The sequence below is a fragment of the Scleropages formosus genome, chromosome 6, assembly GCF_900964775.1.
Source record: "Scleropages formosus chromosome 6, fSclFor1.1, whole genome shotgun sequence".
In the NCBI taxonomy this organism is placed as follows: Eukaryota; Metazoa; Chordata; class Actinopteri; order Osteoglossiformes; family Osteoglossidae; genus Scleropages; species Scleropages formosus.
This window is the reverse complement of record NC_041811.1, coordinates 32,566,707-32,786,794: the sequence shown is the minus strand read 5'-3', so window position 1 is coordinate 32,786,794 and position 220,088 is coordinate 32,566,707. Positions and strand designations below refer to the sequence as shown.

Here is a 220,088-nt window from a genome sequence, read left to right as displayed (position 1 = left end):
AACTTCGGCCCCTTGATTGAAGCGCTAAGATTAATAAGCGGTTCCGAGATCGATCGAGTTGTACAACCGCGGAACCCCTGCGGCAGCTTTCATACTTGAAGGGATTTATTATAGTTTAGTCATATTCGCAGACAGTGGCTGCCAGAGATTGTTCCAAGAAATACATATTTCCCTCATATCCGGCAGTGCAAGTAGAAAAATCCTGCTGCTGGCAGCCTGTTGTTGGAGAAAAACACTTTTCAGAATTAGGCTTTTGCTGAGCGCTGCTTTTTTCTGTCCTCAAAACCTCGGGGGGGTTGGGGGGGGGAATGTGTCACCACAAAATATTCAAACAAACCTCATGTGTTCCCAGTGTTTCTATATAACCCTTCTGTAGTGTAGTGGTTAGAGTTGCTGCTTTTGGACCCAAAGGTTGTGGGTTTGATCCCCACTTCTAGCTGTACTGTCTTTGAGCAAGGTACTTCATCTCAGTTACTCCAGTAAAAATGATCTGTGTGTATCACTGGGTAATTGTAAGTTTCTTTGGAAAAAGTGTTAGCTAAACAGATAAACATGTGCCTTTCCTTTTTTTTTTTTTGCTCTCCTCATGAGAGCTGAGTTGTTACTCTGCTGCTGTAAAACACACTTTATGAATTTTTTGATTCTGTAGACAAACATAAAAAGAGAGTTGGATGGCACAGCAAGTAGCACTGCTGTCTCATAGCACCTGGGTGGTGTGAGAGGATATTAGTTTGATCCCCGCTCAGTCTGTGTGGAGTTTGCATGTTCTCCCTGTGTCTGTGTGGGTTTCCTCTGGGTGCTCTGGTTTCCTCCCACACTCCAAAGACATGCAGTTCAGGTTCGCCCATAGTGTGTGTGTGAGTGACAGAGAGAGAGTGTGTTCCACTGATGTATGGATGAGTGACCCAGTGTAAGTAGTGTATCTAGCAGTGTGAGTCACCCTGGTGAATAAGGTGTGTGGGCTGGTAACACTACATAGAGTTCATTAGAAGTTGCTTTGGAGAAAAGTCTCTGCTAAATAACTAAATGTAACATTAAAGAATTTATTTGGTACTGCTGGAATAAAGAAATATTCGGAAGTCGTAGCTTCAAGTTGCAAATATCTATGCCACTTCAGGAAAAAGAGGAACTGCGGGGCACATAGCAGAGCAAGAGTGCTGTTTGTAGGGACACCGCAGAAAATCTTTTTCCTAAAACTTATCACAGCTCTTTGTCATTTACATTTATTCAGCTCTTTTCTCCAAAGTGACTTGCAATGTTAAGCTGCCTACAATTATTTACTCATTTATACAACTGGATAATTTTTACTGGAGAAATTTAGAGTAAGTACTGTGCTCACGGATGGGATTCTAACCTGCAACCTCTGGGCCCAAAGGCAGCGGTTTGAACCTCTACACTACCACCTGCCCCCATGTTATGGCACTTTATTGATTCAGAAGCCAGAAACGTCATAGTTTCCCCGAACTGCAGTGATCTTTTAACATTCCTCACCAAAAGTGTAATGAATACCATCACAGTACTGTGTGGAAAATGGTATTACTGGGAAGAGCTCCAGAGGGACCATGGAAGTAGAAGTGGGTTTGTTTGGCTGCATATCTCATATATAATAATGTATGTATATAAAGAGTATTGGTGAAGCTCTGTGACCGATTGCCCGGCAAACACATATTCAAACAGTTCATCCATTTATAGAGGTGTGTATTGTACGGAAGAGTTTACACTGTACATACCCTGTTCGAGAGCACTGCTGTAATGCCCCACTGGAATTTAATTATGCGCTTTATCCAGGTCTTGCTTCCACCAGTTGAGAAACATAGGTAAAACAGGTATCCAAACAAGATGCTGAAGAGCTCATTGATGCCGTTATCTCTACCAGCACTTTAATACTTTATTAACTGGATTCGCAACTCACACTATATCCATCCTGCCGGTATGCAGCTGCTAGGATTGTCATTAGAACTGGGAAATATGACCATATTACACATGTTCATAGGTCTCTACACTGGCTTCAAGTTAAATTTAGAGATTATAAAATCCCACCTCAAGGTATAAGGTAGTCAATGGCCTCGCCCTTAGTGACATTATGAATTATTATGTTTCAGAATTCTGTCTGTGATCTTTAGGTCATCAACACTTTATCTTCACTCTCTTGCCTCACAGAGCATCCCTGTTGTGTGTTTCATACATGGATTGGCACAGCTCTTCTTTTTAAACATGTGCATCTGTGCAAATCTTTGCATTGGCTTCATATAGCTGCCCAGATCAAATTTAAGACCCTGGTTATGGCCTACAAATGCACCAATAAAACTGTTCCCAGATATCTACAGGACTTGATCATCCACTACACCCCAACCAGACTGCTACGCTCTTCCACATCTGTCTGCTTGGTGGTCCCACGCATGAAAGGTAAAGCACGGAGGTTCTCTGTTCTGGCTCCGTTGTGGTGGAACGACCTTCCCCTCTCACTCAGAACTGCTGAATCCCTGTCCACATTCAAAAAGGGTCTTAAAACTCATCTCTTCCAGACTCACTTCGCCCATCATCTCTTAAGTTCTCACACACACACACACATTTTCAGAACCGCTTGTCCCATACAGGGTCGCGGGGAACCGGAGCCTAACCTGGCAACACAGGGCATAAGGCCGGAGGGGGAGGGGACACACCCAGGATGGGACGCCAGTCCGTCGCAAGGTACCCCAACTAGGACTCGAACCCCAGACCCACGGGAGAGCAGGACTGCGGTCCAACCCACTGCGCCCCCCCCCCCATCTCTTAAGTTCATATAAGGTGTAAATGCTCATGCACCATAACTTTAAGATGATGCCCAGATAAACCTTTACACAGCTACTCCTGTAATGTAACGTAAATGTTTATATGTATCTCAAGGTGATTTGGAATCACGGATATTCGGAAAAAGTTTTATGCAGCTACTTGTGTGATGAAGTTTGGTTCATATGGTGGAAAGAAAGAAACTAACTGTACTTTAGAATCACACGTCTACATCTAAGTGTCTCTCTCTGCTAATGTAATGAACATATTGTAGTTTCTATGAGATGTACGTCGCTTTGGAGAAAAGCATCTGCCAAATGAATAAATGTAAATATAAATCGTATAAATGTACGTTATATGTGTTGTCAGTCAGTTGTCGTTTGTTCTTGGGGTTATTTGTGTTTCAATTTATCAAAGCGTCCTGAGTCTGCCTTGAGGATAAAGCGCTATTTAAGAATAAATCACACAATATTGCATTAAACACTGCAACTTCATAACCAGCGACCAGTGCCTTTATGACAAGAAAGCTGGAGAAATTCCTGAAATCTTGTAAAGGTTAACATTTAAGGGTCCTAGAAGTTATTCTATGAGCTCTCTACGTTAAACAGATTTTCTTTTTTGGAATCTATTAGTCGCTTGTTTTAGTTTTCTGTCGTTCTTTTATTTTTATAGCATGGAGTTTTATCTTGTGAGTGCATACAATTGTTACTTATAAAGGTAGATGCTTTTAAAGGTTTATGTGAATAGAAGACTACCTTATTATGTGCCTTGGACAGATGTCCTGAATTATAGTGAGCACAGAAATGGATGGGGGAGGCACTTCTGTGCTCGCTTATCAGTTTTTAAATCCCTTTGGGTATTTTCACAGAAACGTTTGGATCTGCCTTGGGACGAAAGGACGTGCAAAAGAAAGGTTTCTTAAAGCGTCCACCGGGAACAAGACAATTCTGGTATTCTGATGCATGTGTGAAGAATAGGGAGCATCAGAAACAGATAGTCCTATTTTTGACAAGGAGGAGAAGAGAAGTCCAACTGTTTTTCTCCCCCCAAAGCTTCCATGTTTCCCTTGGGGATACCATTACAGTCCTGGGCATTATTACATTTTTTTTGTACTGATGTAACATACAGTCACCATTTCATCATGGGAAATTACCATCTGTCACGTCGCCAGCCTTCTGACTGGATATGTTCAGCCTGCAGTCAGGAGGAGGAAAAGTGCAACTGGGGCTAAGGTGGAGCACACAGGTGAAGTTCTCTCATTGTGAATTAAATGGGAATTTACTCTGGCCAGCTGGTGCCAAAGATTACCTAAATGTGGAGTTAACAGCTGAGATAGGATGAGGAGAGAAGCACGGCACACTTCCAAAATGCCCATCTTGTCATATCATTAATAACAAAGGATTTGCCCCATACCCCCCACTACTGGCACCATCACCACCTGAGGTCATGACCATACTTGCTATTTGTGCAAGTGCTGCTGGAACAGGTGACGTGATGCAGTTTACATCACGCAACAGAAAATCATTTTAAAGAAAACACACACACCCACTGTCTGAAACCGCTCGTCCCAAGTAGGGTCGCGGCAAGCCGGAGCCTAACCTGGCAACACACAGGGCACAAGGCTGGAGGGGGAGAGGACACACCCAGGACGGGACGCCAGTCCATCACAGAGCACCCCAAGCAGGACTCAAATCTTAGACCCACTGGAGAGCAGGACCCGGTCAAACCTGCTGCGCCACCGCACCCCCCAGCAGAAAACAATCTATAACAAATGACAAACTGACTCGTTTTTGGATTATCGCGTATTTCAGCAAGTATTAAGAATATAGTTATGCAGCTCAGTCTAATTCTGACTCTCCCTTTAGGCCTCAGTGCTACAGCTACCTGGCTTTACCTTCTTCTGCACTTTAAAACCCCTAAAATGACAAGCTTCCCACCTTAGCCCCCACCAGCCCCTGCATAAGCCTCCTTCTTTTCCACTTCCATGGCCTGGACTCAGTCATTGGAGTGTTTGCACAATCTGTGCCGCTATTAGGTCGGCATGACAACCACATTGTTTACCCTACAGTGACGTGGGAAGGTAGTAGCGTGTGCCTGGAAACCAGGGGAAGAACTCCACCGTAAAGAACGGGCGGAAGGGTCAGAACGTCTACACGGTCTCCGTCAACGTCGAGCGCCACCCAGACGCAGTCCGTACGCAATAAGTCATAATACAAAGGAGTCGCCTATATAGAAATGTCACTGTCCACGCATTGGGCATTGCTTTACACATATTGAATATCAGCAGTGTTGAAACAGTAATGACAGTGGACTGAGTTCTGCAGAAAGGGAGGCTTATCAGAAAAATGTGCTGTCATCAACACAGTGGGCTGGAAACACTTTTGGTGTCTTGTCTTCGCCAAGAAATAAGCGCCGGGTGTAAGCTGTTCGACTGATCTAAGGCCAACGAGATGGGTGTTTGTCGGGGAAAACTGACCGCTGGTCTAATTTAAGCAAAGAGAGACCACTGACTATTTCAAATTTCTGACATCGTAAATTCCATCTAAAATTTGAATGACATTGAGCAGCCGCTTACAAAGTCATGTCTTCGCAACGCGCTCTGAATGGCTGAAAAGACTTTTACTTTTTTTTTTTAATGTGCATACCAGCTAAGGGAGAGAACTGTAATCCACATGGCCGAAGAGGGAGATGTGGCGGCATCGATGCTCCAGTATGACTGGTCCATGTGTCCGATGATCGTGTTTCCATGATTGTTGAGTTGCGGTCCAGCCCACTTGTGTCCTCGGAGTCGAGCAGGCTGTGGTGTCAGTCGCTGGGAGCCGCGAGGGGGGCACAGGGCGAAGGGCGACCACTCGAACAGCAGTTTCGACCCACTGTCAGTCCCTTCTTTGTGTCATCATTTGGTTTTCAATACTGTATGTTGTGAAAACCTTCATTTTCATACAGTTAAATGATTCTCTGGTGAGATCCAAAGCAGTTTCATCGCCATACCTGCTGGAGGGGGTAAACACCTGGCACCACTGTTTGCTACTGGAATGTACAGTAAGCTGCCCAGCGCCTCCCAAAACAAAGGCACGCCAGATGACTTCAGGCGAAGGAATTCCAGAAATCTCCTTCAGTAGCTCACGAACAAAAAATGCACTTCAGAAAATGATGCAAGGGGCTTCAAAAAACACCTATACCCAAGGACTCGGTCTGCTTGGCACAGTCTACATCCTACGTCTAGTAAACCCAGCTCAACTAAACGTTATCATACATGTGTTTAACAGACCCTTTTCTCCAAAGCAACTTCCAGTGAACTCTACGTAGTGTTATCAGCCCACACACCTTATTCACCGTGGTGACTTACACTGGGTCACTCCTCCATACATCAGTGGAACACGCTCTCTGTCGCTCGCACACTATGGGGGAACCTGAACTCCATGTCTTTGGAGTGTGTGAGGAAACCAGAGCACCCAGAGGAAACCCACACAGACAAGTAGAGAACACACAAACGCCACACAGACCGAGCAGGGGATCCAACCCACGTCCTCTCACACCGGTCAGGTGCTGTGAGACAGCAGCTCTACTCATTGTGCCACCGTGCTGCCCCAAATACAATACCCATTACTCAAACACCCCTTTTCACCAGGGATTTTTGAAAGACATTGTGCAAAAGTACCCTCCGAAGCACCAATGGCCAGAGAGCAGCTCCAGTGCACTTTTTTGATATATGGGTGACAAAGGCTTACAACGAATAAGAATTATGGGAAATAATTATGAGAAGCAGTTTGGTGAGGGGGAAGCGGGTGCCTTGTGTTTTCATGTGCAACGGCTGAAGTTGTACCACGCTGAAGGAACTGAGCAAAGGCCTTTGACTTTTATCGTACCCCTTGGAAAATTGTTGCATCCCGTGAAAATGACTCATTTCAGCTTAACAATGAGTAGGCAAGTGAGGGCATGGAATCGTTGGTGTATAGCGCCCCCTGGCGGACATTTGGCGAACAGGTTTTTATTACGCGAGTCCAGCCTTGGAGTCTTTAACCATGTTTTTTTCCCCTTGTAGGGTAACCGACCCAGGCGCGCAGCAACAACAACAACACACTCCGTGCTCTCAGTGTTGGCACTTCTACAGACACAATAAAGTGACTAAAGAGAAATAGACACTGAAAATAAATATTTTCAGTACGTAAGAAGAACACCAACACCAACACCAACACCAACACCAACACCAACACCAACACCAACACCAACACCAACACCAACACCAACACCAACACCAACACCAACACCAACACCAACACCAACACCAACACCCCCTTTCCTCTGGGTCTTTCCACTGACCTAATGCAACCTTTTATAGCAGTAACCCCGCCCTTCTGTCTACACCGTAACAGCCTCAACAACTAATTCCAAAATAAGATTCCCCAAAAGTAATAACACCCAACAACATAAATACAAAAACATACAAAACATTTCTCTGTTATAAATATCCCTATTTTACAATATATGAACATTCATCCAATTAGACAGTAAAACACCCCTGTCAAGTTGGTTGTGCCCACGGACCCCCACCTAGAAATACACCGAGTGGTTCAGTCCTCCTCCTTTCGCAATACAAGCTAACGAGCGCGGTGCAAATGTTAAGTTTCTGAACGGAAAGCAAAGAGACAGAAATGATTTTTGAAAACTGCAATAAGTATGCTTACTTCTAGCAACCAACTGCATGTACTTGTCATACTTCCTTAATAAAAGAGCAAAAGTTAATCATTAATTCAAAAATGGATACCGGGCCGGTAGGCCTTTCCCGGACCCAACCTGAAAAAAACCTGAAAAAAACACAAGATGTTAAATGAATATAATGGACCAGAACGAACAGTGAACAGTACAAAATGAAATCCATGTTAACAGGCAGCAGCAGCAAGATTCAGTATTTTATTGATGATATTTTGCCGACGCCTTGCTGAATCTTTGCTACCACCCGTTACAGCTCAGTATGTGACAGACACCCTGGCCTGTCCCTGCCTTCTCCAACTCCAAGTGTGGTGTCCTGTGTTCATCATTGTTTTTTAAAAAAATCTGAATTTACATGGCATGCCACAATCGAGTCTTTTCAAATTAAAAAAAAAAATCTTTGGTGATGATAGGGAGAATGAAGACGAGAGGATTCCCATATGATAATTTAGAGTTTATTAAAACAACGCAATAACACTAACAGCTTTCAATCAGCAGCGTCACTGCGGTCGACACCAAAAATACTGTCTACAATGAATATTTCGTAAGATCAGCTAACATGCATCAATATACCTACAAGTGTAAAAAACACTGTTAATTTAGTTTTATATCTTTCCAATGCGCTCCTCTCACAGCTCTCATTATTACCCAATTACAGTAACGCTTCGACTCACGTGGTTTCGTCTCCGCGCGCTGCAACACGCGCTCGTTTTCGTCACCGCTGTTTTTTTTTTTTTTTTTATTGTCGCTGATTTTGTCACATTTTCTGGTGTTTTAGCTACAATATTGTGGCAGTTAGTATTTGTGAACCTAGATCAATAACGTTAAAATAAACCTAATTTTGATGGAGTTCTTAAACGTTTTTACTTCGAATTCTGTTGTTTTCTTACCTTATTTTAACTTTACCGCATGAAAGTATGTAAATGGAAATACATTTAGGCTGTGCGTATAATATCGTAATTTAAAGGTGTAATTTTAGTTTTGCTAGTTTACGTCACTACTATTGCCATTACATTCAGTGATATAGGGGAATTACGATTATGAGTAACATCACTACAGAAAACATGATTACTAAGGATTCTGTATGGTCTGGTACAGGATGAGGCCCATGGCGTGAGGGGGGAGTGACATCATGAGTTACCGCCCTGGGTGACACCAACCCTAGTGATGCCTCTGCCTTCAATGGCGCTAATATACACAAGCCAGCCGGTGTTCACCCCAGCGCCAACTCCCTGCTCCCGTACTCGGAGGGGCACCCTTGTAGTCGACACTTCAATTTTATAGTTTCCACTGTTGGTCCAGGGGCACTACACAGCAGGTTTATAACTAATGCAAAACAGGGAATGTGGCTCCTTCAGGTAAACTGCAAGAAAATAAGAAACAGACACAAAATAATCCCAAAACACACAAAAATGGCCCACCTATTATTGAGCTGGGTCCATCCCCAGGAGTCCCACCTCTTGTCTATGTGAAGTCCTTAATAAAATGGTCTTGTAGGGCAGGTTGCAGCTTAGAAACCATCCTTGCAGAAAGGCAACACGCAGATGTGATTGCAGTACCTGAAAGAGCATGAACTATAGAGTGAAACCAGTGGCATAAAGTCTTCTGGAGTGATGTGTCCAAACTGGAAATGTCTCTTTTTCAAAGACACCAGTAAATCAGAAGATTTGTCAAGAGCTGCATTGATGCCTGTCTTCAGGCTTGAAGGACGGTGGTGGGTGTGTCATGCTCTGGGGATGCATTTCTTCCAGCTGTGTAGTGGGTCTGGTCAAAACTGATGAAATGATGACTGCTGGGCCATGTAAACACATTTTGAGTCATTATGTTATAGTTTCAAGAAAAGTGATGGGAAAAACCTTCATCTTTGAGCAAAATAATGACCCCAAGCATAACACAAATACAACTAAAACCTACTTGAAACAGAAGTCTGCAGGCGGAACACTAACAGTATTAGACCATGGAATCATTTAAACATCAAAAAGAATAAAACATAGCCAGGTCAAAAGAAGAGGTTTAGCAAATTGTGGCAGCATGGCAGCACAGCAAGTAGTGCTGCTGTCTTACAGCACCTGGGTGGTGTGAGAGGAGGAGGGTTTAATCCCCATTCAGTCCGTGTGGAATTTGCATGTTCTCCCTGTGTCTGTGTGGGTTTTCTCCGGGTGCTCTGGTTTCCTCCCACACTCCAAAGACATGTTGTTCATGTTCACCCATAGTGTGTGAGTGACAGAGAGTGTGTGTGTTCCACTGATGTATGGATGAGTGACCCAGTGTAAGTAGTATATCTAGCAGTGTAAGTCACCATGGTGAATAAGGTGTGTGGCCTAGTAACACTACATAGAGTTCATTGGAAGTTGTTTGGACAAAGCAAAGGTGTCTACCAAATAAATGTAAATCCTACCAGAGCTTTGGACTAATTTATCACAGGACTACTTGTAAAATATGCAAGGGAGCACATTGCTCCAGCTTTGCATTTAAATGGAAGCCAAAAAAGTACTGACTTGTTTCAAGAACACAGAAAAATTTGTGTTTTTTTTATTTACTTTTAATTTCATCACTGATCAGGCTATAGAACAGGCTCGCTTCACTGCCTGCCGGCACGGCGCGCGCCCGTTCACACAGCCGGGCAGACTTCTGTGCGTGTGCGTGTGCGTGGGCGTGGGCGTGGGCGTGCGCGTGCACGCGCGAAACGCTGCGCCTGCGCAGTTCGACTCGGAGGCGTCCCCGAGTCTCCTCTGCGTAGAACGTGCCCTCCACGGCGAAACGGCGCAGCGTTTCGGGAGCGCGGCTTGCCTCGCGACGGCGCACGGTAAGAGCCGAACGTTCACAGTAACGTGTTATTGTCATGAACTTGTCACGGCCGCTCATATTTAGCTCTGCTAACATAATTGTCGTTACGTAGGAAGTCCTCCTGCACTCCGCCTCCTCAGTCTCCTGTTTTGGCTGCGCAGACAGGCCTGAAACACACACACACACACACACGCACACGCACACGACGCGCGCGCCGCACGACCGGTATTTTTAGGATGCGCCCAGCAGCAGTTGCCTGAGGTAATAACTTTCATACGGGATTAAATTATGATTCGGTTATGAACACTATCAGTAGCAGATTTGACCTTTATTAAAGTTTTATATTTCCGAGTAATTCAGTTGCGGCATGAATTTGTCATTGTAAACGGACATACTTAAGTTAAGGACGAGGCTTAAATTACAATTGGTATTTTTTCCCAGAGCGGTTCATGAACGTCACATAAGTCAAGTCATGTCAAGTGTAACAGTAAAGCAGAAGTTCTGAAAAGTCCTTTGGAATTAATTATAAATTACTGTCTTTAGTTTTTAAGAAAAGCTCAAATTATTAGTTATTATGTGTGGTGTACAGGATATTTATAGTTATGGTGTGTTTTCTGTCCTGTGCTGCCTGGTCTTCGGTCGAGTTCTGCCACCATCATCAGTGTGACATTCGACTGTGGCTTTAAAATTCTGCTTCTGGAAATGTCTCAGAATGACTTTCAGTGACATTTTCACATGAAGTTGAATGAGCCTTTGTGTTAACTGGACTGAAAGTGGTGGCTGAACTTATTTAAGTTGTGTAATATTGCAACGATTGAAGAACCCCGTACCTTCGGCTCACGCTTACGATGCTGGACGCTTTAAAATGTGACTGATTTCGAGTGTGGCAACACTGTGATGGATGGTGTGTTGCTCCTGGAGGACCAGTGAAGTCAGGCAGAGAGAGAGAGAGAGACAAACACACACATCTTTGTCCTGCTGAGATTCGAAAGGGCAGGGCACGTCGGCGTCAAATCCCCTCAGCTTGGAGATGTTTAATTAATTACACTGCTCATCCGTCTCCTGGGAAGCCTGACAAACTGCACAGCAAGCATCCCGTGCACCATCATCGATGGAGGTCCGTTGCCTGCGGTTGCTTGGAAACCGAATCTCCTTAAACGAGGGGGCGGGGGTGAACTTGCTCATTAACTGCGATTTGAGAGCCATCTTGGGCGTGCTGACCTTTCTCTTCCTTCCACAGACACCATGGTAGTTCCACCCTCCTACTCCGATCTGGGCAAATCTGCCAAGGATGTCTTCAGCAAAGGCTACGGTGAGCGAGTTGAATTCTTAACAGTCTGCACCTTGGACCAGTTTACCCAAAGACGTGGACTTCAGAATATGGCTGCCATGAATTTGTTAATTTATCTTTTTTAAAAGCAAGACGTAGCATCTACGTTTTCTTGAGAAAAGCGTAACTATGTTGAACAAACAGCCATTAAGTTTTGTCAAAATCTGTTATATCCACCTTTTGCCAACCCAAGTGGTCCTTAAGATTGTGTATTGGGGGTAATGAGTAGAATAGTCAATGTATATGTGTGACTATTTGTATTTTTTGGAGGCTTTGTCCATTTGTAATGAGCTAGAAAAGCATCGCACGCAAGCTATTGTGCACAGAATCGAACTCGACAATCATATTATGTTTATGATGAGCAAGTCGATTTTTCCATCTTTGCTTTTGAGCAAGTATTAGGCAAAGCAGGGACAGAAGGAAAATATCTGCAGATTGAACTACTAGGCCACACTCCAGATCTGGTTTACCTAATCCCAGAGGGTAATCTACCACAAATTTAATGAGCTTAATGAGCGCTGGCAGCGCTGGCCTGACAGGGTGGTTTAGGAGTGGTGTGGAGAAGATTACACTCACTGTTGTAACTACACCTGAGTATCAACTTTTGTGGGCACTGGCCACCTCACTGCTCACATGTTCTTCCCCAGAATAGGAGAGTGATAGTAGGGCAGTCACAAGCCTGTGGAATCGCTGTCACTGTTTATTGTGCTCTTGAGTTTCCTCTTTTAGAGAATGGTAGAATGTGGTTGTCTGTTATCACCTGGTGTTGAGCCATTTAATTCTCATTTTTCTTATCGCTGATTTGTCACCTAGGATTTGGCATTGTGAAACTGGACCTGAAGACAAAGTCCGAGAGTGGAGTTGTAAGTCTTGTCTCCGAGCGGGTTGGTTCTGGTCCTCTGTGCGTTGCTGTTGTTACACTGGTCTCTGAATGTCTGAACACAACTAACACTTTTTTCATGCCTCGTTTTTGTGGATTATGTTCAGATGTAGTCAATTTATAAATTAAATTTATTCCTCACAAAATGGACTTAGCTCTTAGTTAAATCGCCCTATTAGGCAAATTTACTGTGACAATGTCAGATTTCCTTTTTTCCGTTGTTTCCAGATGAAGTGTCTCCTTTAATTAAAATACCAACATAAGAGGTATTTTGATGATAGTCACAGCAGCCTATTTTATACTATTTATAACAAATTTATTTCTAGCTTGAATGTTTTAAAATATTTTCATTGATTACATTGGTAACTGCTGGGAAACATCGGGCATGGAGTCATTCTGATAATTTGGCTCAAGGATGTTTATGATCTATAGAAATAACGTTCAATAAAGAACGCCTGCCTGTCTGTGGTACTCTTGGAAGATTTACTTGGTTATAAATTTTTTGAAAAATATAAACATTTCTCTATTTTTAATTGTGTTTTCATTATTTTATTTTCAAAAATGTGTGTTGCAAAGTGAAAATGGCTTGTGCTTCCACTTTTTGCGGTATAAAAATGAATTGAATTATTATGCTTCTTTGATTACAAACAGAAAGGGACCAGAGGCTGTTAAACACACTGATGTAAAGAAGAGGTCCGTACCTGGGTACAGTGTTTCTGCCTTCAGTCACAAAACAGACACATTGTTGCTATTTTAAGGTGAAACACTTTTTTATAGGTTCTCCTGTCTCTGTCCTGCAGTACTGCACTGTTTGTCAAAGGTGCAGGTGGATGTTTAGGAAGAACATGACATGCCAAATAGGAAGCAGTCATTATTATGTATTTTTATTTTCAGTCAGCTAAAGATAATTTTGCTTAGTGTTAAGAAAAAAAAAAAAAAAAACTTTCACCCTTCCTGGAGTTTCCTGCCTTCAACTTTGCACTTCCAGTATAGATGAATACTGAGACACTGCATTGGATGAGCTGTTTATGAAAATGAAATAAATCTTACAGCAAACTTTTAATTCATTTACTCTTTATCTGGGGTTTTTAGCATAACTTACCCTGTAAATATGTCAGCGGGTTAAACTGTATTATTCAGCGTTTATAAACGGCTATATTGTGGTTTGACTTACAAACAATTTGAGTCATGAACAGAGAACCAGTTCCAATTGTGTTTGTAAAGTTGTGCTTAACAGAACCTGTTCTGGCAGTTAAATGGCCACATAATGGGCAGAAATGCTGTTGTACTGAATAACTCAAACCCCCAGTGTGTTCCATTTCTGGAGTCATCAGATTTGCAAAGATTTTATTAGCCGACTAATTTATAAGTGATGTTCATGAGACAGTAATTTTACACTTGTAAATTTTATTTGTAGAGCTAATGTTATAACTGTTTCACATATGTTGTGCTCTCATGTGCTCATATTTACATTGATGTCACATGTCTTTTCTATAGCCTACTAACAGCTCTATGTTACTATGGCAGAATTTACATCAAGTGGTCACTAATATTTACCAGCAACATACACTAAGGTTGAGGGGGTGGCTGGTAGCGTAGTGGTTAAGAGCTGCTGCCTTTGGTCCAGCTGTAGTACCCTTAAGCAAGGTACTTACCCTAAATTGCTCCAGCAAAAAAAAATTACTAGCTGTATAAATGAGTAACTAAGTTGCTTTGGAGAAAAGCCTCAGCTAAACAAATAAATGTTGGTGTTAGTTGTGTGTTTTTGCCCAGAGGAAGCAGATGTGTTTTGGTTGGACAGTTGCCCCTTTTTTTCTGGTATTCTGTGGTTAAATTTCGAGGACCAGGCTGGACAGTACTGGGCAAGCAGAACCGGCTTCAACTCTTAAGCTTGTTCTGATGTATGTATTTGCCTTATGCCTGTGTTCAAGCGCTCTGTGTCACAGCATGAGAAAAGCGCTCTATAAAAATAAATTGAATTGAATTCTGTTGGAGTCAGCGGAGTCCCACTGCGTGTGATGTGCAGTGATTGAACTTGCGTGCTCTGTGAATCGAGTCTGAGGGCTACAGACTCCTCCATTGGCACTGCCCGCTCCACGGGAACGGCGGAAAATTGATTGCAACAGATTGCGCCCTTCCTGCGCCGTCCCTGTGGGCATCTTTACACCTGTTGTCACCTGCGGCGATGTCTCTCTCTCTGTCTCGGCCTCTCCTCCTCTCCTAATTCGTACGTCCCCGTGGCTTGCAGCAGCGAGGACTGACATTTCTTGCTGAGAAAATGAGCAGCTGGAAATGGCAAAGGAGCCGTTTCAGTCGGTCAATGATTACAGTGCTGCAGCAGAGAGAGATGCTTTATTCCAGCCATGTGGGAATCGGCTGTGCCTCTCACTTTGGCTCTTCAGCATCTCATTCTGCCTTCATACATTTCAGCCATGAAAGTAAATGAGAAAGTGATGTTTTATAGTTAATCCTGGATTTTTCCCCCTAATTTCTAATCTTTTTTTTTCCTGCACACACTTTGGACTTCAATGACAGATGGTAAGATGATACTACAGTACTATGTGATTCAGTCAGTGTCCCTGTCACGACATCGGCAGGAGTTGTCCGCCTATCTGTTGACCCCTCTGTCATCACCTTTTCAACCCTGGAGTTTGTACAAGGCATAAAAAAAAAACAAATCAAGCAGTAAATGCAAACTAACTGTTACTGATATTAGTGTAAACAACTTTATTACGTTCACTTATTTTTTTCATTTTCCGTTTAGTTTTGTTAAATTATGGTTTTGACAATTTTTTTTTTTTTTTTTCTCCTCTCTCTTTCTTCTTCTTCAGAGAAATAGTCCAAATTGTTGAAATTAGAAAATTTTTGGCACTGGATTCCAATCACTGAATATTCCAGTACCTTTTAGGATCTGATGCTTTCTTGAATGTTTTGGAACTTTGTACAATGTTTTGGTGCCATCTAGATTTTCAGTGCTTTTCCAGAATGTCCCAGTGCAGAATATCTGTATTTCTCCTTAATAAATGGCGTTTAAGATTTTTTTAATACAGTATTCCTTGTGTGTGAGTGAAAATTCTCATAAAATCTTGAAAATTTCTGTTAAAATAGTGAAAGCAAGATTCTGTGGCTAAAACTGACACCCTAGAAGAACTAGTGGTATTTTGTAATCAGTGGACTTTAATCACAATCAGCGCAAAAATCGATATAACTAAGAACTTTGAAAAAATATTGTTGCGTTGTGCAATTAACCCATAATGCAAAAAGGAAGAAAAATTCTGGGTAATTGTATTTGTTTGTTTAATGAGTGAGAGGGAAGATTGTCAGTGGCTCTTGCGTGTTTAACAGTCTCATTTGTTCCGTCTTTCTCTCTTTGCCCCCCCCACCTTCTCTTTGTCACTGTGTCCTGCTTGGCTGTCTTTTGCCCTCCTGTGGTGCAGTGCTGTGCCAGCGACTCCACATTGGTGCAATAACCACTGCTTTCTTTTCTCTCGCCCTTTTTTTTCTTTTGCTCCTCCATTCTGCTGCTCCTCCCTTTTTTGCTCCTTTCTCACCATCCCATCTAACACCCCTTCTCCTTCCTGCCTCATCTACCTGCCGCATCCTGCTCCGCTGCCTCTGTGACCTTGTCCTCTGCCTGTCTCTCTCTGGTTCGCTCTCCATCGGTCTCCTACCCAGGAGTTCAAAACCTCTGGCTCTTGTAACATAGACACTGGAAAGGCCGGCGGGAACCTGGAGACCAAGTACAAGCTGACGGACCTGGGCCTGAACTTGAGTCAGAAATGGAACACGGACAACACCCTGGCTACTGAGATAACCTTGGAAGACCAAGTCAGTGAGCTTGCCTGAAGTCTGACCGGAAGTGCGTCCCTTTTAACTGCCCTTCATTCAGCTTTAAATGTCATTTATACTTTTTTTTTTTCCCCCCATCCCTTGTAGCTTACTCATGGTTTGAAGCTATCCTTTGACACCTCGTTTGTGCCAAACACAGGGTAAGTTTTTCTAGTGACCAAAAACACTCAAGTATTCAATTACTTTTATTTCTGTTGAGTCATGTACAGTGTGTATATATATCATTCACTGACTCGCCATCCATAGTTATTTAACCTAAGCTGGGGTCACAGAGGCCCAAACCCTATCCCAAAAGCATACATTTACATTATACATATTGAGCATATATTTACATAGAGTAGTGGTTAGAACTTCTGCTTTTAGATCCAAAGATCATACGTTCAAATTCTACCTCCAGCTGTAGTATCCTTGAGCAGTGCTTACAGTAAAAATTACCCATCTGAATTTAAGGGTAAATAATTGTAAGTAGTTTAACGTAAGTCGCTTTGGAGAAAAGCATCAGATAAATGTGTGTTGGAATAGAGGCTTTTTTTTTTTTTTTATAATCTCTGGTCCACATGCTGACGCTTATTGTTTTTGACTGGGTGGAGACGTAAAGAATGGCCAACTTTTGCTCTCCTATAGCAAGAAGAGCGGCAAGCTGAAAACCAGCTACAAGCGCGACTACATTAACGTTGGCTGCGATGTGGACTTTGATGTTTCTGGCTCTACCGTGCACGCGGCGACTGTGCTGGTCTATGAGGGCTGGTTGTCGGGCTACCAGATGGCCTTCAACGTAGGAAAATCCAAGCTGGTCCAGAACAGCTTTGCGCTGGGCTATAGGGCCGATGACTTCCAGCTTCACACCAGTGTGTAAGTAGCAAAGTGGGACACAGCAACGAGGTAAAAGCCCGGCACACTTGCGTCACAGCTCTCTGCCCACATTTGCAGGAATGATGGGACCGAATTTGGTGGCTCCATCTATCAGAGGGTGAATGAGCAACTGGAAACGGCAATTACTCTGGCCTGGACTGCTGGCAGTAACAACACACGGTTTGGTGTGGCTGCCAAGTACCAGCTGGACAAGGATGCCTCGCTGTCTGTGAGTGACAGCCCCGCCGGCCCACATACAGCAAGGGTTTCCTGCATTATACCCAGGATCCTCAACTCATACGCGAGCTCCTTGTCTTACAAATACCAGATTTGCACATTTTTAAAAACACACATTTTTTTTTTTAGTTTCTTTACATGTTTTTATCATCTTCACTTGTCTGTTTTCCAAAATCTGTGTACACAGTGATCACAACCTGCTTTTCCACACTCAGCATTATTTGCCAGCAAAATGCACCCAAACACGGTAGGAATGTGGCACGGGATTTAATTCGACTTGCTTCCACAGCAGGTACAGCCCATGTCTGGCCATCAATAACAATGAACTTTTCCAACGTGTTTTTTGTGACGAGTCTGACAACTGGTGTTGAATAGGAGATTGTGCTCCTGGTCTTATTTTCTATTTTTAGAAGTTGTAAATTATTCTATATTTCAGTGTTTCCAGTTAAGATAATATAACAAAATTCCTGTGACATGCTTGGATCTTGCTCACGGTGTACGCTGCTTTACACCATATATTTCCAGGATAGGCTCTGGAGAATAGCAACCCAGCACAGGATGAGTGGGAATACTGTAAATAATAGTCTTGCAGCAAATAGTTCAAAGAAATCGAGTTATGAACAGACTTCTGATCTCAATTGTGTTTTTAACTTGAGGACCTAGTTTTTGAGTCCTGTGGCTACATTTAGTGTGTCTGGCAATAAGTTTGTACTGAGTTTCTCATGCAGCATCTAATGCTTTTAAAAAAAGCCATATCACACCTCTACTGTATCAGTGGGTGTAGCTGGTAGCATAGTGGCTATCGCTGCTGCCTTTGGACCCAAAGGTTGCAGATTTGAATCTTACTCCAAAACCTTGAGCCCCTGAATTGCTCCAGTAAAATTATCCAGCTGTATAAATGGATGAATAATTGTAGGTAGACTAACAATGTAAGTTGCTTGGAGAAAAGTGTCACATGAATACATATAATTTTTCATGTATTTATTTAACAGATGCTTTCAGTGACTTCCAATGACCTCTGTGTAGGGTTATTGGCCCACACACCTTATTCACCGTGGTGACTTACACTGCTAGAGATACACTACTTACACTGGCTCACTCATCCATACATCAGTGGAACACACACTCTCTCTGTCACTCACACATGGTGGGTGAACCTGAGCAGCATGTCTTTGGACTGTGGGAAGAAACCGGAGCACCTGGAGGAAACCCACGCAGACATGAGGAGATACTATAATACACCATGATATGTGGTTAAGGCACTTGTTTATGCGGCGAGGCGCTTGGGAAGATGACCGCTGGCACTGGCAGGCTTCCTTCAGGCGGTTTCTCTCTGTTGCTGCGGTGGGGTTTCGGAAGCAATTCAGCAGTTTGAGGCCAGCCTGCATGTGTTTGGCGGCGGGGGGAGGGGGGGCGTACTGGGTGTACTCTTGCACCACCCAGGCGCCGTGAAACAGCAGCGCTACTCGCTGTGCCGCCCATAAATGTGTCCCAAATACAGTACTGTATTTCTGTCCATCTATAGTTTCATGTCTAATGTGCTGTCATTGCCCCCAACAGGCCAAGGTGAACAATGCAAGTCTCATTGGAGTGGGCTACACACAAAGCCTAAGGCCAGGTCAGGTAGAGCTTCACAACCCTGCGATATATGCTGTCAATCCATTATTGGCTCCCAGCTTATTCATGTCTGTGAATATTGTATGTTTTTGGAGAAATTAGCTGTTTTATTCCTTAGTAGAACATTTTTAGTGAAATTGGTCAATTTACTCCTTACCTTGATTTACAGTATTAATGCATTTCAGACAATTTCTTGTAAATAGAAACATAACCATTCATTTTGAAGGAAAAGATCATAATGTGGTTCCAAATATGCTAAATTAACAAATTCATGTGTAAAATAAAATTGTGTACTTAGTGGAAGCATACAGATGGCTACATGGATACTTGAGAAGTGATATAGGGGGAAAAGGCTCCTGTAATTGTTCTGATGAGTTCAATTTTTGTACATAAGGCATTTCTAGCAACTGATAGGTAAGGAGTTCCGTCAAATTTTGGGAACAAATTTGACTTGCAGTGGGTTCAACCGGTGCCCACTGTGTGGCAGGTTTGGGGTTTGAGCCCTGCTCGGGGTGCCTTGTGACGGACTGGCATCCCGTCCTCGGTGTCCCCCCCTCCCTCCTTCGACCTTACACCCTGTGTTGCTGTATAGGCTCCGGTGTGCTGCGACCCCACTCGGGACAAGCGGTTGCAGACAATGGAATGGAATTTTACTTGCTTGTAAAAGCAAATTTTGATAAACTGGAGTTAGAATGTCCACATGTAAAATGATTGATTCTGTAAGTTCAATTAAAGCTAAAAAGTCTGGATTACTGGGGTTAGGGTCCTTTGCACTAGGATGAGTGATGCAAATTCTTGATGTCCAGATATGGTAATTTAGATTGTATTTTATATATGTTGTAAAGGTACTGGAGGTAAAAACAGACAGAGCTGTGTTTTGACTTTTCCCAGAAATAATGTAAGTGGAAAAAGTGTTGACCAGATAAAAAGAACAGACAGGAAGAGGCAGGCTCAGACAAAAGCGGATGGTGGACAAATGGTTCACTTCAACACTCAGATGAGGGCTTTTCACACCAGAGACCGTGATTGCCGAAGTAAAGACAAGGACATTGACATATTTAAACCAAATGTGCTCATGAGTGTTATCGGGGGTGGGGAGGGAGGATAGCTGTGTTGGCCCCACGTCAGGATCTCTTCCCTCTCAATGGCACAAACACACAGTCCATGGAAGTTAGACTGTGATCAGGTGCTGCCAGTTGACTTTACCCCTCCCCCTCAGCCAGCCACTGCACATCACCTTACTTAAAATTCATCTTTGAAAGCTGTGCAGATTAATTGCATTGTTTCTAAAGCAGCTGAAATGTTTCTGAATTTTGTTTAGTGAAAGGAGTGTCTCACTTTCTGCTCTCTCCCCATCCCTTGTTCAGGTGTGAAGCTCACTCTGTCTGCACTGATTGATGGGAAGAACTTCAACGCAGGAGGGCATAAGGTGGGGATGGGGTTTGAGGTGGAGGCTTAGAAAGAAAGAGAACCTAAGCAGGATAGTGATAAGACCCAAAAACATGAGTTCAGAGATCTTCTCGCATGCCCACCAGATCACACACAACACAGACAGACAGACACCAACACACCCACCTGTACGGAGCACGGATTCTGGGCTAGTCACGCCTCACTACAACCCCACACTATTAGTCAGTAGAACAGAAGCTGAGACCTACTTTGCTCTCAGGTTGGGGGCTGTTCAGGTACAGTACTGTACCTTATGATGTGGTATCTGTGCTGACAGCACTGAGATGCCAAGATGAGCACGAGTGGGAGGGACTTTTGTTCCAGGCATAAACGGCCCCAGAATCCTGGCTTGAAGCAGAACTTCTAGTTGTCCTGGCTTATCAAAAACCAGGTACTTTATCCTTTATTTAATAAATCCTCCCTTTGTCTGCTCACTCTGCAGTGTCTGGCAGCACAATGTTGCATCATAACAAGATTCAGTAAAATAAGGGTATCGTTTATAAACTGAATTATAGTACTCTGTCAATGCCCTATATATAATTAAAATCGATTTCTTGTTTTGAAAGTTGAAAGCCATATCCTGATATTTTGAAAACTTGAACCTTCAACAAGAATGCTGTTCTTTTAATAACTGTTAATTGACAAGGGTTTTAATGGACCAGAAGGACAGAAAATGTCCTCTTAGCTACTGCTGTTCTTTAGAGAGAGATAATACTAATTTTAAAAAGTAACAATCAGTTGAGGATGGTATTCATGGTCTGTAATTCTATGCATACAGCAGTTTGGCTAAGGTGGAAACAAGCTCCTATTTTTTTTTTTAAAAAAAAAATCATCATTCTATGGCTGAAGTAACGAGGTAAATCCGCACTACCGATTGCTACAGGAATTTTGTCACATTCCTTGTCCACTGTGTGTGTATCATGAATTACCTGTGAACCCATTTATTTGTGTTACATAACATCTTACTAAATATTTTCAACATGAACACATCTTCTGTCAGGATGTCTTGTCTGTTTTTCTGCTTGTCGTTACACAGAATTTTATTTCTGGGTTGGATGATTTTTGTGCTGGGACTGAGTACCTTGTGTATTTCAGAACTCAAATAAATGATCGTGAAACATGGAAACTCATTACTACTTTTTTGCGTATATTATTTTGATACTGGAAGGCCTAAAATCCAGTTTGAAAAGTTTCCTGATTAGTTTATGTGAAAAGTAGCCTAATCCCATAACTTTTAAACTTGGGGAAATGCATTTGGGAACCAAATACAATGAAATAAATATGATCTTTAGAAATGCTAAGGGGCCCCTTGTGGAATATGTTAAATATATATAATCTATACATAATATATGGATGGAGTCCAAATGTACTGCTACACATTGTGGTAGGAAATGGCCATATGGGTGGGACAGAGGCCAGAGACAGATTTTCATAAAAGGGGGTTTATTTACATGAAGCAAAAGCAAATAAAACATGCACAGCTTTCTTAAAGCATAACGCAGGATGGCGGCAGACACTCATTCAGGGGGCGTTGGGGGGGAGCAACACCACAGATGTGGAGAATTTCATTCAGCACATTTTTCTCAATTTATTACAGATATATCCAAGACTTTTACTGAAACTGAGGAAATACGTGCACATTTGTTACTACATGTTTTTGATTGTAAACAAAGTGGCCAGATGCTGGCAAACATGTTTATGTAATGAATTGCTTCTTTGTGGCCAGTTTTGTTGTGTCCTCGGTCACAAATGAGACATGCAGTAAGTATTCCTTTAAGTTTATAAAAGTCCTGCGACTCTCTGGCTTCCCATCCAAGCTGTATTGTGCCTCAAGGGCTGTGCTTCTAGGATTGAGAAACACAAAGTTAAACAGTAGTAAAATATTAATTTTTAACAGCTCATTTGTCAGCTGTGTAAGGACTACATGTATGTAGTAGACAATTTAACTGGAATGACAAAGTGGAGAAGGTAAACGCAGCTGACCCACACATGGGAATGGGCTTGGGCTTCAGCATTTCAAAAGTGATGTTTTTTTTTTTTTTTATTCCTATTACCTGACACCATCGCAAAGGAGCCACACGTGCGCACATACACGTGGGTCAGTCTCACGAGCCAGTCACGAATGATGTCTCTGCTGATCTCAGTTACTTTGCCCTAAACAAGCTACCAGCATTCAACATCATTCTGAACAACAAAGTACTTATATTAACCCTGTCATGGACTGGTGTGCCATCCAGAGTGCACCCTAACCCCCCCCCCCCGCAATTCCAGGATAGGCTCCGGATCACCACAACCCTGACCAGGATCGGTTTACAAAGGTAAGTGAGTGAGGGAGTAATTTATGTCTTTATTCTTTAGAAATAAAACATAATTTAAAAATATTTCACTAACAATATCATTACTGCAATGCATCCAGATTTAAAATATTAGTAGTTTAACTTTTTTCTACAGCAACCCAAATTAATATCAAAAATGAGAAAAAACTAGTTAAGTCACAGTCCACTATAAATAATACAAATATTGTGTGGCAAGTGGTGTCTGAGCAAATGTTTCTCATTACTGTTACATTTGTTGACATGGTTACAAATAAGATTTAAATAAAGTCTGCTTCTTCCATGGTGCTTCATCAAGAAAAAAGACAAAGACAAGGTGAGTTGATGTTTTTTCATACCTTAATAATTTCACTGTTTTTTCTGTAACCCCTATAACCCCATGCGTTCTCATTCCTGTATCAGAATCTTGTTTATCTTCAAAAGTAAAAACAAAATGAGTAATTATCTGGAAAGACATTAAAAGGCCTACGATGACATTGGCAAAATTTTTGCTAAATCACCATTGCTGCCACCACTATGAGTTAAAATGTTAAGGATTCTCATTACCATAACTATTCAGTTTAGACTGTGGAAGGAAACCAGAGCTCCCGGAGGAAACCCACACAGACTAAGCTAGATTCAAACACAGGCCCAAACAAGTCCCAGGCACTAAGAGCACAGTAATACCTGCTGCTCCACTGTGCGGCCTCAGCATTCTTACCTTACCAATTCACAGTAAGTACCCTGTTCAGCTGTGTTGCAGCTGGAGCAGGATTTGAACCAAGAACCTTCAGATGACAAGGCAACAGTCATATCCAGGGAGACAGAAAAATTTACGTACTACTGGGAGGTTGGAAATCCGGGGACTGAGTCTTATCACGAGAGGAGTGTTTCAAATTCATAGACCTGATAAGTGACTGTCCGCACGGCGGGGGATGGGTGTGTTCTACACCTGCACTCCATATATGTATATGACACCGTGCCAGTGTTAGTGTGGCGATGTCTCCTGGCGCGGGATCAGTTCTACAGGTGACACACAGTGACGGGCGGCTGTGGCCCACCGGAAGCGCGCAGAATCACGCCACGGGAGAAAGCGTGAAAGTGCTAGAATGCCGATCCGTGAGTGCGCGCGGAGAACGCGCGAGCGCCGCGCCGCGTGTCACCGGGGCCACGAGAGAGTTAAGAGCGAACGAGCAAGAGCTCGAACTTTCACTTTGTCCTGCTTATTGAGAGCCGGAGGCCGCGGTGCAGCTCGGCTAATTTGAGCTTTCGACCGCAAATGTTGTAACAAAACCAAACAGCGCCGGTATTCGTGCACAACTAAAAATCCGGGGCCCCACACGTTGTAAAAAGCGGACGGATCATCGATCAGTTATCTCCACCAGAATCCCCCCGCGGCGGCCCCGAACTACAGGGCGCGCCCAAAAAACAGCTCAAATTATGCCGCTGCCTTGACGAACGCCTCCTTCTCTGCCGGGAAACCATTAACTTCCTGTGAGAAACGTTGCCCTGGTGTTCCCGGGGAGCCAGCAGAGGCGAGAAATTGAGTGTTATTTATTGTCGCCGCGCCACCTTAACCACACGCCGAGCTCTGCAGTAGTGAAAAACAGTGCCCCGCCTTCGCGGCCAGCGCGTGTAAAAGTGGGAGGAAAAGCTCTTTCCGAAGGCGCTTCTGCACACAAAACTCTTCCTGGAGTCGCAGCGTCGCTCCAAAAACCATTACTAATTACCGGCGGGACGCGTTTTCTCCGACGAACTCGTGACGCTCGAATGTTCTTCTTCTTGTCACCGAACCGCGCCGCGTTTGAAGTGACTGAAAGGACTAAAGGAGCGCGATAAAAACTAAGCGCCGTTAGTTCGGGAGCAGATTGTGTTTCAGTGCCCTGTTGTCGGCATGTCTGGGAAGCAGGAGGAGACGTTTGTGAGCCCGTTTCACAGACCGCGCTGCCTGGCAGCCGCCGCCCCAGCCGGGAAAGCCAAACTGACCCACCCGGGAAAGGCGATTTTGGCAGGTAAGAAGAGTCTTCGCGCTCATCGCCTGCTTTTGCTCGCCCGACTCGAGCGCGTGCGAGCCGAACTGTCACTTTCCGCGAGGCGACGAGAGTCGGAGCCATGCGCGCGCGCGCGCCGCTCGCCTCGCTTCGTCGCTTTTCCGTTACGGCGAACGCGCTTCGGTGACGGAAGTTTCTGCCATGCAGCCACGCACCTCCATCAGACGTCCGAGCGGCTGAAGCGCAGCACTTTGTGTGTGTGTGTGCGCGAGACACAGAAGAAGCGGGAGTCGCGCGTGCTCCCGTCATGTGCACGAGCATGACTCGCAAACCCCAGACGCGTTACAACGAGGCGCCTAGCGGTTCACGTTTTGCAGTTGCTGTTGCGCTCCTCTTCACTGTTTCCTCACTCAAAACAGTGGCGAAAGAGCTCGAACCCGCGGCTGTCAGTAGTGGGACGTCGTACCTTCGACTCCCAGACGGCTGCATATAGTGGCAAAACCGAAAACGTTTTCAGCACATTTCTTGGAAGAATAGTAAACAAACATCAGGAGCAGTGGGGCCCTAGTCTGTCTCTCTCTCTCTCTCTCTCTCTCTCTCTCTCTCTCTCTCTCTCTCTCTCTCTCTCTCTCTCTCTCTCCCCACCTCTGTCTGTAGAAAGGAAGACTTTCAGGGAAAGAAGATACCTAGGTAAATGCTCACTCGCACTTAAACTTTAAAGGCCCTTTTAACACAGTTAAAGATGGGGGGGGGGTTCACTAAAAAGTTGCTTTCATTGTTAGGCCCAATTTGAGACCTTTGCTCCACAGTAGAAGACACACGTTGGTTATGTAGCAAACAATACGATAAAATAACATGGAATCGCAACTCGTCCACGCTCGCTGTCCGGCCGGAGTTGGTTACGCCTCCGGCTTGTGTTTTCGGTTCGGCTGGTTTGAGGATGGCTGCAGGCTGGCAGCTCCCATCCCTTCGTTGGCGGTGTCAGGGTTTCTTGGACAGAACCTTCCGCACGCAGTTCTATGTGGTTAAAAAAGGGGGGCGGGGGGAACTGGAGGAGCAACTTGATAATGATGTTTTGATTCAGACTCGCAGACCAAGTGTTTTCCAGAAAACAGCTTCTACTGTGGTAAACCACTGTAGATTACAGGGACCGAAGGAAACAAAAGGTCAACGCGCTGATACAGAGCAGGAGCGTCATTGGAAGGAACTATGTTTACTGTGTCATACCAGGAGAGGGAATTGTATACTGAGTACACTTAGTCCTCACATAAAAGGGTTTATTAGATCAGTAAAACCACCCCATTAGACAAATTCCTGCTGTGAGGGTGTCAAATTAATAATATGGGGGGGGGGGGGGATGGTTCCTGGACTGAAAAATCTGTCACATAAAATTAAAATACCAGAATAAAATTTGAACACCAAAATATTTTGTAATATTTCTAACAGTTATTTATACCTTGAATTTGAAGTTATATTTTTATATTTTCATATTTAATTCGTTCACTATCACTAACTGCTTTGTGAACTTAGGCTCTGAATGTCCGTGACCTTATCATTCATATATATATTCAGAGTGTGAGGCCGGGTAAACCTGGTATGGAATCCTTTAGATCATTTGGCTCCTGGATATTTATGATACAAAGTTCACAAGATCACTGCCTATGTCTTCTACTGTGCAAGGCACATGGCCAACAGCTGTGCAGCATTACAGTCGAATGTTTGATGCTCCAGTGCTGCTATATGTAGTATCCTTGAGCAATTTGTGTGTCCTGGACTGTTCCAGTAAAAATTACCCTGCTGTGTGAATGGGTAAATCATTTAAAGAAGCTTAACATTGTAATTTGCTTTGAAGAAAAGTATTATCTGCATTCAGTAGTAGGATTGAATCTGCTGTCTCTGTTATGAGAATACACACACACACACACACACACACACACATTTTCAGAACCGCTTGTCCCGTACGGGGTCACGGGGAACCGGAGCCTACCCGGCAACACAGGGCGTAAGGCCAGAGGGGGAAGGGGACACACCCAGGACGGGACGCCAGTCTGTTATGAGAATATTTTTACTTTAATCAAAGATTGTGATTGTCAAGATGATCCATGTGGGAGGAAGTACAGTACAGCACAGCAGGTAGTGTAGTGGTCAGAGCTGCTGCATTTAGATCCAAAGGCTGCAGGTTTGAATCTCACCTGGCTGTAGTACTTAAGAGAAAGAGATACTTACCCTAAATTGCTCCAGTAAAATTACTCAGCTGTATAAAAGGGTAAATAACTAAGTAGCTCAACAATGTAAGCTGCTTTGGAGAAAAGCATCATGTAAATGTAGGAAGTATACAGTTGAACATTATGCTTCTGTTACAAAGCCATATCCTTCCCACAGTTAAAGACGTCACATGTTGTAAAATGACTGACCAAGCAAAAATGCTTCTGTACTGAGTAATGAGCCGGTTTGTATGGAACAGGATATATACCGTGTGTGTGTGTGATATATATATATATTTCCCCCCCTCTAATAAGTTGTAGCAGTTTCTCAGTGTATGGGACCCATACACTGTTCATTTTCAACATGGGATGTTATCACTCCCTTTAACGTGCTGTTGTACAGGTGGGACACTTGAAAAGGATGGTAAATTCCACAGTAGTGCCAGATTGAGGCAGAGTAATTTTTGTGTAATGTTTTGAATGGAAATAAGATGACCCACTCCCTGGGTCACTATGGTGGGAGGCCCATAAGTTTTATGGTGTATTAGATGACTCTTAAATTGCAATTTATCAGAAGAGATGCAAAGCATATTATACATGAGGACAAACCAGCTTATGTAAGAGACCAGCTTTCTGCGAGTCCTGTCACATCTCTATCAGTTGAATTCATGCCAAGAGTCACACATATCCAGGTGTTAAAAGACAAAAAATGCCCCCTTTGTTGTGGTACCAACAGGATTAAGTTGGTAGTTGATAAACTGGGTGTTTCTTTACCTTTGAAAGGAGCTTACGTGGAATATTGAAACAAACGCTTTGCTGAACAAACATGATGTTTGGACCTTTGCGTTCTTCATCCAGCTATTGTTTCTGTCAGCTAAAGGACATCTCTCTTCTGTTAGTCCTTTCTGTGGGCTCATTAGAGGTGGTGTTCTGGTTAATGGACACTGAAGGCTATTTGTTTGAGAGATACCTACTATGGTACACTTCAGTATACTCAACTGTAAGTGCTCTGGTTTTTTTTTTTTTTTTTTAAAAAAAAAAAAAACTGTATAAATGGGTACATTTAGCATTTGTGGTCCAAGCTATTATGTTCTGAAGTTTGAAAAGTTTCAGTAACTAAGTATTAATTTTCTTTGGCTCATGTTCCATTGTTATATTTGTGCCCTGTATTTATCCAGTAGAACTTGTGAATGAAGGTGCTGAGATGAGAGAGATGATGAAAGTAACCCACTCCAGTCTGAGCACAGTCCTTCAGTGTCTTCCTGTACATGTCAGCAGGTCTGGCTCCAAATCCATTCTCAGGTTCTGGTAGAACCAGAAATTCCACTGACATCTTAAGGACACGTGGAGCTGTCAGACAACCTGTGCCCTTTGACCTTTGTATTCCTGGCTTGCTGGCTCAACAAGTATTATCACATATGCTGCTGACTGGGAAAATTAATATTATTATTTTATTTCTACAATACACAGACACATTTACCTGGTGGTGTTGCCCTATGGTTAATTTTTAAACACAGAAAAAACTATTTATGCACAGTTAAACATACAGCACCGTGACTGTAAACCATAAAAGATAATGTAAGTAGAATTCAGAACTACAACTGCCAAAATCCCACAACTGGTTGAAACATATGTTTGCTAAAGAGAAATATGGACCATTGACATTTTTGTCTCTTTACTTCATCTTTTGATCTTTATTGAAGTAAACATGTTCACGGAGTCATGGGGGAGGGGTAATCCATGTACCTGCACATTTACCATACCCATTCAGTAAACTGCTGGCAGTCTCTGCCTTTTTTTTTTTTTTTTTCTTTTCTTTTCTTTTCTTTTGGCTGCTCAAAAAAATGTGCAACTGGTTGGGACCAATTACTCTGGGGTTTAATGAAATTTATTGTTAAAGATCAGGGCCGGTTGTGACGCAGGAGAGAGATTCTGTCTGTCTAAACTTCTGGCATCAGCTACTCTATCAGCAGTTCAAAAGCTCACAATGTTGGAGGGGAGGGAACTCGCACAGCCGCATACAGCCAATCCTGATCTTGCAAAGCAGCCCCGTCTTGTCACTTGCCCGGTCAAGGGTCGTCTCAGCTCAAATCACTTTTTACACACAAGGATGGAACATCATGGTCACACAGACAATCTTTGTGAATTGCAAGTGTGTGGCCAGACCACGACACATGTTATTTTATCAGATTCACTCATGACGCCATGAATCCGGACATCTCCTCTGAATGCCTGCAGCACAGCCATTTACATCAGCTGTAATGTGACCATCCAAAGTCAAACTTTGGACTTGTATGAATGTTTGAACAATATTCGGTGAACCCATAATGTGTACTGTGTACAGGGCCAATTCAGTGTGTGGTCGGCAGAGAATTTTGTCCTGCACCTTTGAGGCTTCCACTGGAAAAGAAATCCCTTGGGTCAGGCTTAGGTTGCCTTGGCAACTTAAATGGAAAGTCCATAATTTACCTGAAAGCATTCACTGTGCAATTTACTCTCTTGTAAATGCATAAACCATTTCAAGAAGAATGATAAACTAGGAGCAAACTTTTCATGTAATTTTATCACAGGAGAGGGAAGAAACCAGGGTGAAAAACATCTTTAAATAAATGTTTGAGGAAGTGCAAAAGCAAGTAACCTTCATAGACTGTGCTTTGGTACTCTGTGCTGTTTGCCCCCTTCTAGCAGTAAATTAGTAGCTAGCCAGCTAGCTGGGTGGATAAATGAGGCTCATGCTTGTTAGCTTACTGGTTATAGCAAATGTCTGAGTCTTTATCATATAATGTGTATAATTACATTCTGCAATTACAGGAAGCATATAAAATATAGAAACGCTAACATTAGCACTCATTGCATTTTTCTGGAAATAGTCGGGGTGAGCAGGGTCATGCACGTTTCAGGATAATAACATTATATTCTGAAGTGTTCAAGTTAAATCTGACAAAAGTTTTGGAGCTCTAGAATTATGTACTTGCAACATTTTAACTGGAGGGTGTGGTCATAGTACCGTACCAGCCAATCACAGAGCTTCTTTCTGTTCGATGCTAAATGTCAAATTTGTATGTGGGAGAGTAAAGGTGGAAAACAGTCGATTCTAAGGTGCTGCTTGGTTTTTCCTTTTGTGCTGTTACACTTCCCTTTTTTTGGTTCCAAAATACATTCCCAAAGTATTCTTTTGCTCCCAAATTCCTTTTTAGATTTAATTAATAGTCTTAGTAATGGAGACATCCCTTGACTGATTTTCAGTGGAAACCTTATGTAAAGCTATAATCAAAGAATTATTATTTAAAAAAAAAAAAAAAAAAAAACTTTAAACAATATTGAAACTAGAATAAAATTACTGAAAAAAAACAGGTAAAATTTCTACAACTCTGTAATCAGTCCTGATGGCTGACCTTATGATTCATCCCATTAAGTGTGTGTGTATGGTGTAATGGCCTCATTAAGCTTTTGTTACCTACAGTCAAAAGGGTAATAAAATAAACATGTCTTGATTTTATTTATATAAAGTCTTTGTAAAGCTGTAATGTACATGATAAAGTCAACAAGTTCCAGGACTAGCCAGTGTGTGGCGCTGCTGCATTCATTTGCTTACATGTGGTCACAATTTGTTGTAGCCACACACTAGACAGTCTTAAAGCTTAACTGTAATACATAAACAAAACATGTTAATTTTATACTAACTTCAGACGACATTAAAATTCTTCAAGTATGAAGGCACATTTAATGCTGATTGTTGACTGCTTCATCCTATAAGCAAATGCAACGTTCATTATTGTTTGAAGACGTGCAGATACCACATGGAGAGTAAACACTATGGAAGAGAGCTGATAGTTGGCAGTAAAATGCAACGGGACAGTACATCAGGCACAGCCTCTAACATCTTACCAAAGAAACACAGGTTGCTTTTGCTCCTCAAAAGGCTTAATTTCTGGAAGGTGAACAAGTCAATACACAGTGTCTGAACCGTTTGTCCCATACGGGATCGCGAGGAGCCGGAGCCTAACCCGGCAACACAGGGCATAAGGCTGGAGGGGGGGGAGACACCAGGTCGGGACGCCAGTCCGTTGCAAGGCACCCCAAGTGGGATTCAAACCCTAGACCCACCGGAGAGCAGGACCCGGTCCAACCCACTGCGCCACCGCACCCTCTGCACAAGTCAATACAATGGAGTTAAAAACATGTTGGATGATTTTCATATTATGTAACACAAGAAGCCACTCTAGTCAGTGCAGTAAAATTAATTCTCAAGATGTTGATCTATAAACCTTGATATTTGTTATACATTTTTTTTTTTTTCTGGCTGGAACAGGAGGAATCAGAACTCATTATTATTTTAGTCAGTGGTGATAATGAAAGCATCCCCTTTTCCTGCAATAACTGACAATGTTTTAACCAGCAGCGATGAGCACTGCTGTCCTACCCTTCTGTGCTCTTTGTGTGTCTGGCCTACAGGTGGGATTGCTGGAGGGATTGAAATCTGCATCACATTCCCCACTGAATATGTGAAGACTCAGCTGCAGCTGGATGAGAAGGCCAATCCCCCGCGGTACAAGGGCATCGGTGGGTTCCTGCTGCTTGCTGATTTCAGCTTCCAGCCCTCAGGAAGCTCCCACTCTTAGAATTCCACTTAGCACTCCTAGTCGAGATGTCAAAAACACAATTTCTCTACAGTTCTTGCAGTCAGGCAAAGAAAGAGAAATTATTTCCAAATCTAACTTTCAAAACCATAAACAGTGCATTATGGTTAAATGTTTTAGACCTGCACTTTGACTTAGTAATTAAGAAAAGCATAAATGTTTTCTACGTAGCATGTCTAACGTCTGACATTTTTCACATCAAAGCTGCTTTTCCTGTTAGTTAAAAAAATTTCACATGGATTTCAAAGAGAGCATTCATACTCTGCCGGCAGTAAACTAGAAAAAATACAGAACATTCCAGAACAAAAGAAAAGCACCATTATGGTGATGTGAAGCTGCATGTGATTTTCAGCGGAAAGGGGCTGTGTGAATGTTGATATCCAGTGCCGCTTGATAGTATGTGAACCCTATAGGGATGGTCATTATTCTTGGAGGAAAATTAGCTTATAAATAGATGATTTACACACCTTATTCTACTTACCTACTCGGTTGAACCAATGCAATTTGGGCTTCAGTTATTTTTATACCTGCACTACTTGTGTGTTTCTACTACACACATGATTTCCTCTAAAGCAACATATGGAATTAGTCACACACCTATTATGTGACATGAGGAACACTGATTCTCATTAAATAATGTTTTTGCTGTAAAACTAAGGGACGCAAGGTAATGTTAGTATTGATGAAGTGTTGGCTCTCTGTCTTGTACAGCGGACTGTGTGAAGCTGACGGTGCGAGACCATGGAGTAAAAGGGCTCTACCGGGGATTGAGCTCACTGGTATATGGCTCCATCCCCAAGGCTGCTGTCAGGTAGGGGGGGTAGGGGGTAATCCTAGCAGCACTCCTTTCACCAGCTGAAGAATCCCATTTGTGACACCATTGTGCTACTGCACTGCTGCCAGCCAGCAACCATCCTGGAAAAAAAAAAAAGACTCTGATGATACATGCAGTTCCAAGTGTCATCAGGGAGGATATACCCAGGGAGGTGTCTTTTTTTTTTTGTGAGGTACATTTTTTTAACACTCTATATCATTCATTGTTGTGTGCAGCCATTTACAGCAAAAGCAATGCAAGCAACAAAATCACCATCCATATGTTAGGAGTCATCAGTATAGGTTATGAAATGTGTGTTTAACTCAAGAGTTCTGCTACACCTAACATTTGTTCACGTCCAAAACCAGTTTATACAACATAATCAACCAGTTTCTATGACATATGTTTGTAAAGACAGTGATCATGTTCAATAATGTGGTGAAAAGGGCTAACAAAGTCATGAATGACATGGTCATGGTGAGGTAGGCTATGGACATGCACAGAGCAATAGTGAACAGAAATGCATGCTCCTCCCTACAGATTCGGGGTCTTTGAGTTCTTGAGTAACCACATGCGAGATGAGACGGGGCGGCTGGATGGCACGCGGGGACTGCTGTGTGGCCTTGGCGCCGGTGTAGCCGAGGCCGTTGTGGTGGTCTGCCCCATGGAGACCATTAAGGTGAGGCAATGAAAGGGAGTGGGGAGGTCAGTTGTACTTGTTGGGTACCTTGCTGAACCTTCAAAGATTTCTTACAGTACAGGCAGTCCATGGATGCGTCCAACCCGTAGTTATGAACCAACACCACCACCCAACACCCCTGGTAAAACCTACTGTATTAAAAATTTGAGTTACAATGATTTGTAATAACGAACGGGTGCTACTTTGTGACCTGCATCAAAAAATTACGTGTCTACAGCGGTTCGTGGGCGCATGAGCCTGAGGTAGGACAAAAACTTCCTTCTTTTCAGTCGAACCATGTTGCTGTTAAGTGTCTCGTGTGTGTTCCTGTATTTGGTTTAAATTTTTTTGTTTTTACCCTCATAACCATGGTGCCAAAACATAAATGTGATGCATCAGAGAAAAGGAAAACGATCATGATTGAAACTAAAGTGGAAATAATAAAGCGAAAAGTGAAACGCCAACTAACACTGGAAAAGCAAACATTGTTTCTTTAATGTTTTATTTACACACACAATTCTCTTTATTATAAATATTGTAGTTGTCACCACCATGCCCACACCACTTGGCTGCAAGACACTTCTCCACCTCTTCCCAGTTGCAGAATCTCACTCGACACAACTGACCCCTCTGCATTCTCAAACATACATCCCATGCTCTTACAAGTCCTGTCCCTCATTGTTCTGCAGTCCTGCTACACGACTCTTTGATAACGAATACCTGCCTTGTCCCTCGACCACAGACTTAGGAAGAGAACTTGTTTGTAATCCGGGGACTGCCTGTACTGTGTACTTCATGAGGGAAAAGCAATTGACACTGATGCTGCAGATTCTTGCGGGTAGCCCTCAATCCCAATCCCCTAGACTCTGTTGTAAAAACCACAAGAATATATCAAAAGTTAACATGTGAATGCCACATTGTGTATATGTATATATTTTTTTCACTGATTTCAAACTATTCATGTTAAAATTATACTAATACAGAATAATAATAGTGTGCTGTATTATATTTTTATGCTGCACTATTAGTTGTTTCTAAATCTGAAGTTTTTTTTCTTTAACACAACCAGATTACTCTTTTCTTTGCTAGAAATTTTAAATAAAAGTAACAAACAGAATCACACATGAAAAGTTTTGTAAATAACTGTCTTTGCTAGACACCCAAACACTGAGAACCATACAGTAAGAAATATGGTGCCTTTGAGCAGTGTGGGCAGCCAGTTGTATCTTACAGCAGAGGGAGGAGTTGTCGTTACTTTCCTACCAAGCTTGATGACTCCAAATAATAAATGTAATATGAGGTTAATGGGATGAGTGTCAGAAGCTTGGGTTGTCGCATGAAGTCATTAGTCAAGGACCACCTGTACTTCCTGTTCCTATTAACTACATCATTTGTGGCCACCACAACATAGTGCCAATAACTCATCAGCTGTCGACAGAACTTTGCACCTTTGCATTCATCCCACATTCATCATTGTCATCAACCCAGACTGATGAGCAGTGTAGTAGTGGAGCAGCGCTGGTGAAATGTTTAATTGTGGAGCCTCAGCACTCATTGCTGAGAGTGTACCATCAGTCTGGGGCTCACTGGTGAACGAGTGTGACTTGCCTATAAATCCTGGAGCTAATAGACTTTCCTGTCAGCATATCAAAATGTAAATTCTGTAACTCATTTAATTCCAGGTAAAATTCATTCATGACCAATGCTCTGCCAACCCCAAGTATAGAGGATTCTTCCACGGTGTGCGGGAAATTGTTAGAACGCAAGGTGAGGAGGAGAAACACATGTATGTATGTATGCTTTTCCTTTGTGGATTTAAACTGGAATTCATGTCAGTGCTTAAAACAATAATAATCAACAGTGCTTTCCCCCATTTTAAAGGAACAGATCTATTGTATAAATAGATCAGGTTTGTGGCTCCAAAGGAACAGACAGCACAACAGCTATAGATGAATTAGGGGTGTTGTTACTCTTAGTTGCAAGCCTCTCCATTTCTGTGGCTGGCTGTAGGTCAGTTAAAGGTTGTGAACACTTTTTCCAGGCCTCCGGGGGACATACCAGGGGCTGACAGCAACTGTTTTAAAGCAGGGGTCCAACCAAGCTATCCGCTTCTTTGTCATGACCTCTCTAAAGAACTGGTACAAAGGTAAGTAGTAGTAAAATGAATGACTCAATCTCACCCAAAGATAAAACAGACATGTACAACTGTAATTCAGTAAATCACAGCTCTGTCTTTTGAAGGGAAAAAAAATAAATATTTTTGGGGGGTTGGAGACACAATTCAGCTATAATACAGTTCATACCATGAATCCTCATAACTCAAAGATGGAATTACTGTTAGTTTCAATGGAAATTTTTTTTGCATTCCTGAGTCTCAAAGTGTACACTCATTTATACCACTAAATGGCTTTGTGAAAAACTGATAACGAATATTAAATACTGAAGAAAGTATGATAAGGGGGCAGTTGGTAGAGTAGTGGTTAGAGCTGTTATCTTTGGACCCAAAGGTTACAGGTTCAAATCCCACCTCCAGCTGTATGACCCTTGAGCATGGTACCTACCCTAAATTGCTCCAGTAAAATTACCCAGCTGTATAAATAGGTAAATAACTGTAAGTAGCTTAAGATATTAAGTCACTTTGGAGAAAAGCATCAGCTAAATGAATAAAAATAATTTAATGCGTTTGTAGTGCCCTCTGCTGGTGACAACATACAGATGCTCAATATTCTCTGTTAGTATCGTAAGATGCCACAAAGTTTTTTTTCGATGCAGAATTTAGGAACTGCTGAGAACATTCAGACCATTAGATGGGGGTTAGTGACATGAGTATCAGTCAAAAATGGCACTACTGAACAAATGTACAGGAACTCAGCCCAATTAGCCGTAAGTACAGTGATGCCACTGATAATGACCCCTTTGTTACCTTAACCAGGTGATAACCCAAATAAGGCCATCAACCCCTTAGTCACAGGGGTGTTTGGTGCCATTGCCGGGGCAGCCAGCGTGTTTGGAAATACCCCGCTGGATGTAATTAAGACCAGGATGCAGGTAAGAAGGCTGCCACAGCCCTGGTAGACTGGAGATGTTACCTAAGGTCAGAAGAACATTCTTATATATTTATCAATTAACTTATTGAAAAGAGACTTACATAGTGTACAAGTTAAGTGTTGCTGCTGGTCAGCCTTCACAGAACTGACATACAACAGAAACCTTGCTCAAAACATATCACACATTTTTGTTGCAGTTCTCTTAAGCACTAAATACCCCCAGGAAATGGGTGTAGTTTTGGATTTCAGTCTCACAGATGGTGAAGGATAATGACTGAACACTGGCAGTGAAGGCAAGTCCTCATTTCTGTCTCCTTTAACAGGGTCTAGAAGCGCACAAATACAAAAGCACAGTTGACTGTGCGGTCAAGATCATGAAGCACGAGGGACCTTTTGCGTGAGTATGACAGGAATAATCTCTCTATACACTGACTGAACTTCTAAACACAGGTTTGTTCAGCTGTGAAATGAAAACTGACATGTGAACTTTGCATGAATATTCTACTATGCAATGTGCCTTTGAAGGGGGAACAAAGAGAACTCAGAAACTGTATGAGATAGAAGGTTATACTTCCCTCTCGTGGTCATTGTGTACTATGGTTACTTTGCCAGAATTTATATCCTTATATTTTTATTGTTGTGTAGTGGTCCCAACTTCTCCCTGCATTCATGTCAATTTAATTGTCTTTTCAAAGGAAGTACTCATATCTGTGACAGGCTTGTTTTTATAGTTAACAATTTGTTGCTAATCTGGGAAATTTCCTCCAGGAAAACAGTGTCATCACAGTAATGGGTGAATGTACAAGCAAAACAGCTGAATTCTGCTTAATTATAACACTTACTAACATTTGTGAATTTATGGCAATTCCATGTTTCTTTCCTCAATAAATAGCTTTTACAAAGGGACTATTCCACGCCTGGGGCGCGTGTGCCTCGATGTTGCCATAGTGTTTGTCATCTACGAAGAGGTCGTGAAGGTTCTCAACAAGGTGTGGAAGACAGACTGAAAACGAGCGTGACCTGGAGGAACAAGAAGGACGAGCCTGTTCCACCACTGCAGGGGGGCGAGTTCTGGAAACATTCCGTTAACTAAAAGACAATATTAGCCACAGCTGGTGCTTGAAGCATCTTTTGTTTGCCCTTCGACTGTGTTGTTGAGGACTACCCCTGTGGCATATCCCAACTGATAATTTTATTTGTGTAACAGAATATATTTCTTTCGAAAAATAAATATTAAAAAGACCAAAAGCCAAACCATAACCAAATTGATGTGATGTTTCTTTTGTATCTGCCCCACTGGTGTGCATTTACACTTATTAATTTAGCAGACACTTTTTCTGAAAGAACACCCATCTCAAGAGAATAGAAAAAGTGCATCAACAGAAGGAGGGATTTAGATACAGACACGTGATTTGAGTGCAGTCAGTAAGTCATATACCACGGTATAAACCTGTGTACATTACAGCAGTAACTGGATATATTATTTTAAAAACCATATTACAGTAATATATGTATGATATAGTACTTTCATAAGTTTGTTTGCAGTATAGTCATAATTACATAAGCGGCAGGAGCAGCGGACAGCGCGCGCTGTTATTAGCGCTTTTTCAACATCCCACCAACAACTCTGACATGATTTTTCTCACAAAACCTACAAAGCTCGTAATAACTAAAAAATAAATTATCTAAAATAATCCTACATTTCAAATCTTAATTTGTTTTTTTAATCGTTCGGTAGAGTAGAGCAGGACACTATGTATGTGAAGCGATTCGGCGTGATCATCATCATGATGATGATCATGATCAAATTTTTAATTTTTAAGATAATCATTATGGTCCAATCTGAAGAACAATTACTTTGTTACAAAATTCCCTAAGGGAACTGCTCACGATTACGTCAATACTCACTTAGATTACTAAGTCATTTGTAAGAATTAAGTAACTGGTCAGAACACTGAACAGGGTACCTTTCTTTCTACGTCGCATTTCGGCTCGAGACGCGTCAGCCAGGCGAGTACCCGTGTGCGCGGGCTGCTTCCGATTGGTCGTGTGTGATTGGCCAGGGAGGCGTCCGCGAGACCCGGCCTTCCGAAACACCGTGTAAGGCGAGTCAGCGAGGACAGACAGAGCGGCTTGGCGCGCTGCGCGGTTCCTCCTCTGCCCTTGGACCGGCGCTTTTACCTTGGTGGATGGAGGAGAAAGATGTCGGTGAAAGGGGGCGGAACGACGCGGTTTTATTTCAACACAGTCTTGTCGCTCGCTCGGTCTTTGGCAGCAAGTCGGCCAGCTGCAGTTGACAAGGTGAGTATTTTTAATTGCTCAGTCAGTCAATAAGCATCCGGCGCTAGGTCGTAGGATGTAATGTTTTTTCCTTGGATTAAGCTTGGCTTGGATTTAGTTGAGCAGATGAGATGAGATGGCACCGCCATACTGTCCTTATGTTATGAACAATAAATATTTTTTCTCGCTCTCGTCGCAGTACTATTATGTATTTCAGTTGAAGTAGTGTCGTAGTTGCGAACGAACGAGTCGCCTAGTAGTAACCCCTGCCCCTGGCCTCCTTGGCGGGTCAAGCGCGTGAGCGCGTCTCGTGCACCTCGCCAGGCGGCTGCGTCACGCGCTGACACTGACAGGGCTCCCGCTGTCGGTAAAAATTAAGAAACTCCGAATTTATACTCGCTCATTAGCAAAGTTTATTTGTCAGTAACACTGCAAGTTCGTATCATGAGCTGAGGGACATGTCTTCTCAGAACGGGGCAAATTCCGTCCGGCCGTCAGTGATGATGGCCAGAGTGGTCTAGGTGTCTCACCTGTGTTCGTCACTGCTTTCGTGTTGGAAAGGGGGTTTACTTTACTCATATTATATTTACATGTATTTATTTATCAGACACTTTCTCCAAAACTTGGTAAAAGCAACTTCCAGTGAACTCTGTGTAGTGTTATCAGCCCACACACCTTTCACCGCGGTGACTTACACTGCTAGATACACATCTTACACTGGGTCACTCATCCATACATCAGTGGAACACACACTATGGGTGAACATGAACAGCATGTCTTTGGAGTGTGGGAGGAAACCAGAGCACCCGGAGGAAACCCACACAGACACGAGGAGAATACTCCACACAGCCTGAGTGGGGATCGAACCCACATCCTCTCGCATCACCCAGGTGCTGTGAGACAGCAGCGCTACTTGCTGTGCCACCGTGCCGCCTGAGCCATTTAGGCTCGACCGGGCAGTTTGTCTCTTCTGACCGAAATGAGGAGGTGAGCGGACGCCTCTGAGGCTTGTGTGGCATTGATGGCTGCAGGTTCAGAAGTTGCAATGCATGTGTCCTGTGGATTTCCGGGGAGTCTTTCAGCTGGACGAGCGTCGCCGGGATGCCGTCATCGGGCTCGGCATCTTCCTCGTGGAGTCTGACTTACAGGTAGGGTCTCTTGGTATGAGCTAAGCATCGCGGCTCTGAAACTGCGGGGTGACGCTGTGCTGAGACGCGTTTGACTTCCTTTGTCTCGCGCAGCACAAAGACGTCATTGTTCCCTATCTGCTGGGTTTGCTGAAAGGGCTGCCACGGGTTCAATGGATCGAAGACAACACTCAAAGGAAAGGGCGAGGTACGGAAGTGCAAATGCTGCGTTAGAATTTTTTTAAAAAAGTGTTCTCGTTTGCATAACGGAGAAAATGTACTCTTATTTCTCAAGTATTTTGAGTTTGCTTCATAAGCGTCCTTGTTTGTGCTATGATTGATCTCGTGCTTAAAAAGTCAAATTTAAGATTAAAAAGTTGCCTGCCCAAGACCCTGCAGGCCACCAGCTCTTATATCATGTCCACCAGCGTAGTGCTGTCTCGTCTCGTCTCCCTCTTGTTCAGAGACCCTGCCTACAGCAGAGAACTTCTGCTTTTGCCTGGTGACCCTGCTGTCGGATGTGGTACAAAGAGACGTGGCGCTGCGAGGCCAGGTCTGTCCAGGGGCGTGGGGATGGGATAGCGTTACGGAGAACCGAGGCGAGCTGCTCACCTCATGGGGATGTTCTTCGTATGGCTGGTATCCTTGCTTCAGAAGTATGTCTCATTTATCACAAGGATGTGTCACATAGCGGACGCCTCACAACAACTGGGTATGATAATATGCAGCCCTGTGTTGATGTATAAATTTTAAATATTTAGGGGCATCGGTCTTCAAGCAGTTTTTGCTTTTTGAGATCATTTCATGTACTTTCTGATATTTTTTATAAATAAATACACACACGTATTTATAAAAAATATCTGTATGAAAATATACAATAATATACAGAGCAGTCCTATGAAAGGATGTCTACCTGGTTTAGTAACGCAAACAGTTTAAAAAATAACTGATGAAAAATTATTCTGGGTCAGTACGTTGTGACAAAATGAATAAAGACATAAGGTGAAATTTAATAGAAATGTTATTAGGTTTTTTTTTTTTTATGTGGTCTGTAGCTAGAGCAGCCCTTCTGGCATTTAGCTGTCATTCCAGATAACCAGCTTGGCTTAAAGTGCAGCAGCAATTTTGAAGGAACTGATAATGTGGTAAAGTTCATAGGGTCAAAACTGACAGTGGGAATTGTTGTCATACCTGTGTTTTCTACTTAAACCGAATTTCTACAGTAGCTGTAAAAGGTGCAATAAATGTGTCAAGGATGAAATTGTAGGTGATGTAAACAATGATAAAATAGCACAGGAAAACGTGTTGCTAACATTACTGTGACTTACTTCAGGTTTTGGAAGCTGTGGAGGATGTCATGCAGGTTCTTCTGAAAATTTGTCAGAAACCAGAAGACCACGATAAAGGTAAAGTGGTGCTCTTCAAGGTATGATTTACTGTGTGAAAACATGTCTGTGATGAAAATCAAACAAAAAGACTGAGTCCCTGGTCATATTTGCTCTACCCTGAGCTGAAGAGTTATAGACATACATGCTGTTTTGATTACTACTCCCTTCCATCCCTGACCCCCAGAGTACCTATGCAGATACACAGTGCCCTGCCTGCTGGGTGTGGTCCGAGCATTTGGTCGCTACAGCAACACATCTGAGGCTCTGCTGTCCAAGCTGTTTCCCCGGACATTGCCGCTGGCAGCACATACAGGTGACAGCTCTGATGGAGCACCACGCCGCTCCTTCAGTGACTTCCGCTCCATTCTGCCAAGCCCCCTGCTCACAGCCTGCAAGGGGGATGGTGCCCGACGCAAGATGGGCAGTGCTTCGGCTTCTCAGCAGGTCAGTTGTATTTCCCAAGCACTGCCTCTAGGAGGAAGTATTCGCTCAATCCCCTCAGCCTCACTGAGCCTCTTATTTATAAATGACCTTTTTTTTTCCCCATTGCCTGTAATTTACGTATACAGGGGGTCCCCAATTTACGATGGTTCGACTTACGATTTTTTCGACTTTACGATGGTGAGCTGGCAATAGACATTCAGTAGAAACCATACTTCAAATTTTGAACTTAGATTTTTTTAATCCCAGGTAGGCGCAGTGGTGCAGTGGGTTGGACCAGGTCCTGCTCTCCGGTGGGTCTGGGGTTTGAGTCCCACTTGGGGTGCCTTGCGACGGACTGGCGTCCCGTCCTGGGTGTGTCCCCTCCCCCTCCAGCCTTACGCCCTGTGTTGCCGGGTTAGGGTCTGGCTCCCCGCGACCCCGTATGGGATAAGCGGTTCAGTTGATGTGTAATCTCAGGTAAGCGATATGCGGTACAATTCTCTTGCAGTGCTGGGCAGCAGCAGCGATCCCCATCTCCCAGTCTGTCACACAGTGGTGTGTATTAAATGCATTTTTGACTTATGGGTTTTGCGGAACGCAACCCCATCGTAAAGCGGGGACCACCTGTATATGTATGTGTGTCCTTGCGATGGACTGGTGTCCCATCTGCGACCCTGACCAGAAAAGTGGTTAATGAAATGAAAATGGATGTGGGGATGTTTACATTTCATGTGAAAACAGGCTATACATGTGTACATACTATATCTTCTCTAGTCACAAGCAAGTTTGATGTTCCTTTTCTGTTCTACTGAGGTATTTTTATTGTTACAAACGTGAAATTATTGCTCAAACCATGTTTACGCTGTAACTGTGACACCTCTCCGATACTTGAAAGACTGTAGCAGTGATCCTGAGATTCACACTGTGCCTTATTAGGTGTCCTGAAGAAAGTGTTGAAATGGACCCAGTGTGACATATTATTCTTTATGTAGCTGGCACCTTTGTTCAAAGCCACACACGGGTTCAGGTTGTTGTAATAACAGAGTGTTCTGAAGAATATAGAGTAGCAGTCACATGATGACAGCATTGCGTGAAGTACAGTACTGTAGTTTACACAAAGGTTACCTATGATGGACCTTATGTTTAGAAATGGTTTGATAACCATTTCAAGACTGAGTATCAACATTTGCTTCTCTGAGATGATCCTGATTATAATCAGGTTATCGCTGCTAAAGATGGTTTTACAGGATGCTGAATCAGATGAACTTCTTCACACATGGCTCATGCATTCTGAATATTGATTGAATGATTAATAACTAGATGAAATGTGTTATGTTGTTTTTCATCTGAGGCTGGATTAATTGAGGATGAGGCTTAGGGGGGGTGCGGTGCTGCAGCAGGTTTGGCCGGGTCCTGCTCTCTGGCGGGTTTGGGGTTTGAGTCCTGCTTAGGGTGCCTTGTGACGGACTGGCATCCCTTCCTGGGTGTGTCCCCCTCCCCCTCCAGCCTTGCACCCTGTGTTGCTGGGTTAGGCTCCGGTTTGCTGCTCGCTTGGAGCAAGCGGTTTCAGTCAGTGTGTGTGTGTGTGTGTGTGTGTGTGTGTGTGTGTGTGTGTGTGTGTGTGTGTGAATTAGACTTAGTTATGTCCTAGTGTGCGAAACAATAAAACCAAAGAGTTTTTACTTTGTTTTCCACATCACTGCATGGAAAAAAGCAATTGACAAGATGACAATGTAAGAAACTGAAACCATTACAAGTTTAAATCATAAGAAAGAGTATAGTGGGACAGACATGTTGAGTAAACACCACTGAGTGACAGAACACAGCAGACGCTAACAAGTTCCACATTAAATGGCTATGTTGCTGAACCCATCTGTTGTGCTGTGTCTTGTAGGCCAGCCCAGAGCGTGGAGGACACCCCCCAACCTCCCCAGAGGACTCCTCTACCCAGTACTTTGAGGGTAACTGAGCATCTGTTATATGATGTCTGAGAGGGCGACTAATCCACAGCTAGGGCTGAGCCCTGCCCACTGGTAGAGTGATGCTGACCTACGGGGATCGATGATGAACACGTTCCTTCAAAGTGTAGGAGGCCTGTGGGTTTAGCTGGGAGCTCAATGGTAATGATGTCAATCTGTTAAAATTATTCAGCCACTCAGTGATGGTGTCCTGAACACCTGGTGTGTCTGAGAATCCTGTATGGAGTGCTAATGTGGAGCACTGCTGATGAAATATAATGTAAAGTACGTGATGTAAATCTGCTGCCTATACTGAAGGGTGAGATTAGATGTATTCTGAAGCTGCAGAGCTCGTGTGCCAAGAGTCGGGGCTTGACACAATGTGCCTGTGTGACTCAGAAGCCTGGACTCGACCATTTTCAGCATAAACTTAAGGAATAAAATACATGGAAATGTTTTCTGATGTGGTCCAGGCTTTGGGTGGGCTGCTCTGAAAGCTAATGCTAATTTAGCCCCCCCCCGCCACATTGCGCAGGTTCCTACTTCCTGGACGGCAGCACGGTGGACCCTGACTACTACTTCTCCACCATCAGCTCCAGCTTTTCTGTCTCCCCACTCTTCACGGGAGGGAGCAACCGCAGGGAGATCGATGTCCCGTTGGACTTGCTGAGGCAGTTGCTTCACATGGTGAGTGACACCCCCAGGCCTGAGCACCTCATCTAATTATATCCACGGGTGGTGGGGGGAGCACAGGGGATGCATGTGCGTGTTTGTGTTCCAGCTGAGCAATTAAGTGCTTGACAGAGTTAATTACATACCATGCAGGAAAACTATAGTTAAGAATTTCCTCTCAGCACTCAGGTCTGTAGCTGGGAAGCTAGGTCCCTTTGAAGAGCTAGATACTCATTCTTTTGCTGTGTTTCTTGTATAAAGGGAGAGCTTCCAGCCTCTTTCATGATGGACTTTTCCATGCACTTTAATCTACAGTGCTGTGATGATGAAGAAAAGTTGAGTAGATGAGTTTCTTTCTGTGCCAGGGCAGTAGAGTAGATCTCAGGTGCAGTTAAGCTTTGTAATTGATTTAAAAAATCAATACTAATCAACACTTGTAAATATGTGTCAGATAATGCATGTTTTGGGGCCTTGACAAGACGGTGCACTATTCTTTCAGGTTGAACAGTGCGTTGGAGACTCATTTCTGAAAACTCTAGATGCAACTGTGGCTGAGTTTCTGGAGGTAAGCATGTTATAGAGATGTCAGATGTGTGAAAAATTTAATAAGATGCTGTGTTGTTTTCATATTTTGATGTTCATCTTGTCTACTTCAGGAAAATCCTGGTATTGAGCTCTACTATAAGACCTTCAGCGATCCTCTATATGTGACCATGTTTAAAATGCTGAGGGACACCTTGTATTACATAAAAGGTGAGGAAGTTTTGTTTTCAGTATAGGCAAGACTTTGGGGCTCCTGAAATTCAGGGTATCTCTTTAGCCAAGATAAGTACTTGTTGCATATTATGGCAAAGCCAAGGTGAACACGTGTACAGAAGATTACCTACAGACCCTCTTGCACAGATCTTTGTGCACGGACAATGAGCCTGTTTTATGGGTTGTAAGCCCTACGATACCAAAGTTAGAAATCAGAAATTCCATCTTAGACATTACATGAGCCTTCTACGTTGCAATAATAACATTAATACCAGTAATGTTAGTAATTAAAGCTAAACATATTTTGAGATCCTCAAAATTAGAATCAAATTCTCAGACCAACAAACCATCATCCACCAGTCAGATTGACAAAAACTGATCTAAGACTTAACTGTAAACAAGTAGCAACATATGGATAGTGTGCACGTGTTATGGCAAATGTAACTCCACTCTGCATCCCTACAGACCTCCCGACTTCCTTCGTGAAGGAGGTGCATGATTTTGTGCTGGAGCAGTTCAGCAGCAGCCAGTCAGAGCTGCAGAAGATCCTGCACGATGTGGAGCGCCTCCACGGTGATCTGAGCCCACTAAAGCTCCGTTGCCAGGCCAACGCTGCCTGCGTTGATCTCATGGTGTGGGCCGTCACTGAGGAGCAAGGTAAAGGGCCAGATTACAGCAGATGTAGCTGCCACCCTGTAGTCAGTGCCACATGATACGTGAATTAAGGGGACATTTTGGTTCCCCAAGTCACATGACACCCAGACAAAGGAGGCTTTAACCAAATCAGCTGTAGAGAAATGGATATAACAATCTCCTTTGCACATGTTTCACTCATTCCACCAAATTCTAACCTAAATTTCCATCGTGTGTACAGTAAGTTTGAGTGTATTTAAGTTATCTTCACCCTGACCTACTGTCTTCTCTTCTTTCCCCAAGGGGCTGAGAATCTCTGTACAAAGTTGTCAGAGAAGCTGCAGTCCAAGACCTCAAGCAAGGTCGTCATGGCCCACATGCCTCTGCTGGTTTGCTGCCTGCAGGTGGGCTATGGTTTCTGGAGTTCAACAAGACCTCACTAACTACCATAGTTTGCAGGGTGGCCAGTGTAGTTATGATGAATTGATACTCATCCAGCTGGAGGGTGTTGGTCTCTCACTCGGAGGTCGACAGTTCATTTTCACTTGAACACAGTGTAAAAGGGGTTTGATAATCACAACAATAGTAGCAATGATAGTTCTACCTTCTTGCAGGGTCTGGGGTGTCTTTGCGAGCGCTTCCCAGTGGTGGCCCACTCTGTTACCATGTCCCTCCGTGATTTCCTGGTGCTGCCCTCTCCTGTCCTAGTGAAGCTGTACAAGTACCATAACCAGTACAGCGCAGGTGAGCGGACACCCTGGGCCACAGTAAGAAGACGCACATGCTGCCAGGCAAAGAGATTAGACTGACAGCTGTTTTGTAAACCCTGCTTTACACTGTGTGGAGGAGTTTTACGCAAGAGGGCACTGTTATAGCCTTACTTGGCCTTTTTGATGAACACTACCCACGTGTGTTTACATAAGAATTAGTGTCAATACAGTGTGTGGAAGATGACCTAAAACTGCCATGCAAAAAATAAACGTTTCGTAGTTCAATATGCATTGTACATATTTACTTTGTGAAGAAATAAGACTAGTTCTCAGGGCCAAAAAGCAAAACTCTACATTTAAATGTCACCTCAGGCCTGCCAAGTGATGTGACGAGTGGTAAATATGGCAATCCCAGGCCCTTTGTCAGTATAAGAGAGAGTGAGATCCTCTCTACTCCTCATGCACAGGTCCTGGAGAGCTGAAGATCAGTGTGACCAATGAGCACTCTCAGTCAACCTTCAGTATGTCCAACAAGAAGAGCCAGCCATCCATGTACGAACAGCTCAGGGACATCTCCATAGACAACATCTGCAGGCAAGATGCTCATGAGTTCCTGCTCACTTTTAATGCATAGCTAATGAATAGCATTGCACTAAACTCAAACTGTGAAGTCTCACAACTGCATAGTTTCAGAACATAACTTCACACTGTATATAAACGTGAGATTGATCGTGCTGTGCTTATTGCACTCCAGGTGTCTGAAGGCGGGTCTCACCATGGATGCTGTGATTGTGGAGGCCTTCCTGGCCACCCTATCCAACCGACTTTACATATCCCAAGAAAATGACAAGTAAGCGTCCCCTTGGTTAATTTCTTCTGGATGTGCATTATTAAACAGTGAGAAAAGAGGTGTAATTTAGCAAACTGATGAAGTGCAGCGATGATGCACTTTTGGTGGTATTGTTGAAGATTGTGGAGAACAGGGTAGCAACTGACAATATTATGATAGTTTGTGATGTACATGGTGGTGTTCTTCTTAGGGAGGCCCTCCTCATCCCAGACCATACCATCCGTGCTCTGGGCCACATTGCAGTAGCGCTGAGGGATACGCCTCGTGTGATGGAGCCCATCCTGCAGATTCTACAGCAAAAGTTTTGTCAGCCACCTTCCCAGCTAGATGTGCTCATCGTTGACCAGTTGGGTTGCATGGTCATCACTGGCAATGTGAGTGCCAAGAGTACTCTGGGGTGGGTCAGGGGTTCTGCTTCAAGGGGTCTCTTGATTTCCCAGGTACCTGCTGTAACTATTGGAAGGGTCACTACAATAGCTGTCAGATCAAACTGCAGATGATAATTCAATGATCTAATTATCAGTGAGGCATTGAAAATGTCTGCTGCTTATTCTACAATAGTTGCAGTTATTTGATATGTTAACACATCCCTAGGTAACATCTCTAGAAATTGCATATATTGGTGTAAGAAGATCTGCTTTTTTTTTTTTTTTTTTTTTTCTCTCTCTTCCCCTCTTCAAATCTATTTGCATTGTTGTTCTTTCAATTAGTGTTTTGACCATGTGTCTTCTTTCCACTAGCAATACATTTACCAGGAGGTGTGGAACCTATTTCAGCAGATTAGTGTTAAAGCCAGCTCAATGGTGTACTCCACCAAAGAGTACAAAGACCATGGATACAGGTAAAGGTGACTATGGGTGATAATGAAATCTTCTGTCAAGGAATTATAGTTTTAATATTGCTTGTTTAGAAGAAGCTCTTGCCATGTTGGCAAGACTTGCCTTTAACTCTGTGAGCAATTCTTTTGAAACTGTATTCCCTTGTGTTGATGCCCATTGCCCTGGTCAGCTGTGTTACTGATGGTGGGGGGGGGGTGTCTGTGTGTGTATGTGCACAGACACTGTTCCCTGGCTGTGATCAACGCACTGGCCAACATTGCTGCGAACCTGCAGGGAGAGCAGTTGGTGGATGAGCTGCTGGTCAATCTCTTGGAGCTGTTTGTTCAACTGGGCTTGGAGGGCAAGAGGGCCAGTGAGCGTGCGAGTGAGAAGGGTCCTGCCCTCAAGGTGCACCACACACACGTATCACTGTAGTCAGGGCCCCAGACACCTGGTATCACTTTTTTTTTCTTCTTTTTCTAGGTAGCTAGTTTTACTTTAGATTTTTAGCCAAGCAACTGAATTGAAGTTTTTTTTTTTATTTTAGTCACCTGGCCTTTGGTCTTACTATAGAAATTATTCTTGTAATAAAAAATTTGGTTCCATCTGAGGATTTGTTTTTCTCCCAAGGCTTCAAGCAGTGCTGGCAATCTTGGGGTTCTCATTCCAGTCATTGCTGTGGTAAGAAAGGCTGCTCTTCTATTTTTGTTGTCATAGCAGAGCTAATTTTTTGTGTTAGCTCATGCTAAGGCAGAGCAAACCTTTTGAAAGAAGCTAGCTTCAGACTACTTCTTTCCTAGTTCCCTCCTAGTTTTAGGCTGCTCCTCAAGACTGCTTATTGTACTATGTAAAAACTCTGAGGCCATGCTATGGCGCAGCACAACATTTCTTAACCCATGTGCTCGTCTGTCCTCAGCTGACCAGGCGGTTGCCACCCATCAAGGAAGCCAAGCCACGGCTGCAGAAGCTCTTCCGGGACTTCTGGCTGTACTCTGTAGTGATGGGCTTTGCTGTGGAAGGCTCAGGTATGGTGAGCCACAAGAAACCCTGGTGTGAAATAAAAGTGAATCCCAAAACAAAAGTTTTCACAATGATGCTGTGTTGCTTTATCTCTCCGAAGTCTGACCGAGTTAGGAGGCAGAAACAGATTTGATTTTCGCATTACACCCATTTCCGTTTTTCATTCACCGTTGTCATTTGTTACTTTATCTGTGGTGCTGTAATAATGCTGTAGAGTTTAGACTGCCGTATTATTATAAGTGCTTATAGACTTGGCAGAAACCATTAGGGCCTTTATCAGAATGCTAATTCATGAAGGATCAGTGTCGGGAAGGTGTTTGTTGTGGGTGAGAGTTTTACAGGTGGGATTTGTGGGAGAAGTGGCAGTAAGAGTTTGTACTCTGCCTCCTCCAGGGTTGTGGCCACAGGAGTGGTACGAGGGGGTATGTGAAATAGCCACCAAGTCACCCCTGCTGACTTTCCCAAGTGGGGAGCCCCTGCGTTCAGAACTACAGTACAACTCCGCCCTCAAGAACGACACTGTCACCCCAGTATGCACAAAATGTGTCTGACCCCTTACCCCATCTCAGTCCCATTCCATCCTGACCAAGGCTGAGCAATGACATACTCCAGCAGTTTTTGTAGTGGCAAGTATATTCCATTGTAGTGGCCAGTGTAGTCTCTCAAATATTTTCATGTGTATGAAAAATGAATTTAATGTTTCTATTGGTCAAATTGAGCCACTCTGAATAAGTGAGAACTTGTATGGACCCCTCCCCAGGCAGAGCTGAATGATTTAAGGAGCACCATCATCAACCTGTTGGACCCTCCCCCAGAGGTGGCCGCCTTGGTGAACAAGTTGGACTTTGCCATGTGCACATATCTGTTGTCTGTGTACCGCCTGGAGTACATGAGGTAAGGCTGGAGGTCCCTGTCACTTCATCTGAGCAGACCACACACCTAAAGCAAGTAGGTGTCATCTACTATCTGTGTCCCCCAGGATGTTGCGCTCATCTGACTTGGACCGCTTCCAGGTGATGTTCCGCTACTTTGAGGACAAAGCCATTCAGAAGGATAAATCAGGTAAGCTAGATCAGACCTCTCAGCTGTGTTTAGTTTTATGTTTACTTGTCTGAACTGAATGGGTGAATTGAAATCAAATCAGTTACTCTTCATTTACATTTGTTCATGTAGCAGATAATATATATAATGTACATTATGTACTTATACATAATGTATGATTGTTTGTTTTTTTTTTTTTTTTTTTTTTTTTTATTGGCCATTATCCACATACATATTGATTTGATCATCTGTTTGTGACATGTCCCTAGGGATGATGCAATGTGTGATAGCTGTGGGTGACAAGGTCTTTGAAGTCTTCCTTCAGATGATGGCAGAGAAGGTGTGTGATGGTTTGAAATAATCATCCAAGTTTCTATAGAATATGGTCATACTCTTGCATCTTCTTACTCCTCTTCCTCTTACTCCTGTAGCCCAAAACCAAAGAACACGAGGAAGAGCTGGAACACCATGCCCAGTTCCTGCTGGTCAATTTCAATCACACCCATAAAAGGGTCCGCAGGGTGGCTGACAAGTACCTGTCTGGCCTGGCTGAAGCGTAAGTGTGAGCAGGAACACATGAACACACACCCAGGGAACATTAAAGACACGCGGTGAGTTTGCCATTCCACCATTATAGGTTTTTCCTTTCCAATTTCTCAAACCAAGTTCCGATTTGCATTATTCACTAGGTTTTTAGCATTAGGCTGTTATGAGTACACACGTACCCCTCTGTCTGCCCGTCATCCATTCCTGAAAATGGGGCAGATGGCAGGAGCCCATTTGCCATTATTCCTTATGGATTCCCAGCCCATCCCAAAAACCCCATGTAACTTTGAGAAATGTCTCTAAAAATGATATAAAACACTTCAAATTATCATTTTAATTTATTCAGTACAACAGTATGCTATTCGATATTTATTTAAATTGCACAGCAATGCTGTAACAACCCCCCTCCTGGATTTTGCTGTCAGTGGGGTTACAGAAAGACGGCTCTAGGGACAGAAGTGTCAGAACGCAAGCTCTATTGCACCTTTACATCATTAGATGGGAGCCCTCATGTTGCATACACACCCGGCCAAAAGCTCTCGAACACCACAACAATGTGGGAATCATTAATTCCTCGTAATGCCCCACAGTGGTTGTCCAGCAGCTATTTACATCCACAGCAGCAATGCTGCATTACGGGAGAGCTACCATTCCTGTTACCGCCACTCCAGTATGTTTTGTAGCATTTTTTTTTTTGTCAGTTTAAGAAAATACATGTATAAGAGAATTTATTTTTGGATGCTAATATTTACTCCTCCCCCCCCCCAGCGATGTTTTGACAAATAGACATAGTAGCAGGAGGGACCGAGGCAAATAGTGAAGAATGGTATTAATTTTCAAGTGCAGTTATGGGGATACTGTGAGGGTGGATTGTGGAGTATACCTGCATTTTGAGAACTTGAGAGACTATAAAATCTTTTTTTTTCTTTTAGATCTCTTCCTTTTTCCTCCTCTGTCATCTTCTTCATTCATGTAATAAAATGAAAATCAGTAATAAATTTCAGTCATTTTTGAGAGATGTTTAGGCATATTTTCATGGATGTCTTTGACTGTCCACACCCTCAGCTTCCCCCACCTTCTATGGAGTGGTCGGGTGCTGAAGACTATGTTGGACATTCTACAGACTCTGTCCCTCTCACTCAGTGCAGTATGTCACCTTCCCTCTTGCGATTTCCTTTCCAAATTGGTTTATGGCATGTCTGCGACCAGTGCATTATTCCACTTGTTGGATAGATTGGCAAAATCTCCTATCTCTCTCCCTTTACAGGACATCCATAAGGACCAACCATATTACGACATCCCCGACACACCCTACCGGATCACTGTGCCAGACACACAAGAGGGCAGAGAGGTAGGATGATGCATGATGCCTTTGTGAGGTGTTCACACTGCCCAGGTGGCATTTGTCTTTCACACTGGTATTGTCCATATAGTGCTCTGTGCCTGCAATGACACCTTGGTTTTACATCCTCTAAATGTGTGTATAGCCTTATTTATGAATCACTGTGATTATACATGAGGTGGCAAGGTGATTCCGGTAAAATCTGTAGCTGTATAAATGGCCAAAGTAGGGTAAAAGTAAATAATATTAATGACTCATCAAAGAAAAAAACTCTAACTCATTTACGAAAAGGCCAAAGATTTAATGTGGTCTTACAGCACTGTTAAAAGTAACTGTTCAGTGAGGTGTTCTGCCTAGAGTTAAAGTATCACTGTATCCATTCAGCACTGTTCTGTAATTGAGGTAATTCCTTTGGTCTATGACATTGTAATACACTTTGTTGCCCTCTCTTCTGGACTTAGGGCATTGTGAAGGATTTTGCAGCCCGCTGCGGGGAGATCTTGAGGGAGGCAGTAAAGTGGGCTCCTTCTGCCACCAAGTCCCACCTCCAAGTGAGCCAGTCCCTACTCAGGATGGAAATGGGGGATCCGGTGAAACCGAAATGGGGAAATCTGACGAATAACATGGAATATCTTTGTAGTGGTGTCCTTCATATTTCAATATTTTACGTTTGCTCAGGAGAGGAAAATTTGTTCTTGTAGCTCTTCTGTGCTGTGGTTGGTTTCTTCTTGCTTGAGAATTTGGACAACTCAGTTGATGCTTCTGGCCGTTTCCTTATTCCTTAGGAATACCTGAACAAGCACCAGAACTGGGTATCGGGGCTGACCCAGCATACCGGCCTGGCTATGGCCACTGAGAGTGTACTACACTTTGCTGGGTATAACCGTCCGAGCGCCACACTGGGGGTGAGTGACAGAAGAAGTTGGTTGCACATCCTTATGTACATACAGTGCTGCTTGAAAGTATGTGAAGTCCTCATGTCCCTTAGTTTTACCACAGAATGGGTATTTAAGCAGTGTTTCTCACGTGACATAATAGGTATGTAATGACCAATTGCATATGTTTCTTTGGAGGAAATCATGTGTAGTAGAAACATGGAAATAGTGGAGGTGCAAAAATAAGTGAACCTCAAGCTGCATTGCTTAAAGGTGAGTAGAATCAAGTGGTAAATCATAATAATTCATTCATTTTAGAAGTTGAAGATTTAAAATTTATTTCATTTTGTTTTAATTTTAATATTTTATACAAGAACAATGCCCATCCCTGTAGGGTTCACATACTTTCATGCAGCACTGTATCTACAAGAAAACCTACTGGCAAAACACATTTGATCGCTTTTATGGTGGAGACTTCCATCTTTGCTTATTTTCGTGTGATGGTGTTATGTGTCAATATGTAGTGTGTGAGTAAAGATGGTGCAGCTGAACCCATTCAGCTTTGGGAACCTACTGAACATCCTTGTGGGGGGGAAAAAATAATTGCCAGTGGGGCAGTCTTGGTGTTTCTCATGAAATGAGTCCTTAGTCCTTGTAACATTTATGTGACTTGGTCAGTAGCTGCTATTCTAAGCCTGCACTTTTGGCATAAGAGGTGACTGACAGTGGACTGTGAGTGAAAGGTGAACTGCTCTCTGGCTCCTTACAGGCTACCCAGCTCAATGAAAGACCAGCATGTGTCAAGAAGGATTATTCCAACTTCATGGCATCCCTCAACCTTCGGAATCGATATGCAGGAGAGGTGTGAGGATTTACTGGACTCGATCAGTTTACTCATTATGCTCATCACATATCCTTTTAAAGTTCAAAGTAGATGGTACTCGATGTTTGTTGACCACAGAAGGGTTCAGGTCATAGAACTCATTTTGCTATGTGTTTGTTTGCGCACACATGCTGTATATGTGCAGGTGGCAGGGATGATCCAGTTCTCAGAGGCCACTCGCTGCCCTTCAGACCTCAGCAGGCTGGTGGTCCGGCGGGTCGATGAGGCCTTGGCAGGGGGGGAGCCACAGGCCTTCACCGAGGCCATGTTCAAATTGGCTGCCCTGCTCATCAGCTCAAAGGGTAAAGCCGAGTCTTGGCTTGTGACGTGTGTGACCTGTGTTTGTGAGCGACGTACAAACCCCTCTGTCAGGGTTTTATATCAACTTTGTCAGTCAGTGCTGGGATATTTCTCATTTAGCACAAATGATATCATTCTCATTCATCATAAACAAGCCAGTGTTGTAAAACTCAGGTTCCATTAAAGTGCAGCATTTTATTATCTACATATACATCTTCTGCAGCTGGTTGTTAAATTTATAGTTGTTTTTAAATACTGTAGATATAAGATGGTCTGAAAATAGGTCATATACTGTTTGGATGGAACCAAAGGCAAATGGCCAGTGATGCAGAGGAAGTCACATTTTCTGTTTTGCAAGAAGAAGCTTGAGTCTTTGCATGTGTCCCCCCCCCCCGCCTCTCTCCCACTGACAGATAGCAACCCTCAGCTCCTGCACCATCTCTGCTGGGCACCGCTGAAGATGTTCACAGAGCATGGCATGGAAACAGCCATTGCTTGCTGGGAATGGCTGCTGGCTGCCCGGGCAGGCATAGAGGTCCCGGTATGTGATGTTGCTTTGTGGTTGTGACAGCAAGGAAACTAATAACTGAAGCATTGCAATTACTACCAGTTGGTTTACTTTGAATAATCTGATAGAATTGCTGCCTGTAATTGTACCTGAAATTCAGACTAGTTGAGCCTTAATTGTTCCAGCTATTGCCTTCTGTTTTAAAAGGATATGACTATTCAAAAATCAAAGCAACTGCAAGATGGAAATTAAATAATTCACTTATAATAGGCTGCTGAGGATTTGGTATAAATACACATGCGCGCACACACTGGCCAAAACCGCTTGTCGAGCCGGGTTGCAGTGGACCGGAGCCTAACCCGACAACACAGGGTGCAAGGCTGAAGGGGGAGGGGACACACCCAGGAGGGGACCCCAGTGCGTCGCAAGACACCCCAAGCAGGACTCGAACCCCAGACCCACCAGAGAGCAGGACCTGGCCAAACCTGTTGCGCCACCGCTCCCCATTTGTTATAAATATTTCTTGTTAAAGTATTTTCTCACTGAAACATAGCAAACATATTAGCCTGGATCAAAACATATATTCACCTTTTGGCCTCTTATAACTGTGAACAGTTCATGCGGGAGATGGCCAGTGCATGGCAGATCACGGTGGAGCAGAAGATGGGGCTGTTCTCCGAAACCCAGGTAGAGGCTGACCCACTAGCTGCGTCGGAGGAGAGCCAGCCCATGCCTTGCCCCCCTGACGTCATCCCCCACTATATTTGGATAGAGGTGAGCAACAGTGAAGGGGGTGGTTGGAGAGGGCATTACATTAGGAGAAAGAGATATAGTTGCAGACGTGTGATTAAGTAAACCTAGTTTGTTTCTTTCCGCTTGATGCACCGATCTTCATTGCTCGAGTAGGTGCATATAACGCAGGATAGATGTATCCTGATAACCTTCCTACAATTTTTTTTAAAATTCTGCATGTAATGGATATTGTACTTTAATTTGTCTTGATTGCAATGATGCCAAAAACAGGGTTACACTCTCTCCTTTAGTAGTTTTAGGGATAAGTTCTAGACACTTAACATTGTGCAAGATGTTAGTAGCCTGTGCATAACACTCGCTGATGGTTTTCATATCCCTGTGTTACTGGATTCTTGTCCTTTTTGCTTGGTGATGGAAGATTGGTGATCATGGAGGTTTTATGATGATGAACATTTGTAAACAATGATAAACTCTCGCTTTCTATGGACATTTCCACTGGTTAGTGAATTATTTTTTTTTTTCTTTTCTCGCTTACCTTCAGTTTCTTGTCCAGCGGTTTGAAATCGCCAAGTATTGCAGTGTGGACCAGGTGGAGATCTTTGCCAGCCTCGTGCAACGGTCACTCTCGCTCAGTGTGGGTGGGCCCTCCAGCAGCCTAAACCGCCACGTGGCAGCCATTGGATCCCGCTATAGGTGCAGCATAGGCCACTTGTCTTCTGCTTGTGTAACATAGAGTGGACACATTCTGCAAATTAATTCACAGCACAGCAGTTTAAATTGTATTTTCTGTTTTGTATTTTTCATATTGATCGATGTAAAACTGAAACATTTCTTTGGGGCATGCAGTAAAAATTCTCATAGGGTTTACAGCTCGAAAATTTTGAGTACTTAGATGTCATCTATAATGTCAGTGTGTTAATTTCTTTCTGTCGTCACCCCAACCCATCCCAGGCTTCTCACACTGGGCCTTTCCCTGCTCCACTCGGACATGGTAACCAACATTACCATCCGCAATGTCCTTCGGGAGAAGATTTATTCCACTGCCTTTGACTATTTCAGGTATCGATAGGCCTGTATAACCTCTAAGCCCTGACTGCTCACAGGAGTCTTGTTACTATTTCTGTCTGTACAAGCACAACTTTAAATTGCTTTTTACCCCTCAGCGTCCACCCTAAGTTCCCCACCCAGGGGGACAAACAGCTCCGTGAAGACATCAGCATCATGACTAAGTTCTATGCCGGGATCCTGTCGGACAAGAAGTACCTGGCTGCTGGACAGCTGGTGACCCCTGGCGAGACTGCGACAAACCCTCCACAGAGCTCCCTTTCAGCAGGCATATTTGGGTCCCTCATTGTGTCCAGTACTACACCCATATCCATACTGAGTAAGGTTTACCTCTCATTACACTGCATGGTGCCATGAGTAATGTGCTGTGACTGGTGTGCCTGTTACTCTGGACAGGTGTTAGTTGTCCTCAGTAACTTCTCTTTACCTGCAGACAGCCAAGACTCGTCCCTGAACAGCTTATCTGTCATGGCTGGGGCCGACTCCCGGACCAATGTGGATTCGCGGCAGCAAAGTGCACAGGGATGGATAAATACCTACCCTTTGTCCAGTGGTGTATCCAGCATCTCCAAGAAATCAGGTGTGCATATGTCTGGAACTGCATTTCCTTCTCTACATTTACAAAAACATTCATAACATTTGTCTTAAGTTCTCATAAATGAATGTACTGATGACATGAAGACATTCTGATTAGTCTGTTTTTAGTATTTTTAGTTTAGCAGTCATGCATTTTTATAACTGGGTTCTACCTGATTATCTTTGAGATTGGAGTCTGTAATATAGTGAGGACTGGCTACCTCTTTCCTTGAAGTTTCACGGATTGTGGTTGATGAAGACCTTTCAGTCATCAGTTGGGCAGCGATGCTGGAAACCATGGTGACTGCATGCTTCTGTTTCAGGGCAATCCAAGAAGAGCAACAGGGGGACTCAACTTCACAAGTACTATATAAAACGCAGGACACTGCTGCTGGCCCTGCTGGTGAATGATTACTCGTGAATAAATGATCCCGAAGCAGTAGATCAACATAAAATGGACGTAACCCTCTCCGTGCTTCCCTTTTCTCTTGCTTTAGGCCAGCGAGATTGAGCGTCTGACAACCTGGTACAACCCCCTATCAACACAGGAGCTGGCCATTGCCACAGAGCAGTCGGTGGAGACAAGCATTGCCAACTGGAGGTCCAAGTACATAAATCTGAGCGAGAAGCAGTGGAAGGACAATGTCAACTTGGCATGGAGCATTGCACCCTACCTTGCCATGCAGCTGCCAGCCAGGTGATATTTCCTGAGGCTTTACACTGATACTGAGAGCAGCTGTATTGCTCAGTATACCTCATCTGGCTTCAGGAAATATAAGATAAAAAGTTTTTAAAGACTGGAATTTTGCTAAAGAGAAAAGCCTTGATGTTCTGTCCTTACCAAAAGACATGATATGGGTGCTTACCAAATTACTTCACTAAAAACATCAAACTCTATAAGCAGTAAGTATGCATAGAAATGCTTGCTAAATTTCCACACTTTCCCCTTTGGCAGGTTCAAGAATGCAGAAGCCATAGTGGCAGAGGTGACCCGTCTGGTACGGCTGGATCCAGCTGTGGTCAGTGACGTCCCTGAGGCTGTCAAGGTAATGTTAGCCTTGGTTGTTTTCCTCAGCTGAACACCAGGTTAGACTTCCCTTCTTTGTTGGTGGTGAGAGTCCTGATATTGCTTGATTCCTTGGTTTTGGGCTCAGAAACTTATGAAGGGTCAAATATTAAGACTGGACACTGATGTTTTCTCAAAATTTGTTTATGCGAGACCAGTTCCTGGTGACGTGGCACACCATTGATGCCGACTCCCCAGAGCTAAGCCACGTCCTGTGCTGGGCACCTACTGACCCCCCTACAGGGCTCTCCTACTTCTCCAGCATGTACCCTCCTCATCCTCTAACAGCACAGTACGGGGTCAAAGTGCTACGCTCCTTCCCACCTGTAAGATTGCCACTCTGAAGAGAATCCATGGGTCTATTTAGTATAATACGCATGCTGTCTTTTTCATACACTTAAGTGAAAACATTATCCATGAGCAGTTGTATTCATGATGTTATTGATGATAGATGTATGGATGAAATAACCAGCCACTCAGTGGTGAAATGTCATTGTGAAAACACATTAACATTGTAAGAAATTGTTTTTTCTATTTTTTTAATGATAGAATTAATTTGGATCCTCTTTTGTTGTTCTCCCCAGGATGCCATTTTATTCTACATTCCTCAAATCGTTCAAGCGCTCCGGTATGATAAGGTAAGGGGAGGGGGAAGAGGGAGGACTGTGACTTGTAAAACACTTTCAGTCCTTTCATCCTGGGGAGATGTTGCCAGCTGGCTGGCGCTTTCTCACACCACCCTGCTGTTCCTGGCAGATGGGTTATGTGCGCGAGTACATCCTGTGGGCAGCCCAGAAGTCCCAGCTGCTGGCACACCAGTTCATCTGGAACATGAAGACTAACATCTACCTGGATGAGGAGGGCCATCAGAAAGACCGTATGTTAAAGTTTCCCAAACCACAAGTCATGCTGCACATAAGGGTTTCATGAAAACAAAATGGATTTCTGCAATTTAACTTCTTAAAAAGAAGAAAAGTAAACACAAGCTGTAATATGTTTAAAAACAATAACTAAGACACAAAGTAGTTTGTCCTGAAAAGATGGATACTGGGAGGTACTGATGATTATTCAGACCCTAGCAGTGTTGCCAGAGAACTAATATTAAATGTCCCCCTTGGCAAAGACAAAATGTCCTCTCATTTGTGATCTGACATATTTACATTTATTTAGCACATGCTTTTCTCCAAAGTGACTTCCAAGGAACTCTGTAGCATTATCAGCCCACACACCTTATTCACCATGATGACTTACACTGCTAGATACACTACTTACACTGGGTCACTCATCCATACATCAGTGGCACACACTCTCTCTGTCACTCACACACTATGGGTGAAGCTGAACAGCATGTCTTTGGACTGTGGGAGGAAACCAGAGTACCCAGAGGAAACCCACACATACACAGGGAGAACATGCAAACTCCACACAGACTGAGTGGGGATCGAACCCATGTCCTCTTGCACCACCAAGGTCCTATGACACAGCAGCGCTATTCGCTGTGCCACCATGCCTTGCTGTACTTAATCAATTTTTTTTTTTTTTTTTTTTAATCGCTTTTAGGATAATGAATTTAGTTTAATGTTAGTCCCCTGGCAGTACTGTTCAGGGTCTGAATAATCATCAGTACCTCCCAGTATTGATCTTTTCAGGATAAACAACTTTGTGTCTGAATTATTGTTTGTAAACATACTACCACTTGTTTACTTTTATTTACAATTGAAGTCAATGCTGTTAAACATTGACCTCCTTTCCAGTTTTTTTTTTTTTTTTTTTTTTTTTTTTTTTTGTAGCTTTTTGGCATTAAACTTGATTGGATCATTTTGTCAGTTCTGGTAGTGTACTAATAGAGCCTGTGAGAGAAAAAATTACACCATTATTGTTTTTATGTCATTTCCACTAGTCACAGTTGGTATCTATTTAGACTACCTTTTAGCTGAAGTGACTGCAACTAAAAGATTCGTTTAGGTGCTGACCAGGGCCTCACATCATTGTGGAGAAATTCTGGCCCACTCCTCCATGCAGAACGGAGGAAATGACATAAAAACTACACTGTTGTCCCCTTTTCTCTCTCATGTTCCATTCATATACTACTAGAACTGACAAAAATATTTGATCAAATTTAGTGTCTAAAACCTGCAAAAAAGAGAACTGGAACAGACAAGTACTTTTTTCACAGCAGTGTAGCTTTGTGTGTCTCCCACTGATTTTCATAAATTTTTATATATTTTTCTGATTTTGATCCTCAGGTTTCATCCAAGAGTTCATCATGGCTGTTGGACATCTCCTTCTGAATGTATTTCCCCAGTTTTCCTGTTTAACCTGTCTGCATTTGACAGCTTTTTCTTCTTGATTTAAACACCCAATCTATTCTTTCACTTTAGAGACCTCAAAAATGTTCTTCTGTTAGAACAGTGAAGGCTTTTTATAGGAGTGGCATTCTTTCTTCTCCCTGCTTGTCTGTAAGCTGATTGTCTTTAATTCATTAACTCTATATTCATAGCACTTGTTATCATCTTGATGATGATGATGATGATACAATAATTCTAGCAGTTTCCACCTACTTTTCCTGTTGAGGGTCACAATATGATATCATTTACCATAATCCCCTCATTCCCAGATTTTTTCCACTTGGGTTTTTCCTTTTTCATCTTTTTTTTTCTCCTCCCTAGGTTCCTGTCTTTACTGTCTTCCATCAGCTTCGTGTTCCTCTTAGCGCAGTCTTCAAGAGTCTTGTTTGAAACGCCAATCATTTCCTCCTAAACTGTATTTTTCCTTAGAGATTCTCTTTGTTGTCAGTCTGCCATTTCTAAATTCTTTGCTCCAGCTCTCCAGAGGTGGTGGAAGATCTGACATAATCTGCTCTCTACTGTGTCATGTCCTTTCTTCTGAAGGCACATCTCTTTAAGTTGTTCTTCTTTCTTCTGCCACCTGATCGTTACATCATTCTGTTGTCCATTTTCTCTAATAAAAAATACCTAAGGTCTAATAACTGAGGACTTTCTAGCAACTGTTTCTAATTGGCATGCAATGTTCTGTATCACTTGATAATTGTTGTCTCATGGTTCAGTTTTCAAAATCTGAATATTTCTCCATGTACTTTTGATTGATGCTGTTACTCTAAATATGGTAAGACCTAAAATCTAAATGTGAAGTTCTGTGTTTGCATTTGAGCTTTCATGCCTCTTTCATGCAATTCTCCTTCTTTCCTCCCTGTAGCTGACATTGGTGATTTGCTGGAGCGTATGGTAGAGGAGATCATTGGGTCACTATCAGGGCCTGCTAAGGACTTTTACCAACGCGAGTTTGACTTCTTCAACAAGATCACCAATGTCTCTGCCATCATTAAGTATGTTTCTTCATAAAAACAAGGCTCTTCAATGGGGAAATCCTTGATGTATAAATGGAAATTCTGTCACTGTCTGTTTATTTAATGGTTCTTCATGATTTCTTTTTAATCTTTTTCTGGCCTAGAGACTAATGAATAGACATGTCTTGTTCTGAACAGGAATAGAAGGCAGGACAATGTACTGTTAATATTGATGGTTTTTTTTAGACCCACCCCCAAGGGAGAAGAAAGAAAGAGGGCTTGTTTGAAGGCCTTGTCTGAAATTAAAGTCCAGCCTGGTAAGTGCTATTTATTACTATTAAGTTGGTTAATGTGCACTAATGTACTGCAGCTGAGTTTAGCTGTATTTGAAAACTTCCCGCTATTTCTTAACTTCCGAGTGGAAACAGAAATTCAGACAAGTCCCAATGGATAAACATCCTCTTCTGTATAAAATCTGACCGCAAGCCATTTCTGTTGGGTTTCACGTAATGCATGCTGGTTTACATTACTTTGCCTGAGTGTTTAACTCTTGCAGATAAAAGGCTTGTCATGTTTTGGTGAGACGTACGTTTTAATAAACTTTTACGAAAGCCTGTCCAATTTATTGCTCAAACTGATGACCTTTATCAGATGATTTAATTTATAACCCTTTCTGCACCTCTAGGCTGCTATCTGCCTAGCAATCCTGAGGCCATTGTGTTGGATATTGACTACAAGTCTGGTACACCTATGCAAAGGTAAGCAGGATTGTGGGTGGTCAACAAGGCTGTAGGGTATCTGGGTGGTGTGTTTTTTTTTTTTTTTTTTTTTAAAAGAAACTTTCCAGACTGAGTGCTAAATACCCATTCGAACAAGTCCCAATGGGTATAATACAGGAGCTAGAAAGCACAGCTGTTGTCACTAAGGATGGTGCAGTTACTTGTGCAAAAAAGTTCCTGTCAGTGTGAACCCAGAAAGCAGACTCACTAACTGATCATATGATTTGTCCCCATTCAGTGCTGCTAAAGCACCTTACTTGGCCAAGTTCAAAGTGAAGCGTTGTGGGGTCAGTGAGCTGGAGAGAGAAGGTGAGATCTCGCTCTCTCTCTCTCACTCTCTCACACACACACACACACACACACACACACGGAGTCAAATCTGAAATTACTCCAGATATGTTTATTTCCTTGACACTTTTTGTATGCTGATGGCTCTGTTGATTAAGCACTTTCACTTAACGCCACTGTTGCCAACCTACCTTTTCAGGGCTCCGCTGCCAGTCTGACTCCCTGGAGGAGGGAGAGGAGAGTGGGGATGGTGAACGCAGGATCTGCTGGCAGGCAGCTATCTTTAAGGTTGGAGATGACTGCCGACAGGTTAGCATCCACTGCTGCGCTGTGGTAAAACTGATTGAAATCTGCGCATATTTCCAAGCATGTTGATCTTCTGAAATTTGTGTCTATGCCAGAAGTCATCTGTGTGTATACAGACTACAGATCCTTTTTCTATAGAAAAAGATAGTTACTCTGCAAGTTTATAAAGGACTCTAATAAACCAGTTCTGGTATGAAGTAAAAGGTAGTTTAGTGATTTAGAACATGGCTTTGGTGTAGAAATTTTGAATAAGGTATATGTAAGACGAATCACACCAGTAAATTATGTACGACAGCTTGATTACTTTAACAGAGTATACGAATTCGGTTTCTATACTATCATTTATAATAATATTTTGATCATTTACACTGTACCTGCAGGACATGCTGGCTCTTCAAATCATTGGCCTCTTCAAGAACATCTTCCAGCTTGTGGGCCTGGACTTGTTTGTTTTCCCTTATAGGGTGGTGGCTACAGCCCCAGGGGTAATTAAAAAAAAAAAAAAAAAAAAACAACCTTTTCTGTGTCCACCAGCATGCCCCATCATGCTTCACTGTACACCCTACATACTCCCCCACCACTGAAATAAAACTGGCAAAGGCCCTCCTGTGTTTGTAAAGTTTTCAGTTCATTGTATATACGTTGTATTAACCAGTGGCTCTTACTCTTATGCACTTTTGATTTTCTTCGCCGCAAATTAGTGTGGTGTTATTGAGTGTATCCCAGACTGCAAGTCAAGAGACCAGCTGGGTCGCCAGACTGACTTTGGGATGTACGACTACTTCCGGAACCAGTATGGGGATGAATCCACTCTAGCATTCCAGAAGGTGAGGATAACACCTCTTTATGATCATGGCACATCTTCTCAGTGTCATGGTTTTGAGTCACTTTATTAACAAAATATTGGAATTACAGCCATACAACAGTTTTCACTGGTTATGAAAGCATTATTAGGTTGAAGTGAATAGGATGAGTCTGAAATCATTTCTAGAATTCCCACCTTTTTGTCCATCTATCCCTCTGTTTTTCTTTCATGCACCCTCTTCCCTCTGCCAGGCTCGGTACAACTTCATCCGCAGTATGGCAGCCTACAGTCTGCTGCTCTTCCTGTTGCAGATCAAGGATCGTCACAATGGCAACATCATGCTGGACAGCAAGGGCCATCTTATCCATATCGGTGAGTGCCTTCAGATATAGAGCTCTGATGGCTGTGGATTATGTCATTAGCTCATATCACTTACAGAACTGGAATTTGTGGAGACATATTTAAAATGACTGAAAATAAAAATATTTAAATGTAGCTCATTTAATTCATCGTTGGGGGGGTGCGGTGATGCCGTGGGTTTGGCCGGGCCTGCTCTGTGGTGGGTCTCGGGCTCAAGTCCTGCTTGGGGTGCCCTGTGGCGGACTGGCGTTGCCCGGTTAGGCTCCAGCTCACCGCAGCCCTGCTTGGGACAAGTGGTTGTAGACGTGTGTGCGTGCGTGCGTGTGTGTGGGTGGCTGAGGGTTAATAAGAAATTTAAAATGAATATAGCTTAATTTTTAAAAGTTCAATTAAAAAATATCACCATAAATTTCAAACATTGAAGATCCAGCGTAAAGGCTGGTTTCCTAAGTGAACATGGAGTTTCATGGTACCACACAACAATGGCAGGAGAATTACAGTTATGTGAAAATAGAAAGTTGACTGTGCAACTGTACTTGGATGTTCACGGAATGGCTCTTCATGAGTGAAAATGAGCCTCTTTCAAATGTTCAGCAATATTATATACCTGTTTAAATTTGCATATTAGAGTGAACTATGTTTTCAGCCTCCACCTCCCTATTTGTGTGCTCTGTTGGTGTTGATCCTCCATTCCAGACTTTGGCTTCATGTTTGAGAGCTCCCCTGGAGGGAACCTTGGCTGGGAGCCAGACATCAAACTGACAGACGAGATGGTGATGATCATGGGTGGCAAAATGGAGGCAACACCCTTCAAGTGGTTCATGGAGATGTGTGTTCGGGGGTACTTGGCTGTCAGGTAATGCTGCTGTATCTGCTACTGTGATCCTTCAGCTAGACTCTTGAGGGAGAGGTGAAGACTATAGGACATGGCAACAAAAGTTTGAGTATGGAAGACAGTACTGGCACATGGTGATTGACCACCAGCATTTTCAAAACACATATCCTAGCCAATGTAAGGTGGCAGAAAATCTTTAACACCTTTTTATAACCTTAACAGAACACTTAAATCAATGGTTGCAAATTTTGCTATATGCCAACCCAGAGTCTGTGAAAAGATCTTTCACATATTTTCTCTGTATCTCTTCTCATCAGGCCCTACATGGATGCGGTCGTATCTCTGGTAACACTGATGCTGGACACTGGTCTGCCTTGCTTTAGGGGGCAAACAATAAAACTGCTTAAGTGAGTCTCCGTTCAGAGTACAGTTACATTTATTTAGCAGATGCCTTTTTCCAAAGCAGTATAAAACTGAGTAAACTAAATGTGCTTTTCATAACATAAGTTATTTACATTACATTTATTCATTTAGCAGATGCTTTTCTCCAAAGCAATGTACATCTCATAGAAAATACAATTTGTGCATTACATTAGGAGAAGAGACATATTTGCAGATGCATGATTAAGTACAGTCAGTTTGGTGCATATAGTGGAAAGAAACAATGTTCATCACACGAGTAGCTGCATAAAACTTATCAGAATATTGACTATTCCTGCTCACCTTCCTAGATATTTTTATCTTTTTTTAAAGATGCATATAAACATTTACATTACAAGATGCAGTAACATATAGATGCAGACACGCAATTCTCATAGCAGAATCAGTTTTCCAATGCTGGCATATTTGTCAATGCACAGTATATAAATAGCCCTATATAGTATTGATGATGGGTCATTGGCCTACTCCATGTCACATTCAACTTAAGAATTTTTCAGGTAACAAAGCAACTCTGTCCCAATTGAGTTCATAAGTAGACAGCCAACTCATAACATAGTGGTTAGAACTGGCTCCTTTGGATCTGAAGGTCACTGGTTTGTTTCACCTACTCCTAAAGTACCCTTCAGCAAGAAACTTACCCTAAATTGCTCCACTAAAATTACCCTGCTGTATAAATGCATAAATAGTTGTAGGTATCTTAAGGTTGTAAGTTACCTTTGGAGAAACGCATCAGCTAAAAAAATATCAGCAGTGTGTGAATTGTTTGTTCAGCAACAGCAATTTTAAATGTCCCTCCGAACAAAGTTAATTTCACTGGCTTATAAACGTGTGACACTTTTGAGTTTCTTAAAATAGTGATTTTTAGAGATTAGCACTAACAGTTAAGACATGGATTAGGTCATTAGCTCATATTATATACATTGTTGGTTTCATTGTCTAAATGAACCCTAGGGCTGTGATTTTAATGAACTACTTAACCTGCAGGCAGAGATTCAATCCTACCATGAGTGAGAAGGAGGCTGCTGCCTTCATCATTAAAGTCATTCAGAGCTGCTTTCTCAGCAGCAGGTAAGATGTCTCCCCTCTATCCCAGCCCCCGTCACTCCTACTCTGGCACATGAACAGACACCCAAGAAAAAAGTCTAACATTTTTTTTAACTTGTCTTTATCTTTAGGAGCAAAACCTATGACATGCTCCAGTACTACCAGAACCAAATTCCATACTGAGAGACCGTCAATCAACAAAACGATGTTCCCCTTCTGTGCACTTTAACAATCTTCCAGGTCTCTTTCAGCTCTGTTGTGGAAGAAAATAACAAAACTGAGCCAAGCAAATTACATGTTGTATTCTTGACTTACCATTCATTTTGTTTCCTGTAGCTGGGCTACCTGTCCTGTTACTTGAGCCCTTTAAATAAGTCTTGATGTTACAATTGTTCATTGTTGTCTTTTTAAAAGAATTTATTTTCTTAAATGTTTGCACTTTGAAATTCAATAGAGATTTTATCTTACTTGAAATGTTAAGGACTGGGTTATGTTACCCAAGAAGCCATTTAAATTGGTATAGCACAGATATTTCTGTCACCTCAACATCTATCCCGAAAAACCTTCAGATGTATTACTGTTCCATGTGTTTGTTGGCAGTGTTCCTGATTGTGTGAACTCTTTCCTGATTACGTGTTCAGTGTGATTCAAGTTGCTGTGCTGTTTGTTTCCATCTGATAATGGTGTTGTGAGGTTGAAAAGGAACTAAATTTTTGCCCATGTGAGAAGTTGTTTTCATATGTTATGTTAACAATATTTATCTTAGAACAATGTGAAATAGTTTAGAATTATATACCCTATCTGTATCGATTATATCAATACTGTTCAGACACTATATGCATATTCAGTATCAACTTCAGAAAAAAGTCAAATGAATAGTTTTCCATTTAAAAACTTGAATCTACTGAGGTAGAATAACATTTTCTACCTTAGGACAGCAGCACACTGAAGAGACGTCACTCCTGTTTTGGTGACGGTCAATAAAATCAGTTGACAACAGTGAAACGACAAATAATTTGAGTAGTCCTAGAGAGGTTCGGTTAGCTTATGAGTCAAATTTTATGACTGACTGCCTTTTTTTAAGCCAAGCCTTTTTGTATTTCTAACTGTGACTATGCTGAGGAAGTGTGTGGTGTAACAGCAGATGTGTGAATGGTCAAATGTTTGTCTGAAGGCTACATCTCACCTTAGAACCCGATGAAAATGTGCAGTTATTGCTTTAAATTGTGAAAGGAAAATAATCAAACGATCCAAGAGCATAGCAATGTCCAGAGGTAATTCCACAGAGTGGCTGGTATTCTGGGAAGGTGTGTGAAGGTATCAATGGAGTAAGGCTAGCTCATCGTCTTCATACTGGTGTGGCTTCAGCTGCTGCTACAAACTGAGTGGAGATGGTAAAAGTCTATTTAGTGCAAAAACAGATAGCAACTCAGTTTTTCCATAAACCCACCTCTGTCCTATTCAGGCTGTTAGTGTGTGAGTATTAAAGCTACATGAAGTATTTAAGACATAGCTCGCATTTACATATTTAATGTGTAGTAACAGATCTGTAACTACCTTTGCATGTTAAGAAGGTTAAGTAAAAAGACCTGTGTTGGAAAATAAATGGATAAAGTTTAGTTTGCATTGTTGCTCCAAGTGTTTCATTTGTACTGTCTAGTAACAGATTTGAAGTATTTTATCCTCTGTTGGAATGATCTTTACAATGTAAATTTACAAATAAATGAATTTATATAATTTTGATTTAATGTCTCAAATTTGGACAAATGCTGTACGGGTATACCATAGTACAAAACTTTTTTTTTTTAACCGTTTTTCATTATATTTTGGCTTCTATTTTGTCAGTTAACTTATTCGTGAGAGTGTATGCTCTTTTCACTCCAGGAAGACACAAGTGGCTCCGGAAGCAAAGGCTCTGAAACTGTTGCGTTCACAATGTTACTGCCAACCCTATGCTGCAGAAGAGTCATTTGGGAAAAAAAAAAACTGATGCTGTACTCTTGGTGAAATGTAACAGACCACATTTTTACTTATCTACAGAGTCTTCATAACAGATAACACTGGAAGAGCTGCATGTTTACAGACTATTCTTCTCAAATGTTCCTCCAAGAGTGTAAACAAACAAACAAACCTTAGATAGGGCCACCATACAGTATATACTGCTTCTACCTCAACTGTTTAATGTGCACTGAAGTTTGGGGGAAATGTCTTGGAGACAGCTGTAAAACATTTCTTTTTAGATTTTTTTTTTTTTTTTTAAATTATATATTTGTTTGAAAATACATTTAGGTACCTCTACTCCATATCTGTGATGTGTTCTAATCTAAGCTCATAGATTTTGTTGCAAGAATGTCTGTATTTAAGTTAAGATAAAAAAATTCTTCTAACTGTATGGTAATATAATGAATTACATATCTGAAAGTAAAACCAAAACGGATATAGGAACGTTTATAATTAAAAAAAAAAAAAAAAAAAAAAAAAAAAAAGAAAAAAAAAAACCCTGAAGTACAACTTGTACCTACTGCACCACTAGAAGCCAAGTCCCCCCAGTTTTCCCATTTTCTGTCGTCTTCCATTCAAATATGGGTCAGGGGTGACGAGCGCGACGTCACAGGCTGTACAAGATGGCGCTCGGACGGTTGTGAGATGAGAAGCCCGGGTGGTCAACCACGTATGTTTCTGCCGGTGTAATAAGGTAAGGGACGTGTTTTCTTCCTTCTTTTCCAGCTCGCTAGCCGTCGCCGTTACCCGCGTGGCGCGATGCGGGCGAAAGCGACACCGCTGTCCCCCCTCCCTTCAAAAACGACGTGCCGTCGCGTGCCCCAGTAAGTGTGAGTAGGGACGCCTCTTGTTCGGCTCCTGCGGGGGCGCGAGCTGAGCCGCCCGGACAGGACGCGCCCGCGTCGGTTTGGGTTTGTCTCGTGCCGGAGCGCGCGGTGCTGCGTGGCGTTCGCCGGCGCTCCAGTCTAATGATCCGTTTTAACTGTTTTTCGCAGTGCGTCCTAACACGGATTCACGCATCTTGGAGGGAATAAATATAATCATGTGTGTACAGTTGTGTACGTGAAAGCTCCTGGGTTTGGATTGTGCTGCACGCGCCGCGCGGGTTCGCGCCGCCGTTGTTGTGCTTATGTTATGGGCTCTTCTGTGTCCGAGCGTTCTGTCAGCCGAATTCACTGTACGCGCGTCGGTCAGAATCACTTGTGACGTTCATCATGGTCGCGAAAGAGCGCCAACGACCCCCAACATTAATCATTAAGGTTACTTGTTGTTGTTGTTGTTTTACAGCAGTACCTGGCTGTCCGGTTTCAGCGAGCAAGAATAACACGGTCCCTTTGCCTGGGAGGGTCGTTACCCTTTTTAAACTTTTTAAACCCACTTCACCGACGACGTGGCGCGGACACGTTACACACACAGACCTCTCTTTTGCTCCGTAACTCCCCGTATCCAGCTTTTTGCTGGTGGAAAGGGAGAATAATTGGAGGAACAATACTAGTATACATACTCACTGAAAGTTGCTCTGAGGCAATGGGAGGTACAAACGTGCTCGTCAAGGTAGGCGTGTGAACGGGTTCAAGCGAAATCCCCCCAGGCTTCCTTTGGCGTGACTTTCTTTAAAACAAAAGAATAAGCCTTGGATAGAAATAAGAAATTGGAGAAGTGAGATATTTAATGCCCTGCCGTGTCTTCCGGTGCGGTTCTGTTTCTGAATCTTCCGCCTCAGGGACAGGAGGAGCGCTTCGCACTTTGGACAGTCTGCGAATGATGGAAACAATGCATCTTCAAACGTTCACGTTGGTGGTCTTTGTTACCCGCGCTCCTCGTGAACGCGTTTCGATGGTGAAACCCAACGGGAGTATGCTGTGATGCTGCTCAGCACTTGTTTGCACGCGGCTGAGATATGGCACATGTGCAAGGCCAGTTGAGCATCGCTCCGGCAACTCCCCCTACATACGCGTACACACACGCGCAGTGTTAATACGTTTGTTTATTCGGCAGGTGCTTTTCTCCAAAGCGCCTTCCAGTGAACTCTACGTAGTGTTATCAGCACACACACCTTATTCACCGTGGTGACTTACGCTGCTAGATACACTACTTACGCTCGGTCACTCATCCATACATCAGTGCAACACGCTCTCTCTCTCTCTGTCACACACTGTGGGGGAACCTGACCAGCATGTCTTTGGACTGTGGGAGGAAACCAGAGCACCTGGAGGAAACCCACACAGACATGGGGAGATACTATAATACACCGCGATATGTGGTTAAGGCACTTGTTTACGCGGCGAGGCGCTTGGGAAGATGACCGCTGGCACTGGCCGGCTTCCTTTAGGCGGTTTCTCTCTGTTGCTGCGGTGGGGTTTCAGAAGCAATTCAGCAGTTTGAGGCCAGCCTGCATGTGTTTGGCGGTGGGGGGAGGAGGGGGGGGGGGGTGTGGAAGGATAAGAAGGGGGTGGGGAGTGTAAGGAGTCCTAGCAGCGCTCACGGTGGCCCCCAGGTGCTTGGCACTGAGGCTGGAATGCCCAGTATTTCCTGTTGGCCAGGCGATCCTTTCAAGAGGGGGTTGTGGAGGGTGTCCCTCCCCCACGGCTCCAGCCTTTAGATGTGGAGCTGCCTGACTGGTATGGGGGGGCTTTGCTTTGCTTTCATCTCTGAAGTTGATATCAAAATAATGTTGTCGTCCCCCCCCTCCGTCTTTGTTCGGTAACATTCTCTTTCAAGTGCTGCACAGTATGGGAGATTGATAAGAATTTAGATGCTTAATATGGAAGGTAATACTGTCAAGTATGCTTCCCAGGAGAGTTAGGGTTTTGAAGGCTCTGAATGTGGGTAGAAGTGCGGACTGCTGTCTCACTGACTGGACACATGCAAAAGTATTGGAAAGATGATTTTTTTTTTTTTCCCCCCTCCCCCCAAATAGCTCCTCTAAAGATGTGCGCTGGTGATGTCCTAAATGTTTTTTTTTTTTTTAATAAATTCAATGTACGTTTGATCACTTCAGAATGTCCAGGACACAATTACGCCTCCGAAGTGCTGGGACTTCCTTGAATAAGAGAGCCCAGCCTGCTTGGAAATTGGTAGGAAATTGAAGTTTTGGTAAAACCAAACATGTTTGAATTTATTTTGTGATTCTGTAAAAGATATGGCATATCCTGCTACGCACCGTACCGGTCCCAGTCCCATCACCTGGTTCCCAGCCATATTGCCAAATACACAAACAGGATAAATGCCACACAGTGCGTGCATAGTGTTGTTTGTGTAATGTCTGGTTTCTGTGATAACAAGTTCACGTTTACTTTTTTCCTTTGTAACCCGTCTTGTTTAAGGCTGCTGATAAAACACTGAAATTACTGGTGTGAAAGGTTTTTTTTTTTTTTTAAAGAATTTTTTCTAAGCACATTTTCAGGTATTCTTTGTCATCTTATGGAATTTTAAAAAAAATCACTTTGAAACATTTGTGAAATTTAAAATGGGGAGTCCCTTTCAGAATAAATTAGTTCTAAAGATATGTTGTCTATATTAATTTGCCAGTTGTCTTAACTTCAACAACAGTTGTGCTCAAATAACTGGAGGATCTCTGTTAGAATGGAGGTGTCTTAACATGCAAGACACTCACACGCACACATTGTCTGAACCGCTTGTCCCATACGGGGTCGCGGGGAACCGGAGCCTAACCCAGCAACACAGGGCGCAAGGCTGGAGGGGGAGGGGACACACCCAGAACGGGACGCCAGTCCGCCGCAAGGCACCCTAAGCGGGACTTGAACCCCAGACCCACCGGAGAGCAGGACCCGGTCCAACCCACTGCACCACCGCGCCCCCCTATGCAGGACACTGCTTGCATTTATTCATTTAGCTGATGCTTTTCTCCAAAGTGGCTTACAGTGTTACAGCTGGGTAATTTTACTGGAGCAATTTAGGGTATTTACCTTGCTCAAGGGTACTACACCTGGAGGTGGAAATCAAATCTATGACCTTTGGTTCCAAAGGCAGCAGTTCTAACTACTGTACTACCAGCTGTCTCCCACGTTCTTACTTGGGGCTGCATTACATGAAATATGTAACTTTGTGAAATGATGTATATGCACTGAATCTAAATAAATACTACAAATTCTTCTGAATCATGTAATAGTTATCACACACTGTACCTAAATAAAGTACAATACAATAATTTTTTATTTTGCACATTTAAGTTTCTGTTTGTCAGTGTCTGTATGTATGCAGACTTTATTTAAAAAAAAAAAAAAAAAAAAAAAAGGCCACGTGTGGCCCTCAGACCAGTTCACAATGATGATTGTGTTCCTTGACCAAGAAAAGGTTGGACACCCCTGTTGGAGACCTTTAGCAGTTTGACACCTGAAGGCCACGGGGATTGGCAAAGACATGTTTGCTGACTAGGTGGCTTTACAAAGATTTTCTTGGTTTCCTTGGCTATTGCCAGTATAGACCTGTTTTGGAAATTTGGGTTCTGGACCACTCTTGTCTGTCATGTATATAAAATGTGAACTGACTGATGTCTCCAGCGGTTACAGGAGTGATGAAATTAGTTTGACTGGAGGGTGCCAAAAATTTTCAGTATTTTATTTTAACCAGAGAAATTGATCTTGGGCAGAAGACTTCTATGACATTCTTTCAGCCCTTCTGTTTGGCTTCAGCTACAATTTCCACCTCTTTTCTGTTTGGAAAAGCGTTTTAGGACATGATGAAAGGGCCCTGACCTGTTATGAATGTCTGCCTCGCTTAGCAGAAAATCAGCCTGGTGTTTGGGGGCTAGAAGTTGCTGATTCACTTGTTACAGAAATAAACCTTATGCAGCAGCTTCAGGCCTTGAAGTGGAACAGTCAACTTTTTTTTTTTTTTTTTTTTTTTCCCCCCCCTCCAATAACCTCATGTCCTTCCTGTTAATCCTTTGTCTTTCATGTGTACAAATAGGGTTGCACCTAACCTCGCTCACCTCGCCGGTATCTTGAAAGAGTCGTAGTAGTAGTTTGGTGTTCAAGAGTCTGGTGTTTCTGCATAGAGTTAGCAGAGGAATATTCTGAATAGTCTTTGAACAGTTATAGTGGAGATCAAGGTGTCAACAAACATTTGCATTCATTTATTCATCTATTTATCCATTCAGCCTCCCCTTATAACTTTTGAAAGGTTATAGTGGTGATGAAGGAGTCAACATATGGATTTGCTTTAAATTGCCCACCACCCACCCCTCCATTTTTAGGGTATGGACAATTTGTAGAACTTTCCAGAACCTCATTTTGAAGTTGTAGGGCATTGACTTCAAACTGAAAGCTGGCTTTCAAGTGATTGCGGATGACTTGATCACTTGCAACAGCATCATAACAAGTGTCTTCTTGTATCTTTCAGGTTGTGCATTTTGTTGAAAAGAAGGTGGAAATGGAATTTCCAAATCATGCTAGACAATTGCTCCTTCAGTTGAATCAGCAAAGAGCCAAAGGGTTTCTGTGTGATGTGATCATCGTAGTGGAGAACGCCCTGTTTCGGGCACATAAAAACATTCTGGCTGCCAGCAGCATGTACTTTAAATCCCTCATGCTCCACGACAACCTGGTCAACCTGGACACAGACATGGTCAACCCATCTGTATTCCGGCAGGTCTTAGACTTCATTTACACAGGCAGACTGCCATCTGTTGACCAACCCTCGGATAAGAACTTCAATGCCCTTCTTACGGCTGCAAGCTACCTCCAGCTACATGACCTCGCAGCTCTTTGTAGGAAAAGGCTCAAGGGCAGCGAGAATGCTCTTCCTGGAAAGTCTGCTGTGTCCAACGGAGCTTGGGAGCTCCACAAGAAAGAGCTGTCCACCGCAGTCACTCAGGGGCACGTTTCAAGTTCTGAAGACTGCGATGACGCACATCGTCAGGGTGAGCAGCTGAATGATAAGCTGTCAGATGATGAGCCCTTTGCCAGCAGCTCCCCTTGCGTCCTATCAGCTGGTCAGAGCGGCAGCAGCAATGTTGGTAACGTTGGCAGGGGTGAGGAAGAAGATGAGGATGATGAGGACGACCAGGAGCTGGGCTTGGATCTCTCCAAAAAGAGTCCCTCTGAAAGCTCGGTCACAGAGGAGATCAGTCCTCAAAGCCTCAGGGAGGAGTCGCCCCAGTCCGACTGCATATCTGGTGCCAACAGTGCTTCCTCTGAGGATTGCTCCACCCAGCACCAGGACCTGGAAGGGGTTGAGGCCATGGATCTTGGAGAACAGGCACGTGAGCAGAGCCAGGTTCTCCCTCACGCGGATCCACCGCGCCAAAGAGCCCGGCAAGCTAACCGCAAGAAGAATTGGCCGAGGAAAGGCAGAGGGAAAATGGATGCAGTGGAGCAGACAACCCAAACTGGCGGTAGCGAAGAGTCAAAGGTAGGGGCTGAACAGCCATCCAGCAGAGGCAGCCTCAGCTCCGACCGCTCCTTCCACTGCGGTGAGGACGGAGAGAACGAGAAGGAGCACAGCGAGGAGAGCGGGCAGAGCGAGGGCGAGAGTCTCGGCGCTAACTACGTATACCGCCAGGAGGGTTTCGAGGCTGTCGTCGGGGACAATTTGTACGTCTGCATCCCCTGCGGCAAGGGCTTCCCTAGCTCCGAGCGGCTCAACGCCCACGTGGAGACGCACACCGAGGAGGAGCTGTGCATCAAGGAGGAGGCGGAAGATCTGTCTGCGCGGGCCGCCCCTGCGGCCGGCGCTGAGCTCCAGCCCTTCGAATGCTCCGTATGCAGCAAGAGTTACAAAGACCCGGTGGCCCTGCGGCAACACGAGAAAGGCCACTGGCTCTCGCGGCCCTTCCCGTGCCACATCTGCGGTAAGATGTTCACGCAGCGCGGCACCATGACGCGCCACATGCGGAGCCACCTGGGCCTTAAGCCCTTCGCTTGCGAGGAGTGTGGCATGCGCTTCACGAGGCAGTACCGCCTGACGGAGCACATGCGGGTCCATTCAGGGGAAAAGCCCTACGAGTGCCAGCTCTGCGGGGGCAAGTTCACCCAGCAGCGCAACCTTGTCAGCCACCTGCGAATGCATACCTCCCCTGCCTGAGCCAAAGACTGCCCTTTTTGTCGGAGACCTCGTACCCTTGACCCTCACTCAGTCTGCAGTTTACCGACGTTTGACCATTTTACACCTTTCGTTTTTTTCTTTTTTTTTTTTTTTTTTGCAGTAATACCCTTACTGCTTACTACCGTAGGGTCCAAATAAGTGGTTTCATATCACATTACTTCAGGGTTTTTTGCAGTCTGGGAACATCCAGGAGTGCACTGCTCAAGTCATCGACCAATGTTCCAGATCCTTATTTTTTCCCCCCCATTTCACTGTGGTTATTTCAGTACCTCATTCTGCCCAAGATCTCGTGCCCCTTTTGATGGAATATCCAAAAGTGAGAAAAGGGGTCTTTTTGTTGTTGCTGTTTTTGTCGCTCATGAAGGGCTACTCCCTTAAACTTCATGGTACTTGACTTATGTCTTATGACTTATGGTTGTGAGAACTTATGTCTATATGTGAATGTTTTTAACTGGAAGAATTAGGGCTGTTTCTTCTGGGGTGGGTTTTTTGTGACCAGAACTTTTTTCTAGTTTGTCCACTACATCTATTGTACTTTTTTTTTTTTTTTTTTTTTTCTCTGGGGGTGAGGTTATACTTTTTTGAATGGACTTGTTTACCATGCTACCTCTCAATTGTTCTCAAGAACAATACATGGGTTAAGTGAACACTAGGGTGTGATGTGGGTGGGGGGTGGGATCCTAAATTTAAGTAGTGTGTAAAGATTCTAGAAAAACGTAACGCTTTAACCTGCCCACCACTCAACAAATGTTGTAATGCTAGGTTTGACAAAGTTTTTCTTTTAGTTTTGTTTCTGTTTCAGGAAAAAAGGATGGTTTAAATCCAGTGTAATTCTGGACTGCTTTTCCTGGTTCAAACTGGGTTGTTTGTGAAAAACTGTTCCAAAGAAAGGGGAAAGGAATGTCAAGAAGGACAAAGAGCCTAACCAACAGAGTTTACTCTTGACATTGAGAACCAAAGCTTAATTGCAAATGTGTAGTAAAGTAGACGAAACTAAAATTTCCTTGCACATATTTTAACATAGCCTAAACAAAGAGCTCTGTAGCTGAACAAGTGGATTTTTTTTTTTTTTTTTTCTTCCCTGAACCTGGCGACACCGACCGGTGAGTGTAGCTCTAGTGGTGATTGGTGGGCTGGTCATATAGTAGACTCAGCTTTGGAAGTTTTCCCCTCAAAACAAAGTCAGGAAAAGTGTCTTCTTAGGGACATTATTTCCACTTCAGACCAAAAAGGAAAGATTTAAATGTGACTGGAGATTTTGTCTTTCGGGACTGCGTGTTTTTGTTTCTTTTTCCTTCAGATATGTGAAGCTTTTGTTGAACGGCAATGGAATAGGTGACATTTTTGAACTGGTGGTCTTAGGACGGAATTGATTTCCAGTTGGGTGGATGTTACCTATTAACACTTATCAGTTTACTTGGTAGATACTATTAACTTTCAGAATGAATGCAACACCTGAGCCCCTGGGCTGGAATATGTCTTTGTTTTTTCTCAACGAGGTTGAGAGACATTTTGTTGAGAGCTTCAACCACAATATAAAAAAAAAAAAAAAAAAAAAAACTCCCCGGGAAAACCTTGCGGCGACAGATAATGTTGTTTCCTGTGGAATCCGAGGGCTGGACCTTCAGTGGAAGCCTTCTAGATGTTCCTTTCGGTGGTGTTTTGGGAGCCTGGATTAATGTAAAATTTTGGATATTTGGTGGAACTCCTCAGTCACTGCAGCTGCTAGTTGCGGTTTAAGAGAAATGTGCGCTGGTACCTGCAAACTGCTCACCCCTATTTACAGTGATCCGCTTCAGGTAATGTATAACCTTAAGTATTGTTGTTGTTTAATTTCCCCCCGATTTAAGTGAAAATTTCTGGGGTACATGGTTGTTTTCTGAAGTTCCACAGCACACAAGTGCAGGCCTGGCGAGGAATCCCGTTTACCTCCATAGTATGATTGCAGGGGTCACGCGTGGCTGGGTTTTGGAAGGAGCCGGAAGCTTTTGTGGAATAATGGCACGCTGCAGACTGGCGGAGTCCGGAGTCATGATGCTTGGGCCGCTTTCCTTGCTGTTGCAAACCAGGCTTCTTCCCGCTCCGGAGAAGCGATCGTTAAATTGTTTATTGAAACCACGGCTCAACTTCAGGGACTGTTCCACGCAACCACAGGATGCTCGCAAAGACGAGTTAATCCTTTCTTTGAGCCTGTTGAAAAAGGCTGGGCAGCTCAAATGTGTTTTAAATATTATGGACATGTTTCATAAATACTCGAAAGAACTGAGCTCAATCCCAAATCCCCACACTTCCTACCAAAGCACATCTGAATGGCGTGACATTTTGTATGGCTCAAACTAATCAGTCTTTGTCGTTTATATGAATCTGTGCGTTCGCAGACTACAGCCAGTGTGAGAACCAATGCAATGTAAGTAGTAAATAATATTGATATCCCACCTCCCGCTGCAGTACCCTTGAGCAAGGTACATGGTTTAAAATGGCTCCAGTAAAAATTGCCCAGGTATGCAAATGAGTGAATAACTGACGTTGCTTAACATCCAGTTACTTTGGAGGAAACCGACTCGTAAAGCAGTTCTGCATCTTTTCGTGGCTTTGTGAGTGGTTACAAGGTGGTTCTGATAACCTTGACCTCAACTTAGCCTGGCTGGCTGTACTTTTTTGGCTTTTGTAAGGCAAGGAGAGCTATGGGTAAGGTTCAGATGGAATTATAGTGTAAATCTGGGTGTCGGATAGAGCTGCCTGTGGGGGAAAAAAAGCCGCTGAACTCAAATGAAATTTTTTTTTTTTTTTCTTCTATAAAAAAGAACTTAACTGTCAGTGAAGAATGTATTTCCCCAAAGCTGTTCTCACACTAGCTGAGAGTTCACTTATGACACAAAGCATGCATGTGTAAATGGGTAGTTTATATACGTTTTTGATGAGTGGTATATTTTCAACAGGACACTAGATACACTTGACATAAACCTACGGAAGTGGTCAAAGGGTCCATTTGCCCATGTCTGGTGAACTGTTACTCTCTGTATCAGGTGGCTTTGCCTGTGGTCCGGTCTCTTCCTGTTGGACCGAATGCTTTCCTGGTTGACATGAGATGCAAGTTAATGCATGTGTTGTACTTTGTGCCTGTGTTGGAGCAAAGTGGTTGTGCTTCGCCATTTCACCAAAGTTCTTCGCAAACGGACTCGCGCACCTGTTTTGCCATGCCGTTGCTGACTGCTAAAGGTTTTGGATTTTGGTTTGATTCTCATCCTTGTTGATCATCTGTTTGTTCCATTTCCCCGCTGTAGCATTCAGTGTCAGTGTTTCATTGTCACACAGTGTTAAAAGCTTTAAACCACCAATGTTGGATCCCCAAGATCTCTGCTTTCACTGGAAACCGTCTTGGATCCCTGTGTATAAATCTTTCCCTGTGTTACAAAAAGTGCCCCTTCCAACCCAGTAGCATCTCTCACCTGAGTCCTGCTTGTGCAAAATCTTAGTTGCGCTCAGCAAACATCCTGCCCGTGCATTTTATTAATGTCAGACCTTTGCAAAATGTGGGGCTTGAGTGTCTACGGTTTCTCGTAATGCTGGTTTTATTCAGTTATTCTTTCCTCCTGAAGTTGTAATGAAAACAGTGCACTGTGTTTTAAAGGGAAAAACCTTAGCTGCTAATCTAGTACTTGAAATGGTTTTGATACTTTTTATGTGATCAGTTTAGATCCATTTTTTCCAGTAAAACATTAAATGTAGGAGTTAAGAAATTTTGTCTTGCTGGTGGCAACCTTCTGGTTGGAAGTTTCTTAGCCGGAGGAGAAAAAAAGCTTTTATTCAGGTAAAAACTATACAAGTATAGCTTGAAGTTGTTAGATCATTTCCAAAAGTCAATGTCCCAGTCTTAACATACACCAATGATAACCTGTTTTATATTTTCATTAAAATTTTTGTTGAAATAAACTCCGTTTTTTGATTCTTTTGATGCTCTGTCATTCCCCCAGGACCAGAAGTAGGAGTCGTCAAACCACCTTCATGTGCAAGACTTGCCACCTCCATGCGTCTATACACTTGTTTCATTTCTCCACTGGAGAATTGAGTGGCTGCACACAGTTGGTGAGAAAGTTTACTCCAAGTTGTGGACCATCGGTGCTCACACACAACTTTGTGTTGTTTGAATCCCACCTCCAGCTGTAGTGGCGTTAAACATTAATCAATTGCTGAGGATTAATGCTCAAGTTGTCATTTTGCTTTGCTTTTCTCCAAGTAGCCACACATTACTGTTTGAGTACATCAAATGTAGTAACAGTTTAGTTTCCCAGTTATGCAGATCAAGTGTGTGGACTTTATCTGTGCTGGTCAGTTTGCTGACGCCTTTTGAAATTTCATACCTGCTTTCCTAGTATGTTTTGAAAGCCCAGACGTGTGCAGGAGCTTGATCCCTTACTGACTATAGTAATATAGCTACCGTATATCCAAAACTTTTACAGGCACTACACACCGAATAAATCAAGCAACATCTCCATTACTCTTTCTGATTGCATGGACAATACAGCACGCTGAGAGTTACCGGATGCTGATGAACGTTGCACGGGATTGTGATAAATTGGTTCCATCCTGGTTGCCATATTTTGTGTCCCTATTCGCAAACAAGAGATGTACTTAAGGTCTAACATTTTTAATGCGATTCTCAAGTGCTGTCCTCCAACTCGCTCTCCTTTCTCTACTCTATTTCATTCTCCTATCCCACTTGATCAGCAGGAGCAACACAGAAGTCCTCCATGCAACAAGCAGACCACAACACATTGAATGGGAGGTTGTGGACATAGGACTAGCAGGTGATGATAATGCAAGGTGTCAACAGCTTGCTAAAGAATAAGTGGAGGGGCATATGTATTAAGCTTGCATGAACTGTGATGTAGTGCTTGAACTTAGGGCCATGTTCCTGTCCCACTTTGTTTTTAAAAAAAAAAAAAAAAAACACCGCTCTGCATTCTAATGGACAGCCCACGTTTCAGTTAGTAGTTTATCAGACAAGTCTAAAATCCATGGGAAGTACAACTATTTTCCTTGTACATTTATTCATTTGGCCAATGCTTTTTTTTCCCCAAAGCACCTTACAATGTTAACCTATTTACAATTATTTACCCATTTACACAGCTGAGTAATTGTACTGGAGCAATTTAAGGTAAGTACCTTGCTCAAGGGTACAACAGCCAGAGGTGGGATTCAAACCTGTTACCTTTGGGTCCAAAGGTAACAACTCCAACCGCTACATTACCAGCTGCCTTCTTTAAGGAATTCTTTCATTCTTTTCAGGGTAAGAGCTGCATTTTTTTCTGTTTTGGTCTATGTCACAAAATCACCTCTGATCTAGAGATCTTCCCTTCTAAGGCATGTGTTAAAACTGACATCAACATTAATTAAGCTGAATTTTAAGATCACTTTGTGCCACAGGTGATGTAGGGTCATATTTAGACCACAGTTTGTGTTGTACCCACCCAGAGAAGACCCTAGCTTTAGGATTTTAGTTTTCCCTCTGTAGCCTTCATATACATTTATTCAGTTGACACTTCTGTTCGAAGCAACTTGTCATGTTAAGCTACTTACAATTATTTACCCATTCATACAGCTGGGTACTTTTATTGGTAAGTACCTTACTTAAGGCTAGAGCTGGAGGTTGCATTCAAACCTGTGACCTTGGGGGCCAAAGGCAGCAGCTTTAACTACTATCCTACCAGATGCCATAAGGGCCACTGAAGAACTGTAGTAAATGCGTTTCATTTCAATTTACTCAAAGATCGTACTGTTGGCAAGATGAGGTGATGCGGAAGAGAAAATTCACACGGGACAGCTGGTAGCGTAGTGGTTAGAGCAACTGCCTTTGGACCCAAAGGTTGCAGGTTCGAGCCTCACCTCTGGCTGTAGTACCTGTAAAAATTACCCAGCTGTATAAATAGGTTAAAAAAAAATTACCTTAATGTTGTAAGTTGCTTTGGAGAAAAGTGTCAGCTAAATGAATAAATGTAAATTCTAGGTACTTTGGGCAACAGCCGGAGTACTCAAGAGGGGTATCAGGCTGCTGTTATGTCTGTGAGCCGACCACAGAACACCGTCAGTGTCTCTCCAAATAGAAGGCAAAACAACTTCAACAGCATCGCAGTTACAGCCGGAAAACTTCATTTTCTTCTTCATTCTTTCTCTTTTCCGACTTGACGGACTCGCCAGGTGGCGCTCGCGGGCTGTGCGAACGCGTGTGTTATGGGGCCCCCCGGCCGCCAGGGGGCGCTATGCAGGCGGTTATTTTGGGAAGGTCCGCATCCGCTTTTTTTTCACCGGAGCGACTGCCTATTAATTAGTAGGTTATATTTTTAACCTGAATTAACTCGTCGTTGTTTACTTGTTTTCTGAGACTTTACGAGGCAGGAACCCGGTCAATCCAATGAACGACAATCTGCTCTCTAAGCAGCACACCGAACATTTAAAGCTGGAGTTCCAACGGACAAAAAAAAAACATATACACGGAAAACTAACTGGTATTATTTTATTACAAGTTTTAATATTAAGAGTAACCACATGAAACTGTGGAAGAGGAGGAGTGACGCGTAGAAAGCAAACCAGTAAACTATTAATCATTAAACAAGAGAGGAAAAGGAAAAATAAATGGACAAACCGATACAGCAATTGATGAGGCAATATTATGATCAGGTGGATGTTAAGCGACACTTTCGCGAATTTCGGGCGGGACCTCGCTGCTCAGGGTCGGGCCCTTAGGTCCATCTCGTGGCGCTCCTCCTCCGACTTAAGGGTAACATGTAAAATTATGTAAAGCGGGCTTTTCATTAGCCTATCTGCATTGGTTTAATCTATTTTGTTCTGCTCTATTTGATACATTTAGTTATTCATCATGTTCAATTCCGGGACGATTTATCGGATCAGTCGTGTACTTTTTACGTCGCACCCTCGTCCGTGTAAAACTGGGTGTCAACACAGCACGTGACACGTTCTCCAGAAACATCCGTCCAGCCACCACCCGTGGACTATCTCTGCCTTTTTTACTGTATGGTTTTGTGTGCCCGCTTAAGTTTACGTCACGTATGAAATTTGATTTATTCCGCCTGCAGAAGTGTTGCCTTCCCACAACTTTGAATGAAGCGTTAGTTTTGAAGCAGCTCTTTGACAATTCCGCCGCATGTTCCTTCAAACGAACTGAGACTTGTCACGGCGACATCAATGAAACGCAGTTCGAGCAGCACGTGCGGAAACCCATACCGAAAAGGGGCGGTGGGCGGGGATGTTCAGGCCAGAACCTCTCTCAGAATCACGTTTTGTACCCCGCCGCGGCCGCTAGGGGGCTCCACGTGCTTATGGTGGCAATGGAAGGAAGCGCAAGAAAACCACTACAGAGGACGGACGTGAATCTCAAGGTACATATATCACAAAACTACGGTTCATACCGACTGTTAAACATACAGGTGCCTAGAGACTGGAAAATGAGTAGGCAGGTAGGCAATGGGCCACGATGTAAGTTATGTTACCTGCGAAGTGGGGTAAAAGATGATACAAGGTCACCACATTCTTCATGTGCTCATGGGTCACTGGATCTGTAATAATTTTTCTCTCTACAACACTGGATCATTTGCAGCACCCTACAGGGGGTATAAAATAACATCCTGAAAGCTGGATTCAAAAATGTACTAAAACGATATATGCTTTAAAAATACAATTATGTTCAGGCACACGCTAGTTTTTTTTTTTCCCCTTTTTATAATTTTGGAGACATTGGAACTGGTAACATCAGTAACTAGGCTGTGATTTTGATTACTCAATATGTTACAAACTGAAGTTCAGGAAACCTTTAAAAGCTGGTTCCATAGAAAACAGCGCAACTTAAAGAGGAAAAAAAACACGTTGTGAAACCTCCCCAGAACATTTCTGCTTTTAGGTGTATCATTTACTTTTTTTTAATAAAGGTGCTTTTTTGAGATGGAAATAACACCAGACAGTGAAGAGAACTGGACCTAATTGTTCCTGGAAAATTCTACCATCTTTCTTTGAAAACTCAAAATCTGCCACAGAAAGTCATGCAATGTGTTTAACAAAAAGTTGAAACTAAATCATTGCCTTTTCTCCTTTCAGCTCCACCATCCTTACATGTTCTCTCTAAACTTTGCAATTTTTCAAAAAGAACAGAGTAGAAAGTTAGTAACAGCCCCAAGCTAACACAGAGAGGTGAGAGTTTTCTGATTCCGAGTCCTGCTTCAAGATGGCGGTGCGGCTGCGATGCACTGCTCTGGGTTCGCTAAAATGATGTGTGTGGGTGGGCAGAGGGGGTGGGAAAAGACAGGGGCAGGGATAAGATACAGGGTGAGGCTAGAGGGCAGAGATGCAGGCAGGGGTCACAATGCGGAGTTATTAGTCCACTGGTCGCTTTTCACCATGTTTCTTTGTAAACTCTTCTGCATTCTTAAAGAATTTTTTACGGTCCTTTGAGTATTCCTCTGCTAGGTCAGCCCTCAGTGGGTGCTCCGGCTGGGGGTCATTTACCAGTGCGATGAGGGACTGGATTACTAGTTTAAAGAAATAAAGTGAAAAAAGACATTACAATAACGATTATTTCCCCATCAACGACCACACAGAAATGCAAGTACAGACATAATTATGCAGACAATCCGTGCGATGAACGCAATGCCCATCGTCAATGGGTGGGCGGATATCTGGCAGCAGCCATGCCTACCTTGGTCAGTTTTGGTTGCCGGCTTCCAATTCTCCGCACTGATGACAGGCAGGCAAACCTGGCCCTTCTCATCGATGTTGGGGTGGTAGATCTTTGTTTTGAACGTGATCTTCGGAGGCTTGAAGGGGTACTCAGCAGGAAATGAGATCTCGATTTTGAAAGCTCCTTTGTCGTAAGGGGGGTTGTCCTTCGTGGAGAAAGGGCGAGAAAGTCAGTGATCATCTTCCACGTTTGTGACATTTTGTACCCTGTTGCCCATTTTCCAACAGCTGTGGTCCCTCCTTGACACATTTCTTCCAGTGCAGAAGGATGGGTGGAAATATCTATTTTACACCAATAAACGCTTTTAAAAAAAAAAATTTAATGTGGTTTTCATTCTTTGCAAGAGGACAAATGTAGAATAAGGCAAAAAAAAAAAAAAAAAAGTTTGTTCATGGAGTATTTCACATTAGACATGTGCTACCATCCAAAGTCAAATCCACCAAAATAAATGTGGAGACAAATAGAGAATACTTACAGGAACAATAAGGCCTTGCCAGTTCAAAATATTTGATTCATCAACTTGGATATGACAGAAGTTTTTCATTCCAGACTTACGGATTTCTTCAAGTTCCTGCAAAACAACAAAAGGGCCGTCCGCTGAAGGAAAGAACATCGGAAGCACAAGGCTGCCAACCTAACCAGCGCAGCATCAACCTGTTATGTGGCTGAGAGCAACACGGAACAGAGGGCAGAGCAAACTACAAGTTGGCACACACAAAATTTTTGGTTGCCCCGTGTCAGCTAAGGTCCGTTCCAGTTAGGCCTCTTTCTGGCTGGACATCACCCCACTGTACTCATAGGATGATGTAAAGAGAGCCGATTCCTTGCTTACACAACATTTTTAAAAAAATTCAGTATTTGGAATAATATTAAGGGGACTCTTGGAGCTAATTCACAATAAATACTTGGAATTTCAATAAGTCAGTCCCTTTCTCCCAATAGAATTCAGCATTTGAGGAAAAACTTCTGCTTTTTAAAATTCATTTTAACAGGTGTTTTTATTTTTTTTTTTTTTTTAAAAAGTGTTAACTAATATTCCATTAATGAAATGCAAGATTTTGAAGGGCTTGGCCCCTAATTATTTATTGGAACTCATCAGAATGTACAAGTCAGAATGCACTTTCCAATTACAAGATGCAGAATTTTTAGTAAGTGTAAATAAAAACTAATTAAATGTGCTGTAAAGCAGGTATGTCCAACCCTCACCCCTGAACATCTGTAAATTAACATGCTATGCCTGCCCCAAATGCTACAATTTAATTAGCTGAAGAACTTATTCTTTCAGGTTTTACTGCACTAATTTTGCAAGAGAAATTTCAATTATTTCTTTCATGGATGACTTGCCAGTGACTACATCATCCATCTCAGAATACAGGTGCATTTTGAGGGGCTGGAGAGGTTAGGCAGAGTTTTAAGATTGAGGTTCAGATCTTTGGTGTTGAGGAAGGGAAAAACCTACCGAACAGTTCTGCTATAACAGAGGGAGTACACTCATTCATCCATTATGAACAAGCCAGTGAAAAGCTTAAGCAAGTGGTTTAAGAGCAGTTTAATGGTTACAACAGCGATTCAGGACATGTGCAAAGAGTTGGAGATGTGGCAAGTGGCAGTAGATAAGGAAGAACTTCCAGATAAGTTTAAAGGATGAGTGTAGCTTTATGACATCCTGTCAAATTCACAGTTGTGGCATTCAAGAGGAAAATAAGCTGTTACCTCTGTAGGTGGCTTGGTGTCTCTCAAAGCCTGAGCAGTATTGCCTTGTCTGGTCAAAGTAACAAGGTAAAGTTACCCTTTACCAGGCTAGAGGAATTATTTAGGCTAATGCTGCTATACAGGAATTCAAGTGATCCCTGAGTTGCTGGAATGGACGCTGATGTGAGCAAAGGAATGAAATGAGTGCACCGACTGCAGTGGAGCAGGTAGAGTCCCAACTTCAGGACAGCATATTGGTGAGCAGTATGGCTTCTAGAAGAGCATGTCTGGGCAGTGTTCTGTCACAGTGACAGCTGACACAGGAGGAGGAGGTGCAAGCAGCAGTGGAGGAAGAGTGGATGGCTAGAATGGTGGGGATGCAGCAGCAGGAAGCACGGATGAGGTAGATACAAGCATTGGAACATGAGGTTTCTTGGACAGAGCCCCACTGTATTAAGTTCTTTGATCCAGGCAGTTTACAATGTGGGGGGCGCGGTGGGTTGGACCGGGTCAGACCGGGTCCTGCTCTCTGGTGGGTCTGGGGTTCGAGTCTCGCTTGGGGTGCCTTGCGACAGACTGGTGTCCTGTCCTGGGTGTGTCCCCTCCCCCTCCAGCCTTACGCCCTGAGTTGCTGGGTTAGGCTCCGGTTCCCCGTGACCCCGTATGGGACAAGCGGTTCAGAAAGTGTGTGTGTGTGTGTGAGTTTACAATGTCTTCTTTAGTCCATCCAACCTGTATAGCCAGGGAGAAGTTGACTCTCAGTTACGCACATTATATTCAGAGAGAGCAACACTGGAGCATCTCCTCAGCAGCTGCCCAAGAGCACTAAGAGAGGGCTGTTATAGCTGGCACAATGACCAGGTGCTGAAGGCTGTGGTAGAGTCTATCGTTGTGGAGACAGCACACAGCAGGACCTGCTGGCTGGCAAAGCAGGCCTCAGAATTTGTCAAGGAAGGTGAAAGACCATATTCAGCATTCAGTGCCAATTCAGAGCTCCTGCCGACAACACACGACTGGCAACTGATGGTTGACTGAGGAATGCAGCTCATTTTTTCCAGCCACCATCTCAGAAGACATCCATCAGTCAGACACTGTCGTTGTCAGAAGCTTCCAGGCAAGTGATCTTGTTGGAACTTACAACTCCTTGGAAAGAACAGCTGGAAGAGGCTAATGACAGAAAATGGCAAAGTATGAGGAATTTGTGGAGCAGCGCAACTCAAAGGGCTGGAAGGAAAGATGCACACATCAAATTAGACTACAGGAGTATTGGTGGGAAGTCTTTGTAGAGAGCCTATTGTGTGTGTTATCACAAGGAGCCAGAAGAGGAACCATATGAATTTTTTCACTGAGACTGTGAAGAGAACATCTAGATTGTTATTGATCAGGAGACGTGAGCAATGGGTTCAAGATACTACAACCTGCATGCAAGCCAGAGCCTGATCAACTGTGGTCGAGTAGAGGGTATCTGATGATACATGAAACACCCCACAACCCCAAGTAAGATCACTGATGATGTATCCAAGTGCATTACAAGATACGTGATATAAAAAAAGATACCTGAGCTAGCAAAAGCTCTGCAGTTTCCATGAATTTAGTGACTTGTTTAAAGACAATTTTCCAGTTCTAAATCATGAAATCTCACCAGTAATCCTAAACCTCACAAGATCACTGGAGTCACAGAAGCTAGAGGGCTCTCGAATGTAACCAGGGACAAATTATAAAACAAGTTGCTGGTGTAACAGCCAAGTATAACTAAACGTTTTTGCACAAAGCCTGTTTTACAGTAAAAATGCAAGAAAGCAAAGGGAATGAGCAACTTTCAGCTTTTATTTTATGATCAAACAATCATTTGTTACTGCAACAATATTATTACAACACTTGTTACTAAAAGAATCTTATTTCATCTTCCCTCTAAATCCTGGGCAAATTTGGAAAAACCAGACAGAGCTAATCAATAATTTCACATCTGGTCTATTTAGAGAATTCTTTAACTTTTTAGTACTGGCAGATTTTAAAACTTGTATGTTGTAAAGAAAACAGTATGTTGTAAACAGTGGCTTATTCTGTAGGGGATAGAGTTGCAGGTTTGAATCACGCCTATTCGTAATACCCTTGAGCAAGACGCTTACCCTAAACTGCTCCTGTAAAAACTACTTAGCTGTATAAATGGGTAAATAATTGCAGGTATCTTACTGTAATTCACTTTGGAAAAAAGCATTGATGATTGAGAAAAAAAGTGAAAAGAAAAAAAAAAAAAAACCCTGAAAAACCAACTCTTTTTTTTTGCGTTGTAAAAAATGACGAAATATTCAATCACATTTCCTACTCTCAGTGGAAGTAAATGAAACTGAAAGGAAACTAATTCCTCCCAACAACAGCCTGTTCAACAACGAGGTTAATTCGGTAAAAAATTCACACATATTCGTGGTCCCCGAGTTCCGGAACTGTTTAAAATGCTCACGCTGGATCCGACGTCAATCATTTTGACGTTACATAAAGGCGCGGTTTCAGCCCGGGCAAAATCTAAACGGACTCAGTTCCGGCACCGGTGTCCCGACAATGCGCGCGCCCGTATGCGCATGCGCGGCGCATTCCGAGTGTCCCGGACACTACGCGTTCGGGGGGGGGTTGTGTTGAAATCACAACATGCGCGCAACAACATGTAAACTTCAGATGATTAAAATACATCGCAGTTATTCAACAAAAATGATCGTATTTGGCAGCCACTCCTTAGTTTTGTCTGCCGTTCTTTGACTCAGCTCGAAGCGCATTCTAATGACACTTGTACGTGACAGGATGCGCTTCCCTTTGTTTAAAGACATTTATTTAGGTGTTTTCCCACTTCGTTGACCTCATTCCTTTTAGCACCATTATTTGATGACAACAATACCTCATTTTACGTAGGCAGCCGAGTTCGGCAGAACACTGACTGTCCCTGTAAACTCACACAAAATATTTACAGCCAAAAGGGGAAAAAAAAAAAGGTAATAAATTAGCTAGTATGTAAATTGTTACGTAGGGTTGGTGCTGTTCTTAAAACATCTCATCTCAAACTATGCGACTTTATTAGATGCCGATGTGTGAGTTTGCAATCTCTCAGAGAAAGTGAGTAAGTTACACGTTAAACACGAAAGAAATATGATCGAAGTAACACACTACGCTTCCGCATTCTACCGACTATGGGCGACGCCGGTCCGGACACAAAAATAAGAGAACCGAGCGATTCCAACGATAAGATTTCACTTCCTGTGTGTCATTGAGAAGCAGCTAGCTAGCAACACACTCAACCAAGCAAGCCTCGCCATTTCATTTGTCTCTACGAAGACGACATGACAACAATTCGGTTAAAATAGTTAAAAGAATGAAATTTTACGAGGCCACTACTATATAGTGAAAATCATGTGTTATTTGAGAGGGAATAAAAGAAAAGCCCTCCATTCATCGTGAAAAGCCCGTGTCCTTCCCGGTCGAGTCCGGGCGGCCTGCGTTTGCCGGTGCTCCGCTTACTCACCGCCACAAAAGCTGTATATGCAATTTCCAACTAGGTAGCTACTAGTTACTTTGCGTTCAACAGAGCGCCGTCTCGTGAAGCGCTCACGGACACTTCCGGAGAGTTTTCACGAAAACAGTCACTCGTTGGGAGGTTCGAATGATGAACTGCGACGTTCCGGCTAACACTGACGCTTTGTTAGAGAGAAAAGGGTTGTTAAAACGATTTACCTTGTGCAGTCTCCTGCTCGCCGCCATCTTGGGTATGAACGTTCCCAGAATGCACGGCGACAACAGGGCGTCTCGAGCTCCGGCCCTTTGCAAAGCACTCACCGGTAGTCGAGGAGGTGGTTTTCTGCTGCTTCTGGGGTTTACCGAACGCTACGTGACGTAGTTGCTCGCGAACGGCGACGACAAGGCAATTTAGAGCTAGTACGGTCCAAAACAGGCTCGAAGAAATTATACTTATGCGATATAGCTTTATATCCGACGTTTGTATGGTTTTAGAGTCAAAACGAAATCAAAACGAAAATACCCCCCGCGGTTTCCCGAAAATCATGTGTACCTTCACCTTGTACTACTAGGTCGGTACTGCAGAAATGCCAGAATGTTCTGGAACGTCGTTGTCAGAACACATCTGGAATTGTATCAGATTTCACAAGCAAGCAGGAGTCTGAGTCATTTTCTAGTGTGTTCGTTATTGTCACCCACGTTTCACCAGATACCGCTTAACAAACCACAGGAAGAATATTATTTTGCTTTTCCTGCCAAAGGATAATTTCGTTTTGCGGGGATACATTACAGTAAAAACCGTTATTAACGTTTTCTGGCAGGAATTTTTTTCTTTCTGATTTCAGCTATTGCGCTCATGCATTTCATGATCTACTCCTTGGTAAATGAGAAAGTTATGGTCAGCGTGTTACCCACAGAATAGCCTTTGATTCATCGGGATGCTTTAGATATGTTTTCATGTTTACAGTACAGTATCAGAGGACACTTGAAAGTACAAGATGCATAATCTTCGTACATTTCGTTCTTCTCCCAGGTGAACGACAAGGGCGTCTCACGATTGTCTCGGTTTTGACGGCGCTGCGCACATCCTTTGTTTAAATCGGCCTTCCATAATTAATCAGCGGTCTAAATGTTCATTTTAGAAATCACATCTTCAACCTTTTATCAGTACAAACTTGATTTTCATTGCAAATGCACTTTGATCAAGATTTGAGATTGTATGGCCTGGAAAAAGAATATATTTGAGGTAGTTATGCAGTACAGACTTGAGCACTGCAGATCATCTGGATTATTTGAAATGGAAGCGGTTACAGCAACGCTTAGCATGGACTGGCTGAGACCTTTGAGATTCTGATCCCATGGTCATTGTTCTTCATTTCAGTATCACTCAGGGCAACTAGTGTGAAGTGTAGCATATGAAACAGTCTCTGTAATACTAATAGCCTTGTACATAATAAGAAGACTAAATACAGAAAATACACACTGAGCCTTGCTTTAGAATGATGTTGTAGATGCAACACCTGTCACTTGTGAGTAAAAAAATTAAGTAATTATGAATACTAACTGGGCCCATTTTGTGAAAGTCCAAGATAGTATAAAGGAAGTGTAGCTATGTAGGGCAGCGGTAAAAAGGAATATAGTGCACGAACATAGCATGTATTATGAATGCTGATTTAAGAAAGAACAGCTTGTGATTGATCTTGGAAAAATATTTTCATTTAGCTTTAAATTTAAAGATTTTTCTAGACATACGTTATACTGTAAGACTCTTAAATCAGACACCATGTTACTGGATACTTTGCATGCCACAAGTAGACAAACTAGTTTAAAAAAATATATATGTATTGCAATAATCATTAATATTACATTGTTAAATAATATTTGAATATTTTTTATATAGCCAAGATAAATAATTTATAAAGTGATTTTTTTTTGGTTTTATCTGGCTAAATCAAATCAAACAAGAGTGGTATTTTGTGGATAAATTAAAATATATGTTCTGTCCTCATAAATTCTTTTCTGTGTTCAATATATAGGAAAACATGGTGGGGATATTTTCACTACAGTGTTTAAGCAAACCAGTTAACGTGCCCCTCATAACTCCTTTGAATACAATTATGAATATTTTTTGGTCCCCAAGACCTGGACACATAGTACCCAAAGCTCATACAATAGAGAAAAATATTCTATGTAAATAAATAAATAAATAAATTAAATAAAAAAAATACGAAAATGTTAACTAACGATGTATTAATATAAAGACTAATTTTTAAGAAAATATTGCAACACTAGGTAATATTTCAGTACCAATAGGGGAGATTAGCAGAACTCCCACTATGACCCATGTTCTCCACAAAAGATTAACACCATTAACACAAAAGCCACGACAATGACAATAACACAACGGCAGGAACGGCTAAGAACCGGACAGCACGACGCTAAAGATTGTAGGTCACGCCTATCGCCATTACAACCAATCAGCGATCAGCATGTGGACCATTTACTTCCGTATACTCTACCTGTCAAGCTGTGATTGGCTGGTACCCCGAGTCCGGTTTTACACCGTTTCCTTGTTTCAGCTTGTCAAAGAACCGCTTCGCCGACCTGTTCTCGTTTACAATGAGGTACACGCGCTTCTTCATTCGGTTGGCTGTGCTAGTCTGCATTGCACTGAAATGCGAAAGTGGAGAAACGGAGTTTAATTATGTCACCTGCGGTTCCCTCGTGAAATTGCTGAACACGCGGCACAATGTTCGGCTGCACTCGCACGATGTTAAATACGGTTCAGGTAAGTTTTGGACGGCGCGTGTCCCTCGTCGCCGCGCGGCGTTTCAGTTCGTCTTGTGTGGCGAATCGGTTACGTTCCTACTAGAGCTTGAACTGTAGCGAAATACACCCGCGCGCGTTGCTGCCGTGTTTCAGCGTGACGCCGGGTGACAGATCGTCAGAAGACGGCTCGCTCTCCTCTTGCTCAGTTAACTTAAGTTTTTTTTTTTAAATTCAAAGTAAGACACCTGCTCTCGCCATCGTCGCTCGGAACTGCCGAACCGCATCGCTCGCTGTCGTTGTACGTATCGCGCAGCGCGTGTGTGTCGCGCTGCTGTGGCCCCACGTGTCGGTGTGGCGCCGCGCGCCGAAGCCGATGCGGACGGAGCGGCACGTGGCGACGCTCCGATTCCTCGCGCACTGAACTGTCCGCTGCCCCCGTGTTCCGTTCGTGTCGCCACTGACCACAGCTGCGTGGAAACGTCGTTGCCGCCAGAAGGGTTTCGACCACAAAGCTAAAAAGGAGCGGAAAGGAACTAGAAAGGACGAGAATTGCGCATCTTTCTCTCATAGCTTCAGACTGAAACAAACAGCCATCAAACATTCGTTTCGAAATCAAAAGCATTTTTGTGTAGAAAAAAGGTATGGGTTAAATCATAGTATAATTATTAGCAGCCGAGGATCAGTACTTAGCACCTGCAGAGCCAAGTTTAGACAATAATCGGCCGGTAACGCAAGTTTCTTGTATCAGTTTGATGCATCTGCTTCTCCGCACTGGGAAGTTTCGCCGCCTCTTGTTGAACTTTTCTCATTTTTCGCTGATTCTGTAGAAAGAGGTAAGATTCAGAAGAGCCAGTTGGACACTGCGCTCCCAAGATGCCTTGGTGATCTTCAGATTTCATGATGGTCATGGACACAAACAACCCACCCCTTCCACTGGCTGTTGGAGGAGTTTTCTTTACTCTGTCTGCTTTTATTCTTTGAGCTGATGCTTCTCTCAAAAACAACTTGTAGGCTTAGTTACTTAGTTATATACCAATTTGTACAGCTGGGTAATTTTACTGGAGAAATTTAGGGTAGGTACTGTGCTCAAGGGTATTATAGCTGGAGTTAGGATTCAAACCTGCAACCTTTGGGCCCAAAGACAACAGCTGTAAGAAGTGCTGTACCAGCTGTTTCTGAATGTGGGGTTGATTTCCCCCCCGCCCCCCCTTATTTATAAGAAAGGCAGAAAGACCATGACTGATGTTTGTTTGAGTAAAATTTTCCAAAGTTCAGTCTTCCTAGGACAGTGTTCAAGGGAGAGATTAAACACAACTGGACTTGTTTGGAAATGCAAATTGGCCTTATGTTTACAGATGGCAAAAGGATGTCTTCGGGGGGAAGCAACCCTCACTAAAGTCTAGCCTGGTGGGGGGGCTTTCAGTCGAAGGCGTTGGGTCCTCCAGCAGGTTAAGGATCCAGAACGTAAAAGCAGAGTCATCCAGGAATGACACAGCAAGATAAGTGATACTTAGAAGTGTTTCAAGGTGGCTGTAGTCTTTAAATCTTTAAAATCACCTTCAACTGATGTAATGCACTCATATTTTTCTCTGAGATGTCAGCTCAAAGTGGCTTTATTCTCATTTCAACCATGTACAGCTGGTACAGTGAAATGAAACAACATTCCTCCAGGACCATGGTGCTACATAAAAAAAGAAGCAATATATTATAATACAGTGGTATATTACAATATAGACAATAAAACCAATACATACAATGACCAAAAGCTGCTTGTCCTGAGGAGGGTCATGGTGAACTGGAGCCTAACGTGGCAACACAGGGCTGGAGGGGGAGGGGACACACCCAGGACAGGATGCCAGCCCATCACAAGGCACCCCAAGCGGGACTCGAACCCCAGACCCACCGGAGAGCAGGCACAGGCCAAACCCGCTGCGTCACGGCACCCCCGATATATAAAACCAATATATTACAATAAAATAAAAAATGCTGTAAAATATAAACTTGATTGGAAAAAAATTGCAAAGGGAGTGGAATGGTGATGAACGTTGTTTTCGAGAGAAGCGTCTCCTAAATGAATCAATGTAAAGTCCACGTAAAAGGCTGCGCAGCTTAGTAGAGTCATCCCAGTGATACACCGATTCGAATTATGGCGATAAACTTCATGTAGTTTCATTTCATACTCCTACATTAAGTTACGAGGCATTTCTTTGCATTTACAAGGACTGAATTTGGATTTTGCATGCCTCCCAACACCTGAGCGGCATGACACCTTTACATTTACGCTTATTTATATAGCAGATGCTTTTCTCCAATTACAATACTCTGTAATACTGTATTTAAACGACATCTTTTTCATCCAAGGTGACTTACGGTGCTAGATACATGATACTAAACTCCCCGCTATCACTCATCCATCTCTATAGCAGAGCAAAACACACACACACACACACACAAAATGAGCCAAGTTGGAATAACTGATTTCCCTGAAACACGAACATGGAGGGAACACGCAAAGTCCACACACACTGAGCAGGAATCGAACCCGTGTCAAATAGCGCAGCCCAGGTGCTGTGAGACACCATGTTGACTTGTTTGGTGACTGTGATTCATTTGCATTCATTTCTTTTTTTTTATCAATTAAAGGCTGAATCAGTACATAAAGAGTATGATGTTAATGTATTTTTTTCTTTGGGAGACCTCAAGTGTACGGTAAATAATTATGGGATATAATAGGTGTAAAAGCTTGATGAGTGTAGGTGGACAGAAAGATGGTGTAAGAGAGTAATTAATGAAGTGAAAACGCCTTCTTATGTTACATTGTCATATTCGTGTTTATTTGATACAGCAGTGTCCATTGTTATGTGATTTGCTGATATTTCAGTGTGCATGGTCTCAGTTTTATGGCTCATGTTTTTCACCGTTGCAAGTTATGTTAATCAGGTTTTTGAGTTACGAGAGTTCGTGTTTTACGAACAGTTTTTCATGAACGCGTTACCTTAAGGTGGAGAAAGAACACTGATTGTTGGGTACCAGTAATTGTTCAGTCCCTTTTTCCACACGAAATAGCGCGGTGGCGAATGCGGGGCGAACATACACACGTCACACAGACTGAGCGCGGACCAAACTGGCGTTCTCTCGTACCGTCGGATGGCAGTGAGAGATTTGCAAAATAATCCATCCCCCCCAAAAAAAAAAAAGAAAGAAAAGGGAAACCTCCGGCGGCGGCACGGTGGCGCAGCGAGTAGTGCTGCTGTCTCACAGCGCCTGGGTGGTGCGAGAGGACGTGGGTTCGATTCATCCTCAGTCCGTGTAGAGTTTGCATGTTCTCCCCGTGTCTGTGTGGAATTCCTCCGGGTGCTCTGGTTTCCTCCCACACTCCAAAGACATGCTGTTCAGGTTCCCCCATAGTGTGAGTGACAGAGAGACTGTGTGTGTGTTCCACTGATGTATGGATGAGTGACCGAGCGTAAGTAGTGTACCTAGCAGTGTAAGTCACCATGGTGAATAAGGTGTGTGGGCTGATTACACTACATAGAGTTCATTGGAAGGTGCTTTGGTGAGAAGTGTCTGCTAAATAAATAAATGTAAATGTAACCCGCTAATCAACTTTTAATAGCGGAGCATTGTTAGTGACGGTGATATATGGATTTTGGGACAGCACTTCTCGCCATTATTCATCAGCGGACGTGACAGCCGGCGGTGTTCCCGTTACCTGTAGGTAGTGGGCAGCAGTCGGTCACTGGGGTGGAGAGTGCAGATGATGCCAACAGTTACTGGCGCGTCCGGGGAAAGCCCAATGAGCCCTGTCAGCGAGGGGCGCCCATCAAGTGCGGCCAGGCCATACGCCTCACCCACATGAACACGGGACGAAACCTCCACACTCACCATTTCGCCTCTCCTTTGTCAAGCAACCAGGTAAGTGATTACCGTGTACGTTACGGTACCGCCGGTGTCGCCTTGCCGGTACTCGGCACGCTGCGGAACGACAGAGCCGGCTGGTAGCGTAGTGGTTAGAGATACTGATTTTGGATCCGAAGTTCCCAGGTCCGTTCCCCACCTCCGACTGCAGTACCTTTGAGCAAGGTACTTACCCTAAATTGCTCCGGTAAAGTTACACAGCTGTATAAATGGTTAAATAATTGTACGCTTGTATCTAATAATTGTAACCTTAACGCTGTAAGTGGCTTTGGAGAAAAGCGCCAGCTCTAATGAATGTCAATGTAATGTCTTTCTGTGCTCAACAAAAAAAATAAAGAAATTCTGCTTATTACTCTTATTCAGAATGACAAGTTTAAATTCGTGGAGTAAAGAGCAAAAATACGTAGCTGGTCACCAGTCTGCTAAAGGAAGCGAGGGATTGATCGTGTTGGAATTAGTAGGGAATGAGGAGGTCAGGCTCAGGGGTTGCTCTGATTTGGACCGATTGTGCCGTGGAAGTGAACCGGTGGCGTCTGGCCCTCCCTGCCTTTAGGAGGTGAGTGCTTTCGGGGAGAATGGGGAAGGGGACGACTTGGACGTGTGGACGGTGCAGTGCAGCGGCACCCATTGGGAGAGGGACGAGGCCGTGCGTTTCAAGCACAAGGGCACGGACGTGTTCCTCAGCGTGACGGGGGAGCAGTACAGCCATCCCATCCGGGGCCAGCGGGAAGTGCACGGCATGCCCAGCGCCAACCATCACAACTACTGGAAGGCCATGGAGGGCGTGTTCATCAAGACGAGCGTGGAGCCGCGCCATCGCGACGAACTCTAGCACCGGTCCCTCCTCCCCCCCCCCAGCCGTTATTTCGTTTACCCACATTGAAACGTCCCCTTGAGAGAACGCACTCGTTTCAATTTGACCGTAACGGTTTCAGATGTTTCCAGCTACCGTACACTGTAATGTCTAAACCGCCGCACGGGATTTTCGAGTTCCTGAGGGAAAACGTCATTGTTTTACAGTAACGTCCTGTCAGTTGATGTAATCCAATAAAATCAACTTTTTTTTTGGACAATTTTGTAACTTTATGTTTGAAACAATGTATCATTTCCAGGTCGGATTTTTTTTTTTTTTTCCTTCCCAACATTACTGTTCGGATTCCTGTTAAAATGTCAATTTATTGAACGATGAATCTGTTCGAAGCTATTCATTTTAGGTTTTAAAGTTGAATTTATTGATCATGTGATTTATTTATAGTTTGGGTTATAGCTATATTGTTTCAGAAGGATGCGTTATGTAATCATATACTGTAAATGAGATATTTTGGATGCTGTGGTGTATTTGGACTTGGGAAAATTACTTCCATAATTACTCTCTCATGATTTACTAGACATGCTTATTTATTTCTATGGAACAGCTTCTGTTGTAATCTTTCTTTGTTAGTGTTTTTTTTTTTTTTTTTTTAAGTTTATGAACGTGTTAATGTAGCTTACAAATGGAAGGAATACGGTAAATTCTGGAATTATTGCAATCGTAACACCTGAGACAGCAAAGTTTGTGTCTGATTTGTTGTGTCAAATGGGTAAAACTGGGTCCTCAATCTACGAATGTAATTGGGGCCACAAGCTTGTACTTAACTTGAGTTGTTCATAAATCCAACCGCTGCACCACAGTCAAATAAATGGTTAATAGAGTGGATCCCTCACCTTTCGAACTTTTCAGTAATGACCTTTCTGCCATTGCAAACTTTTTTGAAAATTGTTTACTACTTATTTTTTCACGAAGAAAGCTGACGTACGTGTTTGAGTTATGAGCCTAAGCTTCACTCGCTACGTCATTAGATAGTGATTGTGAATTATAAGTGATGCCTTATGCTTTTCACAAGGGTGGAGAACCAAAGGGCTGGTGAACAAGCTGTCGGTGATCTTTGGCCTTTTACCGCAACCGGTTTTAGACCCGTCAGTGAAGTGCTGCCTTTCCATCGTCCTTCACCTTCATGTAATACAGCTGCTTCCGAGATGACGCACAATAGTTTTCTGTGATTCAAGATAAATGACAAACTTGGATAGTTTTTTTTGCCTTTTTTTAAAAAATTTTTTTATATTTCTTCTGCTTTTATTGCGCTCGTATGTAATATTAGTGAATTCCGTTTGATGTGCAGGGTTTCAGAAAACGTGGTCCCGCAGCTGCAGATGAGCCCAAACCCTCTGGTATAGCGCTGCAGACGGTTCTTTGTGGGGCTTTCTTATTTGCAAGGTGTCGTAAATCCTTCTGCCGGGGGACTCGAAACATCCAGGCACGTGCACGAGTCTCCCCGGCTCACCGGCGGGAGGGGCTGAGAGAGCGAGCGAGAGAGAGAAAGCCAGTTCGCCGCATTGCCGTGTTCTTCAAAAACTTCCACTATTGGCTTCTCTCCCTGCGGAGCTGCCCGGGTAGCTGACTTTATATTTATTTATTCAGCTGATATATTTCACGTTTAGTTATTCAGCGGACACTTTTCTCCAAAGCGACTTCCCATGAACTCTATGTAGTGTTACCAGCCCACACAACTTGTTCACCGCGGTGACTTACACTGCTAGATACACCACTTGCACTGAATCACTCATCCATACATCAGTGGAACACTCTCTCTGTCACTCACACACTATGGGTGAACCTGAACAGCATGTCTTTGGAGTGTGGGAGGAAACCAGAGCACTCAAAGACTTACACTGCTAGATACACTACTTACACTGAATCACTCATCCATACATCAGTGGAACACGCTCTCTCTGTCGCTCACACACTATGGGGGAACCTGATGTATTTCAGATATATATCAGATATATTTTCTCAAAAGCAAAGTAAAACTCAGCGTTTACAAAAAGTGCACTTTACCAACACACACAGACACGCTTAGGCGCGAGATTCTCTTAAGTGCGGTCCCTTAGTCCATTACCACCATTTGTGTCGGCGCACATCATCGACGAGGAGCCCCTCGCCAGCTCCACCTTACATTCAACACCCAGAGTTCCAAGTTCAGTTCAGTGTATTTTTATAGAGCGCTCTTCTCACACAGCGGCCGACTGTACAGAACTTACTCGATTTATTCATGGGCTCGGTGCTTTCAGAATAGACAGGTCCAGAAAAGGGAAATATGTTCCTATTTTCAAAAATTCGTAACTGGAACATGTGTAACTAGGGGACCTAGTGTGTATCTATTGATCATTCAGGCTTCTCCTTTATTGAAAAGAACTTATGTCCAGGGCGCTGGACCTGGTGCAGGTGTCTGTTCTCCAGCAATGGCCCAGTGACCCATCTGAGACCCACAGATAAGTCCAGCTTGAGGCGACTCTATCACATTCTTGGTAATTTTTTTTTTTTTATACACATTTATATTCCAGCTCATGGACTGTTCTTCTCGGTAATCCTGAAATGTTTACTCCCTTTCCCAAGTTTAGGAGCCGGTTGCGTGAGACGAGAACATCCTGATAGCGGCAGCACCTGAAAAACAGGTCCCGAGTGTGAAATTGTGCGATTTAGCCGCGTCCTTCCGTTTGTCGCACGAACGCGGAAAGCTGTTCTCGCACAGTTACGTGTCGAGGAGTTGATGCAGTGTGATTTTGTCCAATACTTTTGCAATAAATGTTTTTTTTTTTTTCCTTCCTGTAATGTGTTTTAATTCAGACCTATTCCTACATTCATGGAAGCTGCCTGTCTGTCTCGCAGCTCAGTCCTCTTTTCACGGTAAATACTCAGAAACACAGATGCGACATCAGAATGTTGTTTTTACCTTACCTAAATCCATTATGACCATGAAGTGAAGTCTGTTCAGTTCAGAGATGTCATTTCCCAGCCAAAGGGCCTGAGTAAAATGACACACACACACACACACACACACACACACACACACACACACACACACACACACACACACACACGCATGCATACATGGCAGGAGTGAGAAAGACGGTACCCTGAAGAGCTGGTGAATCAGCATCCTGTGCTCAACGTGGGAAAAATACCTCCACACTACTAACAGTAGTAAAACAATGCAGTGATGATACCCGTAACCTGCCAATAACAGCAGGTTATTAATAACAGTGAGGAAAAGAGGAGTAAGACAGAGTCCTTTGTCTAAAGTCAAAAATTGTTACCTTTCACATTTATTTATTCATCAGATGCTTTTCTCCGGAGCAACTTCCAATGAACTCTATGTAGTGTTACCAGCCCACACACCTTATTCACCGCGGTGACTTACACTGCTAGATACACTACTTACACTGGGTCACTCATCCATACATCAGTAGAACACACACACACTATGGGTGAACCTGAACAGCATGTCTTTGGATTTAATTAATGTGTCAGTAAGGTACCCCCCTAACACAGCTTCTTTAGCTTTATATCTATTTAAATTAATGCCCAACACTCTTCAGGCCTCATTGAACACGGGTTTAACCGGCACTTTATTGTGTAGGCTGCTAGGTACAGTACACACACACACACACACACACACACACACACACACACACACACACACACACACACATTTTCAGAACCGCTTGTCCCATACGGGGTAGCGGGGAACCGGAGCCAACCCGGTAACACAGGGCGTAGGGCCGGAGGGGGAGGGGACACACCCAGGACAGGACGCCAGTCCATCACAAGGCACCCCAAGTGGGACTCGAACCCCAGACCCACCGCAGAGCAGGACTGTGGTCCAACCCACTGTGCCACCGCACCCCCCCTGAAATAAACACTCTTTCATCCTAATTTAGTTCTGGATTATCCATGCTATTTAATTTAAAATACACATGTGTTAGCTGTTGTATTGAGTGTTCAGTATCACTGAAGGAATTCCCATTCTAAAAGGTTATTCTTACCTGAACTGGGAATCAGAAATTTAACCACATGACAGAAAACATCAGTTACAGCAGAAATTAATTAACTTATTTATCATATGATGTCATAATGTAATTCCACTATTATTATAAAACAATACTCCACCTGTCTAGTTGGGTCTTTGCATAGGTTGGCCGGCAGGTGGCGCAAGAAAGTCATTTTTCCCTTGAACACGTATTTGCTCCATGTGGGGAGTCTTCCCACGGAACCGTATTTACAATTTCTCTGCCTAAATGTCTGGGTAGATGGTGAACCAGGTAAATTTATTTTTGAAAAAGGAAATACTTACCAAATGAGACTTTAGGATGCAACCATCATGAACGGATGAGCAGGGACACATATAATAAGAGTGTTTTTTTTTTTTTTTTCTGTGGGTCTTTATACTGGTGAGACTGTTGCTATGAAGAACAGTGTAAATGGATCACATCTTTTCGTTTGTCCTTTGTTTCTATACAAAAATGTGTCTTTTTCGTTTCTTTTCTCGTTTATTTCCTCTAATGGGCCCTGTTCCACTCAGAGTTCAGCTCTACGTCCACAGATCGCAGGTAAACAGACGCATTAAGAGAATATTTCTGTAAAATTTTACACAGATATGTCTCAAAGAAAAAAAAGTGGCTGTTTTATGTTATATAACTTGGAAATGCATTTTTTTTTTTTTTGCGAAACATCCACCAAGTATTTGTGAGTCTTTCCAGTAATCTATAATGATTATAATGTCCATGCTTTCATTAATTTTAAACGAATAAAACAAAAAAATTTAAGCAAAGTGGCCTTCAGCAACTTCAAAAACTAGTTAAATACTCCATTACCAGTATTTCAAAAAGTTTATCTAAACAACTAAGGAAAAAAATATATTTTTTAATGAATTTTTATAAATATAGAGCCACGGAAAGTAATATTGCATTATTGTGTTCAATGTCTTGACTAGGTAATGGGGTTCTAAGAAATAATTTTCCAAATCATCTTGTGTGTAATAAACGATTAATTTGACATAGTTACATAGAAAGGGAAAGCGAATATTTATTGCAAATCTTAATTTTGCTAAGTCGTCTTGGTAGAGCGAAGAATTTTTAATTTTCCCAATAATTTATCCTTTTAACCACTACAATAAAAAAAATTGAACATTGACGTCATGACATGGAGCCCCGCAATTTGTCCACTAATTAGTTCCTCGGAATATGAAAGTCAGGCGGAATTGTGATTTATAATACTGTTTATTAACAGGCCATTGGAAATGGGGGTGGGGGGGGGGAATAAGATGAACCTTGGTTTACGCCTGAACAGATTTATTATTTCAAAATATTGCTCTCAACATGAACAAAATCATAAAAAAATGTGGTGGCCACAGGAAATAATTTCCTTTTCAAATGTGCCCATGGTCCTTGGAAGGGTCTCTGGACCACTGACGGTTTCTGGTGCGCTTCAGTGACCCTGCAGTCCGTCCAAAGCACGCGCACACTCACTGACAGTGTCCACGTCACAGTGTCACGTTCTGGAACTTGCGAGGCGCTCCGGCATGGACGTACCGGCGCGGGAATTGACTGCTTTTCTCCTCTCTTCTCTTCACCTGCATCAATCTCCTCCTCTTCCCACATGCAATTCGCCTTCCCTCCTTCTTCACTTTATTTCCCGACACCTCGGTCGCCTGCGCCTCCTAATATGCTGCTTTAAACGAGTACCGTACCACGAACGCCACGAAGTACGGGGCGTATTTTTTCAAACGATGCGTCACTGAGGGCGTCCGTGACGTCATAGCAGCTCCCCCCCCCCCACCCCCGCCGGACGTGCTCGTGTACGCGTGATGCCACACGACGTAATCCGCAGCGATTAGCCAAGTATCGCATTTGACACGCAGAGGATTACAATATTTACAGAAGACTTAATACAAGTTTAGTCATGCCTCTTGATGCAGGCGAAGAGATGTTTAGACACCTACGTGTCGGTTGCACCCAGTCTTGCGGTGGTTTCTTACAAAGGCGAAACGACTGTTCTCTCATGACGGGTCACATCATCACGTACGGTACAGCCCGAGGATTATTTCACTGTTGATAATGTCATAATTTTAAATAAATCTCCATCAAGTGGCAAATTATTGTAGGATTTTTTTAAATCATAAGTTGGAACGGTTTAAACAATAATAATACGTCAAGTGTTGGGTGGACCAAAAATATTAGGGCCTGCTGTGCACACATTCTGGGGGAAACATTAGGCTTGCTTTGGACACATTACGCCTGTGAGTTAAAGCACAAGATTAGTTGTGTGTTCTTTGCGATAAAAAAAAAAAAAATAAAAAAATAAACAGTGTGTTCCACTGATGTATGGATGAGTGACCCAGTATAAGTAGTGTATCTAGCAGTGTAAATCACCGCGGTGAATAAGGTGTGTGGGCTCATAACACTAATATCCATTGGAAGTCACTTTGGAGAAAAGCGTCTGATAAATAAATACATGTAAATACGTGTATGGCCACCTTAGTCTCGCTTTTCGTGTTGGCTAAAAACGCTCCGGGAAACTCAAAGTCACTGAGTGGGCGAGACTTGCATGAATCCATATTTTGTCCTTTATTGATTAACATGCCTCTTTAAGGAATCCATTTCTTACAAATGCCGCCTATACATTTTAAACACATGTTAATTAAGCACCAGGCCGCGGCACGCGCTGCTAGTCCAGTGCGCTGTGGCGGAGTGACACCATCACTGGCCGAATCACCCCTCAGGTGCGGCGGCCGCGGACGCCCAGCTGGCCGATGCCCTTTCGTTATTGCACTGCTAGCGCGAGTTCCCACAGTAGTGCAACAGGGAAAGAGTTCCGGGCAGCCGGTGACGCGCTCAGTCGCTGACGCGCCGCTGCGCGAGGCCCCGCCCCCCGCGGACGCGCTCGTGCCACATTCGAAACGACAGGTTAGAATTTCATGTAAAATCGTTAAAACACAGAGGTGTCTTTTATAGGGATTTAACGGACACCTCTTTGATTCCCCCCCCCTCCTTTTTTTTCCTTTTTCGACCGGGGCGTTTTTGTCATTGCAGTTACAGTTTGTGTGATTGAGTTCCGTCCGCTCTCTCTGCACTCATACAGAACCGCTTAGAGCAGGCTATGAATAATTAGCCTTTTAAATTTTTCATATCAAAACATGGCATTTTTCTGCCTCACTGGGAGTCGCACACGGAAATATCCTGTGGCACCTGCGTCTAGTTTCAGGACACTTTAAATTTGAGAACACCAGGCTGATCAGCCCTCAATGAAATCATGAATGAAATCATGAATGCACCTGTCTGAGTCTAGATAAGGTTGGGCTCTTAAGAAGAGCGATGCTCACATCTGCAATGGAAAGCAAAAGGACATTTCAATGTGCCACAATAGACACAACTAACTTTGAGCACTTGCTCGCGGTGTGGGGGGCATCTTTCTGAAGAGGATCCCTGATAGAAAAGACCCTATAAGCAATATTGCACTACTCATACGTACAAATAAGCAGAGGCAACATTGATAGGGTCTCACCTGTAAGGTAACTTGGAGACGTAAAGAGGTTCCCTTGTATTTAGGAAATTGAACACACACACGTGCGCGCAAAGATTTACCCACCTGTACAGTTTTTAAACGCTTCCAGGAAAACTGCACATCTTGCAACAACACATCAAGTGGCAGGTAATACACCTCATCCTACCTCGGCGGTGTGAAAAGAACTGGATTGTTCATGAAATCCATCCATTACCAGCGAGACTTTTACACCCATTAGGCTTCCACACCGTCAGCGATTAGTGGGTAGAAAACAGGAATCACTCAGCACAGTAGTACAGATGCAGATCAGAAAGCTCAACAGTGTTGTAAAAAGAATTTTCACACCATGTGTTTCTTCCATGTACTCAGCTAAAAATAAATAAATTACACTTCAGCATCATCCTCCTGTACAGATAAACTTTATATGAGATGTTATGACAAAATGTATATTAATGGGGCAAACCTAATTTGATCTGCAAATAAAATTTTAAACCAGACAATATTAATGTAACACATTCTGAATAAATTGTCTTTTTTGCTGCAGGAATTTAAACAAATAGGAGCATATGCCAGAATTAATTTTAAAACAGATTTAAGACTGGTTATTTGTCTATCATGTGCATAATATGAATCCCTAATGTATTCAGTTTTCTTATGAACTGAAACTATGAATGACTGTACATTCTGGATTTAAACAAAATGCTGCTCAAATGTCATATTTAAAGATGGGTTACTTTTTTTCTGTTAGTGGTGTTAGTCACATCAGTTAAATTCAGCATTTAAACTTAATACAAATGTAATTTTTTTGATTTCTTAAAATCATCAGAGCACAAAATATCGCACACTTTTTTACACTAGAATGTTTCTGCACCGTTAATTTGTATTTTAAATGTAAGAACATACATTTTTTACCCGATGTCAAACTTTTAAGCTGACATTAACTGTAAAACACTGTTAGTACATTTTAAAAGTTGTCTATGAGTTCATCTGCAAAGTTAAAGAATTACACATTGCAAAGAAAATATTGGTATCAACAGCAATTTTTAAAGCAAATTCACTTATGGAGAAATAATAATGTATTATATTTAAAAAAAAAAAAAAAAAACAAAAAAATGTATGCTCCAAAATGCATGTATTTCCTTAACTGAAATTTCTAAAACACATTACTTACAGTCTGTATTATCACAGGACTATCAGTACTATAATAAAAAAGAATTTCAACTTAAGACAGTTAAAGCACTCACAGTGTTTATCAAACAATTTAGCGTCAATATTGTGTTTACAGCTTCCTTTGCAGCAATGCACCGTAGTGCCTTGGCTCTCCCACCAGCAAGAGCGGTTTAATAATAAATTGTAACGTAAAGAAGCAGTGAATTATTTTAACGTTAAATTTTGGTTGTGGAACCCAAGAATGGAATGGAATGTATAACAGTATTTTACACAACCTACACACACCATATACCAAGGGCTAGAAGCAATGGGCAGAGTGGTAATAGGCAGAGAGCCTGTTCTACAATACACTAAATCCAAAGATGTTACCCTCCACGTTTCAAATTATTAATTTTTTTTTTGTTTCATTTAAAAAAAGGTTCAACCTGCCCCAAGCAGATCTTAGTTGCATAGCTGAAGTGCACAGCTCCCATAAGGCAGACAGACTCTGTAATTCTGCACATTCCAGCACTTTGAAAGGCACAAGCTGCAGGCTGCAACAAGTCTGTCCTTTCAGGTGATTCCTCCTCTGTCTGAGATATGGCCTGATAGTCAGAGGGTTTTCTTTCCATTTGATCCCAGTCATAAACTACAAAAGGATTATTTGTTGTTTTTGGTTTTCATCTGTACTCGCAATTGCTGCGACTTTATTGTTCTGTTTGTTTTGTTATTATTTAATGCAGTAAAGTTTTCTTTTGATGGGCGGTAATTTTCCATTTGAACTTGTGGATATACCGCTGGCAGCTAAAGATAAAAAATTCCATATTACTCTACAGTTGTGGAAATATGGGTGCAACTTCCGTTCAAACCACACAATTCCAGATCTTCAACGACAAACGCACCAGAAGGCGACGTCCCAGTACCTCTCCTTGACACATCTAATGGAATGATAGCGGTCCACCCGAATTTGTGTTACCCATCAATTAGGAATCAACTTGTTTCATTGGTGATACCATTCTCTTCAATTTATGCACAAAATTACACTACTAAGAGAAAGAGATGGCATCAAATTCAGCCGACCCCCCCCCCATGTGAGAAGGAGTCCACAATTCACGTTCCTGTTTCAAAGGCAGTACTGGGTTTGCTGCAATGTGCCCATACCTTCACGGCGAAAACCACACAGAGAACGCAAACAATGGAGGGGACGTTACTCTAAGCTGATACTGGTCACATGAATTCTCTTTGAACAACACAGTGACCAAGGATGGATTGTATCCCAAGGCATTCCCATCCCCCTACTCTTCCCCCCTCCTCGTTCCCAGCTCACGGCAGAGGTCCTGCCTTCCTTGCATTCCACAAAAATAGTACCCTCCCCCCTCATCGACCTGCCACCAGCCAGATGCTCATTCCCCTCCCTGAAGCAAACACCCATCTTTCCTTTCATTTTTTTTTCCAAACGTTAGTTTTGTTCTTCCGTTGCCACATTTGCTACAAATTAGCGCGTGTGCTACAACTCTGCTTCTAGGTCCTGCTTCGAGAGGACCGTGCGTTAAAAAAACCGACAGGCTACAAGGAACACACACATGCAGTGCTCAGCAGAACCGTTCTTCACACGCGAAACACAACAGGAGCAAGGGATACCTTTCACAAATCTTATCGTTTATGATCATTTATCACCACAAAACGTTTTCTCGCACCATTTAATTCTGAATGCTTGTTAACATAAACTGTTAGCATAACAAGGAAAGGGGAAAAAGATTTTTAGATATCTTTTATAGCACTCAAAGATATCATACTTTGTGTCACACATGATGTGTTTTAGCTTCTCTAAAATAGTCTTTGCTGTGGCAGCCCTAAAAGCACAGATGGGATAAAAACATGTTTACAGTAATTTAAATTCTTATATACGTCCAGCTGTTACTCATTATTCAGAAACATCAGGACTCAGCTGTATTTTTATGTCTTTAATTTATGGATGACTTTGATTCTATGGACAAATGCTTAAATGTCTATACAAATATATCAAAGCTAAAGTTAATTGTAATCATGTACTAGAATGCCTCTGTTTTATAGTAATTCAGCCCTCAAGATTATGCTAGAAATTCTTTTAAAATAGTATTTCTGTATTCATTTCACAGTTAATATGAAGCTTTAAAATGATTACAAAAGTAAGCCAGTATTTAATGGCATAATTCTTTGGGAGGTATAAAAGAAACCTTACAAAGTTACCTTAAATTTTCAAGCAATGTCTCATTTATACCGAACAAAAACAGTATGTCAGACATGCAATATAATTGGACAAATTCATACATACATTCATACACAAACACACTCTATAGGGTTAATGACTTCATATTGCAACATTAAAATAATGTATTTACCTCTCAGGTTCACAAAGACAACCAACACCCTTGAGAAGCATGTGACTCTTTCCAAAATGTCCTCTAGTGTTTACAGTGTGTTGCAACAAATTGTCTTATGCTTTCAATGCGAGCTGTGATTTACAAAAACCATTCTTCAGCATTCTGTCCTGGTGAACATTTGCACAAGTCCTCAGACCTTCAATCCAGGTGACCCTTTCCCAAAGTGTACTGTGTTCCTCTCCAAGCTGGTGTGAGAACGCAAAGGCCCAATGCTATGACAGTACTGTTGCACTGCTTGAACTGTGGAAACAGTAGTGCAACATTGTCAGAGCAACTGGCCGCTGCTTATGCCAAAAGCCAAGAGTATACACCTTAAATCCTGACTGGCTCCAAAGAACATCGACTGAAGAGGAATCTGGATCTATGCTGTCCAGTGCAACATAGAGAACAAAAGAAGTCAGGCGAATTGATCCTGGATGAATGTGTGACTTTTATTCCTGTTACAATACGAGCCCCTCAGACGTACTGCACACATTTGCAAAATGAGTCAGTAATTTAAGTAAACCACACAAGTAAGACATTTCTTTTGCGCATAAGAGAGATCAATAACTATGGCTGCATGTTAAAAAAAAAAAAAAAACTATAATAATGCCTGATTTCTGGTGCTACACACAGTTACTAACATCTTTTCCTTTTTATTATTTCCTTCCCCTGATACTGGTCATCATGCTATGACCCACAGTTAAAAAAAAAAAAAAAAAAACACTGCAAAGCTGGATGGACAGCCACCCTCTGCACAAGCTGTACAGAACCATTACACCTTTCAGCCTTTACTTTCATATTACACCTGAACATTTACTAAGCACTACAAAGAAAATTCTTTTATTACAAAAAGTACTGCATTTCTCTTATTTACTGTACATTTCTGTCATTATTCTTATATGAAAACAGTTCAAATCTAAATCCAAATAGGTGCCCATTAAATGCTTTTACTTTTTACTTTTTGTTTGTTCACATTTGTAACAAAGAAAAAAAAATCTTTGATTAATGATTTATAGTCCCATTGTCATTCTACCATTACTGTTCTGTTATAGTTCTCACAAAATGTTTTTGCATGTGTTCACAAACTCAAAATGTATACATCCTGTTTAATATTATAATTACATGTTTATTTATTCAATTAAAAGGATCTTTTCTCGAAAGCAAAGTATAACTCAGATTGTTATTACTACTACTACTACTACTACTACTATTACTACTATTTCTACAAGTCCTGCTTCTTGGCATACAAGTCTTTATACAGCTGGAAATCTGTTAACTATGAGTTTACTTGTACCAAAAATTAAGCAATTTAAAAGGGTAAAGACATTTGAGCTGGGGGAAGGGGAGGGGTCATGTTTCTGCCAGCCAATGCCCTTTTAATATTGCACTGCTCATTTTAATTTCCAGTAGTACAACAGAAAAAGGGCTTTGGACGACAACATTAATTGAAGGCTCATCGACAACAGTCCACCTCTTCTTAAAAACTTCATAATCTATCTTTAAGAAAAAACTGCCTGCCTACAGCCAGTCTTTACACTGAACAAACTCCTCAGAATTACTGTAGACTTGTGGCTTCAACTGCAGCATACACACCCTAGGAATCTCTAATGCTCTTTCAATGGCCTATTAATAACTGGATTCCTACAGAAAACATGGGCATAAACTTTTAATTTTAAACAGACCAAGTGCATAGTTTTTTTTCACAAAACAATACAAATGAATTGTATATTAAAGCGGGAGAAAGGAAATTAAGGTTTTGCTTTTAAATATGACTGCAGAATAAATTTCCACACATTTTTTTCCCTTGTGATTTTATAACATATATTTACACTTTATTCTATTTATAAAGTTAATTAATAATAGTCACTTTCCGATAGAATGCAATTTTTCCCCAGTGCAAAACCATTAAGAGATTAACATCACTATTTTTTTCAGCTAAACCATCCCAGTGTACAAATCACAGCATGAAAAGAGCTTCTGAGCACCTTCCTGGATATTTTAAGCTGTCTAAGATATATTTCAGCAAAATACGTTTTAGACAGCTTAATGAATACCTGACGGATGTTTTTTATTTTTTTAATAAAAAAAAAAAAAAACTAATTCACTTTTACGGATAAAACGGAAGGTTTTTCCTCGTGAGGAATGCTTTCGTGAGCTAATAAATACCAGAAAATCAAGTCCTGGAAAAAATGAACAGGCATAAATAGGGCAAAGTGCACATTCCGCTATGCAGCAGCAGAAGCCTTCATTTAATGTATACTATTCTTATCCTATTTTTTTTTTTAAACCAAAGGGGCAATTTGACACCCTATAGAGGGGGGGGGGGGGGGGGGGAGAGGAGTGGAGGAGGGCGGGGGCACGAGCGCAGCTTGTTATTCTCACTGTTAGGCAGAAAACTGACTCCATGTGAAATGAACGCGTAAAAGCTGCACATTTACGACGGAAACACACATGAAGTAGTACATGTAACGCCATTGTTTCGCCAGGACCAAACGCCGCTGCTCTTTTGACTGCCTTGCCTTGCTTCTCCAAATCTTTCAGTCGTCAGGCGAAAATATACTGGAGCCATTAGAGAGAAATATCTAAGCGCTGGACACCGAATGTAAAACGAATCACGAAGAGAATCAAGTTACCGTTTCACCAACATTTTTCGTCAGCTTCTCCCAACTTGTCCACGAACAAAGCAAACGGTGCATTTTATCATATTTTAAAACAATGGGCCTACGCGTTGTGTGTTTGTATTTATTTACCGTAGCTCCTTCGAATGTCTGCTAAGTGGAAATAAATGTTACGAGGCGAAATGTTTTACGCATCACGTACAAGAGGCAGAGAATTGCAGTAATTCTCGTGCTGACAGGATCATTACGTTCCAGCCTGAATTCACCTTCACCGCACAGGGGCGGCAGCGTGAGGCACACAAACTGCACACGAAATTTACCGAGATCCCGAAACACCTTCCCGCGTTTGCGAGCCACTGGCCATTTTGGCACGAGATTTTTTTGGACACGGCTGAAAAGCGGCGCGCGGGCAGCCACTCCGGCCGAAACACCGCGCGAGCGAACGTCGCCGCCCGCTCGGGAGCGGGCGCGCGTCTCGCGCCGACCGAGCGCGTGAGAGTTGACATGCCCGCCTTTTTAACACACGATCGGCGCTGGTCCTCATACCTCTCGCTGTGGCAAAAACGCAGCCAGCGAACGCCTGCTCCGAGAGCACTTTTGGAAACAGTAAAACCGTACCTTTGATGTCGTATCGCTCTCGTCTGCCTGACAGTGCGACTGACTGTCCTCTCCATGATTAAAAATATCCCACGTTACTCAATACCGTGTATAATAAAAGAGAAATAAAGACGTAAAACATAGCAATTACAAATATTCACAAGGGTGGAGTGTTTTTTTTTTTTTCTGAAAGAAAAAAAAAAAAGAAAAAACATTTCAGCTCGGATGTCCATTCTTCCGGAGACCACTCTTTCCGTTTGCACAGCATACACATCACACATGCAACGTGCGGCGCCAGCCCCGCACACCCAACCCCTTTAAATGACCCCCGTTACCCCCGTTCCTCTCCATCACATAACTTCCCCGTTTCTCCCTGAGCTCCCGCCATTTCCGCTCAATCACCCGGATGCTACTCACAAACAGCGCGAGGACCCCCAAATTTCATGAATGGTACCTAGCCAAGGGAGGGACAATCCGTAAGGCAAAGAGGGGAAAAGTTGATCAAAAGATACAGAAAACGAGCCTCTTAAAAGACTCGGAGTTCTTTTCCTCGTCTTCCCTGGTTTTTACTCCGTCTTGTCTACGAGCAATTGCAGGGTTTCCCCTCGTTGGTCCAAGAGAAAAAAATAGCCAATCGTCCATGGCCAGCCTCACAGCCTCTCCGCTTCAGACTCCATCTTTGACTAGTTGACATTCAGATCCTGCTGTAGCAAATTCCTTATTTGCATGCCTTTTTTCGATTGGCCACTTCCTGCGCTAGTCTTTGCCATGTGATGCGCTATTGGTTGAATGCAGATATATTTAACCAACTTATCCATTCCGGGATTGGTCACATAAAACGAGTGTCATATAATATATTTATTTCCACAATGAATACACAATTACGGTCTTCCATTCACAAATCCCTTGTCACCCTTACGCTTTTGTAGGCCACAACATTTTCTGTTTCTGCATCTTTGTGACCTGCGTACACTTTCGCCAGTCTGCTATGAGGGCGATAGATTTCTTTTGGCAAAATGTATTAATTCTTGTCAACACATGCATGTTTTGCTTGAGGAAAATGCATTCTTATGGCATAATTTCAATTTCCACTTCCTTTTATGAACTCTTGCGGATACCCCAGTGATAAGAAACATTAACTCAACACATTGCATAGTTATTTTTATTTACAGCTCCAGCAAATGTTTCTGTTACAAACACATAGCAATGGACGTAATCGGTATAAAAGAATTATACTTTCTACGAACGCATCAAACACCAAAGAAATGTACAAAGTGAAAGAATTCGGTGAAGAGAACTGAAGCGATCCTCTCTAAAAAGTTTTTTTTCTACAAGTTTGATTTTAACTTCTAAGGGCCTATGTACTATATTCTTGCGATCATTTGAAAAGGAAGAGCGTTGTAGATTGGAGAAACGAAATCGATATCGAAAACGATTTCCGTTAAGGAGAGAAATATCACTTTGCCGTTGTAACAAAATTGTAAGACTAAGCTTTTTCTGTCCTCTTTCGGATATTGTCTCGCGACGCAATGAAGCATCAAAATAGCCGCGGACTTTCTCGTCTCCTTCTCAGGTGAGGTGAGAACCAGAGAACAGGTCATCATCTGATGTGTAACAATCAATGTAGCCAAAATGCTGCACTTTCACGAAAGTGTGAAACACGGCCGCCACTGGAAGCCTTTGCTTACTGTGCTGTGTTCACCTCCTTATTGTCCTGGGTTCAAAACCCACGAGTGTTCCGCAGGAGGACCAGCCCGCCAAGCTCTGGTTCACGGGACTTTGACACGTAATCACACACGACCCGGGAATTGTGGGAAACACGGAGGGGAACTTCAGCGACAGCCGTGATACTCCCACACGCTCCCCACGACTGTGCTTCCGCCCGACGCCATCGCTTCGGACGCACTCGCACAGCCTGCTGTAGGTACGGGGTTCGAGCTCGAGCCTCCACGCACGAGACGAGAGCGCACATACGCTATTGCCAAATCACCCATTCGCTGATCATATTCATAAAGCAGTGTTTACTGGCCACGACTCCAATGCCAACACCATCCCTGCATGATGATAACAGAAATACGAACAGCTGTGAGTCAAGTTCTATAATTCGATTGGAATATTGGCTATTGGCAGTATTGATTATTTCAGCGCATGATGTGGGGGCAGAAGAGCGGAATCCGGACGCACTCCGGTAGCACTCCGGCCGATGCCTGGAGGAGGGCAATGGGCTGTGAAATGTGGCATTCCAAGCCACGGAAGCTGAAATAATGGTATTGTCCATTGGAAAGGGCCCGCCTTTGGCTACTCCCCCCCACCCCCCAACACCAGCCCCCACCCCTCCCCCACTGATATGCGGCGACTAGATTGTGCAGTTGGTCGGCAAAAAAACGTTTGATGTAAGGCAGGGCGTGAATTCAATGGGACACAAAGGCTGGGACGTTCGCTCCTGTTGCCACCCCCCCTCTGCCTCCCTCTCTCCCTCTCTCTCTCCCTCCCTCTCTCTCTCAATGGACGTAATAATTTATTCCATCTCAAATAGCTACAAGGGCCAGTTTGAGGCAACTAATGAATGCTTTTATATTCTTTAAAACGCACACATGCGCGATCACACGTAGCGCACAAACACACACAAACGGATAGATTTGCAATGTCACTAATCCAGTTCCATTCATTAATGTAGTGGCGACATCACTAAATAAAGGTAAGGGAAGTTTTGCATATTTTAAACCAAACATGTGAGAGGGAGCTTGGGGGGAGAGGGGGGGGGGGGCAAAGAAATTGACATAAAAAATATGAATATTTTTTTAGAGAATGTAAAATAAATGATACAATTCTGATCAGGTTCTACATATTATATATGTATAATAATATACTATATAGACACACACACATATTATAATATAGTACTTACTGCGAAAGTGTTTCAAGAAGCATGATGAATATTTCCCGGACCGGAGCCATGTGTGTCTGATTCCGTGCAGTTGCAACCTGTGTGTGTGTGTGTGTGCGTGTGTGTGTGTGTGTGTGTATCTTTACTACTGTTCCACAGGATTACGGTTGTGTCCGCGTGCGGAGGCTCTTACTTTACCGCGTTGCTGACAGCAGTGTCAGATCTCGTTTGTTCGAATCGACACGTGTTCGCTCGGTCCTTTTGGCGATTTTTTCAAGTCACTGAAGCTCAAATCCCACAAACGGATGTTTAGTGGCACATCGATAGGGAAGGAACACACTGCAGTGCACGGCTCGCTCGGTATTAATTGTAATAATTGAATCATCGCTGATTTTCTTTTACTTCATCGTATTGTGGTCGTTTTCAGGTTCCAGCAGGACCTGGAAATCTAATGCATATACAGTCAGTATAACACAATTTTTCGGATGACATTATCATGTAATAGATGGCATGATGTGTGTTTTGTGGAGATGCCATGTGTGTTTTGTGTTTTCTGAAGGGCTGTTTTCAATCCCGAAGCTCTTATTTTTCACCTTCCGAGATTTTGTCACGCTCTTACATTTTGACATGGCACTGGAGCACGTAATGGAATTGGTATTTTGACAAAATCACAGAATATGTGTGCTATAAAGGCAGTTTAAAAGGATGGATGGATCTCTCCGCGAAACATTTGTGCTGCTTTCTGATGTGCTGCAAGAAATAGAAGATAATTGAAATAAAACTAATATAACCAGAGAGGCCCACAGCTTTTTTGGCTCTGAGGTTGTGGATATGGACTAAAGCTGAATTGTTAAAAGTGTAAACACCACTTTAAGAGAAATGATACAATTAATTACCAGGAGTCTTTTGATTTTTCACTGCTGATTATTTTTCTGTAGTCTTCATGTATTACGCCATGATGCAATATTACAGGCCATAAATAAGTTCTCATGAGACACCAACACACCGGTTTAATTGTTCTCGGCTACTGTGAGTCTAGATAGAAGTGGACCAAGCGACCCCAGGCTCTTCGGAAATGCAACCCCCTAAAACTGGGACATCAGGGAGCTCCAGTTACACATTCACACTTGTGTTTACAGTTGTGTTTGATTATTATAGCTGGAACCATCACATTAATTCATTCACGCATTCATTCATTCATTCATTCATTCATTAAGGACCAAAGCTAACAGACAGTGCATTAAAAAGTTTCCTCCCACTGACTTACCGCTATTTCTAGACTACAATAATGTACGAGGACACGTAACCTGTAAATGCCGAACTGGCCACTGAAGATGGTAACAGAGTGTCACGTTTCAGCCTCCACGAATAATTATTTTCACATTTCAAACAGCAAATAGAATGTGTCAGTGAACGTTGAACATTCATAGGGCTGAAACTTCTTTATTAATATGTCTGATAACGGTTTATTTGAGAGGCGACTGGCCACTTTTACTCCCAGTTCAGTCAGGTGTTTAGGTGACTTCTGAGTGAGTTATGTCCCATTTTGACAAATATGGAACACATAACATTTACATTTACATTTATTCGCTTAGCAGACACTTTTCTGCAAAGCGACTTCCGATGAACTCTGTGTAGTGTTATCAGCCCACACACCTTACTCACCAGGGTGACTTACAGTGCTAGATACACCGGGTCACTCATCTATACATCAGTGGAACACACTCTTTTCTCTTTGTCACTCACACACTATGAGGGATTTGCCTGATTGAAAAAAAGCAGCGTGAAGATATTCTGGGACGACTGTTTGTTAGTAACAGAGACTTTATAGAGTTGAAACTGTAACAAGAAGTCGAAGAGGAGCCATAGAGTCCGGGGGGAGTGCTGTTTGCCCCCCTCCCCACCCCATCCCCACCCCACCCCACCCCCACCCCGCCCGCGCGGCTGGGTGCGCTGGCCCCGCCCACTTCCCCGCGCTGACAACATGGTCCTCGTGGCTTCACACTTTCAGAGTCTGCAGTACATTTATACCAAAAACACAACCTCTAGGCCGGTGCCGTAATATTCATTGATACAGCGCGTTTCTGCACGTGTTCTGCGCTGCATAATAATAAGGAGCCGTTATTGTGTTACACAGTGCAGTACAGTAAACAGCAGTACAACCTTAATACATAGTAATATATTTCGTTTTATTACTTAAAGAAGGTGTTGATAATCTTCACACTGTGTTCTTTCTGAATTAACCCCTACAAACTCTTTTTTTGTGGAAAGTGAGCTTTGATTTTTGGTGGGCTAGTTATTTAATTCAGCTACGGAAAATTAAACTGTGAGGTTACTCTTTGAAATTGATAAATATTTGTTTTGTCTAAACTGTTTTGGCAGAAATTGGAATTATTTAAAGCACTTTTCATCACACACATGAAGTATCAATTAGTGACGAACAGAAATGACAGTACTTTGAATCTGGGAAAAAAAAATTAAGCATGTTAATTTTTCTTTATACGTATTAAGTTGTGTATTATGTAGTCAGAAATTTGGTTTCGGACAGAAATTAATAGAAATAATATTATTTTCGAAATTAAATGCAGAAGAGCACCTCCGTACATTTCATAGTCTGATTTCGACGTTCGAGTGTCTTCCATACATATTCATAAATATGTTTTAATTTTATTCCAACTTCAAGGAGAAAATTAAAGGAAACTGCTGCACAAATGAAATTATGAAGACTGTTCTGCCTGGAAAAAAAACATAAATTTAACACATTTAACATGAATAACACCATTCTTCAGTGTTTCCCAATATTTTACTAAAAATTAAAAGCCACTGCTGTAAAAATTTTACTGGAACTGTTCTTGGAAAAGGTTAAAGAGTGTACATTTTTTATTTTTGTAACACAAGTGTATTTATAGTTTAAAAAATAGCATTTGTTCTAGAAAGGCAATTATATTTAAGCACTTATTAGCATTAACGTTTAAAAAAATTGTTTCTTAAACTAAAAACATTTATGTACGTATTTTCCTGCACTCATGAAATTCAGAAAAATGTATTTAATTATTTCTCAAAGTACAGTCAAATTAATTTTATTTTCCTTAAGCCAGTAATATTTAGAAAATTTTCTGTGTGGAAAATGAAATACAACAAATTCTACTTTTGATCTTTCATTGTGAAAATAAGCACGTTTTTGCAAAACTGGGGGGACTTTTCGGCTTATAAACCAAAACAAAAATATAACTTCACAGCAAAACAGGCTACATACATTTTTACTACTAGATAGTTACATATAAATTAGTAATAGTTTTGTTGCTTTGAAATAATTTTATAATGTGTCTGATACATTTCAGAGTAAATTGCTTGTTAGCTGTATTTTTTTTTGGTTGCTCTGCTACTTGGTCTCTGGTTACAAATGACTCACTAATATCATCCACACACAGAGTAAAAGAAATCACTAGAACATTACAGTGCAAGGTGATGAAAAAAACCCTGCAGCTCGTTTAATGAATTAAATTATCCAATTTGTAGGAATTTGCTGCTTCAGCTCTAACCAGTCACAGACTGTGGTATATTCTGTTTTTTAAACCAAATTACCCCTCTTAATACCAACTGATGAGGCATAGTTTTGTTTTTTCCAGGGTTTCTACATGCGTTGAATTAATTAATTTTGTAATGATGAGTAAAATCAAAGGAAGGAGTGTGGAATGAGAGAATCTTGCTGACTGCAAAAAAATACCAAAAAAAAAAAAAAAAAAGAATTGGGGATTGCCAGAGAAATGGTTACCTGCATCTCTCCTTGATGAAAAATGTCAAGCTTTCTGGTGCTTTTTATTCTGCTTTCCCCATTTCCTTCCTCTCCAAAGCCCTCCTTCTTCCTCCCTTTGCCCTCCCCCACCTCTTCTCCCATCTGTCCTTTCTCTCCCAGCAGAAGAAAGACTATTGACTGGAGGCCAGTTGGCATTGATAGGTATTGATGACTCAAGAAAGTCTAACAAAGTATTTTTTCTGCAAGGGGGATTCCTCTTAGGCAGAAATGTATCCCATCCCCCATGGTATCCCTATAGTCACCAGCTCAGGCCCTCTTCTACCCTGAGGCACCACCCGTGTGCGCGAAAACACACACACACACACACACACACACACACACACACACACACACACGTTCTCTACAAAAGATAGAGCTAATTGCATGCATAACATTCCAGCTGAGTGGGTGGTGTTGCTGTTTACAGCTGCTCCCTTGAACAAGGAGAGATTCCACAGGGGATTGCACACATGCACACATGCACACACACACACACACAAACAAACGGACATGCACCCATCCAAAGACACATTTATGCTGAATGGAACATATACATTAATACACTTATTTTTCCTAAGATGCGACTACGAAAGGAACAGGGTTCAGGGCTCGAACCCTTGTTCTGCAGTAGTGGACATCCCTATGTGGCTGCCCTGTGCTCAGAATAAGCCACGGAGCATGATGTACTACAGCTCCCTCCCCCTCAGTCATAACCTAATCTTCTTGAAAATAAGATACATTTCATTTGCACTGTTTTTGTAGCTTTTTTTTTGCAAAAAGCGCTACAACACAGCCTGAACGACAAAATTAGAAAAGTTACATCTACTCCCTCTGCACAGTTTTGCCCCCTAAAATAGTACTAGTGCATTATAGGTTTAGGTTTACAGTATTTATTACCACAACCATATTAAAGGCAGAAGCTGTGGTGTTGTGGTAGTAATAGTGATTTTTCATTATCATCATCATCATATGGTCATCATAATCAGCCTCAACACACATTTTATCTCTTTAGCTTATTATAACTGGAAATGAGCAAATAACCCTGGCAACAGCAACTACCTACACTTTTGAGAATATTAATACCAAGAATGTGCAGAACATGTAAAAATTGTGCTTCATATTTCGCAAAGAATTCTGTTTCAGCTGCATTCGGACCAATTCCATTTAATGCTTTTCACCAGGTCACTTTTGTGTTTTTTTTTTTTTTTTTTTTTTTTGCAGTCCCCTCCACCTCTGGGTTTGAAATTGTTGAAATTGTTATTTCTTGTTAATGATGTGTTAAGTGTGTAACGTAAGTTGTGACGGACTGGCGCAGGAAAACTACTAGGGACCAAACAGAGTTTTGCAGATCCTGGACCTTTGCGATTGGAGCGGTGAGAATGTGGGGTCTACATGGTGACAAGAGTTCACTGAAGTTCAGAAGGAGTCGAAGGATGAGACACACACTCTTTCTTGCGGCAAAGGAGACCCTGGAAGAGACCCTGAGAAAACTTCAGCAAAAGACTAAACCACTCTGAAACTGAAGAGCTCTTTATTTGGTGCGAAACATGTCAACAGATGAGCGCTACGGAGGCCATCAAGGTGGGGAGAGACGGACGCTCGGGTCCAGAGGGTCTCTCTCAACCGGGTGACCCTGGTGGAACACGAATGTTCGAGCTCTGGCAGGTGTGTTTAAAAAAATCAAGCACAGCAGCTTGGTGTGGCAGAGCACAGCGGAGATGCCAAATCCAAACAGTGCTGTCGTGGTTGTTTGACGGTCGGGACCCGACAAAGTCTTGGCGATGCACTGAAAACCAGAGACGTTCATAGTCTGCGAAGAAGCGTTCGAGAAGAATTTCACGATACTCGTACACGGTACTTGTACCTATGACGATAAACTTGAAACTTGGAACAGCGTAAAACCTCACAGCGCAAAAACATCTTTTAATTTCTCCCACTTGATGGCACCAAGAATTGCGCCCTCCCGTTCAACGGCTCATCCATACGAAATGAGCCAAACATATACATGAATTCTCGAAGCACAAACAGAAATGTTTAAGGCGTCAGGAAAAAATGCTGCCCTTCATTTCACGGGTTCCAGTTTATTGTCCAGTCGAGTACCTGTCCTTTGGGTCGGCGAATATTGAGAGCTTGAGACGATGCACCTTTCATACCGCGATAGATGGATAAAGCCTTGAGATGGCGTTACACAAACTGAAGAAGGAAGAGAGCTAATTTAAACCATCCACCTTGAAGAGTTCCTGTGTTAATGGGAGAATTTATTACAATTACACGAAGCATCTAAGATATTTCCCCGAAGCAGCCACATATTTTACCCTTATCGAAGACCTCTGTTGGTTCTGAAAGGGGAAACTGCTTGACCCTGTAGTGACCTTTCACCCTAGGGGGTCAAAGCCTGTAGAATTCCCAGGTCTTGGGGCTGTGCTGCAGAGCAAAGGAGTGCTGAATTCCTGAGCCAAGTGGCGCCAGGAAGGAGCAGGGTCTCATGATCATATCCCCACCCCCGAAACGCCCCGCACCAATCCAGGGAAGCGCGGGGATCACAGGCAGCAGCCCGGAGCTTCATACATTACATAAATGTTCTGTTTACAGCATTAGTTTACTCTGGTACAGAGGGAGATGCATGGAAAGACGTCACATTTCTGTGAGTCGGTCAAAATATGACGGGAGCATTTTTTACAGGCTTAAAATGACAAAATACATACTGGGAATTGGTTTAGATGCACTTACCAGGAGACACCATCCACAAATTATTATTTGGGTATATTGATTATTCGTGATTTGCTGAAAGAAACATATTTGAGATACAAATTGTGTAATTCTAAAGTGTTTTTAGAACAATTTATGAAAAATTTCATTGTCTCAGTATCAAGTGCTGTAGTCTACAGAAAAGAGTAAATTGAAACTCTGCTCTCATTTCTTTTATTTCCAACATTAACAACAATAAACGGTGAAGTTTAAATATATAGGGGCAAAAACAAATTCATAGAACAGCTGCAATTTGTGTGAGGAAAATTAAGAAATCACGGAAATGAAAGATAACGTGACACATTTTAACATCCTACAAGTTTACAAAAAAGTCACGTGTGGGAAGTCGTGTTTGCGGCCCCAGTGTGTGTGTGTGTGTGTGTGTGTGTGTGTGTGTGTGTGTGTGTGTGTGTGTGTGTGAGCAATCATGTCAGTTCGGCCACATCTTCGGTGTCGCGGACACTTTTCCACTTAATCTCGCGCATCCAGTTCCGCCAATTTCACTGAAAAGTTTCCAGTTGCAAATCAAAAAAAAAAAAAAAAAAAAACCCAGAAAAAACACGTGTTTTCCGGAAGATCGAACGTTCGCGTGGGGGAGGGGAGGGCGCGCGCGCACACACACGCACACACACGGCGCACCTGAGCCTCCTTGTTCACCCACCATTCTGACGGGTTCTGGTTCGAATCCCTCGATCCAGTAAGAATTGCCCGCAGTAAAATGAAAGGTAAAATTGCTACACTGTACCCATATAAACGGGTAAGCACGCGCTCACCACTTAACAGTGTAAGTGGCGCGAGGCAAAGGTGTCACTGAAATAACTGCCTTCATCAGCTGGAGGAGCGAAAAAGGGCTCAGAAATTCCTGTAAGCGGCGACTAAACGCACTTCTGTCCCTCATTTACACACAATTCGAGGTACTTTTTAATAAACCGAATTGTTTAGAGACAGAGCAAACAACCATTTGCTATTTTATGACTCGAGTCGTTTTTAAGCCTTAAAATTAGATCCCTGGGAGAATAAATAACTCAAAATCAAAGCTGTGAGAAACTGCAATACATTTAAAAAAACTGATAAATTCAAAGTGTTTGGAAATGGGAAACACTACAGTTAAGAAAACAAACACAAGTAACAATTCCTGTTAATTGTTAATAATGTTAGTAATTATCCCAACTGAGAAATTTGATTCACTCAATGAAATTCATCTGTTATTTCGTACATTTCACCTAATAACCAATTGATAACGATTTACTTTATAAAAACAGTGCAAATGTATTTATTCTTGATTATAATATTTGAGTTATACGGAAAGTGGCTGTTTTTAAAAGAAAAGCCTGAAGTGCTCAACAGTTTTACAATGTAGGAAATTAATCTTTCACATGAAACGTTTCACACATTTATAACATACATTTACCGTGGTTTTTCATTCATTAAATTGTCATTTTTACTTTTAAGAGATGATAGAGCTTTCAGACAAAAACAAGCAGTTTGGAGAGGAAATATTTATAGGAAATGTGTTTCAAACGTTGCAGTCAGCTTGCTTATTTCCTTTTTTTTCCTCTTTAGAAAAAAAAATTCTCAATATTCGGAAGGTTATGATTTTTTTTTTTTCATTTTCATTAACTAATTAAAAAAAATTCTGAACAAAACGTGAATAGAGCAGTTTTCCAGTTCAAATCTCTGGTTGCTTTCCTTTAGTGGTTTTCAAGCGTTTCCAGAGGTTCTGTATTTAATCTAAAAATTGAAATGGTAAAAAATTAATCTAATTTAATTCCTTTCAAAGACCTAAAGAAAATGCACTTAGTAAAATTTTATCCCAAGGAATGAAAGGTGCTGAAGATATCACCTCTAAAAATGAAATATGTCAAATTCCCATAAATAGACAACAAACATGTTCATCTTCCCATCCTCCAGTCTTCATCATTCAATGGGCTTTTTTGTCAGTTTCCCAGATTTCCATCATTTGATGTAAGACGAAACACACTCGGAAAAAGGAGAACAGGGCGACAGAAAGTCTGCAAACACACTGGAGGAGGTTTCACGATGGACACGTTTCGTGAAGAAGCAGCGAAGAGCAGCGCAGCTGGAAGGATGATTCTTTTAAACCAATTAAAACCTGGTTCACTGACAGTCCTCCTTGAGGACGCTGCTGCTCGCAGGACAGGACAGGACAGGACAGGACAGGACATTCGGCTTCTTTCTTCGCACTCCAGCACACAGGTAAAGTCACAAAAAGAATGAGTGTGATTGATGTTTAAAGTAAAACTTTACCAAGCGCCCCTTTTGCACCTGGGTTAACTGTCCCCCTCCATCAGCACACATCTCACTTCAGAGGAATTCCTCTGTTTTCCACTATCTACATACCTCCTATGCAGGGGGTCAAAGGCCAAGGGGCAAAGGCAAAAGGCTCTCTATGGCAAACGGGCTTTGTTCAAACAACCCTGGATATCCAGGTTGGGGGGAGGGGCGGCAGGGGGGTCGTTGTGAGACCACCCCGTCAGAGATAATGGACCATGAGAGAAAGCAGTGACTGCTGGACTTGCTTCAGTTTGCGATCCCAACACAGCCGTACAACACAGCACAAGACCTTAAAACACAGAGCAACACACCCCTACAACTCAACCTTACAACACAGCATTAAAGCACAGCCCTACAACACAGCACAGCACAACACACCCCTAAAACACAGCATAACACCTTCAAACACAGCACAACACACCTCTACAACTGAACCCTACAACACAGCACAGCACAACACACCCCTAAAATAGCCATAAAACACAGCACAAGACCCTAGAACAAAGTGCAACACACCCCTACAACTCAACCTTACAACACAGCATTAAAGCACACCCCTATAACACAGCATAACACCTTAAAACATAGCACAACACACCCCTAAAATCGCCATACAACACAGCACAAGACCTTAGAACAAAGCACAACACGCTCCTACAACTGAACTCTACAACACAGCCTTAAAACGCAGCCGTACAACACACCCCGTAACACAGCATAACACCTTAAAACACTGCACAACACACCCCTACAACTCAGCCGCACCCATACAACACAGCACAACACACCCCAAAAGAGCTGTATAACAGAGCACAACTCAACCCTACAACGCAGGACGAGCCTGGCCGACCTCTGCGTATAATTCAGCGTAAAGCGACACCTGAAGCATTTTAAAATGACAACTGGAATCCAGTCCAACTTCAGGGTCTTTCCAGAACTTGTACAGCTCTGGTGATCTCAGTTCGTTCTTTTCCCGCGTTTACGCTCTCATGCTGTGGTAAGGAGATGGCGCAAAACCAACGGGCCACGTCTTTATTTTCCACCATGACTTCCGCCTCTGTGCCCCAGCACCCTTCCCCCAGTCGTGGAAGGGAGGGCGTGGCTATGAGGAGTACCCAGGACACCCAGGTTGGTGGGGTGGGGTGGAGTGTGGAACGTCCGCTAGACCCCTCATTATTTCAATGTGTGACCCTTGTAGACCCCTTCCCTCCCCCATCCTTCATGTCCTGGCCTTTCATCCCACTGGCTCTCTGGTTGCCTCTCACCCCACCCCACCCCCTCCACCTTCACTTTTCATTTCTCCGGAAGCTGAGAGGGCTGCTGGGGATGGCTGCTGCATGTCTTATAACTCTCTTTTTTACATTTCTTAAATGCTGAAATGTGGTGAAAGTAAAGTAAAACATTTCACGTGTCATTTCATAGGGGGAGGGGGGTGCGGTGGCGCAGTGGCGCAGTGGGTTGGACTGGGTCCTGCTCTCCGGTGGGTCTGGGGTTCGAGTCCCGCTTGGGGTGCCTTGCGGCGGACTGGCGGCCCGTCCTGGGTGTGTCCCCTCCCCCTCCAGCCTTATGCCCTGTGTTACCGGGTTAGGCTCTGGTTCCCCATGACCCCATATGGGACAAGCGGTTCAGAAAGTGTGTGTGTGTTTCATAGGGCCTTTCTCGCTCACAGAATTGAGGGCACTGTGTCTTAAAAAGAAGCATCTCAATAAAAGCTGCATTAAAAAGGAATAATATCACAAAAATAATTTTAGGAAGAATTACCTGTGGTTTCATAAACATAATTTTGCTTCTGACTTGATGAGCTGGTGTAACATTAATACTGTGAAAGATTTACATTTATTCATTTAACTGATGCTTTTCTCTAAAGCAGCTTACAGTTATCTATCCTTTTATACACCTGGGTAATTTTACTAGAGCAATTTAGGATAAATACCTTGCTCATAGTACTGCAGCTATAGGTGGGGATTGAACCTGCAACCTTTGGGTCCAATAGTAGCAGCACTAACCTCTATTCTACCAGCTGTCCAAGTTACTTACTTTTCACAGAGTAAGGTAGAGACCAACCGGAAGTCCCAGGAGTGGCGCTATACCGTAGTAGCTTTGCACAGGAACATAAATTACTTTCTTTAAAACTACCCACCTGTAGAAATGAAAAAAAAAAAGTCACTTGGGGAAGTTGTTCAGCATGAAACCTCCTGTGAACGAGCAAACCTACAACCTTCGGGTCCCACCGTGCAACCAACGCAGCACCTTCTGCCCACTGAATAAAAAAGCAAAATTGAAATTTTCCATTCATTTTAGAAATTATGGTGTATAATTCACAGGAGCTGAGCACAAACAGTAGGGGGCGCAGTGATTGGGGGGGCGGAGGGACAATATCGGGTTGTTGCGTGTGACAGCGGTTCAAGAAACATAGGGGTCTTGCAGCAGCAGCCTTGAAGGAATACTTAATCCGAGTTCACGCATTCTCGTTAACCGCTTTTCCTAGTCAGGGTTGCTGTGGTCCGGAGCCTATCCAGGCAGGATGCCAGTCCATCGCAGGGTCGTTACACACGCTCATTCACACACAACAGGGAATTTGTGTGTATGTGTGCAGTTCAACTTAACTCCATGTCTTTGGACTGGGAGGGGAAACCAGAGCACCCAGAAGAAACCCACACAGACACGGGGAGAACACACAAACTCCACCAAGACTGAACGGACTTCGAACCAACACCCAAACAGCGCATACTGCGAGGTAAAAGTGCTACCCGCTGCACCACCATGCCACACAACGCAAATTGCTTCAGGAAAATATCCAAATATGAAAAAAGTTCAGGTGACATTTATTTACCTGTAAAATACACGGCTCATGCTAAATAGTTATTGATATAAAAGAAGAACACAGATTTTCCATATCACGGCTCTGTGATGTAACGCAAATGATTTTTTTTCCCCGCTGCTTGAGATTATGATATAATAATTTGCGTATGTTGTTTCAGACGTTTTTGTAGCGGGTGCAGACTGGTGATTCATACTGGGACAAAGGGATCTTGTTTTCCAGATGACAAACTGAATTCATTATGCATCCCAGTTCACATTAGGCCTCCTGCACCTGCCATGGTCTGCAACCCCCCCCCCCCCCCCCGCCACTTGCTATAGCCTTTACCCCCTGCGACCCCTGGACCCTCGTGTGGACCCAGAATGCAAAGAACACACAGGAAACAGTGGGACATCAGGGGTAAAAGCAGCGATGGATCAGATGGACACATTTAGTACCACAATTTCGTTGAAGATCTCAACATCTCCACAGAAATCAAACTTGTGTGAGAGTGCAGCAGTGTGTGTGTGTGTGTGTGTGTCTGAGTGTGTGTAGAGTCGGCAGTGAGTGAGTTACTTAAGTTCTGTACCACACCATACTGTCCATCACAGTAAGCACTGGAGAATAATTATGCTCACATGCTCATATAAATGTGTAAATACAAATAAAATATAAAAAACGCCGCAAATATTCCAGAGGAAAAGCGAACGAGGGAGATCGGAAATGCGGAGCTTCGACGCACACCGCGCGATGGAAGGGAGGGGAAAAAGAAGGAAATCTGTGGCGTCTCGCGCCATCTAGCGGTCAGTCGCTGGAGCGCGCCGACCTTCGCGGGGGAGCCGAGCGAGTCGGTCAGCGCCGCCGGTCTTCGATCGGCGCACGAGAGAGAAGCTGTCAGTGAGCGGGGACGTTCGGTGGGATCGATCGATCGATCAATAGATCGATATATCGATCGCTCCCAGCGCGGACTGCAGCTACAGCCTCCTTTTCCAGTCGCTTTTCCGCCCGTGCGCTACTGCACGCGGACACCGCAGTGAAACCCGGCGCCGCGGTTTTACACACGTGGAGCGGCTGCGGCGAAGGGCGCGCGCGCGGCCCGCGAACGAGTGACCGACCGACCGACAGACCGACCGGTAGGAAAAAGGATAAAACAGAGAATTAAGCGGACAATGAAAAGCCACCAGGACACTGTTGAAAAAAAAAAAAAAAAAAAAAAAAGAAAAAAACAGGAGAAACTGATAACTAAAAAAAATTCTGGTGCTTTTGGACCCAGAGGTCGTATGTTCGAATCCCACTTTCAGCTGTTGCGCCCTTGAGCATGGTACTTACCTTAAATTACCTCAGTAAAATTACGCAGCTCTATAAATCGGTGAATAACCGCAGGTAGCGCAACATTATCAGTAATTTCTGGGAAAAGCCTCAGATACATAGAGAGATAAACAATGTAAATTCCGATTAAGCTTCGTTGGGGTATTTTTAGAACGAGCTTTATTGCCAAGTATGTTCACACATACAAGGAATTTGTCTTGGTGACAGAAACTTCCACAGCACAGACAGAATGACAGTGACAAGACAGATGAGAAGATAAAATATGTGAATAAAGGATAAAAAATCTATAAATAATATAAAGTACACAATATACAAAAAATAGTCACTAGACATTGTATGTATGTACAGGTATGTTCTATACAAATGCAAGGAAGTGTGAGTAAGACATATGATGCAATAAATAGATATAAATATAAATAGTGTTGTGTATTGCACTGGTTTACTCTCTAGGGGGGATTTAGCTGTTCATGAGGTAGATGGCCTGAGGAAAGAAACTTTTCTTGTTTTATTTTATGCAGTGAGAGAGAATTTTGCTAAAACAGAAAAAAACAAAAACAATGGAAGAAGACCTAAAATCATGTTAAAAAGACCCTTACTGGAGGGTAAATGTAAGGATGCAGCTGTTCATGTAGGCGCGCGGCCTGGTAAAATTCCACGGCTCGCGCGCGCTTGGCTGGAAATCACGCGATGCTTTTGACTCGCAGTCTGTCGAACCCGTGCCCACCCCCCTTCGCACATTTATATTCCTCTTTCTCGTTTGATTATAAAGTTTGCTCCTTCTCTTTAGCATTTATAACGGGCCAGTTGATCGACTTAACCATAAGTGCAGTATAAGGGGGTTACCATCATTTTTACACCAGTCATTTCCTTGAGTGACAACAAAACGCAGGTTTGACTCATTTCACGCGGAGAACATGTACAGTACAGACAGTACAGACGCTGTATGCATGTGTGGCCAGTAGGTGGCGCGGTGATTAGGCTGCTGCCATAACACTCGAGGGTCCCGGATCAAATCCCACTTTTGCTGTAGTATAATTGGTTAAGGCGGGGGTACGGTGGCGCAGTGGGTTGGACCACAGTCCTCCTCTCTGGTGGGTCTGGGGTTCGAGTCCCGCTTGGGGTGCCTTGCGATGGACTGGTGTCCCGTCCTGGGTGTGTCTCCCTCCCCCTCCGGCCTTACGCCCTGTGTTACCGGGTAGGCTCCGGTTCCCCGCGACCCCGTATGGGACAAGCGGTTCAGAAAATGTGTGTGTGTGTATTTGGTTAAGGTACTTACCCTGAAAACAATAAAAAATCCTTTCTGTGCAGAAAAGGGTTAAATATCCTTTCTCACTTTTTACTGGAAGGATCCAGGTTCGAATCCCACCTCCTGCTGTAATACTCTGGAGACAAGTACTTACCCTGAGTTACTCCAGTGAACACCCCCTGAGATGTGTAAATGTGGAAGTCAAGTTCCTTTGAAGAAAAATGTCAGCTAAGTGTAAAGCGGTAAATGACTATTAAGTTACCCCTGTAAGTTACTTTGGACAAAAGTGTCCCGCCTCCAGCTGTAGTACCCTTGAGCAAGGTACTTAGTTAAAATTACTCCAGAAAAAATTATCCAGCTGTAGAAACAGAGAAATAACTGTAGGTTGATTAACATTCTCAGTAACTTTAGAGAAAAGCATCAGCTAAATGAACAAATGTAAATTGAAACACAAAAGTTTCAGTTAAATAACGGTTAACAAAAATAATCTACATAGAACCAGTGGCACAGCGAGTAGCGCTGCTGTCTTACAGCACCTGGGTGGTATGACAGGACATGGGTTTATGCCCCACTTTGTGTGCAGTTTGCATGTTCTCCGTATGTCTGCATGGGTTTCCTCTGGGTGCTCTGGTTTCCTCCCACACTCCAAAGACACGCTGTTCAGGTTCACCCATAGCATGAAAGTGACAGAGAGAGCATGTGTGTTCCACTGATGTATGGATGAGTGAGCCAGTGTAAGTAGTGTATCTAGCAGTGTAAGTCACCACGGTGAAAAAGGTGTGTGGGCTCATAACACTACATAGAGTTTGTTGGAAGTCGCTTTGGAGAAAAGTGTCTAGTAAGTGAATAAATGTAACCGTAAGTCCAGGCTATCATGGATGGACTCTGCACTCCTTTCGATGTTATACAGAACAGTTATTTCCCGTTCTTTCTTTATAGTAAAAAGCAGTAAGAGCACTGGCGAGGCTCCCCAGGGGGTACGTCAGTCATTCCAGGTCTCTGCAAAGCTCCTCCTCAACCAGACGGGACCAAACCCTCCATGTGGGTCCCTGCGTGGGGGGGGGGGCGGATGGAACCCAGGTATCGAGTCGTCAGTTGGGCCACAGTTGGCACTCAAATCAGCGCAGCGCTGCCATCCAGTGCTCAGTTGTTCACACTGTGGTTCAGTGTTTCCAAAAAAAGCTCAGACGATTAAAGTGGCCTTAGAAGACACTTAAAATTAAAAAATTGAATAATTTTATTAATGTATTAACTTTATTAACTGGGAGAGCTGGTAGCATAGTGGTTAGAGCTACTGCCTTTATACCAAAGGTTGCAGGTTCAAATCCCACCTTGGGCTGCAGTACCCTTGAACAAGGGACTAACCCTAAAATTCCTCCAGTAAAAAATGACCCAGCTGTACAAATTGGAAAATTATGGTAGGTACATTAACATTGTAAGTTGCTTTGGAGAAAAGCATCAGCTAAATGAATAAATGCAAAGGACTTCTTGTCTCAGAGCCGCCAATGACCCCTGAACGATGGCTGTGTATACGAGGGATCCATCGCTGTATTTAGCGCCTGGAAACAGGCAACACATGGGAAAGAAATGTGGCCTTTTTCTAAACGCAGCCGTGCAGATGTAGGAAAGGAGTAAAACCCCCACTTTGTTCCAAATTTTTGTCACAACCTGCTTACGGACCAACTGGGCTGATAGACTCCTTTTATGGTTAAAATTAACTGAGAAACTGATAAATTTAAGCGCTAAGTTTTTCACAATTGGGTCAAAGAGGTAAAAATTCAAATAAAGAGCGAATTTACAGACTGTTATAAGCCACCCGTGCGCTGCAGGAACTGCGACTGACGTACAGGCAACTGGTGTGATCTGAAACTGCTGTGCTCTTCAGAGTGAAATTATCCGACATGCATCAGCACAGCGTACTTTCTAAATAATATGCTTCGAGAACTGGATACAAATTTAGTTGTGAAACATAAGAAATGGCATAAAGTCAGGAATGCGAGAGGAAACCAGAGCAACAGCACGGCCACGCACCAACTTAGCGGCACAGGGACAGGGAGCGGAGTCCTCGGGAAAAGCAACAGGCACCAGGCAGGACACGAGTGTGTTACCATTACATTTTTTTTTTTTTTTTTATTTACAGCAGGGTCCTGACCCAAAGGGACGACTTGCTTGGGGTCGGGCTGGTCAGGCTGATCAGGATCGACGTCGCAATAGTTTTTATTTCAGTATTTTTTAAACCACCTTTTTTTGTACAGACTCTGTTTAAATGATGGTAATGTTCCAGGGCTGGTACCCTCAAATGTAAGGATGAAAAGGGCAGAGGCAGAAATGGTGTATAAAACAGTCTACGCTACAACAAAGAAAAGGGGAAAACACACAAATAGGGAGGGAAGTAAAAAAAAAAAAAAAAATCCAGTTAAAAATAAAAATAAAAAAACGAAACAAAAGACCCTCTCCAAAATTCACTCTGAGGCCAGAGGTGTGTAATAGGGTGTCGCTCCCATATGTGCCTCCTGTTGCTGAAAGTGTGCTAATGACCACAAATACCCCTTGGGGGAAACGCTGACCACTGGAACTCAGCTCAGTGAAGCTGCAATGCAGTGTTGGCGACTCCCACTCTCTCCAGCAGTTCTACGACCCCATCCATCCTGGTCTTTCTTGCTCTCCAAACTTCTCCAGAGACGCACAGACTCCCGTGGTCCACTTTTCTTCCAAACCGAACGTTACGAACCACAACCCGCGGAAGAAGGCAAAAAGGAAAGGGCGTCGAACGCAAGGAGGCGGCGGCTCGTCCTGGCATCTCCTCGGGGCGGCGGCGTGACGATCGCCGCCCTTCCCGGGCGAGCGAGCAAAGTTTCGCTCCATCAGCCGCACGACACACCGAAGCCGCAGAGGCGAGATCTGCGTTGCGCATACCAGGAGACTCCACCAAGGCCCAATATCGACAGCAGCAAGAGTCACGGAGTGCATGAAGAGCTGTTACGTCGAGACTCATCCGCACTGTGACGCGACGCTTCAAACGTGCGGACGTACGCAAACGGGTACGTCTACCCTGATTATGTACACATACGTCGACGCGCACGAATGAACCGAAGTCCAAATAAGAGGGGTGTATCTGGATGGCGAGGAGGAGGAGGAGGAAGACGGGCGAGAGATGAGTCTGTGCTGAGTTTTGTTTCGGCTCTTTCCAGCGGCGGAGGCTGTCTGCTGGTCCCTGGCCATCGTGTACCTGCAATGGTCCCTCAAGTCTGCTTTGCTTGGACTTAAGTGGTTAATCAAAAGACCGACAAACAAGTGAACATTGAAAGAGCACAAAGCCTCTGTAACCTGCAGTACATCTGTCCAAAAAGGAGGCTTAGATGAAGTGTTTTGACTGAAGAACTTGTTTGAGTGTGTTTGTGTGGGGGGGGCAGGATGATGACAGCAGGTTGGGTGTGTGTACATGAATGAAAATTCCTCCGCTTATAGCGCTGAGGAACTGTATTCCAGTCCAAGTGAGAGAAACACAACGATCTAACAGCGCCGGGGGGGGGGGTTGGGGTGCGGTGCTGGTTTTCGGAGGGAAAAGGGCACAAGGATGTCCGGCTGTCGGATCCAGGTGTGGAGAGGCGTCGCGCCCAGGGCGAGGGCAGGCGATAGGGACCCCTGCCCGCCCTCCCCCGTCCACGAGAGCGGTCTCTCTCCGTCTCTCAGCAGTCCTGGGCACCAGGTGGCCACCGACGCGCCATCATACCTCCAAGAAGCGAGAGCTGCCGGATTTGGCATGGAAGGGCTCCGACCACATGCGGCGCAGGTCCCCCTGCACGGAGACCACGGAACAGGAGGCAGAGAGGGCGAGTGAAATTCAAATTGCTCCGAGCATGACTAATCTAGAGCCCGCAAGCCCACACTGCTCATATGTCAGAAGCTCAGATCAACGACAACTGCGGTGCGTACGAGCAGTTGCCATAACGACGCCTGGCTGCGCCATTAGTCAGTCCGCCTGCTCCGCTCTCCGTTATTTACACGTAGCTGGGGGCTGAGGAGCTCGTAATTAACGCTGCTACGAACTACGGTAATCGTGACCTTGTGGCGCTCGTCACGTGTTCTCCCGCTGCTTTTTTAACCGACTCGCACCCCCTCGAAGCTGACCCTACGTGGGTTCGGATGAGCGAGGACACACCTTCAGGTAGGCCATGGTGAGCAGAGGCAGCAGGGTGAAGGGGACAAGGTACAGCAGGGCAGGCTGGGCAGCACGGTGGATCCTGGAGGCCACGGTCGCCGTCAGGAGACCTGGAGACACACGGGTAGCGGGGCGGGGATGTCATTGGCGAGGGTCCACACCGTCAGAGCGACACCTGTAGGGCACCTTCAGAGACCGGGCTCACAACGTCCAGCGTCCTCAACAATGACCTCTCCGCCATCCTCTCCGAAAGCTCAGCTCTTCTAACATATCAACTCCGGCTGTTTCATTGCCATTTCTCGACAGGCTGGGAATCGTATGTGAAGCTGAAAATCGTACCTGCGTTTACTGTACATGTATTCATTTATTGGACGCTTTTCTCCAAAGTGACCAACATCTCGTGGAAAATACAATGTGTTCGTTACATTAGGAGGAAGAGACACTCAGATGCAGACGTGCGATTCTTACATGCACTTAGTTTGTTTCCACCACGTGAACCGATATTCATCACGTGTAGCAGCATAAAAGTTTACCGGAATATCAACAATTCTTAGTCACATTCCTAATAATTTTTCATTTTTCACGTGACACGTAGCTGAGCCGTAACATTTGAAGATGCAGCATTATGACCTTCTCAGCAGATTCCTGCAAATCTCCCTGAAGTTTACGCCCCTCCCACCCCTTCACTCACCCACAAAGTATCCGATGAGGGTGCAGTGGAAGTAGGAAACGCGCTGCATGCGGCCAGACATGTTGGCAGGGCCTGGCGGCTCACTAGTGGCCTGCTTTTTGTAGTTGTCGTATCGTAGCACGAAGCACAGCAGGAGCCCCGGCATCACGATGTCTCCGATACCCAACATGGAGAAATGGCTCCCTGTCGAACTGGCCGGGGGCGGGGCCAGGATTAGGGGGGTGGGGTGGAGGAATTGGGAGTTTGAGGGAGGATGCACAAAAGAAAACACACGTAAGTTTCCCCAAGAACACTCGGATGCTTTTTACACCGATTTACACAACGAGGCGTTTCGCCGCAGCTGCATCCCGAAGCACTGTGGTTAAGGACAAAACAATGGGGCTCCAACCGTGAGTGTGGAACCTGCAACCTAACGGTCATAATTTCCAACTGGCCTACTCCACTACATCGCAGACCCAAGGTGGAGTAAGCGAGGGTAAGGGCAGGGCCATGGAGTCGAGGTCGACTCCAGACGACGACTTGTGGGTTTTCGCGGTAAGCGAGAGTTGGACAATATTTACCGCCGCTGCCTTCTGCGGATGTCTTGGGATGAAACCCACATGAACAGGAAAACATGCAAACCCCACACACAGAGGGATTCGAACCCAAGCGCCACCTCCTGCGCCACAGCGGCGCTATTCATAACTGTCCAGAGAAGGCTGCAGTGGCCCAGAGCCTATCCTGGTACCACAGGGTGCAAGGCAGGGCACGCCCTGGATGGGGCGGCACTCCATTGCAGGGAAATCGCACACGCTCTTACTCAAACGTAGACACACAGGGCGATTTCAGAGTCACCGATTCACCTGAACAGGCCTTTGGGAGGAAAGTGGAGCAGCCAAAAGAAACCGACACAAACATTCAAAGTCCACGCACACCGAGCCGGATTTGAACCGGCGCACAAATCCACAGCCCAGGTGAAGCGAGGTACCAGAGATGCCCGCTGTGCCGCTATTCCACTCCTTACAAGGGCACGGGAGCGTTCAGATGAGACCCCGTCCCGACCTCCCCCCTCTCCCCGGTGCCCGGTCGTACCTGGGGAAAACCAGCTTGCCGGGCAGGGAGAGGCGAGGCACATCACGGCCCATGCCGGGCCCGAGGTGCAGCTTCCGCGACAGCACATCCAGTGGGTTGTCTGCTGGCTGCGTGGCTACCTTCACCATCACGTTGCTGTTGAAGATGTAGGCTGAGAAGAAGACCTGAGGGGAACACGCGCGCACACACACACACACACACACGGTTATCTGCATGCCCTGCTTTTACTCCACCGGAGGATCTCTGAAGGTCGCCGTACTTCAGCTTCCAGGATTTTACATTCCAGCTGGTGACTAATTTTACGTCCAACTAGCTGGAGGAGATGACTTGTTGTCTAACCACGCTGTTAAGGGCTGAGAATAAGAGGAAAACACAGCAAACGCTGGGGCCTTTGCTGACAATCCTATTACCTCTAGTTCCAAGCAAAACTCCGCCATGGATGCTCCCAAGCCCGGCTGAGAAGGGAGGACGAGGGTTGGACGTGGAGCTAGCTACCCGACACCGTAAAACCCTTGCCAGCTACAGAAACGCCAACAAGGAAACTTAGAGACATCTCAGCTTTTAGGGATGCCTGGAGAGTCCTTTTCGGTGGCCTGTGCCCCAGGAGGGGTGGAAGGCATAAGAAGAAGTAGTTCCAAGCAACCTCTAATTCCAAACTCTAACCAAGAACTCACACGCACACAGTCTGAAACCGCTTGTCCCGAGCAGGGTTGCGGTGAACCAGAGCCTAACCCTGCAACACAGGGTATAAGTCTGGAGGGGGAGGGGACACACCCAGGGTGGGACGCTAGTCCATCGCAAGGCACCCCAAGCAAAAAAAAAAAAAGAATAATCTAAGGTATTACAGGTGCAAGAATTGATACTTTGTTGCACTGAAATGTGCCACCTGCTTCATGAGGAATGTCAGAAAAGCTTGTAGAACCATGCGGGACACCCTTTGACCTTTACTGCTGTTCGGGAACGCTTCGTACGCCAGTGCCTCGGCCCTCAGACGCGGAGCGATGTTGGGAACGGTACCGGCGGCGCCGAACTGGAGCAAATGGCCCAAGTACAGAAAAAGTGGTGTGTAAAGCAGGTGGTGGAGAGAGCAGCTCACTGACCCAGAAGACATCGTAGATGAGGAGCCCCGACAGCAGCAGGCAGGACACCTTGAGGCTGGGCAGGCGGACGAACGCGATCATGGCAACGCAGAGTCCCATGGCCAGCGCTGTCAACACACACACACACACACACACACACACACACACACACACACACACACACACACACGGAGATAAAATGAATTAACTTATTAATTAACCTTAGCTTCCATTATCTCTCTTTTGCACAGTAATTACTGTATTTCTTAAGTGATATAAAATAGCCAATTACAGTCATACTGCAATTATGCTTGGAGAACCAAACGCAAGGACTTGGATCCGGAAACCACAATGTCATGTAGCACGGCTGGGTCTGCGCTGATGTTTCTGTTGCTTCGCCAACAAAGCGCTCAAGACACACACACACACACACACACACACACACACACACACACACACACACACACACACACACACACACACACACACACACTCACCGTCCATGAGAAGCCAGTGCCCTGTCAGCACCCAGATGAGCACTAGCGTGACGGAGAGCGAGAAGGAGAAGAGCTCAGCCAAGGTAAAGCGGCCGCAGCAGCCGAAGGAGATTCTGTGAAAGAAACGGGCTCGATGAACCACGAGGAGAAATCTGAGCGCTTTCCAGCTTTCCACGTACACGTGCGAAGCGTCACGACGTCCTGGTCAGCAAGTGCGCCAGCCAGTCCGCACCGGAGCGTCAACAAGCAAAAACCTTGCGATCCCACGTACGGGAACGGTCTGCGGCGACTTACTTGTTCTGAGGGGAGCAAGGCCTGGTGAGGTACTGGCACATAGGCAGCAGGAGGAAGGCAAACGCTATCGTCGCGAGCACTTGGGAGAGGGGAAAAGAACATACCTGAGACCCTGTGACTCATAACACCTGGGGCTCACAAAGAACAGCAGTCTGAACAAGCTGGCGAAGTCCCACACATGACAGAGGAAACCTCTGAGAAACAACAAGTAGGAGCGACGAAACGTGCCGCGCGTCACGGTCGGCGTGTGACGGACTCGCGCTCCGACCGGCGCCCCGCGGCCGGTACCTGCGGTGCAGATAGTGAAGACGACTTGAACGGAGTCAAAGAAGAAGAACATGACGAGGAGCGACACCGATGCTCCGATGGGCAAAAAAAGAGCCTGCGTGGAGTCAATGGTCTGGATACCTGGGAACAGGAAGCACATTGGGGAGGAAGCATTAATAAGCGGATATGGATGCTCTTCGACCGACCATTTTTCGACTTTACGATGGTGCGCTGGCGACAGACATTCAGTAGAAAGTGTACTTTGAATTTTGATTCCCCCCCCCCCTCCGGGCAAGCGATATGTGGTGCAATACTTTCTCGCGATGCTGGGCAGCGGCAGCGATCCTCATCTCCCAGTCTGCCGGGCGGTCGCTAGTGTATACAACCAATACTCTGCAGCGTTCTGTTTCCAGCATTTTTTTGGATATCCCCCCCGTATCTACGTTGTGTTTTGTGCATCCATCATGCGTAGTCCTGTGTAAGTAGCTTTGTGTTTTATGTAGCGCCACGGTCCTGGAGGAACGCCGTTTCGTTTCACTGTACGCTGTACCAGCTGCATATGGTTGAAATGACAATAAAGCCACTTTGACTTTGGCCATCGCACGTGAACTTGGACTTTCGCAATCTACGATCTCCACCATCTTAAAAGATAAGAAGCGTTGATGTTCGGCAGGTTAGGTGTATTAAATGCATTTTCTACTTACGATACTTTCGACTTACGATAGGTTTGTCGGAACGTAACCCCATCGTAAGTCGGGGACCGTCTGTATACCTCGAAACGCACGCACGCACGACGAAGACAGCAGGCGGTGCTCCCACTCACTGTTGTTGTTGCTGCTGAAGGTTCCTGCCGCAGAGGAACTCCCGTCCTTCTCCTTCTCCTGATTCTCGCAGTCCATGTTCAAGGACCTGCCACGAAGAAGAAGGAAGCGAATCGGGAACCTCAAAGGCTCACGTTACTTCCGAAGCCGACCGGAACACAGTCCGGCGAAAAGCCTTCTCTACCGTCTTTATTCCACAAAAAAAAAAAAAAAAAAAAAAAAAAATCTTATGAATGTTTGCAAAAATGCGCGACTCAAAACCATCTTGCACAGGTTACTCACCTGAAGCTGCCATAGACGATGAGGAGAATGGAGATGAGGAAGGTGGACACCTGGCTGGAGTCAACCAGGGAGTACGCCCTGCCAAGAAGCACACGCACGGGTTAAACGCTGCACTCGCAACACACGCGTCCCCGCCTAAAGGACCGCCCGCAGGGCGGCCCTCGGAGTCTCATTTAAATAAGAAAAAAAAGCTAATTATTCCCAGTAACACTCCTCAGGAGTTAGTGCCGGAAAATTAGTTTTGAGTACATCAAATAATAGCAGGTCCTTCCCGCACGGGTGGGTTTTTCAGGCTCGAATTTGACTTGGAAGCGAACCCGAGGTGAAATGAGGCCGAAAGGCAGATGGGGCCACGAACAAGACTCGTCTGCAAGAGATTTGCCGGCGCGGCACAATCTCGGCTTTTCGCCCCGGGCAACTCGTCGGAGCGTCCGCAGATTAAGCAAATCCCGTCAGGAAATAATTTAATTCCCGGGAGGGAAGGACAGGGACTCGGTCGGCTCAAAGGTAACCTTCCGAAGAGGAAGGGCGGGATGGGGCGGTGAGCGCCGCAGCGGCCGAACGAGGAAGAGCAGTCGTCGGCGCAGTCGAGAGCGTGAGCCAGGGTCAGCGGGGTACCAACCGAAGCTCCAAAAACGGCACGGAGGTGGATCGAGTCCCCAATGCGACTGCTGTACTGCATAAAAGTTAAACTGCTTTTAAACAGCTATCTGCTCCACCAACAGGATTTGCATTTATCTGTTGTCATGGAAACCGAGCCTGTGGCTGGTGGCAGGGGTGTGTGGGTTGCCGTCACTGTGGGTGTGTGTGAGAAGCATGAAAATACCATAGGGATTTAAACAACCACAGCGGCAACCTCAGTCCTCGACATTTTACCGTGGTCACTCAGGTAAAGCAGCGCTGCTGCTGCTGCTGCGTTCGTCGCCCCTGCCGGACGACTGCTGCCAAGATCTCTGTTTTATCATCCGTGCGCGCTGGTTCCTGAACTCGAGAACATAACAGGGAGAGGAAGTCTATTCATAATTTGATTTGTTCCTGGATCCGGTCGTTTGAACCACTAATTCACGGTCAACAGAGATCCGTAACGGCTAAGAAAGAGCTGAACGTTAACCGCCGAACGGGCGCAGGTAAAACGGCCGTACGGTCGGTGTTAAAGAGTAACTAACGAGGGCAAACTGCACTGTTCCAACTGATGTTAACAACCACTAGCGTAGCTGTGAACATTTTAATGGGATTTGATAACATATTAACACACAAGGGTGTCAACTTCGGAGCTCAGGGATGCAATAAAAAAAAAAAAAAGTTAGCGGTGAAACTAACGGCAATTACGTTTTCACCCTACAAAGGGTTTTTCAGGAACGCATTACGTTCCGGTATTGCATCATTTATGACTTTGACTTATTTATTTATTTATTTTTTTTTTACTAGCTTCACAGTACAATAAGAATAACACTAAAATGACTGAAGATAAAAATGTGCTGGACAAACGTACTGTTTCTTGGGACAAGACAACACCTTTCTCACTGTCCAGCAGGGGCTTAAGTAGTGTAGTCATGGAAACTGTTTGTTTATGGTGACTAAGTGTGCGCGTGTGAGCCACACGGTCGTGATTACTGCATGATGCAACATTGTGTGCATAATCCATGTGCCACAAACTCCTATTTAATGCTGATTGTTCTTTGCAGCAACTCTATTTTAAAGCGGCTGCACTGGGTCACAGCAGTACAGAAAGAGACAAAGACAAAAGAAACTGAAATATTTCAAAAGTGTCAAAAGACCACTGTCCAAAAAGTGGACTTTGCGTCTGCCGTGTCTGAATTCAGCGGGCAGATTGAAACGGCATCACAGATGGGAACCTTTCACAGTAACACTGCGGTTCTCTGCTTCAAATTCCTTTAAAAAATTTTTTTAAAAGTGTTATTTGTCAGGGAGTGACAAAAATTGAGCCAGAATACTCTGAACAGGTGTTCATGTCAGGTGAAACCCATGCCAATGGGACAAAAATCGGCTCGCAGCCCCAACCCAGGAACATCACTAGTCCTGCAGCAATCGCTGGAAAGGAGCATTGCCTTCAACGTTCTCACGTAAGCCCAAAATTACAGATCGTTATGGTGGTTTATGTATCCCGCTTTTTCCGATTTTGCCGGTAACAAACTGGTACAACTGTATTTTACACCGGCAAAAACTGTGCTACTGAACTGACTATTTTGAAAACTGCACATCCGCATCTGCATCTCTGTCGGGACAACGTGCTTCGGTTTACGCCGAGGTGTACGTCGCTCTGGAAAAAACACTTTTGAAATTAATAAATGCAAATGTTTGCAGGAACCCACGAAGACTAAAGATCCATCACGCCAAAACAAAATGCTTGCAGGCAGAGCACATGCCACAGTGCGCACGCAACGCTGCTGGTGAGACACAGGGTTGGGCCAGAAGGCCTCCCACGATAGCCATGTGACACAAGCCCGAAGGTGGTAGGGTCTGGTCAAGTGGTCTGGAAATTAGACGGTAAAGGGTGCCCTTGACAAGACGCTTATTAGAAAGTGCTACACGATCATACTAGCGATATTTTGTAACCTTCTGACCATGAGCCCCCACCTAATCCATATGGACCTATTTGCAATTTCTTAATATATTGTATCCACTTGTAAGCCATTGTGAATCTTGCACTGAGAGTGGAGCATTATGGAAAGTGTGAAATTACACAGGAGGGTCTGTTGGCCGGGGGGTGCGGTGGCGCAGTGGGTTGGACCAGGTCCTGTTCTCCAGTGGGTCTGCAGTTCGAGTCCCGCTTGGGGTGCCTTGTGACGGACTGGCGTCCCATCCTGGGTGTGTCCCCTCCCCCTCCCGCCTTACGTCCTGTGTTGCCAGGTTAGGCTCTGGCTCCCCGCGACCTGTTCAGAAAGTGTGTGTGTGTGTGTGTGTGTGTGTGTGGTCTGTGTTATTTCACTGAATGATTGCGTAGGCAGCAGTGAAATTAGCAGGAAAATTTTATCTGATGCTTGTTTGGGGATGAATGTGCATTTTAGCAGCAGTGTGCAGTTTTAGAAAGCTGTTCACAAATATAACGTGCACAGTGGATCCCCGCTTGGTTGATTGCTAATCTTATGGAGAACTAATCAATTAAAAAGAAATGGGAAATACCTTGAGCAGTAGATGTGTAAACGTGTTTTATATTGCACTGAAATCACGCGTTGCGTTATGTAGGGGTTTAAGCGTTCTAATTATACTTGGTTTCTGGTTTTCGGATGGGCTCAGAACACATTTTTCCTCCTTTTAAAATAATGGGAAACAGGCCTTCGGTATCTGAAATTTTGATATTCGCATCATATTCAGGAACGGATTCATTTTGTAACTGAAAGAATGCCTATATAGGTGGTCCCCGATTTACGATGGTTCGACTTGTGATTTTTTTTTTTGACTTTACGATGGCGAGCTGGCAATAGATATTCGGTAGAAACCGCACTTTGAATTTTGATTTTTTTTTTCCCCTGACCAAGCAATATGCGGAGCGATACTCTCTTGCGATGCTGGGCAGCGGCAGCGATCCGCATCTCCCAGTCTGTCACGCAGAGGTGGGTATTAGGTGTATTAAATGGGGTACGTAACCCCATCGTAAATCAGGGACCACCTGTCCCATCTAAATGCCGGTGGCAGCATTTTCTGAATTTTCAGCCTTTCCATTTATCCACGTGTTACGCATTTGGAATTTTTAAATGATATCTTTGAACAGGCACATGTGCAACGGTTAAGGTTCTACATTACCTGGCTTGCAACGCCATTGTCGGGTTACTTTTTTCTGCGCTGCGTTCGTCCATACCGATGCTCCACAAAACCTCACATAAGGTGTCGCAAAAAGTCAAAGTTCTACGACCGAATTATACAACGGACCGATCATTTCGTCCATCTCGTTTTCTGAAACCAGAAAGGCGCTGCCCTCTGCCACTGCCATCTGGTACCAGCCCTCGCTTTAATTCGGGGTAACATGCTTATTTCAGAAAATAAAGTGAAAAGCAGTACATTTTGCAAACAACTTTTTTTGGAATCCAACATTTCCAGCAAGTACTCATACAACTGATCCTCTTGGAAATATGAAAAAGCCACATTACCTGAAAGGGCAACTGCACTTTTGAGAAAAAGGAATTTAAAAAGCAAAGCTGGAGAAAAGTCACACATGCACATTAGACACATTGTCCACGGCTCAGCGGAAACATAAGCAAAGGGCTCGTTCACCGTATGAAGGAGAAATCTGGACACGCTTCTTAACATTTACAGAAAGAACTTGTTTCCCTGTCTTGTTTGTCTTGAACTACTCAGAAGGTGTGAGCCGAGGGCAGCCGGAGGCTCCCGAAGCTGCTGAAAGCGTGACTAAAGAGCAAAGCGGGACTGACCGTCTGACTTCTCACGTGTCTGCGGCAATGAAAAATCACAGAGCCGTTCTGTTTCCTGCGTGGCGACGCCCAGCATGCCTGCCAGGGTGCCCCCCGCCCACCCCGCACGCTTGGCACAGCAACTAGCGGCAAGACAGCAGTTCCGTTTGCACTCGCGCTCATTTCAAGCGTGGACTGCAAAATAAAGTGGCAGATGATACAAGTTCTTCCCAAAATTTTACGCTCGTAATATAAGCTCTACTTTATTCAACTTCTGCTTGAACAGAATTTTTAATCCTCACGTGAAATAAAAAATGTCAAAAATTGTGAAAAAAATGAATGCAAATAATATTCCAGGAAATTATGTCAAGTCCAACTAAAATACTGGCTGAGGCTCTCAATCCGTATCAGACATAGCAAAGCAACTGGTCGCAGGTTCTTAGAAAAATCTCGGGGGGGGGGAAATAATGCAATTAATATTTTCAGACTTGTTAATGGCATGCAATACCTCTCTGAACCATTTTCCATCATAACAGGCACTTTGACTCTTAAGTGTAGAAGGTTCTTCAATGTAGAGTCACATTTTACCAGGGTACAATCAGATTAAGCATCAAACAACTCAGTGGCAGATCTGGTTATGTAATCAATATGTTGCCCAAACAGTATTTAATCTCTCACTGAATGTATAACAAGTGTGGAGACCTGCTTTGGTGGGACAATAACATTGGTCTGTTGTGTTGTGAGATTGGCGAGAAGAAGCAATCATCGCATCGATGGCTTGTCCCTGCTCCTCTCTTCTTCAGCTTTCGTCTTCACACCCAGCACCCAAGTTAACATGCACCCGTTTGCTGGTGAAAAGGAGCATCGGGTGACACTTCCCATGTCAAAGTGTCTTTTTCCACTTCTCTCCAAGAAGGCATGGACTGTTTCTTCTTCATTGTAGAACCTTGATGACCATTCAATGTTCCTTTCTCTCACTTCACCTTGCTTCTCTTGGGACAAAAGTGTTTCTGCTGTTCCTGAACTTCCTCATGTAGGAAGTGCTGCGTTAATGATGACTTCCCATCCCAGTTTCATCTCAGACCCGATTCCAGCCCACTGTGGACATCCAAAAAAACGTCATTCTCCAAGACCCGAACTGGCGACACACCGAAGATGCCAAAGTCACGGTGAAGGGATCACCTATGAAGCCTACTCCCAAAGTGTGCCAGGAGGAGATGAAGGGCCCCTAGCTCTAAGAATTCCATTCGATGATACGCTACAGTGGCACATCTGAGCAGACGCCAACCGGCCATATCTACTTGATGCTGACAGAGCTGACGAGCAGGGACCGCCCGAATAGCGCCAAGCCGGGAGAAGAACGATGACCTGCAGCGGCCTGCGTAGGCGGACTTTGCAGTTCCTGACAAAATGCAACACCTCTGTGCGTGACCACGGGCCCGGTGCCGCGCGGAACATCCCGGAGTCGGGAAAGCCAGGAGGCTCCAAGGCGATGACGAGCGGCACGGGAGGAGCTCGACTCGCTTCACGTTCGCAAAAGCACATTCTTTCTGGGCTCGCATACCAGACGCGCCGCATGTTCACGTGAGACAAAACACGTGGGTTCTGTTCGTGTCTGTCCGACATCTTCTAACGCAGTGGACCACCAACTTTAATAATGGACTCCGCTACTGTACCATTTAACAGCGCGACTACTAAAATGGCATGGATTCAGCATATCGTGGATTGTAGTGCATGCATTAAGGAGACAACTGTCATCTGGATGCACCTGAATAAAGAAACTTTACAACACATTCCAAACATTTAAGATGCTGCCCGGCTGGGTACTTACCCGCATCACATTATACAGCCGCCTCTCCACGCAACGAGATTCAAAGGCAACGACAGCGTAAACGCTAGTGGCCCATCCGATTCATCCAGCTCTTCCGAACTTGCGATCCCGACAAATACTCGCTCCGTGACAGATCCGGGACCCCAACCGGGCACCGGCTCACTTGCCGGGACCTCGTGGGTCGATCGAGCTCAAACCTGCGACTAACCGCCAGACGCGAGCCGATCGGCCACCCTACGCCGGCGCCTTCAGCAAAAATGCTCCACAGGTGTAAAAAGCCACTGCAGCGACATCACAGCTGAACAGACTTTGAGACAAACCTAATTTTAAACCAAGTTATTTAAGACTCTTCGCAGGGGACTTTCCGTCTTAGAAAACGGCCAGCTGAAAAGCTGAACTTGAGCTCTGCTCCAGGGACCAATCCTTCTGATATTTTTGCCCCGTGTATCAATCTTAAGACATTACAACTGACAGAATTTGACGTGTCCCGATTCACGGGTGATGAGGATGATCCAATTTTGTCCCCCGGTGCGTTCGGTCAAAAAGGAGAAGAACTAAAACGAGAGCCGTCAGAGAGAAGGCCGACGCAGACCGAGCTTTCAAAAAAGGTTGACGGTCGCGAGTCGGTCATCGAAGAAGAGGCGGGGGCTCTGACCGCATTCCGCCGTCAGCTGTACCAGTTCACCTGGAAGATTTGAGACAGATTTGCAAGCTCCGATGAGACGAGACGAGAGAGACAAATGGTCGATAGGCATCTGATCAGACAAAGTTCGTCAGCACTATGAAAGATCTGTCCAAAAGAACAGGCGACACGAAAGATGAGCTTACAAAACTGCACGATAGCAGCGGTGAACTAAAACTCCTTTGTGGCAGCTATGGAAATTAAGACTCCGCCCACCATGGACAGTTCCAAGCACGGCTGGGAGAGGAGGAGGAGGGTTGGGCGTGGTGCTAGCTACCCCACGCCGTAAAAACCTTGCCAGCTGCAGAAGCGCCAACAAGGAAACTTCCAGACACCTCAGCTCTTAGGGATGCCTGGAGAGCCCTTGTTGGCAGCCTGTGCCCCAGGAGGGGTGGAAGACATAAGAAGAAGATGGAAATTAAACTCACCTCACTTAACCGATCGCGCCGAAACTCGTCTCGTCTGGACCGAACGTTCAACGTCTGCTTTGCAGGAGAAGGACGAATCACGAGCCGGATCGATTGCCGCCGTCGGCCAAAAAGAGAATTTGCAAGCAAAACTGGACGAAGCGGAACATAATTATAAAAACGGCCGTAATAATTTGAGAACTGTGGCAATTCCTGAAGACGCTGAAGGAAACATTCCTCAAATTGTGCAGGGCGAACTGCGTTTGTCGGTCGCTTCACCTCCTATTGAGGTAGATCGTGCCTACTAACTCCCCGGCGGAACCACCGACCGAACCGATCACCTGCCTGAGGAGCATTCTGGTCCGACTTCCATCTCCCACACCAGGAAAAGGGCAAGAAAGCTGCAGCAAAGAAACGCTGCATCATCTTTAAAGATTCCCTATCAGTATCTCTCCATGACCTGGCAGCTTAATTCTTGCGAAGACACAAATTTGATGAGTTTGCCAGAGCCCATAAAGTACGGAAGATCTACCACGGCTTTGCTCTCCTAGCCCGACTCCGGTATCTACACCCCACCGTCGAGGTCATACGAGTATTTGACAAAATTGCAATGCTAATTCTGGTTCTAGTTTCTTTTACATTTACTCGACGGGGGCCGCCAAAGGGAAAGCGCGAACGGGGTCGACCACCGAAAATGTGGCGTTCCGCCTTTCGAGAAGACCTCAAAGCCGCAAGCATCAAAGATCATTGGAGAACGCTCATTGCCCAATACGTCAATTGACGTAGGAGGAAATAACTAACTTCTCCAAAGGAACTTACGTTAAGCTATTTAAAATTACTTGCCCCTTTATCCAGCGAGGTATTCATTTTTTTACTAGAGCAATTTAAGGGTTAGTACCTTGCTTAAGGGTACTACAGCTGGAAATAGGATTTGAACCTGTGACCTTTGGGACCAAAGGCAGCTGCTGTAACCACTACCCTACCACTTGATTCCAGCGTTGATGGGACTGACAGACAGATTGCTTGACTGGATCACTTTTTTGGCTGTTTTATGTTGTACCTTTTACTGTTTTACTCTTTATATTCTGTCTATATAAGTGCTGCAGTGTGGGGGGTGATGTAGGCAGGGATGTTTACAGAGGGGTAAAGAAGGTACCCATAGACAGTGGTGGTTCACAAGCTTCTATTGGGACGGAGGGACGGACGGACACACACTTTTTGTTTGCGCTTTACTTTCGGTTTCACATTTCCAAGTTTGGTCTCTCCCTCTCATTTTCTTTATCTCCTTCCTCTCTCTACTTTGTACCTCACTGGGTCACGTGCTTCGGGTTTTGTTATGACAACACGACACGGTTTTAATGGGTTCACGTCCTCGTTTTACCATTTACTCTTACTTAGCGTTTCCGTCCAGAATTACTACCCGAGATCCGAAGGCAATTAAAAGTAGAAGGAACACGATATGCTCAAATGTGCAGACGCATACGACATTGAGCAGGTGTTATTTTTATTTCCTTTTACCTTTATTATGTATTAATATGCTGGCTTGATCAGCATCTGAAGATCCCTCCTGTACAAACAGTATATAGAAGGTGTTATTTTTTTCCCCTCCTTTTGCTAGTGCTGTTGGGGGAAAAAAAAAAAAAAAAAAGACTCTTTGCACAAAATAAATGAATCACTAAATATGACTCAGTGTTGTGCTACCCCAGGGTCACCTCAGTGATTAGCAAAACACCGACCTATGTTCTCCCACAAGTTTATTTTATCCTAAATCTACTCTTTTGAGGTTTTGCTTCCTCCCCTCTGTAGGGATGTGGATTTTTTTTTTCCCCCCGCCACACTTTTGTAACGTATTTCCAAAGAAACTGTAATATTATCTGCAACAACTGTTACTGAGTCACGTCCGTGCAGATTTATGTTCTATATTAAGCACCGAGACAAGCATGTGTGTGGAAAGGGCACTATATAAAACCACACTGTACTTAGTAATTATTTCCTTATTTAATATAAGCTTCATAGTGCTAAACCCATTTAGCCCACATGTACAAGTTTAAGGAATAGTTGTTTTAAATATGTAACTAAGAACGGATGCATTTCCTCTTGAGCTGTACGTTAAATTTCACACCCAAAAGTGTGATGTTTCAGGGTCCTAGATGGCAGAGTGTGTGCAAAGGAACCCGATTTACATCAAAACAGGACCCATCACACCGTGAGAAATAAAAAGAAAGAACGTGGGTTCGATCCCCGCTCGGTCTGCATGGAGTTTGTATGTTCTCCCCGTGTCTGTGTGGAATTCCTCCGGGTGCTCTGGTTTCCTCCCACACTCCAAAGACATGCTGTTCAGGTTCACCCACATTGTGTGAGTGACAGAGAGAGTGTGTTCCACTGATGTGTGGATGAGTGACCCAGTGTAAGTAGTGTATCTAGCAGTGTGAGTCACCGCGGTGAATAAGGTGTGTGGGCTGATAACACTACGTAGAGTTCATTGGAAGTCGCTTTGGAGAAAAGCGTCTGCTAAGTGAATAAATATAAATGTAAATATGCGAGTGTTCATAAAATGGCTAAAAAGGACATTTTCTCAAAGCCATCTGCGTTACCTTTCCGCAGACCTCCCACAGCATTCAGGAGCAGTAGCGAGGTACGTCCATAGCGCATGACGACCACCTGCATTAATGGCCTCCGGCACGTGATGTGGAAATCTAGCAGAACCTCCTGTAATGACACTGCACTCCACGGAGATGTTCCTACACAGAACTATTGCAAGGTGAGAGAAGAAACGGGGCCGGATGGTAACGTGCTGGTTAGAGCTGCTGCCTTTAGACCCGAAGGCCACAGGTTCAAATCCCACCACCGGCTATTGCACCCTTGAGCAAGGAACCTACCCTAAAAATTACTCCAGTAAGATTTCCCAGCTGTATAAATCAGTAAATGGTTGAAGGTAATTTAACATTGTGAGTCGCTCTGGAGAAAAGCATCACCTAAATGAACAAATATATAGAAAACAGAAACCTGAAGATGCCAATCCACTTTGTGACAGCATGGGTTTGAGGAAAAACACTCACCGTTTATTTTGAGCCACCTGACTTTTAACAAGACACAATGCATGAGAAATCATGCGTCATGGCCAGATCGCCCCCAAAAAACATCGTTCGGCACAGCGAAACAGTTACGGCCTTAACCTACAAGTCAGTTTATATGGGATTTGTACATTTCATCTCCCATCGGACTTCGAGGTGCGTTGCAAACACAGCGTTCATGCCAAACACCCTTTACAGAGAGCGCAATCACACCACCACACACGCAATACCGTGGTTTCACAAAGGCAAGAGGAAGGATAAAAACAGAGGGCTGCTTTCTCACCCAGGAAGTCGGATCCAAGCCGAGAGCCACGCAGCTCCACCTCCGGAAACAAGAGGGGCTCAGAAACGCAGGCAACCGTTTCGCCAAGGCTTTCTCCCCACCGCTGACCTCCAGCCCTTCGACCTCTCACGGTCGCCCAGCGTTCAATGCCTTTTATCGGTCATCTCACAGTTTTATTCACCCGTTATTTTCACTGGACTTATTCCAGTCCAGGACCTTTCCCAACAATCGAACAGCAACATGCCTCCAAATTACAAGTCTTACCCAACATGCCGCCACCAGCCTGGTGTTAGTCCCAAAAACAGATCTCTTCCAGGTGAAGCAGAGGGGGATCTACGTGAATAGAGTACAGTTGTGGATTTCAAACTACCCCCCCTCCCCTCCCCAATGCTCCCACTCTTAAGTCCCCTAGGAGCTCTGACCTCATGGCACTGTCACCACTGGCAACCAAAGGAGTCCCGACAGCGAGCAGCCATTTCTCAGCTTACGAAGACCTGCAAGGCACGTTCAGGGGTGCAGCTGTGCGAAACACCTGCAATTAAAAGGTTTGTTTTGACTCATGAGAGCCGCTATTGAGGGCAGCGGGTAACCGCAGCTTGATAATGGGGGCCTTGCAGACGTCTGACTCGTCACATAAATTTTCTGTCCTCCCTCACGCTCGCTTTCCAGCGCCCGAAGCGTGGCAGCTTCAGCGGCTTCTGCGAGACAGAACCAAAAGCGTGAGCAAAAGGACGGTACAATAACAATGCCGTTTCATAAATGTCACCGCCCGTTCCCGAAATGCCTTGCGTGAAGACAGGATCAACAGGAAAGAAAGTGGTATGCTCTGAGAAATGTCAATGGTTTTTTTTTTTTTCTCCTCCCTTCCAGAATGTCAGACGTGACTGAGACACACAGAGCAAAAGGAAAAGCAAAGTTGTCTGAGGTTTGACAGTTGAGGACTGCAACTATATTTGGGTCAAACAGGGCTGGAAAACACCAACTACATTTCTGAACACCTTAATGTACATGTTATTTAAGGGTGTTTATATTTATTTAATTTTTTTTTTTTTTTTTTTAAAAAAAAGGGTCAAGTCCCCTGTAGAGAAAGACGGTAGAATGCTGGTTAGAGCTGCTGCTTTTGGACCCAGAGGTCACAGGTTTGACACCCATCTCCAGCAGTAGTACCCTTGAGCATGATATTGACCAGTAGAATTACCCAACTGTATAAATGAGTAAATAATTGCAAGCAAATTGGCATTATAAACCGATACAGATGAGTGTCAGATAAATAAATGTACATGTTTCAGGTGCTACAGCAAGGCCTCACCCCAAAAATCAGAAGCAGCTAATAGTGTAGCGGTTAGGGTGACCGCCTTTGGACCCAAAGGTTGTCGGTTTGAATCCCACCTCCAGCTGTAGTACCCTTGAACAAGGTACTTACCCTAAATCACTCCAATAAAATTACCCAGCTGCATAAATGGGCAAATAACTGTCGGTAGATGAACAGCGCAAGTCGCTTGGAGAAAAGCATCGGCTAAATGAAGAAACGTAAAGTGCGATTAAGCTTTGCTCGCATATATTTTTATGCACTTGACAGTAAATGTTTTCGCAATTGTCAAAATTACTATCTTCGCTCTCAGATCATCACTAAATAGGTTTTTACTCTGTGTAATTTACCGTACTCCAGTAAGTGCAACTTACAGCTGGGGACACAGAACCCCCACCTGTGTGTTACAACCTGGAGCTGCACTGTACTAACATGATGTATTTTGAAGTGCAAAACGAGCACCCCCCCCCCAACCACATACATTATTGATGATGGCAACCAAGCCTGGAAAATAGATAGATGGATGGATGGATGGATAGATAGATATTCACTAAAACGATGCAGTTTTCAGGCATAGAGCCCAGTTACAACCCGATGCGTTATTATTTTTGCCACGTTTATTGCAACGTTCCTATGACAACAACATTCATTGATTCTGCCCATGACCAGCAGCACGCGCCGCGGGTCCGAGCGCCGCGTGCTCACACACACACAGCGACGCCGCCGCCCGCCACTTTGACCGGAACCAGTCTTGGGCTCCGGCGGCCGCAGCGGCACCGGCGACATCATCATCATCATGTGTCACATATTCAGTAAGTATGTAGAGACGACGACGTGTCGCGAACGACGAGGGAGGCATGATGATGATGATGTTGTTGTGCGAAGAGTCTGCGCGCGCGCGCGCTCGCTCGCTCGCTCCCGCGCCCCTCGGCTATCGCCATCATCAGTTACCTCACCGAACGAAGGAAGGAGCGCGCGACGCACGCAGTCTCATCCGCTGCCGAAAAAGACGGGAGCGACGAAGAGCGGCGGCGCCACTCCCGAGTGACTGACAGTGACACGGACCCTCCGCACACCAGCAGTGTGTCACGGTGACGGCGTGTCAGCGCTCGGAAGCCGCGAAGCGGCGACAATGAGGCGCAGCAGCAGGCAGGGCCAGCAGCAGAGTCTGTCAGTGACAACCTGAACCGGTTGAGTCAAGGCAGCCGAACCGAGCCGAGCCGAGCCGAGCCGAGCGCACTCACCAGGACGAGTAGCTCTGCTCCGCCATGTCGCCGACAGCTTGGCTCCGGGTCCCCGGTTCTACACGGCGGTGCCAGGCAGAGAGACAGAGAGGTGGAGAGAAGTCCGCTTTCGATGTGGGCCGTTAAGAGGCGCTTCTGGAGCACAGCAGCATGGCACCGACCGTGTCGTGTCGGTAGCTCTTCTTCTTCTTCTTCTTGGGCCGCCCTTCTGGCAGCGAGCGAGCGAACGGACGGACGGACGAGCGTCCGACCCGCAGCCCGGCGCGGCGTCCGCCGAACGAACGGCAAACGACGGTTGGCTGGCTGGCTGGCTGGCTGGCAGGCTAGCTAGCTAGCTAGCTAGGAGGCTAGCTAGCCAGCTGGCACAACACACAGCAGCGCCGCGCCAAACAAAATGTCAAAAAAAATGCCGCTTCTCCCGCGAGCGCCTCCGTGCACCGCCGTTCCGAGCGAACCCGCCGTCGAGGGTTTCTAATTCCGCCGTAAATCCATCATTTCCTGCCCTTTTCCTCCACTCCGGTCTGCCTCGATGTCCCCGGAGCTCCTTCTGTTGTAATGGAGCGCACGCAGTTAGCTTTGTTTTCAATGGCCATGGGCGCGGGAGCGCGCACGGCGCCTCTCAGTTGTGGAGGCTTCACGCGTGAACGAGCAGCGCTGTGTGTATATATATGTGTGCGCGCGCGCAGGGGCAGCCGCAACCAGAGCGGTACCTCCCCCATCGAGGCTTCGGTCCCCTCACCCTATGTAAGCGGGACTTATTCCTACGGGGGACAACAACAAAAACTAAATGGAACAATTCTAAAGAAAATAAATAAGAACTCGAATTTATTATCACTCAGTCCAACTATTATTGGCAAAGATCCCATACATGTTTTGTATTATTTACAAGTGTATTTCATTTAGGGGGACGCGGTGGCGCAGTGGGTTGGACCGGGTCCTGCTCTCCGGTGGGTCTGGGGTTCGAGTCCCGCTTGGGGTGCCTTGAGATGGACTGGCATCTCGTCCTGGGTGTGTCCCCTCTAGCCTTACGCCCTGTATTGCCAGGTTAGGCTCTGGCTCCCCGCGACTCCGTATGGGACAAGCGGTTTAGAAAACGTGTGTGTTTCATTTACACGAAGTTCTCATGATCATGTCAAACATTTTGAACCATTTTAAAAATGCAAATTAGGTTAATTCAGACTTATCAAATTTTACTGTCCGTTGGCGTATTGCTTACAAATAGGACCCCAACATTTGAATGACACGCCATTATTTGTTTACTAATCAAGTTTTCGCGCTCAGAAATATTAAACATGACATATCTTCTGCCGGCTCTTGCTGCTCGCCCTCCCTCGCGCCGCCCCCCAGCGGCGCTCCTGCCCGCGGATTCACTCTTCTCGCGGGAACGCGCGCACAGACCGCGCATTGATACATCCGCGTCTCCGTCCTTCGCAGGACTCGCCCGGCGACGTGAGAGAAATATTCACGCAGGTTTTACACGGTCACCCAAATGGAACGGCACAGATCGGCTCCTCTAAACGGATCCTTGTCCTTTTTCAAAGACACACAGCTACGCACTTCTGTTACACAAAACAGTGTATATATATATAATACTGTAGTGAAGATGAAGGTCGTGCCTTTGAATTGGGTTCTATTTCTCCTGGACCACAGATGTGTAAGAGGCTCTGGGAATGTCAGGTGAACACGGAGCTCGCGTAGAGCCCGTGGTTGAAGATTATAGCGAATCTGTTTGAGGGCCGCAGATTAAAGGCAACGGGATTCTCCTCGGAAACAATGAATAAACGCCTGTAAATCACCGGCAGTGTCCTGCTCGCATCCTTTCCTTTTGTCTTCACAGCTCGGCAGCAGATTGGTCATTTCTGAGCGCGCGAGCGCGCGCGCTACAACGCGCCCCTTTTTTTATAATCCTCTGCCGCTCTCACCGATTATTATTCTTGAGCCACTTGTTGCTGGCCAACAACCGTGCTGGTCACTTCAGCCCCCTTACTGACCAGCCTTCGTATCCCAACCTTCACCAGTTTCGACGGCAGAATTCAGCAGACACGCGTCGTGTCGCGAGGAACCGCAGGCAGCGCCACGCTTGTTTACAAATAGACGGTCTAGATGTAGGTCACCTCCTTCCAGGCACAGTGACGCGTAGCGCCCCCTCCTGGACGCTCTGCCGAATCTCCGCCGAGCGGCATGAATTATTTGGCGTTACTTCGTAACTAACTGCGCCGTCGCTTCTTCGGGGCCGCAGTTTATTTCTGGAAAAGTTTTTAAAGGGCGAAAACAAATGGGGGAAAATATTTCTGATTGTGGTTCAAATACGTCCTGACTTGTAGATGCAAAGTTCCATAAAGCACATAGCCTCTATTGACAAGAATATCATTTGCATTTTTCCCCTGATATTACTACATAGCTAGATCCATAGGGGTTAGTGTACACTCGCCAATAATTTGTGTCTGATGTGACGCAGCTCTCTCACACACACACATCATCTGAAACCGCTTGCCCCAGATGGGGTCGCACAGAGCGCAAGCCTAACACAGCAAAGCAGAGCGTAAGGCTGGAGGGGGAGAAGACACACCCAGGACGGGACGCCAGTCCGTCGCAAGGCACCCCAAGCGGGACTCAAACCCCAGACCCACCGGAGAGCAGGACCCAGGCCAACCCACTGTGCCACTGCACCCCCCCAGCTCACACCCATTTACACGTGTTTATTTCGCAGACACTTTTCTCTAAAGCGATGTGCATCTCATAGAAAATACAATGTGTTTGTTACATTAGCAGAGAGAGACACTTAGACACTTAGATGTGATTCTTAAGTGCAGGTAGTTTGTTTCTTTCCACCATATGAACCAGTTTTCATCTCATGAGTAGCTGCATAAAACTTTATCTCAGTTTCAACGATTCCTGATCACCTTCCTAGTAATATTTTTTTTTTTTTCAGATACATTTACGCGGCGGGTTAGCCGGTGCCCACTGTATGGTGGGTCTGGGGTTCGAGCCCTGCTTGGGGTGCCTTGCGACAGACTGGCGTCCCGTCCTCGGTGTGTCCCCTCCCCCTTTGGCCCTGCACCCTGTGGTACCGGGTTAAGCTTCAGTTCGCCGCAACCCCGCTGACATTGTTTGGTTGGTTGGAAATACATATAATCATTTACGTTACATTACAGGAGTAGCTGCATAAAGGTTTATCCAGGCATGATCTTAAAGTTTTGGTGCATGAGCATTTACATCTTACATGAACTTAAGAGATGATGGGTGAAATGAGTCTGGAAGAGGTGAGTTTTTAAGACCCTTTTTAAATGCGGACAGGGATTCAGCAGTTCTGAGTGAGCGGGGGAGATTGTTCCACCACAACAGAGCCACCAAGCAGTCTTCCATTTAGAGCTGCTCTTGTAGGCTTGACATTTACATTATGTCATTTAGCCAACACTTTTCTTTAAAGCAACTTACATTTGTTTATTTATTTAGCAGACACTTTTTTCCAAAGCAACTTCCAATGAACTCTATGTAGTGTTATCAGCCCACACACCTTATTCACCATGGTGACTTACACTGCTAGATACACTACTTACAATGGGTCACTCATCCATACATCAGTGGAACACACTCTCTCTGTCACTCACTCACTATGGGGGAACCTGAACAGCATGTCTTTGGACTGTGGGAGGAAACCAGAGCACCCAAAGGAATCCCACCCAGACAAGGGGAGAACACGCAAACTACACAGACTGAGCAGGGATCGAACCCATGTCCTCTCATACCACCCAAGCGCTGTGAAACTGCAGTGCTACTCACTGTGCCACCTACATATACATGGACATATACCTAGTGGCATAGTTCTTCAAAATATAGTTTGAACTGCAACCAGTTCCAAGGTGACGAATGGAAATGCTGCTGATCCCCTGATGAAGTCCCTCGGCCGGTTTTTATCCCAAGCGGTATAAATTAGGCAAATAAAAAAAGATGGGACATAAAATACAGTGACAGCTGGTAGTGTAGTGGTTAATACTCCTGCCTTGGACACCAAAGGTCACAGATTCAATTCTCATCTTTGACTGTAGTACCCTTGAGTAAGGATCTTATTCTAAATTGCTCCAGTAAAATTACCCAGCTCTATGAATGGCTAAATAATTGTAAGTACCTTAACATTGTAAGTTGGTTTGGAGAAAAATAAGCTCAATTAATCAATGTAAAAGTGGTGGGGCAAGGGCAGGGAGAAAACCCTTGGGAGGTGCTGTGAAGACTCACCTGTTAGATGTTTCAGAATTTACATAAAACCCACTAGAAGACTTGTTGACTGCAGACTTTATCTGTCCAGCTGAATGAATAAATGTGCATTTAAGGATTGACATCAGGCCTGTAATGGTCACCTGGGACACTGTTTCCAGGGCCTGTTGCATATTCCTCCCTGTCAGCTTCCTGGAGCTGCCTGCATCACGTTCAACTTGTAGGTTAAGCCTACAAGGCAGTCAAAGGATCTGCACCATGATGTCTACTACACCTGATTGACCCCTATAGCACAGCAAGACTGCTAAACTCCTCCACCTCTGGCTTCTTGGTGGTTCTAGTCAAAAATTCAAAATCGAAAGTTTTCAGGTTCTTGGTTTTGGCTCCAGACTTTCCTCTCTCCCTCAGAACTGCTGAATCCCTTTCAAAACTCAACAAAAGTCTCAAAACCCATCTTTTTTTTGGAATTACTTATATCTTGATCTCCTGACAGCTTCATAAATTTGCATCACACCACCTGTTACAATCTATGTATTTACCCTCAATTGCGGATGAACTGTGCTTTGACAATTGCTGTATATCCAGATGTCTGTCTGTACCTGAAGCTCTGTGGCTGTTCTGACATGTACTTTTTAATTCTGAAGTGTACACTGCATTTGCGAAAAGCATCTGCTGGACAAACAAATATAATGCAATAATTCAGTAAATATGACTGTGCTGCTCTGGCTGAAACAACGTACAGGAGGTCACCTGCGTTTGACCATTTCATTGAAAGGACCCTCTATTTTCACAAATCCACTGACATCTAACTAAGAAACTTGTATTTTCTTCACTTTTTTCTTCTGCACCTCATTAAAATATGAGAACCACTTATTGCTGTACAATTTTACAGTGCTTCTGGCCCAAGGGAATATCCACGTCACACGGTACTCTTCTGGCTGGAGCTATTTTGCTTCTTGATTGACAGGAGGTGGTGATTGTATTATCATTTGAATATCATGGCTTAAGACTTCATTTTAAAACCTTCAGACAAATTTTTCCGTTGCAAACATAAATCAATATTTACACACACACATTTCCAGAACCGCTTGTCCCATACGGGGTCACGGGGAACCGGAGCCTACCCGGTAACACAGGGCGTATGTGTTGACACCAGGGGGCGTGGGGGCGTGGCCTGTGTCTGCTCTGGGGTGGGTCTGGGGTTCGAATCCCGCTTTGGGTGCCTTGCGTCGGACTGGCATCTCATCCTGCGTGTGTCCCCTCCTCCTCCAGCCGTGCGCCCTGTGTTTGCTGGGTTAAGCTCTGGCTCGCAGCAACCCCACTCAGGACAAGCAGTTTCAGACTGTGTGTGTGTGTGTGTGTGTGTGTGTGTGTGTGTTGACACCATTTAAAACAGCGCAAGTCCCTGTTAACACTAACGTGGGTGAGTTGTGAGTACAATTAAAACACACAAACAAAAAACACTCTATGAGGCCACCTCTTCTTGTTTTTTCTCCGGAAGATTCCAGGGCTCACAAGATGGGCCTTCTGAACCCTTGCAGCCATTTGACCTTAATAACACTATTATCTCATTAGCTGCACAAGCAGCCGCTGTGTGTGCGTGTGATGTTTGCAAAGCTTATTTTCCGCTGTTCCTGGAAACCATTGAGCAGATCTGTCTCATATGCAGTTCAAGCACCTAACATTAACATACATTTATTTAGCAGATACTTTTCTCCAAAGCAACTTCCAGTGAACTCTATGTAGTGTTATGAGCCCACACACCTTATTCACCGCGGTGACTTACACTGCTAGATACACTACTTACACTGGGTCACTCATCCATACATCAGTGGAACACACTCTCTCTGTCACTCACACACACACTATGGGCGAACCTGAACAGCATGTCTTTGGAGTGTGGGAGGAAACCAGAGCACCCGGAGGAAATCCATGCAGACACAGGGAGAACATCCGAACTCCACATAGACTGAGCAGGGATCAAACCCATGTCCTCTTGCACCACCCAGGCACTGTGAGACAGCAGCGCCACTTGCTGTGCCACCCTACAATACTAGTCCTCTTACATTTACATTTAGTTATTCAGCTCTTAGGTGGGCGCGGTGGCACAGCAGGTTTGGCCGGGTCCTATTCTTCTGTGGGTCTGGGGTTTGAGTCCCTCTTGGGGTGCGTTATGATGGACTGGCATCCTGTCCTGGCTGTGTCCCAGCTCCCATCTCCTGGGCTGCTAGGCTCCAGCCCACCATGACCCTCCTTGGGATGAGCAGCTTCAGCCAAGTGTGTGTCCCATCACATTCTTTACATTTGTGTGAATAACCATTGCAGGGCGTTCCCCATTATCATAATAATTTAAGGATTGTTTAAATCCATTTAAAAGAATGACTCCAACTCACAAGTTCGTTTGACTTGCTGAAGAGGGCAAGAAAATACCTCCAGTTGTAGGTTATTGATGGGGGGTCTCCATTGTCTTTCAACGCCTACAAAGACAATCGCGATCCTGCGCAGGATCAGAAGTGTTCAGTAATCCAAGCGAATGGCGAACGGTCACACGAAACATTGTATTTGCACTGTATTAATAAATCTAAACCAACAGCAACTGCTACGTGTGCACTGGCAACGTGCTGCCGAACATCAGCGTCGCGCCATGAGAACCTCATCACCTCTGTGTCTATCATGTAAATCTCAGCAGTTTGTCTGAAATGTAAACAAACTGCACGCCTGTGGCAAACTGCCGTCCCGAAGGTCTCCAAAGGAAGGAAGGCATCTGCGCACGTTTCTCAAACTGTTTGTTTTTGTTTTCGCTAAAACTTCCTTGCTTATTATGGGATGTCAGGGAGAAGTGACTTAGGAAACGAAGCTGTGAGAATCTTTGGTTTTATATTTGCCAGGTGGAAACTTTTGCTATCATTATTTATGCCAAATTTAATCTGTAAATGGAAACTCTTGGTATTATTTGTACCATATTTAATCTGTAAGTGGAAACCTTTGGTATTATTACACACACACACACACACACACACACACACACTGGCTAAAACTGCTTGTCCCAAGCAGGGTTGTGGCGTGCCAGAGCCTAACCTGGCAACACAGGGCTGAGCAGGGTCACAGTGATCTGGATCCTATCCTAGAATCATTTAGCGGTAGGTTGAGGGGGGTACATCCTGGATGGGATGTCAGTCCATTGCAGAGTAGCCCAACATGCACACACCTACTCACCTATTCAAACACTAAGGGCAAATTAGGATCACCAGTTCACCTGAACAACATGTCTTTGGACTGTGGGAGGAAACCAGAGCACCCAGTGGAAACCTACACAGACACAACACGCAAACTCCCTACTGACTGAGTGGGCGTCAAATCCACGATCTCCCACACCAGTATGCACAGTGCAGGTAAATAAGCCAGGCTGATGCAGCAACATAATCAGATTTTTGTGATCTTGTTTATAGAACTGAGTGGTGAATAACAGTGGAGGTGACGTTGAGGTGGGCTGTAGAGATCTCTCCGCAGTGTCCTTATCACCTACCGTTTTGTAAGACACTGTGGACAACCCCACTAAATGTACATCGTTGCCCAAGTACTGGCAACACGAGGCTGCTTTGCCCCTGTCGTTCTAGTTGTGTGCACCAGATGGTGGCATTGTGTAAACAGTGTAAACAGTGTACAATTCACTTGTCTACTCTTGTTATGACAATCGCGACCCATGCAGCCTTGAATGGATGGATAGATGGGTGGATAGATAGATGGATGGATGGATGGGTGGATGGATGGATGGATGGGTGGGTGGATGGGCGGGTGGATGGATGGATGGATGGGTGGATGGATGGGTGGATGGATGGATGGGTGGGTGGATGGGCGGGTGGATGGATGGATGGATGGATGGGTGGATGGATGGGCGGGTGGATGGATGGATGGATGGATGGATGGGCGGGTGGATGGATGGATGGATGGATGGATGGGCGGGTGGATGGATGGATGGATGGATGGATGGATGAGTGGATGGATGGATGGATGGGTGGGTGGATGGATGGATGGATGGATGGATGGATGACAAAACTTCATTGATGCCAGAAGGAAATTCACTTTGGTTGCAGCAGCATACAATGTACAGCACACATTCAGACACATATATGACACATATGTACATGCATACATGAGTAAAGTAACCAAACAAACAAGTTGAAAATAAATATGTTAGCAAATGAAATAAGTGGAGGGGGCGCGGTGGCGCAGTGGGTTGGACCACAGTCCTGCTCTCCAGTGGGTCTGGGGTTCAAGTCCCGCTTGGGGTGCCTTGTGACGGACTGGCGTCCCGTCCTGGGTGTGTCCCCTCCCCCTCCAGCCTTACGCCCTGTGTTGCCGGGTAGGCTCCGGTTCCCCGTGACCCCGTATGGGACCAGCGGTTCTGAAAATGTGTGTGTGTGTGTGAAATAAGTGCAAAAAAAGTTAACAAGGGAATGAATAGGCAAATATATTAAATATGGAAGTAAAATCCAGCACAACTGTAATAATAAGAAATATGATTACAAATGTAAGAAATGTAAGAAACATTGTAAGCTGTTCGGTTTTTGACCTTGAAGCGCAGACAACAGCCGTGCATCAATTTGGAGATGAAAGTATTACATGGAGGTGGAGGAGGATGGAGAGGCAGCACTTCAACGACCATTACAATACATTTGTATTAAAATAGAGAAGTGGGTGAGGATCATTTACAGCTTGTCCACTTTCTCTTTGCTTCCTTTCCACCTTCTCCGCTCTTGAAAAACCGAAGGCAGCGCTTTCCATTTACAACGACCCTCTGTCAGCGCATCGTGTGAAGCTCCCGTGCACAATTCCAGTTGGCATCACAGCCTCTGTGTGAAAAAGCGAGCTCTCAATATTCCTCGAGAAAAGTTCATAAAGGTGAAAAAAGTTCGTAACTCGAAAGTTTGTAAGTCAGAGACCCCTGTATTGCCTTTGCAGATATTGTATTTTTGGTAATGAAAGGGAATGATTTAAAACAGAAGGCTTTTCTCTACACTTATCCTTTTACAATACTAAAGTAACATTTTCTACATTTATCTATTTAATTATTCATATTAAACTGAGCGATCCATATACATATGTGGCATGGTGGCACAGCGAGCAGTGCTCCTGTCTCACAGCGCCTGGGTGGTACAAGAGGATGTTGGTTTGATACCTGCTCAGTCTGTGCGGGTTTCCTCCGGGTGCTCTGGTTTCCTCCCACAGTTCAAAAACATGCTGTTCAGGTTCCCCCATAGTGTGTGAATAAGGTGTGTGGGCTGCTAACACTACATAGAGTTCACTGGAAGTCGCTTTGGAGAAGACTAAGTAAAAACATATAAAAACCTCAGTTTCTTTGTGAAATAATTTAAATCTGTGTGAGTTCTGCCATCTACTGTGCAAACTTAAAGGAAACAGATCTTCTGAAAATGTCTCTCATGTTTCGCACATTGACCGAAAAGCGTAATGCAGGTCAGTCTATGGTTCTCAAGAAAAAGGAAGAATACGATGAATCCGAATTTGCCACCAGTCAGACAGCGGTTTGGCGCGTGACCGTGCTGCATCACGAGAACAGTAACCCCAACCTTTCTGGATACAAACAGTGACACAGCTTTGCGATAAAAATAACGAAAAATGATATTGCGTATAACGCGACTGAGCTGCAACATAAACGAAGGCGTGACAGCAGATATTTAGATTTAATGGCTGCAAAGCTGTAAATTGAACCATCCTGATTCCAGGTGTCATACATGGTCGACCCCCAGGGGATCCGACCCCCGTCGCACGCGGCCCCGTGGGCCGTTGGGGGAACCCGGAGGTCCAGGTGTGCCAAAGCTGGAATTCTGGCTCATACAAAAGTCTGATCAAAGCAACCTCTGTTCCGCCTGACAGATTTCACAGGATTAGGGATTAGAGGGACAAGAAGCCAGCAGTGAGCGAGCGAGAGAAAGAGAGAGAGAGGAGAAAGAGCCCATGACACAAACACACAAAGAGCTCCCAAGGACCATGGTTTCTGTGAGGACTCCTTCCGGAACATCTCCGCCAGTGACACCGTGGTGGGATTCACCTGGGCTGAGAGCGAGCAAGGTGCCGAACCCCAGGGCCACGCACACACACACACACACACAAACACACACGACTGAACGTACAGCATCTGCTTCCTTCTCTAGTCCAGCAGGACTGGATCAACAGCGAGTAGCAGGAGAAAAATGTCACCAGGATTATCAAATAGAGTTCTATTTTTAACCCACCTACATGCCAGCTTTGACCCACCCTAAGCTTTATGAGTAACACATGGATAACATTGTCATTATTTAACCATAATTCTAATCGCTATTGTTATAATCACTTTGGCAAAGTGTGACTTTGCCAGTGACTAATATATAAGTCCGCAATTGTACAAAAAGGGTAACGTTCGTCCGCGTAAATATTATTTTTGTTTCAGTACGTTTTTAATTGCGTTCCTGCGCGGATCTTGATGACACGTTCGATATTTTTAGAGCTGAGCAAGAATTTAAAAAGGTGCTTTCATAGAAGTCAGTGCTAATAGAGTATAAATTTATTTACTTAGCTGACACTTTTCACCAAAGCAGCTTACAATGTTTGTCGACCTACAATTATTTACCCATTTATACAGCAGGGTAATGTTAGTGGAGCAATTTACGGTAAGTACCTTGCTCAAGAGTACTACAGCCAGAGGGGGGACTCAGACCTGCAGCCTTTGGATCTAAAAGTAGTATCTCAAACCACTACGCTACCAGCTGCCCCAATTCCACAACTCCATGAAAAACATTTTCTGCCCATTTAGACTTTTTTTTTTTTTTTTTTTTTTTTACTAATCTCCACACAAAAAAAGCTGAAAAACTTGGCCCATGGGCACCACTGCAGTTCCTCTGAACAGCAACTTCATCACATGTCTGATAGGGTGGAAGTTTTATCATGTTACTCGCAGGCCAGCAGGTGGCGTAGCGATCGGAGCCACTCCCTTGCACCCGATGGCTCCTGGTTCAAATCCCATGTCCTGTTACTGAACTCTTGAGTAAGGTTTTAACCCATATTGCTTTAGTAAAAATTACCGAGTTGTATAAATCATTTTAAGTAGCTTAACACTGTAAGCAGGTCTGGAAAAAGCAAGAGCTAAATGAATGAGTAACTGTTTACCTAATATCATAGTTTAATAAAAATTCGGTGTGACCTACTGTCACTACTTCGCAGCCAAAATGCTTTATATAAGACCATAAAGGTGGTTTATTGTACAACGTGAATAGAATTTTTGATTTTGTCGGTTTCCCCCGAGAAGACTGGGGTAAAGGAGGCCTGCAAAGGCTGGGAGAAGCGATCTGTTGCGAACAGGATGCAATGAGAAAGACAAGCAGCTGAGCTTCCAGGCCGCTTGTATAAAGTCCAAAGTCTGTGCGTCTGTGTCTCCTGCAGCACAGGCTGTTTACACCCCCAGCAGCCAGAACACAGGATCCCAGACTCCCGGTGAGCGAAAAGGACTTTAGCACGACCGCATCTAAAGTAAATACTTCTACCTGGTGTGCTATTGCACAAATAATGGACATTTGGCTTTGTTTGGGGGAGGAGAACAGGAATAATGACTGTCCTGGGCTGTGGGAGGAAACCAGAGCACAAGGAGGACACCCGTACAAGCACTGGGAGAACATCTGAACTCCACCCTTTTGAGCTACATTCAAACCCACATCCGAACCCACAGCCAAGGAGGCGTGAGGAAGCAGCGCTACCTGCTGCACCACCGCGGGACCCAGAATACACACCATACTTCAGTTTAAAAGATGTTGCAATTTTTACAGAAGCTGCTTTCAAAATTCCATGTACTGTTAATATTTCTTCATGTCATTAGTAATAGAGGTCACTGACATCAGTATGACAATGAGTATGTTGACTTACTTATAATGCCTGTGTCTTTACAACACTTTTTCTTGTCATCTGTAATTAGGAGTTTTATAGGGGCTTCTTAAAAATTCAGCAGCACGGTGGCAGAGCGAATAGCGCTGCTGTCTCACATCACGTGGGTGGTGCGAGAGCACGTGGGTTCGGTCTGTGTGGAGTCTGCATGTTCTCCCCTTGTCCGAATGGGTTTCCTCTGCGTGCTCTGGTTTCCTCCCACACTCCAAAGACATAGTGAGCAGGTAGATTGGAGTGAAAGAGAGTGTGTGTGCTCCTCTGATGTATGGATGAGTGACCCAGTGTAAGTAGTGTATCTAGCAGTGTAAGTCTTTGGGTGCTCTGGTTTCCTCCCACACTCCAAAGACATGCTGTTCAGGTTCACCCATAGTGTGTGAGTGACAGAGAGAGTGTTCCACTGATGTATGGATGAGTGACCCAGTGTAAGTAGTGTATCTAGCAGTGTAAGTCACCGCAGTGAATAAGGTGTGTGGGCTGATAACACTACATAGAGTTCACTGGAAGTCGCTTTGGAGAAAAGTGTCTGATAAATAACACTGTCTGAAACTGCTTGCCCCATACAGGGTCATGGGGAGCCGGAGCCTACCCGGCAACACAGGGCGTAAGGCCGGAGGGGGAGGGGACACACCCAGGACGGGACACTAGTCCTCCATCGCAAGGCACCCTAAGCGGGACTTGAACCTCAGACCCACCAGAGAGCAGGACCTGGTCCGACCCACTGTGCCACTGTTCATATAAAAATGAAGCAGTGAGACATGATCCTTCCACGAAACGCAATACAACTGAGACAAGGAGGCTTCTCTTGTACATTTGTCCCCACTATGGTGTAAAGCATTAGGTTCGCTCTAAGTGTATATTGTTCACAAAGCGAGATTTTATTACCCAGATCTTCGAGGAAAAAAGCTTGAGTCTCCCTGCTCAGCGGCTCAGATATAATTCGAATTAATTTCGCATTTAGTGTGATGCCCTTTGCAATGAATTGTTGCAGAACGCCTTACGCACAAAGGATAAACGGGGAGGCATCAGCTGACTGTCCTCCGCTAAACGAATTACAGGCAAGCTTCTGTATTACGGCCCGATTTTATCGAGGACGGCGCAAAACCCCACATCTGCTCTGGAATTTCCATTGTGCTGTTGCGGCGGTGTGCGGCGGGGTGCGGCGGGGTGCGCCATGCGCCGCGCGCCGCGTGCGGTGCTTCTCGTAACCCTTTCCGGCTGCACCGTTGGAGCCCAGCCAGAGTTTCGCAACGACGACAGGAAGTGTCGCCGTGCGTCAAGGGTGTCTTTCCCAGATAAGAACACATCCTGTCATTGCCACACCCCTTCTCTGCCTTCGCCTCTCGCTGGCTGGCTGCTTGCTTCAAGTTTTAAAACATTTTCTGAGATGGAGGCGGCCTGATAGTATCAGAGGAAAACCCAAAAATCTGCAGTTTGGGTCCGTGTGACTCAACTGTCTCCGGTGCGGCGATAAGACCGTCCGGGGGGTGTCAGATAAGCGACTCTGGTGAACGTGCAACACCTTTCGGAAGAAAGCGTGCTGGAGCGCCAGCAGAGCCCTGGGCAGCACATGGGGCAGATGTGACTGAGAACATATGTGCATGAAAAATGTATACAGTATGATCGAAAGCACACAAATACTCACATTTGCTGCAACACACTCATGCATTCATGCAAACCATATGGGTCCACAAACATGTATGACATGTGAAAACACACAAACACACACACACGCACGAACATCCTCAATCAGGCCCCAGAGCACCTAGGAGGGCTCGTCACACGGACGCTGTAAGAACTGTACGTGCGCAGCCCGCACCTTGTCCATCCTTGTGCGTCCCCCCTACACCCCCCATCTGCACCGACCAACACCGTCACTCTGGGGTAAAGGATATGACATCGAAATCATTGCTGCTTCCGGGATCATCGGCTGCAGCGGGAGGCGGTCCTCTGGAGCCCTGCGATTTGTGCCGCCATTCTGCAGATCTTCCAAGATATCGTGAAGTTAGACCTTTTTCTGATCTTCTGTCAGGTTCGTGGAGCTGATGACAAAAAATGTGAGAAATACTAAACTGTTATATGGGGAGGGGTGGCACAGTGGTGCGGCGGGTTTGACTGGGTCCTGCTCTCTAGTGGGTCTGGAGTTCAAGTCCCACTTGAGGTGCCCTGCAACGGACTGGCATCTGGTCCAGGGTGTGTCCCCTCCCTCCCAGCCTTACACCCTGTGTTGCTGGGTTAGGCTCCAGTTTGTTGCGACCCTGCTTGGGACAAGTGGTTTTAGTGCGTGTGTGTGTTCTTCACTTTTTCTTGAAAAGATTTTTTTTCAGTGTGGCCCTGAGTGTGGTCATCCTGCTGGGGAGGCTGCATAAAGGCAATGCTGGAAGGGCGCAGAGCCACTCTCCTCCTCTATCCAACGACCGTGGTCTTCTTTCCCCGACCGACGAGCGCCCTTTACACTTCTGCTCGCCTCGCAAGGCCGTGAAAGTGGCCCCTGGAACGAGCCCAGGAAACGAAAAGACTGTCCGCTTCAGTCTTTCAACAAGTGCCGCACCCCCCTCCCAAACTATTCTTCACCCCATCCATCTTGTTGACTCGTTATCATCCTGCTGTGATGGTTTGAATATCAATAGTTTGAAGAAATGCTCAAAAATCCATTCAGAGTTTGTCACTTTGGTATTTATTTATATACTGCTTTATGTGTATATATTTATGCATAAATAACAAAGTGGCCAATACCAGTTGTGAGATGATGGGAGGGGAAGCTATGGCACGGGGTGGGACTGGCCCTGATGGGCAGCTCAGTAATGCCCTCTGTGCCGAGTCCCGAAACGGAGAAGACCAGCTGCCGACCATATGTGAACAGCGAAGGCCAGGACTGCAGGCAGCTGGTCTGCGGACGGAAAGAGCTCTGAGAAACTGGGAAAACAGGCAGGCAGTCAGTGAGTCCCTGGGCTTGAGGCTTACTGAAGAACTTTTGTTGGACAGTTTTTGGGCTTTCACTGCCACTTCACCTTCTTTTTTCATTGTTCTGTTATTATTTTAAAGGGCCCATATACCCATTTCAATTTGCCTTTACTGCCATTTAACGGGCAGTTTTGTTTGAAACCACTGCTGTCCTGTGCCTCTGTCCTGCCCAAGTGGCCAGCTCCACTCCACAAACATCCACACAATATATACCTTTTTATACAGCTCTATGATGCTGCAATGTCTGCTTTTGACATTATTCCTTTGGGGACAATTTATCACAAGGTAAACTGGAACGACTCAAATCAAAAGGTTTAAAAATCCCAAATATAAATCATGCATGCTTTTTTTTTTCTGTCTCATTCAATAAAAAATTAGCATGACAACTGTTTGTGTGGTTCCTTATATACACAGAAATTGGCACTTCTGCTTGTGTGTGTGTGTGTGTGTGTGTGTGTGTGTGTGTGTTTGAAGAATGTACTAGATGAGGCCCTCGGGAAATCAAACTAAACTCAAAATAAAAGGCATGTCTGATGTACATCTACAATTTCGTGAATAACAGACAAACATCAGTGATGAAAACAAATAAAAATAAGTACAAGTCTTACTTAAATACCAGTGTTCTTCACAGCCTTTCAACCCAAAGCAATCCAAAAGAATGTCACTGTGTGTTGCATATCTCTTTTTTTTTGGATTGTGGCAGTTTTAGCCTTTCAGGACAAAATTCTGCTTCAGCGCTGGAAACCTCAGACACTGTTTACTGGAGTTCTGTTTTTATACAAACGGACTTCTTCCACCTCGGTCTTCGTGTTCCGACGAGAGGTCAAAAAAAAAAAATTCTTGCTTTTTTTTCCCCCAGTGCAGCATTGATTTAGTCAGGTGACCCAAACTGCCAGGTGACAAATGAACCAGTGTAACTGCTGCAAAGGGGTCCTGTGGACACCTGTGCCTGAGCTGCGGTCAACAAGAAGGCATCAGTCCAGCTGCTATCGCTTGAACAAAACAGGTACTTCACTATTAATTCCAGATCCTAGAGTGTGAGGAAATCTGTGCGCCTGTGTGTGTGTGTGTGTGTGTGTGTGTGTGTGTGTGTGTGTGTGTGTGTGTGTGTGTGTGTGTGTGTGTGCTTTTGCTTCATATAATACGTGATACTGTACTGATGACTTGATCGTCAGCCCTCAGATGCTCACACACTTTGTACCATTCACTGACAAGCAAGAAAACCGCACTCGATGCCCCCCTGCCCTTCCTCCCACTGTTGTTGCCCCCTCTGCGGCCTGGGGTTGCCCCCCCCCCCACCCGCCGGGAGTGGATGCAGTTCTAGCAGAGCCCGATGTACTTGAGATTGTTTTGGATGATGACGTCCGTAACGGCATCAAACACAAACTGGATGTTGCTGGTGTCTGTGGCGCAGGTGAAGTGCGAGTAGATCTCCTTGGTCTCTTTGTTGCGGTTCAGGTCCTCGAACTGGCGCTGGATGTAGACGGCCGCTTCCTCGTAGCTGTTCTGGCCTTTATAGTCGGGGAAGCAGACGGTGAGCGGGATGCGCTTGATCTTCTCTGCCAGCAGGTCCTTCTTGTTGAGGAAGAGGATGAGCGAAGTGTTGATGAACCAGTTGTTGTTGCAGATGGAGTCAAAGAGACGAAGGCTCTCTGCCATGCGACTCTGTGAGACACAGAAAGAGAGAGGACAACGGTAGTTAGGAAATAACCAACCAATTTTAACAACCCGAGTGGGGTCGCGGGGAGCCGGAACCTATCCCGGAGACATTGGGTGCACAGCTGAAGAGATGGGTGGGGGGGCACACCCTGGATGGGACGCCAGTCCATCACAGGGCCACAACTAGTTACCCAGACACACAGCTGGGTGAAGGTACTGGAGCAATTGCAGGGCAAGCACCTTGCTCAAGGGTACCAAAGCCGGAGGCGGGGATCGAACCGGCAACCTTCAGAGCAAAAGGCAGCGGATAATATAAATTTAAAAATTCAAACATGTTCTGTTTTATTAATTTAAGGAAAAAAAATTCCTGGTTCTGTTTAATGGTTGTGGATCTTTGTCTGTGAAGAGGAGCCGCAAAGCTCACATCTTCCAGGGCAGCAGGCATAACAGAAAGGAAACGGTCAAGGCATCGTTATTACAATTGTGGTTCTTAAACTGATCAGTGACAATAAAGAAACTGGAGCATTGTTAACTTGGAATGACGCAACAATGTTTGTGATCTACATTTGCCCGGGCTGCTCAAGATATAATCGGGACGATTCAACAGTCATCAGGCCAACATACATGCACATGGTGGCCCGTAGCCTAGAGCAGGGCTGTGACAATCTGGGATTTGTGTCTCATTATAGCATCTGTGACCCGGAGTCATGTTCACACAGGCCTCACATCCGACACACAGGCTGGCTACAACAGCTTGACCTTAACCCAGTAACGCAGGGCATAGGGCTAGAGGGGGAAGGGATGCAGCCCCGTCAGGACGCCAGTCCATTGCAGAGCACCCCAAGCGGGACTCAAACGCCAGACCCCCCCCGAAGGCAAGACCCAGCCAAACTTGCTGTGCCACCACACCCCTTCACAACAGACAGTGTGTGGCAAAACTTTTTTGACAGCAGTCACGAATCCCAGCAGGACTGTCACATGCAAACACATTTTAAAAGGTCACTTTGTAGTCATACACGGCAAATTCAAGTTAAAGTGACTACATGATTATGGACAGCAAGTCTCTCCTTAAACGTTAACAAGCTTATAAAGGTTAAAAAAAAAAGAAGCTCAAACAAAATCAGCAGGGAACAATTGTGAATGAAATCAACAGAATTAAAAACACAGAGATGGAAAAGAAAGCTCTGTGAGTCGAAAGAGAACTGAGATTTAGTGAGAACGCAATGCCACTTACGTGCATTTCGAGGCGGGAAGTTGTTTAAGGGCAGAAAAATCATTTGAGAAAAATTTTTTCGAGACTGATGAAAGCAAGATACGACTGCCGCAGTACTCATGAATTAAGGAAAATTGAAACGTGTGTGTGTGTGTGTGTGTGTGTGTGTGTGTGTGTGTGTGTGTGTGTGTGTGTGTGTGTGTGTGTGTTGTCCACCTTAAAGCTACTGGCTAATTTCCACAAATTAACAGAACATAGTTTTCAATAGTCATTTACAAACAAATGTAATGACACCAAATCCCACACACTTTCTATGTCACTCAGCGTGTCACATATTACAAAATAGACTCATCAAGTGACACAGCGGTGGCACAGCAAGTAGTGCTGCTGTCTCACAGCGCCTGGGTTGTGTGAGAGAATGTGGATTCGATCCCCACTCAGTCTGTGTGGAGTTTGCATGTTCTCCCTGTATCTGTGTGGGTTTCCTCTGGGTGCTCTGGTTTCCTCCCACAGTCTAAAGACATGCTGTTCAGGTTCACCCATAGTGTGTGAGTGACAGAGAGAGTGTGTGTGTTCCACTGATATATGGATGAGTGACCCAGTGTAAGTAATGTATCTAGCAGTGTAAGTCACCGCGGTGAATAAGGTGTGTGGACTCATAACACTACACAGAGTTCACTGGAAGTCGCTCCGGAGAAAAGTGTCTGAAATAAACAAATTTAAATCATTCATTTCCATGGTTGGGATTTTTATCACACTGGTCTCCCACTCTGCATGCACACACACACACTTCTGAACAATCAGTATGAAGACCTTTCCGTGCGCTGCACGAAAAGAACTAAATTACACATATGAAACCTTTGTTTATATAATTAAATCATCAGATTGTAGAAGAGCTGTCAAAATGAAATTCTGTGTAGTACGTCTGCAGAACAATAAGGCACCAAGTACCAGAGGAAACACTGAGGGCACAACAGCGGCTACGGTGCAGTGCGGGTGGATGGAAGGGCAATGACGTTAAAGGACACTAGGGGGTGCAGTAGTGAAGGCCATATTGCCCGCTGGCAGAGCAGCTGTGGGTGAAAGTGTCTGCAAGGAACCTGGGGGGGAATCAGTTTTTTTATGAGGCTGTTCCCCACCCCCAGAATGACCACAGAGCCCCCCACAGCCATTCTCTCTGTCCGAAGGCCAGTCCTACCGCTCCCCTGAAAATCCGTAATGCCTGACATTCTCTCAGCCTAATTAACGCCGACCTTACAGGCTCCTCCAAGCTACTGGAACCCCTGCCTGTCCCCCCTTCCCACCCCCCACCCTCCCTTTCACCACACCTTCAGGTCAGACATTCCCTTGAGCTTCTCGCTAAAAGCCTTCAGTGGTAATTGATTTACTGCCTTTCCCTTCCTCGCGCCAAATCGCCATGCCGCCATTATCTCCAGCATGGAAGATGTGACACAAGGCTGCGTGGGGAAAACAGCGGTAATGTAGCTGCAGCGTCCCAGATGGGTGTTCAAGCTTTGGAGCCCCACGATGTGAAATGGGGATCGGATGTCACTCTTCAACTGGTCATTCGGGTGACGGATGGAGGTGTGGTGTCACACCTGAGAGCTTCCGCAACACCACCCCTTATAAACTTCACGAGTCTATAGATGTGTGGTCACCACTGACCTACGTCGCAGCCACCTGCTGCTCATATGACACCGACGGGGGATGGAGAAACAGCTTGTGAGCGGTCACACTCGAGCCTCTAATGACACCTGCTGACAGGTGTCTTCCCTGATTTCACTTTCCCTTCATGTGGTGAACGGGAGACATGCAGCTCTCATCCAAATCCTTTCTTCAGCATCACGCACTCACTGGCTTCAGCAGCTATATCCTCCTTGCAGGCACCAGGCCCTCTAGGGGTTATGGGGTCGTGGGTTTGGGTTGAACATGTGACTAAAAGGTTGCCGATACATTTCCCGTCAGAAGCAGCCATTAAAGTCTTCATTATCTTCACTTCAAATTGTTCAGTACAATCAAGTTGATCAGATGGATTGAAAAGTGCAGAGATCCTATATTATCTTCACATGTCGTCCGGGGTAAAGGAGCATTATCATTATTATCGTGATTCGTAGCTTTTATTCAAAGTGATTTTATGCAGCTGGATATTTTGCTGGAGTAATTCAATGTGAAGTACACCGCTCAAGAGTCCGACTGCGAACAAACGGTGCCTTTAACCAGCTGCTGTGTGCTGCGCCGTTAAACAAACAAACTAAGCGTCGGCTGCGAAAAACAAACATGATAACAATAACGGTCGTATTTCCTTTCTTGTTGTTTTCCCACAATGCAGTGCAGGGCTTCTCGTTCTCATTGTTCTTCCGACCAATGGAAACAGCCGTCCCTCTTTCTGACACCTGCGCAGGTGTGTTTACATCTGCGTAGCCGCCCGCTGCCCAACGCTGGAAAGCACCGTGAACGTTCTCGCATCTCGGAGACATCGCTGGGTGACTCCATGCACCAAAATGCCTCCAACGTTCTGAGTCATCATGGAAACACGACCTCTCCCACACCATTGAGCCCTGAAGCCGCGATGCTTGAATGCAGAAGACATCAGAGGTCAAAATTTGTGCCTCAAAGTCCAAGTCAATCCTCCAGGCTGAATTTTTTCAAAGAAGTCCCCCGTCTGTGTCAACTGTATATTTGCTCAAATAAAAGATCAGATCTGTCATTACAGACACCTCAGTTCCCAGTTTTACTGCCACACTCACTCACTCACTCACTCACTCACTCACTCATTCAGCCTCCTTGAAAACCCTAACCCATGTCCCCATCTGGACTGACCTTTACCCTAACCCTTACCCTAACCCTAACCCTCACCTTTACCCTAACCCTAACCCTAATCCTCACCTTTACCCTAACCCTAAAACTAATCCTAACCCTAACCCCTACCCCTTATCCGTACCCTCAGCCTCACCATAACCCGAACCCTAACACTGACCTTTACCCTAACCCTAACCCTAACCCTCATTTGCTGCCACCACATTGAAAAAAGACACTGATTTCCCAGTATCTCGGATCCCGAGTTTTACACAGAGCTTGAAATGGAAGCTAATGGCTACGCTTCTAAAGATCACTGACACACCATTGTGTGTCACTCACAAATTTTGTAATGTGCCAAGACATTTGCAAAGAAAGGCAATATCCATGTCCTCAGAAATTGTGATTCTTCCTATTCAGATATTTTCAACATAAAGTTTGACAGCAAGTTAGCATCCTTGAAGTTCAACTCCAAAATGCTGAGTTCTTAGGAAGGAAGAGTTTTGGTCTTTGTGGTTTGTGGAACCAACCACTGCACCTCACTCCCAGAGGGCCCACATCCCACTTTAAGTGCTGACTAACCTCAGGAGTAGAACTCCCCTCCCTCCTCTTGCTCATTCATCTCACCTGGAAACAGTTGTGGATTTAACATCTCATGTGCTCCTCCGAAATACTGGGCACTTTTGGGCTTGTTCTCCGTCCCGTTTTAGGAATTAGAAGTTGCATTTGACTTGCTTTCGCTGGTGGCACCAGACCTGAACCAGACATCAAAAGCAGCCTTTTCCATTTACTAACCCTCTAGATACGCAGGCCAGGGTGGGCTCATCCGTTGAGTACCCTTCATGACCCTTCCTGTGTCGGAACTACCCCGCTCTCCAACAGCATGGTGCTTCGCTCTGGTGACCTTGACACTGTCAGTACCACGGTCCCCTTTGGTAAACCGGGTCTTACTTTTTCTAAGCTGTCGCCAAAACCATTATTAATGCCAACATGGATGTTATTCCAAATCATCTCAAGAAATAAAACAAGCTCTTAATCAGTTCAACTGTCCAGAGAGACAGTTTTAGTTATAGAATCAATATGTATAATTTAGAGAACTAATTAGCAGAATTATCTTAAAATAAGTATGAGCCCAGTCTGCTGAATTAAACTGGAGGCAACAGAAATGGATCATTTTACTGCATAATAAAATAAGTCATAATACTCAGCCAACTAATTGGGGGAAATTATTAATGAGGAAGAAATAATGAATGGTACTCAAGGTAATCTGTGGTTAATTGTGTGTAAAACATTAAACCAAGATTAGTTCATTGTTACGCAAGTAAAACACTTGAACCTGTAGTAGTTATATTAAAATGCTCAGCTTCTTCATAAGCTCATTCCACCAACAGGTGTTTCTCTGCTATTTCTTCATTAGTCCAGCTGTAAATGTACACTTGGATTATTTTCATCAGTATAAAGCTGATATTATTCCTTTCGAAGCGATACACAAAAATTACTATGACTTGGTGATAAGATTTAATAAAATACCAAATTACTTATTTCCATATGCTTACCAACAATCACACGTACATTAAACTGAAAAACTGATTAATGTGGTGATCCAAAAGCAATATATTAAAAATAACCGCATCATCAGGACAGCTGATAGTAGAGTGGTTAATGGTGCTGCCTTTGGTACCAAAGATTATAGGTTCAATCCCCCTCTCTGGCTGTAGTACTCTAGGGCAAGGTATTCACCCTTAACTGTTCTAGTAACATAACCCAGCTCTATAAACAGCTAACTAATTGTAACCTTAATATTGTAAGTTGCTCTAGAGAAAAGCATCAGCTGAAGGAAGGTGATGATTTTTATAACATGCAAGAACAGGAAGCAACATGTTCTAGGGTCACTGTTACTTTGTGGCATTATCAGAATACATTCCTTAAACATGTTATTAAGAAGGCTCCTTTTATGAATGATTGCCATGTTTGCTATTGACTTCGTATTAGAAGCACAATCAATGTGGCTACTTGACCTTCAAAGATAAAAATATATTTAAATGTCCACATAGACCCTCATCTGACCACTAAGTAGCGATAAGCACTGCTGTCTCACAGCGCCTGGGCGGTACGAGAGGACATGGGTTTGATGCCTGCTCAGTCTTGTGTGGCGTTTGCATGTTGTCCCTATGTTTGCATCGGTTTCCTCTGGGTGCTCTGGTTTCCTCCCACAGTCCAAAGACATGTGGTTCAGGTGGATTTGGAAATTGCCAGTAGTGAGTGCATGTGGTTACCCTGTGATAGACTTAGCATACCATGCATGATGGGGTGGCACAGTGAGTAGTGCTGCTGTCTCATAGTGCCTGGGTGATGTGAGAGAATGTGGGTTCAATCCCTGCTCAGTCTGTGTGGAGTTTGCATATTCTTCCTGTGTCTCTGTGGGTTTCCTCCCACAGTCTAAAGACATGCTATTCAGGTTCCCCATAGTGTGTGAGTGACAGAGTGTGTTCCACTGATGTATGGATGGGTGACCCAGTGTAAGTAGTATATCTAGCAGTGTAAGTCACTGTGGTGAATAAGGTGTGTGAGCTGATAACACTACAGAGAGTTCATTGGAAGTCACTTTGGAGAAAAGTGTCTGCTAAATATGGGGGGTGGACTTGGCTGGGTCCTGCTCTCTGGTGGGTCTGGGGTTTGAGTCCCACTTGGTGTGCCTTGTGATGGACTGGTTTCCTGTCCTGGGTGTCTCTCCTCCTCCTCCAGCCTTGTGCCCTGTGTTGCTGGGATAGGCTCTGGCTCACTGTGATCTTGCTTGGGACAAGTGGCTTCAGACTGTGTGTGTGTGTCTCTGCTAAATAAATAAATGGATAATGGCCTCTACCCTCCCCATGGCTCAGCTGCCCTGTGTGATTGTGAACACTTACTGGGACACATGGGCCCCAGAGTTCTTCATGGCATCTTTTACGTACTGTGGACCGGAAGGGGGGGGGGGGGGGGGGTGGGGGCACATAGTGGGAGCGGCACGCCTTGTGACTGGAGGAGGGAACTTGTCCAAAGACAGGGCTGCTGTTTGCAAGGTTACGCAGGCTGCTGTGGCGCTCTGGGCAAATCACAAGATCTCCTGCACTCTCTAGCACCCCGCTGACAAGGGCCTGGGCTCTCGACACACTGACAGAGAGCTTCAGATGCGAAAAACAAATTGTACTGCCAAACTATGCTGAACAACACTTTTAGGAGCAGCTTTTACTGTATTCAACTGCACTGAGCAAGACCTGTAAAAAGCAGCTGCCGTTATTGTGCTGAACTGCACAGCAACACTTTCAGCTGTGTTACAGTGGCCTGAGTGATGGGTAGTCAGGTGGCACAGTGGCACAGTGGGTAGCACTACTACCTCACAGCACCTGAGCTGCTTGGGCGTATGTTTAAATCTGTTACAGTCTGTGTGGGTTTCCTCTGGCGCTCTGGTTTCCTCCCACACTGCAAAAGACATGCAGTTTAAGTGAACTGGTGATGCTCAATTGCCACCCTGCAATGGACTGGTGTCCTGCCCAGATTGCACCCCAGCTTTCCACCCAGTGATCGCAGGATAGGCTTTGCATTTTTGCAACGTGGATCAGGAGAAGCGGTTACTGGAAATGTTTGGCCTGAGTGACAACTGCTATGAGCACTGTTAATAGTGTAATGGTTATTGCTTCTATCTTTGAACCCGCAGGTTTGAATCCCAGCTGTAGCACCCTTGAGCGGGGTACTTACCTTAAATTACTCCAGTAAAATCACAAAGTGTAAAAACATTTATTTGGCGCAGCCGGTTTGGCCGGGGCCTGCTCTATGGTGGGTCTGGTTCAAGTCCCGCTTGGGGTGCCTTGTGATGGACTGGGGTCCCATCCTGGGTGTGTCCCCTCCCCCTCCAGCCTTACGCCCTGTGTTGCTGGGTTAGGCTCCAGCTCGCCAAGACCGCACTTGGGATGAGTGGTTTCAGACTGTGTGTGTGTGTGTGTGTGTGTGACGTTTTTTCTTTTAGCAGACACTTTTCTCCAAAGTGACTTCCAATACATCTCTCTGTAGTGTTATCAGCTCACACACCTTATTCACCGCGGTGACTTACACTGCTAGATATACTACTTACACTGGGTCACCCATCCATACATCATCATCATGCAGCAGACAACAGCAGCTTCCCCTCCCCCCCTGCAGCTGTGCTCCTGAACCGATCGAAACAATACGTCTCCAAGAGTACGGTGCACGTACTGCAGTACCGCACGGTGCGAAACCTCATTCTCTTGCTCTTCAGTAGGTTGCCTTTTTTTTAAAAAACCTGGGTCTTTGAGTGACCACAACGGGCAGTGTCCATTGTTTCTAAACGAACCCTCTTCCACCACCAGTGGCTGCACCACTGATATTGATGGAGCTGTACTGTAAACAGTAATTTAATATCTTGAGCCTGAGAGGCAACTGGCCTTCGGTACACAAGGGCAAAGCGTTCTGCGTTTTTTCAGTACTTTTCCGATGCTTTCAATGAGTAGAACTGGTAGCTTTGTAAATCGTTATGGCGACCGGCATCCAATAAGTAAACAGATGTACGGTACACAATGTGTTGAGGGGGATTCCCTCGCTGCCCCTCTGTTTGGGTTCCTCAGAGTACAATTGTACATGTGCATAGACCATCTCCATGTGATAATGCTCCAGGTTCCAAACCCCACCAACAGCAAGGGTGTAGATCTCTGCCTAAAGTGTCTCTTGTGTAATCCCCTTTCTTGGTCCACATTTTAATTATATTATGTATTTTCTGCTTTTGTCAAATTGATACAGGACAAACTGTTATAGGACACGGAGACAAACAATGTACATAGGAAGTCAAGCATGACGGTGTCCTGTACTAAGATTCCAACTGTACCCTTGAGAAGAGTTCTTGGATGGCAAGGTGGTGCAGTGGGTAGTACTGCTCATTGCTCATTGTATGTAGCTCTGAGAGGAAACGTGTGTGTGCGTGTGTGTGTGTGTGTGTGTGTGTGTGTGTGTGTGTGGCTACCCTGTGATGGACTGCTGTCACATCCAAGGTGTTCCCCCCCAAGCCTAGTGGTGAGTGAATCTGGGATAGGCTCCAGACAGCCATCACTCTGACAAACAAACAGTTAATGAAAGTAAGTGCAGCATGGTGATGCAGCGAGTAGTGCTGCTGTCTCAAAGTGCCTGGGTGGTGCAAGAGGACATAGGTTCAATCCTTGCTCAGTCTGTGTGGAGTTTGCATGTTCTTCCCATGTCTACATGGGTTTCCTCTGAGTGCTCTGGTTTCCTCCCACAGTCTAAAGACTTGCTGTTCAGGTTCCCCCATAGTGTGTGAGTGACAGAGAGAGTGTGTTCCACTGATGTATGGATGAGTGACCCAGTGTAAGTAGTGTATCTAGTAGTGTAAGTCACCACGGTGAACAAGTTGTGTTGGCTGGTAACACTACATGGAGTTCATTGGAAGTCGCTTTGAAGAAAAGCGTCTAATAAATAAATGCATGTGAATGAAGTTCTTAAAAATGGTTCTGGTAAAAACATCAAACTTTAAAAATAGGTCGATGGTAAAGCTTTAAGTGACACATCCTGGTTTGAATGTAAACATATACAAAACCGCTAAATAATAACTAAAATCTCAGCTGAAATGTGTTCTGCTGCTCAGAAGTTATTTTAATTAGCGCTGCAGTGTGGGGGGTTTAATTAGTTTCCTCCCTCATGTAGGTGGCACCACTTGGTTGGTCCCAGAGCACCGCTGGAGAGCAGCCAGACACCACCGGGCCCATGCGGTCACAGTCAGGTCCAGGTTCCGAACACACTCTCAGCTGAATGGCAACAAGCAGGAGCTCCAGCTGCACAGCGCACTGCTGGATCCTTAGTGCCTGGTGTGCAGGGATGACTGGGTACCACCCAGAATGCACCCTAACCCCCCCCACCTCCCCCCACCCAACATGCCCATGCACCCCTGTGCACCACAGAACACTTCAGACGCAAAAACATCTAATTAAGCCCCAGAATTAATGAAGAAGTTCAGCTGCAGGTTAATTCCTTGTTTCCCATAAATACAAATGACTGGAAGCCGCTGTCTAACCTGCCCCAACTGAGTGCAGTTTTAATACATTAATTATTTGCTTGTGTTCTGTTGCTACCATCACTATGACACTGATGTGCTGCCCAACCCCCCGTCCTTGTTAGAAACTCCTTCTTAAAGCTCAACAGAAACTTGATCTTTTTCTTAAAAATTGATTTTTGGTGTTTGTGTTCACAGACTTACATCTTTTCATTTATCCGACACGTTTCTCCAAAGTAACCCACAACGTTAAGCTACCTACAAACATGTACTTACTGGGGTGGCATGGTGGCACCGTGAGTAGGGGTGGTGTGAGAGGACATGGGTTTGATCCCTACTCAGTTTATGTAGATTTAGGATGTTCTCCCTGTGTCTGTGTGGGTTTCCTCCAGGTGCTCTGGTTTTCTCCCACAGTCCAACGACATGCTGTTCAGGTCCCCCATAGTGTGTGAGAGAGAGTGTGTGTATTCCACTGATGTATGGATGAGTGACCCATTGTGAGTAGTGTATCTAGCAGTGTAAGTCACCGCGGTGAATAAGGTGTGTGGGCTAATAACACTACGTAGAGTTCATTGAAAGCTGCTTTGGACAAAAGCATCTGCTGAATAAATAAATTTATTTGCCCATTTATATAGCTGGATAATTTTTCTACTGTAGCAACTTAGGGTAAGTACCTTGTTCAACAATATTACAACTGGAAACAGGAGTCGAACCTGTGGCTCCAAAGGCTACAGCTCTCATCATTACCAGCTGCCCACACTGGAAGCCCTGAGTTCTGAATAGATTTGACTGAACAAGTATAAAATGGCCATTCTGGTTTTCCTTCAAAAAGAGAGCTTATTAGTGCAACTAACTTTCATGGCATAAAATTTAAAAAAATATCATATTTAAGACCTTGGACCAGCATGGTGGCACAGTGGGCAGTGCTGATGCCCCACAGATAGCAGACTGAGGTCAATTTCCTCCCAGCACTCAAAAGGAGAACATGCATGTGCAGGGTGTATCCTGCCTCATGCTCTGTGTTTCCAGGATGGACCCTGGATCCCCACAACCCTGCTCTGGAGAAGTGATTTTCGGTAATGGATGTTAAAAGAAACTGTTTCACATTAACTTGTTCCAAGATGGTTTCTGGTGGTAAGAATTTGTTAGACTCAGTATGACGGGAGATTAAAAAATTGCTGTGTTCGTTTGTGGGTCGTCCTCAACTCCTCTCGTTCTCAAGTCCAAGAGATCGTGAGATGTTTACTTCTCTAGGGTTCCTCCACTTGCTCCCTCCACTTTTCACGCATAGTGGTACAAGTGCCAACATGATACCTGCTCTTCTTCCAGGGGACACGGAAAAGTGTGGAAGAGACACTTCCGTCCACAAACAATGTGATGAAGCTGCTCTGAGCCTGAGCCCCCCCTCTCACCCCCACCCAGCTCCCCATCACACAAGGTACAGGTTCGGTAAAGAGAGGCAGCACTAGGATCACACACCTTTCACGATTAAGCGATACGGTACAGTATCGGTACCGACGAAACGGTACGATGTTTTAACGGTCACACTCACGGTATTAAGAATTTATATCTTATGCACAACACATTAAATACTAACCAGATCCTGAAAATGAAACTCAGACTGAACAAGTAAACATTTTTTTTTTGTTGTTGTTACATTTAAGCTGAACAAGTTAATGTGTTTTCATTTTTAGTTACTGCAAATATTGAATCGGCATTTTTATTAAAAAAAAAAGCAAATCAACTTTCCATGCATCCCCGTGAGACCCCTTTGGCCGACCGTATTGCCTGCTGAAGAAAAAGCTCTCCGATGACACACTGCTTCCTGGTACACAGAAATACTTTGGCTGCTAACACTGGAAACTTCCCTTCATGTGTTTGATAAAACATTAAAGGATTTTCTCTTTTATTTTCATTTCAAAGTGTGGATTATTCTGTGGTTAAATCAAACGAGTGTCGTTTTGGTCACGTGTCTGCAGATCGTCAGCTTTCTTAAATAAGCATGATTCTGTAACATTTTCAAGAAATATCCTCGATTTTTGTTAAATTTTCTTCTTTTTTTGGGAGAATAATATGGAAAATGAAGCTTCTGCTGAGATACAATACCAATAACGGTACCGGAAATTTACAAAATGGTATTGACCAGTATAAGATTAAAACATGGTGAGCTATATGGTGCGAATAGCAGATACCGGGGTATAACCCAGCCAGCACCTCTGAAACAACCTGTGCCATGAAGCAAGGCATTCGCACACAGTACCCATAGACAGTCACTTAGCTCCTTTTCCTTAACAGAAACCTTCAAAGTCTCTGGTGGAAAGTTGATACTTCCAAATCACCTCCCAGCAGGACTCCAGATATTGTACGGCCATTAATAAAAAACATTATACGGTGAGCAAATAAAATATAAATGCACATAAACCATGACCCATTCCTGCGATTTCCATCAACTTGCTATAGGTCCATCAACCTCCTACTCCTCACTGAACTGACAGTCCCAAATGCCCCGTCTGGATAAGTCCTCCATCGAGAGCAGGTCACTAAGAGCCTATTCCATCTAAGTCCGACATCGTGCTTTCTCGATCCCCATTGATGGCGTATTTGGTTATTTCCTTTTTTTTAGGTTATGGATATAGTTTCTCCATATGGAGGGACAGCTGAGTAGTAAAATTCCAGCTGCTCTGTGATGTATTCCCATCTCCTCCCTTTTTCCACAGCTCATTGTCAGGAGGATCAGGTGCATGTGACCAGCTTGTTGCTAGGCAACTGCCTCCATGGAAACCTACTGAAATTTAAGAGAAGGATGGGGAAAGGACTGAGCTGGGGGGACCTTTCATTAATTTAAATATTATGTGTACTGACTCTTATTTTGGCTTTTTGGTACTTTTGGAACAACCTGGTTTATTCTGAAAGTTTGCAGTTAATATTCCACACCTACAATCACCAGACCGCCATCTTTTGGAGGTCAGTGTCAAAAGCTTGAAGAGCAGTAGCACCGTTTTCACCACATCTGCATTACCCATCATCCTCTAGGTGTCAAAAACTGTACCGCCACAGCCATGCCGAATCTACCGAGCAAAACGAAACGTCTGGCCACACTGACATCTTCGAAAATAAAATATCAACATAAAAACAATGAAAACGCTTCTCGAGGATTTCACTCTGCATCTCTTTGATCCTGAGCTGTGGGCACCAGGGGATGGAACCAGGGCCTCTGGTGTCACTGGGATGGAGCCAGAGTGTCTGCTTCTCTAATTACATCTGCAGTCCTTCCATGGCTGGGAGCAGCGGTGCCTTTTACTGGTGCTCCGTCCTTCGATGCACAGCCATAGGCACAAACACCCAAAGCAACTCTTAATTAAATCTTCAGGCGTCACAGAAAACCGCAGGTCGTGCCTTGCTGAATTTTTTCATGATTAGTGTGAAAATGTGTAAATATGCTGAAGAGGTATCCGCTCTCTCCTTGACCGACTTTGTCCTTCTTTTCACACTACGGCCATTCTATTTGATGCCATAACCAACCAATGAAAAATTACAGTAGGACCCCCGTATCTGCTGTTTCATTTACCGCGGTTTCACTTAACCGTGGCCTAAAAAATTAAACAGAAAATTCCAGAAAAACAGTCATAATTTAAACGCGATGAAATCTCGTGCGGTACCACCTAGGACATTAATCACCCCTTTGTACAGTGTATCCACGCTGTATACACTACCCGCCAGTTAATCACTTAGCATCTGTCTCGGTTATCAGATCAGCTCTTACGGTATCGCAGTGCTTGTGTTCAAGTAACTCTTATTTTGCTTATGATAATGTCTTATTGTGCCAAATTTATAAATTAAACTTTATCATAGGTATGTACAATATACAGTATAGTGTTTGCTACTATCTGCGGTTTCAGGCATCCGCTGGGGGGCTTGGAACCTATTCTCCGCAGAAATGGGGGTCCTACTGTATAATATTTTATGTGGACATAAAAATAAAAACAAAAAAGTGTCACACCAAATCTGTTTGACAGTGAGTTGAAGATGATGACCTGCCACGTTTGGCACTTTCAATGTTCCAAAGTAGACAAAAGTCAAAGGTTGTCCACTAAGCCTCTCCTTTTTAATTCATCGCTTGTTCATTCTCTGGTTCCCATTCATTATCTTCACCAGCAAAACACAGCTCTTGTTCAAATGCCGTTGTGTCTAACGGCCACACAGGCTTCAGCTGTTCTTTGACATGTGTGATTTATGGTGGCCATTTGTGAGGGTTGAAACCCATAAACTTCCCTTTTGACCTTCAGAGTGATCCTCTGCTCTTGTCTCCACCCACATGACAAATAGAAGTCTACTTTGACTTTTCTTTAAAAGGACCAGGGGTTCAGTGTGAAAGAACATTTGCTGGAGTGTGCTGTGCCATGGTGTTACACTGTTTTTTTTTTTACAAAGCAAGAAGCTTCTGTAGCATTGCAAAAAGGCCACAATTTTTCAAGAAAAATGTTCCATCATAAATGTGTTGTTTGAGACCTCTGTCCAACTTAGACTCAGCCAGGGAGTAGAGAAGCCCTGATTTTGGGCGGCTTAAGGTGAACCATAGATAACGGGTTTGAGATGTAATTCAAAGTGAATCTGTTGTGACCTTCCCCATAAGCAATTGTATAAAGCTCATGCACATCTCAGACACAACAGTCTAAAGCTGTCGATTCATAAAGCTGTTCTCTGTGAGCTGTATCCAAGCTGTAAAGCATGAGATCTAGAGAAAATATTTTTAGCCTTCCACTTCACAGAAAAAACCACATTGCATTCTGGTAGTGCAGTGCATAGAGCTGCTACTTTTGAACCCAAAGGTTGCAGGTTCAAATCCCAGTTACAGTACCCTTGAGTAAAGTACTTACCCTAAATTACTCCAGGAAAGTTACCCAGCTGCACAAATGGGTAAATAATTGTAAGTAGCTTAACACCGGAAGTCTACAGAGCACAGTGAGTACTGCTGCTGTCTCATAAGGCCTGGGTGGTGTGAGAGGATGTGGGTTCAATCCCTGCTCAGTCTGTGTGGAGTTTGCAAGAACAGCAGTTCTTAATGGAAAATTGGGAGAGAAGTGAAACTCTGTTACCCTGAGCAACAACCAATCCATCACACAGAAAGCTTCTAAACTCCCACAATCACATGATGCCCTGCACATGCTGCGAATGGTACCCAACAGACACCCCATTGCCACCTGTTTCTGACCTAAGATGTCTCAGCAACGTTGTCTGAGGACAGGTGCTCCTAGACACCAAATCAGAAATGAAAGTACACCAAACATTCCCCTACATCCACTGCCCTGATTTAATGCTTCTAACTACTGCTAGATTGACATAAAAACCAAACAAATAGGAGCCACAAGCTTGGCAAAACCTTGCAGAATATAACCCTCTCAACAATTACTGAAATTACAAAGAGGGTTATATTCTGCAAGACCTTTCACAGCTTGTGACTCCTATTTTTTTGGTTTTTGGACAATTATAATTTGAGTCTCTCCCTGATTTTTCTGGAGGGCAGAGAGGGCTAAAGGTTCTGAAACATTTATTAATTCACGGACATAGCGTATCAAGGCAGGCAGGGAATGTCCTTTGGTGAAAAAGTGCACCTTATGCTAAGTGGTAAAATGATATATATACGTCGTATCAGTGGTTTATCCTTTCCTGCCTGACCGAATGTGGTAGTTCTGTTAACGGACACCTCTGCTCTGGGAGAGTGAGCCATAGCCTAGAAGGACACAAAATAACCACAGGAACTAAATCAGACCGAAGGCTCTGTTTACAGAACTCAGAGCCCAGTGCTCTAAAAAAACTATTGATTGCTCTCTCAAAAAATCCATAAGTCTCCTAAGACTGCATGTGCTCGCTCTCGACTGCCTCCGTGAGCCGAGACTTTGTTTGTCTGTGTTGTGACAATTTTGAAGGGTGGGCGATCGTCTGCAAAAATGACCTTTGAAACCCCGTTCGTAATTGGGCAAATAAACGAAATAAACACTCGTGATAAAACACGGATTTATGAACGACATTTAATTCGTGCCGCTCATTCGGCAGCGATCATTTGGGAGCCCGGCACTAGACACGTGGTTTCGGACGGCACGGATGCCACCTCAAACCGGCCTCTTACCGTCTGGTTGTCCTCATAGAGCTTGAGGTCGTAGCCACTAAGTTCAACACAGAAGATGATGGCAGTCACGCCCTCGAAGCAGTGGATCCACTTCTTCCGTTCCGAACGCTGGCCTCCCACGTCCACCATTTTGAAGGTGAGCTCCTTGAAGGTGAACTTGTTTTCCACGATGCCGGTGGTCATGTCACGGGAGCGCAGGATGTCCTCCACTGTGGGGATATACTCTGCGCCAGCAATGCGGTCCAGGTCGTTGAGATAGTAGGCGGTGTTATCCTCCAGGTGGTACTCGTTGGAGCGGCAGAAACACTCCTGTACGCCCGAGTCCGCCCAGAGGCGCTTCATTACGCCCAAGAGCTCCGGCGTGATCTCGCCCTTGCTCTCGGCCGGGCCTGTCAGGGCAAAGAGCTGCACTGCATCGTAGCCCCGGTCTGGATTGTGGAAGTCAATCTTGAGGGCGGTCATGGCACGGATGATGCGTGTCAGCGAATCGATGGCATTGTACAGAATGAGTGGCTTGTACTCCTTGCAGGCCTCCAAGTTGAAGCCTCCGCTGTGGATAATCTTCATTTGCTTGACAATGGTGCTTTTGCCGGAATTGCTCGTTCCCAGCAGGAGCAGCTTGATCTCGCGTCGCTGCCGCTGGCTCTCCGAGCGCAGGTGCCGGTCGATGCGGCGAGAGCGCCGGGCTGCCTCCTTCTCCTCCGAGCTCTGCCGACACCCCATGATGCTCCTCTTTGGGGAGGCAGAAAGGGAGTGCAAGTGGCCAATGGCGAAGGTTAGGTGGTGGGTAAAACCCAAAAATGTACAAAGAAAAATTCAAGAACTAAGTTGGAGAGACAGGGAGATGAGAGATTTGTCACTTTTCTGCGGGGGTGGGGGGCTGCTCTTCTTTTCCCCCCACACCCACTCTGGATTCACTCGGCTCCGTAGAAAAGAGGGAAAAAAAGACCTTCTGAGGTGGGATGATACTTATTGTAGTTATCAGGGTGAGATGATAACAGCCCCACCTGGGCAGGGCGGAGGACGGCTAGCGTGGTGTGTCCTGTTGGCGAGACGTCACTTCACTCTCCCCCTCCCTGTTACTGTGCAGCCGGGTCGTGGCTATAATGAACGGTGGCTTGTGGCTACGAGAGAGACCTCTCACTCCCCTCCCTCATGCTCCCCCCCAGCACTGGTCTGGCGCTCTGTAGGAGGACTCATCCGTCCCAGTGCTCCGAATCTTTGTCCCCCTCCCCCTTCAACCTCTTAGGCTTCTGGTTTCCGTGGAGATGAGGTGCTCCTCCGTCTCAACAAGCGTTCTTGCCAGTGTCTTTCTGCTTACACTCTGCCCCCCCACGCTCTTCTGTCTTTACTGATGTTGGCTGCATCTGCAGACGGAAAAGAGCAGAGGAACAGATGAGTAAAGTGCAGTCATGAACCCGTGAGTCAGACAGAGGCAGTTGGTGTTCAGTGGGGGGGACAGCTGCTTACACCCCGTCCCTTCCCCGTCCCGGTCACCCTGAGGAGAAACCCCCACCCTGTGAGTCCCATCTCAGAATGCGTAGGTTGACAAATCCAGGTCACTAGTTCCTTGGGATTACCGCTCCTGTCCGCTCTGTCCGCAGGCGGCCAGCTGGCACATGGCGCACTTTCACCGCACTCGCGTTCATTCGCTAAGAACCTGAACTCTTGCACCCTTGAGAAAGATTCATGATTTCGAGTTTTTTTTTTGCAAAAAAAAAAAAAAAAAAAAAAAAAACAGGTGAAAGTGCAATAGTGTAAGCTTATCACGCTTTGCACAGAAGTCTTTGTTCGGCAAATAAGTAAATATAAAATCAGCTAACAGCTGAAAGTTAAAGTCGGGTAAGAGCTTTCTTACCCCAGCAAGAGGTCTGGGTGGCGCCTGGGCAGGTCCGCGTCCTCTTCGCTCCCTTAACCCACTTCGAGTGTAACGGTCACGTTCACCTTCTCTCAGAAAATCTCTCTTTCATTTAATCTGACATGAACACTCAAACAACACGGACAAACGCTGAAAGATAAACATCGCTTGTCCGCTTGGCCGCACGTCCCACTTGCACCCGCCCTGCTCCAGTGCTGCAGAATGGCCCCACCACTTGCACCGCTTGCCCAAACCTCCTAGACCTGATCGGCAAGTGCTCCTGTACAGAGCCTACCTTTCCTTGTGCTGCTGTTCAGTTTTCATGTAGCCGCCCATCCAGTTGACATTTACCACAGCTGTTGCCAGACCCAGACATGTCCAACCCGTTGGGCCCCTCCCCTACTACTGGGACAGCCCCTCCAACCTGCTGCTGTAAGATCTGGTGAATATTTACCATCCCTTTGGAAAGAGATTGACCCAGAACAACAGGTGCATTCAGTCTTATCCTGAAACAAAAATAACTGTGCACTTTTTTCAACCTATTCCAAGTTCCATCTCCACAGCTCTGTGGGTTTTCTTTTGGTACAGATTGCATTCTGAAATGCACTGTGAAAATATAAGATAGTATCAATTGCAAAAGACTTGTGAATGAAAACAACAATAATTAGACAGCTAGAAGCATAGTGGCTGGAGCTGCTTCCTTTGGACCCAAAGCTCACAGGTTCAAATCCCACTTCCAGGTGTAGTATCCTTAAGCAAGGTACTTATCAATAAATTGCTACGGTATAAATGGGTAAATAAGTGTAAATTACATTGGAGAAAAACATCAGGTAAATGTGGACATCCTCTATAATTTACATCTTGTGTTACTGTGGCTCTCACCTGTAAATGTCCCATTTTCAAAACACTTATACTGTATGTGGGATATTATCTAAAGTACTTTACATGGAGAAGCTGTGTACAAAAGCGTTGTCACGCATTACTACTGCTACTCCAACACGTGGGGCCAGCTCGACGAAAGTAAATTTACACTGACTACAGTAGTCAGTTCTTCATTACGATTGCTTTGCTTTTCTTTAAAGAAATTCTTAATGTGGTTTTATCCATTTTACAGCCAGACAAGGGGGTCAGGGCCAGCAGCAGCTCCGTTAGTAGGATTTGAGCTTACAACTTCATCACATGTTCTCTTTGAACATCCGCTCTAATAAAGTTGGACTGGACTTTCTGTATGACTCATCATTTTAATTTCTGTTGCTTTTAATTGTAAGTGATAGATTGCAAAAGTCTATGTGAAAAGACAAAATAACCCCAACTACAAGAAGACTTTTTCCAAAACATAACCCTTCATAATACCTTAAATCCTGCAATTTCTAAAAGTCTTTAATTTGTTAAACACCATCCGTCTTAACAATGGAGTGCAGCTCAAATACTATAATTACATTCTGTGAAAGGGTACAAGTTCACGTTGTTGCTTTAATCTCATCAACACCCAAACAGAATGAATGACGCTTGTTCCCCCCGGTCTCTTATTCCTTCTATTTCAGCTGCACACTTGAGCAGGCTCTCTAAGCCAAAACTGACCTCTTTACACTCCAGAAATCCAATGTTTTCTACACACATCTGTCTTTATTTTTAGGGATGTTTTTCAGATGCTTCACCCATGATCATTACAAAAAGGCTTTCATGTCAAAATCGCACATAAATATGTCAAGGTGTCTCGTTCTGCCACATTCTACTGCATTCTTTTTCAGACAAAAACTGGTACAGCGTGTAGGGGTAGTTCAGAAGCACACGTCTCTCTTTGTTATCCTTCATTCCATGTTCCATGCCCTTGCTGACCCTTTGAAGAAGCCCCCCCAACATTCACTCAAGAAGAACGACAGAATTTTGGAATTTTCTTTGGAATCAATAAAGTATTTATCTATCTATCCATCTATCTTGAGTTGTATCTCCAGTTGCACAGCTGCTCTTGACTGCCTTGGCATCTCTACTCCCTCCTGCCCACCTATGTCCCCCTTACCCGACTACTCCATACAGGTCCACCAGCCTGCTCCTACTGAACAAGAGCATACGTGCACAATCCCAGTCTCTTATGACGGTGTGGTCTATGTGTGACTGGCTTAGAAAGGCAGGATGAGACACCAGCACACAAAGCATCTGCCCAAAAGCGTGTGCACATTTGCATCTGCCAGTCGGCACTACAAGCCCCATAGGATAAATAAGGAACAAAACAGGACTTTAGGAAATATACAGTGCTGCTTGAAAGTATGTGAACCCTATTGAGATGGTCATCAGTCTTGTATGAAATATAAAAATAAAATCTAAATCTTTAATTTTAAAATGAACAAATGATGGTGCGTTTTTTACACATTTGATTCTACTTACCTACCTGGTTTAACCAGTTCAACTTGGATTTCACTTGTTTTTGCATCTGAACTACTTGTGTGTTTCTACTACACACACGATTTCCTCTAAAGGAAGACATGGAATTGGTCATTACACACCTGTTATGTGTCACAACCACGTCCGCACCTCAATTGACAGCACTTAACTCACCGCAGACCCTTTAAAAGACCCTCCTCAGCTCCCATACCTTTGTGGAATTTTGTCTGAGACAACCGTCCTATTGTGTCACATCCTGCTCTTTTTCATCATCCCTTGTTTGCTGTCTCTGGTTTTTGACCCTTTGCTTCGTCCCCTGACCATGTCCTTGGATCCTTGCTCCCATTCCGTTTGCCGATCGACCGACCCTTTGCATGTCCCCGACAACAAGAATTTGCCTGACCCCTCAGTTCCAGATGAACTATCCTGTACTTGGGTCCAACTGTCCCGGATTCCTCAGTTCTGTGTGACATGTCACATGAGAAACACACACACATTTTCAGAACCGCTTGTCCCATACGGGGTCGCGGAGAACCGGAGCCTACCCGGTAACACAGGGCGTAAGGCCAGAGGGGGAGGGGACACACCCAGGACGGGACGCCAGTCCGTCACAAGGCACCCCAAGCAGGACTCGAATCCCAGACCCACCGGAGAGCAGAACTGCACCACCGCACCCCCTACATGAGAAACAATGATTCTCATTCAATAACCATTCTGTGGTAAAACTAAGGGACACAATGGGGTTCCCTTACTTTTAAGCAGCACTGTATGCAGGTGTTATGCTTAAGAAACAGGCAAAAGTTCCATGTCCCTACAATAAATAAGAAACAAAGAATGACTTTAGGAAACATTTGCAGGTATCATGCCTGAGAAATAGACAAAAGTAGCTATTTACAACCAGAGGCATATAATGCCACCGTGTTTCAATGTACTGATCACTGCTACTTTGCAGAAGACAACCCAAAGTCAGCAGAAAATTTCCACCCAACACAAAGAGCCAAATTACACACTTAATGGTCTGTTATAACAAAATATCCCATGGTCAGAAATAGCATGTAAAAACCAAAAATATACGTTTCATGTAATGTTATATTTAAAAATATTTCATAAACAAAAATGCTATGTAGATTGTTTTATAAATCATCTTAACCAGTTTGTTTCCGTTCATTAAAAGTGTGACTAGAAACCCAGAGCACTTTGTTACAAGGGATAATGACTGTCAGAAGAAGACACAAAGGAGTACACTGTGGTTAAAACTAATTGCTGCAATTTACTTACGATATATAAATGAAAGCAGTCTACACAAATCAATCAACACTGCCTCACCGTACCGCAATCTTACAATCACAAATTTATCAAAAGCGTACCTAGGGCGAAAATCCATAAGGGAAATGGCAAAACAACTGCCAGACTCAGAACCTCTAACTTGTGAAAATACCCACATGGGGGAAAGAGCACAGATCAGCCACTCAGCACAATTTTATGAGTGCGTGCAGGACGTGTCCAGGAAACCACATATAATGTAAAAAGAAACACCTCAGTATCACATTCAATCAAACGGTACTCATAAATCTTACGATCACAATGAGCAACTAAGGAAATGCACCTGCAAGCTTTTTTAAAGTTCTGCAGATGCTAAAGGAAACAATACAAAAAAAGAGGAGAAACTATCCTTAGGTAAAATACCACAGTGATACCTGGCTAGCTTGGCAACAGTCAGTCAGTGGGACCTGTAGTTAATTATGTCCCATAGAAAGTAAACAATTTAACAGATTTGTTCTAATTTCGGGGGTGCGGTGGCGCAGTGGGTTGGACCACAGTCCTGCTCTCCAGTGGGTCTGGGGTTCAAATCCTGCTTGGGGTGCCTTGCGGCAGACTGGTGTCCCGTCCTGGGTGTGTCCCCTTCCCCCTCCGGCCTTACGCCCTGTGTTACCGGGTAGGCTCCGGTTCCCCGTGACCCCATCTGGGATGAGCGGTTCTGAAAATGTATGTATGTATGTTCTAATTTCAGGAGGGTGTGGTGTTGCAGTGGGCTTGGCTGGGTCCTGCTCTCTGGTGGGTCTGGGGTTCGAGTCCTGCTTGGGGTGCCTTGCGATGGACTGATGTCCCGTCCTGGGTGCGTCTCCTCCCCCTCCAGCCTTGCACCCTGTGTTGCCGGGTTAGGCTCCAGTTTGCTGCAACCCTGCTTCGGACAAGCAGTTTCAGACTGTGTGTGTGTTGTACTGTAATTTCCAGCCAGTATACCACTAAATAATACAGCAACTGCATGAAATCAATAATTTTGCTGTCCAGATTCACCCATCCTTTCAGACGACCCCAGGCAAGACTGGAAGATGGGAACTGAGTGTGTGCCCCAGGTACACTTACAGCGCGGGGTTTGTTTGCACACCAGCACGGCTGAAATTTGCAACCTTGAAAGCTAAGGATCCTTCATCTATCCCGCTCCAATAAATAAAGGGCAATAAATACAGGACAATCAGTGTGAAACAAGTGTTGTCAATCTATGAGATGTATGTTGCTTTGGAGAAAAGCTTCTGCTAAATGAACACATGTAAATGTAAATGTGTTTCTCCTGCACGGATACTCTCACGCAATGAATTTGTGTACATATTTGCTTAACTCACCAAAGCAGGAAATAAAGGGTGAAAAAAAGAGGAAGAGATTCACACAGGTATTGAGGCCTGTGATTCAGCAGAACTGGGGAAAAACCCAAGGTGTGATGAATAGAGGAGTTCACACCTACATCTATGTAAACCAGCACAATATACAGTACTTGCACGCAAAAGGCAAAATGCGCATGCTATGATGTAAAACTGGTTCTGTGATGAGAATGAGTGAGTCTGTCAGGGCTAAATGTTTTGATGGAGGATTCCAGAGCTAGCCAGGTTAGCTCGCCTTGGGTAAAGATTAGCTTGCGGAAGCAAACTATGCAACTGAAATCACCGGTGATTACAACGGCATCATCCCTTGTGAAATGTTAACAAACATAAGCAGGTAGTTAAATATCTAAATGCTGAACTAGCAATGGACCTTTGTCATCTGTTATTGTGTCCAGCTCCACAGGATCAACATCCTTGCCCTGGAGGCCTCCCTTTGAATACATTCCACTGAGGAGGCACTTTAGATGGTTCGAGTGATGAACTCATTTGCAGGTTCGACGACAAAACACTAAACCCATTTTGCTTCCATCTGTCATACCTTGCAGACTCCTTCGTAAGTACTAAAGAACAGGAGCAAGCTAAAAACAGCTTTGGCAAATTTTTTTACGCCAAATTCCTGAGGGTAATAATTCTGAAACGGCCTTTAATACAGTTATTTATTTTTCTGAATAAGGCAATATAAGAGGGCCAGGCAAATACAATGTTCACTGTAAAAGGCTATGACTTTCACAGGCTGGAAGACGTTAGTAACTAATTTTTTAAATGATTTTTTACATTCATCAAATTTTATACACATTTACATTTAAAATGACATTTTCGGTCATGCCTTTGTTTTCTTTTTTTTCCCTTTTTACATTCCATAATGAAAAGCATTTCCTACCTGCCTTAATGATGCTTTTGCATGCATGTAACTGGTTTGCGCAGGTTTTTATAAAACATCAGAGGACGTAATGCGCAAGCACTACTAGCCTGGAGGCGTTTTCCTGGACGGCCCAGTGAGATTACGTATGTGTTTTACGTACAACTCGCACCCTTTGTTTATCTTTTGCGGCAGGCATGAGACCATTTTCGCGTGTTTGCCTTTCCTAAATGCCATTGCCTCCTGGGCCAGGCGCCTCCCAAAGCCCCTCCGGTTTAATATCGTGTTGCAGATGATGATGGGTGGGGCTTTGGGTTAAGGGAAGGATGGGTTCAGACATGAATAAAAGGCCTGAAGGTCAGTCTTTCTGTTTTGTGGCACAAATTAGTGGCGAGGAAACCCAGTCACATACATGCTCTCCTCTCTTGTTCTACAGACATTAATGGATGAATGAACTGAGTGGACATGCTGTTTGTAGTGTTGCTACACTCCTTTGCTATTTCCTAACACTGGTTAATAAATAATATAATCAAATTTGGGGCTGAAATCTTGCTGGAACGTTTGTAAAGTAAAATTTGGAAAATTACCCCTAAATACAGACAGTCTGGGGGGAGTACTAATATAGTCAAGCAATATGTGCCATTGAGAAAAAAATGTTTTTTAAACATGCCTTAAAATTATGGTACCATGACTTCTAACTGATTAGAAATGTATGTATTAAGTGTATATTAACAATATTATTAATATTATGTGTTTTGCAAGACCAGCAAATCTCTTTTTTAAAAATGATGTAAAACAACAAATAATAATGATTATATTTCAGTTATGGCATAAAGAAATACCGTGTACATATTGAAAATAAATGCCACGTGGAAGAAAAGCACAATTTTTAACCTTCAATTTATTTCTTCAGGGTTTTTACTTTGTGTTATTTGTTCAAGCAAAACATAAGTAGTCAGCATGATTGTATTAAATAGCTGCTTTTTTTCCTCCCAGTGAACTTTGACAAATGACTGACTGGCTTTTCCAGTCCTTGACCAGAATGGAGGCTGTGCTTACAACACAAAGCTGCTCTGTTTGATGTCTGTTGTCCAAATTCTTGACCTCAGCACTTAGCTGTAAATATTCTGAGAATCTACAAGGACTCTGAGGAGAACCAGGCAATTTCTTTGTTTCTTTGAGGCTGTGGAGAAACTCTGTTTATATGACAGGTGGAAGCAGGATTCGTGGACTGGTGGACCTCCTTACCTGGGGGGACAGCAGGTGGCTTTCACTACAGCATGTCCCAGCCACTGTATTGTAATGAGTACAAACTGCGTCCACGCAGATGCAGATGGGACTTGATGGTCTACCATACTACAAAAAGACATCCTTAACAATATGATACCAAGACCTCCGCCCTCTCACTCAGAACTGCTGAATCTCACTATACATTTAAGAAGGGTCTTAAAACTCACCTCTTCTGGACTCACTTCTGCCACAATCTCTTAAGTGCTTGATAAATGTGTAAATGTTAATGATAACATTCAATAATTTTGTAATTGTAACTGCTGAATTATGGAAAAACCTTTATGCAGCTACTCGCGGGATGTAAATGTTTCTTATAATTTTGTGATAAAAAATCTCAAATAATGGAGAAACCTTCATGGAGCTACTTGCGTGATGTACATCGGTTCATACGGCGGAAAGTAACAAATTAACTGTACTTCAGAATCACTCATCTGCATCTACGTCTCTTTCTCTTGACGTAATGCGCTTATAATGTATGTCAAATAATGCACATCACTTTGGAGAAGAGCATCCGCTAAATTAATAAATGTAAATGGAATGCAGATGTAAATATATACAAGTTTCCCCAAGCACAATACCCAGTTGTATAGTATTAAAATCAAAATGAACATTTCCATAGCAGCAGCAGAGCGTACAGTGGCTATGGACCCAGACCTTTCTGAGGAACTGCAATATTACTGTAAAATTACGTGGGGAAGGCCCTTCGGGGGGGGGGGGATTCGGCCACAATACTGTACTGGTTATGCACAAACAAAGTGGGTTGGAGTAAAGGACACACTGCAGTCCCACTGTCCCCATGGGCATGGCATCACAGGTGTACCACGCTCCACAGGTGCTACAGCTGTTATGGGGGGTGTTAAGCCTTTTTCAAAAACAGTAAGTTTCACAGTAAGGAAGCACGTGTCCACGTGCCCTACTGGCGAGTCGATCACTTGTATTTCAGCCGATTAGCTGTTTTTCGGGTCTATGACGTGGCCGAGACAGTTAAAGAGCGCTGCCATAAAGCCTCCCCCACCCCTCCAGCTGGCATGTGACGCAGGCGCGCGCACAAGCGCAGAGGCGTCGACTTTTCCGACCCCGCGTGCCGTCTCTGTGTGTCTGTCAGGCTTTTCGAACGGCATTTGTTTAAAACGGGGAGCCCGGAGGATGAGGGTAAATAAATTACATTTACATGTATTTATTTATCAGACACTTCCAAAGCGACTTCCAATGTGGATACTAGTAGTATCTAGTAGTGCTATGAGCCCACACACCACCTAGGCTTATCACCGCAGACTTACTCGACTACTTACTGCTGGGTCACTCATCCGTACATGAAATCACTGGGTATCTCTGGTCAGGGGACAACAGCAGCCTCCGACGGTTGGTCGGGGCTCTTAACGCTGGTGCCCGCATGAACATCTCCTTGATAACCGTGCTGGGGGGCAAACTGACTGGCCAGGAGAGCTACAGTAAAATAATTGGTAAAAAACAATAAAAAAAAATATGAAAAACATAAATCCCGGTCACCTGCCCCCTTATTTCCCTCAGGTTTTCTGTTCTGATAGCAGTGAGGTGGTGTAACGGCGGCTCTTGTGCTTTTAGTTTTAGCAGATTTCGCCATAGAAGTGACCGGCTGTCGGTGTTCGGCGCGTGAAAGAACGAGTGAAGGAAGCCGCCCGATGTCCTGCACGAGCGCAGGGTCGGCAGCCGACAACGTAGCGCGAGCTCCGCGGTCCCCGCCCCGATCGGCGCTCACGTCCTCTGCGCGCATGCGCACGACTCCGAGCTCCTGCTTAAATGTGTAAAGGCGAGAAAAGAAGTGAGAAAAATCTCTCGAAAATGAGAACAGCGGCCGGCCCATTGTGTAACCAGACTTTTATTTGCTGTGGTAACAAAAGCCGAGCAGACCTCGGTTCTCCTGTTATAGTAATGTTTGTCCAGATACACCAGGGATCAGTGTATTTATTGCTTTTTACTCTGTTTTTTTGCGAGGCTGGCAGGGTCTCATCCCTTTGTTATCCCCTGTTATGTAACACCTTCCAAAAATGGCCTGTATTACAGGCTGGTGCTCTAGAGGGTCAGCATCTGGAGCTGAATCAAATGCCTCTTTGAAACATCTGTTGCTGCAGCTGTGAACCAAATACATATTACTTTATTGACAATAAAATGATGGAAGGAATAAAAATAGAATATTGCAGTTTTACTGTAAAAGAGGGAAAAGGAGAACCTTTCGCTGGTCACAAGGTAAACACACAGATAGGTGCAGTTGAGATCCCTGTGTACACCGCTCATCATGATCATTATCATCAAATTATTTCATGATCTTTTACTTGGCCCTCCTGATGAGACTGTGGTTTGCTGTAGAAAATTTTATACGTATCTGGTTCAGTGGAGGAGTTAATACATTTTATGCTGCTACCACACTTTGAAACTTCATTAAAAATTAACTTTTGACTATACACCTAGTATCCATAGTGGCCTAGCTTGGAATTCTGTACCCCCTGGAAGAATACTAGTCCCCCCTTTTAAATAAAATTAATTAATTTCTACTGAAATTTTTGTGCACCTCCAGCATCGTCCCCACCATTCATCCCACTAGCGATGGCCCTGCCTGGCTGAATTACGGAAACATGGTGAATGCAGATTAGTGACCAGGACCCCAAGAACGGTGTGAATAGTCGTACAGTCCTCGGTAGTTAATAGCATTAGGCTGCAAAAGACAAACAAAAGTCCACGGTCCAGAGCGGCACCTCCTTCTAGGTCCTTTCATACCTATCTGGCAGAACACATACTCCTGAAAAACCCATGGAAGCACAGGTAGTAAGGTAAAGCTGATATGAAATTTCTGTATCTTACCGCACTGGAAAGAGTGCACGCAGGTTCATAACAGTCTTCCTCCACAGTGCTGAGCAAAAAGTGTGATTGTTACCACGTGGCCGCGCGCATAATCAAACGTCCGAGCATTTTCTGTGTTAAACGCGAGCACCTGGTCTGGTGCGTCATGGGCTGCCACGAGGGCATCGGAGGCACTGACCCGTTTCGAGCTGTAATTCAAAGCCACTCTGGCTCTGGCAGCTCTATTAAAATGAGACAGATCCGGCCGGAGAGAGGAGATGGGCAGAACGGAGAGGTGGGCGCAGACCGGTGGAGAGAAGCAGAGACAGCTGGAAAGAACAGGCCAAGAAGAATACAGATAGGGGTGAACTGGTTTATACTGGAACCCCCCCCCCCACTGCTCTGCTCCATGCACACACACACTTCTTCCCCAGAAATGTTCAGTTCCCCCATTGCCCACCCCACCCTTTTCATCCATGGCTTTGACAACAGTCTGCTTGTAACACCAGAAGAGCTGTCTTATATTAGCAGCGAGCAAAACAAAGTCACGCTTTTTTGCTCGCTTCTTGCTCTGCTCTTCTGCTCGTTACTTGCTCATCAGAAGGGAAAATATCATAAACGTTGACTTTAAGGAGCACAGTGCACACACAAGTACGCTTGCTGTTGGCCCAAGGGGCCAATGCACATGGCGAATCAAAGACTAGCAAATATCCTATGGTTATGGGTCCGTGAAAACAAGCGGTCTTATATTCATTTAGCTTCTCTTATAAGGCTGGGCGTGGTTTCCTGGAAATTTACTGTGACATTTGCACATCAGTGGGAGTTCACGTTCACAGCTTTAGACCTCGTTTCTTTGTGACGTGGTTTTTACAGGCTATAAAAACTGAAATGAACACACCAAGCCTTGCTCGTTTTGCGCACGAATGCGTCAAGTTAAATCGAGATATACAGCACCAGTCAGGATTTTGAGTACGTTTGCTGTATATTTGTTCATGTTTCAGCAAGAAATCAGTGGGCTTCTCTGCCCAGGTCTTTTTCAACACTTTCCACAGATGGAGGGAAAGGAGCAAGGTTGCTTTGCTTTTCACTCCTCTCTCCACTTTCTCCCATACAGATATTACATGTATTTATTTAGCAGACGCTTTTCTCCAAAGTGACTTCCACTGAACTCTATGTAGTGTTATCAGTCCACACACCTTATTCACCAAGATAACTTACACTGCTGTATCACCCTCATGAACAGTTACACTCCCCTCTACGTCTCCTATTAGTACAATATCACTTCTGTAATTTCCTTTTTCTTTTGAATTTATTCTTTTTACTCTGTAAATATGCTACTTATTCATTCTGTGTCTGTGTCAGCTGTCTGTCTCGTCTATTGTCTGTAATACTGGACGCACCAAAGCAAATTCCTTGTGTGCGTCAGCACTCTTGGCAAATAAAACCTCATTCTGATTCTAGATACACTACTTGCAACAGGTAACTCATCCATAAAGCAGTGGAACACACCGTCTCTGTCACTCACACACCTGAACTGCATGTCTTTGGACTGTGGGAGGAAACCAGAGCACCCGGTGGAAACCCACGCAGACACGGGGAGAACGTGCAAACTCCACACACACTCAGCAGGGATCGAACCCACGTCTTCTCGCACCACAGTACTGCCCCAGGTTGCACAGGCCTTCTCAAACTTTTGACTACGACTGTACTGTAGCGCTGCTGCAGAGTTTTAAAAAAAAACACAAAACCTTATTGTATACCTGAGGACAGTCCCATTTGCAAAAATTCAAGAACTTCAGTTCTTGATAAAAATGTTGTCTTTAAGCGTTATGCAATGACCTCACGAAGCCGACCCTGCGACGCATCTCGTGTCAAATAACGACATTTGAGATTCTTTGCAGCCGCACGCTATCTGCACTGCTTATCTGTGCAAACGTTTCTCTGCTGCTGCGTTTGACTAAATCATAACAATCTGCACGGTCGAAGCAGAGAAAGTTTCCAAGAAACGGCAACTGACGATCGTGACTTTCACAAAGTCGTCGCTCAGAGCAGCAGAAGACGGCGCAGCAAGGAGCATCTGGGCAGTGAAGCAGGAGCACGGCACTGATTTGTGCACCAAGCAGAGGAGCTTATGAGACCCTGTATGCGGCGTGCCCCTTCCCTGCCAGACTTCAGATCTGCTAAAACCCGAGGCTCCGGAGAGTCAGAGCTGCTTCTTTTCGCTCACTGTAATTTTTGCAACCTTCGGAAAGTCCCATTCACAGTAAAAAAAGTTGTTGGTCACAAGCTGCTTTGCTACCCACCAAATAAGCTCTTTGAGGATGTTCAACTGTCCTCGCCACAGCTGCTTACACCCTGCTGTCAGACTCATTCTCCAGAATGTTTGAACAGCTTCAGTACCGCCAGCGTTGAATGCGGAAATGTGAGATGATCTTTTCGTGTAAGGTCCGAAGCTCTGCTGCTGTGACCGTAGGAGTATCTGGTTGTCACTGGCAATGGACACTGCCTGGTAACAATGTCCAGCCCTGCAAGGATAGAGCTGGCTTAAGCCCTGCGTTGGGGAAGCAGCATTGCTTAACCGCACTACTCAAGCTGCCCAGTAGAGAGACACACACACACACACACACACACACACACACACACATTTTCAGAACCGCTTGTCCCTCACGGGGTCACGGGAAACCGGAGCCTACCCGGCAACACAGGGCGTAAGGCCGGAGGGGGAAGGGGACACACCCAGGACGGGACGCCAGTCCGTCGCAAGGCACCCCAAGCAGGATTCGAACCCCAGACCCACCAAAGAGCAGGACTGCGGTCCAACCCACTGCGCCACCGCATCCCCTGCCCGGTAGACACCTTTGTCCAAAGTCACTCGCACTATCTTACAGTTTCTGCACTTGACCCATTTATGCATCTTGGATATTGTAATTGGAGCCATTCCAGCTTAGTACCTTTCTTAAAGATAGAGCAGCTGGACCTCTCCCAGGACCTGAACCAGGAACCATGCCGGTGAAGGATCCGTGTCCTTAATCAGTGGCTCTGTACTTGTGCCCCACACTGACCAAAATAAATGCAATACAGTGAACAGCGAGATGTCCTGGGATGTAATTCTTCGCTCTAGTCCTTCAAGTAGTTTTTGCTGCTACACTACAAAATGGTTTATAGCCCATGTCCTGTATATTTATTGTCCTGCACTCATCTCACACTTGTGCGTTTGCACTTAATTTAGTCTTGCGTTCTGTTCTGTGTTGCACCATGGTTCCGGAGAAAGGACATTTCATTCTACTGCATACAAGCTATATAGAGGAATAACAACAAGAACTCTTTTGACTTACATTTATTCATTCTGCTGACACTTTTCTCCAAGGCAATTTACAATGTTAAGGTTACAATTATTTACCCTTTCATAAATCTGGGTAATTTTACTGGCACAATTTAGGGTAAGTATCTTGCTTAAAGGGTACTACAACCAGATGCGAAGCTCAAACCTACAACCTTCAGGTCCAAAGGTGGTTGTTCTAACCACTACACTACCAGCTGACTTGAGATATAGAGTGAATAAATTTTGGTTCAGGCTGATTTAACAGTCACAATTAGGCTCTTTCCTGCAATGGACTGGTGGCCCATCCAGACCGTATCCTGCTTTCAAACCCTATGGGTGTTGGACCCCCCATGACCTTGCATTAGGTCTAGCAGTCATCAACAGTGAGAGAGTGAACGAGTGTGAACTAGGCTCTTTGCTCCATCCACGTATCTGACGTGTATCTGTGCTTGCTGGTGTCTGGTCAGTGCAGAATGGCCTTTATTCTTGAGGGAAGAGAAATCTTTAATTAAAATTGCTATCGCTAACCTAAAGTGGGTGTTCCTTTGTCACCAGATCTGGGTGTCATCTGAGTCACACACGGCGAAGGGTAATTTGCAGCCATGCGATGACCCGATTGCAGCCGAATTACTGCAATTTCTGAAAATATGAGCATGTCTCACTGCGTCACCCAGGTGCAGCCGTAAAGTGATGCAAACTGATGAATTTCTGCAAAGGCAGGAATTTACGCACCGAATGTGGGACTGGAAATATACGAGAGGTTTTTCCATTTAGAAACCACAGGAACGGTGCGAAAACTTTCCCCCAACCGTCGTAAACTAGTCCAAATGCGGCTACGTTGTATCTGGCCTCCTGCCCTCTCATCTTAGGAGCTACAGGTATAAAACGTGCCATTGGCAGGCACAAGCAAGACCTTGACCGCAGGCTACTAGCACAGACCAAAGCCAATGGGCAGAACAGGGGCTAATCCGCCGGACCATCGAGCCCTGAAATTTGAGCTCTGGGCCCATTCTATTGCCCCGCATGGGGCACCCAAAGCAGTAGCTACAGTCGAGTGGAGGCTCTGTGTGTGGCCCCAGAGGAAGCTGTGGCTTAGGGGTGAGGAGGTGGCAATAGCAGGTTTCCGTTTATTTGGAATCAGCTGCAATTCTGAACCTTTTACAGAAATTCTACTGTATTAAAACGACTACGGTGAAACCGGCTTCACAGAAGACGCTTTTCTAGCCAATGCAACATAACTTGCATACTTTTGACTCATTTTTTCCCCCCACTGGTACATGTTCATGTTTACGGAACTGATTCCTCTTTGATAACTTGCATATAGCGGTACTAACTCCTTATGGGATTTGAACTCAGCAACCATCACATGGTCTACTGTGTCAACCGGTGCGTCTGGGTTTTTCACCTGCGAAAAGGCCGCTTCTCCTCTGGAGCCAGGCCAGACAGAAGGACTCCCATTGTGGTCTAATATTGGAGTCTAATATTAGCATCCTCCCGTAGAGTGCGTGCAGTTAGCGCAGATGGAATGTCATGATAGCCATGATCACCCCTGAAACCTGAAATAAAGACAAACTGGTCACCTGGCTCATGCAGATGACACTGTTTGATCTGCCAGAAATACCTGACTAATTCCTCTTAAAGTTGATTATCCACCACATGGGTAGAGAGTCACATTACGGTAAACTAGCAGTCAATAGGCAATACTTTGATGTGCTGGATAACGATTAATATTATACTACATGTGCTATTTTACGTGTAGCACAACTCACCTGTTAGTCACCTGTGTGAGAAGTTGAATGACATTAGAAAGACCTTCCCATAAAAAGATGGAACAACATCACATATTTATCAGACACTTTTCTCCGAAACGACTTCAAATGAACTCTATGTAGTGTTATCAGCCCACACACCATATTCACCGCGGTGACTTACACTGCTAGATACACTACTTACACTGGGTCACTCATCCATACATCAGTGGAACACGCTCTCTCTGTCACTCACACACTATGGGGGAACCTGAACAGCATGTCTTTGGAGTGTGGGAGGAAACCAGAGCACCCAAAGGAAAACCACATAGACGACATGCAAATTGCATGCAGACTGAGTGGGAATCAAACCCACATCCTCTCACACCGTGCAGGTGCGGTGAGACAGCAGGGCTACTCACTGTACCACCATGCCACCCCACTGAATACCTGCTCCTTATATTAATGTGCTTTGCCTTCCAGAGGCCTCATTGGGCCAGTGAGGCATGGGAGGTAAACGGAGGGGGGTCAATGTAGTAGATTGCCTCACTGATGAGGGGCTGCGTTCGCCTGGCTGAGAAGCACAGGCGCGTATGACCTCAGAGCCTCTGCGTCCCGTCTTGTGAAAGGAGAAAGGTGGGTCATACGGTCACATGCTGGAGCCCTGTACACAATAGGGCACTTGTGTGGACATGGGGAATGGGAGTGGGGTGGGGTGGGGTGCGGTGGGGTCGGGGGGGGCCTCAGAGGCTGAACTGTGAGCATGGCGTGTTTGTACCACGGCGTTTATGGAAATGAAACGCAACGTTTCTTGAGAAGACAGGACAGAGTGCGCAGCAGCTGCCTTGAGACGCAGTCGGCCGCAGTGCGTTTCCCAATTTCGAGTTCATCAGGTTTGCCTCGCAGAGGCATAGCGGAGCGCACGGTGTTTGCGCTCTGGACACGCAGTCCGGCGAGCTCGCCGTGTTTGCGTTACAGAGACACAGTCAAAACCTCAGTGTTTGCATAACACGCCGTTTGTTTTATAGACACAGCCGGGGGCCGCAATGTTTCTGTTGGGGACGCAGTCAAGTCCGCAGCGTTTGTGTTAGAAAGACACAGGTGAGCTCAGTGTTTGTCTTGGACACAGCCGGGTTCTCGCCGTCTCTGAGACGCAGTCGAGAGACAGTTAAGACATCTGTGTCCGTGTCAGGACAGCAGAGCCGTCAGCGGAGCGTTTTTACATTTACACGTGTTCATTTATCAGATGCTTTTCTCCAAAGCGACGCACATCTCATAGAAAATACTAAGTGTTCGTTACATTCGCAGGAAGAGACATTAGATGCAGACGTGTGATTCTTAAGTGCAGTTCGTTTGTTTCCTTCCACCATATGAACCAATGTTCATCACACGAGCAGCTGCATGAAACTATCGGAAGATCAACGATTCCCGATCACCTTCCTAGTAATAATTTTTTTTGAGATGCATATAAACATTTATGTCACATTACAGGAGTAGCTTTGTAAAGATTCACCCAGGCATCATCATAAAGTCATGGTGCATGAACATTTAGACCTTACATGAACTTAAGAGATGATGGTTGAAATGAGTCCGGAAGAGGTGAGTTTTAAGACCTTTTTTAAATGTGGACAGGGATTCAGCAGTTCTGAGTGGAAGGGGGAGGTCGTTCCAGCACAACGGAGCCAGAACCGAGAACTTTCGTGCTTTACCTTTCGTGCGTGGGCCCATAAAGACTGAATGGGACCGGTGTCCCTCTACGGAAAGCTCACACAGTTTTCAAGATGCTGACTTACTAATTACCTTTGAGTCAATCTCCTTACTGGGTGAGAGCAATAATCCCTGGATATTATGTTCCCGCAAGTGCTGTAAACAAGATGGGCGACTGCACCGTGCTCCTTCTCCATTTTCCTGCAATACCCACCACTTACTGAAGACCCTCGTTGCTTCTGACCGAACCAAAGTTTGTGAAACCAGCTCCGATTTCCTCTCGCTGCAATATTCAGAGGCCACATGACAACGCTGTTGACCGGAGAAAGAAAGCAATCACTTCACCACTCTCAGCGGAGTGGCCTTGTTGTCAGAATGGCGCGAGGCAGGTGATTGTAAAACGGTAGTCATGACAATAATACGGTAAAGTGAGCGGTCACGATAACAAAGTGCGGTGCAGCAACACGGAATGGCTCTAAGGGGCACTATTAGATGCCGCTCTGCAACACAAATCTCGCATGGGGCACTTTACTAGGAGCGTAAATGCAAACATCTGATAACTTCCAAAGACGGTAAAGAGAAAATAGGTTCTTTCTGCCTTCAGCATTGTCTCACTTGAAGAACCACGTTAAAAAAAAAAAAAAAAAGAAAGAAAAAAAAAGAGGTGGGGAGGAGTTTCACCAAATGACTCAGTGTTTGATTATGCTCCATTTTATGGCTGGACTGGTATCAAATTTCTTCTGATAAATACAATTGATTCTGCTAGGAGAGCCTCTCACCGCAGCCATTATCTCATACCGTCTGTCGCATTTTGGGAAACGAGGAAAGTGACAGAAACTCCCGTGTTTTTTCACACTGATGATTTTGTTGGGAAAAAATGCAGCAATTTCTGGAAAGTGGTGAGATGAATGTATTGGTGTCGGACAATACGGACAAGGATGTGCATCTTAATTTCTCTCGAGTGGAAACTTTGAAGCATTTTTAGATGTTACCGCGATGCAGTGTATACCTCAGGCTATCAAAGACTGGTACAGCACACCTTCTTCACCGGTCCAATGACAATGACATGTAGACATCAGCCCAGATGCAATCACTCTTCCTTCCTACGTATTTCCTTAGAATAGCAATGCCAATTCCAGAGATCTTACTAGACCAGTTTAGGTTATCCCTCTTATTCTTACTTAACCAGTTTGGGTTATATACCTTATTCTTACTAGATCTTTTGAGTTTATCTACCTTAATCTTACTTGACCAGTTTAGGTTGTCCACCTTATTCTTACTTGACCAGTTTGGGTTATATACCTTATTCTTACTAGATCTTTTGAGGTTATCTACCTTAATCTTACTTGACCAGTTTAGGTTGTCCACCTTATTCTTACTTGACCAGCCTAGGTTATATACCTTATTCTTTGTGTCACGGCCCCGACCGCATGCCCAACGATCGCACCTGTGACTACTCAGGGAGGAAGGGTACAAAGAGGCTGCCCAGACGCTCTACACTGCGGAGCCTCATCTAAAGAAGACGCAAGCCACGACACTCGCAAGAAAGCCTCTTTCCCTGGTTCCCCTCTTGTTACTCCTTACCCATCCTGTGTTCCCTTGGTTTAGTTTCCCGGTTCCTCGACTCTCAGCTCCGTAACCTTGGCTCTGGATCTATCTGCTCCTCGGAACAACGTACGATGATCGATCGACCCCTGCCTGTCCCTGACTATTCTATTGCCTGCCCCGCTACATGAACACGCACCGACGTTTGGATCCGCTGCCAGAACCCCTGTGATCAACATGAAACTTACTAGACTGTTTTAGGTTATTCACCTTACTCTTACCTGACCAGCGCAGGCTTTCCACTGTGTTCCTACTAGACCACTTATCCAGTTAACCAACTTTTTCTTGTTAGGCCAGTTCAGGTTATCTAACGTTTCCTTTGTAGACCAGTTCAGGTTATGCACCTTATGGTTACTTGACTGTTTTAGGTAATCAACCTTGTTCTTACTTGATTGCTACAGATTATCCACCTTGTTCAGCTGCCTTTGGGGTTCTGCTTTAGACCCAACACCCTAACCCATGATTTCTGGGTCCATCAGCACTGCCATTCGCCTCTGGCTCCAGACTGGAGCAACACAAGGTCCTCTGTACTCGGTGCCATGGGTCACATGGTCTGGCACATGACCTTTCTGGATTTGTTCGTCATCGAAAAACCATTGAAATTCATCATTGGCGATTCTTAGAATAAGAGACAGGGGTTCCCCGACACGGGAAACAACATGTCACGGAGACATTCTATGTGGTTATTCAGCAATTTGTGTGGACAGTGCACCAGACTTACTCTTTTGTGTGTTCTGCAGTTACAAATAACTCCAGAGTGTCTTCTGAGCTGTAGAAAAGGAAATAAATATGTATTGCTAGAGCGTCCCCTCCCCGGCATGTCAAGCCGTGGGCTCGGGGAGTGGGGCGGGGTGTCAGCGTCCTTCCGCAGCCCCTGGGTATGCTAAAGAATTGAAAATGCAGCCCCTCCCAACCCCCTGCTCCCCACTCAGAGTCATGTGTTTAGCATCCTCCTCCTCCCCAGTTTTCACAAACCCGAGTGAGCAGTGTAACACCGGGCAGCGCTGTTGCCAAAGCACCACCTCTAACCCTCGCAACACTGCATGTTTATGCCACTGCACGAACCTAACGGGAGGAGTCAGACCACCAGGAAACCACATCCTGCAGACTGCGGCAAAGGGACCCGCTCTGTCGTGTGTGACATGCTGGTCATATATGTAATTGCAGGTCTGCATGCACACTGTGTGTTGGGGGCTGGAGGAATACAGAGACACCCTGTTACCTCTCCTGGTTTTAATAAGCAGGGGTGGGGGACCTTGTCAAGGCACTGTTGCATCTCCGCTGGCTTCTAACAAGCGCACGGGGGAGGGAGAGATGAGGGGGGACCGGGGGCTCTTGGGCTGCCTTTGATCGGCCAATGGCGAGCTCCAGCCTGCGTGCGTCTGTGTGCGTAATAGTCATTAAATCCGCAGCTAAGGTTAGCATCAGGTTCTGCCTTTCCGTGCATCCGCGTACCCTCCGCCCCCCACTACCGCTCTCCTCCTTTCATGCTGTCATGCAGTTTCAAAAAAAGCAAGTATTTATCCTTCAATTTGTTTTTACTCTGTCTGCCTCTTCAATGCCTCCCTTGTATTGCTGGCGGTTGAAAATAGGGAGGGGCCCCTGAAGACCATGTGAGTCGGCTCCACGTGCCTCCACCGGGCTCTGACGTCAGCATGATGATTAGTAGCTAAGATAGGACTGGAGACACGCTGTGGAGACCGCCCTGTGTAAGAACGCGGCCGACGACAATAACAGCCGAGGGGCCACGCAGACGGACCCTTCGGTGGCGCTTTCTTCGCGGGCACGAGCTGCTCTCCCCTCTGCCTGGCCTTGCAGTCCGACGGGTCATCGAAGCAGGCACACCCAACTAATCGGGCCCTCGCTCGCTGCAGACAGCTGTCAGTTCTACCAGCTGCCTTGAAGACTTAAAGAGGGGCACATGCATTTGGCATCCTGAGGGGCCGCGATATCATGTAACAGCGCGTGACGGTGCGCGACACGGTGTGTGACCGTGCTTGAGCCTCTCGCTCCCTACTGTGCATCGCTGTGTGAGTGTGATGGAGCGGCAGTCTTTGCTTTATTCCACCAGAGTGTGTATTGGGACACTGTGTTGATGCCTATTGATGACACTGAAGTTACTTGTCAAGATCAAGCTCCTAAGGCCCCTCCCCTTTTCTCCATCTAAATGCTGTATATGAATCCATATTTAACCACCCCACTTGTGTACTTTGCAATAAAGGCTAAACAGATGATGAGAAATGTAAAGTTTGAAACTCCTTCATGTTATTGAGGGCACACCTTGACATCTTCTAGCCCTAACCCTAATCCATGAGACTGGACATGCACAGCTGTTTAGAATCCACCAGTAACAAAGAGGCGGTGGACTTAGTGCCGATTAGTGACATATTATAGGGGGCGCGGTGGCGCAGTGGGTTGGACCACAGTCCTGCTCTCCAGTGGGTCTGTGGTTCGAGTCCCGCTTGGGGTGCCTTGCGATGGACTGGCGTCCTGTCCTGGGTGTGTCCCTTCCCCCTCCGGCCTTATGCCCTGTGTTGCCGAGTAGGCTCCGGTTCCCCCGCGACCCCGTATGAGACAAGCGGTTCTGAAAATGTGTGTGTGTGTGTGTGTGTGTGTGTGTGTGTGTGTGGTGACATATTCCGGCTGCAGCCGTATCGCAAAATCATTCGGTGCAGTTTGTTCTGATTAACCTTTATAAAGCTACAAAACGAGGAGAGTTCATGAACGTGTCGGAGCCCGGTGGCAACATACACGGAGATATTGTTTAGGTTGCAGTAACAGCCCACAGTTGAAACATTTACCAGCATTGCTCCACAAAGCCCATCAGCATAAATGTAACCCAGACAAGAAACTATATATCAAACATCATCCGTGCCTGCAAATATGTCACTGATGTAACTAACGTGATACAGATATGGGAAAGCTCTGTCCCAAACCACACGTGAAGCAAAAGAAAGACATTCGTGTCCTCGGTATCTAGGTGTTTGTGAGAGCGATCTGTGGCGTCACGGTATAAATCAACAGGGGACCTTCATCGTGAGTGCTTCACGGGGCCACTGATAGCAGCACTTGAAGGGTCTAATTGTGGCATCCACCTTACAGCCACACCACCGGGTATAGGCGGATCAGAGTGCCTCAGCACCCCGAGCAGCTCAAAGCCCATGTGATGGAAATTTAGTCATTATAAACAGGAAATAATATAAAATGAATGAGCAGAATGCACTCGCTTTTTAACCGTTGCGCTGCACAGCAGCATTTGTGATAATCATCTGTCCCCAAATGACTGTAGTGAACCGAAGCTGAAGATCTCGCCTGTCTGTGTTCATCAGCTCAGCAGATAAAGTGGCTGGAAAACCAAATAGCTAGACGAGAAATGCTACTTGATTCATTTTTCTCGACTGATTGGCATCATCTCTTCTCTGTGGGATGTAACTAGTTTGCCCGAGCAGGTCTTACACAGCTGAGAAGAAGCTCCCAGCTAGGCAAGTAACAATGGAAATGGATCAATGTCAGATAAAAGAAGTCTTTATGAAGCATTATACCAACAGCGGAGATATAGGCCGTGCAAATTCAGTCAAGTTCCCTTCCGATCTGAACACATCTACATTGCTGAGTGCGTACAAAAAGGCAGGAAATCAAGGTGGCCAACGTTCAGCTTTGCATCTGTGACCTTTGTAACACATGAATAGGTCCATTTACATTTAGCTGACACTTTTCTTCAAAGCGACATACAGTGTTAAGGAACTTACAGTTATTTACCCATTTTTACAGCTGGGTAATTTTACCAGAGCTATTTAAGGTTAGCATCTTACTCAAGGGTACTATAGCTGAAGGTGGGGACCAAACCTGTAACCTTTGGGTCCAGGGGCAGTAGCTTTAACCACTACATTTACATTTATTCACTTAGCAGACACTTTTCTCCGGAGCGACTTCCGATGAACTCTATGTAGTGTTATCAGGCCACACACCTTATTCACCATGGTGACTTACACTGCTAGATACACTACTTACACTGGGTCACTCATCCATACATCAGAGAAACACACACACTCTCTTTCACTCCAATCTACCTGATCAGTATGTCTTTAGACTGTGGGAGGAAACCAGAGCACCCAGATAACATGCAAACTCCACACAGAATCAGCAGGGATCAAGCCCATGTCCTCTTGCACCACCCAGGCACTGTGAGACAGCAGTGCTACTCGCTGTGCCACCACACTGTCCATTTACGTAGATTCTTAGCGGTTTGGGTTAGTAGATACAACAGAGGCTTCAGGGAGCGTAAAGGTGCACATGTACAGATGAGTACGGGCATAAACTGTGTGCATATTATGAAGAGGGACTAACGCATAGTGGCCTGTGTAGCATCTAGTGTACCAATTGATGTACCTTTCCGTCGCACCCAAACCAGCCCGTGAGCAGAGAAAAGTGAACCGGGTGCTCACTGTGCAAGTAGTTTCAGAGTACAGAGATAAATGGCTTGTCAGCTCAAAATTTTGAAATGGTATCTGAGGCACCCTACATAAGCTGCTCTCAGAAAGGAAGAACAGAAGAAAATATTCACAGTGAGTTCTCACAGACGCAGCCAAGATCCTGTGGACGTTATCGGGTTTTAAGCTGCAGACTAACTCTGAAGCACCGCGGTGTACAAGCGCGGCTCTGTCGTGCCGAGAAGGGCCCGGCTGCAGATGACGACCGCTGAGATGCACACACCCGCTTCATCTTCGGAAGCAGAGAGTGCTTTTCACCGAGCGTCGGATGGAGCCCGTTACCTCGCCCAGCCAACATAAGACACAAGTCTGTTGTAGTGCATCAGGAGCGCTGTGCCTCCCCTTGTCCAGCCTCTTTAGGATCCTTCATGCCACTTGCTTCTCCTGCTTATGCTTTCATGTAACAGAAGGATGCACTTTCAAATGCTCATAAATTGTGAACTCAACCCAATCCGGCAGCAGTGATCATCCACTGCTAACAAACACTTGTCCCAAGCAGGGTGGTGGCGAGCCAGAGCCTTACCCGGCAACACAGGGCACAAGGCCGAAGGAGACACACCCAGGACGGGACGCCAGTCCATCGCAAGGTACCCCAAGCAGGGCTTGAACCTGAGACCTGCCACACAGGGAGCACCAGCTGAACCCACCGTGCCACCACACCCCCCTCGGCACTAACGTGCTGGGAAAACTGATTTAGGCTTATTCAGTGCATGTGTTTTTATGCCTCATAAAAGCATGAGTATGAGGTGCGAGAAATACTATATTCCACCGGGTTATTTAAAGAATACTCAAAGCATTCGTACATAAAGTCCGATAACTTTCCGGCACGATAGACCTAAACCAGCGTGTAAACGCACCATTAATGTCAGCATTATAGCGAGCATCACGGGAGCGTGATCGACGGCAATAGCGTGCGTTCATCCCGAACCAGAACCTTGGCTCTCGGACACGCCAAGCTCCTATCAGCACGGTTAAAATTCACAAATGGAAAAAGTAGGAGAAAAGGACACTTCAAGTGCGTAACATGATAGTGTCAAAATTAATGTAGGTCCCATGAGGTTTACATTATTCTTGTTCTCCTGTGAGGTACATGTTCAATTAACCGCCTGGCCCGACCGAGCGAATTTGCTGACCCTAATCTGGAAAATCATAAGAAGTGACACTCGACAGGACCGTGAACAGCAGTTAATGCCCCTGAAACGTTAAAGCTACTGTGTCTCATCACCATTTGCCAGTGACACCAGGCAGCAGCCACACAGCATCACAGGAATGTTGTACAGTGACGTCTCACTGCAGCATCCGCACTTCCCCCAGTGACTTTCCAAACCTGATACCACGTTTCATAAGTACTTATATGAAATTCACATATCCATATGTGCAGTGCTGCTTGAAGGTATGTGAAGCCCTTGTGTCCCCAAGTTTTACCATAAAATGGTTATTGAATGAGAATCAGTGTTTCTTATGTGACCTAACAGGTGTGTAAAGACCAATTGCATATGTTGCTTTAGAGGAAATCGTGTGTGTAGTAGAAACACATGAGTAGTGCAGGTGCAAGAATAAGCGAAGCAAAGTTTCATTGGTTCAACCAAGTAGGTAAGTAGAATCAGGGGTGTAAACCCATCATTATTAATTTTAGATGCTTATTTGATATTTCCTAGGGGTAGTGCTCCTATATTCATACTTATTCATTTAGCTGACACTTTTCTCCGAAAGGAGCTTACAATGTTATAATTATTTACCCATTTATACAGCCAGGTAATTTTTTTTTTTTTTTTTTTTTAAACTGGAGTAATTGAGGGGAAGTACCTTGCACAAGGGTACTATAGCTGGAGGTAAGGCTTAAACCTCCAACCTTTAAGGTCCAAAGGTAGTTGGTCTTACCACTATGCTACAGGCTGTCCTAGGGGTTCCTAGGTGAGCACCTAGTGGCCGGCAGCCCACGTAACCCGGCCGGGCTCAGCCCGAAAAGGCATCGTGGGGGGGCCATGTGTGCCCACCAGCCGCAAGGTCCAACACTGGGATTGGGTGCAATGCCTATCAGGCAGCAGGAGGGGTTGGGGCGGCGTGTGGCGTCATGGTCCCTCACGGCAGAAACTGGCTCTTGGCACGTGGAATGTAACCTCGATGGATGGATGGATGGATGGATGGATATTTTTTATAAGAATAATGGCAATCCCTATAGGGTTCACATACTTTCAAGCAGCACTGTATACAGTTACATTTTGTATTTTGTCGCCATAGCGATAAAACAAACCAAAAAAAAAGTCATTTCCCTTTGTGGTCACGGAGCAGAAATGTGCATTTCTTCACCAAAGTTGGCCAGCAGTGCAATAATAAGGCGGAAATCTGGTTGCTTCTGCTCTGACGTTCCAGTCCGGCAGTCACAACCCACTCGTACTTACGACTGAAACAAAACACAGCGGAGATTTGCATTTGTCTTCGCACAGACTGGCGACAGAAGATTATTTTAGCTCGCAGCAGGACCGCAGGTGGGGCCGAGTCTACCGCTCATCACATTTTTTTGCGTGATTTTCTTTTCGTTCCTGTGCAATACGTCGAGCATCTGCGAGATGCTCGCGAGCCGATCCTTTACAGCGTTACGTTTTTCACCGAGCCCACTCAGTCTGCCTTAATGAAATTACATCAGGATTGGGCTGAAATGTCGATGGGGACATAGGCACTGGGGATGATGGTGTGAATCACACTGAGTCACCAGTTACAATGAGATTTCATTATTTCACTGTCTATTTCCTTCACGGCAGAGCAAATGCGATGTTGCAGCAAACGCAGATCCGATGTGCACTACACCGCAGACTCGAAAGTTCACGTGTATATTAGACAAGACGCTCAATAAAGTGAGGATTTCGGGGGGAAAAAATGACATCGTTTACACGATACTGGTGGCGACGATTCGTGGAAGCAAACGTTCGTACGGTGCCTGAGAGTTCCGGTGAATTTGGCAGCAGCTCGGGGTGGTGAGGGGTGAGGGTGAGGGGTGTGGTCACCACTCTGCCTCCAGCACCCCCCCCTCCCCCCTACCCCCCTACCCCGCAAAGTCCCAGAATGCTTTTTCGAGATGCGCCGCCCGTGAATTATTCACAACGCTGAAATATGTGCCATTATATAATGGCTTCTGTCGTGTGGCACCCGGCCTCCCTGCCCCGCGTGAGCCTCCATCCGCAGCTGCTACGCATCATCTCCATCTACCTTTGTGCTCCATCCATCTGCATGGCCGATCCCCTGCTGACCCCTCCCTTCGCTCCATACCTCAACAGCTTCACAAGAGGCGGTCGACGAGAGAGAGAGAGAGAGAGAGAGAGAGAGAGAGAGAGAGAGCGAGAGAGAGAGAGACCCTGGGAATGCTCGGGTGATGAATGTGCATTCTGAGACCTCAGCCGCGCACACAAACACACACACGCACGCACACACGTGCGAGGAGGTGTCACACGGAGGCGGACCCTGAGAGCCTACGGTCGCGCACCGGACCACGCAGCTGGCCGGGTGCCTCGCGCACACGTACGGCTGCAACGTGCCCCGCGGACACGCCGACATCATCATGTCACCACACAGTTCTGCATCAACTTTCGCCTTTCCTCTCCCGAACTGGCAGCGCGGAGTGGGCAGATGACACATAAGTCCTCAGTCTGTTCAAGAGGCTCGACATGCCATCGTATTAGTCAAGTTAGGTCACTCTGGCAATACTGCTGCCCCCGTGCGTGCGGGGGGGGGGCGAAGTCCGGCCGTTGCGCTCTGGAGCCACAGCCGAGCCGGACCGGGATGGGCTGAGGCCGTGAGCAGGACCGAGCGCTATCGCACAACATCGCTCCACCGACCGAGGCAGGCGAAAAAACAGACTGCTGCAGGGGAAAAAAAAAAAAAAAAAAAAAAAAGAAGCCCTCCGTTCTCACAGAGGAGGAGAGGTGAAGAATGAGGAAAGGGAGGGACGGAGCGGGAAGGTCGCCTTACCCGTTCAGCGTCCTCTGTCCATCGGCGGCACGGCGCGCTGTGGCTCATAAAACCTTCGCCAGGGAGAGCCGAGCTGCTCGGCGCCCGTTCAGGACTGATTCGCTCGCATCCTCAGTGCGCTGACTCTACCCCCCCCTCTCTCTCTCTCCCTCTATCCTCTTTTCCTCGCTCTCTCTCTATCAGCTTCTGTCTCTGTTTCAAAATCGCTCCCTTTCTTATTGTCGTCTGTGCGCTACTTCCTCTCTCCTGGTAGCTCTGAGTCAGCTGAGACACACTGCAGCGGTGGGGGAGGAGGTTGTGTTTGTGTGCGCTTGTGTGTGTAAGAGAGAGAGAGTCGGTGAGCGAGAGAGGGACGAGCTGGGATTAAAGCATGTAGGAAGAAAGGCGCTGAAGCCACTTGAAGAGGAAGCGGGGTGATGGTAGGTGTCGGGTGCATCGAGCCGAAGCCGGAGATGCAGCGCGATACGGAAACGTGTCGGCGAGGTCCAGGTTCCCCGGGTCGTCATTCTAGAGCGCTGGCTGTGGATAGGGGCCTCATTGCACAAGCGGACACACACGCCCCTGAGACCTGTGAGAGAAGCATCAGTGATCATTTAAGTGATAGCTGAGAGCAAGAGAGGTGGAGCCGCCGAGCCGGAGCGGAGGGGGCGAGCGGAGGAAGGGAGGCTCCACGCTACAGGATGGGTTGACAGGGGGATCGGATGGATCGTAGCGTACCGTTCTGTTTCCGTGCCAACCGTCTCCGTCGTGGAAGGACCACTTCTGCTCCTCTATTGGCTCTCCGGTTTCTATGGATAGACGAACAGGCGAATGGAAAGTGCCGGTGGGGTTGGGGGCCATCCGTAATTTCCCTACACGTGCTCGAGCGAGGAGGGAGGGCCGGCGATACGGACGGTGCGGTGACGCCGGCCCCAGCACGCAAACGGAGGAGGGGGCAGACCCGCGCTGAACGTAAATGCTGCACGTCCATCTGCTGCGTTGCTCTGCTGCGCAGCTGCAACCATCGGTTGCAAGAGAGCCGTCTGTTCGCACGTTACACCTCGCAGGGATGGTGGGAGCCTGAGAGTTATGTTCCCAGTCACATTCAGGAAAGTGTGGATCTGTGCTCCTCCAAGCCGTGCGATGTGAGTGTCGATGCCGCAGTCGGTGGGGTGTGGCTGATTTATGAGGTCCCTTTAGTAGTATCCCGAGATGCCTCCAAGCCCTTCCTACTACTGATGACACCCTCAATAGAAAGCCCGTACCGGCTGTTCCCGGTGCACTGGCGACGTGCCCCTCTCTTTTTCTTGCTCAAACCCACCCAACCCACCAGGTGTTAGGGCGAGAGAATGAGGGCCATTATTTCTATTCCTCCCTCAGCCCCAATGAGCTCTGGATTATTTATGAGCCAGAACTGCTACATGATCTGTTGAGTACTTTTTCTTCCACATCATTGTCATTCACCAGCACCCTTCCTCCTCTCTGGCTGTAAGGTTTTTTTTTTTTCATTTTCATTTACAATTTGAACTTGACACATTGCATGGTTGTCCACTCTGCAGATTCACACTTCATTTTAATTCCTGTCTCTCTGATTTCCTTGCATGAATCATGCACCATACTGGTGTCAGGCACACCACAATAAAAGACTCAGTATCAGAGCTGATCTGGAAAATTTACATTTATTTATCAGACACTTCTCCCCAGAGCAGCTTCCAATGAACTGTATGTAGTGTTATCAGCCCACACACCTTATTCACCATGGTGACTTACACTGCTAGATACACTACTTACACTGGGTCACTCATCTGTACAGCAGTGGAACACACTCTGGATGAACACGATGTCTTCAGATGGTGGAAGGAAACCAATGCAGACACAGGGAGAACATACAAGCTCCACACAGTGTGGGGATCAAACCCACATCCTCTCGCACCATCCACCCTCTATAAGGCAGCAGCACTACTCGCTGTGCCATCAGACAAGGGTGGGTGCTTTTAATTTACATCAAGAATAATCATCATGCATGTTTTTCATTTCCTTGTAATTGCAGAGGGTATATGAAACAACAATAATCTACTGTAATATGTACAAAGGAATAAATTAGCAATTCAATGAGTGCCTGTGGAGATGAGATTATGGTTCAAAACACATACACATTTTAAATGGCTTGCAAAAGTTTTAAAGTATAGGGACACCTGCTGGTTCCATGGGTTGCTGCATGCTGAGTGTGTGACGTCCACATCTTAAATCCACACAGAGATGATGGTCCAGGCTCTGTGCAACTCTTTGATTTAACAAAATCTTCAGCTGAGACAATTATTTATCGTATTTTCAATTGCCGAACAGCAAATGAATGCTACCCTGGTTAGGATTTGTACAGAAATTGCACGTCTGCATCATTATGTCCAAGCAGTAAATCAGGCCTGACACTGCGAGGTGGTATTACAAAGTACCCTGCTTTTTTCGGCCTTTTGGTTAAGATCAAGTGTAGTACTGCAGCCTGCCACCAGGGAGAACTTCCACAGGCCTTTTAAGGGCTTTTTACAGCACTTACAACCCGGCCTATGGTTGCACCTGAGATGAAGGCATCCCAGGCGATGGCGAGGAGATCGACGACGATGGCAGCTGCAGTGAAGACGATGATGACGAGTGCAGTGAGAAAGAGGACGGCGGTGACGACAGCCTCGGCGGAGAGGACGGAATTGAGGACCGGTTGGGGGTCAGGTGGGGCCGTCTAACCCAGGGAGGCAGCATCGTGCTGCTCACCCTAGGGAGTCGCCCACCTGGAGGAGCTCCTGCCAGGGACGTCAGAGTCTCTCGTCGAGGGAGCCGCAACGCCGAGACCGGCTGGAGGAGGACTGGTGCCTGTACATTTAGATTATATTTTAGCATCGCCTTCCGGTACTTTTACGAAGGTTCTCTTGACTGCCCAGCGGCCTACGAACCATATGATGGTCGACCCATAGCTATGGCTACTGGGCGATGAATATCGAAGTCCTCCAAGAAAAGGAGTATAGAGAACTTTTTTACAAGAACTTTTTGCTGTGGCAGGATTCCATTGATTTTTACCCCTCGGTGACTAATTGGCGGGAGGGGGTCAAGGCGAAGGCCAAGACCCTCACCATCAACTATTGTATTCGACGTGCCACTTTGCGATGTAAGGATATCAGCTCGCTCAAGGAGGAACTCCAGAGGATTTATTCCTGCCACAGTTACGGAGAGACCTTTGATAATGATAGGGCTGTGGAGATGAAGCCTACTTTGAGGCGGCTGCATGAGCGGCAGGCCAAAGCCTTTCTGCCCAGTGCCAGAGTTAAGGAGGTAGAGAAGAACGACAAGCGTACCTCCTACCTTTTTAACAAGGTGAAGGACTTGAAACGTAAGAGAGGGATTGACCAGCCACCCGCTCTGCCCGCGGCCATCTGCACATGCCTTCTGGGACTGCGGACAGGTGCGGGAGGTCTGGCGTTTGGTGACTCGTCTGTGCAGGAAGATCGAGTCGCAGATGGTTTTGACGTATGACAAAGTCTTGAGGGGATGGAACCCTAGTGCCCAGAAGGCAGCTGCCGCCTGGACGTGGTTGGTGATCAGCATGGCTAAGCAAACGCTTTGCAACGCAAGAACCCAGCTGGTCCAGATAGGGGTAGACTTGGGTGTCCAGGGGGTGTATCATAAAATCCGGGCCGACCCAACGCTTAGGATGGGGAAAGGTGCCACGCAATGGAGTTACTTAGAAACCAAAGAGAGGTGGAAGGGCCTCTTTTGGCTATAACCCCACAGGTTTGTGGCAGATCCTCCATCCTTGAGTAAGTAACACACATCCTTTTGCACTTACAAAATACTGCAACCCCTATTTTTTGGTGAATGTAAGTGTTGTTTTTTGTGGTGTGCTATGTGTTTTATGCTCGGCCTAGGGTTTTAAATCTTTTATAGCACATTTTATTTAATTGCACATTTTAATAATTTATAGCACTTATTGCACTTTTAAGTAGTCACTTGCGAATGACTACGTGTGCGGTGTGTTTATTAATTTATTTATTGTCATTTATTCACTTTATTTTATGTTTAGGTTAGTGCGGCGTGGGGGAGATGGGGTGGCGCAGCGAGTTTGGCCGAGTCCTCCTCTTTGGTGGGTCTGGGGTTCGAGTTCCGCGGGGGGTGCCTTGTGACAGAGGGGCATCCTATCTTGGGTGTGTCCCCACACCCTACGCTACCGGGCTAGCCTCCGGCTTGCCGCGACCCCACTCGGGACAAGTGGTCTCAGCCAGTGGGTGTGTAGTGTAGGCTAGTTTGCTGTGTAGGTGCTTGTTAATTTCTTTGATTTTGTATATGTATTTGTACCATTCATCTATTCCACTAAAATGTTAATAGGGGAGACAAAAGGGTAACAGTCAAGAACGGTAGGTAAGGTATATGGTAACACCCTGGGAACAGGCCAGGGGACCGCCTCTCTTGAGCAGTGGAGTTACCGGTAAGTTCCTTTTAATTATTTATGGTTTTAAGCCTTGGGGTATGTTTTTTAGTGTTTTAAAGGCTCTGTCATGCAGCCTTTATATTAGCTGGTCTTATTGATTTTTGTTGTTTTATTTGAGATTTTATTATTGGAATGACAGTTTTCAGGATTTTTTTATTGAATAAAGATTTTAATCATCGGAAATTATGAATGGAGAAATTTTTACCTGTCAAGGTGGACAGTGTGAGGAACCAGACACCATTGGTGGGCTGGTAATCCATTCTGGGAAAAAAAAAAAAAAACCTTCCTTCTTTTCACGGTTGTACTCAGCACCATACTAGGTCTACCCTCATGCACCAGTCCCGCATCTTGTTAATCGAGCAAAGTGTAAAAGGCCTGTGACATCCATCCGCTTGCAGGATCTCTAAAGAACCGCACTGTGTTTAGAGAGTGCCACCTATGCCTGAGCATCCAAACCAACGTCCGACTTCAAGTACATTTCTGCGTCCACGTCCATCCAATTCTGAGTACTCCAACGCCCACGTCCAAGTCCGCATTCAAGTCCCAGTCATTGTGTTCCCCCATCATCACTGTGTTCGCGATTCTCACCATGCTCACCTAAGAGCACCGTTCACTATTGTAAATAAACTCTGCACTTGAGTCCTTCACTTAATGGGTCTCCGAGTCCCTTGTTTACGATACTAATTGAACTCCATTACACTGACTTCGTGTATAATGGAGACAAAAATGTTTAATACTAGATCATTACATTTACATGTGTTCATTTATCTGACACTTTTCTGCAAAGCAACGTACATCTCATAGAACATACAATGTGTTCATTACATCAACAGAAAGAGACTTGGATGCCGACTCGTGATTCTAAAGCACTAATATTACATTATTATATTCATTTAGTTACTAACCTGTACTTCTTTAAACAGAATCATCTAAGGAGTGTAACATCAGGCAAAAAAAAAGACAATAATAAAAAAAAATACTGATGCCTTTGCAATTATCTTGTGCATTACAAAGCTCTGTCATATTAATACACACACACACACACACTGTCTGAACCGCTTGTCCCAGATGGGTTCGGGGGAGCTGGAGCCTAACCTGGCAACAGGCTGGAGAGGGAGGAGACACCAGTCCATCACAAAGCATCCCAAGCAAGACTTGAACCCCAGACCCACCAGAAAGCAGGACCCAGTCCAACCCACTGCGCCACCACACCCCACTGTGTATTAATATATTTGCTGACTTTTTTGTAACTTAGTAAAAGTTTAATTTCTTGCCAAGCTGCTGGAGTAGAACAAGCACTGGGACAACTGGTAGTGTAGTAACAAGAGCTACAGCCTTTGGCTCTGAAGGTTGCAGGTTTGAGTCCCACCTCTGGCTGTTGTATCCTTGAGCAAGATACTTACACTAAACTGCTCCAGGAAAATTATCCAGCTGTATAAATTGGTAAATAATTGTAACTTTAAGCCCTGTTGGAGAAAAGTGTCAACTAAATGTAAGGATGCATTCTGGATCCTGAGCAAAGATACAGCCAGTGTCTATGAAGAAAGATATAGCAAAACATTCTGATGATGTTTTGGGTTCTGGCTCCCTTCCTCCCTCACTGATTACATTCCAGCCCAGTTTAACTTATGAAGGCCCAACTGGTCGGATGTCAACATGCCGTCTGTCCAATTAAAATTTCCACTTGGGTAGCTGGCTTCCGTTGTCAGGGCTGGGATAAATGATAATTCTGTGACAAGGGAAATCATTAGGTGGCATAAAACTACTGCTGCATCTATGAAATTGCTCTTGCAAGGTACAGAAAAGCGATTAGCCTCAACAGGATTATCACAAAAAATGCTGCTCAATGTGGTAAAAGGCAATTATGTGACACAAAATTAGTATTGAAGGCATAGGAATAAAATGTCATGGTTAACACAGCCCGTTTATGGTCTGAAATGACGGTAACACGGAAAATACGCTCAATGTAAGGGCACTGACACACACAGAACACACACACACACACACGCACACGCACACGCACACTTTCAGAACCGCTTGTCCCATACGGGGTCATGGGGAACTGGAGCCTACCCGGTAACACAGGGCGTAAGGCCGGAAGGGGAGAGGACACACCCAGGACGGGACACCAATCCGTCGCAAGGCACCCCAAGCGGGACTCGAACCCCAGACCCACCGGAGAGCAGGACTGTGGTCCAACCCACTGCACCACCGCACCCCCCACACACAGAACACTTTGAGCAAAATTATGTGGAAAGGAATTGCCATTACATGGAGTAATGACAAACATTGCATGGCACAATGTGATCATTACAAAAGGGACCTTTGTTGGCTTCAGCCATGATTTACATGTATTTATTTAGCAGACACTTTTTTCCAAAGCAACTTCCAATGAACTCTATGTAGTGTTATCAGCTCACACACCTTATTCACCACAGTGACTTACACTGCTAGATACACTACGTCACTCATCCATACACCAGTGGAACACACACACTCTGTCTGTCACTCACACACTATGGGTGAACCTGAGCAGCATGTCTTTGGACTGTGGGAGGAAACCAGAGCACCCAAAGGAATCCCACCCAAACAAAGGGAGGACATGCAAACTCCACACAGACTTATCAGGGATCAAGCCCATGTCCTATCACACCACCCACAGCAGCGCTACTTGCTGTGCCACCATGCCGCACACATGGGTGGTTTCTGATTCCTAACATGTCCATGAATGATTTGCTGGCTTGTTGAATCCTTGACAAAGATATTTTTCCATTAAATGAGTCTGGCTTCAAGGGAATGCGGTGGCACAGTGGGTTGGACTGGGTCCTGCCCTCTGGTAGGTCTGGGGTTCAGATCCCGCTTGGGGTGCCTTGCGATGGACTGGTGTCCTGTCCTGGGTGTGTCCCCTCCCCCTCTGGCCTTATGCCCTGAGTTGCCGGGTAGGCTCCGGTTCCCTGTGACCCTGTATGGGACAAGTGGTTCAGATGGTGTGTGCGTGTGTGCGTGTGAGAGAGAGAGCGAGAGAGAGAGAGAGTCTGGCTTCTTTGGCCTTATGCAGTACATCTCCACCACCTTAGCCACTGCACTCTTGAGAGTCACAAACTGATCTTGGCTGCAACAGTTTGAGAGGTGAGCACACATACAGAACTGCTTGTTCCATTCAGGGTAGCAGGGAGCCAGAGCCTAACCTGGCAACACAGGACATAAAGGCTGGAGGGGGAGGGGACACACCCAGGACAGGACACCAGTCTGTTGCACAGCACCCCAAGCAGGACTTGAACCCCAGATCCCCCAGAGAGCAGGACCTGGTCCAACCCACTGCACCCCCCTGAGGTGAGCACCCATCTCCATCTAAACACGGGCTGAGATTTGCATGTGGCAGTGTACCCTGCTCCATAAATGCAGTAAATAAAAACCCAGTCGGGCCTGGAATAATTGTCAGGTGTCTGCCTCCCAGCGGATGGAAGCAAAGCTGCCCTTATTATCCTAAAAACACATTTTGATGTGTAGAGGGGGAAGGATGGAGAAGCAAAGTCCCAGTAAACATGCATACATAGAGATTTGTACATACATAGAATTAAATGCTGAGTCACAGTTAGAAAGGGCATAATGCAAATGTGCATCTTTTTTTTCCAAAAAGCATGGGTTTTGCAGATCTGTGTTTTGCATATTTTGGTAACTTTTCTCTGTATTAAATACATGAAGATCACATTGAGCTGCTCTGATGTTAATTGTTCGA

General features: G+C 44.7%; 8 protein-coding genes across 17 annotated transcripts; 5 read left to right on the top strand and 3 right to left on the bottom strand.

Moving 5' to 3' along the window:
* Nucleotides 1–10,196: 10,196 nt before the first annotated feature.
* On the top strand, nt 10,197–21,299 carry LOC108934648 (voltage-dependent anion-selective channel protein 2-like). 4 transcript variants are annotated; one of them, XM_018752646.2, is made up of 10 exons: nt 10,197–10,288; nt 11,510–11,581; nt 12,413–12,462; nt 15,015–15,017; nt 16,155–16,307; nt 16,416–16,468; nt 16,953–17,180; nt 17,259–17,409; nt 18,978–19,035; nt 20,402–21,299. In XM_018752646.2, exons 2-10 carry the CDS (start codon nt 11,515–11,517, stop codon nt 20,491–20,493), a joined length of 855 nt encoding a protein of 284 aa, XP_018608162.2. In that variant the 5' UTR covers nt 10,197–10,288; nt 11,510–11,514; the 3' UTR covers nt 20,494–21,299. The 4 variants fall into 4 exon arrangements, with proteins under 4 accessions (XP_018608162.2, XP_018608171.2, XP_018608141.2 ...); XM_018752655.2 differs by lacking the exon at nt 15,015–15,017; XM_018752625.2 differs by lacking the exons at nt 18,978–19,035; nt 20,402–21,299 and having other exon boundaries at nt 17,259–18,261.
* A 2,998-nt stretch (nt 21,300–24,297) lies between these two features.
* On the top strand, nt 24,298–37,427 carry slc25a1b (slc25a1 solute carrier family 25 member 1b). Its single transcript, XM_018752613.2, has 9 exons — nt 24,298–24,807; nt 31,446–31,553; nt 32,342–32,441; nt 32,985–33,123; nt 34,806–34,890; nt 35,165–35,269; nt 36,056–36,171; nt 36,494–36,567; nt 37,063–37,427. The coding sequence occupies exons 1-9, from the start codon at nt 24,690–24,692 to the stop codon at nt 37,175–37,177; spliced, it is 960 nt and encodes a 319-aa protein (XP_018608129.1). The 5' UTR covers nt 24,298–24,689; the 3' UTR covers nt 37,178–37,427.
* Nucleotides 37,428–38,296: 869 nt separating this feature from the next.
* On the top strand, nt 38,297–67,622 carry LOC108934629 (phosphatidylinositol 4-kinase alpha-like). Of its 3 annotated transcripts, XM_018752580.2 has the most exons (55): nt 38,297–38,471; nt 39,482–39,598; nt 39,692–39,785; nt 40,042–40,130; nt 40,911–40,983; nt 41,150–41,409; nt 43,283–43,349; nt 43,882–44,033; nt 44,518–44,583; nt 44,675–44,771; nt 45,240–45,431; nt 45,711–45,811; nt 46,022–46,151; nt 46,585–46,711; nt 46,872–46,967; nt 47,158–47,341; nt 47,708–47,808; nt 48,025–48,193; nt 48,416–48,466; nt 48,702–48,810; nt 49,199–49,335; nt 49,566–49,699; nt 49,785–49,867; nt 50,116–50,186; nt 50,278–50,402; nt 51,458–51,539; nt 51,660–51,743; nt 52,196–52,285; nt 52,520–52,639; nt 53,379–53,471; nt 53,638–53,794; nt 54,206–54,333; nt 54,916–55,074; nt 55,595–55,746; nt 56,005–56,112; nt 56,217–56,437; nt 56,552–56,698; nt 57,018–57,097; nt 57,192–57,391; nt 57,650–57,740; nt 57,919–58,086; nt 58,345–58,398; nt 58,517–58,637; nt 60,977–61,106; nt 61,314–61,384; nt 61,753–61,825; nt 62,085–62,155; nt 62,334–62,443; nt 62,821–62,925; nt 63,142–63,267; nt 63,497–63,617; nt 64,302–64,461; nt 64,758–64,847; nt 65,866–65,949; nt 66,057–67,622. In XM_018752580.2, the coding sequence occupies exons 1-55, from the start codon at nt 38,373–38,375 to the stop codon at nt 66,106–66,108; spliced, it is 6,372 nt and encodes a 2,123-aa protein (XP_018608096.1). In that variant the 5' UTR covers nt 38,297–38,372; the 3' UTR covers nt 66,109–67,622. The 3 variants fall into 3 exon arrangements, with proteins under 3 accessions (XP_018608096.1, XP_018608116.1, XP_018608107.1); XM_018752600.2 differs by lacking the exons at nt 61,314–61,384; nt 61,753–61,825; nt 62,085–62,155; ... (6 more) ...; nt 65,866–65,949; nt 66,057–67,622 and adding an exon at nt 60,007–60,053 and having other exon boundaries at nt 60,977–61,088; XM_018752591.2 differs by lacking the exons at nt 61,314–61,384; nt 61,753–61,825; nt 62,085–62,155; ... (6 more) ...; nt 65,866–65,949; nt 66,057–67,622 and having other exon boundaries at nt 60,007–61,058.
* Nucleotides 67,623–68,544: 922 nt separating this feature from the next.
* Nucleotides 68,545–80,096, top strand: LOC108932005 (hypermethylated in cancer 2 protein-like). Its single transcript, XM_018748147.2, has 2 exons — nt 68,545–68,620; nt 73,291–80,096. The coding sequence occupies exon 2, from the start codon at nt 73,321–73,323 to the stop codon at nt 74,971–74,973; it is 1,653 nt and encodes a 550-aa protein (XP_018603663.1). The 5' UTR covers nt 68,545–68,620; nt 73,291–73,320; the 3' UTR covers nt 74,974–80,096.
* A 2,814-nt stretch (nt 80,097–82,910) lies between these two features.
* Nucleotides 82,911–89,524, bottom strand: LOC108935947 (ubiquitin-conjugating enzyme E2 L3-like). The gene is made up of 4 exons (XM_029252992.1): nt 89,156–89,524; nt 84,219–84,314; nt 83,702–83,888; nt 82,911–83,534 (listed from the first exon to the last, which is right to left on the bottom strand). Exons 1-4 carry the CDS (start codon nt 89,180–89,182, stop codon nt 83,380–83,382), a joined length of 465 nt encoding a protein of 154 aa, XP_029108825.1. The 5' UTR covers nt 89,183–89,524; the 3' UTR covers nt 82,911–83,379.
* Nucleotides 89,525–91,468: 1,944 nt separating this feature from the next.
* On the top strand, nt 91,469–97,343 carry sdf2l1 (stromal cell-derived factor 2-like 1). Its single transcript, XM_018748737.2, has 3 exons — nt 91,469–91,724; nt 95,424–95,620; nt 96,177–97,343. Exons 1-3 carry the CDS (start codon nt 91,556–91,558, stop codon nt 96,453–96,455), a joined length of 645 nt encoding a protein of 214 aa, XP_018604253.1. The 5' UTR covers nt 91,469–91,555; the 3' UTR covers nt 96,456–97,343.
* Nucleotides 97,344–129,988: 32,645 nt separating this feature from the next.
* On the bottom strand, nt 129,989–151,006 carry sppl3 (signal peptide peptidase 3). Its single transcript, XM_018755191.2, has 11 exons — nt 150,238–151,006; nt 137,038–137,115; nt 136,758–136,843; nt 135,956–136,075; nt 135,668–135,746; nt 135,374–135,486; nt 134,898–135,004; nt 133,798–133,961; nt 132,727–132,917; nt 132,036–132,145; nt 129,989–131,672 (listed from the first exon to the last, which is right to left on the bottom strand). Exons 1-11 carry the CDS (start codon nt 150,261–150,263, stop codon nt 131,601–131,603), a joined length of 1,146 nt encoding a protein of 381 aa, XP_018610707.1. The 5' UTR covers nt 150,264–151,006; the 3' UTR covers nt 129,989–131,600.
* Nucleotides 151,007–165,074: 14,068 nt separating this feature from the next.
* Nucleotides 165,075–212,477, bottom strand: gnaz (guanine nucleotide binding protein (G protein), alpha z polypeptide). 5 transcript variants are annotated; one of them, XM_018753942.2, is made up of 3 exons: nt 211,897–212,477; nt 183,193–184,559; nt 165,075–167,010 (listed from the first exon to the last, which is right to left on the bottom strand). In XM_018753942.2, the coding sequence occupies exons 2-3, from the start codon at nt 183,913–183,915 to the stop codon at nt 166,666–166,668; spliced, it is 1,068 nt and encodes a 355-aa protein (XP_018609458.1). In that variant the 5' UTR covers nt 183,916–184,559; nt 211,897–212,477; the 3' UTR covers nt 165,075–166,665. The 5 variants fall into 5 exon arrangements, with proteins under 5 accessions (XP_018609458.1, XP_018609473.1, XP_018609481.1 ...); XM_018753957.2 differs by lacking the exon at nt 211,897–212,477 and adding an exon at nt 193,534–193,839; XM_018753965.2 differs by lacking the exon at nt 211,897–212,477 and adding an exon at nt 190,973–190,995.
* Nucleotides 212,478–220,088: the final 7,611 nt, after the last annotated feature.

Excerpts from the sequence above, each read along its gene's own strand:
- LOC108932005 (XM_018748147.2), top strand. The coding sequence starts at position 73,321 with ATGGAATTTCCAAATCATGCTAGACAATTGCTCCTTCAGTTGAATCAG.
- LOC108935947 (XM_029252992.1), bottom strand. The coding sequence starts at position 89,182 with ATGGCGGCGAGCAGGAGACTGCACAAG. Across the intron at positions 84,315-89,155 it reads CGAGCAGGAGACTGCACAAG|GAACTTGAAGAAATCCGTAA; the intron begins GTAAATCGTTTT and ends GTTGTTTTGCAG. Across the intron at positions 83,889-84,218 it reads GGCAAGGCCTTATTGTTCCT|GACAACCCCCCTTACGACAA; the intron begins GTAAGTATTCTC and ends TTCTCCACGAAG.
- sdf2l1 (XM_018748737.2), top strand. The coding sequence starts at position 91,556 with ATGAGGTACACGCGCTTCTTCATTCGGTTGGCTGTGCTAGTCTGCATT. Across the intron at positions 91,725-95,423 it reads CGATGTTAAATACGGTTCAG|GTAGTGGGCAGCAGTCGGTC; the intron begins GTAAGTTTTGGA and ends CGTTACCTGTAG. Across the intron at positions 95,621-96,176 it reads CTCCTTTGTCAAGCAACCAG|GAGGTGAGTGCTTTCGGGGA; the intron begins GTAAGTGATTAC and ends CCCTGCCTTTAG.
- slc25a1b (XM_018752613.2), top strand. The coding sequence starts at position 24,690 with ATGTCTGGGAAGCAGGAGGAGACGTTTGTGAGCCCGTTTCACAGACCG. Across the intron at positions 31,554-32,341 it reads CCCGCGGTACAAGGGCATCG|CGGACTGTGTGAAGCTGACG; the intron begins GTGGGTTCCTGC and ends TGTCTTGTACAG. Across the intron at positions 34,891-35,164 it reads GGAAATTGTTAGAACGCAAG|GCCTCCGGGGGACATACCAG; the intron begins GTGAGGAGGAGA and ends CACTTTTTCCAG.
- sppl3 (XM_018755191.2), bottom strand. The coding sequence starts at position 150,263 with ATGGCGGAGCAGAGCTACTCGTCCTG. Across the intron at positions 137,116-150,237 it reads GAGCAGAGCTACTCGTCCTG|GGCGTACTCCCTGGTTGACT; the intron begins GTGAGTGCGCTC and ends GCTTCTTGGCAG. Across the intron at positions 132,146-132,726 it reads CCTCATCGGATACTTTGTGG|GTCTCCTGACGGCGACCGTG; the intron begins GTGAGTGAAGGG and ends GTGTGTCTCCAG.
- gnaz (XM_018753942.2), bottom strand. The coding sequence starts at position 183,915 with ATGGGGTGTCGGCAGAGCTCGGAGGAGAAGGAGGCAGCCCGGCGCTCT. Across the intron at positions 167,011-183,192 it reads TCTATGAGGACAACCAGACG|AGTCGCATGGCAGAGAGCCT; the intron begins GTAAGAGGCCGG and ends TGTGTCTCACAG.
- LOC108934648 (XM_018752625.2), top strand. The coding sequence starts at position 11,515 with ATGGTAGTTCCACCCTCCTACTCCGATCTGGGCAAATCTGCCAAGGAT. Across the intron at positions 16,308-16,415 it reads AGATAACCTTGGAAGACCAA|CTTACTCATGGTTTGAAGCT; the intron begins GTCAGTGAGCTT and ends CATCCCTTGTAG. Across the intron at positions 17,181-17,258 it reads TTCCAGCTTCACACCAGTGT|GAATGATGGGACCGAATTTG; the intron begins GTAAGTAGCAAA and ends CCACATTTGCAG.
- LOC108934629 (XM_018752580.2), top strand. The coding sequence starts at position 38,373 with ATGTCGGTGAAAGGGGGCGGAACGACGCGGTTTTATTTCAACACAGTC. Across the intron at positions 38,472-39,481 it reads GGCCAGCTGCAGTTGACAAG|GTTCAGAAGTTGCAATGCAT; the intron begins GTGAGTATTTTT and ends TGATGGCTGCAG. Across the intron at positions 55,075-55,594 it reads CCCACTATATTTGGATAGAG|TTTCTTGTCCAGCGGTTTGA; the intron begins GTGAGCAACAGT and ends GCTTACCTTCAG.